The 260828-nt window shown below is 44.1% G+C and overlaps 6 protein-coding genes across 9 annotated transcripts; 2 read left to right on the top strand and 4 right to left on the bottom strand.

Annotated features, from left to right (window-relative positions):
* Positions 1-37369: 37369 nt before the first annotated feature.
* Positions 37370-52724, bottom strand: Ada3 (transcriptional adaptor 3). The gene is made up of 5 exons (XM_037431903.2): positions 52077-52724; positions 47613-47762; positions 44850-45031; positions 40722-41001; positions 37370-38287 (listed from the first exon to the last, which is right to left on the bottom strand). The coding sequence occupies exons 1-5, from the start codon at positions 52413-52415 to the stop codon at positions 38000-38002; spliced, it is 1239 nt and encodes a 412-aa protein (XP_037287800.1). The 5' UTR covers positions 52416-52724; the 3' UTR covers positions 37370-37999.
* A 5600-nt stretch (positions 52725-58324) lies between these two features.
* Positions 58325-95356, bottom strand: Sara (Smad anchor for receptor activation). The gene is made up of 15 exons (XM_075875573.1): positions 95053-95356; positions 94830-94921; positions 88321-90314; positions 80932-81031; positions 76284-76447; positions 74858-75038; positions 73684-73740; positions 72779-72847; positions 70972-71279; positions 67315-67441; positions 65556-65638; positions 63336-63569; positions 61774-62036; positions 60359-60505; positions 58325-58774 (listed from the first exon to the last, which is right to left on the bottom strand). The coding sequence occupies exons 2-15, from the start codon at positions 94885-94887 to the stop codon at positions 58507-58509; spliced, it is 4053 nt and encodes a 1350-aa protein (XP_075731688.1). The 5' UTR covers positions 94888-94921; positions 95053-95356; the 3' UTR covers positions 58325-58506.
* A 405-nt stretch (positions 95357-95761) lies between these two features.
* LOC119180988 (putative phosphatidate phosphatase) lies at positions 95762-131199 on the top strand. Of its 4 annotated transcripts, XM_037432143.2 has the most exons (7): positions 95762-95955; positions 100297-100448; positions 100938-101039; positions 112687-112959; positions 113985-114167; positions 128127-128184; positions 130683-131199. In XM_037432143.2, the coding sequence occupies exons 1-7, from the start codon at positions 95895-95897 to the stop codon at positions 130742-130744; spliced, it is 891 nt and encodes a 296-aa protein (XP_037288040.2). In that variant the 5' UTR covers positions 95762-95894; the 3' UTR covers positions 130745-131199. The 4 variants fall into 4 exon arrangements, with proteins under 4 accessions (XP_037288040.2, XP_075731690.1, XP_075731691.1 ...); XM_075875575.1 differs by lacking the exon at positions 130683-131199 and having other exon boundaries at positions 128127-128415; XM_075875576.1 differs by lacking the exons at positions 128127-128184; positions 130683-131199 and adding an exon at positions 117945-118353.
* Positions 131200-137773: 6574 nt separating this feature from the next.
* Rich (Guanine nucleotide exchange factor subunit Rich) lies at positions 137774-184608 on the bottom strand. Its single transcript, XM_075875574.1, has 26 exons — positions 184257-184608; positions 182510-182617; positions 180452-180531; positions 179394-179501; positions 177801-177946; positions 176986-177119; positions 175336-175427; positions 173054-173306; positions 171543-171662; positions 171241-171375; positions 170239-170277; positions 168435-168545; positions 167648-167737; positions 166696-166849; positions 165501-165766; positions 158764-158850; positions 157803-157905; positions 156541-156635; positions 155789-155835; positions 154859-154983; positions 149093-149283; positions 147201-147373; positions 143913-144059; positions 142920-143271; positions 138499-138617; positions 137774-138182 (listed from the first exon to the last, which is right to left on the bottom strand). The coding sequence occupies exons 1-26, from the start codon at positions 184395-184397 to the stop codon at positions 138020-138022; spliced, it is 3579 nt and encodes a 1192-aa protein (XP_075731689.1). The 5' UTR covers positions 184398-184608; the 3' UTR covers positions 137774-138019.
* A 547-nt stretch (positions 184609-185155) lies between these two features.
* On the top strand, positions 185156-186232 carry EMC6 (ER membrane protein complex subunit 6). Its single transcript, XM_037432144.2, has one exon. It carries the CDS (start codon positions 185368-185370, stop codon positions 185719-185721), a length of 354 nt encoding a protein of 117 aa, XP_037288041.1. The 5' UTR covers positions 185156-185367; the 3' UTR covers positions 185722-186232.
* A 659-nt stretch (positions 186233-186891) lies between these two features.
* On the bottom strand, positions 186892-194026 carry mago (mago, exon junction complex subunit). The gene is made up of 4 exons (XM_037432119.2): positions 193849-194026; positions 192965-193023; positions 191954-192064; positions 186892-187115 (listed from the first exon to the last, which is right to left on the bottom strand). Exons 1-4 carry the CDS (start codon positions 193937-193939, stop codon positions 186933-186935), a joined length of 444 nt encoding a protein of 147 aa, XP_037288016.1. The 5' UTR covers positions 193940-194026; the 3' UTR covers positions 186892-186932.
* Positions 194027-260828: the final 66802 nt, after the last annotated feature.

The following is a 260828-nucleotide window of genomic DNA, read 5'->3' as shown; positions in this document are numbered from 1 at the left end:
TTTAAGCATGTACAATATACATTCCTAATGTATACAACATACATGATGTACATGTATACATGCTTCATCGTGCAGCTCTCTTTACCCATAAGCATCGCTAGATTACTTTCAATGGCACTGAAATTCATATCGGGTAATCATGTAACCTAACTACGCCACACAATCTGCTTTCTTGGTTCCATTTTTCCGGCTTCCGATTTCGCCGACCCTATAGCGACTCATTAATCTTCGCTGCCTCTGTGATTCAGTGACACGCCACATTCATCTGTGTGAAGAAAAAGAGGGAGGAGCAGTGGGCAAGAACAAGGGTACACGTGACTTGAGCCAGCTTTTCTGGAGTCGCTTTACTTTACGTACTAGGGCTTCAAACCACGCGCTATGTTGAGGCGCAGCAGCATAATTTTTGCCTCTTCTTCCTCTGTACAGAATCAGACGTACGATGCATGCATGCATTCATAGATCAGCAGTGTATGGGCGTCGAACGGGGCAAGGAAAACAAATACGCAAAGTATCAGAGGCGGGCCGGGCTCCTCTTCAAAGCCTTATCTCCATCGTTTTGCTATAACAGCCCGGATGTGTGCTTCTAACATAGAGGGCGTTGTTGATATAGCTGCAGCAGAAGAATCGCGCTCATTTTGTTGGCAAGTTCAGTTGTTGCCGTTGCCGTCCCCCACATGGGGAGGCCGGAGGCCATGGCAGTTAGTAAATTAAAGCTGCCGGGAAGACACTGTGAGATGCTCCTGTTTGTGGGGTAAAGCCAACGCTCTGCTCTTTGTGATCCCAAAGAGGCATTGTATGTACCGAAAGAAAGAAGATGAGGAGGCGTTTGGGGTTCTCTCGAGTTCTGTCTAATTGTAAGTGCAATCTGCGATTTGAGAGTTGGGATGGCGGATGAGCGTCTGTGAAAAGATAGAACAGAAGAAACACTTCTCTCGTTCACATACAAACCTTCCTCTGCTCCAAGCGCGCCAATGCGTTTCTACGAAGCGCCAGGAAGGACGTTTAGGGCAATCTTCCTCCTTTCGCCTCTCCCCCCAACCCCTTCTTTCACTCGGCCGCACTTTGCCGAGGGCAAATCCACGATTGAGCGTCGATGAACAGCTCTATACCGACGCGGAGAGAGGTTGCAGCTCTTTGGAAAAGCAAAGCGAGAATCGGTTGTAACACCACCGCCACCCACAGCAGCAGCAACAAGCAGCAACAACAGTAAACAGAGCCGCAAACGAGGTTGTTCCCTCGCATCCCTCGGAAGCGCGGCGTATCATTTGCGCCAACATCGAACGAACGCAGCAGCCCCGTGCCGGCCTTTTTGGTGCTTGCGTGGCTTTGGCGCCGTAATTAGCGCGTGCAAACCCGCCGATTATCGCGAGCCGTTAGTAACGGACTATACTGCGTGTATTTACGACGAGCAGCGTAGGCAGGGTGGTTCCCTTGTTGGTCGCGTAGCGTGCTTTGTTGACTTGGCTGCTGCTGTTTGCTGCTGATGTTGTCGATGGTGTTCTTTGCGCTGGAGCTTACAGTAGACTCGTGGCCTAAAGTGACTGTCGCGTATACTCCCGTTTTTTGCGCTTCTCCGAAAGACAGAATGCGTTGGCGTGAATATTAACGTGTAAAGAGCGTAATATCCTATAGACGCGTTTGAAGGCTCACTTACACGGGACCGCTCGAAGAAGGAGGAAAAGAATGTGGAAAAGAACATGAAGACGCGCAAGGGAAGTCATCCATGAACCTTGGAAGACTTTCTTGCTGAAATTTCAAGTAAAAATTTATTATTTTATGTAACGACGTGGTCTTCATTTTCTCTACTCAAAGCACACATCCACAAAGCAACTGCGCCACTTTCTCGTGTGCTTTTTTTTTTTACCTTTGTTTGTCTGTCAGCACTACGAAACTAATTCTTCCCCCCCCCCTGAAGTGCATTTGCTACTTTTTTTATTCTTATGAATGTGAACCGGAAAAGCGAGGTAGCGTAGCAATATATTTTGCCCACACAGGCAATATGCGTATGTTGGGGAATAGTACACCGGAACAGTACCTCATTAATAGTGCGGATGTTGCTGGCGAAGAAATTGCAGTGACATCTAGTATTGAAACAGAAATAAGATTCCAAATAAAGTTCGTTGACTGATTGACCGACCGACCGACCGACCGCGACCGACCCCGACTGACCGACCGACTGACCGACCGACTGACTGACCATGAGCAGAAATTAAACGGACGGCCGCAGAATAAGAACTAACAACCGCAAGCGTCAGTCTGCGTCCGTACTGTCAATAGAGGTTTTGAGCAAGCTACGGAAACACGTTACGGAAATACGACACAGTTCCTTTTCGTATGCGCTTACAATGGTCGCGCATGCACACTCGTCAGCCGGTTTCGTGTTGCCGCCTTTCCCTTACATGTTTCCGTAGCTTGCTAAAAAACTCTAACGATACCCCATGCATTTTTATTTGACCAACTGTAACCGCTAACGCAAATTACCTGAGCGCATGTACTATACAACATGATGATATGGAAGTCAGTACAGGCGAAGCGCCAATGTCCCCTGTACGGAGCGTCTGCTTTACCTAGTAGTCGGTCCAAACTTCAACGTACAAAGTGGTCCACTGTTAGCGGGAACGTCGGAGCGCATGGCGGCCACTCGGCGCCATCCTCGGCCAGCGGTTGCAACGAGCTTCGCGCAGGCGTAGTGAGTACCTCGCACTGCGTTCTTTCGTCACGTAAACAGACGCACATCCCTATGTCTCAGCGTTGGGCCCTGCTTTTTTTTTTTCTAAAGCTCTGGAATAAAGTAAAGGACAAGTTGGGAGCTCAGCCATGCAAGCGTTCGGCGTTCGCTACACTAGGAAAGAGGATAGGGATAAAAAGAACTTGTGCATCTTTGCAAGCACACCTGAGTTGTATAAGATGTAGAAGAGAAAAAGAAAGAAGGAAAGAAGGAAGGAAATAAAGCAGGAAGGAAGGAAGAAAGGAAGAAAGAAAAGAAAGAAAGATAGAAAGAAAGAAAGGAAGGAAGGAAGGAAGAAAGAAAGAAAGAAAGGAAGGAAGGAAGGAAGGAAGGAAGGAAGGAAGGAAGGAAGGAAGGAAGGAAGGAAAGAAGGAAGGAAGGAAGGAAGGAAGGAAGGAAGGAAGGAAGGGAGGGAGGAAGGAAGGAAGGGAGGAAGGAAGGAAGGGAGGAAGGAAGGAAGGAAGGAAGGAAGGAAGGAAGGAAGGAAGGAAGGAAGGAAGGAAGGAAGGAAGAAAAGAAAGAAAGAAAGAAAGAAAGAAAGGAAGGAAGGAAGGAAGGAAGGAAGGAAGGAAGGAAGGAAGGAAGGAAGGAAGGAAGGAAGGAAGGAAGGAAGGAAGGAAGGAAGGAAGGAAGGAAGGAAGGAAGGAAGGAAGGAAGGAAATGACAATGTATACGTGCAAATATGCCATCGGTCATTGAGTTCAGCCACCTTTAAACATTCGTTATAGCAGGATTATCTTGTACATCTGAAGGCATCAGACCACTGTTCAAGAATCTTTGTCTACGAAAACGGCCTTCAATTTATATCATGTTCGCACCGGACTACCATCGCTAATAGTTCGGTGCAATGGCAATGGCACAGTCCCCGATAGAACTGTCTTTTGAACTGTCGACAGTGGTTTGTGTGAACACGGCATCGATGCGTAGCAGCGTAGCACTGCTATCACACTTTGACATCCGTAAACTTAGGGCCGGAAACAACTAACGGTAAGACCTTGTGAGTTAAGACGTGTTCTTCTTTCTTACAGGTTGCGCACAAGAAAAGTTTAGCCTAAAATCAACTATGTATATGCAGACCTTTTGGATTCCCACGTAACTGATTCACCAAATTACAGATATAGGCACTTACTATATTTCATCGATATTGTATGTGTATTTGCGACAGTTCGTCACCAGACACACAGGTAAATGCGCAAGTAAGTATATGCGACATAAACTTGCGCTTCTGGCCGCAGTTCAGTAGCGTTGTACGTCGCAGTTGAAACGTGTTCGCATTTTCAAATTGTATCAATAAACAAAGATTATCTCCCGCGGATGCTACTGAGCACATACGACGCCATCTTCAGGAAAGCGCCTTCGACTGTTCTTTTGTCAAGTCTCAACGCAGTGGCGGGAAGATTTGCATAATCGAGCCGACAACCGTTATTCGTTCTGCCAAATGTACGACAAATTAACGAGAGCTATCATGCCCTGTTTCATTGATTGATGAGATATGTATACTGCGATATCGCACAATTTCACTGACGCTATATCCATATCGATTTTAACGTGCCATCTGTCCATGCTCTTTCCACTGTATATCCGCTTATTCTTCCGTCAAGCAGTAGTATACATAGCTCTGGACCTCCATATATCAAATTTCAACATAGCCAAATTCTCGAAACAACAAATAAGCTATTTCATTTTTTACAACTTCATGCCCATAGAACGTCACGCATTTGAGGCTTAGCACAACGAAGTGTGTTATCCTTCAGTTCATAACAAATTTTCAGTGCTGCTCCAGAGAAATATTGAGAAGATAGATTGAAAGTAACGCTGCATCCATGTTACCGATTGAGTTACAATCGGTTTTTACGAATTCTTATTCATTATTAGCACAGTGCATCAGGTATGGATATCCTTCGGTTTCACAAGCGACGTTCGGCCACTGTGCAGTTTTTTTCGCCCAGTGCAGCACAAGCCGAGGTGATCTGACCTCACGTTAAAAAAAAGTATATTTTTTAGGGGTGAAGCTCCTTAAGGGATGGGCTGTGCGTCCCCTGTAAGTAGCCACCTCTCGTTTAGTTCTTTCACTGTTCACTAGATGGCGGTACTTGTAGCTGATGATGAAAAGATGCAAGATGTTATAAACTAGACGGAGGTACTTGTAGTTCAAAATGAAAGATGCGAGATGTTATAAAATAGGAATTATGTCACATATGGCGCGCGTCATTGGTGGAAGGCAATCGTTCGATTTAGTGCGGCGACGTACGCTAGGAGGAGCGTTGCAATAAAATCGAGTGGGCAAAATGTACGGAGGATTCATGTTTTACTAGGGTTACCTCTGGAGCTTCACCCACTCATAATCATTCACTTCGTGGATATGGCGGCACTTTTTTTTTGTCTGCGTTATCGAAGTTGGCTTTACTTTTTTGTTTTTGTTTCAAGGATATCGGTGAAGCGATATCGCGATACGTCGATCGACACCGAGGCTCCCTAGATATCGAATCTCCCCACTACGGGTGTACCGCCTCCCGTGCATGTTCCCAAGCGTCAACTTCGGTGTCTTTTACACTCTTCGATATAGCACGCTGATTTCGCAGGCTCAAGCTCCCCGAACCCCGCGTCACCCGTCGAACACGAGGCGAGCTATAATAGGCCACGTGTATCGTGACCAGGGTACGCGGCTGCTGCTTCGAAACGAAATAGATGGATGTGGCTATACACGCATATAGATGTATAGACACGCAAGTATGCGCGAGCGTTGAGGCGATCGCCCTCTTATCTCGGCACGGGGTCCAGCCACGCCCACACGGGACCTGGTCATTTCTCATTTGCTGGCGCGCGAGTCATCTGCATAAAAGGCAAATCCGAGATTACGTGTATGCGCGTGGCAACCTGAATTGATGCGCGGACAAAAAAAAAAGCCCTGAAAAACTGAAAGAGAAACATGAGGCAGAAACCAGGTATGGCAAGAAAGAGAAAAGTGCCGGGTTCTTTTGTACGAGGCAGTTCTCGCACAAATGCGCACCGATGTGCGCATATGCAGGCATGGCAGTGTGCGGTCGCGCAACGGGAAGATACGATGCAAAGAATCGGAGAAGATTTTTTTATTATTTTTTTTTTTTGCTCAACTCGGTGGTCTTCACTCTCGTAACACGACCGGTGAGTGTTTTGCCGACGACGCTCGCGAGGACGATTGTGAAGCGACGGCGCGGAGAACGGGGGCAGCGTAGGCGTTTCCCGCGCGGGGTTGGCTTTTGTGTGCGCACCGGACACGCCCACATTGTGCGTTATACTCTGTGTGGTAGTGTGTCTGTGCCCCCCCCCCCTACCCACACACATCAAGGCAGCCAGATGAAAAAATCGATGCCCGGTACGACATCACCGGGCAAGAGGATCCCGTCGATGAGTACGCGCGTTCACGTGTGTGCCAAAGCGCGAAAGGAAAAAAAAAGACAGTCATTTCGTCTACGCATTTGCGACGATGCTTGAATTCTAACCAGTTGATTCTATGTGCAACAAATCCGAGACAGCGGAAGTGCAGTCGTGGACAAGTGAAACGCGAATACGTTACACAGTAAAATAGGCTTAGCGAACGGCATGTACCTGAAAGAACTATTTCGGATTGACAATTACAACGCTGTCGCGGATCATTTAGGGCTCAAATTAAATGTGCTATCCGAAATAACGTTGACACTGCGTGCACTGGCTGGAAACAGTGAAGTACGAAGAACGCGTTTTATTTAGTCATATAACATGCTCGCACTTCAATCGCTCATGATTGTACGTTGGCGCCCCTTCGAAGCGAAACCAAATTAGCGACGCTATGCGCCTCAAATCAGTACAGAACGAGTTGCTTCGGGGAATGTCAGCGAAGAGACAGAAAGAAACGGAGAGACAAGCAGGGACAGAAAGAACGCCAAAAGCAAGCGTTCTTTCTGACTATTTTTGTTCCTTCTCGGTTGTAATTTCGTGCCACGTCTTTCAAGTTACTTGATTTTCAAAGTAAGTTACACAAAGAAAGATGGCGGTTGGCTAAAAAAATTAGGAGGAAGCGCTATGCGCAATGAAAAGTAAAAGGTGTTTCAACTCCACAAACGTGCCCCTCTGCATGTTTTGGGAGACCTCCTCTGTGGTGTCGTCTCTCATTCCCGGACGTAAAACATCAGATGTCATTATTATCTGATTCTTTATGCGTTATGTGCGGTCAATGGTTACTTGCTGCAGCAACTATATAGACTGTCCGACTTTCTTAGCTGGCTGTATTTTTAATATTGGTCTGTCGTTCCAACTGTATATGTGCTTGCTTGCTGCGGCAACTTCGGCTTTCTCAAAAACTGTCCCTCTTCATCCTTACCCCGAGCAAACCTGTTGGCCTGCGCGTCACGTGTCCTGGAGTCAAATGCATTAACACGCCACCGGACACCGGCTTCGTGAGATAGTAATATCTCTGGTTTTGCGTTCCAAAAGCACGATATGGTGCTCAGTCTATGAGAGACGCCGTATAATGCAGGGCTCCGGAAATGTAGACCATTTGGGATTCTTTTAGCGTGCACTGAAATCGCGCAGGACACGGGCCTCTACCGTTTCGCATCGGTTGAAACGCGACCATCGCGGCCGGCATCGAACCCGTGACCTTCGGGTTAGCAGCCGAGCACCGTATTCACCTTATTCAATTTTTCAAGTATGAACCAACTAGTCTGCAAAAAAGTATTGCTTCACCGTATTCACCTTTTCATAAACACCTCCCTGGGTGCCGCAATAGCCCTCCTTTGGCTGTGCGAATTGGCGCGTCCCCTCGAAAATGCACTGACAACGCTGCGCCCTTAGCCTTTGTACTCCCGCGCACAGCCCATCATGGCGGTGTTTTTTTCCTTCCTGTGAAAAGGTCTATAGCCACTGCATGCTCCACCGAGACGGGCACCGGCTTCGTGCGTGTTACAGTGCCTTGCAAAATATGGCACGTCAAGTTAAACGTTATAGGAATCGAGGTAACTCGTTTATTTGTTTGCTTGCTTGTTTGTTCGCGGTATAATACATTCTAAGACTATGACGGTGACTGCGCCATGAAAGGACACGTGAACGGGCGTATACTCCGACCGGCGCAGCACCCTTCTAAAACGGCTTAAACGGTTTTTTTTTTTTTTTTTTTTTTTTGCCATTGCGTGTTTTGTTACCGGATCGCACAAAATCTGCAGAAGCACCACATTTCATTCGCAAGTCGCATTCTTCTTAGCTTCGGTATCTTTTCGCTGCGTACATGCAGTATAGTCATAGCGGAATAACATCCCCTTTCCCCTCCCCCCCCCCCCTCATCCCGACTTACATATGCATACGTCAAGGCACCCGTAAAGCGTCAAAGAAAATCAGGGACGAAAAAGAGGTACACTGGACTGGTGCACCAGATCTGCGCAACTTCTGTACCCATTAGAAAAACCAGTGGCATTCCGACGGTAGTTCGTGCATTGAAAACAGATGCTCTAATATCTCGGCTGCAACTGAGGCTTTGCGCAATGGTATCCAAGGCGAAGAAACTGATACGCAAGAAGCCAATCAATGAGCTAGCACTGAGAGGGAAAGTAAAGGAATTCAGAGTCTCGCTTCAGAACAGGTACTCGGCTCTTAGTGAGGAAACCAACCTTAGCGTAGATACAATGAATAATAATCTGACGAGTATCATTACGGAGTGTGCAGTTGAAGTTGGAGCCAGGGTAGTTAGACAGGACACTGGCAAGCATTCCCAGGAAACGAAGAATCTCATTAAGAAGCGTCAAATCATGAAAGTCTGAAGTACAAGAGACAAAATAGAACTGGCAGAGCTTTCAAAGTTGATTAATAGGCGTAAGGTATGCGATGTAAGAAGGTATAACATGGAGAGAATTGAACACGCTCTGAAAAACGGAGGAAGCGTCAAAGCAGTGAGGAGGAAACTTGGGATAGGCAAAAATCGGATGTATGCACTAAGAGACAAAGAAGGCAAAATAACTACCAATATGGATAGGATAGTTAAAATAGCGGAGGAGTTTTACAGAGATCTGTACAGTAGCCGGGACAACCACGACTTTAATACTATAAGAACTAGCAGTAACCCAGATGACACCCCACCAGTAATGATAGAAGAAGTCAGAAAACCCTTGGACAGCATACAAAGAGGCAAAGCTGCTGGCGCGGATCAGGTAACATCAGATCTGCTAAAAGATGGAGGACAGATTGTGTTAGAAAAACTAGCCACCCTGTTTACGAGATGTCTCCTGATGGGAAGAGTACCAGAGTCTTGGAAGAACGCTAACATCATCTTAATACATAAGAAAGGAGATGACAAGGACTTGAAGAACTACAGGCCGATCAGCTTGCTCTCCGTAGTATACAAGCTATTTACAAAGGTAATTGCTAACAGAGTAAAGAAAACAATAGAATTCAATCAACCAAAGGAACAAGCAGGATTTCAAACAGGCTACTCAACAATCGACCACATTCATACTATCAATCAGGTTATAGAGAAATGCTCAGAATTTAACCAACCACTATACATAGCCTTCATATATTACGAGAAGGCGTTTGATTCAGTAGAAATATCAGCCGTCATGCATACACTGCGGAATGAGGGCGTCGATGAAGTATATATAAACATCCTGGAAGAAATCTACAGGGGATGAGCTGCTACCATAGTGCTTCATAAAGAAAGCAACAAAATACCAATCAAGAAGGGTGTAAGGCAGGAGGACACAATCTCCCCAACGCTGTTTACTGCGTTCTTACAGGAGGTTTTCAGAAGCCTAGAACAGTTAGGGATAAGAGTTAATGGAGAGTACCTTAGTAACCTGCGCTTCGCCGATGACATTGCATTGCTGAGTAACTCAGGGGACGAATTGCAACTCATGATTACGGAGTTAGACAAGGAGAACAGAAAGGTGGGTCTTAAAATTAATCTGCAGAAAACGAAAGTAATGTAGGACAATCTCGGAAGAGAGCAGAACTTCGAGATAGGTAATAGTGCACTTCAAGTTGTAAAAGTTTATGTCTACTTAGGGCATGTAATAACCACGGAGCCGAAACACGAGATTGAAGTAACTATAAGAATAAGAATGGGGTGGAGCACATTTTGCAAGCGCTCTCAAATTATGACAGGTAGATTGCCACTATTCCTCAAGAGGAAGGCATACAACAGCTGTATCTTGTCGATACTTAGCTACGGAGCAGAAACCTGGAATATTACAAAGAGGGTTCAGCTTAAATTGAGGACGACGCAGCGACCAATGGAAAGAAAAGTGGTATATGTAACCTTAAGAGACAAGAAGAGAGCAGAGTGGATTAGGGAACAAACAAGGGGGAAGGATATCATAGTTAAAATCAAGAAGAAAAAATGGACATGGGCCGGGCATGTAACGCGTAGACAGAATAACCGCTGGTCATTAAGGGTGACTAACTGGATTCCCAGAGAAGGCAAGCGAGTTAGGGGGAGACAGAAGGTTAGGTGGGCAGATGAGATTAAGAAGTTTTCGGGTATAAATTGGCAGCAGCAAGCACAGGACCGGGTTAACTGGCGGAACATGGGAGAGGCCTTTGTCCTGCAGTGGACGTAGTCAGGCTGATGATGATGATGATCCAAGGCTACGTCCGTAGGCGAAGAGAGGGGGGGGGTACTGGCAAAGGCTTAAAGCATCTTGGGGAGTGGAGAGAGTTATTACCCTCAACGCCCCCCGGCCCCCCTTGTTCCTCCACTTGATGGCGCCGTTGTCACCGCCTACTCGTACCATTTAACACCTTCCAGAAGTATTTCATTTATTTATCATTTAAGCACAAGACTCCAACGACCTTCTCGCCCTGATGTCAAAGCCGCTTTTTATCCAATGGCATTGGCCACGTAATTATTAGGAGCCATTACAAATCATACACTGGTCTGAAATGCATCTTCAGAAAAAGGCGAACATCTTCCTGAAAGACTTTTTAGTGGAGACCGGGCTGGATAAGCGCTTGTGATTTACAGCTAGGAGTTCACATATATGAAATGATACGTTAGTGCATATATTGCGAGTAGAAATAGAAAGGTGTGCGTATGAACATTTTATGACAGTGTAAACTGCTGCAAGCAAACTGTATATTACACTTGTTATTTCAACTGGCTTCAGTGTGCTATTATGTTTTTATTTTGCTGATTATTTATTTTGGGTAACATTCAGTATTATTCTTTTTTTTATTTTTCGCTGCGAAACTTATCGATGTGGAGTAGTCGAGGCAATATTGACCTCAACCTCTCAACAGCAACACAGTTACAACAGAACAAAACATACGCGGTAGATCACTGCTTTTTTTGTATAGCACATGCATGTTGTGATATCTTTCTAGTAAACTTAAATCATGATTTGAAATATATATATATATATATATATATATATATATATATATATATATATATATATATATATATATATATATATATATATATATATATATATATATATATATATATATATATAGCTTTAGGAGCCATAACCATGATATAAGGCCCACCGTATAGTGGGACGCTCTGGCAATTTGAGCATTGGTGTTTAGCGCACGCACGTATCCACGGGCCTCTGTCGTTGCTCCTTCATGTACGTCGAGGGCCGGGATCAACCCCGCAACCTTCGGGACATCAGCTGACCGCCATTTTCCTCAATGGTTGACTTGAGGTAAGATAATAAAACAAACGGAACGCTGTTTCATCATTCTAAGTTGAACGCCCCGCCACGGTATTCTAGTGGCTAAGGTACTCGGCTGCTGACGCGTAGGACGCAGGATCAAATTCCGGCTGTGGCGGCTGCATTTCCGATAAAGGCAGAAATGTTGTAGGCCCGTGTACTGAGATTTGCGTGCGTGCACGTTAAAGAACTTCAGGTGGTCGAAATTTCCGGAGCCCTCCACTACGGCGTCTCTCATAATCATATGGTTGTTTCGGGACGTTAAACCCCACAAATCAATCAAATCAATCATTCTAAGTTGAACTGCGCGAAAAACGTAAACCAAGGAAGAAACGAACAACACAACTATAGGCGCGTTTTAACGACTGAAAATTTATTGAGGAAAAAAAGCGCATAATATAAAAAGCAATAAGACAACGTGCGCGAGATTAATCACCAAAAAAGACGTACGTGTGCGCATCAAGATACCCAATCTCTGCTTTTTGCAGCGATGAAGAGGGCTTGCCAGCACAACTGTCTCCGACTTTGAAGATAAAATAAGCTTGCACAATGCCACGCGTATAATATAGTACGTTCCTTAATTGTGCCGTGCCAGAACTCTCGCTTCTCAGAAAACCAGGCTGCACTTACAATCATGGTAGTGCAATGGCAGGTTTGTTGAAGGCTGTCCTTTCATTGATAGACTGTGGTCATTCAATTTTTCATTAATACAGTGACTGGTCTGACTGATATATATGTTTACGTAGGAGACAGAAACAGAGTATGCACGTTAAAAAACTCCAGGTGGTCGAAATTTCCGAAGTCCTCCACTACGGCGTCTCTCATAATCATATGGTGGTATTGGGACGTTAAACTCCACATATCAACCAATCAAGGAACAGAGTATACTCCCTTGCCGCATATTGCAATGAATTCGAGAAAAACGGCGGCAAGAGCTACAGCAATCACATCACTGCAAATATGAATATATGTAGCTTCATTATTCGCTAACGCGTTCGTCACATAATTGCAAGTCGTGTCGCTAATTGGGTTGCGATTCAAGAGCGCAAGGTATGCGTGAAAGGGCGACCGCACGTAAGCGGTCTGGACCGCTTCAGCTCGCTTCTAAAAACAGTCCATGCCCGACAGCCATCCGTCGACTTTGTTTGTGCACACCTTTTCTGCGATTTATTTCCACCACAATGCACCGCGCGCATATAGAGAAACATACTTACTTATGCCACTCGCAGATCTCACCGATAAGACGGCGACGAACCATATCGTGACGTGTAATGGCGGACCAGATTTGGCTGCAACAACGCATGCGCGAATAGTGCAGCATCGCCGTGAGTGTAACGCGTGGGCGGTGGGCCTCCATTTTGTTTTTATTGTCTGCTGCTCGTCATGCTGCACATTTTGCAGACGGTAGCGCTTCGGCGCCATTTGGGCGCACGTTAAAGAACCCCAGGTGGTCGAAATTTCCGGAGCCCTCCACTACGGCGTCTCTCATGAGCGTGGTTTTGGGACGTTAAACTCCACATATCAATCAATCAGCTCTTCGGCGCCATCGAATGGCTGGCCGCGATGTTCAGGTGCTGTGCGTACGATAGTGTTAGTATACGTGTACTGTACGAGTCGCGTTTCAACTTTTGTTTTTGTGTGTGTGCCTGGACTTGTGGAACTACGTAGGAACCCCGTCGCCTGAAATTCAGACCACTGCGAGCTTCATCTTCAAACTGGTGAGCCCCCCCCCCCCCATCTAACAGGCCGGCGAGGGTTGGGGGCGTGTTCTCAACCGAAGTTGAAGCAAGGTTGCGTGTTATAACTCGACTGAGCGCGTTTCTTGAACAATGCCGCCACTTCGGGTCTATCTGCTCGTGACACAGACGCGCGTACAGTGGTCAGGCTTAGCTTGACTTACAGTATAGGCAGGTAGGTCTATAGCTTAGGGCTTTGTCCAGGAGAAGAGGCCGCGACTTTGAATGTCCGTAGAGCTCCCGCTGGCCGCATTTCGTGCCTGCCTTTTCTAGTGCGTAATGCGATTTTTGTGGACCACGATACGGTGCGCGCCCCTGAGGTTTTGCCTCGCGTCGGCTTGTTCCAACGGTTCAAGAAACTGCCAACGACTGAACTTCCAAGTCTGCAGAACGCGTCGCGTCGGGTTGCCTGTAACGAGCGGAGTGTAGGGGGGTTAGAGCTTGTACTACTCGTTCCAGGATATTTTTCCGTTCCCGTGTTCCGTTTGTCATGTTAACGCTAGTCGTCTTTTTTTTTTTCTTAGCTTCTACTTCGCTGCTGGACCAGAGAGTTCACGTGGACCGGTCAGCTGTGGCATCGCGCTCGAGCGTTACTCGTGCGACTGCGTTTATAATTTGACAGGCGATTTAATCGTCTACAAGTTTTTTGCTTTCGTTCCATGCAGGAGAGCTGCCGTACGTACCGACACGCCCCGCACTTCGCCGGCGTATCTTCCGCGCTACGCTATCACCGACCGAGTCTTTATGGCGGACGTGGATCCGAGTTAGCACGACTCTTGCTTTTCCATGAGTAGAACAATACCACATACATTAAATGCGAAGGGCCGCCTTGCCTCTTTGAGCTTTTTCTATCTCTTTCCTTTCGATTGTTCTCCCTTTCTCCACCCCAAGAGTAGGGTAGCCAACCGAGCCAAGCTTGGTTAACCTCCCTGCCTTTCCTCTCTATTTATCTCTCTATTTATTTTATGTTCATCGCAAACATCGTTTTCTTACGGGTTAATACGGGTTTGTCGAAAAGTGCGGTACTCAAAGGGTGACGCCGTTGTATACTGACTTGGTGTTTTACTCTTTGCATTGATGAGCCAACATTAGGGCTCTGCAATTATCGTTGCCGTGGCCATGTTTGGAGCGGGTATTTCGTTGCAAATTGTGTGTGGCGCACGTGGTGTCTCTGACTTCTCCAATAAATTAGTTGATAGTCAGCGCTGTGTCCTGTATGTTTTTTGTCCCGTCCCCATCGTCTGCGCCATTTCGCCGCGAAGCGTGGTAGTTATACTATGGTATATACTAGGGACTATAGTTATACTCGTCGATAAATTTTCTTGGCAACTAAGGGACGGGGGCGGAGCTTCTACACACGTAGTACTACGCGAAGTAGTCCGCGCACGCCTCGTAACGCTGTGGAAAGTGACGGGGGCACACCATCCATCAGCGTTTCACGACTCGGGCGCCGCTTAGCGTATGAGGCATACAGTCCCAATCTTTTTGAGTGAACACAGGAGCGCGTGGGTTTCGGTACTACTAGCGCCGTTAGACGACACGTCGCAGTATGTTCTCGCGTGTACGAGGAGGGTAGCTACACTCGCGGGCATCGTCACAACAGCGCTCGTGTGCCGTAACTTTCTTTAGCAATGAAGAGAAAGCTACGAAGTCAAAATAGGCGTGTGCCACCAGTGTAGAATATAGTATCTTCTATCTGTTTTCTACAGCCACGAATGCGCCCGTGTTTTCCGCGTGAAAATAACATCATTCTCTACTGCATGTTGTTTATAAAGAGACGCTGCATGCACCGAGGAGATATTCATATCTGTTGTTGCTTTACGAAGAGTCGCTTCGCGTTTTTGCGCGTCTGAAAACATCGCACGTTTTACGAGCACCTCAGTCAAAATGGCGTTCTCGTTTTTAAGTAAGCGCGCGTCGCCCTCCAGCTATTCCAACGAAGTTGTATCATTAATATGAAATACAGTTACTCAATGTTGCACTAGCATTTAGTCATGTCCCTCTTTGAAAAACAAAGCACTGCTGCCATTGTGGAAGGTAGTGACAAGTACTGCACTGGCACAAAGTTACGATGCGCTCGAAGATTCTGCTACATCTTCGCGAACCTTCAGTTTTTCAGTAGTCGCCGCGTAAACAGGGCATCGCACCATACCTGATTTCAGGTAGCACTGCTGAATTTTCACAAATACTCGAGCTTGCCAGAAGAGCCCAGTGATCCAGCGATTCTCAATGTGCTCGTTCATAACTTTTACGTTGTGCACCGGCACCTGGTCATGCTGGAACACAATATGTGGGTCGGAGAAAGCGCCCATGTGACAGATCAATGATCCAAATCACGCCAGAAAAACATAGCATATTCTCAAGTTTATTCATGAATAGGGTGGAACGTAATTTGAAGTTGTACAATGTTGCCACTTTCAGGCACACGGCTTCCCTACTGTCATGCGCGTGCAGCAGACGACATGCTCGTCTGCTGCGCGATACTGGTGCCAGCTGCGCCCTGTCCCAAATAGCTCTACGTAAAAAAAAATACAGAAGATACCCTTACATTTCACGCTGAAAACACAGGCGGTATTCTGGAACTACATTAACCGGTGGCAGGGTGCACGCGATTTGTCTCTGTAGCCTTCACTTGAATGCCAAGTTGTCACCGAGTACATTAGGAATTTGTTATATTACGAATTTGTAGTAGGAATTTGTATTAGTTTTGGAATGGAAGTTCTATCGGGAGCAGTGCAAGTGGAAACATGCTGTTATCAAACCGGATCGATGCATGCAGATTAATGGAAGCCACTGTTGGAAACATACTAGAAAGGGTGCTGCGGTGCCGCTAAATGACAGCACGCCCGCCCCTCTGTTGCTGAGAAAGGAGAAAAACTGAACTGATTACATATTGCCGCCAACTCTCAAGTATAAGGCAGTTATGCCAAGTGAAACATGTGTGCCGTTATATTGTTCTGTGCAAAGTGCCACTCTTCCATTCGCTTGTGCGTCTGTGTGTGTATCCAACGAAAAATTGGGATGCGGCGAAATCGATTTTAAGAGCTGCAGTTTGCAGCTCATGAGTGCTGCAGTAGGATGACGCAATATCAAGCTATCGTCACATTTCACGCATTGTATAGATGGACGTGTGGTGGGAGCGATAATTCTTAGAAAACCATAGTCCTTTCTACTTGTATTTTGTTTTTGACAGTGATATCCGAGTATGGCAATGGCTATTCGCCACATGCTCGTGTGTTCCCTAGTAGTGCTGCAATGTGAGCATTCAGTACTACAAATTGACTTCTATGCCATTACAGCTTCTCGATTTACGACGCTACCTGCTACAGTCTTCGTTTGTACAAGGAGAGCAGACGTCGGCCCACCCGCATAGGAATTCCCTGCTGAAACTGAAAGGTCTCTATGGCTGACATCTTCTCAACACTGCTTCGTGTGAGTATCGCATACTTAGAACAATGTGGGGAATGACAATGAGAATATCATTTAATTGACAGAGTGTATATTTGGCAAGTGGTACCCAGCTTAACATGATTTGTGGGGCGAATTGAGAACGACAAAAGAGAAGACAGAAGAAAATGCCAGTATTCTAGCCAGTATTCTTTCTCCCTCCTCAGTTTGAACCACCAACATTTCATTGAAGAGGCCACGACACCGAATGTTCGATCATATTCTGTGCTATGTAGGTCAATACTTGTACGTTCACAAATTGTCGAAATCGGTGCATTTGGTCGAGCACTCACTTGATCAACAAGTGCACTGAGAGTGAGACAACACTGATGCGCTCGTGAGCTGTGACCTTACAAGCTGCTCGCTTTGCGAGCTTCTGCATTCTGGCCAATTCCGGTAGGCTGTTTTGTTGAATGTGCAGCAGCGCATCCTATCGAAAAATTTTAGCTTTATTCAGCTTGGCAATTAACCTAATGAATTCTCAGCTGCTGAAATTTTGCTAGAAAATTACTTTGCTTCGAGCAGCACATGTCGTCACACCCAATATGGCCGAATGGTGTTTGTTGGTAGTCTTAGAGGTTTATAGCTAGCGACTTTAGTGTTCATCTTGTACCAAACCATCCTTCTTACAATGCAATTTTCATATACATGCAGGCACAATAGACCCTCTGCTTCTATCTTTTGTCGAGTTGCTGAAAACCTCGAGTTTCGGTTATTGTTACATAGCCCCTCTCAGACAATCGGGAACAGGTTTCAAAGCATCGTACAATTTCGGACTTTGTCACATACGGCTGTTCTAAGCACGTGGGCTTTTTATGACGGTTGCACCCAGTGGCTTGGAAGCTGCGGCATTTGACTGGGAACCAGTGCAGACACCTGTGGTTGTGAACTTACGTGCACATTGGAAACTCGATGTCAAACATGCATGTAATCTGGCCGTGGTTTTGGAAAAGACTATCTCAAATTTTCATTTCAGCTTGTTAACGATGACACGTGTCGATGCAGCTTCGCACAGAAAACCTGGACTATAGACAGCAAAGCGGGGAACATCGCAGAGGCGCACCACCAGCGATTCGGCAAAGACCACTGAATCGTCCATCGTTGCTGGGAGCTTCGTTGGCCGCACCAACATGGCAGGTAAACACACGATGGGCTGTCGAGGCGGGAGTATGTTCAGAATATAATGCCACCGTCATAGTTTCGATCCTAGCAGTGCTAAACATTCAAGTATGCAAGGTAACTTTATAATGGAGCACTTACATAAAGTGTGTACCTCTCTTTTGATGTAGGTATCTTATGACGCACTTATGACGGCTGGAAACCTCATTTCCGCGACGTTTATTTACTTAGACGCTCATTTATAGAGCCCAGTCATAGTCTCGATTTCGAGGAGCACCCAGCAAGACAGGAGCAGTTGTGGAGGCAAAATAAATGAAGCTTAATTGCCACGTGGCCACGCGAAGTGGTGACGTATTCATCACGCGCGCAAAAGCGGGCAGGGGCAAGCACGAGGCGTGTGGCAGCAACTGCAGCCAACACAAACTAATAACGCCAGTCGGTTTACAATGCCACTGCATTGATGTAGGCGTCACGTGGCATAACTATACGATTGATATTATGTGTGTTCGCAGCTTTACTTGTCCTTGATATTTCGTAGATGTTCTGTATGTCTTCACATACAACTGCCGCTCCTTATCTCACCTTCGTAATTTCGTGTCGGTGCTCATTTAATGTGTTGCAGAGTGTCTATAGCCTCCCCTTGCTCAAGGAGCTTTCATTTATGCCTTGGCTACTTTTGTACGAATTGCACCAACACATTATTGTATTTTAAGATGCATTGGTATAAAATGTTTATAAAAACTTGAATTTTACATGATTTCGTGCCAAGTTTTTGGAGACCAAACGTAACGGGAGATGAGTCGAAAAACACAAGTGTATTCCAACATTACATTTTTCGTTTCTATTCACATTAACAAGTTTAGTTAATTTACTTTTATGACGAAACAATACATTTGTAAATAAACTCGAAGAACGTTCAAGTCCCTTTCAAAGAGCACAAGGTGGCTACTAAAACGAAAAACTAGTTGTCTAGATTCCCCTGGAAATCGTCACCAATTGGCGGCTCGCCATTGCATTTCGCATCAGTCCACTGAAGCCACATGCTCATAATAACCATATGATTGCCAAGATCTTATGTTGGAAGAAATTATCCTAAAAACGTATCTCTTCCGCATAGATGTTTTTTTCACTTACACCTTTGAAATTAGCTTTTCTCAAGATTCATTTTTGGGCAACTTTTTGCGTTTGGACCTCATGTTTTAAATACTTATGATCGTTCAACCGGGATGAAATTCTTCTCACATATTCCTTAATGTGTTGAGCCTACAAGTACATTATTTGAAATTTGATATTCATGTATAATTATGAACCGAAGTTAGGCAATTAGTATAGGCTGACAATTCTAAAAATTTTCTCATCACAATTTTTCTTGTAAACTAATATCGCAAACTCACTTTCTTGATAGTTATTTGCATTCTACAGTTATTGTGGAGCAAAATGAGCCATCAATGGCTCATAATCATGAGCCACTGATGGCTCATATGATGGATAGTTCATAAATATATGAGCCCATGGCCCATAAAAGGAAGAAAACACAGTGGAAAGTGGCCTTTCGGACTTCTCGTCGTCAGCTTCCAGGCTTCTCTTGATTGTATGATGGCTGATGCACTCCTTATTTAAACCCGGCAATCTCCCTGTGCATCAATTAGGTTTAATTATCTGTTAATTATGGTTATTAGATCTTCATCAGCTCTTGAAGTTGTTAAACGCGGTTCCTGGTGCATCTGAAAAGTCGGTGAGCATTCCCCGCATCGTTCTCCAAACAGCTTCACACGTTCACATGCAAGTTTGGACTTGTCAAGCTAAGAGCCCTGTTACCATAGAATTCATCCTTTCATTTGAAGTTTCTTTACGCTGGGAATGTGCTAGCGAGTTCGGTACATTGAGGTGATCAAGAGTGCCATAACGCCGCGGCTTGCAGCTTTTTAGAGTTAGTGAATACGCTATACCAAAGTGGACATGTCCTCTAGCAGGACATATTAAGAATAACTCCCCGGCAGACCAACATATGCTTACGGGACAAAAACTCCCCTTCGAAGCCGCTTTCCTGCTATTAAAGGGTTTTGTGCAGGTCTCAAAAGGTTCCAAAGGCTGACATGCTACTCTCTCTGGGCTGAGTAGGCATCTGGCTTTGTCGTATAGTGCTCCCCATAAACGTGTTGCTATGTGACCTTACCAAATGAATCTAATAGTGAATTAAGGAGAAAAAGCATAAGAGGAGTCATATATTCTCAATTGTAGCCTATAATATCAAATGAAAGGAGTCAGTGGACGAAAAAGCAGTCTTTTCAACGGCGAGATCTGAACCATGCAACCTTCAATTTACGCCTCTGGTGCTTTTCCTTCTACACTGTGTGCATGGGCACATCCCTCCACACTGTTTAATGTATCTTTACATGTGTCCCTAGTAGTGTTCGCCTGCACCATAAGTATACGAAAGGTGGCGAGTGTGCAACTTTTCAACAGAGGGTGTAACGTGACTTTGCACAAGACTGCTGCTATAAACAGGATGCGGTTTAACTAAGGTATGAAGTCTGTCTACCTCGGCGGAACAGAGATTAGGGTGCTCGGATGCTGAACCTAAGGTCGTGGGTTACATACCGGCCGTGCCAGTCGCATTTCGATGGATGCGAAATCGCAGAGGCCCGTGTACTGTGCGGTGTCATTACACGTCAAAGAACACCATATGATCTAAATTTCCGGAGCCATTCAGTACACTGTCTCTCATAAACAGTCATGTTGGGACTTAAATCCCCAGATATGAAGGTGTGAACTCGGCCAGGCGAGGCTCTTGCTATGAACAAAAGTTTAAAAGTTTTTCAGAGGCTCATCTTTTTGTTAAGTACTACCAAATAAATCAATTAACCAAAGAAAATCACAGGGGACCGTCTTTAGCTGTAGTGCAGTGATTATGATGTAAATTATAGTGAATGACTGATTCACCTACCTCGGTGCCTTTGAGTATTGCGTAGAATGTTCTACCAGTTGTCTAATAAAAAAAGTGCCGTTCTATCGTGAGTTCCAAGGCCAAGCCATAATTCGGCATTCTCGATTATTGTGCCCCACCTTGAACTTGCAATACTGTGCGTTCCCTGTGTATATGAAAGTCTTAATCATGAAATCTTGTTCTTACAGCTTTTCGACCTTTGACCCTATTCAGTGGATGCTACGTCCAAACCCATATTGCCTGCCACGACTGGTCTGTGCCTCTTGGATGCACACGGCAATCCTCGAGATACCCCTGTCCTGTGGCCATGGTGTCTCTGTGTCCACAAGGATTGGCCTCCTGGTTGCTGCCTCTTGCTTGACAAACCTGCATTGCCTTCAACATCCCGCCTGTGCATCTTGGATGGGCTAGGCAATCTTCCAGTTACCCCGGTCAAGCAGCCATGAGGTCTCTTCCTCCAGGAAAATTCACCTTCTCGTTCCTGCCTCTAAGCTTGCCAAACATGCATTCAGTTTCAGTTTATTTATTTTTACTTTCGTGAAAAACAAACATGCTTACATAAACATATTGCCTTCCACATCGGGCCTGTGCCTCTTGAACAGCAAAGGTTACAGTGTCCAGCAGCCATGGCGTCTCTTCGCCCACAAGGGTGTGCCTCCTGGTTCCAGCATCTAGCTTGCCTTATGAAGAATGCATCGTATAAGAAAGCCCATTGCTGTAGCCTGCCCTTCCGTCTTCACTCCGTGCCAGGACTCTCTTCGGCGTTGCTGCTCATCATCACTCCGCTGCAACCACAAGTGGAAAAGTGGGTGACAAAGTACATCTTTTGTTGTCGCCATGAGACAAGCCAGTGATCTCTGGATCCCCCTGAGCTACCAACTCCTCTTTAAACGCTGTTCAAAGTGGCCTAGACCTGGCTTTAAGAGGCGGTTCAACAGTCCCAAGGTTTACACATTCTATTACACATCAGCATGGTTTCCTGTTCAGTTGCCTTGCCATACACTGAATCTAGTGTTTTTTAGTGATTATGCCAAATATATTTGACGCGTATGATAGACTTTATGGCTCAACCGTTAAATTTGATAATGTTTCACAACCACGCTCATATTTCACCATATACATGACTGCACTGCAATTGATAGACCCATACGTGCATGTTTTAAGCCATGATAGAGGAATCCCTTCACATTGTGCAAGGCAGTGGCGTATCAATTATCTGTTGCATTAAAATGCACGAAAAGCGGGGCAACCTTTTCGACCTTCTGTGTGTGCACGTGTAATTGGCTAGTCTTGGGCAGCACTTTAGTTTCAACCATACACGGCTCAACTCGGTGCGCTTTTGGTTCACTCTTGATATTCATGTGCGGACCCTCCCTGCCTGTTCTTAGTACAATGAGGTATTTCAGCTGGAGCATCGCCAATCTTTAAGGGGCAAGCTGTCAACTCATCGCTTCTTTTAAATCAGTTTGCTTCGGGCCCCCGCCGCGGTGGTCTAGTGGCTAAAGTACTCGGCTGCTGACCCGCAGGTCGCGGGTTCAAATCCCGGCTGCGGCTGCTGCATTTCCGATGGAGGCGGAAACGTTGTAGGCCCGTGTGCTCATATTTGGGTGCACGTTAAAGAACCCCAGGTGGTCGAAATTTCCGGAGCCCTCCACTACGGCGTCTCTCATAATCATATGGTGGTTTTGGGACGTTAAACCCCACATATCAATCAATCAATCAATCAATTAATTAATCAATTAATCAATCAGTTTGCTTCGGAAGTCCTGGTTGAAGGGCATCCGGAACATTGGTATATGGTCCAGTGCTAACATTTAGTCAGCTCGTTATGGTCCACAACTTCATCCAAGCACCCATTGCCTCTTTCCCTCGTGTTTCTGCTGGTATGCGCTTTCCAGCTCTTCAGTTAACAGTGAATGTTTTGGTCTTGCGCCAAAAAGCACAGTGCAGCTAGAGGGGACAGGGGGCGACCATAATCATCGAAATGACTTGGTCTGCTTGAAGTCTGTTTCACAAACTTGTTTGACTTGCAGAGCTCAGTTTTATTTAGTCTGTGCTATATTCCTTTGTGGTTTTTTATAGAAAATATATACAGAGGCCGGAGATTATATGGACAATGTGGCAGCAAGGCAGGCTTCTTGCTCTTTGAGTGAAGACTTTTTGAGTTTTAAAGCTATAAAATGGGGATAGATTGCACATCGGCGAATGGCACTTGCCTGTCCAGGTAACTCAAGTGCAGCTGCCAGTCACCTTGGTGACTAGTGCAATAGTCCTGCTTGTGCACTCGTCAATGTTCTCCAATAGGTGAGGTCACCGGCCATTCGTCTGTCCCTCAGCCTTGAAGGCATACACGTTGGTGCCGACTTTTACGTATCTACCCTTGAAGGAAACTGAAGGGATTTTAGAAATCAATCAAACTTCGTGTTTAGTAACGACAGGCATTATTGTTCAATATGTCATAATTGTTTTCGCGGTTGTAGCCGCAGAAGCTTTAGAACAGGCGAAATAAAAGCTTTTCTTGTTCAGCCTCCGCGAGCGTGCTGAAAGTGCGGGCGTGGAAACATACGTCATCTTCGTTTCCTCTGGCCCGGAGCAAGTGTTCTTTCTTATCTTCAACCATGGCCTCCGTGACTAACCCATGACGTGCCGTTGCCCGAACTAATCGAAGAGGCCACACTTCAGCAGTGCTGCTGCTGCAGATGACGCGGCATACCAAAAACGACGTCGCCGTGTTCGCTTGGCATCTCAAGGAGCCCTGTGGCCACAGCCACCATTTTTTCACCAAAAAGTGCAATTAGCGTTCGTTTTTTGAGAACTCTCACATCGCTTTTCTAGTTCAGCAGGGAGAAGTGTCTTTACATGCTCCTAAGTCATTTTTTTTTTTTTTTTAGAAAAGTGCTCCAGCTTCCCTTTGAGGAGGAAACGCTGCTGTCTTCTAAAGTTGTATCATTCAGTCTAGTAGCGTGCGGAGATTATTTGAAGCCATTAATAGTTGGATATTGTTAAATTAAAGTGTTTAGAAGTGTGGGTTGCGTTAAATTTCATTTTATTTTCTGCTCTGCACATGTGCTCATCTTCATTATCCTTTTTTTGTATTTTTCCTGATTTACTAAGTACTTTTAGGCTACTCTCCTTGTGTTTCTTTCTCTCTCTCTTCTATTGGCTAAGACATTGTCACTGCATGGTATGTTCGATTGAAATTATGCATCAGTATGCAAATATTTTGTCCATGTTAATCCATAGCACCAACATGTGTCCTCTTAGCCCAGTGAAGTGTGAATTCCCATGTAGCTACCATATGTGTCCAGACTACACTTGGAGCTTCCTAAACAGCAATTTTTCAAGTTTCTGCCGTGGTGATGGTTTGTGTCGTTTGTGTTCTATAAATTGGGGTTGCCGAGATTCGCTCAAATAAAATGGTCATTGTTATTATTATTAATAAGTGCTCTTTGGCGTTCAACTGGTAGAGCACTTCTCTGAATTATCGGACTCGCCATAAGGTAGCAAACAGTGTGGCCTTTTATAAATGACGTTAATAGAATAGTTTGTTAGACATTGGAACGATACTTGCTAAGACTCAACGATACATAAACAAAATTGAAATGCAAACTAAACTTCAGAAAATGGAGGCTATAAGATATCAATATTAAACACCAGACGTTGCTAGGGTCATTTAGACAAGCAGGCTAGTCGTCATGGCGAGATACCCACAGCCTAAGCGCAACGTATCGCTTGTCCTATCCAGCCCCCTTATGTAGAAGTGTCAATTTCTCGGCCTATTGCTTCAAGTTCTAACTGTAAAATGTCAGACACTGATATTCAGTTGGCAAGTCCATAACTAAAGTTGCAGATGCGATCTCACTACTTTGAATATACATCTCTGCTGCGTCACAGTAGGCGTTGCATGATTCTGTCTGGTGTGCCACAATGCTCACTTGCAAAGCGTTGAAAGAGCATCTGCCTTTTGTGACAGGACGCACCTGAATGTTTACTCATGTGGGCCATGATTGATGCCGTACGGCTCTTTCATACCTGCTCGGATCATTCCCAAACGGAGCAGCTTTAGTTCGAGACTAAAGTGAATGAAGGTTATTATGAAAAAAAATGAATAAAGTTCATTGAGGTAAGCTGGTGGTGTAGAATACTGACAAGCTAATGAGGTGCTGGAAGTAATGTTTCCTGGCCTTGTACGTCCCAGAATCCCTCAAGAGTGTCCCAGAATCACTGTCCCAGACAGGTGCGTAGCCAGGGGGTGGCACACTGGGCACGTGCTCCCCCCCCCCCGAAATTTTTTTCGCCATGGCATAGAGGGCAAGAAGCCTTTTTAAAGGATTGCCCCTCCCGAAATTAGGGTGGTGCCCCTCCCCCCACGAGAAAAATTTCTGGCTACGAGCCTGGTCCTAGAATCGCTCAAATACATTGGAGTGTCCACGGGGAAGCTTTTACAAAGGTGAGTTTGGCCGCCCATAGATATACTGGCCGTTACCAATCAAGGGTGACATCAGCAAATTAGCACTTGCCCACTTATCCCAGCTTGCCTGCTTGGCACTCTCTCTCGTCTCTCTCCCCCCCCCCCCCCTACATAGAAAGGTAAATTTTCAAAGCTGTGCATAAATTAAGACTACGTGACCCTCTGAAGGAGCACTAGGGTGGGTGTTCTCATACAAAAATTCTTGTGCAACCACTGTATATTCCCAAGTACATACGTACCTCTCTACATATAGGCATTTATACCGTTATACCTCCATGTACTACCAGCGTCCAATGAAAGCCGAACACCGGCAAGCCTTCGCGACAGTTTAGTGCACGCCGTCCAGTTATCACCGTTGATAGGCGCGCGCATACTGTTCGGCAGCTCTGCGCGTATATGCGTGCTTGTCCGCGGTGATAGCTGCACTTCACGCACTGCCCCACCACTAAGGCTTGCCGCTGTTCGCGTTCCATTTGACGCTGATAGTATCTTGCATATTCATTGCATAAAAGTGCTGTACAACCGTTTGGAACCAGCACAACTTGAAAGGCGTTTTAGAAGGGATACATATAAAAGTCAGTATACCTGGACTGTTTTTTTTTTCACTTTGAGCAATAAAACGAGCCATTTAGTTGACTGGGAGCCAAAAGAAGCCTGCATATACCTGGCATTGGACGTAGTAGCCCTAAATATATGATCTTAAAATGGCGCCAGTTTCTCACTCACGGATGGTACAGTAAGCAGACAAAGTATACCTCGGCAAAGTTAATGTTGGCGATAATGAGCCCAGTTACTTTAATAATCAAACAACCCTCTATGTGCCCTATTTCATGGTGTTTCTGGCAGGACCAGTCCAAATTAGTGCGTGATCGAAACCACGAACAGCCAGCTTCCGAGCTGAAAATTCACCCAAAGGATTGGCTTCACCGCAACTCACATTGAAAACAAGTCGAAAAATAGAGCTCAATAACACTTGTTGTTGGGCTAGTTCGTTATTCATCATATTGTAAAAATTTAGCGCAACCTTAACTATCGCAAATACTCACACGAACACCAACACATCCACCCGAGTAACGTGTCGTGTGTGGAGAACCTTTTAATAAACCAACCTCTATGGGTCCCGTTTCGTGGCATTTCCTGCAAATTGAGTCCACCAAAGTGCGTGATCGTTGCCATAAACACGACCTACTGTACTCCTGACCTGTCAAGATGGCGGTGCTCTTATGGGAGCAAGTGTCCGCTTTCGTTTCACCTTTCGCCGTTGGTGGCGCTATGTAAGACCGCCAAACTGGATGAATGGACTAATGTATACACCGGCTGTGCCCTTTAGATCAGGTGGCGGCTCACGCTACCTAGCCATATAGTGAAGTACTGTCACTATGCTACCCATATTGTTTCCCAAAATTAACTAGAGGGCACTCTGGAGCTGCGATCATTCAGCGACCATAGGAATGATGGGTAGTGCACACATTTGCCTAGTCTTCGTGCTTGCGGGCGGCGAATCACACTTGCGGCTTCGTTTATTACTGTGTTTCAGTTTGTTTTGAAAAAAAAAAGGAACGAACCCTTTTGAACTTAATGACTTGATTCGAAATGGTGAGCCTAAAAAAATAAGGATGTGAAGCGCAAACGGTGAACATCTGCTAATTTATGTTTTCGTGAAAAAACAGATCCAAGCCACACGAACACACACGGAGCTAGAAGCAGGCCAGAAGTACGAAAAATAACAATTGTGTTACTACCCATCATTCCCATGCTCGCTGAAGCGCCGTGTGTTGCAGCTCCCATACACACTAGTGCCAGAGTTCCCTTTAGTGCATATTAAGAAACTGTATGATGCTACCTATGACCCTTGGTGGCTATAGGTGGCGCCACCAATGGTCAGCGGTTGAACGACGGTGGGGACACTCGCTTTCATCGGAACTCCGCCATTTGGCCGGGTCAGCAGTAAATAGGTCGTTCTTATAGCCACAATCACGTGCTTTGCTGGACTAACTTTGTCAGAAACACCACGAAATAAGGCACATAGAGGTTTGTTTGTTTAAAGGTACTACGCTCGTTGTCTTATAGATTAGCTATTCTGAGACTGTTGAGAAATTCCTTGTGTCCTTCCTGTGTCAAGTGTGTGTCCACGAATGACCCAACCGACGCCGCTTGGAGGTCGCTAAGGCAGGGGTATATAAAGCCTTTCACATCTTTTGTCCTGTGACGCTCAGTCTAACGCAGGACCTCGAAGTGAAATGGGGCAAAAGGTATATACTTGCGATCCACTATATATAGCCCCCATCGAGCAACCTCCAAGTGGTGCCGGTTTGAAGCAATTTCACAGCAAGTTACGCAATTAATATACAACATATATCTTAATCGGCTAGCCGCGATTAATCTGCGCGATTATCAGCACAGTACCTTTAATCATACAAGCCTGTACGTGGCCCTGATTTTCTTGAAGTTTTCTGTATAAAATTCCGCAGAGCAGACGTTGAAGCGGGAAATTTAAACTGCACGGCACAATCTTGTTCATTTTTCATCCATGGGTGTCAAAAATGGGGAAATAAATTTTCCAACGGTCTGTATTGAGGGGAAGCCAACCACTTCGAGGGTGTTGCATTAAAGATGTGGTGGCGCGAAGTTTGAAGGTACCTTATGTTTGTCCTATATATATATATATATATATATATATATATATATATATATATATATATATATATATATATATATATATATATATATTTTACAAAGTCCGCAATGGACGTGAAAAACAAATCGGAATTGTTGGTGCTCTTATCAGCTTGATCAGCCCAAACCTTTGTCTTAGTGCACACCATGCGCTGATGGAGTTAACTGGATACTTTGTTCGTATTCCTGGTGCGATACATATCGGATAAGTGTGAGGTCATTTTAAATTTCGCGCCACCACACCCATAAAGCATCACACCGCAAGTGGTTGGCGTTTCCTCATTACAGAGCGTGGGAAAAATTTTTCTCCCATTTCTGACACATTTGGAACGAAAAATAAAGAAGATAGCATAGCGCAGTTTGAAAACAGTGAAAAAGTTGTAATAGCTATCAGCTATATATACCCCTGCCTAAGCGACCTCCAAGCGGCGTTGGTTGGGTAATTCGCTGGCACACAGTTTACACAAGAACAACGCAAGGTATACTTTAACGGCCTCAGCGTAGCTAATCTATACGACGACGAGCGTAGTATCTTTTACGAAACAAACCTCAATGTGCCCCGTTTCGTGGAGTTTTCTGCAAAGTGAGTCCACCAAAGTGCATGATCGTTGCCATAAACCCGACCTACTGTACTCCTGACCTGCCCAGATGGCAGGGCTCCTATGAAAGCGAGTGTCGCTTTCGTTTCACCGCTCGCCGATGGTGGCGCTAGGTACGGCCGCCAACGTGGATGTGTGGACCAATGGATGTACCGGCTGTGCCCTTTAGATCGGGCGACGGCTCGCGCCACCTAGCCCTAAACTCAAGTACTGTCACTATGCTACCTATGAACATTGGTGCCTATCAGTCGCGGCACCAACGGTCAGCGATTGAACGAAGGTGGGGACACTCGCTTTTATCGGAACCCCGCCATTTGGCCAGGTCAGCAGTAAAGTATGACGTTCTTATGGTAAAGATCACACGCTTTGTTCGACTCACTTTGCCAGAAGCTCCACGAAACGGGGCACATAGAGGTTTGTTTGTTTAAAGGTACTACGCTCGTTGTCATATAGATTAGCTATGTTCAGACTGTTGAGAAATGCCTTGTGTCGTTCCTGTGGAAAGTGTGTGTCCACGAATGACCCAACCGACGCCGCTTCGAGGTCACTAAGGCAGGGGTATATATAGCCGATAGAGAGTATAAAATTTTACTCTTTTGTCCTGTGATGCTTAGCCGAATGCAGTTTGGCCACTTTTTGAGCTCGAATTGAAAAGTGGTAAAAGGTATATACCGTCTATTGATTATATATCGCCCCCATAAAGCGACCTCCAAGTATTGCCGGTTTGAAGCCATTGTACAGAGCTTCCGCAAATGATATACAACGTATATCTTAGTTGGCTAGCCGCGTATAAGTTGCGCGATTATCAGCTCAGTACTTTTAATCACACAAGCCTCTACATGCCCCTGATTTTCTTCAAGTTCTTTTTGTGAAAATTGCCGCAGAGCGAACATTGCAGCGGGAAATTTAAACTGCACGACGCTATCTTTTTCATTTTTCGTCCAAAGGTGTCAAAAATGGGCAAAAAATTTTTTCCCACGGTCTGTATTGAGGGGAAGCCAACTACTTGCAGTGTGTTGCATTATGGGTGTGGTGGCGCGAAATTTAAACATACCTTACACTCATCCGGTAAACATCCCACCAAGTCCGAAATGGACGAGAGAAACAAGATGGAAATGTTGATACTCTTATCAGCCCGATAAGCCCAATCCTTTGTCTTAGTGCACACCATGCGCTGATGGAGTTAACTGCATACTTTGTTCGTATGCTTGGTGCAATACATATCGGGTAAGTGTAAGGTCATTTTAAATTTCGCGCCACTGCACGCATAAAGCATTACACCGCAAGTGGTTGGCTTCTCCTCATCACAGACTGCGGGAAAAAATTTTTGCCTCTTTCTGACACTTTTGGGACGAAAAATGGAGAAGATAGCGTAGTGCAGTTTGAATTTCCCGCTTCCATGTCCACTCGGCCAAGAAATACACAGAAATGTTCATCAAAGTTGCTTTGTAGAAGTTGGTTTAATTAAAGGTGCTGTGCTCATAATCGTGTGGATTAACTGCAGCTGGGCCATTAACATACTACTTGTATATTCTTTGCGTGAGCCAGCTGTACATTGGCTTCAAACCCGCACCCCTCGGAGGTCGCTTTATGAGGGCTATATATATAGCCTATCACAAGTACATACCTTTTAACACTTTTCACTTCAAGCTCAAAAAGTGGCAAAACCACGTTAGGCTTAGCGTCAGAGGACAAAACAGTGAAGAAGTTATGCTTGTTATTTGCTATATATACCGCTGCTTAGGCGACCTCTTAGCGGCGTTGGTTGGGTCATTCGCTGACTCACAGTTTACACAAGAACGACGCAAGGTATACTTCAACGGCCTCAGCGCAGCTAACCTATACAATAACGAGCGTAGTACCTTTTAACAAAAATACCTCTATGTGCCCCGTTTCGTGGCGTTTCCTGCAAAGTTAGTCCACCAAAAAGCGTGATCGCTGCCATAAACACGACCTACTGTACTCCTGACCTGTCCAGATGGCGTGGCTCCTATATGAACGAGTGTCCGCTTTCGTTTCACCGCTCGCCGATGGTGGCGCTAGGTAGGGCCGCCAACGTGGATGGGTGGACCAACGGATGTATCGGTTGTGCCCTTTAGATCGGGCGGCGGCTCACGCCACCTAGCCCTAAACTCAAGTACCGTCATTATGCTACCTATGAACATTTGTGCCTATCAGTGGCGGCTCCAACGGTCAGCGATTGAACGAAGGTGGGGACACTCGCTTTTATCGGAACCCAGCCATTTGGCCAGGTCAGCAGTAAAGTATGTTGATCTTATGGCAACGATCACACGCTTTGGTGAACTCACTTTGCCAGAAATTCCACGAAACGGGGCACATATAGGTTGTTTGTTTGAAGGTACTACGCTCGTTGTCGTATAGATTAGCTATGATGAGATGTTGAGAAAAAACTTGCGTCGTTCCTGTGGAAAGTGTGTGTCCAGGATAGACCCAACCAACGCCGCTTTCAGGTCGTTTAGGCAGGGGTATATAAAACCGATAAAGAGTATAACCCTTTTACTCTTTTGTCCTGTGACCCTAAGCCTAACGCAGATTTGCCATTTTTTGAGCTTGCATTGAAAAGTGGTAAAAGGTAGATACCCTCGATTGCCCATATATAGCCCCCATAAGGCGACCTCCAACTAGTGACGGTTTGAAGCCATTGTACAGCACGCTTACGCAAATAATATACAACGTATATCCTTATTGGCTAGCCGTGATTAATCTGCGCGATTATCAGCTCAGTACCTTTAATCAGATAAGCTCGTACATGCCCCTCATTTTCTTGAAGTTTTCTGTGTAAATTTCCGCCGAGCGAACATTGCAGAGGGAAATTTAAACTGCACGACGCTCTCTTGTTCATTTTTCGTCCGAAGGTGTCAAAACTGGGCAAAAAAAATTTTCCCACGGTCTGTTGAGAGGGGAAGCCAACTACTTGCAGGGTTTTTCATTATGGGTGTGGTGGCGCGAAATTTAAACATACCTTACGCTTATCTGGTAAACATCCCACCAAGTCCGAAATGGACGTGAGAAACAATTTGGAAATGTTGATGCTCTTATCAGCCCAATAAGCCCAATTCTTTGTCTTAGTGCATACCATGCGCTGATGGAGTTAACTGCATACTTTGTTGGTATTTTTGGTGCGATACATATCGGATAAGGGTAAGGTCATTTTAAATTTCGCGCCATCGAACCCATGAAGCATTACACCGCAAGTGGTTGGCTTCTCCTCATTACAGACTGTGGGAAAATTTTTTTGCCCATTTCTGGCACCTTTGGGACGAAAAATGAAGAAGATAGCGTAGTGCAGTTTGAATTTCCCGCTTCATATCCACTTGGCCAAGAATTACACAGAAATGTTCGTCAAAGTAAGAGCCTTGTAGAAGTTGGTTTAATTAAAAGTGCTGTGCTCATAATCACGTGGATTAATTTCGGCAGGGTCATTAACATACGCCTTGTATATTCTTTGCGTAAGCTTGCTGTGCATTCGCTTCAAACCTGCAGTCCTCGGAGGTCACTTTATAAGGGCTATATATAGCCTATCGCAAATGTATACATTTTAACACTTTCACTTCAAGCTCAAAAATTGGCAAAACCACGTTAGGCTTAGCGTCAGAGGACAAAAGGGCTTTCTTGTACAGCAATGGGATTTCCTGTGCAATGCACTCCCCAGAAGGCAAGCTAGGGCGAGAAACCAGGAGGCGAACCCCTGCGGACGAAGAGATGCCACGGCCGTAAGCCACGGATATCTGGACGACTTCCTAGCCCCTTCAAGAGGAACAGGCGAGACGTGGAAGGCAATGCCTGTTTGGCAAGCAAGACGCACGAACGAGGAGGCGAATCCTCGTGGGCGCAGAGACACCATGGCCACAAGACAGGGGTATCTCGCAGATTGCTTTGTGCGTCCAAGAGGCACAGACCGGTCGTGGCAGGCAGTATGGGTTTGGACACAGCATCCACTGGATGAGTTCAAAGGTCGGAAAGCTGTAAGAACACGAAGACTTCACAATTTGTTTCAGATACACAGGCTACGCACAGCGATGATATGGTTCACGGTGGTACAAAATATTTGGAGAAAGAGAGAGAAGTAAACGTTTATTTTGAAACAGTGCCCCGAGCAATACCCGGTGTCACCCTGAGGTGGGAGGGCTTCTTAGTCCAGGAACCCTCTGGCTTCTCTACCCTCTTGGCCCTGGCGACGAGTTGTTGTTGGTCTTCCAGGTCCTCGAGGGCGAGCTTCGCCTCCCACGTTTCGCTTAAGTCTTCGTTCGTCCGCCCTGCTTCGTTATCAGTCGCGTGTTGTTGCAGATCACGTCTGGCAATACACTGGCATGCAAGAAGCAAGTGCGCCAGGGTGTCCGGTACGTTGCAAAGCGCGCACATAGAGCTATATCTCGTTGGGTAGAGACGGTGCATTAGGGCCCCATGTGTGTATGTGCTGCTTTGCAGGCTGGAGCAACGAGTATACCCTCCACCACGCCCAAAACTGACAAAATATTTGAAAATCCCAAACTATTGCTTAACCGATATGGAATCACATTTTATTGTCCATTCCTATAGGAATGGACAATAGAATGCGATTCCACTTATTCTCCAACTGGTAGAGCATTCAATATAATACTCAAAGGCTTTGGATTTAATTGTAGCATAAAGAGCCTCATTTTTCACTCACTTTTAAGTTGCATCATAATTACTACACTACAGTGAAAGACTACTGTGCTCCCTATGCTTTCCTTCAGCTGACTGATTTATTTGGTAGTGCCTAAAAAAGAGATGAGCCTATGGCATTTTTCCTTTTGTTCATAGCGAGGGCATCACCTGGCAGAGTTCATACCTTAGGCTAGCATATGGGAGTTTATTTCTTGTTCAGCAGCAGCCTTGAGCAAAGGTCATGTGCCAACCTCTAGTGAAAAGTTTCACACTCGCCATCTTCACTACTAACAGAGCTGGCCAACACTCCTAGATAATAAAGATTCAAAGATTGGAAAATTTCGAAAAAGTTTTTCACCTTTCTTGGAAATGCTCGCTGTCAGCAGATAATTATTGCATATTATTTGAGTGGTATGTTGAATTCAGTTTAGGCAAAAAAGCTTAGATTTTTTGAATGCCCAATAATCAGATTAGACTAATTGAAAATATTCGCTGCAAAATCCTGTAATTTATTATAACACTTCCACTTGCCTCAAGTTTAGTCTCCAGAACCTTGGCACTAAATTGCGGAAATTTGAAGCCTTTATAGACAGTCTAGACTAGCGCATTTCACGAAGGTTTAAGGTAATGGTGCACATAAGTGACCAGAGCATAAGCTGCTCAAGCAAGGGAAGACTATAAGCACCAAATGACTGATTAATGGAGCACTGACAAGAAATTTCAGTCAATGTAGTGAGAGAGATCGATTTATGCGAAGACATACACTTCTATGAAATAGTAAGGGCAAATATAGCCTAGAACATATTTAAAACCAATTTTAAAATGCATGCCGTGCAACCTCTGTGTTGTGTGGGACTCCGCATTTCGCTCCATCAGCGCGATGGAAATGTAAACAGACCTATGTCAAGAGTTTGTGTTGGCTGGTTGCTGGTGCGCACCTTGTGCTACCAGCAATTTCTTTCCCCATGCCCATGGCTTTGCGTGTGCAGGCCTTGCTTGTCCTCATGCAAGCTCTCGAGCGCACGGCGCATATGTCACAATCTTGCATGGTCGTGCGGGCCAGCTGCGTTTGCCACCGGAACTACTCCTACCCAGATCCGCGTTTTTTTTTTTTTGAAATTGAACATACGACAGGGCTATGTAACAGCATATTTAAATAGAAAACCGTTGCACGCTCACACACACAAGGTTTCCCGTTGTGTTGAGTGGGTCATAAGCTACCCATGGAATAATGTGCTGCAACGCCGACAAAGCTGTTTTTTTTTCAATGAGCGTACGAAGTTGTATTTTATTCATTGATGCGATTCCCCGGCTGTAACGCCTTTGGGCACTGTGGGGTATCTGATGAATAAAGAATAAAAAGATACCATTGCAACAAAATTGAATACAGTTTGGATGGAAAACATGAAATTTTTGTGTCGTGCTCCTTCAATTTACTGTGCAAACTTAAAAGTCTGGCAGTACTAGAAATATATTGTGAGTGGTAATATACCGTGAACATTCTCCGACCTGGAGAGCTCATCTTCGGTCACCTGCCAAGTTGGTGCCGCTGACAAAGCTCGCATCAATCGTCGGTCCTTTCTGAACCGCTGGCGGTGCACCTTTGCAAGGTCCCCCCGTTTTTCAGTCAATGGTCCCTGTGTCCTTTGGGAAACTGCATTGACATGTCTCGTAGCAGACAAGTAGAGATTAAAATTTACGATTCTATTTTATAAAACTACGACACAATCACATGCATATTGGACATGAAGTTCCTATTGTGCACCTAACTTTACAACCACGGATGTGCCTGCATTTTGCTCCCAGCTAAATGCAGCCACTGTGGCCTCGGTCCTAAATATGATGGGCGCAATCCTGTAGCCGCCAAGCCACTGGGCGGAAGTGTCACAAAAAAGCCCACATGTCAGCACAGCCGTATGTGAAACAAGTCCAAAATTGTTTGAAGGTGTAAAACCTGTTCCCCATGGGGAGGGGAGTGATTCTTAAATGAGAGAAAAGATAAAAGTGATCCCCGTAACTGTCTGCATCAGAGTGCGACACCTCGACAGTGGCTCACGAGGAAGGGGGATAAGGAGGGATTAAAAGGGATAGGAATATAAATGAGAACACCCACGTACAAAAGTAAAGATAAGATAGAGAAATATGGGGATACGGTCGAAGGAGTCAGACGATGGGGTACCACTCAGCGATAACTTCACGGCGTCAGGGGGCGAGCCGGTGGCCAGAGCTGCGCTGTCGTCGGAGATCGCGGGGGCACAACCGTTCGGCACGGAATCAAGCGAGCGAGTCCTATGTCGCTATCATTATACAGTTCATGGTTTTCAGAAGTACAGAGCCAATTGTTGGGCCTGCACATATATGAAAATTCGATTGTAAATGGATGTAAATTGGGAGCCTTGAAGTAGCCGACTACAAACCTCTCCTCTAAAATTGCCAGTCTACCAGCAACCACTATTTTGCGGGGCGGGTGCGACGTCACGTACTGCACAGAGCAAAGTAGTCTTCTAGAAAAGTTTCAGCAGCTGAGAATCGTTAAGTTTCAACGCCAAGCTGAGAAAAGCTGAAATCCCTCGATAGCATGCGCAGCTTGCTACGCAACAAAACTATTCTCCGAAATCGAACGGAATGCAAGCTCTCAAAGTGAGCAGTTCATGTCACAGCTCACAAGTGCATCAGTGTTGCCAGATTCAATGCAGTTGCTTATAAAACAATTCAGTTTTCAAGTAGGTGTCCACATTCACCAGCTTGCGTGTGAACCTTAGTTACCTTAGTGATCGTGCCATTTACGTGACAAGCGACGGAGGCACCGATAGATATAATGTCAAGGAAATTACAGACAAGTAGCAGCGTCATGCTAGCATCACAACGCGCTACGCTTACCTGCTGAAGTGCTGGGAAAGCTCCAGGTAAGTGGCATCTGGGCAGTGCAACAGCCCATGATACCTGCTCATACATACCTGATCTTTCTTCTACAAGTACTGTTAACAAAAACTGTGATTTGTGTGGCTGGCCACTTTCCCCAAAATCATTGCCAAACGATCATTTATAACTGATATATTTACATAGAAGGAACTATAACGCATATACCTTTGTCTGATCAATCCTCGCACCTGCTGCAAGTGCCACTCTGCGCGGGACGTATTGATTGATGGGATATCACATGAGGACGTTCCAATCCGTGTGTGTGGCTTGCTAGATTAATTACAATTACCGTATGCCCTTTTCAGTGCGTCTACCAGTGCATCACATCAACTATTTCGTGGACCAGCAGCTGAGCCCATTACAGCTGCAAACAAAAAGCGAGTCACTGTACTAGGTCGACCACGTTCAAATATACAACACAAATGAACAGCATCAAAACCAAATCCTTTTCGCCACTGTTTTTCTGCAAACAGCTGGAATAAGCTGTCCTGCCCAGTGTGAAAGAGTCCTAAATTCTTATGTCTACAGCACAACAAAACCCCATGTCATACTCGCCGAACATTATAGCTCTAACACAATACAAAAGATCTCCACGAAAGTGCTTGCTACACATGCGGTATTGAATGGTGGGTTGCTTCCCCGTTGCCAGCTTTTTCGATCACACATCATGCTGATTTTTGGTTATGAAGTATGCCAGGAAACTCGCACCAGGCTTGGTCAAAGACGTTCAGCACTGCAGCACAGACCCATAAATCATAGTGAAGGAAAAAGCAATCTTCAACCTCGGGGATGAGATCCGGTTCCTGTGGAGGCCCTCCAGGGAGTGTGAAAAGTCCTGTTGACACACGTAACACTGAGTGGAAAATCACGACCACACAAACGAAAAAACAACAACACATAGACAGGACAGGTGCTCGTTTGCAACTGTTTATTTTTTGATAAAACAGGCTAATATAAACCCACTTCTCGTCAATGCACACTTAACGTACTCAAACTGTTGTTTACCTAATCACGCTATAGGACAGATTCATTCTAGATACCATGCTTTAGACTCGTACAGGATGTGTGAAGTTTCGCTAGCACAATTGATACCCCGTTTCTTTATGTAAAAGGCTTCCAAACGAGTCGGAAGCACGGTATCCGGAATGCGTGTGTCCTATAGCGTGATTAGGTAAACGGCAGCTCGTGTACGTTGCGCATGCGTCGAGGAGAACCTGTTTCCTCAATGAATAAACAGCTGCAAGTGAGTGCCCGTCCTGTTTACGCGTTTTCTTCTCTTGTGTGGTCGTGATTTTGGTGCGAAAGTGGCAATTGAATTTAAGCGTTCTATAATGCTACATGGCACAAACTTTTTGAGACCAAATGAGAGTATAGAGTACAAACTAGAAAGAATGACAAATTCAAGTCTGTGTATGGTGATGCTGCCTTTTATGTTTTCCAATAATAACACTGATGAGAAAAAGCTTCACTTGTATCTACCAAGTGCCAATGATCTTTCACATGCAAACAAATTTGTGCGTTTCACAATAGTGTGATGGAATTGAACAGAAAATAAAATGATGACTATGTCTATTCCATGCAAATAAGCTTTCCCACACACTCACACACAGGCACATGAAAACGAGGCATAAAATTGCCTAGTAGCAACTCAAAAGTTACAGAATGTCATGTTTTGATGCCAGCGCCATATTTTGCAGATACACTTGTTCACTGCCTTTCATTCTTGCTGCAGCACAATGTACCACTGGCCATGTGTCTTGAATTGTGACAGTGGGTGAAGCTTGAGGACTTGTCTCCGGTGCACAAGTGGGGGAAACTATCTTTCAATTTGAGATAGCACTCACACCACTCTCTGGTAAAACTTTCAATCTTTCATAGATGCTTTGCTCAACGAAGACATGGCGTCCTCCACTCTTGTACCTTCTTATAACCTCAAGTCTACGAGGCCAATGAAAGATTCTAGGGAGCTAATGAACAGAGGTTGTTCAAATTGCAAGAAACATAGATCGATAATCCGCTGGTACTTCTTTTGGACAGGAGGTTATCGCTGCAAAGATGATGACCGCTGCTTGAGGAGGGCTTGTCGATCGCGCAGCGCCTTTGCAGCCAGGTCACGGTCCTTTTTGGACGGTGTCTTTTTGCGTTGTCGCGCCTGAGCAATCCGTCGCCAGGCTTCGAGAAGCTCGTGATCGGCCACCCGTAAGCGACGGTTCAGTTCCTGCTGGGCGAGGCTCTCACGCGCTCGTCTCAGAAGCGCATTGAGCTGAGCTCCATTTCGGTTGCTGATGCTCCGGAGCTCTGCTTGGCATCTCCGTAGCTCAGCCAAGACCTAAGGTGACGGAAGGCGGTTCCATGCAGAATTAGTGTGAATCACAGATTGCTTTAATGCAACAAGCAAACAAATACACAAAGAGAAAAATAAGCGATAAGGCATAAGTTCAAGGAAAAAGGAAGTTTGAAGAGATGCAAAATCCTTCAACGACGGGTGTCGCTGGATCCAACGTTTTGTCAAGGCAGCAACTAGAAAAAAACTGACTACTTATCAAAACATCGGCACCAGCAACACCCCTTCGCCAGATACTCATCTTAGATTGAGCTATAGTTGTTCACTACAATGTCACAATAGCTTCTGGCTTTTACACAATATTATTGGAAGTCACAAGAAAAAAAGGCAATTTGCTACAAGATCAGTGCTTTCATTTTACCATAGTGGCCAGAAAAACCTGTCAGGACGCTTCTGCATTAAAATAGAAAAATCTGTATTCTGACCCGCATCACTTTCCATCTACCAAGAGAAAGTAACATTGCCAATGCATGCACTGAGCCTTCATTCCCAGGTGAATTCAACAAACTAAGACATGCTCTACTGGCTGAACAGTGCACTTTCTGGGAACTGTCATGTTCAGCATCTGCCTCACTTCCTGGCCGTCATCATATTGGCATTGACAGCAGTAGCTGAATTATTATTTAACAGATAACAACATAGATTGCTGGATGTACAGGATGCACATGCTCTTCCTTAGGCGTGAGCACACTGACTTCTGTCACTAGAAGAAAAGTTAGCACTAAATCTCAGCGATACAGTTACATCCATCTTCCTGAAGGGACAACTGTGCGGAACATGAATTGGCATAACATTAAAGGAAAGACTGTCTACTGTATTGTCTAAAACACATCCTGTTTTTCTCGTTAAGCATTTATTTATATTCCTTATTACCCACAAAATTACTTTTGGCACCTTTCGCGACAAAAAAAAAATTGAGATGCACTTGTTGGCGATCATGTGATGTTTTGCTGGTGTATGCTGTTGTTTCTTTATAAGTGTTGAGTGAAACACACTTTTTATTATAATATTTTCCAACTTAATGCATGGTGATAAGCATTTGTTTATACAGAGCAGAACAGTGGCACCACCTTTGCATCATGTACAATGATCCCATGCTTATGAGCAGCAGCTCGGGGTTTTTAGCTGAGGGTTTAGCAGCACCTGCAACTAGAAGTATAAACAGCAGGTTGTGGTCTCTGCGATTAGCTCTGGCAATGAACTGCAAAAGCTACACTTAAACCTCATTATGTAACAAAATTGCATCGTACACGAAATTAAGTTTTTTATATCCAAAATTCGTTATAAAGGTTTATTTTTAACACAACATTGATTGCAAGACCATTTTTCATTCACTTCTTCATAGCTGATATTTAATTATATCCGGCTTCATTATATCGACATTTGAGTGAATATACATGGGTAAAGCTCACACCACAGCCAGATGTCATGCACAGAAAAGTGCACTGATCACAACCTTTTTTCTCATCCCTTTTTTTTTGCGAAGTGGTTGAAATTAACAATTTTTTTGAAGGTTCGTGCAAGTGTTGTATACTGCCTTCTCGTCCTTGCGTCACTTTGCGCTAAATATTGCCTAATGACAGAACAAATCTTGCAGTGCAATCTAGCTTGCATGCTTGGATAAGCAAGTTTCACGGCATAAGGCAGGGGAGAGAAAAGTGTGCATTTGTAGTTTACGCCACAGAGCCTGCACGAGGAGTGAGAATTAGGAAAACAGGAGCCACAAACACTCGAGCCATGGCATGCTCTGAACTTCTGATATTCAAGTTATGCGTGGAGGCCATCAGGCCAAAATCAAAACAATCAATTCAACATAACACCGGTATGAACGCAACTGACAGTGATCAATGCTCCAAGGTGGGGCATGTCACAGCACATTTGTAGACAGGGAAGAGTGGGACACACAGGTGAGGAGGAAAAAGGGAATTAGCAGGACAGGAGGAAAACGTGCGCCCTGCTTCCCCTGCGGCGACGCATGATGCCATGGCCGTCAGCACCTGGCTCTGAGCGTGCTGGTATGAGGCCACGCGCACTCACAGTTTTCAAAAAGTTCAATAAACTGTTGAAAAAATACACAAAATAGCCTGCTCGTAGGAACAGCCAAGTTTTCAAATAAGTACTTTGGTGATTTCGTAGATTTTCTTTTTCTAATGCTGTTGAGTTTGCTTTGGTCCTGCAAGATGAACGTTAGTGCCGTGACGTGACGGTAAATTTGGAACACATGATTTTCGAAGGAGGCGAGAATGCTGTAGGCCCGTGTGCTCAGATTTGGGTGCACGTTAAAGAACCCCATCGAAATTCCCGGAGCCCTCCACTACAGTGTCTCTCAATATCATATGCTGTTTTTGGGATGTTAAATCCCACATATCAATCAATCAAATTTGGAGACCATGCAAATCAGGTCGTATGTGAAACCAACCTGATCATCCGGGTTGTCGGTCTCCGTGAGAAGGCCGTGCTCGCGAAGCTCTCGGCGCACGCGTCGCTCCAGCTGCTGAGCAAGGCCAGGGCTCGGACCTAGTGGGGGGCCCAGCTGATTGTCCTCCAGAGGAGGACACAAGAGGTTCTCTTCCAGCAGACAAGAGACGAGCCTCTGTGTCAGGCTTCCAAGGGGCTCCCCGGCGCCTCCTCCCTTGCTGTTGTTGGCCCCAGATGACGCATTGTCGCAGTTGAGGCTGCCCCTCGTCTGCTGCGGGGACCTGAGTTGGGCATCCAAAAAAGAACAGACGCGAAACTTCAACCGCCTTCGCCGATCTTGTCACGTGATGATAACGAAGAAAGCAGGATGCAGTCATTAGAGATGAGAAGCGTTTTTGGGTGTACTGCTGTACAATAAGCACAGATGTCAGTCATCGACTGACCTGCTCATCTGTGAAATGCGGCAGCTTTTATATACGCCTTAACGTACATTCCAGCGTTATTCCTGGTGCCCCCGTTAGCTGTCAAATAAATACGGTTCCTAGTGTACTGTGCGTAACTATAACAAAACAGCAAAAGAAATTGGGAAATCTCCAAACAATGTAGCACAGTCTATAATGATTAGTGGTAACAGGATTCAGTGGGTGAAGCCTGATTAGACATTCATTGGCAGATTCGGAGCAATTCTAATAGGACGTTTTCTGCTACATGCGGAGCAAGCCTGTTTTATAGGCAAAGTGAAGCAGCTCCGTCTTCGTTCCAGTGGCAAATCTGGAGCAGCTCCGCCACTAGATCTGCTCCACAAAGCAACATTTGCTACTAAAAAAAAACACGACATATTCAACCAGAAGTCGCAAGCGCCTGAAATGGTGCCAGCTATGGGCATGCCAACAAAGGCCAGTCGCATCAGTTGCGGCTTGCGTCGGAGCTCGCGTTTTGCTAGCATAGCGTCGCTGTGATTAGCTGGCCCGCTCATGCAAGAAGAAAGACGCGTGCATCGGTTCCATTTTGACCCTGAAATTTGCTCCAGAGGGCCCGTGCACGTTCCATAAGTAGATTCCCTTTTGTTCCAGCGCAGAGTTCGTCGGCCACTTCGAATACACCAATGGATAACACAATATAATAAAAGAAATATGTGCGTGTGGCAATATTTATAACCTGGTAGGGATGGTGACTGGTAAGAACAAACCTTTCTATGTACTGGGCTAACTTGTGCCCAGAAAGCTAGGTAACCCAAAGCCCAAGCCTTGTACACTGTAAACGGATAGACGTGATCACAGTCATCGGCGATTTGTAATCTGATCATCTACAGGAGCGTTGTCTTTTATACATGAATGATAAAAAAATCCAGGATTTTCACAACTGTTCCCGCTGGCTCGAGAATGAACTTGGCTGCTCGTGTCATGTGCACAATCATATTCAAGTACACTCAAACCTTATTATAACAAAGTCAGATCTGCCACAAAAATACTTCAATATATTGAAAAATTTGTTATGAGTGTATGTTCTTAACACTGTATCTGCTACAAAGCTATTCTTCACTTCGATATAACTGATAATTCGTTATATCCAGGTTCGTTATATCGAGGTTTCAGTGAAGTCTAAAATGTTCAAGATTTCTCACAAATGCGCTGTGGCCTGTATCGAGCAGGGGTAAAAACTTTCGTGGATGAGACACAAAAAATAAACAAGTATTCGTGGCAATATAAATACTATTGTCTCAGCACGATGCAAGCAGTGTCAATTCCTGATGTTGTCCGAGTATAATTTTGCTGTGAAAGACATGCGACGACCAAATCAGAACTGCGATTACTTGGTCAATAACGCTCGTGTATTTTAGGCAGAAGCACCTTCGCTTTCAATATGCAATGTCCCTTCGGTCGCTTAATGTAAACTTCTTAAATTTTACTTCCATGTGCTAGCTCCACAACCTCCAGAGAGCTGCAGCTGAATCTCAATGAAACAAAAATCACTTAAAGACGCCATACAGCATTTTTTCGGCAGTGCATGAAAATGTAGCTGATCGATAGTCGAGGCTCTGGAGAACACACGAGCCAAACGTATTAACACATCACGTGGCCCGGAGTTAAAATTGATTCTCAAAGTCGACTGGAAATTGCCTCCTCTCCTATCTACAAATGATGCAGTATACCACACTGACTGCACTATTTATGCAAATTTACAGCCATTGGGTGATGTGAGAATCGTGATTTGCATAGTGACTAAGGTCACTGTGAGATGTCGGCACGTGCCCGCATGCAGGCAGTCACATTAAATGTCAGCTACGTAGTCAAAGAAAAAAAGAAGGAAAGAAAAAAAGCTGGTCATGACACGCATAGGCGCAAGTTCTTTACTCATGCCGTCCCTTCCCGATTAACTTATGGTGCGCTCGTTGGGACAAGAGAACAGAAATCAATTACAACATACGACAAATCTCTGTAACTCCGCTTGTACTTGACGGATTCTAAAAACCTTTGTGGCATTCTATTTGTGAGGCAGTGAATTCCACGAAACCATTTGATGGTTATTGAAGAAGTCTTGCAGGGCCCTTCTAAACAGAATAAATGGTTCAATATTTAGCTGCTTTATGCCAATACATCTCGGTGAACAAAACTTAAGTTTACAGCCTGTAAGTTTCTAGTCTTTGGCCATGCTGCCCATAACAATAATGCCTCTTTAAAATGGTGGCAAAGAGCAAGACGAAGTGTTTGTTAGACGGAAGGTGTGTTATAAATGTAACCTTTTATTACGCGAGCTGGAGGCCAGGGAGATGTGAAACTGAAGCCACAGTAATAGATGGAAGCAAATTCGTTGGCTATTTATAGGCAATGCACAATCAGGTACAATCGGCAGTGATGGCACTCACTGAGAAAGTACACCAACAATTAGTATGGCACACAATCTTATTAAACAAAAATTTGTCACTGGACAACTTGTGACAACAGCCCCGAAACTTAGGACAGATGTACGTGCATCTCAATTATTCACTCGTTCAATCTGAAAGTGCCTATTAGCAGCTCCAGACCTTGCCAAAAGTGAACTTTTATTGCACAAAGAGCGAAAAAAGCTTTTAACTCTGTAATAAGAACTTTACAACAGCATTTAGATAGTGAAAAGCAGGGCCCGGGCATAACAAGCAAGAAAAAAAAAGAAATCATATAAAGCTGTTTATACGTTCTAATCCGACAAATACCGTATTTACTCGCATAATCGGCGCACTCGCATAACAGGCGCACCCCTAGTTTGGTCGCGGAAAATTAGATTTTTTTTAATTCCGCGCATAATAGGCGCACCCCGAACTTGGCAGTGATCAGAAACGATTCTACCCCCCAGCGGTAAAGTTGGAACACGGTCCCCGTACCCTGAAGAAAAAAAGAAGGCAAATCAACGAGCAAATAAAAAAAAATTCGAAGTGCAAAGACCTAACCAACGTGTTTGTCGAAATAAAACTTGAAAAAAAAAAAAAAGCGTCCATGAGCGAAAAAAAAAAAAAAAAACGGCTGTTCCATCAATTACTAATACCTCTCAAATCGCCGCGCTTTTTGGAGGTCACGTGTACAACGCCGGAGGCTCGATCGCCATCACCACTATCAGAGAAAAAGAAAGAAACGCCATTTTGCAAGCGGTGTGCGTATGTTGTGGTCGTGTATTGAACTTTGGTTCCACCATGGGGAAGTACGCGAGCTACACGGCTGGGTTTAAACTGAAGGCAGTGCAGTACGAGCTGGAGCAGCTACGACTATTGTGTAAATAAATTTTACGTGTGTGTGTGCAGTTGATGGCTCTTGCTTGTTCAATAAAAGGTACGTAGGTATATTTGTTTTATGCTGAATTAATTGGTAAACGATAAAGTCGCCTTTTACTTGACAAGTGTGCAGATTTAAAGCGCGAGAACCGAGTTGAAAAAATTTTCACAAATTTTACCCCGCATAATTGGCGCACCCCTAACTTCGAGCCGGATTTTCTGAAAAAAAAAAGTGCGCCTATTATGCGAGTAAATACGGTATATGTTTGTAACATATTTGGCCTGTGGTGAGATTGTTTTCCTGTGAGATAAAAGATTATAACAAGGCTTAGTTGCTAGTTCTCGCAACAGTGCAGGGGTTTAGAAATAAGGCTGAAAGAGCACCTTGCTCCCTGGGCTCCACCACCAGCAGCTCGAGCTCCCTGGGTTTGCTCCTCCTGAAGGTCCTCTTGTGCCCAACGCTGGGCGTAGTGGCGGCCTAGAGGCGGCACCCGCTGGTACTCCGAGGCCTCTTCCTCACGGGCACGCATCAGCTCTTCCAGGGCACGCACATCGTCGGCCGTAACCTGTCGAGTGGCCAGACATCAGAGAAAACCCCACGACAGTGGAACCCACATTGCACAAGCTAACTGGCTTTCCGTACCAAACGGTCCAAAACAGAATATGGGCAAGGGTCGACACACAGGCCTGCAGTAGAATCAGAAGTCGGACTAGTGGGAACACCAAAAAACTTACTGCTTGGCGAAAAGATGATGACACGGAAACAGGAAGCATGAGAGGGTATGTATTCTTTTGTTATTCTGTCTTCGCCTTTTCACACTATGTTAAACATGTTATAGGCATGCAAAGTGTCCTGCATTAAAGGTAGGCTTGCGCAAATATTCAAATGCTTCAATTGTTTGAATAAATATCAGAGTATTTGAATTTAGATTATTGAATATTTAAAAGTATTCAATATGAACAAGTAAATGTACTATTCGCGTCAAGTGAAACCTTCATGATGGTATAGTAGGCGCCGTCCACTTATCACCATGAACAGGCACGCATATATGCGCAAGGCTGCCATACAGAATGTGCGCACCTGTCGATGGTGATAACTGGACATTACGATGCACAATATACCACCGTGAAGCCTTGCGGTTTTTAGGGTTTTATTTGATGAGCATAACGCATTACTCCGCGTGTAATCTTCGTAAAGGTGGTTTCTTTGCAGTGAATTGATGCTAAGCCCTGAAAACACCTATTCAAATACATATAACTTTTTGTGAAGGTGGTTTCACTGCGGTGAAGGTGTGCTCAGCTGCAAAAACAACTATCATTTGGAAATCTGCACTGCCGCAAAGCCCCATTTAATGAACATGTCACCCTCGCATTGATTGATCATGTTTTTTAGACTAAACAGCTTATTATACCAGCTTGTATGCCCTCAGAATAGTAAATATTAAAATAACATATTTTACAGGTTATCACTTGCATTCTACCAAAAGTCAAATCCTGTTACTATTCAAAGTTGTTTCCATTTCCTTTGAACCAAAAGAAAATGGCATTTGCACAGGCCTTGTCTCAATATTAAAAAAAAAAAAGAGGTATTGTGCAGCTTAGTTAGGTCATAACAAATATACCTATTCTTTGTAATATCAGTTATATATACTATTTGAATTCGATTTTAAATTATTTGACCAAAGTCACTATTCTCTTCAAACCTGAAATTCTCTATTCACGCAGGCCTAATAGAATGTGTTGAGACACCAAATTATGAGGCGATAAAAAGCCTGCTGTAGGTTTCCTCCATATGCAAAGGCACTCTGCATGAAGTGTTTCACACAGAAAATCTTTAAAGTATATTTTAAATCGCTGCCAAAGTGTGCCTAAATGCTCCTCACAATCGACTCGCATCGCTAGTGTGACGGACACTACATCACTGAGTAGTTGTAAATTTTCAGTAATGGTGTAAATTCAGATATGCCGCCTTTCTAAACGCCTTTTTTTAATGACACTCACAAGTTGAAAACAACGCCACATGCCTATAATGAAGAGGTTGTACAAGGCTTCACAGGATGCCAGTGCCACCATCTAGTAAACCAGTTTTCTGCAAACACCTCTCTGCATATGCTGTGCTATATTACAGTTGAATTCTTTATCATAGAATTTCAGCGAGCGTCAAAAGCATCTAGATGGCTGCTTGGACTCGTGTGAGAGAGAATATGAAGCAGGGCTGTGAGCATCGCAGCTTTGTGGGACCACGTTGTAACACTTTCCATGGTCAGACACAACTTGAGAAGTCCGAAAGGGCCTTGCCCAGTGAGCTAAAGTGGGTTGCCAGACCCACAACCAGTAGTACTTTGTGCTTGCAGCGATGGCTGCAGCCATTTTATATTCACGTCTACTCACTCACCCTAATAGCATACTCCCCTCAGCCAGGTCTCCAGCTAAGCGAAGCACCAGTCATCTCATGCATTCACCTCTGAGCACTTGGTAAATACACACTGGTACAACCTTCACTATACTAGGCGACAAATTTTCTCGAAAGCACTGTGGAAGCTACAGAATCAAAGCGCATTCCTGCTACTGCGCCAAAAAATAGTACTTAAGTTTACTTTCTTTTCTCGTTTGCCTTGCTGAAATGCATGTTGCGATATTTATTACGAGACTCAAACAGTTGTGGGAAGCCGTAGCTAAAATACAGTCATTGTCCACTTTGAAAGAATGCCGTCCTTTTCATTTCTTAAACAGCACCGCCTTTTCAGCACGCTTGCTTTTCAAAGTGAACATGACGTCCATAATGTAGTGAGCCAGTGTGCAGCTGCAAATGCACTGTTTAGTTAAGTAAAAAAGATATCCTCATAATATGACATTAAAATGTATACTGAACAATCCAAACACTTTCCCCATTGACATTTTTTGCGTATAAAAATTTTCTAAATGCATAAATGATGCAAGCGAGCAAAAACAAAATCATCCACAAGCTGCCAAACGACTTGCAGAGTAACCCGAGTGTTAGCCTTCACTCCAATGTCAAAATAAGTTGCCTCTGAGTATAGTGAAGTGCAACTCTGCTGTCAACCTGTCAACTGTATACGAGAGCACTAAATGTCCCAAAAAACTGTCTCCTATGATAATAAACACGCAATACAAAAACAAGCTTACATGGCCACAGTAAGGTTCCAGCGAAGCCCAAAAACGGTTCGGTGCATCATTACGAGCAACTGAGGGTCCTTCTTCAGTGGTGACACCCGTGGCCAACGTGGATGAGCTCGACGCCACTTGCTTGCGTGGTGGTCGTCCACCAGTGAAAACCTGTAGCATGATAGAAAATGCAGTCAACATTTGCAGCAGCAGTCACGTACAGCATCAATGAAAAAAGACTGGCACAAATGACCGGTTACCAGTGCAGCAGGGTTATGAAACACAGTGCTGATTTTTTCCAGAGAGCGCGCCGATATCGAGAGTGTGAAGCACATTTCATTTTCTAGTTCAGGGATGGCCAGTGGAGAGCACTCTAACAAGCAGCTTTCAGATAGGCCAACTGGAAGATGGCAGGGGGCAAAATTATTAACGGGTCCACCTAGCTGTCCACTTCAGCTAAGCACTTGAAAAAGGGGCGAGTCATAAAGTCGTAGGCACTCTTGACCACATTGATTCATCGCACCCGCCAGCACATTCCCAGAGTAAACAGAAAGAAAGCAGATGAAATGTAGAGTAACAGGACATTTAAAGAAACTTTACAAGCCTGCACTCTCGCATGAACGTATTCAGATGCTTCAAAACAATGCGTGCAAAAGCAGATCTCTGGGTGCAGCATTCATTGCCGTGAAATGCATGCCGTCTTTCCCATTTGTGTCGAGAGTTGTGAAAGCTTCGTAGCGTCAAAATTAGGAAGCGTGGAAACTTGGGCAAGTTGGTAGGACATAACTGAATGTAGAAACAGCGCAACCTAGAAGTAGTTACTTTGTAACTTTGGAAGCGCTCTATCTGTCCTTGTTTTTTCGCTTCCATAGTTATGAAGTAACTACTTCTAGGTTGCACTGTTCCTACATTCAGTCAAAATTACGTTGCAAAAGAAATTGTAGGAACAGGGGGCGCACCGTTCGCCGAGCTCCAGCCAATCAGCGAAGGCCAAGGTGGACCGAGGTGAATTGAGAATCGCGCCCCTGCTTTTGACGTGCCCGCCAGCCATCACTGCTTTGGAAAATGAAATGTGCATGGCAATCTCACTATAGGCATGCTTGTGAACACTGCCGTGTGTAGCAATTTTGTGGCTTGAACCATAGTTCGCTTGTGCTAATCTTTTTCCATTGATACTGTACATCAAGTTCCAACATGTTAGCTGCATTCAATATTTATCTAAAAATGAAGCACAAAATTAGCTCAAGCAATCCAGAAAAATCTAATTAGAATAAATTCAGGAGAAAATGAATGCCAATTTGCACAATTTTTGTTTTTGCTACTGCTCAGGTGAAGACAAATCCTGTAGTTGAACCATTTGCCTTGGCTACATTCCTAGTTTAACAATTTTTTAATGTTTATTGCAATGAAGCAGTGGTTATGGCACTCAGCTGCTGACTTAGAGGTTATGGGCTCAGGGCTGCGGCGGTCGCAATTTGGTGAAGGTGAAATGCTAAGATCCTATATACCACGTGATTCAAGTGCATGACAATATACATCATCAAATGGTCCCCATTCCGATGTCCTCCACTACGGCGTCTCTCATAATCGTATAGCACATTTTTCACTTGCTGTTATGTAGTGCAAGATTAATCTGCAGCAGTCAAGCCGTCATGTGGTAATAATAACAAGCAGAAAAAAAACCCAATGCACCAGAAAACGCTCACATAAACGAATACTCTTAAATAATCAGATTGTTTAGCATATTGACATCTGTTTTCATTTCTCCATCATGATGGCCGGACATTTGTCCAGGATACTGGTTGCATGAAGGTGCATCTTGACTGCATTCGCAGGCATCATCTACAGGTTCATTCAATTCACTTGCACAATTCTCAACTTGTGCATGATGGTTGGTGCAGAAGTTCAGAAATTTCGCAGCACTGGTCCAGTGGTACAGGTACAAAGCACTAAAAATGAAAGGTGAAGTGTGAACAAGGTGCAGGTCTTGCCCACTTAGTGCGCTTCATCCGCTTAAAGCTCCCGAGGCCACGAATTGCATGTACGATCGATTGCCAACACATACACACACCTTTAATCGCAAAGACACAGCCAATGCAGGTAAGCAAACTTCATCGGCACCTATGCCCATGTGCTGTGCTGCTTCTTCAAACCCGCACCCTGACAAGAAGCTGAAGAAGTCACAAGAAAATTGCAAACCAGCTGCCACTGGAAGGTTACATCAAGCTCCTTCTGCTAGAGCAGTGTAGTTCAGCGGTTGTGGACAGTTCACCACTGAAACTAATGGCAGTGTGCAGCTTGTACACAGTATCAGGTGGTGCCTGTAGAGCTCAGGCATTGCGCAGCTCGAGTTCAGCAGAGCAGGCCATATGCTTTGTACCCTTAACATGCTTTGGCCCTGCCACAAAAATACCGAATTTCTCACCTTCCAGACAGTGCCTATGTTCATGTGCTGCATCACAGCTGCACTGCTGTCATCACAGCGGTGTGCGCAGAGAAATTGGGAATTATCTCTGCTCGTTTCTTGTATATTTTGGAACAAGCTACAAGGTTCAGAGCAGGGGATTATCCAGCATTCTGGTTTTTAAACATGTGCTACAAATTGAAGAGTGCAGAGGTGGCCGTATAAAAGATTGTGCCAGGAAGCACCATTGCTACACTGCTCAAAACAAATGCAAGGGTGCAAATGATTTGAACAGATTTAATAGGTATAGATGTCTTTCGGAAATAATTTAGCGAGATGTTGAGCCACTCCTAGACTGGTGTAAGAGTATTTGCGATGGCTACAGTAAGATTGCACATGACACGACCGACCATCAGGGTAACCAAATGACACTGCAAAGCAACCGACATCAATGTTTCATCATTAGTTCATGCATTACGTTCGAAATTAAGGCTAATGTGAGAATCAAAACTAAAGCTATCATTTGAGGCTTCAGGTTTACAGGCACTTGAGATAAAAATCTTGTGAAAAAGACTGGGATTCCCTATATTTATCACGCATTTTTGTACACAAGATGCAAGCCCCGAAGTGGCCACAATAAAAAATATAGATTGTTCTTGTGAAGGTCTTGGTGTACTTCTAAATTCTGAGCTTAATGTAGCTTCACTACTGTGGAATCTGAGGAAGTGAGCAGCACGGGAAACCGCGCGATTCTCTTGGCACTTGCGATCGTGCACTTGTTGGTAGCGATCGTGCACTTGCCGAAGCAATGGCGTCCTTCCTTGCACAGTGCTGTTACCAGCCGCACATTCCAGAAGCATTTCTTGCAATTTTAGGTAAGCTACTGTGATTAATTTATAGGGGCGGAACCCCTCATAGAGTGGCTTGTGCATTCCATTGTCATAGTATGTAGCCTGTGGCACGTACCCGCATACCAGTGGCACATATTCGCCCTCGGGCACATATCCGCATGTTACCAAAAACATAGCACGGCATCGTTATCATGCTCTCGGTGTTAAAGCGCTGGCAGCAGAAATGTGTAACATACTCTTGTTTAGTCCTTGAATTGTCTGCTCAATGGCGATACTTGTATACGATGAATATATGATAAAAAGAAGCGAGATGGCAGTACTTGGAGTGTTTACTAGATGGACGGAGGGACGGCCAGATAGACACACGGACGGACGCACTAACAGACTCATGAACGGGCATATGTACGGATGGACGGGCGTGCACGTACGGACGGACGCTTCGCCCCATTCATCATCATTCATTCCGTGGATATGCTGCAAATTTTTTGTTATATCTTTATTTTATATATTTCTAGGTGTTAATTTATTTGACACTCGTTTTGAGCCTTGTTTTAGGCCAGTGATGTTCTGGGCAGGGAATTTTCAACCAAAATTTTGGATGAAGGAGAAAAGGGGAATCTGCGACATGGCAGGGAATTTTAAAAAATGATTAAATTCACCCATGAGGACCAATTTATTGCGTTCAGTGTGCGCCTTCAGGTTCTGCAATCGGTTTTGACACATGCAGCATGCAAGCTCTTGAGATATGTAATATTTATGTTAAGCATATAGTTCACTGCTGGTGTGGACTGGAAGCCCACTTTTGGCGATGTAATTACAGCACACGAGTTAAGAAAATCACGCTTTTGTTGTGCAGGAGCACAGGCGCTAATAGTCGCAAACACACATGTCCCATACATGCATTGACGTGCGTGTGTGTGAAGGGGCGCGCATGCATGTTACAACTAATGTGCAGGGAAATATGCTGAAAATTCTGTCAGCGTTTGCAGAGTAAAATGCCGATAATAGCGAATTTTCATGTCTTGAAATGAAATTCTTCGGCATAGTACGGTTAGGCATGTACTGACAACCGAGTCACCACGCGACATGACACGGTGGACGACACGCCGGACTACAATGCTACGCACTTCAAAACGCACCATACTCAAAGCGCGCATTTGGAAACGCCGTCAGAGAGCTTGCCGGAACTGAGCCGTTCCTATATTTCCATGAAAAGTGAACAATGCTTACTTTTCCACCATCCCTGAATTTTTTTGAAGGCTTGCCATCCGGTGAAACGCGGCTACGTTTGCCTGGCGCCGAAGGTGTGCCGCTGCCACCAACGGGAATCTTTTTCTCCTGCCACGACAGCAACAGCTGAGTCTCGTGCGCCAAGCGCCTTCGTCTCTCGCACACCGACACCAGTAGCGTCTCGAGCTCCAGCTGCAGCGGCTCCAAGTCCTCGAGAGAGACCGTAGCGTCGCCCTGCGCGATCGTCGTGTAGCGCGGGCATTCCTGCACGTGATCCACAGGACTCACGTCCGGAAACTGCAACGGACACTCCTCAGAACCTTTGCCTTTGCCCTTCATGAGCGCACTTCACACCCTCACGGTACTGTCACAGTGGCTTTCAGGATAGAACGCGGAAGCAGCAAAGCTCGTTTCACGGCGTCCCCTCCACACACCACGTTTGAAGGAAAAAAAAAAAAAAAAAACCGCTGCGACACCGCATTCACTTGGCTTGCGGGCACCCCTCCAAGTCGAGCGCTTTGCAGACGGTAGCGAGGTTCGCGCAAGTTAGCGGCACAGAACCTCCCGACGATAAGAGTTACGGCGAAGTAGCGTCATGTCTCACCCGTCAACCGTATAATATAAAACGCATCACACGCTGATCAGCTCAAGAACGACTAACGGCTGCCATTTTGACAAACAAATGGAGGTACTGTCTGCTCAAGTAAACGTTTCTTGAAGTAAAAATGTAGGCAGCGCCCTCTGTGACAATCAGCACAACAATGCCTTTTTTTTGTTGAGCCAGCACAATAACGTCACTGAGGCTAATAGAGTGAGCCAACACCTCCCAAGTTTTTAGCCGTGTGTTCCAGGAACAGACTGGTGGGGTAGGGGGACATCTTTAGCAGAAACTTGGCTTTTGAAGTAACGTAACAACGTCTGAAACATATTAGGTCTTTCAAATAGAAAGAGGCGACCGTTTACCATTTTTTTTTTTTTTTTCCTTGTTTCGTATCACGCCCCACTGCCCTTTTCGCGTTCTCGACGGGGCCACATTTCCTTCAGAACAAGTTGTCTTTCAAAACGAGCTTCCAACTAAAGCGAAGAAACTTTTAAAGTAGAGGCAGCAGATTCTTCGAATGATGATCTCAAGGGCTGTAGTCAGCTCCATAGGCACGAAAGAGTCAAGATTGCTCCTGGGATGCCTTTCTGAACTGCAGTGTACCAGTACTTTGTCTTAAGCACAGAGACTAGCTTATGTTTTCTAGGCACTATACCACAAAACAAAATGTTCTGCCAAGTACCACTGCAATATTCGAGGCAAGATGGAAAACAGGGGATCAACAAACGATAAGCACACATCATGCAAGAGAAGTGAAGATGCTTGTTTACTTGCAAAAGGATGCTTCTGCACACTTCGACAATGCCTTCAGCCTCACCTAATACAGAATGCACTAAAATACCCTTGCAGCAGTTAATAACGCACAGACCCATCACGATAAAATTATAAAGGAAGCCCACGACCTGCTAGAACAGACCTACCTTGCAAAGGTGGCACGTTATAAGAAAGTCCTTGTGCTATGTGTGTACGCATGCACAAGGTAGTTTTTTTTATTAAACTTACAAGCAGTGTGATTCAATTAAAAACCCCGTTTTTGACAGATAGCCATGCCAGTGGTCATCAATTTTTACCAATTCTTATAGCAACAAATTTCAAATTGAACAAACCTCTGCAAGCAAGGGTTACTGCAAAGTAAACTTCTCATTTTGCGTTCGTCACGCATGCATACTATAATCACGCTGGTACCAGAGCTGTCCCATGAACGCAACTGAATAGTGTGCCTTCAGCACACAATATGGGTTATGAGGTTCTCCTGCTTGCCAAGAGAAGTGCACAATTAGACGAGTCACTGTCATTCTATCATTCAATCACCTCTAAATACTTTGTCTTCTCACCACTTGACTCACCTAGAAAAATAAGAGTACGTATTAGAACCAGCTTTTGCGATCCTAGTCAGAAGCTAACAGCATCTATTTTTCTTTCCTTAGAGGCTTTCTTTTGGGGCTACAATAATGGGAATGTTTGCTCTGCTGTCTAGAAACTTCTCAGAGCCCAACTGCTCTGATAACTTGCTGCTTTTAATAATGAATTATTGATTCTTTTGTTATTATTGCTATCATGTATACCTTACCATATCAATAGCACTTATTCTGTATCAGTACAAAAACTTTCTCTTTACTACATGCATTTTGTGGCCCATCCCAAAGGGGGGGCATGGGCCACAGATGAAGCAAGTTTTCGATTAGTGGCCTTATCCGAGGACAATCATTCTTGAAGGTCTCGCTCTCAGTGCAAGCTAATTAAGGAAAGGGGGGCAAGTAGGCACTTAAACGAGTGAACATGCAAAAGTATGTAAGCATCATGCAAATCAGTCACTCATTAAACATATGAAATATGTCATGCAAAAAAGGGGCATAGGCATCTTTTTTTTGGGGGGGGGGGGGGGAAGGGTTCAATTATAGTTTACGTATATATTCATGTGCACGTTTGTATGCGTCCGTGTATATATAACAAAAATTGAAAAATTTCGAGGTGGTTTGAATCCCCGCCCTCTTGTGCGCACCTCTGATGGAAAGCCGTCACTGTTGTTGAAAGTGACTGGTTTCGAAACACAGCCCCAGGCAGACTGGCATGCTCGTTTGAGACGTCACATAGCCACATGTACACTCTCAATGACAAGTTCAAATTTTGAACAGCAAAAGTCCTGAACGTTCTGAATGGTTCACATTAAAATTTCCTTGCCTAGTTATTTCTCACTGCTTGAAAAATTGGGGCTTTGCATTGCAACCCTCCGTGCCCACCCTTGTGAAAAGCACAATTCCGTGCCCACTCTTGTGAACAGCAGCTTTGTTTTCATAGTGGTAGTGATAAGATAAAGTGATCTGGTTTAATGTGGAACTAGATACATGCAACACCCGATGTCAAGTGTGTAACAATTATGCTGCGAATGGTTTTCAAGGAAATGCATACTTTTTGCTACACATGTACTCCTGCATCAGTGAAAAATTTGTTGTACAATACACGTGTTACCAGATGCAGATTTTTAGAATGAAAAGTGAAGTAGGAGAATTGCAAGTTCAACTTACCCTAGGCATTTAAGAAAACAAAAATAATTTTTATCTAAAACATGAGAGATAATTTGTGTCCACTTATGTTCATGCAATCTTGAAACAGCAACTTCAAACGCACAAGATGTTCTGAGCGTGCTCCTTGAATGGGACCATGCAACAAGCGAACAATAGACACAATAACAGTAAAAGCAACTCATTTATTGGGGTTCTGAAACCACGTGACACCATATTGAATTGCACTGAATATATATCGCAGACGCACCTCACAAGAGAGGCAATCATGGCATAGCCATTAAAGTCCACGTTCATGCAAACTCGTGCAAGCAAAGCACCAGCAAATGTGACAGTCCACAGGCCAATGCTAAAGGCCCGTGCCTTTCAAAGGCGGCTGGTCAAACAGCAACACGCTGTCGCACGGACATTACTAATGACTTACTCTAAACGACACATCCTCAATGAGGCACCAACCATCTACACTCCTCTATGAAATAACCAAGGCACACAATTAAGAAGATAAAAATGGAGCCGACCATAACACTTATCAGCCGCCGATTCAAACAGAGGCACAGACAGCAATTTTTTAGGATCACCTAAAAGTTTATTAATAATCCTAGAACAGACACACAAATGCTTGGGCATACCACAACCTTTAACACTCTGTTGAGCATGCCTTCATATCTACATGCAGCTTAATAAGTAATTTTGGCTAGCCACTAATATTCTTCTTGTAGAAAGAGAAGACATACCATCACGAGAGAAATTATAAACAGTTAAGACACATGTACAATGTTACTCTTTCCATCAAAGCAACAACACACGCGAGCGATATTGCACACACCTCTCATACGCCGGCTTTGTTTTTCAAGTGCTGAAAACAGTTTATACATAAGCTCCAAGTAGAATAAGCGCAAACTGGCGGGGTTCCGTTTAAACTTCGCATAAAAGTCATCATTAAATTACACAGCATGCAACTGACATAGATACTACAGACAAGCAGCTCGTATTCATTCCCATGACAGTGACACGTGTCTAGAGTAAACTGAATTTGTACAGTAACCTTAACATTCAGGTTGTTCCAGTGGCTTCCCAGCAGTGATTCATGTGTGTGGAACAGCACACATGAATCAGACACACACACACCAGAAATCAGCTGAATAACGCAAAGGGCAACTCATTGCAACCATAGGCACCCGTGAACCACAGCTGTCTCTATGCCGTTGTTCACAAAGTTCGGCCTAAGTAAGTTCTGTGTTAGCGCGCTAGACACATTATCAACCGAAGGTTAAAGGCAATGCACTCCTAGTAATATTGGTCATTTACTTTACGTGCCAGGACCCATACAAACGTGAAATGACGCCGGCATCGAGGCCACAGATGTAAAGAGTTACTTGTTGTAAAAGAGCTTTTGCAATTGTAAAAGCAGAGAGAAAATCAAGCAGCTGCTTCCAACGAGCAAATGCACCACCTTGATGCCGATCACAAAGACTGGCAAGTTCGATCTTCCTCGTTACCTTTTCAGCAGTAGTACCTTGACATGTCGAGTACAAACCACAACGCTGTATGGTACATCAAGCAAATGTCAGGTTCTGTACAGTGTGAACCGGTTATAATGCAAGTCGCCAGAATTGTGAAACTGCACTGTAGCAAAAGCACGCATGCACAATACCTGTACAAATACAAAATACATCAGTCCAAGCGACCAGGATAACCATGGTGTCATAATGTCTAAACGAGATGTTTATCTATCCCTTGCACTATGCGCCACAGCAACTCTGGCTGCCTAATGTGCCTAAAAGGTCTTTCAGCAACTATCACTGATTCTCTGCCATCATTTGGCAGCACTGAATGGTGCATGCTTTTAGCTTTATGGGAGAAAAAATAGTATAAAAATGCTCCCTCAGTCCTTCTTGCAGGCAGTTACGATACAATCAAGCGGAACTGCACTAAGAAAATTGCTACATGCTCAAAACCAAAAGCAAACCAAAATTATGGCCGACTCTGTGCAGAAAGAAATGAAGATCTTTTTAAAAACAACCACTCAAGCGAGCAAGGTGAAATCGACGTGGAGACAATGACACGACTGTCACTAATATTCTACCAGGCCAGCTTTCGTGCCGTACAATCTAGTCTACCACAAATCACTGAGCAATGACAGCCTGGAAAGCTTTTGTAAGGGCACATCACTTCATACCATAGTCAACATGTTCAAAGACTGCAAATAGATGCACAGCACCTAATTTTTGTGGCAGTTGCTACTTGTAAACAAAGTATGTGATGAAGCAACTTGACACACAGCACGTCAGACACCGATCCCTCCTTTCTGTTACAATTATTACACCTGAAGCCGTTACCGAAGCGAACAGTACAGCCTAAAGCTGCATGCATTAGAATCAATATCGGCAACACCAACACCTTAAAAATGTGCCAAGCTTTAAGAGAGTACAACTGGTAAACTCAGCAGACAATCGCATAAACAAGTAGTTAGTACCACGCAGCAAAAGGCATAACAGACTGCTTGATACTGAGCGATCTATTACAGCACATGCTCATGGTTGTTGAAGTGTAGCAAGAGTGAGTGTAGTGGTCATGGTCCAGTTAACTGATGGAGGCATAAGCCTCCAAGACAAACAGCGTCTGTCTGTGCTTATCTCGCAGTGGAGAACATAAGAAGCTCGTGTCACTGCGTCTGGGCCAGGAAAGCTGAGTCGACAGAGCCCCGTCATGTGCCACAAGAGAGTTGAAGAGTTAACGAAGAGGACTACAATGCTGATTTGGCAGCAGTGGATCCTCCCTCTCTCTTTGTTTCCAAAAGCTTTGTAGCAAGCAACGCTCAGGATAAAATCAGAATACCACACACTCTGCAAAAGAAGAAAGTGGCACAGACGACAAGCTCTCCAAGCTTCGCAACAGTTCATAGGAACGACCAGGCTTCTGAAAAGTGGCATGCAAAACTTTTCCCGCAATAGTGGGCTATGGAAAAGTGTCGCAAACGTAGCTGTTTCGATTCCACTCGAGGATCAGATGCAAAGTCGTTTCGCAGCACTTCTCAGAAAGCTTCTCACTGCACGGCTGACTTCACGAAATTCCAGAGGCTCGACGAAAGCGAAACCGAATGCAGGTGACGAACTGGAAGCCACACATGCTCGACACCGTGGGTCATTGTCGAAACCAGCACAGCATAAACTACCTGCATAGTCAGTATGTTCCGTAACGGTCTTGATGCAGTTCCCTACGGACGGGCTCGCTGATGGAGTTAGAGAAACGTAGGTTTGCGCATATTCCTCATATGGTTGAGTCCTTGCCAGCATTTCGAGTCTCTTCACTGGTAGATGACATGGAAAAGCATCTCGAGGTGCATGGGCTCCTGTGGGCCAGTAAGCAAGGGCACCAAAGCGCAGTCCAACGGCTCCTGGCAAACAACCGGTAGTGGCTGATTCTGTGCACCGGCTTCGTAGCCGACTTGATCGGGACCCAGCTGCGCGCGAAGGCCAAGCGGAGACAGGGGTTGCAGCAGGGTCAGGTGCGGCAGCAGCGCCTCGCAGAAGGCTCGAGCCAGATTTTCGGCAGCGCGCTGGGGGTCCTCACATCTGGAATGTGAAGTGAGAAAGATTGTTGGGGAGGGGGCAAGGAATCGCTATTACACACAAACCTCGATATAACGATCCCAGATGTAACAAACTATTGGTTAAGAATATACTTTTATAATAAATTTTTGGATATAACGAATGCATTCTCGTGTAAAATGCAACATTGTTATGATGAGGTATGAGTGTTTTTGGCAAAAACCTAAGAGCAAGATAAATAGGCACTGCTTATAGACAAAAAATTGGCCCATATCTGCATGTATCACTGCAAATGTCGTTGAAAGACGATAGTCTTGTGTGTGGAGAGAGTGAACAAAACATTTATTTGATGTTCTGCGCGAGAAAATCAGTGAATTGTATTCTGGAAGCACTGCGTTAGAGAGTCTCGATCCGCGCAGCGAAGGCGAACAAGCGCATCGAGGCACGTTAAGCACGAGCGCTATCTGGCAGTTATCACCGAAAAAGAAAGAAGGCGTGCGCGCCCACGGAGAAAGATGTGTGCCTATCTCGGAGGCGATAAGGTGTAGAACGCAAAGCCACGGGCAGGTGCCACCACCGTGTCGTCTTAGCAAAGTGTTGGAAACACTTGCCTTTCTGTGCATCACATTGCACTGTCAACGCGACGTGATAAACGCTACGGTCCTTAGAATTACTTATGTGTGCCTTCTCTAGCACAAAGACACACATACAAAATATCGACGTGTTGTTATGGTGCCTCAGATATGCGCAATTATTGCTTTTTAATTGACAATTGTACAAGTATGAACACTGTAACTTGAGCAATATTGGTGGGCGCTGTGGATGGGGGTGACCGTTTGGGGTATCGTTATGGTGGACAAACAGACAAACGTACAGACCAAAATTTTGGTGTCGAAAGTCCCCAAGAAAGACTATCGTCTTTAAACAACCTTAGGCGACAGTGACAAGCAGCCAGTTCATGACTACTTCTTTCTGTGACACTTCAAGTGCTTGTCGGGGCTTTCGTGTACCAAAACCGCAATATGGTTTTGAGACATGCTGCAAAGGAGGGCTTGAACTCGCCATGCCAAGCCCCTGGCTCTCAATCAACACGTAATTCATTCTCATGGGTAAAGAATCGTGTGACATAATGTGAAGTTATCAGGTGGCTCTGAAACTTCTGAGGTTTTGTAGCCACCTGCTTCATCTTTTTGCATGACCGGTGTTCTTGAGAAAGGTGCTCTCAGTATTGCAATAGGTAACTTGCTAAAATAAAAGTGAAATCATCCTTCTGTTTAGTAATGCCTGAAGTAAGATAAGGGCTATAAATCAGATGAATGGAAGGTAATACTTTATTTCAGAAAGCAACTGCGGATGATTCCGTGTTACATGGCCATCAACCCAAGGTTGGCGGCGACCTGTGTGGCCCGCTCCACGACCCTTAACTGGACGACTGGGTCTGAGCTGGTCAACACGGCCTCCCAGTGCTCAAGAGAGGGATCATGCATAATATCCACCGGCGGCGGCACTATGCTACATTCCCAAAGTATGTGATCATATATATCAGAGATCTTTGGGAAAAACTAATGTCCCGTGGCAGATGTGAAATAGGCTGGTACTGCTGCTTACCCGCCCCACGTTGGTCCGCTGTCGCAGGAAAGGAGAAAGAACTCCGTCCACCGAAGACACAGGCCCCGAGCGCAGAAGTCGGAGAAACCACGCAGGCGCACACCAGTAACCCCCTCCAGGCTGCGACCATCTATAGGGCTTCGTACCCTGCAACAGAGAATCAGTAAAAATGAATTAAGAAGCAAATCTGCTCTATCACTGTCATTTCAAACATGGCTGCATTTGTACAGTTTAACCTAACTACAACAGAATCCCAATGCATGAAGCAAACGTGAAAAAATTTATATTATTGCCGTGAGCACCGAGTGACACCCTTGTTTCCATTCCAGGCACTTCTGTATATTCCTAATATACGGAGTACCACTCTCTTTTTTAAGATATAAATGTTTTTTGCCCTTACACCTCGATATGGGTATGTCATTCTCGATTTTTACTGCATTCGGATGGTAGGTTTATTTTTTGCATTTTTTTGAAAACACGTCAATGAGGTTCTACTTTGATTGTCTTATTATTGTAAAAACAGTGACTAATGCAAAAAAAAAAATAAGGGGACATTTGACGGAGCAACGACCCTCGGCACAAGCTTACTGAAAAAAAAAAAATTTAACATATATACACAAACATAGCTCCTTGCCTGGGCCATTCAAAGCCAATACACTCAAAGTACTCGGCATAACTAGGCACTGTCATTGGAGCAGACATACGGATGGCAAAACTAAAATGTAACCAGGATAACAGGCACGAATCTGCAGATACTCATCCACTATCTTAACAAGACGACTTCTTTGTCCCTGAACGCCGATGGATTGCTGGTTAACACGCTGTGATCTTTCCTTATTTGTTAAAAAAAATGTCTCCGTGATCTCTCTCAACAACCTACCAAGGCACCCGAAGAGTATGCCTGCTTAATCTAAAAGCAGCAAACTAACAATCGAGATGATGCACAGACAAATGCAAACGTGCAAAGCCTTCCAAATTCAGTACAACCCCTTTGAAACATGCACAGAGCACCAGTCCTTTTCCTTAACATGAAGCATTTCTTATAAGCAGGGTACTATGTTCTCATTATCTGATCAATCCTTATTTCAGGGCAAGCACACTGGTGTCTCTAATACAGTGTCTTTTATAAAGGGGTTTGACTGTAATCCTGGTATTTCTAAGTCTCTTCGTCCACATTAGTCACTATGTTAGCCACAATAAATTTATACCAACTCAGCCAGTATTCCATCCAACATTATTATTTTATGCGGAGATTAAACTTGAAAATTTTAAGAGATTTGAACTCTCACAAACTTCCACTACTCTCCCACACTGCCAACCAACAGGAAGTGCTGCACTTAAATCACGGTAAGCCAAGTGGCAAAAGTAGACAAATCTACAACTGTCCACAAATCCACGAAGCCAGCATCACGAACCCGGTATTCTTCGGCTGGTCGTCCTCCGTCCAGATGACAGCGATGTGGCCAGCGTCTTCGCCAGGCGACGCAGGAACTGCCGGAACGTGCCAGTCACGCATGGCGCGCAGTGCCGTCCGCAGGCTTCCCATGCTGGCTGGCGAAAGCTGGACCAGCACGCCGTCTTCCACGACGCTGTGCTTGGCTTCCCCCGGACCCTTGAGGGCCCCGCTGAACACCACGAACGACGCCCCCGTGCATTCCACGGAGCTGCCAGGACGTGCCTGGCCAACAAAAGGACAGGCTCAACGAACAGACAACTTGCTCTCATTTAAACAGCGGAGGTAATTGAAGCTCAGAGAAAACTACCTTGGCCGTGAATGATAATTATCATCAATATAAATGCAATAACCACACCGGCACGCACTTTCTTCATCTTGTTATACCGGCTTATATGCTCTAAGTGTAGCAAACTTTAGAAAGTACATGTCACTACTAGCACTGTAGTGAATGTCATATCATGCTACTATTCAAAGTTGCTTCCACTGTCCTTTGAAACAAAAAGTATCACAAATTACATGCTTTGTTTCAGTTTTAAAGAATACACCAGTTCTAGTTAGCTCGGCAATGACTGATATGCCCATTTTTTTTTTTACTATATGTGATATATACTATTCGAACTTGATTCAAAATTATTATACCAAATTCCTATTCGCTTCGAATTCACTTAAAACCTAACTTTACTATTCACACATGCCTAGTTTAAACACAACTATAGAATAAGAGCTCCATATATATCATATCGGCATCCAGATTACAGTCACTCCGGAGATCAGTATAGATATGTTTCTGGAAACCCGACATCGGATACCATTCCGAAATGACCCACTCTCATCGGTGTTCAACGACAGCATAGTGTTAGCTAAAATTAAGGCAGACATCATCGTGGGCAAGTGGAATGCCGTGCAAACAAAAATATGCAACTTTCTGTTTCAGCGCTTAAGTGTTTACAAATACGGTAGCGCCGATTACATTTAATTTTATTCTGCTTTTTTCAAAATGATGACAGCTCTTTTTAGATAAAGCACCTAAATGATGGATTTGCTGAATTGCAGTGAGGATCTTGTACTCCTGCCGTGAACCTCTCCATTAGTGAAACATACCTATTAAGAAGAAGAAAGTTTTTGCTTGCACTCGTTTTTCCGGACTGCCGGATTTTCTGGACATTTTTGCGGTCCCTCGGGGGTACAGGAAATCGGACTAGGGGAAAGGTGCTCCTTGCATCGCACCTCTTCCCTGCGCCACTATAACGCATTCCCACTAGAGGGCAATGATCGTAAACTTAGAGTTTATGACACGGTCATTTGGGTTTTATCAAGAGAATAGTGAGCGATTTCAGCTGACTGAAAATTAAATTCAAGTTCTAGGCTGTATGCTATGCTATAATGTTAGGCTCACTTGTTCTCAAGAGTTCTGATTACTGAACGGCACCGTTTTTTGACCGTGCTAAAACATTATTGCAGGGCCCTTAAGCAGCGAGGCGAACAGTGCGACAGGGAGCCGAGCTTTTCCAGGCAGCTTACCTGGATTGCCTGAGAGTGGTAAGTGCCCCCTTCGGGTGCCTGTACACAGACGAGGTGGGCATCTGCCTTGGGGCTCATGTTTGCCGCCAGGGCAAGCACGTGCTCGTTGCCGTCCAAGACGCGCACCAGGGCATCGTATCGGTTTCGTGGAACCCGCACCATTGTCTGCCGCCCCTCCAGGTGCACCAGAAGCCCCGACAGGTTGGCCAGCTGGTACTGGAAGTTGCGGAAATCCTAGCAGGGTGCGAGAGAAGGACGACGGAAGGCAAAGGGAGCGCACTGAAGGCTTGAAACTTGAAAAAGTGTTCACTGTGTGGATATTTCGTGCTATACATAACTGCACATACCGCTATGTACGACTTTGCAAAGTTTTAACTTCATAGCTGCAATGAAAAGCAAACTTGATGATAAATCAAGTTAAAACTGCAAAGAAAAAAGAAAACCTAGCGCAGTCCAGTGCTTGTCCATTCTGCTTCTACTTATGTTCGGTTCTCCACATAGATTTAGCTCAGTTTATCCTCACGATTGCTTCTCAATACATTGCGAAAGTTCGTGCTTGTCCTGCCTTGCCAGTGCTTGTCCTGTCCACTTCTCATACTTATGCCTTGGCAGTTTCACCTACTTATGCCGGGCAGTTTTAGCTCACTTTAAGTGTCCTACCAACTAGCCTCCAATGCACTTTATTTGATGATGATAAGAAAAAAATGTCTGCATTGCCTTTGGGGCTCCTGTTTTTAAAAAAAAGCTGTTCACGATTACCAACTATTTGGCAGCTCCGAGAGATTGTGTTCTGATCGGCCAAGCTATATAAGCGTGATTTGCGCCGTAGTTGAATAAGTGACAAAAGCTGAAGGAAGCCATCTGGCATTTGTAACAGCAGTCAAAGAACACAAGGTGAAGCACTGCCGTCCTCATTTACTATCGTAACTCACCAGTCACATGACGTGAGAAACTGCAAACACTTCGACGGCTTTCCTCAGAAAGTAGTGAAGCACAGAAAGCAGGAATGTAGGCAGAATTATTATTTTTTTTTTTTTGGGGGGGGGAGGGCATTTTTTTGATTTCGGGAAGGAGGATGGGCACTACCTTGAAATGGTCATTTTTCACTCTGTATGCCACTGTGAAAACAATTTCAGGGGGAGAGGGGGGGGGGGGGGGGGGGCACGGGCTTAGTGGGCCAATGCCTGGCTACGCCACTGACAGAAAGTGAAAAACAAGCTGTTGCACAATAACCTAATCAGCAGTCCACTAGGTGCAAAAGCACTGACAAGAGAAGGAACGTTTACAGTTTGCATCAAATGTCACTGGGCTGCAGGAAAAAAAAAAAAACGATGGTAATAAGGGCTAAGGAATCCAGTGGCTTAAGAACGCAGCTTGGTATAAAGAGCTGCCAATTCCACCATAATAGTACACGCAAGCATTAATGTTATGCAGGATTACCGTGTACGGTCAGAAATTACCGAAAAATTCTTGTTTTCCTCTGATCACATAAAATTTTGGCGCTCACTGAACTACACGTGACAAAACACACACCTTGTCAAGAGTGCGATAAATCAAGGCTATGCAGTGCCTTTGGCAATGTCGAACATAAAATGTATAGTTAGGAAATACATAATGGCGGCATGCCCTATTGTTGCATCGGCAAAACCAAGATCTATAAGTCAAGCGTAGCAAAAGCGAAAATTGGGCTAATTGTTTTGGTTTGACATTAAAAAGTGCAAAAGACGAAAGACACAGAAGATGTGATTGTGTTTGCACTGTTTCAAAATTATTGAAATGTCACTAGTTTGACACATGCTATCACACTACAGATTGATAAAGATTATGTTTAGTTTTGCACTAATTTATTTATTCCATACACTCAAACCTCATTGTAACAAAGTCACATTTTACAGGAATATAAGTTTGTTATATTCAAAAATTTGTTATGAAGGTATATTTCTAACACTATGTCTGTTGCAAGACTATTCTCGATTTACTTCGTTATAACTGATATTTTGTTATATTTGCATTCATTATATCGTTATTTGAGTGTATTAAACAGGGAGGTAATGCAATAAAACTTGCTGTTAAAACGAATCCAGATACTTGAACTGCTGAGCAAAATTTGTGCACGACTAAGCCAGTGGTGTAGAAGAAAAGAAACACTTTAGAAAAAAAGAAACTCTTATGCGAGTTTTCAATAGCTACCAAAACTGCAAGCAGGTGAGCCTCACTCACCAGAAGGACTGTCATAATGGTGTGCCCGATTTCAGAATATACAGAGCGACGTCCACGAACGCTGACCATTGGGTATGGGTACGCTGCATGAGAACAATGAAACAGTGAATAATACCTTTGTCACACTGCACCTGCAATATCATTTCTTGTGGATGACACTAGGCGTTAATGTCATCTTTTTTGCTTCTACACGGGCACAGCGAATGACATTCCCACCTAAAGACATTAACCCATCAAATGTGTTCACTGAACTCATAGAACAAGATCGACATCTTAAAGCAAGTGTAAATCATGTTCAGATTGTTGTTAGCTCGTCGGTAAGTTTTTAACGTGCAAAACGATAGTGGAAGCCATTTGTGTTGCTATATTTTTTTCCCAGACTCTGACTTGACACATAGCGCCTCCTGTCAGCCGTGTTTACACATGCTCGCTCTTGTTCTCGTGCAGTGTCGCAGCGTTAGACTGGCCAGTACAGAATACCACGTGCATGTCCGACACCAGTTTAGGGAAAGCGTTTTCAAACCAATTTTCCTTTCTTGGGAAGCACAACAGTTCTCTGTCATTCGCTGATGAAGTCAAAGCCAAACAGCAATTTTTTTTTTTTGCTCGAAATGAACACAGACAAAAAGCACACAGGGCATAGATATTGAACCTAAAATCTAACTCCTTTTAAGGAAGAATTAAACTTGACTGATTCAATACAAATTAGATACTTGATTATTTGCTATTATTTACTATTAATTACTGAATGATGCAGAAAAACAAATTGCCACATTTTCTTATTAGGATGTAATATCCAGTTTCTTGAAATTGTGTTGTGTGAATTTGACACATTTTTGCACAGCCAATCGTAATTTAGACCTGAAGAGGAAAACACCAGTGCCACATGGGCCAAAGAAATGACATTCGGCATTTAAAGCACTAAGTTCCTGAATGTCATTTTTTTTTCAGCAGAGCTGCAATTTGTTTAATTACAACAGTGCTTGACCAGATGACGTCGATAACAGTTACTTTTGAAGTTCACAATTATAAACTAATAATAGAATATAAACAGCATTTTAGAACAACTCTAATTTGCGTTCACAGACAGTGAAATGTAGAACTAATAATACTATGCTGCCATTAGTTAAGTTTGCTCTCATGTTTAGAATGTTCCAATTGATCACAGTAACATTGGTCACAAGAAGTGGAATCCGAAGCCCAAAATCTCCCATGGAACCTGTCACATCAAAGCTGTTGCGATTCTGAAGTGAATTTCGCTATAGTGAAACTGGGAAATCGCATCAGTGGCAATCCAACAGACGAAAACGGTGACTTTTTGTCCACTTCCAATTCATTTCTATTGGCATCAATATGCTAGTTAATTAGCAGACTATAGCTAAAGACAACAATTAGCATCTTCTGTGCTATCCCTAGCCTGTTTGTTCAATTCTCTTCATTGAAAGGAGAAACACATACACACACAAAAAAAGACAAGCTGGTTGCCACAAAGCAATAAAGATAAGTGGACTCTCAGTAAACAAAAATCTGTTAAACGGTACTGCTACATAAATGAAACTGCCTCTGATAAAACTTGTTTCATACTTGAATGCTACAACTAAGCTCGTCTCTCTACAAACAGAACTCCTGTTGAATGAAACAGATTTTCCCGGTCCCTTAAGGTTCCATAAAATGAGAGTCTGCTGTATACAAGTTCTGTAAATTTGTACGCACATAAACGAATCGAAAGCAAACCATTAGCTTTTGCAGGGGCACTCACCTTCAAATTCGGCTCCGAGCCTCAGCAGAAGCCGAAGCGGCAGTAGTCGTGCCCAGGGCAGTTCCATCCGCTGGAGCAGGACGGCGCACAGCCACGGAGGTCGGGGAAGGACAAGTCCGTCCAAGCACTGAACAAATGAGAAAGAGAAAAGTAAGAAAAAAATAGATGCATTGATCATCTCTTCGCTGTGGATATTGATTAGCTCACCAGTTCCACCCAGCATGTTGCTAGACACAATCTCCACAGTGTTAGGTTCTGCACTCGAGGTCATCAGTCATTTCACAAAAGTAAGGGCTGCCATCCTCCATGTAGCAAAAAAACAAAAATGCCCTAATTCAATTTAGGCTAGTTGTGTGTCTGATCCAAGAACTTTCAAATGAAGGAGTATGCATATATTCGAATAGTGTTTGCCATTCATTTCACACTGGAATTTTCCCTATATTCGAACTTCCCGAAGACAAATACAGTCTATGTCCGATAAAAAACGACCCCTTCAAACTTTCAGCATGCTTCTTCTCATTACTCTTGCAATGTGGCAAAACTGCCTTCCAGGGTCATTTACAGTCCGACTTCCTAAAGACAGATTTAATGTTTCATTAAAAGTGGCCCCTTCAAATTATTGATGCTTCATCTAGTCACACACACACGTATTTCGGCAAAGCTCCCTTTCAGGCTCCACTACGGTCGCAAATATATTGATTAAAAAAATGCTGGTTCATACACAGAGATGTGAAAGAGGTGGGGGCTCAATTAATGCTATTTTGGATCTGATATTTGGGCAGGAAGTCCAAAAAATCGGACGCCAAAAATTTTTAGCCTCCAAAACTTAAGATGTTCTTGTATATTGACGTGTATGAGGCAGATTCGGAACTCCTGACTCTGAGGGAGCACACCCTTGTTCACCCCACCTGCTGGGCTTCCACAGAAGTTGAAAGAAGAGGAGAGCCTGAGGAAATAGCATCCTTGCCTTTGACGTGTGAAATCTTGCCTCATTTCGCATTGGCTCATTCCTGATAAGACAACTATGAAACACTATCCTACCATCAAACTAGCAAAAAAAAAAACACTTTCATGTTGCTATCTCATAAAAATATGCTTAGGAATTCTCTCCAACTGCTTTTCTGCCATTGTACATCAAAGTATTCTAAAGATATTCTAGAAATATCTGAGAAATATTAAAAAATAATTCAATTGATTTGCACTCACACTTGAATATTCGAAATCACTTTACACACCAGAATTATGCTATTCACACAGCTCTAGTCAAAAGTGCTGTCAAACACTGCCCGAATACCTGGGGCGCTGACATGCATTCAGAAACTGTGCTGCTTCAGCCTACCCTTCAATGCTACTGACCACAAGTACGTCCCAGCTATCAGTTTTTCCTTCGTTATGTTTGTCACACTATTTAAAAATTTCCAGAACCTTGAATAACTTCACCTGTAAATTGTGTCTGCAGTAGACTGCCATAACTCAATAACTAGATTGAGCCAAATCAATGTGAAATAGCTTGCACCTTTTTCTGCAGGCGGACGCAGAGTTCGTCAAGTGGTTGTTCCCCCCTTTAAACCAGTCCTGCCTCCTATTTTTTGTGTGAAGGGGACAATGTGACGAAGGAAAGGCGACAGAGGAACCCACCGAAAATTCTAGGCAGTTCCACCGTGTAAAAACCATCGGACAGTCAAGTTGTCGCCCTTTTTGTCAGACATTACACTTTGCTCTTAGATTTTGGCAAAGCTTTCACTTAGGACTTAGTTGTTTCCTTTTTGTTCAGGTTAAGCCATCTGGATCCTATGCACCAAATGTGCCAATTCATGGCTGCCCTGGAACATTATGATAGCATTCCAATGTGACCGTGGCCTATTTCCCCACTTTGCCAAAACGTGTATAGTATAATCTCAATTATCCGAATTCGAAGGGAGCACGCAAAATATTCGTATCATGTTGAATTCGTATAAAACCAAAAACAAGTTAAAGCTAATCATGAAGATGAACAAGAACTTTATGGGGGTCAACTACTTTTTGTTGAAAAGAAGTCCACGATGTTCTTTTGAACTTTCCTGCTTTCATCACCTCTCAATAAAGTGCCGCGGTTTCCTCGCTCATGCTGCTGGCACTAAGGCGCATTCACACTTGGCACCAAAGGGACGGAAAGCAGCAAAACGTATTGGAAGTTCACTCGCTTTGTCACTTAAGGGGGAACACGGGTCTTAGAAGGCCAAAAATCGCAAAAAATCGACTTTTTGAAGCTGACATTTTCGAAATCGGCGCCTATTTTTGCATTTATCCGAGAAGTTTCTAGCTTCTCGGGTCATTATTTCTGGTGCAAAATCAATTTATAACATCCCTGTGAGACGAATGTGAGCGCAAATTGATGCTAAAATCGCGCTTTTTCTGCGCCAAACTGTTGCCATTACACATGAGCTATCGTGTTCATCTACGTCTCGTTTGGAAGGGTCGTTCTTCATCTTCAATTTCCCGCCACCGCTCGCTCACCTTGCTCATTGATTTTTTAGCAAAAACGCGTCATCGAGAAGCACTAGCGCGCGATTCAATTGGCTGCTTGGGGCACGTGACCAAATTTAGGCATCCGATTGGCCAAAGGGCGCTTTCGGCGTCTGCTTCACCATCGTGACGCGCACGGACATGTGCCATTTTGTCATGGTGCTACTGACTGCTTGATGATTGATTGATATGTGGGGTTTAACATCCCAAAACCAACATATGATTATGAGAGATGCCATAGTGGAGGGTTCCGGAAATTTTGACCACCTGGGGTTCTTTAACGTGCACCCAAATCTGAGCACACGGGCCTACAACATTTCCGCCTCCATCGGAAATGCAACCGCCGCAGCCGGGATTCGAACCCACGACCTGCGGGTTAGCAGCCGAGTACCTTAGCCACTTAGACCACCGCGGCGGGGCTACTGACTGCTTGCTGCAGTAAAGAAGTTCCGTGCTACAGTAATTTGTGAAGCGGGTGTGGCGGTCGTTCGTTCGCTGTGAACTTCGAAAAGATCCCCGCTATGGCTCAGGACAACGAGGATAACGAACTCGACGCGGTCAAAGGCGGTCGCCGAGTCACCGGTGTAGGCCTAACTCACGTACGAGCCCGTTGGTTGCCGACAACGTTACTGAGAACGGCTGTGTTTTGCAGCCTCATCAGTTAGAGGACGGAAAGTATAAAAAGCAGAAGTGAAGCTACCAGAGATATCAATCTTTGTAGTAACGGAACGGAAGAGCAGTCTTATCGCTAAACCCGCCGATGTTGTGGTTCCCCCCGCCTGACGAAAGGATCTTGAACTGCGCGACGGGTCGTCAGAGTGGAGTACGCCGCGCGTCGACCAACAACAGAAAGTCAATCCGTTCGCAGTGAACTTGCTCGCGGCCCTCGCAATGGAGGCTACTGGCAACAGGTAGACTGCTTTTAACGACGTGTTCGCAATGTTGTCGCGATTTCCGCTCGAAAATGCGACAGTCGTACGTGAAAAGGAAACTAACACCTCGGCACTCGTGTAGCCTCGAAATTGATGAGCGAGAGAGCAACTTTGGTTCGCGACACTTACGGGTAACTTATGTAGATAAACCTCGTTGCTAGCGTAAAAAAAGGCTACATCACCCAGAATAACTAGACAGCATCGACAATTGTGCACGCACCTGTCCCATGTGGGGCAGCAGGAGGAATCCACCATGGTCACTGCTGCCGAGCACTCCTTCGGGAAAGGGCAGGCACTGGAACGCCCCCACGGTCGGCAGCGTTGTCACTCCGGGGGGCACCACTCCCACCGGCCGGTGGCCGCCCGTGGCGCCGATGCCTTGAAGGGTTGCAAAGAGCCGCAGGGCGTCCCGAGGGAGCTGCGATTCCCCCGGATTTCGCTCCAGCAGGAACACCACCTCGTCCAGGCCCAGGGCGCACAGGCCGCGGCTGCTGAAGTTCCAGCACTGCCGCTTCCTGCCACACTCCACTGGACATGAAAAGAAATGGGAAGTTGAGAAACGATGAAGCGAAAAGCGCCGCCGACAGAGCTGCGTGCCTCAGTGAGCCGTCATGCCTACTGCAGAGCAAGCTGCGACTCATTTTCGAGATGTTTGCACTGTGCCGCCGCCATCGTCATTGCTGTCACATGGTTCGCAAGAGCACTGGGGCTAGTGGAGAATGGCGACGCTGACGATGATGCTAAGGGATCATGATGATACCTATGCTATTGCTTCCAAATGCATGCGCTCAGGTGCTGACAGGTTTGCTGTACGAGTTGTCATCGCGTGGACCATGCTAGGATGTTTTTTTTTTATTTAGCTAATAAGCCTTGAATTTATTTTTTCAAGCTCTTGTGTGCCTGCTAAAACAGATCTCACTATTACCACAAGGTATCACTATTGCTTTATAACCTTGAGACCTCCTTCTGCACATTTTCCTGTGCATCGCTAATAATTTATTGGCTGACCCATGACACTTGAACTGTAACACCACCTAAACTACTGGCTCAATGAGATGGAGGTCATAAGCACATCTGTGCACTGCAGCATCACAATGATGCATGGTCATCATGATGAGCAATGAATCGCAAGCACCGAGGCAACAAGCTCCATGTTGTTGCTACTGCAAAATATGTCGAACTTAAAAAAATTTCCATGCAAAAATTTTTGAGAATGACACTTGTAAAGTAAAGTGTTTTCATAATGAAAGCTTTTTATCTTAACAAGCAAGGACTCGACTTTTGTCAGCCATATTGATTGCACAGTATTGAGGTGTTACGAAAATTTTGCCCATCGTTACACAAAAATTACATGACACTAATGCCATTCACTTCAACTTTCTTACAGAAAAAAAGGTGAAAGCGCAAGCTTAGAAGGTTGGCAATCTGCTGTCTTATCTTTTACAATACACACCATACCTTACCCACCTGGAGGTCCAAATTTATCGGTGGTGTTGTAGTTGTGCACGAGTCTTCGACAAACATGTTCCAAATTTTGCAAACACTGCCACAATAGCAAAGTTACATGCAGGTGATGATATAAATAAGGCCCTCGCTCGTTTTGCTCTTTCTTTCACCGCATTCCGTTGGGCGGCTTGTCTCTCCTTCTATCCGAGTGGTTGTTGCCATGCGAAGAAGAGTGGTGAGCAAGCATACGTGCTCACCACTCTTCAGCAGACAGACAAGTTCTTCTTATGAATGACGTGTCAAGGCGTGAATGGTGACATCACATCCAAACCTGGGGATACCGAAAGGCTCTGAAGAGTACAAGGGACTGTTACCACTTGCCATACATCCATGGCTTGTAGCACTTCTGCGTTTTGCGCTGTTGATCATGGCGGCATTCTGAACTCAACGTGCACGTTCACTTGAAATGCTAGCAGAATTATCGTAAGTGGTTTAGTTAAGAAGTGCTGCTTTGCGGGCAGGATACAGTAAGCAATGTACAGCAGCATACTGTCAGCACCAACGGTACGAATGCTGCCTACCTGTGACAATCTTGACCAGCACGTGCAAGTTCCTGGTAAGTGCAAATGCCACAGGCTCCACATTGGGATCTAAAAAAAAATCAAAGAGAATGACCGCACGCCATTTCATTTCAAGCACTATGTAACAGAGATTCAGTCAATGGGCTTATCAGGCCCATTGCATCGGCAAGATGCGTATGCAAGTGCAAAAGCTTAACCAGCCCACTTATAAAGCACAAATTCTATCACAGGCTAGATTTCTTGAATGATTATTTTCCACAATTAAAGTATTACGAACTAATTATAATAAAAAAATAGATACTACCCTTGCAACAGTTCACCCGCCCAGTACACAACCATTCATTCTACTATGGCAAATTTAATGAGCCTCAATCATTTTGAAACTTAATACTGGGCTGAAAATGCAGATTATTTAGCTTGCTCCTTGCAACGAAGACTTTTTCAAGCACACAAGTGAATAAAGTGAAGGCATCTTAAAGCCTATTTTATAAAAGCTCATCAACTGGCATTTCATAAGGCAAGAATAGGTGGTTCAACTATACATTGCAACACACTCGTTTCGATGCGTTTCACTGTCAATGAGTAGCCGATGCAAACCTGAGACTGATATTATTAATAAAACTTCTTTTTATCATGATCAGTGCTCCAAGCAATGCCCTGCCCACTTCACCACCAGGAGTGCACTGGCATGAATGCTAGTTGGTAAGCGAATATTAAAATTAAGTGAAAAGAATGTTGCGTTATAAAGCTCAAAGCCTATAAAAGAATGAGCAATGTACTCATCACAGCATTTCAGAAGTTTACGTGCCATATTACTGCACAATATGCTCGTACAGGGCAATCAAGAATTATCGCTTCCTATGTGAAAAACACAGCACATATGGCAAATGTTTGTTCCGGCTTACCTTGGAGTACAATCATTAGGTCATTCTCGTTCTCAAGCTTCAGATCTCGCTGTGACACTGCAAATCGACAATACTTTATTACTGCTAAGCTTCAAAAATCGTCTGCAAATAAGAAGATTAAGATTATCATCAGGCTTAACACTTCTTTACTGCTACGTGTAGATGCAGCATTACAGTGCAGAACCAGAAGATAATAAGGTTATTAGATTTCCTGCGTGACTGCAGAAAACAGCAGTGTTGATAGTGCAAGATGTTTATGGTGTGGTTACCGGGTTCTCCAGTACATCTTAAGATAATTATCAAAGCACAAATAACATGGCAAGAAGTGAATGCAAAGCAATGCAGACAAACACAAGGCTTCCAACAACACCTAACTTGTCCACGCGCACGTGCGTGATGACACTGAAAAAGTCGCATATACGAAGAAGAAAAAGAAAGGAAAAAAAAGTGCTCAATGTCACGAGGCACGTGATAAATTTTCCTTGTACATGCCATCCCTCCCTGCTTCGCTTCCAGTGCTTTTGTCAAGACTAGAGGAGAGAATGCGATTGCATTGTATGATAAATCTTTGCAACTCCGCTCGCACTGGACAGATTGCTAAAATTTTTGCGGCGTTAAATTCGTGAGGCAATAAGCTCATTTCGTGACTCGATTCCATGGTTCCTTGAAAAAATGTTTCAGGGCCCCTTTAAAGTTACAAGAAATGGTCTTTCATTGTCAGAGTGACGCCAAATACTGAACTTTCAAGGATATAACTTGCCTCTGCATATAGCCCTCCCCCCTAACTACATCTACATAAAAAAATGCATACAGCCTCTAGCACATAACCCGCTCGCTCACTTTTTAAGCACATATTCTCATTTTTTGGTGTTGATTACATCCGTGAAAATGCCGCACATACATTGGATATTACAGCAATACATACTCGTGCACATCAAGACACATTACTAATGTTTCGGTGTACACTAGTGCACATGATACATGGTACATATTGCGGAGCATATATTACCAAGTCATGTGTAGTACTTTTTAGAATACGCAACAAGTTTTTTATTCCACAGCCCAATAAAAAAAAAAAACACTTTTTGTACATTCCACCCTTCGTCCCGAATGAAAGCAGGTGCAATCGGTGATCATCAGTTCTGTACCCCAGCTAAAAATGCACAGGCCTCACCGCTGAGTGCCACAGGCGGTAGGGAGCCCTCAATATCAGACAGCACCACTCGACGTTCTTGAAGCAGGCTTTCGGCGGGCCCATCCCGGCAGCCCAGCTCCCGAGGTGGGGCCGGCATCGCGGAGGGCATCACTTCGTCCGACAAGTCACCGCCGGGTCGTATTCCATCTGAGAACATCACCTGCAAACCGGGCATTAGTATGAAGTAGCACTTGTGAAAAGTTCAGAAAAATCAACATTGTGCAGAAATATGGAAAACTGTTAGACAAGCTAATGCTGCACATGGGGTGAAGGAATTTTGATGACATAACTCATGACATGACGTTGCTCAAATGTGCAATGACGTCAAATATGAAGTAACGGCACAAGCATTCGGGCTGTGCGAAAAAGGAAAAATAAAGGTGATGACAATAACAATTAGGTACCATCCAACACAAAGATACTTTCATTAAGTGTATCTGATAAGACCAGCCAAACTGAAACAAAAAAAAAATTCACCCGGCTTTTACTCCTCTTCTTCACTAGAGAAAACACCAAGAACGTCTTTCTCATATCTCGTCCTATGACACATTTCCTCGGAAATAGGAGTCGGCTACCCATTAGGATATGATGCCACGGGCCACTACATATGTCTTAAGTCAAATAACACGACCAGCGCCTAGCTAGGCAACCAGACAACAACTCGTGCGCAACTCTAAGTCTTAAGAAAAATTTGTTAACGGGCGGTGTGCTGGAGCCGGCATATCGACAGGTGAACTAGTCTTTTTCAAGCCTGCAACCAGAGATGACAAGCCCGCTTGTCAAACATTGGCAATAGCACACTACCCGTTTCTCTGGCTCCTACTTGGCTACTGTGTCATGACAGCAGCACCAACCGGGGTCGCCCACTGGCAGTAATACACGAAACACGTATAATTCTTATCACTAAGCTCACTAAGTTAAGTTCACTAAGCTTCGGCCTCTCAGCTTAGTGAACAAGGCTTGAGTGTGGAAGCCGAAACGTCTGTTATTATATTTTTTACACCTTCTTGGTCGGCATCCTGTATTCTTCTTTTTACAATGCCCTCACTTTCTGACCAGACAGGATTTCATTCACTTCTCGACTTCAATTTAAATTTTCTTGATATCTTGCGTATGCCATCGTGTGCTGTTCCTCCTGAAATGGGCTACCAGCACGATAATCATGGACATGCTCACTTTGTGAGCCCATGATTAATGTGTCAGTGCGCTGGTCACCTAAAAATAAATGCATAAAAAAATAAAAACTAGCATATTTCAAGCATCTAAGAACGAGAAGGTTGTACAGAAATGAACACACACGGGCTGGTTGACTCACTGCTATTCTGTGTCCCTTTGTCATGTCCTCCTCTTTGCACTCTCTTTTGCACAAAACATATCAGTGGGACACACGCTTCAGCTGACTGACCTGCTTGGGGGCCTCTCCATCTGGCCGCGGTCCCCGTCGTAGCACGGGAACAAGGACCGTGAGGGGTGGCGACTGCGCTGCTCCATGCAGTGGGGGTGGTCCCCGCGAACAGTAGGCCGCTGGATTGGCTGGGCTTGGACCACCAAGCCGCTCGACAGCAGCCACTGCGGGTGTCCACAAGCACGCATTGTTAATGTGGTCAAATACCAGTGCCTCACAGTTGCCATCTTTGAGACCAAATCTAAGATAAACGTAGGACTGCTAGAAGAGAATCATATTGTATCATGTATAGAATAGAGCCATGTTTCAAGTTGCTGTAAATTATTCCGATTCTGGCACTAAATGCATAAGTGGAGCATCAGAAATAAATGTAAATTTTTTTCATGCATGAGGGGGTGGCGACTGCGCTGCTCCATGCAGTGGGGGTGGTCCCCGCGAACAGTAGGCCGCTGGATTGGCTGGGCTTGGACCACCAAGCCGCTCGACAGCAGCCACTGCGGGTATCCACAAGCACGCATTGTTAATGTGGTCAAATACCAGTGCCTCACAGTTGCCATCTTTGAGACCAAATCTAAGATAAATGTAGGACTGCTAGAAGAGAATCATATTGTATCATGTATAGAATAGAGCCATGTTTCAAGTTGCTGTAAATTATTCCGATTCTGGCACTAAATGCATAAGTGGAGCATCAGAAATAAATGTAAATTTTTTTCATGCATGAGCACTCATGGGAAAGTAAATGATTGCTACACAGCTGGTATAGTCCAGCTCTAAGAGTGAAGTAGCCTGCTGAACTACATAAGCTCCCGTGCCATGCCCATTGCGATGAAGCACTGTTGCACCAATTAACTGCTTATCTTGGTGCATTTCAAGGTATTTGCAGACTGCAGCTAAAACCACTTAAATGATCCCAGATATAATAATCCATTGGCTCTAACGACCATATTTTACTACACCTGTTATTCTCCTACACTACCCATTAAAACTGTGCCCACATATAGTGAACATTTAAACATTTTTTAAAGCCTTCTATTTTTATAACGAACACATCTGACTTGGTCATGGTAAAATATGGTGCATACAAAGCAAGGAAAAAAAAAATTTAGAACAGGCTACTTAAAGCATGATAAAGGTGCACGCTCGAGCCTGCCCGCCGCAGTCTACTTGCGGCAAAGATATCGTAGACCGCAATGAGCCCCACACGCACATTTGGGACGCTGCAAGCGAGATCGCTGCATTTACAGGCATTTCTTAAGTGGCAGAATAGCAATGATGAAAGAAAGGGGAGAAGTGGGGGGGCCATTTTGTTGGAAGATCGCAGGCGGAAACATTGGCCGCCGCAATCAGCTGTGTGTGTGCTTTCGCAATATGTCGAAATTTCTCTGTGTGGGCTTTTACAAGGTGCCTTCAGAGCAACTGTCCACCGGCAGGTCTAGAAGTGCGGAAACAATGGTGAATATGGTGTAGCGATAAGGATGAAGTCAGCCGCACGCGAACCCTTCTTCCTTAACACCTTTGTGATGACCTCCCGTTATGCAAAACGGCTTTTCTGCCCTCTCGAAACACCACCCCTTCTGGGCCACCCAGTTGCCATTTAGAATCTCGCAAATGCTTTACAAGTGATTTCCCGATTTGAAGACGGGTAATCGAATGGAATCACACGTTATTCCTTATGCATTTAGTCAAACTTCAATATTGATCGCAAATGAGTCGTTAGTATGTTGAAAGTGATACTCTTCCGCTTCTGCATTGTGTATAGGCGGTACTTTTCCGATTTACTGTGCCCAGACGCACACATAAGTAGTAGATGGAGCTATATCACCACTACACGTCGTACTGTATTCTTTCAAAGTATGAAAACACTATGCAATAATAAAGGAAGGGTGTTTTAATTCTACTAAGTTGAAAACCGGAGAGGGGTGAAGCATGCAGTGCGCGCTAATGGCTTCCCACAGAAAAAAATTTTACTCTTTACAGCTATACTCGCCAGCGGTCTGCCAACGCACCATCACTGTGCAAATAAGTTTCAGGAAGTGGCATTTCAATAGATGGCTTTACTGTAAAGATGCATGTTTGTTCTCATTTTAGATAAGAAACTTGAGCGTTTCGGTAAATTTCGTCAAGCATTCTGACAACACCGCCAAGCCAAACAAAATGTTTTAGACAGTAATAATGAACCTCTAACTTATTATATGCATAGTATAGACCGGACTGCTTTACTCACCACTGGTCCACTAAAACACGACCACTTTGCAGATATTTTTCAAGGAGGACTGTTAAAAATCAATTGCTTTTTAGCAGAGATGCACATTTGCGTCTCTGGTCTGGGACAAGAAACTTGAGAGCCTTGGTAAATTTTGTTGGGGATTCTGATGCTGCTTCTACGCTAAAGAATGTTTTCAGCAGTAACAACAAACTTTTTAACTCATACAATATGCATAGTATAGACCGGATGCATAGTACAGAACAGTGATGAGCAGTGGGATTTGAACAATTTGTGGCTCACTCCTGTTTACAATGGACCGTGACGACATAACGACAGCAAGCCAAGACACTAAGGTTCTTTGGCCCTAAAATAAACGGGTGACAGCATAAAGATCAGCTGTCAGCTCTCATAGGGCAAACTTTTCTAGCGCTGTTCTTTGCATCTACGGCCGCCGCTGATAAACAAATCAATGCCCTCGAACGCAAGATGCCATAACTTCTAGATCGAAAACTATTCGTCACACAAAGACGACTAAGACGCTCAACTCGCCGACGCCACAATGTGCCGCAAAAGGTCTTTTGCATTTCAGTAATGGCAGAGACTGGTCGAGCACTGATAATGACTTCTGAGCAGTTGCGACATGCTGCCTTTGCGGAAAAGCATCAAAAATGAGCCAAGACGAGGTGGCGGCTGGCCGTGAATGTTCAGTTTTGACTAATTGCTGACAACCTTATCACAGCCATCTGAAGATATCTGTTCAACTGCGCTTGCGGCTTGAACCGCGTAGAGCGACGGCGGTACATGCAGGTCATGCTGCCGTCTGCAAGTTTTCTGCCGCCGCATCGTGAGAGGCATCTGAAGATATCTGTTCAACTGCGCTTGCGGCTTAAACCGCGTAGAGCGACGGCGGTACATGCAGGTCATGCTGCCGTCTGCAATTTTTCTGCCGCCGCATCGTGAGAGGCCGCTCGCTTGAGCGTTGCTTGCAAAGTTCCTGTTTTCATCGTGTTGAACGAACAGACAACTTGCCGCACCCGTGCACAATCAGGGGTGAAGCATGCACTAAGAATGTGCAAACGCAGGCATACATTAAACAATGAACGTCCTGGCATGTGACGGCAAGAACTGAGTGGGCAACGCACCGCATACAACTAGACAGGAATGGTGGGTTCCCCGTGGTGGCGCGGCACTTCAGTGAAACAGCGTCAGTTTATTGCAAAGGTGGTTTAATTCACTCGTGAGCACGCCGCGGGCATCGCTTAACACGTGAAAAGGCCTATCTTGTCACCGGACGGGTTGTGTGCAGTTATTAATAATTATGCGCTCAAAAAAAAATAGAGGTTTGGTTGCTAAGTGCACATTTTTAAGGGTGAGACTAAATAGAATGAACTACTGATATAACGACCACTTACAAGAGCACTTTCGCGTTTGTTATAAATGAGTTTGGCTGCATCATATTTACGAATACTAGACACAATTTTAAAAAATACCAATTCAGATTCGATTCGACTATTCGATTCAATATTTGAAACTGCCGAACATTTGAACACGTCTATTAAATATATCTGCCAGAAGTGCCTTAGAGGCCCATAGGAGTTGAAATTTAGACAGGAGTGTTGCCAGAAATTTCTTTCGGGTGAAGGGAGGTACATTTTCATGTTCCGCTGACAATGTCAATGTTCAAAGAGAGATTCACGTGGCAGGTTATACTGCAATAATGTGAGATGTGTAACGTGAAGTGGACATGCAAAACAACCACAATTCAGACTAATTGCAACACACAGTCAACAAGCAAAAACCTATTAATTATTAATAGCTTCCCATACTTTTCATTCCTGTTGTCTTCCATGTCGCATTGTTGCATGGAAGAAGCAGTCAAAGCTGGTAAAATTCGCTAATAGGCCCAAATACTTCAGGTGAGACACCCTAGCCACCGTTAAGTGGCAGTGACCCTCTAGTACCTAAATAATTTAGTGAAGAAGATACTAAGCATCATCTGAGTCACAAAGATATGTTCTGTTTCTCATTGTAAATCATTCCTCTGCTTTTGGCTTCCGAGAAGTAAGATAATCAACTCAATGCATAGATCTTGCGATTGGGTGTGCATTGCTTTTTTATTTTTCGCTAGCAAATACGGCAGGAATATTAAATTTGGTGGTGCGTTAGTTAAAATAGGACCAATGCTACAGAATGAAGCAGTGATGGTCAAGATATGTTTATTATAGCACAAAAATACATAATCTAAACAAAACAATACTTGAGATGAACATGAGCGGTTGAATAATGATTCTCACTGGAGCCAATGTTAAAACAAGTTCTCTTGTTGAAACATCTGCTTTAGTGGCACTCCTTGCTTGACAAGTCATCTCCTCCTCAAGTGCAGACCACGCTACCCCAACACGAAACTAAAACTGGAAGGCCAAAAGAATGAGACTTTCTTACCCCTCTGTAGAATGGTGAGGCAGGGAAGGCAAACACGGCCTTCCCGGTTCTCCAGGCAGGGAAGTGGTGCCTTCTGGTTGCAACACGAGGAACACAGCACCTGTACACAAAAACTTCGTTTAAAGACTATACCTGACATAGACGACCAGCCAAAATGAAGCTCCCATTGAGCCAAATTGTTAACAAGTCTTCAAGTTCTACAGTGGCAAAGCATCAGGACCCTTTTTTTTTTACTTTTATATTGTTTGGTTTGTAAAAGTTTACTGTTTGACAGACAACATGAGAAGTGTGAAGAACCAGTATGCAAAAGAACACTTGTGCTACATGACTACAAAATTAAAATGTGCTCCAAATAAGCAACCAGGAGACGTGTGGATCACATCATTTGAATGATCACCAACATCATTGGAATCATTAAAAAACAATAATAATAATAATAACACACCAGGCACAATAATATGTAACTCTATTTGTCTGAATTTATTGATTCCATATGTATGTTTTGCTTTAAAGGACATTCTAAATAACAAAGAGAGTGCTGCTTTGCGCCAGCCAAATTTCGAAAATGAAATAATGATAAACAAAGAATAAAACAGCTGTATTTTAACCCAAACCCAACCCCAGCATTACACATTCACATTGTCAAAGAACTAGACCTGAACCCTTTCCGATGCTCACATGAGTGCTTTTTTGTGAACACAAGCATATTTCCAACCTGCACTTGAATTCATATTGAAGCATTTGGACACAATGTTTATGTATTTAAGACAGTTCTTATGTACTTGCAATGCGTGGTTCCACATAGGCAATGCGCTGTTACACATGTTATACATGTTCACCAATTGTAGGTTTGTTTGTTGTGAGCTGTGCTGATCATGAGTTTGTAAGTACACCTGTATGTTGCTTGTCCCTTTTGGTTTCTATAAAAAGACCATTTTGTACATAACTGTTCCACAGTTCACAGCCCATCATCACACGTGAAGAACAGTCAGCCCTTTCACCAAAAAGCCGGGTACTAAATATACATGGACATTAGAAATTTTTGCCCTTGCCTGGCAGAGTGCGCTGCTTCTGCAGTAATTCCCAAGGCATAAAGTGAATGCTTAAAAAAAAAAAAAACATCAAGGGCACTTCTATACCACAGCTGCACCTAGAATCACTGTCATATTATCTGCAACACAGCTGGAAAAAAAACTTCTCTTGATTATTCTTTTTCTAACATTAAATGCAAAAAAAGGAAAAAAAAAACTTCTCTGTCTCCTTCGTTAGAAAAATAAAAGTTTTTTCCATAACATAGCAGTCACTCTTGTTTTGTTCCTATCCGAAACCTAGAGATCCTTTAAGCACAAACTGTGAATAGCCGCAGCGTTGGGAAAGATTGCTGAACCCAAAACTATTTTTTCAAGGTGCACTGGCCCTATCCCTATCAGTTCTGAAACAATGCCACATTCTTTGTAACCTGCATGAGTGTCGAAGTGACACAGCTGATAACATGTGCTCTCCAGGTTCTATACAAGTTGCCACATCAAGTCCCCCGAGGAATCAACCAAATGCCGCGCCAATCGGAACCATTAAAATTGACAGCCTCATCTCATCAAGACTTCACAACAGCAAACAATGACAAAGTTAAAGCCTAGTAAAGACAAACTGAGATAAGCATGTCATACCAGAATGAAGGAGACAGAATGAAGTAATTTAGTGAACCTCTTCACAGACTACACAGAGGAGACTAATAGAGCAGCTTCTAAAGTGAAGATTCTTAGACCCTGGCTATATTTGATGACAACACAGGGACAGACTGTGTGCGTGAAGCGTGCTCACAGCCTCCCACTTTTATTTTCCTATATTCTTACCCATAGGTAAGGTAGCAAACCAAACACTTGCCAGGTTAACCTCCAAAAAACAAAAACGTCTAAGTATTCACAGCGCATGAGCTCAAACATAATATAATACCATAACTTATTTTCAACTTTACTGAGATAACCACCAGCTTACTTGCACTGATTTCAATTAATGACCCCCGTACAGCTCCAAGTACAGGCAAATTATTGCAAGAACTGACAAATTATGAAAGGTACCTGATCTATTACGACTATCTAGTTTTCAGCAATGAGCACCGAAGCATGAGCTTAAGTGTCAGCTCCTTGCAGCTGTACAAACTGGAATCAGACCACTATATCTCAACCTCACAGTGGATGGAATGTGATAGCCAGGCTAGGCTGACTAATTGATTGATTGATTTGTGGGGTTTAACGTCCCAAAACCAATATATGATTATGAGAGATGCCGTAGTGGAGGGCTCTGAACATTTAGACCACCTCGGGTTCTTTAACGTGCACCCAAATCTGAGCACACGGGCCTACAACATTTCCGCCTCCATCGGAAATGCAGCCGCCACAGCCGGGATTCGATCCCGCAACCTGCGGGTCAGCAGCCAAGTACCTTAGCCACTAGACCACCGCGGAGGGGCTAGGCTGACAAAAGAAAAGTAGAAAAGTATATTTGAAATACATGTGTAGTTGATATGCACACAACTGGAAGCGCTTTGTGGCTTGCTGAAGCCCGAGATTCTAACACAAGTTGATGAAGCCCTGTGTGTATGTGATGAAATATAGATGCGTCCAGCACACACCGTGGTAGCTGAGCACATGAGGTGTCCAGCGCTGAGCTCGAGGACGTGGGTTCGACTCCTGGCCACGGTAACCCCCTTCCGATGGCGGTGAAACGTAAGAACATCAGCATACTTAGATTCAGGTATACCTTATGGGTACCTAGGAAGCCAAAATTTATTCAGAGCTTCCTCAGTATGAAGTTCCTTATGATAATACTAAGGTTTTCGGAAGTAAGACTCCAGAAATGTGCAAAGTGTCCTAGTATTGCTTTGGGACCCCATACTGATGACGTTACATTTGGCTATTCTAGGAAATAGGCCACTTTACTGTGACACAAAGTGGAGGACTGGCAGGCTGCCATGAGCGGGCATAAAGACAGTGCAGTAATGAACCGCGATTAATGAACCAGTACTGAACCAAGACAGCACATTGTTTTAAGAAAAAAAAGGCATATTTTTTGTTAAAGGAGTAATCCTCTTGATGGAACGTACTTTTTTTGCAGTCAGCACATTCAGAAGCTACTCATTTAACCTCACAGCTGTGCTGTGTGCAGAGTCAAAAACCAGCAGATGTGTGAATGTTACTTAGAAAGATAATAATTGTTACTGTTTAACATCCGAAAACTGGGACGTGATTACAAAGGACGCTGTAGAGGAGGGCTCCAGAAATTTCATCCACCTGGGGTTCTTTAGCAGGCACCTGAATCCAAGTGCATGGGCCTCAAGCAGCTTTGCCTCCATCAGCCGTCCCTTAAATCGATTACCCCGCCAGGATTCGATTCCCACGACCTTCAGGTCAGCAGCTGAGCAGCTTAACCACTAGTCAGTATAACCACTAGTGGTTGTTTAAATGGACATGCAAATAAACTGCTAGGATATGATGTTCAACAAGTGTTAACGAGTGCGGCTTTTTAGAGTGCACTATAAAAGCATGCATTCAGCGTGGCTAAGGCATGTGTTGCGTGGTGCACAAATGCGAAAGCAAGCGTGGAGGCTTAAAAGCAGAAGTGATGCCGTACGCAGACGTCAGTGACCAAACTCCTGGCCTTGAATTGCCTCGCGTATGACCTTGGCTTTGACTAGAAAAACAAATGGTTTAAACTTAAAAAAAAAACTACATGAAAAAAAAAGAAGCCAAATCCTTTGTCATCACTGTTGACAGAACAGAATGCACAGTGCTGTCAATTCAGTAGTCAGCTGATTCTTTTCACTGACAAGAGATACGCGTGCCCTAAGATAAGCAAAAGAAAGCAGCTGCATATCTCTTTGTGCTCCTGTTCAGCACACTGGCGTTCAACTCGGGTGAGGGCAGCAAGGCATGAGTTAGGGGTGTACACAGCCACTCGTTTTAGGGGAGGCAGTCACTTGAAGTAAAACTGGAGAGGGAGGAGGGGGCAGTCCTGACTCTTGTTTCAAGTAGTTGCTACTATCACATGAACCCTATCACAGCATAAATACTGTTAGTTCAGGCTCACAATGGTCCGAGTACCTCAGCCACTAGACCACCGCGGCGAGGCCACAATACGATTTTAACAGTAAGCCGAAAATTGCTGGGATTTTACATGCCAAAACTACAATATGATTTAACAGTGAGCCAAAACTAGCCGGAGCCGATACAAAGCATCCAGGGACCTCTCACACCTTGATTGAAGACTGTTAGCGGCTTCTAGATGGAGCTTTCATTTGAAAATAATTTATCTTCTAGTTTATACTTCATTTTCATTATATTCTCATATGATGGTTTTTAGATCCTTCATAATTCCCCTCTGTGTCTTTTTTTCTCTACAGTTTCATCCCTGAAATTGGAGTTCTTTAGTTTAACGTGAAATTAACACTCAAAACCCCCGTTTACTTCGCATTAAAGGCTTGTGGACCAAATGTGGAACAAGATTGTCCGTGACTGCTTTGAAACAACTTTTTCAAGCAGAATAAAAACATTATCCAAGGCAGCTGTCTACTGTTCTGCACTGAAACCTTGTAGACAAAAACATAACATAAAAATGTCCAGTTTTTAACATATTGTGACAACCGACTAAGATGTCAATAAAAGGAAAATATAATGTAGAAATTAATTTTCATTACATAAGTTCCTCCAGTAGTTCTGCATGGTATTTCATATTTACTAAGAACCAAAAACTGTGCATCCTAAAATATCTTTTTTTTTTGCATATTTTTTGCTGATGGAGCCCATGGATTGGTTATTGCCCTGCCAGTTGCCGTGTTCAGTCCCAGCAAATTTATTGTGCCTCCATCATCCACATCTACAGGTAATTGCAACATTAGCTCACGTAAACTGATAACAGCGGCTGCAGAATTCCTCAGTACGTATTTTGGCGGCTGTAACATGTTCCGAGATACAGAAAGCCATTACCCACCATGCAGAAATGTTTACACACGTGTAAACAACAAAAACAAGCACAACTCAGAACGCAAATGATGGATTAATATACCAAGCAGCAAAGCAAATATACAATCAAGATGAAGAGATAACCACTTTGCCGACCTCAAGCCACTTCCCATTCAACAGCATTTCACATTGTTTTTCTGTTCTGACTCATATTCTAGCAGTATTTTCCTAGCATAACACTAGACCTAACTGAGCGCACCTGAGATGACAGCACAATGAAAAGAAATGTCAAAGGAGAGCAAGGGAACAGGTTTACATGCATGAATGGAACAGGTTTCCATGCATGAATCATGCAACTGCAGTAGCGACATCATGCAGTTCTGTGTTGCCACCGGTTCTGTTCTGCACAAAATAGGCAGGTATCAGCCGTGCAAGCTGTGCTGTACTGCAAACAAATGAGAGCTTTTCAAACTCACACATTGAACAGCATAGATTAATAGACACTCAGGCCAAGCATTTTTACAGTTCATTCAGGTCAGGCCTCTGTTATTTATTTGGTGAGACCGTTATTCACGGAGGGATAACAGCCAAAGTAGAATCTATGCATTTGCATGATGTCCAAGGCAGTGCTGTTAAAGCTGAAAGTGTTTTGTGCTGCATGTCAGTCACTCGACTTGTGTTATTTATCAACTGCAAACAATACCTCAAGCATTTGAAAGTTCAAACATTGAGCTAAATAAAAGGTGACAAAAAGAAAGTTTTATTTCCATTTCAACATTCAAATATTTAAAGACCACACTAGTGTTTTTCCGAACAGCATTGCAACTTGATTTGCATTTGAGAACCACACTTTTCAGTTTTTCCATAATAGGATATTGGAACAGCTGTTAAATATGCGCCCTGCTTAAACACCTCTGTCATAAGCCGATTTCTGAAAGGTAACGGTCACTTTTTGGGAAGGAAGGAGGTGTTAAAAAAATATTGTTGTAAAATATCATAAGGAGTCTACATGCACTGCAGAACAAAGGTCTTTTCAAGTGAACTCGAATTACCCTTGTCTTGCGTTAGCTGACCCTATCTACGCCTGCCAATTTCTCAATCTCGTTCTTATGCGTAGCTTTTTGTCATCCTTCACAGGGCTTCCCTTACCTTTGTTACCATTTGACGACCTTGACAGATCAGTTATCTGATGGTCATGGCCCATCAGATAACTGATGGGCCATTTCTCACTGACATTTAACATAGCCTCAACTAGAATGTTAGCTTCTTCAGTTGCTTCTCTAATACACATTGCTTTCTTCCACTCTATTAGCATTACACATTAGCTATGCACCCCTGCCAGTGTTTTGCTTTAAATAGCCTTGCCAGTTTGGCAAAATGAGCTACGAAATGGCAACAAAAGTTGCAGATGTGTCTATTCCACATAATCTACTAACACTGACTACAGTCTATCATTTACAGACACCAAAGATTGAGTACCATGCACTTGACAAAAATTTGTCAAAAGGATTTCACTATACATGAATACAGAAAAATGTGAAATCTGACGTCAAGAGCATGTTCATGGTCGCACCCTACACTGCACGCAGGAAGCAGTGAATGTGGATGACCGAAAATGTTCAGAATGCTCTGTGTCAAGCAAACCAAGTTACAAAAAAAGCTGTCATGCTCATAGCTCACACAAAAGACAGCAAGCCCACTGTAATCTGCAATGTTTACTAATGTGCTAAACTAGCTGAATTAAGACTAGGTTAAGCACTAGACGTGTTCTTTCACATGAAGCAGGAAAATCTAAAAGAAACTCTCTTCAATATCTGAATTTATGACTAAAAAAAGTGTTACGCATAGAATGTGCAAGCAAAGGGCATGTAATTCGATATAACGTGAAATTTCACATTTTTGCACAAAAACGTGAAATGGTTGTGGAAAGTGTAACAGACCCAAACCTGTTAAGCATGAAGCTAGAGGAGAAGCATGTTTTTCCAACCAGTGCCAATAGTGCACCACTTATGGTCATAACCAAACATAGCATGTTCCCCACTGCAGTATCCGAGTGTGTGACATGCTATTTTAGATTTAGTTAAGTTTACGTAAAAGAATTGCAATAGTATTAAGGTAAGTGCCATCAAGTTGCTGTCAACTCCCAAGACACACATGAAAGCTGAATAGAGGTTTTTTAGGCTCAACCAAGAGTTTTTCTTATGGCCTGAATAATACCATCTTGTGCCATGCAGCTATGTTTTCTCTTGCCTTCTACTGGCAGTATGCACCACATTTACATCGCAAATAAACACAGCTTACAGCAAACAACTATGCTGGCAAACGTCACGGGGTAACATTTCTGCGGCCTCACTGCTCTTCATGGCTAACCAAGTAAGAGACAAATACAGAAAACTGGCAGTACACCCAGTTACACTGGAAAACGACGCACCTTTCCGCAGGCTCGGCAGTGGTGCCGGCGCTTGAGCACCGTGAAGCGCCCGAAGCACAGCATGCATGAGGGTGCCTCCTCATCGGGGATCCAGAAGGGCTTCACTTTGCCCAGCATTTGCTCCTCCTCGCTTAGCGGCGGCAGGAAGCTACGCTCGCCTTCGTCCCCTTCTTCTTCCTGCAGTAATCGGTCGAGCTCCTCATCGGTAACGTCGGGGGCAGTGTCGAACCCGACGACGGTGTCTTCGTCTAGGGAGCGGGCCTCCGTTATCACGGTCGCCTCGTCCCCAAAGGGATACGCGGGGGCGCCCTCTGGTTGTGAGGCGTCGTCGGGCACGTCCGTGGACGGGCCCGTCGAAGCAGACGACACCGGTGACGACGAGGCAGACGACGCTCTGATCGGAGACGCAGGCAATGCACCTGGAGGAGCAGATGACGACCGTGGCGGGGAGTAGGAAAGCATCCCGGGATCGGGTGTGCGCACCTTTGGTGGGGAAGCAGGTGGAGTTGCAGGCAATGCAGATGAAGTTTCGGATGGTGATGTTGACGATGTGTCGGCATCTTTAATAGAGTCTCGTGCTGGGGAAGGTTGCGTGCAAACTTGCGGCTCATGAGGGGCAAGAGCGTTGGCAGGGTCTGTAGATGGGACAAGCAACTCTGCATCGCAGCCAGGCACTTCATTTCCTCTTGAAGGTTGCAGGGAACTAGCATTATCAGTTTTGCGGTTCTCCTGCACACATAAATCACTACTGGGACATTCAGACACAACTGCATGAACTGCTTGATCCTGAGCTTCTGGAGCAGGTTCCTGTGAAGTGTGCTGTGCAGGACATGTGGTACTCTCAGCTGTTTCACGTTTGGTGGCAATATCTCCAGCTGCATCTAATAAAGATTTAGATCTTTCCATAGAAAGGGAAACTGCCTGTAAATATGGCAGCTTGCTAGATCCCAAGTCAGTGTTTTCTTTTCTGGAGCTACTAGAGACCTTGTCAGGGTCAACATCAGCAGGACAATGTTCACTGTCAAGCAAAGAAGAAGCATCATATTTTGTTTCATTGCTCTTTGTTGAGCCGTCATGTGGGAGCAGTTCCGTGCCATTCGCAGCAGGGGCCTTGGCATCGTCAGGAGACAAGCTAATAAGCTTCTGTAGTGGCTCAGTACTGGTGTCTGCCGCGGACTCTCTGATGGGGCTCGATGAAAGCAAATCAGGGTACTGAAAGCTATCTCGGGGAATCGAATTCTTCGGAAGCACTTCACTGAAAGCACCGTCATCAGATACCCTATTTGCAACTGCTTCAGATGCAGCGGGCAACGTTCTTGGATCCGCATGTAACTGTCTAGCTGCAGCGTTTGTTGCCGATTTCACTTCATTGCCACAACCACTCACTGGGCCATTGTACGGTACACCGTTATCACTGTTTCTACAACCATCAGCTGAGGAAACAACAAGTAGGCCAAGGGCACTTGAAACACTGTTGCTGCTAGGAGCCACTAAAGGTGGCAGCTCTGCAGCAGAGTAGACTGGTGCCTCAAATGAGTCTCCTACGCAGCCAGTCCGATCGGGAACGTCGACTTGAGCAGGAACAGACGCATTTTGACCACTGCTACGCGCACCTGAAGAGTCTGCGCGTTCTTCTAGATGACCGGCCGACACAGTCGAAGGGACGGACGGCGCAGCACTTGTAGGTACATGCACAGAAGTGTCTCTGACACCTTTCTCAGAATACGGTGATGCCGAGGACGCACTGAGTAAAGTCACTGGGCCGTCATCCCAAAAGGAAGCTTTGCCGTTAGTTGTGTCATTGCCGTTTGGCTTTTTGGAGTCTGTTATTCCTTGGGCATTGGCCGACGGTAGCACTGGCATAGGCATGCCACTGTGGTCCCCATTTTGATGCGGCACGTCTCCACGACACTTGGGTATCGCCTGGGCTGCTGCTGGTCTAGGCACTTCAAAAGCATGATGCTGCGTCTCTGGAAGCCTCTCCGACAACAAGCCTGAAGAATGAGACAACAGTGATTTATTATTCTCCACTGAGATTTCATGAAGTGATTGATGAAGCCGATAATTTCAACACCCTAACTATGGTAAAAATATTATACTCATTCAGAAGGTAGTAATGAACTGCTGTCTGTCTTAAAGGCATCACTTCTTTCATTGCGCCCATCTTTTTGTTAGCGGTCAAGCAATCAACATCAACTAATCCAGATTCAATTTCTTTTGAAACATATTTTGTCACTTATAAGCTAGGTTGGGCACAGAACTGCATAAATTTCCTGCTAAAATTGGAAGTACTTGCAACTTAGAAGGCTTGCAACATAGCAGTGGGCTGTGTATATGCTCCAGTAATTCTTCCACATGTATTCAAGTAGATGGTCTACACTGAAATTTATCCAGTCGACAGCTGTTCTCGTGACTATAAGATGACCGATGTAGTGTGTTAAGAGTGAATGGGGCTTCCTATGTTTGTTTTCTGGAAGCTGCTGTTGCCACATATTACAAAAATTGGGGGGCTCTTAAGCTTCACCTTTAAGAGTTGTACTTCAAAAAGCTAGTGTGTGAAATCTTTTCGAACTTGCTATGCACCCAGTATGTGGCCTTGAAGGGAAAGTCAAATAACAATTTACGTCAGAGTGAAAGCTCAATGTATGACAACATCTAAAATGACAATATTTTCAACAACAGTGCCCTACTTACCAAGAAATTAAGGTACATGCACAAGAACACAAGCACCGCAGTAGGACATTTTCGAAATGACCAGATAACATCAGATGGACCGCCTACAATTAATCACTAGCATTCGAGCTAACTGCACTAAATAAAGAACCTTCCATGCATCAAGAGACGCAATAAAATGCTACTTGTGTTTTTCTGTTTGATTCATGGAAAAAAAAAAACCACCAGACGTTACCATGGGGAATGGCGCGAGTGGTTCAAAAATCTAATTTTGCGTAGTTACACGGGACAGGTGATGCCATCTAGTGGAGCGCAGTTGAAACAAAAGCATCTGCAATCTCAAAGACGATGGCGGGAAATTGATCAATGGCTGTTCTTGCTGCTGTGGCTCCCGCTGCTTTCGGTCTGCTGCTACTAGCGCAACAAAAAGCCGGGCAACGTTGTGCATGGCAACAGTGACATGAGTCGGTCCGGTCAGTCCGTTTTTTGAGGCGGGTAATTTGAATTGCGCTAACCCGATTCTGAGCACTAAAACGCCATTTTATTTCAAAATAGGCCCTTTCCTGGCACAAAAGTAACACTACGGGGTTTCTGCAACGCCATTTCAACAATCAACTTAAACTTAATAGTTGACTTCAGTGTCCCTTTAAAGGTGTAGTAACGTGTGCGCCTTTTGTAGTGAGTGACTGGCTTTAAACTATGAAGTCGTTACAATAATCCCATGTTCTGATGCCCGATGGCAATTTACGCTTGTACCACGAATTAGTACGGCAATAATTCATGTTGTATTGCAAAGCATGTATACAGGATGCGCATGTTCGTAAAGCATGAAAGTTACTTTCACTACATTTCCAAGCAGAGGAAGTTATTTTGACTGTACTCACAAGCGGACGCATGGCTGTGTGGTAAAACACCCGCTTGCAATGCAAATGACCTGGGCTCGATCCCCACTCAGACCCAGAATTATTTTTAAAAATTTATTCACACTTTTTCTCCACTTTTCGGTCACACAAAGATGCTTGATTTTTCAATCACATAAAGATAATGATTTTTCACTCACAACCATCAATGCCAACACTGACGCCGGAATTTATGCGGAACGAGCTCTTTAACGATAATTGCAGTAAAACATCGTGCAGCTTTCTCATTTCACTGATGGGCCCGCACGAAAAAATGTAGGAGCTTCAGAACAGTTACTGGGGTAGTTGATGTTCTTCCATCTTGAACGAATAAACAGCGCGAAAGAAAACGCGAACAAGCAAAGGAATGACAGACAACAGTACAGAGTTGCAGATAAATTTAAAAAAAAAAGTGGAATCAGAATAATCAGCATCTGTAAAAGCATGAAAATAAAGTTTTCATAATTTTCCAGGTGCTATTGTGTTAAGTTTTGATAAGACCAAATCCTGTATCACCATAGAGGTCAGAACACACAAGAAATCACGAAGGCATTTTACATGTTCTTGGAAGGTCACATGTGCATAAGTCAGTTTTCATTATTACCAGAGGCAGGAGCAAAATACCTCAGGGATAGCTTGTGCTTTTGTTGTCTAATCAGCCACTAAGAGTTCTTTCACTACCTTTTGTCACCTTATGTATGCGTGATGGTTGTTTTGTTTTCATGTTTTTTCCAGATGCTACTCATTCTGCCTCGTCTCTAAATAAAATTTTAGTTGCTAGTCACTGTTGTCTGCCATTTATCTGCTCGTCCACATTTTCTTTTGCACTGTTTATTCATTGAAGATATGAGAGCTGCAGTTTATTAGCAATTCAGAACATAAAACAGCATCACAACAGTGCTCAAATAGACCCAGCATTAGAGGTTCCCAGAGAATATGGTTGCTGTAATCCAGAATAAATTTTACTTTACACCAGAATGTTATTGCCACAGCAATCCAAAGCTTATTCTTTGAAGTACACTGACTTGTGAAAAGTAAACTTAAGAGTTTATAAATATAAAAAGTTGGTTCCAATCAATTTTATAGAAATATAGAATTAGTGCAAATATAGCTTTGTCAAAAACTGTACACGAAGTTAAATAATTTTGCTATGCTAACCAATTGTTTCAGCATTACATTATAAAATCAACACCAGATGTTTATATTACTTGTAGCAATTGAAACACAGTTGAAAGCACATTGTGTTTTCAGTAACATTTAATTTTAGATCTGGCAAAGAAATGCTTCGCAAAGGAAGTTCCTAAGACTACAGAAAATGCCCAATGACATTAAACAGGCACCATCCAAATAACGTTCACAAGCTCTTAAACGTAGAAGAAAAAAAAATAATCATCACCTTATTGCTCTTCTCAAATGCCTTATTGCAAACGTGAATAAGAAGATAAAAACCCCAAACCTTCCATCAAGACTACACGAGGTGTTTACGATAGCGTCAGCCAAAGCTTTAAAAAAAGCTCAAGTTAAGATAGCAGCTGCTGTTGCTATTTGCATAAAACAAACTGTCACATCCAGTATCTTGTTTAGGTGGATATCTAGTTAATATTAAATAACCATCTCTGCAAGTGCAAAGGTCGCTTAGACAAGACTTCTCACCAAAATTTTGTAATGAGTCCTAAGAAAAGTATATCTAATTTAGAATTCTACAGACGGGCATTTTTCACATTCTACAGAAATCAAGCAACAGCGCCACTTGCATGCCATGATTGAAGTGCTCTCAAACATGCTGCGTATGATCAAAGACGATACATAGCAGAGTCAGTGCCCTGCTTTGTTTGTTTATGACTATCACGAACAACCTTGGAGGGGAGGAAGCACATCATAAACATAAATCATGCCGCAAACACTTGAGACATTTTCCTGCAACTACCTGCACAACATTTGCTGTCCTAGCTGGGAGCTGGAAAACCTTCGTTTTGAACTCGTGAGTGGCTGCTGTTAAGCTGCTGCCACACATACTCCTACGGCAAGTACAGTTCTTAATCTACCAGAATACTAACAAAAGTTACAGTACAAATGAGAAGGAGGTGAGTCTATAAAAGCTTTTTCTACAGGGCTGCTGCTAGCACTAGTAAATGACGTCTCTGAAAATGTTAAAACAGGATGCATGGACTAATCGTTTCTTGTAGCTCACTGAAGATTTCCCATGAAATGCTACAAGTCGTACAGAAACTAATGTGGGTTCGTGGCATTTATAACATATTTTAGAAAATTTACGTTAGAAGCATGAAACTTGTGAAATCGATGTGTGCCAATAAGATAGGCATACAGTATCAGGTCTAAGTGGCTACACAGTCCTGGCGCTCACTACGTCACAGTCAATGTTTTGTTATGGTGACAGCATGCACAGCATTTACAATGTCGAAATACCGGGCGCGTAGCGTAAAAGCAAAAAAAAAGGGGGCACGGGCCAGATGATGTTTATTGTCAAGGCAGAAGAAAAAAGTTAGCAGAAAAAGTCGTGTGTCAACCCAACACGTGACAAACACGCCAAAGGTCCCTGTCGCAAAACTTCGTGTAACTCCTTCACTTGTAATTTATTAATCTTTATGAATCACCTAGGCCGAGGCGTAGGATAGACAAGCATCCTTAAGCATTCAACCTTGGTCCAGTACTGGATGATAAGATTTAGAGCTCCGAGGTTTGTCAGGTGGCCCGACGCCAGTCGGAGACAGTTGGCGAGATAACGTCTGTTGGCCAAAGGATTAGAGGACGCGGTGATTTTACAGTGGCTTTCGATTTCGCAACATGCCGAACCAAAAACCTCTGGAACGTTCTTCGCAACGCCAAACAGAACCTTGCCCCAGCTTGAGCGCAAGTGACGCCTCTGCCCGCTATCAACAAACCCGTGAACGTCACGGCACGTCTCATAACGCCCACCTTCGCGTTGCTCGAGCTCGTCGAGCACTTTGTCTAGATCCACTGCAAACTTGTCCATCGCTGCCTGGCATCCATGCCACGCTTCCGGATCACTGCAAAAGAAATTAAATAAAGAAGTTGTATGGAGAGCGAACGGGAAACGAGCTCACAGTCTTGTAGAGGGAGGGAGAGAGAACGGGAAAAATAATGTATCGAGATGGAACTGCTTCGACGAGCAGCTTACCTCTACTGAAACCGGCGATTGTATCATAATTCAATCGGCGACGCACGTCGAATCACTCTGCGAGGCGGTGCACCGTGAAGCCTGCCCGCACGTCGACAAGGTGTACAGGCGGAATACCAACACGGCAACAGCGACGACGTAGTGAAAAGCACTACTTGCGGCGACACAACACACGTCTCCAACCAACGTTCGAGAGAGGTCCGTGGGCGAAGGAAAAACACCGAGAAGACGATTGCACAGAGCGTTTGGGGAACGCTCTAGGCGTCTGAGCCGGGACAGATCGAATATCGGCCGGTCGAGGCACAAATGGAAGAAATTTTCTATCGCGAACCGCGGCCGAGCACCTAACACAACAACACTGCACGCAAACTCCACCACAGCCAAGATACCACAAACCACAGGAGCCGAAAAATATGTCTGCTCAGTTGACTCAGTGTATCCACACGAACAGCAAGAAAAGAAATAGCGTTCATGCTATCCGCTGCAAACTACGTAACGCTGCCATCGCCAACGCAAAACTACATAAACGGCAGCATTGCTAGTGACATCACGTTGATGTTGTTGGCGATCTGCTGACTTTGCACTGATAGTATCTCGCGTTTCTGTCTAAAATTGTATTGCTGACTGACTATGTCTTTCGTGCACTATGGCGCATCGTCATATATAAGGTAAAAACGCAGCTGTAAAGGCCACAAGTGCTGCCATAGTTGGCGCGCTATGGATTGCAGTGTGGGACGGTGCAGCGTGAAAAGTACTGTCAATTGAGTGAAGTTGGAACACTGCCGTGTGCCTTCCGCAGGATTCAACGTGTTGTTGTTTTCGTCAATGCATTGAAGCCAGCCATGCCTCTTAGCAATAACCTTGTGTTCACCGTAGCAGTTCACTTCGTGTGCCTCTGTGCAGGTGAGTTGAAAAGTCCCGAAAGACACCACGCCTTGAGAGAAGTGATAACGGGATGTTTGTTCAGATCACGGATGTTTGATTCGAGACAAGTTTCCCGTACGCGATCGCAACTGCGTGCCATTCTGCGCGCGATCGCACGCTTGTCCCGGCTTTCAGTTCCGTTTTGGCAGTTATAATAAAGACTGGAAAAACTGGGGCATTACGTTGCGTGAGGCAATTTCAGCGTTGCATACGCGGTAGCGGTCTGATGGGAAAGAAAATTTCACGATTGTTTCGGTTTCGCATAGTTAAGCGGACGCGCTTGAACACCCGTCAAACCGCCACGAGGTGCGCCGCATTCGGGTGACCTCTTACGCTACCTTCCGTCTCGTGGAAAACGGTTCGATTCGTATATAATGCATCCTTTCAGGGACATCTGCTTTCGGGACACGCCTATGATTGTTAGAGTACTCCGCCGGTTCAACCGGGAACACTGTTGACAGAAGCAGATTCGAAGTGTCCGTTAAACGCTTGGCCTGTTAGAAAACATGTTATTCAAAAAATAACAAATAAATGCGGAAGGACGGGTACGGCGAGGCATGAAAAAGTCAACACTGCGCAGCAATCCGCTGGCGCTTTGTAGCTGCTTGGAAAAGAGGTCGATATTTCGGCACGTACTGGAATAAAGAAATTAACGTCGAGGCTAAACGCAACTTAACCTTTGAATGAAGCAAATCGCAAATTAGGAGTTAATTCTAATCACTGCTATGTGCTAATGGTCCCATGCGCGTACAATGAAAAAAAAAAAAGCCCTTTTAAAAGAAAAAAACTACAGAAATTAGACCGATGCATATCGTGGTTTTGTGTAACACTGTGTTTATAATTTTATTTTAAAAATGTAACTTTTTTCATCTTTATGTTATTCTGAATCTTTTGTGTGCACCATATGTAAGAGGCGCTGAGAGGGGTGTGGTATAACTGTATTTGAGATCAAAGAGGAAGTAGAAAAGAAAGCCTTTCTTAGCTACTTTTCTTGCGACAATGCTTAGTGTGGGGCAACACACTATCATAAACAAAGGTTTACCTTAGAAACCACGATCATACATCTTCACAGGTGGTTTTAATTACGGGTTTGTCGCAAGTAAATTATTTTGAAGCTTCTGTTAGAAACCTTCTAAAACTAAGCATGAATTTTAAAAAAGAAAGGAGAAAAACCCTGTTCATAAGGTAACTGATTCAAAATGTGAATGTAAGCTAATTATTTCGCTTTGTAAAGGTGCAAGAGCACAAAAACAAATGTTAAAATGTCAAGTGTAACAGATGTACTGATGTCAGTAGTTAGATGCATTGACTCTTAAGGTGACACAGACAGGGGTTGGTATATTTCTAGCAACTCTGAATTTTGTCTGTTATTTTCACACGCTCTGTAAAGAAACAGCTGCAGGCAGTCACTTTAGTGGGGTGCAGCTTTGTGCTAACAAGCAAACAAGATCCATTATGAAAAGCTATTGTGCATTTACTTGTCGGCCTCTGTTGAGTATGGCACTCCTGCAGTGACCAGCTGGAGGGCTTGCATTTTTTTGTGAGCTACTAATAGTCTCCTCAATAAAAGTGAAGAAAAAAAAATTAAAATCTCCATGCGAATTTAAAATGTCTTATATTACTGTTGGTGAGGAGAAAGGCAACACCCAGTCTAGTAGGACAGAGCGTTGTGCAGCGTGGTTTTAAGACGAGTGAGTCTTATCACAATCTTATCCAAGGAATCCAGGATGGGTTTTATCAGCCCCAAGTCAGTCACAGCATTCTAAGACAAACAAGGGTCAATCACTGAAAGATTAACATTCTCAACGAACTACACTGATTTCTCTAAGTGGTTAGCGTAGAATGTGTAAATCAAGATGTGGATAAGACACATGCACAAGTAATCATTCTTTTCTTGTCTAATGCATTCTTTCATCTCTATCTTCTTGCCCTAAACGATGCAAGAAGTATGTCGTTACAACAAGACTGAAAATCGACGCTTGCAAAGTTTAGAATAGCATAGAGCTGCGCTATGTGGTAGGTATTCATGTAAAAAAACAAAAAAACTGGGTAGTCAAACATGGACATAAGGTCGAAGTCAAGACAACAGAAATGGTGACTAACAACTGAAAGGTGCCTAAAGAGAGAGTAAGCACAAAAACTTATCTGCAAATGCCCAAGTGCACATAAGACGCTCTCTTTAATTTGTTAGCGTTTCTGTAGTCTTTGACTATGCTCTTGTGTCTGTTTGTATGCCCTGCCTTTTTACATGCTTGCATACATGCTCTCGAAGGTCACACATTGGGCTGACTCAGCACGAAAAATAGTGAAGCTTGCCATCTGTCCACATTGTAAGGCTTCCCCATAGTTTACTACCTTTCTCAGACTCTTTGTTTCATAAGCATTACGGAATGTGCTATTAGTCATGTTCCATGAATGCAAAGGCTACATGTTGTTACCTGCATGTGTACTGTTGCTCTCCCGAGCCAGAAATCTGCAAGGGCTGTACTGCTTTTTGATGATCCTTGCGTCAGCGTGAACAGCTCAAATAAGTGAAAGGAACCAACTCATTTTCCATAGTAGCTACATATCTAATTTGAGGATTTAGCCACATTCACAGAGTAATTCTACGATTGAGTCAAGCGGTTATTTAGTCTGATGGGGTAATGTTGAAACAGTTATAGAATAGACAGAGAGCTCTTTCGCATACTGAACAACAAAAAGAATGACAGCTTGTGTCAACCACCTAATTTTGTTATGGCCTTACACACCAACGCTCTGCATAAAAAAATATTTCTATCGCAGTATTCTGAAATCTACAGAAAGTGTCCAGCACAAATTGAATGTTATGCATTAGAATACAGTATAAAAATTTATAATGCATTTAAATTTCTAACATTACTTATTTACTGACAACTACTATTGTATTCGGCTGCTATTTGAAAAACTGTTATCCAGATTGCAACATATCACATGTTTACATATGTTTTTTCCTTCACTGATCACACTGCACGCAATGACGTTTCTGTTGCCAGTTTTATAATGCAGTATGCATAGTTGTGATTGTTTTTAAAGCGCTTACCTGCTAGCTGTCCAAACTAGACGAGCAATCGTATGAAGATCAACCATGGTTGCATGAAGGATGTTGCTGGGAGCTACACCGGTGCTCCTCTCCAGTTTCCCGGTAGCAGGCCGAGCTATTTTAATGCTGCATGTTGACATGAATACGTAGCTCATCTTCTTCTGTTTATTGTTTCTACTGGCTAACCATAGTTATGAAACACATTGAAAAACATGCCGACATGTGTAGAAACCTCCTCCAATTTTGTCTCCTATTCTACAGTGAAAGAGTGTTGTCCAACCAGCTTGTGTGTACGATGCAAGTACTGGTCACATAAAAAAAAAAAAATATGTGTGCACTAGTGATTACTCTGGTGTAAACAACCAACACACTTAAACGATACATCACCTTTTAATCGCTGATGCCTGTTCTCACTACTATATTAGTGATTTTCCATGGCTTCTTTTTATGGGTGCCAGCTTACTCAATAGTTTAGTGATTACTCTGGTGTAAACAGCCAACACACTTAAACGATAAATCACCTTTTAATCGCTGATGCCTGTGCTCACTACTATATTAGTGATTTTCCATGGCTTCTTTTTATGGGTGCCAGCTTACTCAATAGTTGTATTTGTGACTATTGCGGCTATTTGTGACTCACTTAAGGTATACAATGCAAAAGGCAATGACTGTGAAAAGCAAACACAAAGGACAAGCGCTGACTTTGAACTGAACTTTATTGACCTAAATGCGTCAGATAAGTATCTGTGGGAGCAGTTACAAAAAGGTACAGGAAAACATACACTAACACGAAAGCACCAAAACCAGTAATTAACAATCACAGTGGCCTGCTGCGTAAACTCCCACACTTCAAGAAACAGAGCCCCCTGTCAGAGAGCACATAATCAGAAAGGCCACTTGGATGGTGCAGGGAGGAGCAGATCCATGAGCAAACCGTCGGCTGTGCTATCCGGCAGAAGCTCTCTTTTCTGGAATGCAGAGGTGTGCACAGCATGTCACTTCAACTGTTAATGCTGTTTTAGCTGCTTTTATGTCGGTGTACATTATTCCTGTTTAATATCAATAAAAATCAGTTGGAAATTGGCACTTGTCTTGTTGGTTTGCTTTTCATAGCCGTGCCTTTCTTTTTGTGCTGTTTATTTTCAGTATCAATAACCAACTGGCCCAGTTAGTTACTGCAATGTGACTTACTGTGACTACTGTAGCTATTGCGTCGTTTTTCACCACCATTTCAATGTGACAATAATCATCCGTTTCAGTTGGCATACCCGTCCTCATCCTTTTCTTGGCTGGCAAGCCATTCAAGCGTGGATTTTTCTGCGATGATGAATCGTTGAGGTACCCGTACCGTGATTCCACGGTCACTTCTCCCATGCTCTATGCCTATGGCATTCTCATACCTATCACTGTGGTGAGTGCTCTGAATTCCTTGTTTGCTATGTAAAATATACAAATTTCCTTGGCTAGATTCGAACAGAAGAGACTTGGACGGGGAATTCTGGCGCATGTCATATCTTGCCATGCTCCAACAAGCCGTCTTCTGCTCCATTTATTTTGCAAACAGCAGAAATATTTTTATTAGAGATTTATTTTGACAGAATGGTGCATACACATCATTAGTTTCTACCATGTTGGGAAGGAATACTTGATGTGTGCCCCATTTTCTCATTAATTATAGCCCACAGACCAGGAATGGGTTCATTCGTATTAAGATGTGCAACTCTGCAAGCAATCTGGGAACTCGTTCAGGTGGGGGAGGAGCAGTGTTCAGACTGGGGTGTTATCCTTTCTATGATATTTTACATTGAGGTTGCAATTGTATGCATGTGTTGAAGAGCTTGTCAACTTTTCGCGCCATCTACATTATTGCTCGCATCCTCCTTTCTATGCCATTTCAAAGATGGTTGTGCTTGAGGGAACACGAGCCAGGATGCGTGTGCACGAGACAGTCATCACAAGCAAGAAGCTTCTGCTCCGCTGGCCAGTGCCCCCGGCATTGCAGGTATGAAGCAGTGTCTTCAAAGAATGAGAATGTCCAGAGAAATTTAGATGCAGCATTTAATTTATACTCTCATGAAATAGAGTGTTAATTGAAAGCACACTTCATTTTTTCTTTTTCGATGATAAATAAGCACATCATGGTTATAAATCGCAGTTTTATTTGTTCTTTGCACTTGGCTGCATTACTTCCTAGCCAAAAAGACCATGTTGAAGTCGGTCATTTCCTTACCAGGGGCTGGCTTGCCTCAAAACCAAGAACTGTAAACACCCTTCCAACCACCCTGCAGTCTGTTAGGTTCATTGTTGCTATGTTATCCTTTTGTTGAGCTTTGCAGTCGCTTGTTAATTGTATTGTTAGGCAGGCGTTGCCTCCCTACACAAGCACTGACGAAACTCTGATGCACTGGACAACTGCCGCACAAATACCAATTAAATAAGGTTGATAACTGGGTTAGTTGGTAATTGTTTATTTTACCGCAAAGTTAAGTAGCACAGTTTTTAACATGGACAACAAGGATAAGAAGGACACGACACTCGCTACACTCGCAAATAAATTTTTGAGAGAAGCTTCATATATATGCACCCACCTTTTTTTTTTTTTTTAAGTGTATGAGCCACACATGCTTTGCTTTATCGCTTGAGTTTGTGCATATTGTGCTTTGCAAGCAAAAACGCATGTATTGTTAAGCTCATCTCTATATTTGCTGTGATTATTTTATCGTTAAGTGCTCAAAAAGTTCATATTGGATAAGTTTTCAGTGCCAGTTTTTTTATTTTATTTATTTATTTACAAAATACTACAGACCCATGCAGGAGGGGCAGGGTACAACATAAATACATCTAGAAAGCACAAATGAATATCATAAACAAGTCAGGTAACGATAAAAAACAACCGTCTAAATAAAATATATTTAGGAAATAGTGAAGAAGTAATTCTGTATTGATTCAGTCGAGACCAGATGATCAATAGGTATTAGGTTCCATTCTTCTATGGTGCGGGGAAAAAAAGAATATTTAAAGAGTTTAGATCTGGCAACATAAGGGGAGAGTGTGAGGCGATGGGAATGACTGGTTTTCCTAGTCTCAGAAAGGGTTATGTAAGGACTGGGATCTATAAAAAATTTACGATTTAACAAAGAATGGAGGAACTTCAGTCGGGATATTTTGCGCCTCATTTGAAGTGTGTGAAAACCGTTAGAACGTATAAGATCCGTTACAGAATCCTCACGGCTGTATTTAGAAAAAATGAATCGCATGGCTTTTCTCTGTATTCTTTCAAGACAATTAATATTGGTTTTGGTGAAAGGATCCCAAATAATAGAGGAGTATTCTAACTTGGGTCTGATAAAAGTTGTATAGGCTAAAGTTTTCACGTCATGGGATGCATGTTTAAGCTTGTGTCGAAGTATACATAATTTTGTGAAAGCTGAAGAGGCGGTGTTAGAAATATGGGTGCTCCAGTTGAGGTTGTTAGTAATGGTAACTCCAAGATATTTGTACTCCTTAACTTCAATTAATGTGTCTTGGCCAATGGAGTATGAAAACATCAGGGGTACTGTTATTTTAGTTATACGCAGGAGCACAGACTTAGAAGAATTTAGCTTCATGCCCCATTTATTGCTCCACTTAAAAATACTGTTTAAGGCTGCACTAAGCAAGAATTGGTCTTCAACACTATTGATTTCGTTAAAAATAACGCAGTCGTCTGCGAAAAGACGAATATTTACTGGGGCTTGTATGACATCTGTTATGTCGTTGCAATAAATAAGGAATAATAGTGGGCCAAGTACACTTCCCTGAGGGACCCCTGAGGTTACCGAGAAAGAGTCAGATTGTTGTCCGTCAATGATAACACACTGTTTCCGATGCATTAAATAAGCAGATAACCATGATAGGACGAAGCCAGGAAAACCAAGGAACTGTAATTTGCAGATTAATTTGTCATGAGGGACTACATCAAAAGCCTTTTGAAAATGTAGAAAGATAACATTCATTTGTCCACCTCTGTCAAGAACAGAAGCGAAAGAATGTATGACCGTACTTAATTGAGTGATTGTCGAAAGACCCTTCCTAAAGCCATGTTCAAAAGGAGTTAGAATGTCATGCTCATTTAAGAAGTTGTTAATGTAATTCGAAACGATATGCTCAATCATTTTACATGAAGATGATAAAATAGAAATCGGACGGTAATTTAAGACTGAAGATGAATCGCCCTTTTTTAAAATTGGTACAATGCGTGCAATTTTCCAGTCGGGTGGAAGTATCACGAATTCTAGAGAGACCTGAAATATTGCAACGAGAAATTTGCTTAGTGGTTCAGCGTAACGCCAAAGGAAGGAGTTGGGAATGCCATCAGGACCGACGGAAGATTTCATCTTCAATCATAGAAGCATGTTAAGCACACCTTGTTGAGAAATATTGATATCTGAAAAGGAGGACCGTGAAGTTTGAAAAGAAGGGTGAGTAGGCGGGGAGAAGACACTGTGAAAGTGGGCATTTAAAAGGTTAGCAATGCTTTTGGGGTCAGTTATTGCAGTACCGTCGTGGGTAATGCTTGTTATCAATTTCTTTTGCTCCTTAATAAAGTTCCAAAACTTCTGTGGATCTTCCCTTGTAAAGTTAGGTAAAGTGTTGCTGAAATAAAACTTCTTTGTTTCTGTAATAGATTCCGACAGAGCTGTACGAACAGTGGATAAATTAACGGCAGCAGCTCCTTTTTTTTTGTAATCGTTTGGCTTTACGTTTTAACTGAATGATACGCCTGTTCATCCAAGGTGTGTGTTTAGTTGGTTTTACACGTTTGTTCGGTATGAACTGATCTATGCAGACTTGGTCCAAAGCTCAAGGACGTCACTTGTGCGAAATTTACAAAAACAAGATTCAAGATATTCTATTACACTGATATCGTCAGCCCGTGCAAAATCTTTCACAAACAAAGGTGCATGCGTGTCAGGTGTATGTTTAACATTCAACGAAAAGTATACAGACACAATATCATGGTCAGATAGGCCAGGCTCGACAGATACATGGTAATTAGAAAAAGAGTGATCAAGAAAGACGAGATCAAGGAGCGAGTCTGTCATTTCTCATCTGTGTCGCTGGGTGTCAGCATGGGTGCATATATATGAAGCTTTTTTCTTAAATAACTTCAGTTGCGAGTGTACAGAGTGTTGTGTCCTTCTTATTCCTCTTGTCCATGTTAAAAACTGCGCTACTTGGCCTTACAGTAAAATGACAAATCAAATAAACTTTTTTGCACTTGAAACTGAAAGTTGATAGACGAGTTATTGCATGAAGTTTATTAATGGTAATATCTGACTACTCAACAGATATCTCAACCCTGCATATCATGTATGTTACTGCGTCTAAAGTGTACAAAGTCGATATATTTTGCAGCTTATGTGTGATTGTTACAACTTTTGCAACAGTTCTACAATTCAATTGCATCCCTGAAACCTACATTGTACATTACTTTCTTCTGCTTTAGACATGTTCATTGATTATTCATTATATAGGAATTATACTGAAAATTCACTTAATGGAGTCCCTAGGCTATCAAATTACTTCCCACTTATTAAATGCCAAAGTTTAATAAAAAAAAGTTGTCTACTTCATTTAGATCGGTCAAAGCACTGTCACTCATGTAGCAGCGTATGACTCTCACACATTATACGAACATTACAATTCCATTTAATTGTAAATCGAAATTGCTACAATGCTTTATTGTGCATGACCAAAAGTGCTTAGGTTCAATTCTAGTTATCTTAGTTTGTTCGTATGTGTTGAGTGATTCACGGAGCAGTCTCTTTGCGCATGATGTTAAATGAACAGCACCAGCCACATAAAAGCTGTGTCTTGTTCTGCTGTTTCTAAATTTTTTTTGTATACACTTCAATGTTCTTCACAACAAATGCACACCAAAAAAATACTTCAATTTAAAATCATCGGCCATTTAACATTTATTTTCAAATGCTTAAGGCACGCCACACCGTCGTCTGTCAAGTACCGCAACATTTGTGCTTCAAAGAGTGCACCTGCGCAATAAAGATTGTCACGATAATTCCTGGAACAGTGTGTCAGCGCGGAGTCACAGCTCTCCAACATGTGTCACCATTTATATTGCATAATTCGAGGGTGCCATTAAGAGGTCAGAAAATGGGCGCTTCTGTCATGCACCTAAAGCAGTTCGCTGGGCTATAGAATACTGAACATTGATGCAGTGACGTCCAACCTAAAGTCTCTAGATTTTTCTTTAGGAAAAATCTAGGGGCTTTAGTTCGACCGAACACTGTAAGAACAATTCTACTTAAACTTCATTTAGGATTATCTTTAGTGCGCGTTAACGTTTCGCACGGATGGTGCAGTATATGACGCTCTAATTTCATAGACCTTTCTTTTCGTAGACATAGACTGCAGGTACTGGCAGATATGCAGTTGCGAGAAAACTAGGCAATCTTTCGCAGTGCGTCACTTCGCAGTTGAGAGATAGTCTTTATAACAATTAGACCAAAAGAGTAGCAATTGATTGTCCCAGGACAATTGGTTGGTGGTGAGAAGGCTGCAGCACATTTCTGATAACATAGTCCGGTGCAGCGCTTCACTATAGCTACGCCCACTGCTGCCTCACACATTGTACACGCCCGCTATAAAAGGGTCTTGGGAAACCCTTATCAGTAATCCTACATATCGCTGGCTTCCGTTCCTTCACTGATTTGTGCTTCACAATTATATTTAATAATTGCGAGTAGCTGTCATCAATTGTAGTCGAACCTCCACTTCGATAGAAAAAAAAGAGCCTTGACCCATACTTGATCTTGATAGAGATTGAGATCACAGTTTGCCCATGGGTGTCAGGTGTTCTAGTTGATACTTATCACTCTGTCAATTATAGGCAATTATGAACAGAAGATATGCTGATATCGTGGATGGGCATATGTGCGGTATATAGAACGCATAGTGAGACAGGAAATCATTTCGCTCGTCCGTCCCGAAACGCCATCAACCTACTGACCGAATTTCTACGAAAAAAAAAAAGCATTGATTGATATGTGGTGTTTAATGTCTCGAAACCACCGTATGATTATGCGAGACGCTGTAGCTGAGGGCTCCGGAAATTTCGACCACCTGGGGTTTTTTAATGTGCACCCAAATGAGAGCACACGGGCCTACAGCATTTTTCCCTCCATCGAAAATGCAGCCGGGATTCAATCCCTCGACCTTCGGTGACGTCAGCAGCCTTAGCCACTAGACAACCACGGCGGGGCAAAAAAAAAAAAAGCAGGTGTGACGCATGTGCTCAAGGAACGTCAAGATACGTTGTCGAAATGAAGATAGAGCGTGGTTACGTAAAGCTGCGCGCCCTCTCTCTTCAAAGGGAGAAGGCGGGGCGCCGCGTCAAAAAAACCGCGCGCTGAACCGCTGCAACGACTATGCGAGGTGGTGGTGGTTAGAATGAAGAGGAAAAAGGCACCTAATTTCTGTCTGCCTTCAGGCGACACGGCGCAGTGCCTTATAGGGATTGGGGGAAGGAGGGATAAAAAGAATAGAAGGAAAATAGACGAAGAAGTAGACAGGCAAGCGACGGAAAAAGAAGGAGATATGAAAGTGGGGATCCGGTCGAAGCAGTCCAAGGGCGGGGCGCCACATTGCGAGAGCTGCACGGCGTCGGGAGACCGCGGAGGGCGAACCAGTCGGCGGGAGCTACGGTGGCGTCGGAGATCGCGAGGGCACAACCGTCCAGCTTGAAATCCTGCGAGCGAATCTCTGGAGAGGGAGGACGCGTAGCCACGCGCCTTCTCTCTCCACACGCCCTCTCTCTTCTCGTCAAAAAAAAAAAAAAAAAAAAGCCACGCGCTGAAACGGGTAGGTGTGGTCCAAGGAGGATTAAAGAAAAATTGCTGGAGTGGAAGCTCCTTGCGATGGCTTGCCAGCAGAAGTGAAGCCACCTATTGCCACTGCCAAGATGGCGGAAACATGCTCTTTTCTGATAGTGCCCGCTTAAAGATCAAGTGGCTTTGATACGTTATGTAAATGCTACGTTAGTTCTATATTAAAGGATAGTTGTTCCCGACGAAATAACACACAGAAACAAGTATGGATGGCTGAATCTTCAAAGAACTTCGCCTCCAATTAGAGGCTCACTACGGAAAACTAGTAACTTTAAGACGCACTTGGAGCACTATGTGGCCCGAAAAAGTTCCCACATTAAGCTCGTTGGGCGTGCGGGGAAAACGCTTCGTTTTTTGATCGCTGAATGGCGATACTTTATCATGCCCCTAGTAAGATGGCCGCCATCTTGCCAGAGGAACGGCTTCACTTCTGCGCAATCATTTCCACTCCAGCAAATTTTTAAAATCCTCCTTGGTGTGGTCAGACCTGTACATTTAATTTTCGAAACGGCGATAAAGCACGAAGCCATGGGCTTGATTGTCGCATTTTCGAATGGAGCCAAGTGCATACTGCGCTTGTGTTCTAGGATCTATGAGCGCGCCAAGGAAGCGCACGTGGTCAACATAAATTCGCAGTCATGTCGTCGTCCCCCTCATCACCTTCCCGTTACGGCGTGCTTCCCAGTCATATCGAGCTTTTCGGCCCCACAGAACCCTCCAAATAGATTTTTCACGAGTGCATGCAACGTAATAATGCCATTCTTGATGTCGGAGCATTCCTGTTGCGTGGCAATGCGCTGTCTTTTCGTTTGGCCGCCTGCAGCCGTTTCTGCAGTTCGGAAATGACAAACGAACTCGCCAAAACTGCAACATTAGTCGCCCTGCAGCGCTTGACTTATCTCTGCATTGCGCACACTGGCTGTAATGCCGTCGTCCTATCGGTATACTCGCTCTGACGCGAGTTTGCCAACACCGCAACTCCGTCCCGCATTGTCGCTTTGACAAGCTGCAACCGCCTGATCCGATTACTGGGTGCGCACACTGGCTGTAATGCCGTCGTCCTATCGGTATACTCGCTCTGACGCGAGTTTGCCATCACCGGAACTCCGTCCCGCATTGTCGCTTTGACAAGCTGCAAACGCCTGATCCGATTACTGGATGTATCTTTCGCAGTGTTTCGAAAGGGGTTCGAGGGAAAAAAAAAAAGAAAAATGTGGTATACCATACGCAATGAGGAAGCAATGTTGTTTCAGCTTCACGTGAAAACCGGGGAGGGGTGTGTATAGAATGCAGTATGCGCCGTTGTTTCCCTAAAAAAAAAAAAAAAATCTTTACTGCTTCGCTCGCCACCGGTCCACTAACACACCACGACTTTGTAGATATGCTTCAATAGGTGGCGTTTGAAATAGATGTCTTTACCGCAGATATGCACGTTTGTGTCTCTGGTTTTAGACAAGAAACTTGAGTGCATTGGTTAACTTCGTCGGTGATTCTCACGTATATGACGGGACGTCACAACGACATGGCACGCCGACAAGCCGAGGCACTAAGGTGCTTCGTCCCTAAAACGTCAAAGGAGTGGGGTGTGGTTGCCCAAGCTCCGATTACGATATATACGCTATATGCGACGCTGATTGGGATTTACACCGCAGGCGCGCGGCGTTAAAGCAAGAAACGTGCGAGCTAGATGTATGACACTTAATTACGTATGACAAAGGAAACACGTCAAAGGGTGCAATTATTTATCTTCCTGCCACCTCTGTTTTCCTTTTTTCTTTTATCACAGCAAGCGTTTGGGAACGTGTGAGCGAGAAAAATGGCGACGCAACTTTTTTTTTTTCTCGCTATGTAAACCCTATCAGTTATTTCATACCTGCCAAGTCTCGCGGATTGTCCGGGAGACTCCCGGATTTCGACCGTTTTCTTCCGTTTGTATACGGTTGTCGTGAAAATCTCCCGGAAATTAAAAGTTCCGTGCGTGTCTGCTGGCCGCATTGACAAAAGTGCGGGTCACAATACACTCCACGGGCTTTTTGCGAACCCTTCGCTTTTTTATTATAAACGAATTTTATAGGACGCGCTCGTCAAAACGTACAGTATAGAATCTCAGTGAATGCGAAACCGCGACAGATACGAATTCGTTAAGTTCCCGAGCCAAATTCGACTGTGTCCATTTGGGACAATACTGGAATGTTCCGAGCAATTTTACTAATCGCGGCGGACGATATGAACTTTAGTACCGACACCGTCGAACGAAGGCAGAGAGCAGCTTGCTCAAAACTTAGGAAGTGTGCGAGCGCACGCAAGGTCTTCTGTATACAGTGCGTTCGCGTGTGGCGACGACGTTACTGACAGAACACGGAAAGTGTATACGCGCGTCCAACGCTAGACCAGTGAGAGCAACGCCGCTTTCCCCAAATTTCGTGGACGAAAACTGCGGCAGATGCGATCGTAGATAAAGCATAAATCGCGACGTAGTTTTAAAGGCACCCGCGCAGCCAGCGCACGCGGATTGAAAACGGAACATAAGCGCGGTTGAGGCGACGCGATAGCGATCTACGAGCTCCGAGGGGGCGCGGCCAGCGCACGCAGCGGTAGATTAAAGGCAGTAAAGACGTGAAAGAAAAAAAAAAAGGCTCGAAGCGTTTTGGCGTTTCATGTCCGATGAATCTAGTAGCGAGCAAAAACATTGACGCACTCTTTCGCGGCAGTCAACTGCGCCCTCCCTTCCGTTCACGCGTGTCCCGGGAAGACATACGCGAGTTCCTTTGAGGGAAAGAGATTTTGCCGGTTGTTTTGATGACCCGAAATTTCGGGAGTATTTGCGCTCGCCCCCTCAGAGACTCTCGCCTTAGCGGGAAAACCCCACCTTCCTGTGTTCGGCCACTCCAAGCCATTACAAAACCAACGCCCATGTTCGCGCTTACGATCGGGGACCTCCCCCCCCCCCCCCCCTCTTGCTTTCCGCAATCGATGGTTTTTCGTGTTTTTTTTTTTGTGCCCGAAATCTCCCGTATTCAGAATCCTTGAGCTTGGCAGGTATGTTCATTTTGTTCAGCGCACTGTTGGTAACTTATTGTAAAAAGTATGAGCAGCAAAAAAAAAAAGTAGAAGCGGACAGGACTGACGTTTAACTTGCAATGTAAATGTATTAACAGGCAGCGACGGAAAAGAATTGAATGACAGGCCGCGAACGCTCAACTTACAGCAGTCGAGTAAGTTGAGCCCAGCTGTCACTTCATTTCCGTTCCCGCCACTTTTTTTTATTTTTTTTTGTAATCCATGTTGCTGCTAACCCTTCTGGTAACTGCGCAACAATCACTGTAATCACCCGTCGTTGAAGCGAAACAGCGCAGTTTTGTGGAACGAAAACAGAGATAACAGCGCAGAGATCCCCGAAACGGTCGGCAGAATGGTGACGAGAGCGAATGCACTGCACGTCACAGCTTGCACGAAAAAGGAGCTCTAGAGAAAAAAAGCTTTAACGGCTTGCCACGTTGTTCCCGCATTTGTTTGTTCCGGTGACCCGCGCGGTCGCAGCTGCGGCAATCGTGTCTCGACTGCCGCGAAGCACACGAAAAGGCCACCACATTCCCATCCGTCAGCGTGACGGCATCAGTCGCTGACGCACGCACGTCCACCACGTGTGGCTGCGGCCGAAAAGAAGCGCAGTTCAGGCGTTCAGTAGGCAGGCGAGTCAGCGACGTATTTGAATAGCAACTGAGAGACCAGTCTAGGGTCGGCGCTTTGAAGGGGGGTGGTACGGGATAAAGTATTGAGGAATTTTTAGTATGGGAAGGCTGCCCCCTCCCCTTAAAATGTTTCCCACCGGCCCCCCTTACGCTCCCCCCCCCATGGACTAACTTACTTGCGGTGGGTGCCCCCCCCCCCCCCCCAGTGTACAGTGTACTGTACCCAGTGAAAAAATCTTAGTGCCACCCCTGCACGAGTTAAATGTGAAACGAATTCCTTTCCTTTTATCCTGAAGCATCATTATTAATTCAATTATTAAAACGAAAGCCGACGCTAACAACAAATGTGTAAAAGAAAGAGAGAGAGAGACTGCAAGGATCGAAATGCCACAATTTTCGCAGTTTGTGACGTTCTGAATTAAAGGTTAGTTAAAGGTTGATTCGCACAGCTTAGCGCATTTGTATAAAAACACGCTTTCTTGATGAATGAAGTCAAGCACCTTTTTTTTTCTTTATCAACACAGCTAATCGCTATAAAATGCTTTGAAAGCTAATAGCCTGTAGAGAGGCAATGAGTCATTTTCAAAACAGAAGCGAAGGTTCAGTAAGTTGGGAAAGTGCAAATAACCTATTACGTTATTTTAATGCAATAAGGAAAAAGAAAAAGACTTCACTTTAAATTACCGATGTCAAACTGAATGTTAGCAAAAATTTCAAAGAGTGCATATGACAGTTGATTAATAGGAATAATGTCGAAATGCTGAAGTGTTATAATCATACGAAATATGCTGATGTAATTTGCTCCCATGATGTCTTCGTCATCACTATCTATCGACATGTTACGTCGAGTTAGACTACACTGGTGTTCCAACTCAACTACCTAAATGCTGCTGTGGAGAGTGACTACGACAAATATGATATTTAACTTCGCTAACACCGACTGTACCACAGGTTTGCTTTGTGAAACGCACTACTCTTCGAGGTAGTAAAAACTTGCTGACATACATTGTCACATGTGCATACATACAACACAATTTTATGACATTTCCCCATGCAAGTTTTACTTTTAACGGCAGTTTTCACCAATACAGAATACAGTACCAAAATTTTCAGACTATTCACTACACGACTTAATGACAATTATGTCCATATTCATTGTAGTCATGAAGCTTTGTAGACATGAAAAATGAATTCGTTGAAGGGAAACGTAAACTGAACACATTACTCGTTATAGAAAATACCAGGCGATGGTATTGTCTGGTTATACGCAGCAGTAACAGTGCTAGCAGTGAGATATTGAATGTTTATCGAGTAACACAACAAATGATTTTGTACTGTGTGAACATGTTCTTTGTCGAAACAATATTAAACAAGCACGTTGCAGATCTATCTTGAAATGTTTGCATTGCACCTGTTTGTGTTCTCTTCTGTGTCCCTGTGTGCCTGTGCAAACATTTCAAGATGTATGTGTTCCAACTAGCCCGAATTGCAGTTTTACTTCACGTTACAGATTGTGTTCCTGCCAATGCGGTGTGCCAGCAGATGAACAGAATGTGGTTGGTTATGTCTTGTGTGTTTAAACTATATGCCGTAAAGTGGTACCGCCAAGCTCATGCTTATGCCTTCAGCAACCCAGCACTCCTTGAACTTGTTTTGCATGCACATGCAAATTGAGGATGGCGCAGCGAGCCGTGGGAAAGAAAATGATAGGTGCGACCCTATGGGACAAGACGACAGTGGAATCTGTCAGGGAACGAATAGGTGCTAGGGGCATCGTAGTCGATCTCGAGAGGAAGTAATAGGCATGGGCAGGGCATGCAGCACAAAGGCAAAATAACTGCTAATCATTAGGAGAAACAGACTGGATTACAAGAGTAGGCAAGCGCGCAAGGGGGAGGCTGGCAGTTAAATTACTATATAAGGGGCCTGTGAGATTAAAGAAGTTTTCAGGGATAACATCGCCTTGGCAAGCACAGGACCAGGTTGAAAATGCCCTTGCAATACAGCGAGCATAGTTAGGTCGACGATGATGACATTGTTGATGATGATGATACCCTACTTTTCGCAGGTCCTCTACGTGATGATTTGCGTGTTCCTGATGGGGGCAGCGACGAGCCAGCTCATAACCGACATTGCCAAGTACACCATTGGGCGCCTGCGGCCGCACTTCTTTGACTTGTGCCAGCCTCTTAACCTGAAGGTTCTGTGTTCGAAACCATACACCTACGTGGAAAACTTTACCTGCGGTGGCAATGCAACCGAACACCAGCTGAAGGAGCTACGGCTCTCGTTCATGTCGGGGCACTCGTCTTTCTCCGCCTACACCATGCTCTATGCAGTGGTGAGTGTTTGACAACATTTGGGATAGGTGCCGCTTGGGTGCCAAGATTTAGGGGTTGTGTGGTGTTTGTGAGATAGTGCTGTGCTTGCCAATTATTCGCAATACACTCATACCTCATTAAAACAAAGTTGCATCTTACATGAAAATAAGTTTTATATATATATATACGGAAATTTGTTATAGAGGTATATTCCTAACACTATATCTATTACAGGACTATTCCTTATTAACTATGTTATAACTAATATTTGTTATGTCTGGGTTCGTTATATTGAAGTTTGAGCGTTCCAACATTTTTGATTGATTGATATGTGGGGTTTAACGTCCCAAAACCACCCTATGATTATAAGAGACGCCGTAGTGGAGGGCTCCGGAAATTTCGACCTCCTGGGGTTCTTTAACGTGCACACAAGTATGACTACACGGGCCTACAACATTTCCGCCTCCATCGGAAATGCAGCCGTCGCAGCCGGGATTTGATCCCGCGACCTGCGGGTCAGCAGCCGAGTACCTTAGCCACCAGACCACCGCGGCGGGGCTCCAACATTTTTTTTTTTTTAAGGCGAAAGGCTCAGTTGCCTCATTAAATGCACCGATTGGCCATCAGCGCCAGTGGTCTCAACACTGATGATGCAAGAAATCATCATCACGTGATGACGGCATCACAGATTGCTAAAATATGTGACGTCATCATGACCTCACTATAGTGTCGTCGCATGTCATTGTCAATTGGTCAGAGGTGGGCCAATCACAGAGGCAGTACAATGCCAGGTTAGGTGTAGAAAGCTTTCAGAGGTCAATACACTCCAACCTACTTATAAAAAAAGTTGCATCTTTCACTAAGTTTATTATATCCAAAAATTCATTATTAAGATTTATTCCTAGCACTGTATCTATTGCAAGCCTATTTTTATTTACTTCGTTGTAACTGGTATTTTGTTATGTCCGGGTTCATTACATCCGGTTTGGGTGTACTATGTTTTTACGGAAAACTGACGCTGCCTCATTTCCATCTTGTTTCTCAGCTGTACATCCACGCACGACTGCCGTGGCGCAATTCCCTGGCCGTGGCAGCTCGCACGGTTGTTCAGGTGGCGCTGCTGTCACTGGCCTGGTACACGGCGCTCTCTCGCATCTCCGACTACAAGCATCACTGGAGTGATGTGCTCGCTGGCACCGCCCAAGGCTACCTAGTTGCCATCATCGTGGTGAGTCTTGCGTCTCTCTCACCTCTTGTCTATAATGGTGTGAAGCGGGGCTGTTTGCAGGAATAAGCATGCAGAGGGAATGGACCCCGATGCATGCCGCGACCCCTTGTTGGCTTTACTACCTTTAAGCATGCAACGATAAACTGCCCAAGAGGCCCAGTTGTTCTGGTTGGTAGGTGTTACAGTACTACCTAGGAATAAAACAAACGGTAAAGAACCCCGTGATTTTATGAGAATTGTGGCACGTGGATGAAGGTGTGTGCATGAACAGGAATGGTCGCCGTAGAAAACGCATTGACAAGGCCTCTCGCCCTTGTCAAAGAATTAGATCTAGAGGCATTGCCTCTTCGACCGTTTTTCATTATTTAAAGTCTCCACTTTCCTCGGAACTGATTCGTCGTATCAAAGCACATATAGTATGTGCGAATAAATGGCAACCAACATTACAAATAATGTTTGCCTCTTATTAAGTGTAGTTTAACAGCATATTTTATGAGTGCTGCTCTGTACTTCCTCAGTGTTGTTGGTTGCTTCCTGCTCTTGCAAGTAAGATTGTTTGTGTCGTGTAATGTGGTTTCACTGAAGGTCAGTGGTTTTATTCCTGATTGTGATTGTTTATGTCTGTACAAGTGAAAACCACATGTTCCTGAACCTGACAAAAAAGTGGGTGCGTACAACAATGTAGCAAGCACTAACATGCACAAAGCATTGCATAGTATATTTATCTGATTTCCCAACTTTACTGCGCATGACTGCCATTTAGGTGCAGTGTACATGTCGTGGCCGATGAAGTTTGTTTGGGTGTGCATGCCTTTTCTGCATGTTGCAGGCAGTGGTCATCTAACGAAGGTTCCTGGAAGTGCTATACATGCTCGAATCAAAGTGATAAGCCAGTTCATCTCTGCTAAAATGGATACTTGGGCGAGCTGGTTCGTAATTAGGAAAGATTAAACAGCGCAAAAAAAAAAAAAAATAGAACACAGAGAAAGATGCAGAGATGAATCACTGTATCTGTGTGTTGTCTTTCTTCTTGCTGTTTAATCTTTACCATTTATCTTATTGAAAATGACACAGTTTCAGTACTAGACAATGCACTTGGCAGCAATACTACTGCACCGCATTGGGTGTAAAAGCATACTGCACAGACATAAAAAAAAAATTGAAAAATTTCAAGATTTAAACTGGTACCAGCAAGGGCATAATACTTTCTCACTTTCTAATATATATGGCCAGAAATGAACAAATGAAATTAGAAACAGTGGTACTTTAAAATTATTCTGCAAGTGTGTCAAGAATAATTGAACACGGAACTCCTACAGGTCTGACAAATGCTTAACAAGCTCGGCAAGTTTTGCCCGACTGTCATGGTGGCCAGCAGAAAGTGGCCATGTGTACTTAAGCAATTTAGCAAATCGCACTAATTCAGAGGCACTGGTAACAATGCATGTACAGCTACTTGGCTAATTGACAAAACTTCACATACACAAATGCACTGAGAAATGCACACCAAGATGTCATTCGTGACTGGCCTCACTTAGACATGTGTGACAAGTTGCTGTGGCGGGATCCTCCAAATAACGTTGCAAAAGCATCTTTTGTTAATAGCCTCTTAAAGTTTTTTTTTGTTGTTGTTGATAGCCTCTCTGAAGTAAATACGTGGACCATCTGCTTGTCTGGGAAGCTTCTGTATGGTTAGGGAGAATCGAGTGCTGTGCTAGCACATTTGGTGCTTGAAAGGCATTTTTCGGTTTGCTGGCAATAAGTGCTGTTTTCCTTCTTTGTATTGTGTATTCTAGGGCTTTTCTTTTTTTGTCACTTCGTAGGTTAATAAAATTAATCATTACATTCTATCATCATTTGGGAAGAAGCGAAATCACTTTTGTGAATGTGGCACGACTTGGCAACGGTTGCATTGAAGCATGGCCAACAGTGTTCCTGGTACCATACCAGGAACTTTTCCAGCTACTCACTCGCAGTTTAAGAATATTGGCTTGGCTTAGATTTCATTGTTGTAGCTTTTTGTATACATAAAAAAATTACTTTTGTTGACAATATAGAATAAGAAAAAAAAAAACTGACGACGACGGCAGCTGACGCAGCCCATTTCACACACACATGCAGTGGGCGATGTTCTTTGGCTCCCCGCGACACCTCCATATCAAGTGGGCACCGGATATGGGGCCTTTGTCTCTGTCCCAGAAAAAGGACGACTACGGCGCAATCTGAGTTCAATGCTTTATCACTAGATATTAAATGTGCAATGCTGTGATTTGCCAGATAGTATGTATGCCTGTAAAAAGGTAATATTGATTACATGGGATAATTGCTCTAAAGGGACCCTCAAAAGAAATATGCTAGGATAAATCAGTAAATTACGCCTCTGTGATATAAGAAGAAACGTAATCTACTCTACATGAGAAGGCATCACTAAGTAAAATAAACAAGGCAGCAAAAAACAAAAACATACGAATGCGTGCCAACTTGACTTCATTCAATATTAAAACACCATCTTGCCAGGCATTCACAGATTTTAAGGGGCCCTGCAACACTTTTCCATGTAATCATCAAATAACTTCATTAAAAGAGCTTATTGCCTCATAAATAATTTGCTGCAAATTTTTTTAAAAGTATGAAAACTACAAATGGAGTTACACGGATTTTTTGCACGTTTCAAGCACTTTGTCTCACCTTTCATTCATACTAGCGAGCATGCTTAAAGCTACGCAGGAAGCAGGATGACAAGAAGGCAACTCTTGTCACTTCTTTGTCACCTCTCACACTTCCTTCTTCTTTTTATCGTTTTTTTTGTTCGAACCCATAGTTTATTTTCTGTGTGACTGTGCATGTGTGCACAGGCACGTGGTGGCATTTTGGTGCAGCTGCAGGAACTATGCAGCTCATCGTTCTCAAACCAGCCAATGGCTGTGCACTTGGGGTTCATGGCGTGGTCATTTGGGTTGATGGCATTCATTTGCCGAAAGAAAGGAGAAAAACTTCTGGCTGACTTTAAGAATCATAAATTCCAGGCCGCATGCTGCGATGCGACGTTTGACCAGTGTGTTTTCAGGAGCCATATCAGCATTCTCTGACCACTGAAAAAGTTTTGCGGGCCCCTTTGACAGCACCTGCATTGGTTCTGCTTTTTTAATTGGCAAGAATTGACCAAGTTATACTTGAAAGCTGCCAAAAAGAGTGAAACAAGAGAATTCGCTAACCTTCACTACGACGCTAACAACAGACCAAATACAAGTAAATTGCTTGAAGTCCTATACTCCAAGCTTTATGAGAACTAACAGAGAGTGATGCCAAGGAAAGTATAGGGGATCTTACTAGTAGTAATTGTAATGTAAATGTGAAGAAAGAAAAGTGGATGAAAACATAACTCACCGCTGGCAGGGACCGAACCTGCAGCCTTCGCTACCAACTGCACTACCAACTGAGCTACGCACTACCAACTGAGCTAAATGCACTACCAACTGAGCTACGGCGGCGGTCATCCCTCCGTCCCCTAACGTCACGCTGGCACAAAAGGCACGAAGCTTAGACATAAAAAGTTTCAAGTTCAGCGCACTGAACTTGTTGCGAAATCGATTAATGTTATTTTGCACAAATACTGTAAAGTTCAAAACTGATTTATCATTTCTCTTGGGTGTCCCTTCAGATTATTCATTACGTAACGTATATTTTTGTCAATCTGTTTCTCTGCAGACAGATTCAGGTGGCATGCAATAGCGTGCTATCGCTCAGGCTCCCAAACATTTGCTTTTCTCGGAACAGGTCTTTTGCTGTCTACCACCCGCATGCAGACAAAGGGCTCCTCTCAATGGACAGTTTCAGCTGCCTGGCTCTAATGTCACAAGACATGAGCTGGCGTATATTATTAAAGGAGTTAAGCATGTTTGATGTTGTTAGGCTTGTTCTAGACAAATAAAGTATTAGTTTAACAGCGAATAATTTATCGAGCACTCCTTTAAATGTTGCTGCGCATCTTATTTGGTCAACAAAATATATTTGTTAGGCTAATTGGTGATGTGTATTTTCCTTCTTAATGCAAATTTTCCTTCTACTACTTTGGCATCCATTCATTGAAGTTATTCCATGCTTAGTTGACATTAAAGGGCCAGTAAACAGGCTCTGACCTTTTTTTACACCCCCATACAAGCTCGCCAATTCATAGATTAGACCGCAGCGATCACGTTTTCTGAATATTACAGCGTGGCACCCTGCGCAGAGCCTCTACTTCGAAAAACGATTCCCGCGCATCTTTCTTACGCCTAACCACCCCCTTTGCATGCGCAGTGACGTCAACTCGGCGATTGGCGACGTGACGTAGCACACAGCTCGCTGATTTCTCTAAATCAGTTGTTGCATGCACGTGTACACTCCTCGCTCAACTACAGCGCCTGTGCGCACATATGAACATACTTTTGCCCTTGACATGAGCAACACAGGTAAAAAGCGTTGCTCAGTCGTCGGCTGCAAATCGAGGGACTGGGGCACCGGGAGCCTCAGTCGCTCCACTGGGGCACCGGGTGCTGCAAATCGAGGCACCGGGTGCCTCAGGATGGGGCCCTGCGTGCTGCATGACTGAAGCGAATCAGCCATCCAGCGACGTACGTCATGGACATGATCATTTGTGGTCTCGACACTTCGCACCTGACGCTTACATGGTTGACTCGCGGCTGGTGCCGCAAACGGTAAACAAAGAACCATGCTTCGCAGCAAGCGGAAGTGCGTTACGACTGATCGAGTTCGTCGATGACGTCAATCGCTGACGTGGTGTCACATTGCCGAAGTGTGCGGAGTCACAACGATGGGCTGCACCTTCCCCTTCATGGAAGGGAGAAGGGGGTGAGGCCGCGCAAAAATTTGAAACCAGCTTAGACCGATGTTCTAAACCTCGTAACTTCCTTAAACAGCCCGCATTCGCGAAATTCTTGCGGCAGCATGTTCGCAAAGAAAACTGCACATATACTCTTTTTGAAAATTTTTGGACCTCAGGACTGTTTACTCGCCCTTTAAAATATGCTTAGCTATTTGCAAAAGCACGCAAAAGAAAATATGATACAAAATAGCAGAAAAAATACAAATCTTGCATGAGCACACTCTTATTTTGTTTTTATTTGCTTTGTCTTTGCATTGTAATGGTTTCTAACGTGGCCCTTCTCACTTGCCCCATCACTGATACTCACAATGCCAGAAGCTGCTGATTGCGAGTTATTTTTTGGCAGTACTATACCTCACGTTCAAGTGAAATATCCCCAACTCTCAGAACCCCACTGATTTTGGGATTAGTAACAGGCAAATGTAATCATGCAGCATATTTACAGTTGCATAGGAGCTGTTTGCACTCAAAAATGATGATGATGTAAAACTAGGAGAGTCTCAGTTTAAGTGCAAATATTTAAATCTTATTTAAATGCTAATGCACACAGCAGCTCTAGTAATTACATTTGTTTACATTGTATTGAAACCGGAATACGCCAGTTTCTGCGGTGCAGCCCTTCTTGTTGGGAACAGCTACGTAACTAGGCTTAGAAGTCAGCTGCGAAAACCTTATACACTAAAAGATGAAATCAATCATCACACGATGAGCACAGCATCACAACATGTCATTCTTTGTAGCATTGTCTGTGGTTCTGTCACCATGTTCTGCAGTAGCATTTTGCTATAATGTCCATGCTGAGCACTAACGAAATAAGCATCACAAACAGGCTCATTAGAACAAAAGGGCAGGGCTTTTTTTTTATAATGGGATGCTGAGAACAGGACAAGCGGACGAAGTAGGAGCAAAGAAGAATTCCTTTACATAGATGAAATGAATATAGATGGGGGTTCCTTTACATAGATGAAATGAATATAGATGGGCGTAATGTTGTTAAGCACTGTTGTACAGTCGGACAAAATTTAGCTATTATGCGCAGTGGTCACTTTTTTGTCCGTGCCATCTTATGAAACTAAGTTACAAAAAATGATTTCGTGGACATGTGCTTTATGGGTATACACTTGTCTGTAATTAAAGTGAAACTTAATTGAGTCGTATGGCAAAGATATGCAGAAAAAGCTGCCACTCATGCACGATAGCTAAAGATTTGGCCGACTGTACATGGCTTACCATAATGCATTATTAGAGTATATATTGCACCCATACTTTTTATTCGTTAAAAAGAAATTGTTTGTTGGACTTGCCGCACGAAAACAAAGGCCCGATGGCACCATAACGAAAGAAGGGAACTTCAAGGGCTGGTTTTTCTTTGTTGGACGCAACCTTCATGAAAACCAACAGTCAGTGCAGCCAACAAAAGGACGACCGACACCTTAGAAAACAATGCTGTACCATATGCATAGACTTCATCTCATGTATGTTTGCCAACAAGATTTTGAGCATACCTTGCATCTGGGTATTCTCTAACGACCCATCCATCACAGCACTGAGATTTTTAGGTAGCGTGTTGCCTTGATCATGAACCGGTTACCAATACTACGTTATCGGCACAATGTTTTTTTTTACCATGAAACAGCACTATTGTCTTATCAGCTATGAGCTTTCATCGAATGGTTTTGTCACACCATATTGGTGTGGTCTACATATGTTGGACTCAGTAGAAACGATATCTTTTATCTGGTGGACAAGCAATGGAAAGAGGTTAATGTTGACTGCATGGCTTACACGAGGCAAAGGTGTCCACTAATCAGAAGTAAAATGGTAAAAAGTTGGCCTATGCTCTGAATCTTAGCATACCGCAAGTTTGTAAACATTGGCCAGTAGGAGTCATGTTAATGCCCACTGTCTGGATTTTTTTATATTTAAACTGTAGCTACAATGAAGAAACTGATTTCGTGTGAAGTTTAGTAGGTAAGGTTGTTCAATAATTGTAAAGAATCTCGCAGAAGCATGTTCTTCCATTCAAGCATTCATTAACAGTGGATTTCGCTGTTAGTGGCTAGTTTTAACATCCCTTTGTTTAAACAGCTTTGAGCTGTCATGTTGATATGCAGACTCGTTTTCACATTTTTAATGTACACCAATTCTTTCGTTTTGAAGGCTATTTTGTGCATTTCACTCTGCTGTTATCAATGAAATTGGCCAGCACTGGTCACATTAAAAATACAAAGAAGTGTGTTTTTTTTTTTTCCGGCACCAACTGACACATTTGTTTTTGTAACTTGCGCGTGCTACCATTTTCTGTGTATTATTCCCATATTTGAAGTAAGAGTTGTGGTGATGATTGCCTTGTAGTCCCTAAATAAGTGCTCATTTTTATATATCTATTCATGTTTGCAAAATATGGAAATATTCATATACACAAGCTGCAATGTCTCAATACCTTAATTTAATAATCAGAGTGAGTTTGCTTGAAGCTATCAGAGAAAAAGGTAGTTAAGAACAGAAATATCTCAAGCGAGATTATATAGTTCTTTTATTAATACTCCCTCTGAATGCTTTGCCCGATTTTAAGCCAATATGGCTTTCTTTATTTTGCTTTGCATTTGCAACCTTTTGAATTTATGACACATTATTTTCGTTACTTGTATTATACTATAGTAGTCGAATGACATCCTTGCTAGGCTTTACTGTTTTATCTGTAGAAAGAGAAGCTCTAATTTGCACATTGCACTAGGTGCCACGAAGATGCACTTTCACACTTTTCTCGCTTTCAATCCAAATGAGCTTTCAGCTAAGAATGTCGCAATCAAATGTACAACGGTTTCTTTCACCTTCAAATGGCTGATGCTATGTAGCTGCACTGTAGTCATTTACTTTGTTGTATTTATGTACAGACAAGAAAAAAGAAACACTGGAAATAAATGAATGCTCGCATTACAAAAAGTTGTCTCATCTGACTTTGTTGCCCACCAACATCTGCTGTGGATGTCACCTCATTTTCACATATACTACAACCTTCCAAAAAGAATGCCTAATGCATGATTTAATTGGATGTACTAAATGAAGTACAATGACTTTCGGGGCTTTAATGCCAAAACCACAATATTACAGTGAGGCGTGCTGTAGTGGGGGGAATTCTAGATTAACTTTGGCCACCTAGGTTTCCTTAACACGCACCTAAATCTTGGCACACGGCTGTTATTAGCACAGAAATGCAGCCACGATAGCCAAGAACTGAACCCATGCCTTAAAGCTCAGCAGCGCAACACATCACTTTCTTAGCTACCACGACTGGTTACTACCTGAAGTATTAGGTTGATGTTATGCTGGTAGGTTACACGTCTAACATACCACGCAGCATCACCATGAACACAAGCTTGGCCAGTCAGTTATATCGTGCGGTAAAAAACTGGCAGTGACACCGCCCAAAAGTCCCTGTCGCAGCTTTTTATGCCTTGTGAATCTCAATACCTCATGTTGGCCAATAGTACCTAAATGTTTATCGATATAAATGGACAAGACTGCAGCCAAGAAAAGTAACCAAACATGGAAGCTAGGAATATTTGAGAGCCTTTTTGAGTGCTAGAACAGCTGTTGCAATTAAAAAAAAACCTAGCAAAATCTATCATGTTGATACTGCTAGTGCCACACAAGGTAGAAAAAAAAACATTTGTTAGGGGTATTTCTTTTTTTAGTGCTAATTAGCAATGGCCTTCTGCCAAGAAATGACTGGTTATGTTTTAAATGGATGCCATACCATTCCAAACACCCTTTATCATTAGCCTGTTCAGGCCTACAAGAGGATGTGGGCTTCTCTCGACAATGTCCCATGAACGTAACCCCACTGAGCATCAACAGACAGAAGTGACCTAATGTCACACCGTCAAAACAAAAAACAACACAACAGTGAAGGCTTCCTTCATTCCATCTGCTTTTCAAAAAATGCTTACCAAACAATATTTTAATAAGGAATGAGAGAACATCATGACATGCACCTAGCCACCCAATTTATAGTGTGAATATTTAACATAACACAAAAAAGGATGATAATGAAAGTCTTATCTAGTTTGCACTAGCCTAGTTCAAGACTTCACTGCACTCCTAACCAAAACAGGAGGATACCCCAGCCTTGCCTACATTATCTTCAGTGAACCCCTTGACCCTAAAGACAAGTACCTTGACGGCCGCCAAAGACTGCTTTCCTGCAGCTAATAAGATAGTGAGATCTGTGTGACAGCGATAGGAAACACTTGAGTACACACTCTAGAAAGGCCTGCCCCAATCTTCTCACACATCTACTGAAGAGGTGCAGGGTCACACGATCCACAATGAAAACAACAGTAGTGTCAGCACCGCCACTGCTGGAGCTCGCGTGTCTTAGTCAGTGACAAGAGTTTCTGTGGGGTGAGGCACACAGTTATGTATAATGAACTTGATTGTAATGAAGTAAATAAAGAAATTGTCTTACTGCTATTACAGTGCAAGATATTGAATTATCAGATGTAACGAAGTGAAACTATCTTTATAACAGGTGAGGTTTCCTTTCTTTGAGGTTTGGCTGCATCTCTCACAATGCCAGAGAAGTATCGCTGTTTGCCAAGGCCAAGGGCATGCTTGAAACAGGTGCTCCAGAAGAGTTCACTTATTGCTTATAAGTATGCATACTGCAAAATCCAAGCAAGCGCCCCTTACTTGAGCAAGCACCCTCCTCCATTTTTCGGGATAATTGTGAATTTCGGATAATCTGTGAATGCTCCCCTCTTCCTTTCTTGCCACTTTCACAGCTTCATTCATTGTTTTTATTCACCCGACGAGGACAAATAATAATAGTGAATGCATGCATATTCAATAGAGCATTTAATCGGAAGCACGGGTGTGCATCTTCTATTTTTAGGCGACACTTTCTCCGCTGTAATGAATTTTCATCTGCAACTGCGCTAGGGGCCCCTTCAATTATCGTTGCATCTTTCTTTGTCATAGGAGAAGCACTTACTCAAAATTTTACAGTATATCAGAAAACGAGGAAACCCCTGTCGTCACCTTTGCACTGGGTCACTTTGCACTATATCTTGCACAACACTTATCGCTCCACTTTCTCAGCAACCTGCTACTGGCTCATTTGTAACTCCAGTATGGCCGTGGGGGTAACAGCAGTGGTAAACATTCTCCACGCAGACAGTGTAATACAACTACTAACATGATCTGGTATCCCACAAGTGGTTCATCTGCAGTAGGATTTACCTAATGACCAGCTGAATTTCCTTACAGTAACATGACTCGACTAACATTCTCTACTAACTGCTACTCGTCTCATGTACTGATGTCAAAAGGAAAGTGCTGCCACACCAAGCACGTGGGAATGTCAACTGCCTGCACTTGGCACATCCACTACAAATTCTCTTGCGGGTTCATCACCAAGCACAGATTGAACACATTTGGCCACCTGCAATTTTATTCCTTCTCGAAGTCAAAATCTGACAATATTCCTCAACCTTACTGCATGCCATGCTATTATTATGGCCTAATGTTTATTTAATGAATTACTATGTAATTTTATTCAACTTATTCAACAGTCTTTTATTTACACTATTTAATATGTCTTATTTTCATGCCAAGCCATTATCCTGGCTTCTTTAAAATATTTATTTTTAAATGTTTGGATCTCTTACAAAAAAGAAAAATTCAGTCGTTACTCATTCATAATCTTTTATTTATTGCAAAAAGGAAGCTTAACAACCCTGTACATGAAAATTAAATGTACCATCAGTAAACAGAGCTTCTTCGGAGCTATTTCTACATAAAACGTGCGCATAAGCAGAGCCTCTGCATAGCGTGGAAAGGGTCAAGATTGCTGTGTAAGCACTAAAATTGCGAACGCAGCACTAATGCTAAGAGAGAGTGAGCAAGAGAGAGAGATAGAGAAATGCTACTTGGTAATATCAACTGAGCAATGGAAATTATGGCCAGAAAGTCTATAAACTTCTTGATTACCTTTTCAATTGCAAAATTCTTGATTTGTATTTAGACAAGAAAATTGAAAACTGTCACATTCCTAAGGCACGTTTGTTTTGTTTAAATTTTTCAAAGGCTTGCATTTCAAAACCTACGTCACTCAATAAAACTAACTTATCAGGCAGGAATGTTGGTGCAAGTACAAATGCTTTGGTACAAACGCTTTTAGTAAAATCAGCTCTTCTATTCACAAGAGATAAAGGACTCCATGCAGGTGGTGATTCAGACTCCGTTTGTCATTCATGGTCATCTGGAACGTAGACACACTATTGCATATGTCTACTCTCCATTGTTAGCCCCCTTGTCTATATGCTGTTCTAGACAATGGGCTTTACCTTGCTTTCATAAGGCACACAATGCATCACTCAATGCATCACACATGGGGTTTGCATAGAATTGGCCCATTTTACATAAAACAGGTGGTAGCTGAACAGAATAGTGGTGCCATATTGCCGCACAAGCACGTTTACACTAATGTGAGCGGCACATCACGAGCAACGTGCGTGGCAATACGTGCACTAACCCTGCATGTCTACGCTCAAGAGTAAGCGACATTATCTAGCGGTTAGCTTCGAGCTCGGCCTTGAAACAATGACGCATAGCTTTAATTGTGTTAGTATTAGGGATGGAAGAATAGTAATTCTTTAGGCCAAGTAGAATGAAACACTGGATACCCTGCGAATAACAAACAGCCGACTCACTTTCACGATTAAAGGGGTACTAAATAGAAACCGACAAGTCCGATAAATTACACTGTAAAAACTCTACTGCCATTATTTTCAGCAACATAGGTTCATTAATAGATGACAAAATCAGTGTCAAAAGTTTATCTTCTAAATTTCCCACTGAAATGTCGGATGGGAATGTCACGGATTTCAGTGTTTTTTTTTCCGTGTTTTCGTGACATTGACTCGATGAAATTTCTATAAGCTTCATAAGCTAAGACAATGTACTTCGCTTTTATTGACTGGGAACTGCCTAGGAACTTCCTAGGCCCTAGCAGGTGCCATGGAAATCAAAGCAGTCGCAGGTACTGGTGCGTAAGTGGCTTTGCCACCCGTATATGCAACACGTATATATACAACCCCTTTGTATATGCCACACATAAAAGGGAATACTGGAAAATACCAACAGTGCAAACAACACATGGAAAACAAACACTAGGAAATAACTTACCAAGATTATTAAACAGATTAATTTGCGAAGGGCTATAATTTGAGAGCATGTCTTTTAAAGCTATGCGCAGTTATTTTGAACTCAAGACAGATGTCCTTGAAAAACATTCTTCTGATTCCTCTCACTTCTAAATCTTGCACACGTGCATGTTTTTTTTCTTTCTTTTTTTCTTTGGTGTTCTACAATAACCAAGGCTACGTGTGAGCAATGTTATTATATTGCATTTTTTTATTTTTCTTCTTTGCCTTTAAAGGATTGCAACTTTGTAGAATTATAGATTATTGCACTTTTTATATATGTCTTGTGTTAGATATTCCTGAATTATGTTGGTATATTGTTAATGCATCACTGCTGTTAAGCACCAGTGAGGGGGCCAGCGGCATCGTCAAGCTGTCTGAACGACAGCTTTTCTCGCCCGCCCCTTCGTATCAATCAATGTATTGATGCGAAAATAAAAGTCATTGTCAATTGCTTTTTGTGTATTTTCTTCCTTTCCAAGCACTATCTCACAGAAAATCTGATGTGTCATAAAAGTGCAATTTGCTAATACAACTTTCTCTTCATTAGCCCTTAAGTATGAACAAAAATCAATAGCAAGGTTTTATTGTTATGTTCTATGTTTTAAGGTTTTATGTATATGATAAGCAAAAATGGAATGTCATGAACAAACAGGCAGTTTCTTTGTATGCACAGGGGTCTGAGGGATTTGGCCTGCTGTTATTACACGAGTTCTCATGCCTTATGCTGACAGTATGCCCTAGGACGTGAAATTTAACTTGCTTTGCTCCAGCTTTGCACATTATTGAGATCAGCTGTCGGCTTGAAATATTTGAAACCTAGTCATTCTCAGTCATGGCAACTCTGAGTCTAAGATTGAATCTATTACGGCTCTGCCAAAGTCATTATTCGTAGTTAGTGAATCAGAGTTGCCAGGCACATCTGTACACTTCTTTAATGTGTTCTATGCACTACAGAGCAATATATAGCAACACCTGACGGCCTAATTAACAGTTAGTAGTGGTCTAGGTTTCACCTAGATATGTGTGCCTACAAAACAGTTGCACTTTCTGGCACACTTCTAACAAACGATAATGATTAGTATTTTGGTCAACGTTTTCTCGCTGATACACAACACAGGCTGTAAGCGTGTTATACAGTTAAACCCCTCTATAAGAGGCATGCTCCGAGCAGCGATCTTGTCTTTTCTATGAGACGTCTCTTATAAGCAGGCAACCTTGTATGCATTTTCCTATCCCCTGTATTTTACTGTCGGCTTACTGGTGTCTCTTATACCCATTTGTCTCTTATATCAGTGTCTCTTATAAAGAGCTTCGACTGTAGCATATTCAAAGGGCGAGCAGAGGGCGACGCTGTTTATTTAATAAAAAGGAAACTCTAGCAAGTCGGACAACAATTCTTGTGTGTGACCAGATTATGTCCCAAAGAGCACAACTGTTTATGACATGATGTTGGGCCAGTCGTGCACTGTATTGAGGACACATATATCCAGCCAAAAATGGACAAACACAGGAAACAGGAAAGCTTTCCAGTCTTCTTCACCATTCCCTGTACTCGTTTGTTTTTGTCTGGATGGATATATTCTCACAGTGCAGCTGTTCTGGAAAAATACGTGTGGACGGTTTTTCCTTTCGCCTATTCTTACCCAGTGGTTTGCGTCTAGTTTCCTTGTTACATATGTTTCACTTGCATGCTTTTGCAGCTTAAGAAGAAATATTAAGGACAGCTTGCATTCTTAATACTTCTTCAGTATGAACCAACTAGCCCAGCAACACGTTCTAGTTTCTCTTGTTTAACAGCCATGCGAAACGCTGCTTGCAACTATGCTTCACATCTGACTAACCTCTTTCTGTACTTGCATGCAGGCCTGGGGCATCGCACCACTGTTCAACAGCAAGTACATGGTCAAGCCGACTGAGGGAGGTACAGAGACGCCTATCAGACCAACTTACCAAATGGATCGACCCCCAAACTCAAAAAGCAGGTTTCACGATGTCGGTGTGCCCTAAGCGGCATTCGCTGGTTAACTGCCAGCCCTAAAATGGCTCGTGACTCATCACAACGCGGCTGCCCATTGCCACGAAAATTGGCAAACTGGCCCATCCAATTCATGTTTGTAAAAAGGGCAGCAGCAGAGCAGATGGGATGGTACAGCAGTGCTATGTTGGTTGCCGCGTTAAGAGCTTTTGTTTGGTAGGACCGATGCCTGTGACAGCAAAGCCCAAGCGGACAGTGTGCATGCACACTGTTTTGCTTTCACCACTACTGTTATCGAGATTCAGTTCTGGCAGTATGGCAGAGGCACTGTAGGACTTAGATTGCTTAGCCATGACTGTTATCGAGATTAAGTCCTGGCAGTATGGCAGAGGCACTGTAGGACTTGAATTGCTTAGCCATGACTCTTATCGAGATTAAGTCCTGGCAGTATGGCAGAGGCACTGTAGGGCTTAGATTACACAGCCAACAGCTCAATGTTGCTCGGTGCTTACACCACCAACAGCACAGCTCAAAAAGCAATGTCAGGCTGCAAAAATTGGTAAATGTGGGATGCTATATTTCCTGCATTTGGCTTTATCTAAACAGCTGTCAAAGCTTTATATTCCTAAACATTTGTTGAATGTTCCCTAGTAAATAACTCGAAAAAAGTGGCAATTGTACGCCGGCCATACAAACACTGCTTATCACTCTGAAAGCTTTACTACTAGGGTTCCAGTAGGCAACTTGGATGTCTTTGGTAGGTTGTTTGCTGTACCACGTACACTACCAAGATTGACGGATAGTGCTTGAACAGTTTTCTCATCATTTTATTTTCCACTCTATCCTAAATCTCTGGCACGTACGTTAATGCGTTACACAGTACTTTCACTTGGCTGGAGGTTTTCGCAACTTATATGCTGCCTTATTTATAGTGAAAAAAGGGTTAGACAAGGCCAGTAACATTGAAAAACATTCTTTAACGAGAAATTAGGAAAGACTACATGTGCTCAGTCATTCCACAACCCTTGTAGTGCTGTGAACAGACTGGGATATCACGCATACAGTGGTTAATGTCCCAGTGGAGCTTTATTTACCAACACTCGTGATGAAAGAGCCCCTGCAATGATGCACATGGATACTAATACTGGGTATCATCACTATTACTTAAGCTTTATCTAGTTGGGTGCTGGTTTTATGTGCTACATGTTCTTTAATTTTGGTTACGACTTACAGCTGTGGTATATAGTGTGCTAAAACCTCGCTACCTCTCTCGTGGTATTATCGGCTGTGGTGGTTGTCTTTCTGCACAATGCTAGATGTCTTAGCTGACTTTGCTAATAGTATTACTAGTAGTGATAACTGTTAAACAGTGACCAAGCTAGCTAAGCAAGTATGTACAATGAACTATAACACTCTTGAGCACAAGTTGTTGGGTTAGTTCAACATACTAAGCAAAGCCGGATGTGGCAACACCTTGTATCGCTTTGTATGTATCACTCAGCTTTCCTGTGCCACTTAGTACTTAGCACAACATACCATCTTTAATAGACGAAGTTGAGATTATTGAAGGCACTATAATTATGGCTGTTGTTCTGTCTATTTGCACATCTTGTGTGATGGTTTACATGGCAACACTCGTTTATGGCTCAAGGCTACGTTTCTTAACTATTTAGCTAAGTGTTAGTTAGAATGTGCAGCGCTTTAAAACAGGGTTGCTTGAAGCTGCCGTACCACCTCTTTCGCGCAACAATCATACAGCCACAAAGATGTGTACATTTCATACTTGTAGGACGCACATGCCATGACAATTACTAGTCAAAATTTGGAATTACGAATGTACGTGCCTTCATCAGAGCCTAACCACTGGCTCAATGATTATCGCTTTGTGATAGCTGCAGTCAATTTGTGCAATCATACTACTCTGCACATAGGGACATTTGCCAATCAAGAGATTGCTTTGCATATTGTTCATGACCATATATTTTTTTGTTGGGTTATCGATCAGCTGTTGCTACTCACTGCATATTATTACTTTCGTGGTCTGAATTAATTGTTGCTTGCTCTCCGCATGTACTCTCTAACTGCATTGAAGTTAGTGTGTAAATTGACTTCTACCGTTGATTTCCTGATTACAAGCACCTTAAGCTGAAATTTGACCATTGGCACAGATTGTTTTAACCAGCTGGTACTTTTTCACGTAGGGCTCATTTTTTTCCCCTTCTACAGTTGATTATACTTTGCATCACGGAAAAATACATAATCTGCTTTTTGTGGTCTTTTGAGTGCAATGCAAACAGTGGATAAGAAATAAGTACTCGTCATTCGCAACGATAGTTGCCAGTTTGTTCTCAATGCAGACGCACAAACCACGCCTCACCCTGTGAACCACATGAAATTAAAGGGCCAAGGAAAAAAAAAGTTGCCAACTCCGTATTTCTCTACAGGAACCACTTCCCCCGAAGAAGAGCTTTTGCGTGAAACGCCCAGTCGTGTGGCATCAGCGTAGTGGAAGAGTGCGACTGTCTCACCATTCCCTCATTGTGGGACCCTGATATTCACCATCACTCATCATCCTCACCACTTTTTTGGACACTGTTGTACGCTGGCTTGATTTGTTTGCTGAATGCTTTTGTACTTCCTTGCTGCTGCTTTTGCATGCCTTACACTGCATGAAACATGCAAAAAGTGCGGTGACTGTTTCGTGCAACGTTATTTTCATTCTTCGGCACAGTCATCTGCATAGACCAGCCACCAGGTGCACCGATAGACGTCAAACTAAGGTCAACATTCATTGCCACACAGTGACTCAGGGTCCTCATTCAAGGCCTTAATAAGCCTCTCAAATGTGTCACATATCTTAACTAGAATACAGTAGACTAAGCAAAGGGAAATCTCTTAAATAGAAATGCTGCTCAAATGCGACAACTTCCTCTAATATGATTGGTGTCAGGCTAGTACTCTGCACACTTCTTCATTGATCCGTAAACGGAGCTCCTGTTAAACAGAACATATTTTCGTGGTCCCATTTAATGTTCCATTAAATGGTTCCATTTAATGAAAATCTGCTGTAATATAGTGACTGTTGGGGGGGGGGATGAACTCTCAAAACCACGACATGATTGTGAGAGAAGGTGACAAAAATTTCGACCACCTGGTGTTCTTTGGCATGCACCTAAATGCATAGGTCAGCAAAAGAAAATAGAACTCACTCAGACGCACTTAAGAAATGCATCTTCTTCTTTGGACTCACTTGAACTCACCAAATTCCCAAGCCGAGCCACATTCACGGACGTTTTTTTTCAACTGGACCCACTCGGACTCGCCAAAATCTTGGCTCTCTCAGATTCGGACTCACGGCTCGATCCGAGCCTGAGAGAGTCCAAGTGAGTCAACTCATGAGTGAGTCCGTTGACCTGTGCCTAAGTCTAAGCACAAGAGTGATCAAGATTCCGCCTCCATTGAAACGTGGCCACTGTGGCCGGGATTCAGTCCCGAGACCTTAGGTTCAGTCACCTTAACCAGACCATGGCAGGTTTTTTTGGGAACAAGTTACACAGTGTGTGCAGACAGCCTTGACAAACATGTTTCATGACCACGATCGAGCAATGCAGCTTGGTCAAACCGCAAATGTACTTGTTTTAAATACGTCTTCTTGTCCGAGATTATTGGATCCTTTTTCCACATGTGAAGCTCACAGGGTCAAGTACACAATGCCGCCGAGGTAAAAGTCGTTGGCCTATTTGTGAATCCGGGATGTCAGCACTGACGTCTGCCACACGCCTTTGCCCCACACTCGCACGTACAGTCTTCATCATATTGCTCGGCAGTTCTGTGCAACCACATCATTTCACACTGCGTAAGCACGTTCAACGAAGCTTATGCAGTGTGGGTACAGTGGGCAGCCAAAAAGAACAGGGTTTTCGTTGCTGTAAATCATTGGAGCCTTTGAATCAGTGTGACTGACAATTAATAATATATCTGGTGTCTAATGCCCCAAAACCACAATGTGATTACGAAGCACGCAATAGCGTAGGGCTTCAGAAATTTTCGACTGGGGTTCCTGAACGTAGCTTTGACATGATCCCAACAGAAGTGCGTAGTCAAAGGCATGAACATCTTCGGGGATGGTAGCGAAAACGAGGAAAAAAAAAAAAGCTTGCATTTAAGCTCTATACAGTTTAGGGCCGTCTTATTGTCGAAACACTATACTGGCCTTTGTGCAGTCAGTGACCAGTTTACGCCTGATACTGCCAAGTAATCCCAAACTCAAACATCCAAAGCATGGCTGTGTTACCACGAAATGGCCTTCATATCCGACTGCTATCACTGTCATATTTGCACGCTTATTTTTCTTTACAACTTTCTATAATCAGTTATCAGCTCCACCTCCTTTAGCATGTTGTAATTATTTGCTACATGTCTTGCCATGAAAGTTCCCAGTGCTTTTTCACACATGGCCATAAAGCATCCTATGTCTGAGCACAGTCTACGAGTTAGTACATCATCATACCAGCCATAACAGATTCGGGGCTGTATTAAGTAATATTTTCTTTTTCATTTCCCATTTTCATTGGCTGATATGGCTCTAAGATTTTACGGCTGTGTGTAACAGCTGCTTATAGTGACCATGTGTATGGTTTGTGATGACGAATACTGAAGTCAGGCTTCGGTGTGATCCGGTTTTGTTCATCGTTCTTAGGCCATCGTGAAGCGGGAATCACATGTCGGACTACCTAAATGCAGGCCTCTAATGTGATTCATTTTTGTTGCATCCTATTCAACTATCATAAATCAGAATCATGTAGTTCGCTGGTTCGATCTCGAGGATAGTGTGATCGGATGCAGCCAGGCGAGCTGCACCTTGGGGTGACTGCACCACACTTAGCTAGCAAAATGCAATGTTATGTAGCTTTAAGAAATTATCTTTTTACACAAATGAAAAAGAGACTTTTGGTGCTACACGGTGCAAACCTTGTGTTCAACTAGTAAGTGCCCTACGTCCCATGAAGGCCTTGTTGATGTCATGTTGTTCTGACCGATTTGTAGCGTCTTGTATGTTGACGTTTTACAGTGTGTGAAAGAAAGCCTTGAAGAAATTAGTAGTCTACTATGGGTTACTTTTGATCACCTGGTAATGGCCATCGAACTCTAATTGATCTGTAGTTTTGTACATCCTGTCCAACTTGTTCGTGATTATTTTCAGAGAAGTTTGTTTTGTTTGGCCTGGTGAGTGCCGAGTGCTGAAAGACTTTGGGTAGTTGAAGTGTATACGGAACCAACTAATAAAGTGCTAATAATCCAGGATAAACAGGTGATTTTGGGTTCAGTGTACATGAGACACTGTTTGTATTTTATTGTAAAATTTTGTATGATCAGTGAAAAAGTTCTGGCTTTAACCTAAAGTAATTTTTACTTTGTAGCTGCTTTCTCTCTCTCTCTCTCTCTCTCTCTCTCTCTCTCTCTCTCTCTCTATATATATATATATATATATATATATATATATATATATATATATATATATATATATATATATATTATAGTTTTGTTTTTGGACCCCCCAAATTTAGGCCGGAATGTGCAAACATTTGCTCAGAAACAAAAAAAAAACAACTTTATGACCATGAAATTTAGCACACTAATTCCACGTAGTAGTATTAACCTGTAGCTATAAGAACAGTCTCTTACTCAAATCTTTTTTTTTTTTTCCAGTGATTTTAACAGTTCGTCAAAACGTTAAGGTGAGGCTATATTTTGAAAATATTTATGCGTGATCGAGCAAATTTCAGCGCAATCGGTTGGATAGTCTTCTAGAAAAGGTATATAAAGTTTTTCGAATTCTCTGAAAACTGATTGAAAAAGATGCGCTTTTATGTGGAAAAATGCGCGCGGAAAGTGCTCAACACATAAACCACTGACTACACTACAAAAGAATCTCGGGTGGAAAAAAACTGAAATAAAAGCCGATGGAAGTGATAGAAAAAAAATTTAACAGAGCTAGCCATATTTATTATAAAAAATACATAAATGCAGAAACTACAACAGGAAACGAGGCATTTGTCGAGAGGCATGGTTTCCGGCATCATTTTCAAATGGCTCCGAGCAGTCTTATGGTTTCGCCAATGCACGTTTTTGCTCCAAAGAGTGTTTATCATTTTTTTAGTAAAGAAATAAAAAGATGTTTTTGGTCCACCTTCGCTATCATACCCACATCATTTTTTTGTACAAGACCACTACACTGCATGTGCAGCTACCACTTTTTTTCCCCCGCTAGCTGCACACTGCAGTGGGAAATGTTCTTTCGTGTTCATTGTGAATTCATAAATTTTCACGTATATGTTTCCACACACACAAAAAAAAGAAAGAAAAAAAAAAGATTGAGACATCGGTGCCAACCACAATGCACCAAGCATTGGCTTTTAGAATTGCGATGAAGCAAGGCCATGTCATTTTATGTACACTCTAGACATTTCTATAAATGATTTTCATTTTTTTTAGTACGTGCTTTCTCAATGTAGTGCCTTCAAGACCGATTTGACACTTATCGCTACCTCAGCATTTATTGTTGCAACTAGGCAACCAACTGCTACAGATTTCCAGAAAGCACACTTTACGATTCCATGTACTTTAGCTAGCACTGAAGCATTTTTTTTTTTTGCTTGTTGACGGTATAAATGAAAAGAAATTAATACTACCATTTTAGCTTCAGTGTAACTACATGCATGGGATTGTTAGCAACTACGTGCAATGCGAGTGATTTTAGAATGTTAGCTTGATGCCACATTACCCTATATTAACTTGGAACTAGATCTATTTCTTGCCTGCAACCTTACTTGTGCTTTGCTAGTGCCTTGTCTGCATAATGGCGAGTTGGTTGTTAACACAGGTACGATTCCAAGACTGGGACAAAGTAATCTCTCGCAGCAACATGGCAGTTGATTAAGCATAGTAATAATGAGATCGCGACCACTGGTTATGTGCTTCTCGGCGCAGCTGACTTTGTGCTAACCAGCAGATGCTTGTAAATAAACTTCAAACCATTTCTATTTCTTAGCATTTCTTGTATAATGCATTTTAAACAAAAAGTGTTACGCTGCAGCGTAACCTATGAGTACTTTATCTGCAGCCACCTACCTGCTCACACAGGGTGTCCCTTCATAAGTACAGATTCATAAATAGAAGGAAAATCAATTGTTCATTCCGTATACTCTGTTGGTGTGAACGTGCTTGTTTTGTTAAGTGTGTGCCAAAAACGTGCCTTGAATAAATGAAAAAAATCATGTGAAAAAAAAAACTGCACTGCTGGCTTTGCTTGCAATGTTGCGATGCTTGTATCTCAGAGCTTGCAAATAAAACACTGCCTTTTTCTTTGCTAAAAGTGTACGTTCAGTGCTTTTTTTTTTTCACAGAATGGTGCTGCTACAGTACTGTGTTTTGAATAAACAGATTTGAATAAACAGCATTCTTAAAGAAAAAACCTTTTTTTGTGTGTGTGCAAAACTTTTCAAAAAAGATTGAGATAAGACAGAAGCATTTTGCACACACACAAAAAAAGTTTTCTTTTTATAATGCAATACCAACCAACCCATGCTCCTACACTGTTGCACTAAACAGCAATGGGCCTTTTCCTAGTCCAAACAGCACCCCAAGTGGAGATTGCCGATATCAAAATTGGTGGACCTTGGACTATGAAATTGTTTGCCCCATGCCTGTAGGCAATCTCGGAGGCCTGCGTTCGCGCCTCTCTTTGGGGGCAAACATTTGCATGTTTGCGGCACCATGCGTCACTTGGTTTCCACGTGTTGTCACATTTCGGCCACCAAAAATCGTGGCACCTGCTTCCTCGAGGCCGGCTGGCATGCGCGAACTACCTGCCCGGAAAACGCCCAATCTGGTGGTTTGACAGTTTGGACACTTTTGTTCTATGAAGGTACAGTGCCCATCAAGTGATGATTAGGTACATTCTACCCTCTTCATTCGAATGCCGGCACGCAGGTGTTCGTAGAGAGGTAATCTTGAACGAAATATTCTCAGCTCTTTCCTTTTGTGGAAAGGGGCTTGCATCACGATTACTTACTATGTGTGAGTAATTACACAGGTCTAATTCCCAAATGTGCAAATTACTACTGGGCAATGAGTAATTGCCTATAACTTATTACGCACAATTACACACGACATCGTAAGACTTCTACACTTCTGTGGTTCCAGTGTCCGAGTACACGATAGGTTAAAAAATTGCACAATGATTCACACTTGGACAAAGTACTAGAAAACAAATTTGTTTATGTATACTGTACATGAGTTCGAAACATTCACCACACCTATACGCTACAAGTTACCCACAATGTCAGGACTTGTTCATTTTTCTTCTTTGCACACATTTCCCTTGTTTACACGACTCTCGAGTTAGATGGATTTTCATGGTTGCTTACGAAATGGAAGGTACGGTAGTATGTAGTTTCTCGAGGCCAGGCATCCCAGTACGGCACGTCGAATGAGCAGCCTCAGGGTCACACACAGTCGCTTTCATAAAAAAGGGCCAAACGACACAGTTAAAAAAAAAAAAAAAAAAAAAAAAAAACGCCGGCTTCGTCGCAGTTTACTTGATGTCTCGAAAGGAATGTAAACTAAGGCAGATAAAGCAATCAGCAAATACTGAAATCAGTTCACCTGGCTAGTTTGGGCTTCTGTCTTCGGGAGGACGGTCACAGAGCTGGAGGTAACGTGCAGTTCGTTGCACAACAAGGAGGAGATTTTGAAATACGAGCCCACTGGTGGTGCCTCGTAGGATATTTTTTTCACAACCGTACGATACTCTGTGGTCCGAGCGAGACTTGGCTGGACAATGCTGCACTGCAGTTTTGTTGCGTACGATGAGGTGGAACCAATAACAGAGCCCACAAGACAGTGGCAGCTCATATGATCCGGGCCAGCCTATGCTGCTGAGAAAATCTATAACGAGTGAGAAGACCATGCGCCCGACTCGTCGAAAGCAGGTTGTCTACCAAGTTGGTCGACAGCAAAAGAAAATAAGCCCGCGATTAACATTTCCCAGGGATATGTTTGCAAGTTTTTCATGCCCACGCAGCAGTACCTGGTTTCACCACAGTGTGCGAGACATGGGCTCTGATGGATGACGACATGACTGAAATTCGGCTACTCTGCATAAAGGCGTCTCGTGAAATGCGAGGTGTGGCTAGAAAAACAAGTCTCACGCATTGCACCTTCTCAGCATGCCTAAACGATGATGTAGTGCTTGTTTTGTACCAGTTACTTGGCTAACCATAGAGCCGTGCCAATCCACAAGTGCCTTCTCTCTCTCTCTTTTTTTTCTCTGCATGTCTGCAGGCAAGGCTACGTACTGCAATGGTTATACAGTCAAAACCTTTTATAAGAGGCATGCTCTGGGCAGCAATTCTTGTCTTTTATTAGGTGTCTCTTATAAGCAGGGGACCTGGTATGCATTTTCCTATCATTCTGTATTTTACTGTAGGAAAACTGGTGCCTCTTATACCCATTTGTCTCTTATATCAGTGCCTCTTATAAAGAGGTTCAACTGTACTACCAGTCTCTTAATGGAAGGCTCAAGCCTGCCTAGTCAGATTCTGCCAGCCTCCACACCCGACTAAAGTTATCCGACACCTTCATGCGCTAGCTGCGGAAGAGTACGTAGTCGCAAGCCGCCTGCCCGGTACCCAAATCGAAGCATGGCCATCTCCAACTGGCATGAGCAGCACCTTTGGTTTGTCTTGGCACTGTACCTACATGGCTTTTGTCAGGGACGCTACGACACACGGCACCCTTCTTCTGGTCCTTCGGTAACGACGGTGGTGGCAGCGGTCATTCGGCGGGCCTCCATGGGGCTGCTGCGTTGAACCACACCGTTGGAGGAAGGTGTGTCCGACCCACGTCCTTGAACTTGCCGCAGCAGTCCCACATAACCCGGACTGCAATGAGGACAACAGAGAAGCCAAGGTGAAAAGAGCTTTGCAATATGAAAACAAATGTACGGATACAAGTAATGCGTAGTAAAGAAGTTACATGAGACCATTACGTGGTAATGCACGTAAACCAGAAGGATCTAATGCACTTGACAGGGCTGGACGCTGCTATTTTGGACAGACAACTCAAGCCACACTTTTCGCCCAGGAGCTTTTAATACTTGGGCCTCAGTAGTTGACGAGCAATGTTCATATTTTGTATAGATGAGCTTAAAAAGTGAGCATGTGGTGGGAAAAAATGGCCAGAACCATCACTGCATACCATTCGGCCAACGCCCACTGCATCAGCTTGTCCAGTGCCTCCGGGGTAGCCACCAGCGGTGCGACCAAGGTGTCGCCGAGCATCAGAGCCAGGGGCAGAGCCCAGTCGCAGCATCGAGCCTGCACAATGATCGCAACAAGTTCGCGAAAATGAACGCTAACCAGGTTGGGAGCAACAAAACAGCACTGCAAAATGTACTCTGCTCTAGCACTTACAACTAACATTCATGGCGTTAAATGCAGATGGAATTAAAAAAATAACCTGGCATAACTGTCAGCACAAAGCAAGAATTCTCATTTTGTACGGTAAGTCAGCATCACTCTCAATACAGCTCCTTGCACTAGTGAGACTTTCTTGTACACGAAGAGCTTCACAATTTGAAACTTCACAGCTATACAAAGAATACATGCACAAGCTTGAAAGGCCCATTAATTTTGTTTGATGCACGAGTACTGCAGCAGCAGCAACAAGAGCTGCTAAAACTTGTGTGATGTTTAAATCTGTGGTGAACTGTGAAGTGTTGTGCAGAAGTAAAAAAAAAATTTTTTTATAGTTTCAAAAATTTGCTAGAAGTAAGCTTTTTAGGTGGAAGCTAAAAAAAAAAAGGAAGTGATCTAGAATGGTTTCTTCACAATGCACTCTCCACTTTTCAGCTTTGATACTACAGTCATTTACGCATATAATGAACCCACAAAGTTGGGCTAGTTGGTGGACATTTATCGTAGAATAATTAACAATGCAACGAGTTAGATGTGGACACAAAAATCAGTGCTGTGTCCTTTTCTTCTTTCTGTCTGCATCTAACTCATTGCCCTGTCAATTGTTCTACAATGAACTCAAGCATAACAAGCATTGAAGAGTTGTAAATCCCCTAGAAAATGTTTTCCATAACAAACAATGCTGCAAGCCGTGCCTTCCGGTTCGTTTCCTTATGTGTTTAGTTTGTAGCATCTGGCCACACCGGGCTGTCTTATTGATGTTCAAAGTGAAGTGTGAGCTTTTCTCTTTCTCTCTTGTATACAGCACAGGTTATCTGATCTGATAGGGACAGAGTTTCGACCAGTCATCACGGCATAAAGTTATGTCTACCTGGAGGCTGCCGTCACGAGGCGACTGTTTTGTCCATCCAGCATTTTCCCAAGGGCAAGCATAGATGTAAAAACGACTGCAGATAAGTATGCACGACCTTCGTTCTCCATCGATGCTTGCCTGTGCACACATACCACTTGGTTGGCTGTTGCTTAACCGTTTGCATTTTACCTTGAGTCGTCTGCGGAGCACAAACTCGCTCCCATAAAGTTCACTAAACGAACCCGATATAGTTTTTTGGACTACGTGACAATACCGTATTTACTCGAATGTAACGCGACCAAGATTGTAACGCAAGGGGTGACTTTTCAGTGCCAAAAAAAAAAAAACACGAATGTAACGCAAGTAAAGCGGGGGAAAAAAGTACCTTTATTTGCTGCACATGGTAGTGGCAAAGACATCCCAGTTTCTAAATATAAAGTGAGTTTTGTTCATTCGTCGCTTTCATCGCCAGTGGTCAAGCCCTCTTTGCCACCTTCTTCCTCCCAGATGAGGTCATCCTCCGTGCCATCCATATAGTTAGATATACAGCACTTTTTAAACGTGCGAACTATCATGTCGTGCGGCAGCCCGCACCAAGTGGCGGACACCCACTCGGCAATCTTCGCGGCGCTGGGTCGCTTTATCCTACCCGTAGGTGTCAAAGCCCGATCTTCTCGCATCCATTCTCCGTACAGCTGCCGCATTCTATCCTTAAATGGTTTGTTCAGGCAGACGTCTAATGGCTGCAGCACGGACGTCATACCTCCGGGAATAACAGCGAGCTGCGTCTGAGTTTCCCGCATCAGCTTCTTCAATTCGGGCGTCAGATGACCGTGAAATGAGTCGAGAACTAGGATGGAAGCGGGGTGGAGGAGCGCACCTGGCCGTAGGCACCACACAGTCTTGACCCAGTCAAGCATACGCGGAGTGTTCATCCAACCTTTTTCTTGGCAGCGAACAATCACATCCCTGGGGAACAGCTCCTTCGGGATGGTTTTGCGCCGGAAAATGATGTATGGCGGCAACTTGCGCCCATCCGCCAAGCAGGCTAGCATCACGGTTAGCCGCGTCTTCTCGTTGCCTGTTGTTCTTATGCGAACTTGGGGGGCACCTGTTTCGCTGACAGTCCTTGACATAGGCATGTCCAAGAAAACGGGAGTCTGGTCCGCGTAGCCAATGTGCCCCAACGGCATTTGCGACGAGCGGCGCAGGTCGAGCACATAGCGCTGAAACTACACTAGCTTCGCTTCGCAATCTGCTGGTAGCTTCTGCCTTATCGACGTTGTTCGCCGGAGGGAAAATCCATTTCTTTGCATGAACTTTTGTGCCCATCCACGTGAAGCCTTAAAGTTCTCCCGCGGGATCCCCATCTCTCGAGCTACGTCTCGGGCTTTCCACTGAATCAGCTCAACGTTGACCCCCAATCCCCAATAGGCGATTTCGCTGCTCAATAACGAACTCCGCCACTTTTTTTTTTTTTTTCGAGTTCTGTGTGACGGCCACAACGAGGTCCACGGAAGCCTTTTTGGCCGGGCTCACTCTTGAAAAGCGCTTCATGCTGGAGCCTCCACCCAGGGATAGTAGATTCCGCCACATCTAGCCGTTGAGCCGCGGATGAGTTCCCGATTTCCTCAGCCATCAGTATTGCACTTCTCTTAAAGCGGGCATCGTACTGAACTCGTCGCGCTGCCATTTGCTCGAGCCGAAGTCGCGGAAGCACAAAGGAAATAAACCGCCCGCAAAACACGTCGCGAACAACAGGATTGGATTGGATTCGATGTTGCCAGCATGCATATGTTGCCAGCACAAGGTTGAAAGATCGCTAGGTTTGTCGTAGCCATTTTAAGAAACCAGTGGGGCGGCACCGCCAAGGCACGATTTGAGGTGCTTCGATTATAACGCGGACCCCCAAATCACTTCAGAGAGATTTTGAAAAAAAACTTGCGTTACATTCGAGTAAAAACGGTATTACATACTCAAACCTCGACATAACAAACCCGAATATAACGAATTATTGGGTATAACAAAGAGAGTGAAAAATGACTGTCATTAGAGCAGTGCTACAAGTATATGTTTATAACAATTTTTCAGATATAACGAAGTACTTTCATGGCAGGTGTGACTGTGTTATAATGAGGTTTGAGCATACATGTAATTACTAGTATACATATCTTTTTTTATAATCTCTTTTAGCTTCAATATATCTCAGTTCAACTGTACTAAAAAAGGCAAAATTGAAATAAACTGATTGTTAAACCATAAGTCAAATTAATTTCTGCAGTTCTATGAGCCAAAACCGCATTATGATTGTGAGACACTCCGTAGTGGGGGATTCCAGATTAATTTCGACCAACTAGGATTCTTGAACATGATCAACATGAATAAAAAAAAACAAAAGCACTTCCCCAATCTGCAATGCAATACGAAAAAATTCAGGAGTCCCCCTCTCCCCAAAAGATCAGGAGCTTTTCCCTGATCTGCAATACAATACGATAAAAAAAATCCGGAGCTCTTCCCACACCAAGGAAGAGCTCCTGAATTTTTTATTGTATTACAGATCAGGGAGGTCCCATACCAGATAAAGCTTCTGTGTTTTTTATTGTATTGTATTACAGATCAGGGAAGAGCTCCCGTCCCCTCTTCCCCGAGAGGGGCAAGTGAAGCTTGGCGAAAACATGCCTGACCTACTGCTTTTGCTTGTCTCTTTCACTCTTCAAGATAAGCGTTCTTTCACTCCGGACGCAAGCGTTCAGTTTTATTACCGATAACAACTGTTTTCGAATCGCTGTTTTTGGGCTGAAATGGCATCGCTTTTTTTATGTTCTTTCCAGGATTAGTGAGCCTCCAGAATAAAAAGACCATCACAAGAATATGGAAAGATCGATTAGAACTAAAGTTTCTGGAAGTTGGAAATTTTTCTTAATTTGTGCTATTACTGATACCGCAGACCTTCTTTACACATTGTCCAGCAGATGGCTTGTAGTTCACCAACATGAAATGTGTCAATGAAGTGCCCACTGCGGGTAAACTGTTTCCTAATAGTTTTTTGCATCGTCGGTAAAACGCATTGGTATGCTTTAGTTCAGTTCACAATGGCCAAGCATGGGTGTGTGGCCTAGTGGTCAAGGCATCCATACTGCTCCCCCTTGGACTGAGGGGTCCCTAGTTCAAACCTCCAGCCTCATAAAGAACATTTGCTAAGTTTTAATCAATATTTCTTTGGTGCATGTCAGCTGTCGATGGGGAAGGTTTTTGAGAGGGTGCCACATGTTTTTTTTTTGCCATTGTGGTGAGTACCACCAGCTTAATGAGCAGGTCATACAAGCTGAGCTAAAAAAACTTCTGCTCACCTGTCCCAGTATGTGAAGCAGGTACCTGGCCTGGGCCTCCACTTGTGGCGAGCCTCGAGGCTCGGCAACGCTGGCCGCGTGCAGTCCTGCCTCGTCTTCCTCGAGCCACCAGCTTTCCTCCGAGGTGCTCTCCGAGTCGGCCGGCGAGCCACGCGTCACCACAGCGCCTTCCATACCTCCGTTGCGAAGTGGTTGACCTCCAATGGAGGCGGGATGCGTGGCTTCCTCGTCTCCCGCACCACCAACTTGGCTGGTCCCCGGTGTGATGGGACTGGCCGGCATTGGCCACTCGAAATCTGTGTGCACCGCTTTGAGTGCCGTGACGAAGTCTTCGACCTTGGCCGCCCGCAGCCTGGAAATGACGTAACGCAATTGCGTACGTGTGGCTAGTGCTATTGCCTAGATACTGCAGCACTTACGCTCCAACTTCCCCCAATTACCAGAGTCACTAGAACAGGCAGCATGAAGGGTGTGGGCTCTAATGTCTCTAATAGCAAAGACATAAACACATAACAGAGCAACCACACAAAATACCACTTATTGCACCTGCTATACAGTGAGCCACATAGAAGAATTACACATGGTATGTAGCATGTCACTGAAACATGTTGAGGAATTTAGGAAGTCTGACTCTCCATGACAAACTATAGAGCAACCGATCCTGCCCAAAACTGACACCTACTTTTTCCTACGAGCAATGAACAGGGTGCACTCGAGGAAATGGGACAGCAACTATGGGAAAGTCCCATGAAGCTTCCTGACGAGTGCACACAGTCAGCTGTGCACGATGTTTACCCCAAGCCAAAAGCGCGAAATGTGTTTCTCTAGAGCCCGAGTAATCGTGCCATTAGGTGGCACCAGAACAACAACAACAACAACTGTTAATGTATAGAAGTTACAGTAATTCCTTTTCCCTGCGTTCGCTAACGAGCATTGCAGTGCCACAATCCTACTGGGGCATCTGAGAGGCCGCACACTGCAGTGCGAGCTCACCGTTCTTTTTCAAGGAAGTTCTGGAGAGGGAAGTCGAGGTGTGCCGCAAACGAGCCAAGCTTGCGCAACTGTCCCGCTCCCAGCAGCTTGCGGGCATGCCGTGTCAGAATGACTTCCATAAACACCTGGTTCACCGTGTCTTCATCCCTGAAAGAGACACAAAATTTCACAAAGCTCTTGCGCACATGGCCTCAATGACTGTTATGCTCAATGATTAATTTCAAGATCAAGTACACAGTTCTGAAGTACATGACGTCTAGTTAGCTCGTATTAATGATATTGTCTAATTGTGCTAGCGGGTGAAATAACAACAGACCAGGTACATTTTTTGTGTTTTGCCTGATGAACTGCCGTCCTGCACAAGCTACTCTATCAGAGTAGCAGGTAGGTTGCAGATGGAGGGATAACACACAAGTGACACAACACTGTATTATGCATTATGCTGCATACATGCATACGTACACACACGAATTTAAAGAGGCGATGCTTTTTTCCCTAGAAAAAAAAATCCTGGCCAAGTCCCTGGTGGATGATCTGCAGGGAAGCATCAGTGAAATTAAGTGTTGAGATGTTCAGGAAAGAGTTAGCTGCAGACTCTTAGTGTGCTGAGCACATTGGAAAGCAGCTGTGCTAAAAGTAGTCAGAAAATACAGCACACATCGAGTAATATGCTACACCAGGGAATGCACGAATTTTCTAATGATTCTGGCATTTAGAACCAATGTTTCTACAAGGCTTGTCAAGGCTACTGTGGTTTTTTTTCACTGTTTTTTACTTACTGCAATCTCAACCCCTATGGCAATGTCTTAACTGGGATGGATACCACATATTTAGCCCTTTCATTGTTAATCTATAGTTGACTAGGGCTACAACACATGCCGATATCGAGTATACTCGTTTTGCCTTTCGAGATCACTTCCTGCCACTTGCAAGACCGCTCATGTAAAGAAAAAAAAACGCACATGTTTCTTGCCTTTCCATAACATACCAATAAATATAACATGCAGGGAAATATTGGATAACAGAAGAAGCGCACACTCGCACATAAGCGTCAGTTAAAGTTGCTTGGCCAGCGTCTCAGCAGCACAGCCAAGCTGAGTCAGTGTGCCTATGCGTGCGCCAACAAGAGAAATTTAGGAGCACTTGCCTAATTTGGACTCCGAATAAAATGGATAGTTAGTGTCTCAGTGACTCACAACTAATCGGTAAGTATTGATTAGAAGTTAATTATTTTTTGTTCATTAAATCCACTGCTTGGAGTGAGTACTAGTACTTATATATTGATGAGATGGTCCCCAATAATGTTGACATGCCTGTTAACGGTGTACTATTGCATCGCTAACAGAAAATTTTCGTACAACAAGCAGGTGACAGAACCTGTCATGGAATGACCAGCAGCAGCCAAAAACCCAGCAGTGAAAGGGTTAATGTCAATTACACATCTTCAATAAACTTAGTTGTAAATCTGCGCTCGTCCATCCCAGTACAGGAAAACCTCGTTAATTTGAACTCGGTTATTTCCAAATCCCGCTTAAATCAAAGCATTTCTGCGGTCCCGTATTTTCCAATGCCTAAGTTTCAGTGGATAATTTGAAGCGGCGGCCGGCACCAGTCCAGTTAATTCGAAAATTCTGGGTGCCATGTGCCAGTTGCAGATCCCGATTTCGCCACGAATCCGCGGAAACGACGGCTAATAATTGCCACAAGGCAATTCAAGGTATCGATACTAATGAGTGGCAGCTGAAGCACCCCAGTCTTGTTAATTCTAGCACAAAAAAAAAGAAAAAAAAAAACGGTCTCGTGGTCCACTAGAACGTGCGCCTGCGGAAAATGAGCCGTGCTTCACTGCAACACAGCGGTGACACGCGGGCAGCATGTTTCTCGCAACGTCAGCGGGTCATGGTTTAGCCATTCTTTCTGGGATTGTAAAGAAATTAATAAAGAACAGTTTAGCGGAAGTCGAGATGTATGCGAACCTCCGATTGCCGGTTGCTCCAGCTATTTGCGTCTTTGCACTGCTGGCGGAGTTCTTGCTGGCAACACCTACTTCGAAAACTAAGTTTGAAAGCTTCAAAGATTATTTCTTTCGGCCAAAACACATCGTGAGCTTCGTCATGCTGGCCATCATTAAATTCATAATTATAATAGAAAGAATGTGCAAATGGTCGCATCATGACGTGCTGATGCAGCGAGAAGCAGGCGACATGCTGCCCGCGTGTCACTACTGTGTTGCAGTGAAGCAACACAGTAGGCGCACATTTCCTGCAGGCGCACAATTCAGCCAATCACGACCGCGTTTTTTTTGTGTTTTTTTTTCGGTGGAAGCAGCGAGGCCCACTGTTCCTTCATATTCGCGGCAAAATAAAGACCAGGTACTGCTGGAAAACATAACCTTTGGAGCCGCAAGCTAGTCGGCACAGCAAACGACGAACACCGATTACTTTGAATAGTTGCAAGTTCTTTGCCTCCCACTTATTCTATGTTCCGTTATTTCGAAAACTTCTTTAATTCGAAGCTTTCTTGTGGCCCCAGTGACTTCGAATTAACGAGGTTTTACTGTACTTCCTTTATGTCCTGTTTCACTAAGTAGTTCAATTGATGATGCTTCCCTCAGCAGTGTTCTTGCGTACATATTCATCACTCTCCCTGCCCTTAATAATAGAGGAGGGTTAATGTGTTTTACCATCTGCACAAGCAATTTCAAGGAAAAAGTGAACAAATAAACAAACAGACGGCGATTTTATAGCAACGCTATCATAAGTGCTGTGATGCTTTAATTGATCGATATGTGGGGTTTAACGTCCCAAAAAAGTGCTGTGATGCTAATAAAGTATTCTGAACAACGACTTCCATGATGTCTAAATAGTAGGTAATTAATGTACAAGATTAAAAGGCATCTAGACCTCTGCCGAAATAGAGAGGCTGATGCAAATATTGCATGACGTAAAAACTGTCACAAACATAACTGTCTCGTGATTATATGTATTGAGGTAATAAACGGAATGTGACACAGAACAGAGAAAAACAAATTTAAAGAAAAGCATTCATGCAACCCCAATAAAAGAAAGCACAAGTTACTCCAACTACTCATCAAATGACACGCAATGAATCTCCTAAAGCATTTCCGATTCATTACCTGCACTACTGTCAGTCGAGACAAAGCAAGTCAGTGCTGGCAAGCTCATATCGCTGTCGTTAAAACATGTAGGTATTGAATCGAAGTACTTGGTGGTCAGAGTAACGAGTATATTCTTAAATTTGTAACATGTTCTGCTAATGCCGACTCACGTTGAAGGACCAGTTGAGGTTCGCGGAGGTGAACAGTCTGCTTCGGGGTTGATGGCACGCAAGAAGCGCACCAAGTCGCGTGCCAGGACCCAATGGGCACCATCGAGAGCTGCTCCCAACAGCAGGGTCGCATGCTGACGGCTGACAAGAGGCACTTCCAAGTTCTGCAGAACCTGCACCGCATCGAGGAGTGCCTGTGTTTTTTTTTTTTTCATATATAAAAGTTCTTTCAAACTTGCCGAGCAAGTTCTCATTTCACCTTCTGACATGCGCACATTTGTGTGAGCGATTTGATTTTACCAGTTGTGACCAGTGATGGCAAAGAAAAAGGGATAAACAATGTGCATATTTGAATGCTTTGAATATTTGAAGGAATAGTAGAATATTCGAATTCGCTTCGGTTCGAATTTAAATTATTGAAAATTTCAAGGAACGAATAAATGCATATTAATCCAAATGTATCGTCTGTAAAGGTGGTTTCACTGAGGTGTAGGGGTGCTAAGCCGTGAAAGTACCTATCCAAAATAAATCCGCTTTGCCGCGAAGCCCCCCTTCAAATTTAAAGAGGCCCTGCAGCACTTTTTGAGCATTGTAAGAAAACGCTGCCGATCGGTAGTCGAGGCTACCAAGGACACCCAAGCCAAACATTATAGTGCAGCACGCGGCGTGCGATTCACAACAAATTCTCAAAGTCAGCTGAATATTGCTCTCCTCTCTCGGCAAATGACTCCTCAAGTTCAGAAAGCACGCGTGACGTATTTTGTCTCCTCGTGTTATCCCTCCTGGCTTAGCTTCCAGTCACTTTCATTGGGACGAGAAGAGAGAATTCACTTGCAGCATGCGTCAAATATTTGCAGCTCCGCACGTACTGAAAGAATTCTAAAAATTTGGGGGGCAGTGAATTCATGAGACAATAAGCTTCTTTAGTGAATCCATTCCATGGCCCCTTGAAAAAGTGTCGCACGGCCGCTTTAAGTAGAAATATTACCCTCAAATCAATTCATCCTATTAAGATTAAAAGCTTGTTATAAAGGCTTATATGCTCCAAGTATAATAAACTTAAAAATGTTACATATTATAAGGGTCATGACTCACACCCTGCCAAAAGTCAAATCCTGCTACTACTCCAAAGTTGTTTTGACTTCTTTTGAATGGAAAAAAAGGCATTTGCATAGAGGCCCTATTTCAATTTTTTAAAAATATTGTGCAGGTTAGTTGGGTCATGAAAAATATGCCTATATTTCTTCATATATCATATGTACTATTAGTCAAAATTATTCGACCAAAATCACTATTCGTTTCGAATTCGCTTCCAGCTTAAAATTCACTATTCGCACAAGCTTAGACAATGAGCTTTCAGTGACTCACACCTTTCTGTTCGAAATTTTCAGTCACTCAATATACAGTATACTACGTAGTGTTGAACATAACCACATTTCCAGAAGGACTACTGCCAGAGGACTAGACGAATTTATTTAGTTCACGACCACCACATGACAAACTGCACAATGATTACATATTACCCAGTAATTATTGTAGCTGCCAAGAATAGTTATCTACAAAAAAAAAGAGCAGTTCCTCACACAAAGATTTTCCAAACCCTCGAACTGCTATGCTACATCACATGCAAGTACATGCAAAAGCTTTGAACCACATAGCTGATAATAACCAGATAACTCAAGCCTCGTTATAACTAAGTTGCATCTTGCATAAAAATAAGTTCATCATATTAAAAAATTCGTTATAAAGGTATATTCTTAACACTATGTCTATTGCAAGCCTATTCTTCATTTACTTCAATATAAGCGATATTTTGTTATACCCAGGTTCGTTATACCGAGGTTCAAGTGTACAATAAAACCAGAACCCGAAGTATGTGGTTTAAGCCATACAAGCAAATAGGAAGCGGCCGTGTCCAACTGTCCTTGCAGAAGGCACTCCTGGAAGAGGTCCTTGGGGTTCCCCACGGACGCAAACAGATGAGGCCACAGTGCCAGCTCAGTTTTGCGGGCACACTGCACCACCGTCTGGAGGAACACCGGGAACTCACGGATGAAGTCAATCACTCGTGGAAGCAGTGCATCTGCGTACACGCGAAGAAACACGAGTTCCGTTCAACTGTGAGCTCTTGAGGACAGTTAAAAGGCACATTTTTTTTTTTTTTGCACACAATGAACAGATTAGACTAATAGATATTTGCTTAATTCAGGCATTTTATAAAATTTTATTTCTCAAATTTATTTATATACATATTTTTTGCAGCCTTGCAACATCTGAAAAAGTGATATTTTTTGATATTTTTTTGGCAGCGGTGACAGCGGCGGAGCAGCAGACGTAATTCTTGAATGTTGCACATTACAGGCGTCAATTCGACCGTGCTGACAGCGATATTCGACGGACACGTGGGACTGCGCCGCAAGACAGCGCAAGTGTACAAAAGAGGACGGCAGCGCACAGGCTTCGTTCATCGGGTCCTGACTGCGCAGGCTGAACGACAGAGCACGTGACCACCGCCCGGCTATAAAACTACCGCTGTTGCACGGACGCATCATTTGGCAGCGGTGACAGCGGCGGAGCAGCAGGCGTAATTCTTGAATGTTGCACATTACAGGCGTCAATGCAACCGTGCTGACAGCGATATTCGACGGACACGTGGGACTGCGCCGCAAGACAGCGCAAGTGTACAAAAGAGGACGGCAGCGCACAGGCTTCGTTCATCGGGTCCTGACTGCGCAGGCTAAACGACAGAGCACGTGACCACCCCCCGGCTATAAAACTAGCGCTGTTGCACGGACGCATCATTTGGCAGCGGTGACAGCGGTGGAGCAGCAGGCGTAATTCTTGAATAATGCACATTACAGGTTAGCAAAATTTTCAAATATTTCTAAAAGTCTATTAAGACATTATCGCTGTCACCGCTGCCACAAAGAGTGACACTTTCTGTTCGTTGTTGTGACCATTATAAATGACAAAGGATGTTTCAAAACAGGTTGAACAGTTCAAAGATGAACTCCGGAATGAATTTAAGAACTTGAAAGAATCTCTCGAAAGAAGCATGCGTGCAGAAGAGAGAAAACTCCGGACTGAGATCGACGACATGAGGCGCAGCATGGATTTCATTAGTAAAAATCTTGATGATGCTAACTTGCGGCTTGATGCTACTTTGACGGAGAACAGCTCTCTTAAAAAAGAAAATGAAGCGCTCCAGCATAAAGTTCGCTCATTAGAGAGGGAAGTGATGGAATGTCAAACCAGTCTTGTCAAAACTGAGCAGTACTCGCGCAACAAAAACCTTGAGATCAATGGTGTTACGGAAACACCGAATGAGTGTTTGGGAGATGTTCTTGCTCAAATTGGAACAGCCATCAGTGAACCTATCTGCGCGAACGATATAGACGTAATTCACATAGTGGCAACGAAAGACAAGACAAAGAAGAACATTATTGTTCAGTTCGTGAAGCGCGAAAAGAGAGACAAGGTTCTAGAGAAGGCTAAGAAAACAAAACTTACGAGCGGAAGCCTGGGTCTATCGCTGGAAGCTTCTAGAAATGAGGCAAATCATCCTATCTTTGTAAATGAACACATCTGTCAGTATCTAAAGAGACTACTTGGTATGGCAATAGCGCGCAAGCGCGAACATGGCTGGAAGTTTGTCTGGATAAAAAACGGTGCCATTTTTGCCCGTCGCGATGAGACTTCATCCATCGTGGCAATAAAACGCGAGAGCGATTTGAACAAGATTACCGCCAGAGGATAAGGATGCGCGCTCCCTGCGCGAACACTTTGATTGTCCAGATTGTAGAAACATGGATGCTAACTTCGTGCTACCTGAGGACATGCGTGGTATCATATCTGACAACCCAGAGAAGCTTTTCAAGGTTTTCCATCTAAATGTTAGATCCATGCAATGTAAATTTGATGAAATCCACGCCCTTTTAGAATCCTGCAATATTAGTTTCAATGCACTTATGTTCACTGAGACTTGGTACAATGAAAATTCGGATCACTTTGTTTTACCGTCTTACGATCATTTCTTTCTAAACAGAAAAAATTGTAGGGGTGGTGGAGTTTCTATTCAGGTTGCTATACCAGGTTTTGAAATTCTACCAGAGTTTAGCACTGTTACTTGTGATATCGAAGCCATTTGTATTAAGAAAAATAGCAATGTGTTCGCTGTTCTGTACAGACCACCAAGTGGCAACATCTCGGCGTTCTTGAAGTTTCTCGATTCTTTGCTTTCATGTGCCAGTGAAAACAGATGGTTACTAACAATAGGCGGTGATGTGAACATTGACATTGCAAAAAGCTTGAGTGCAGCGAATGATTTTTTGCTTGTATTAAAAAGCAACGGTTTTCAAAATCTTATATCAACACCTACACGCGTTACTCTTTCATCAGCATCTGTGCTAGATTTGTTCATTACTAACCGAAACACTGATGGCATTCTCTCTGGCGTTATCAACAGTGATGTCAGTGATCACCTACCTACATTTTGCATGCTTAACCGTAACAGTTCATTGCAACAAAGGGATTGGCCTCAGCTCGTGTACAGGGATATATCGTCTCAAGCGCTAGAGGTGTTTCGGGATAAGATTTCTAAAACAGATTGGAGGGAGGTATTTCTTCTTAAAGACAGTAATAAGTGTTACAAATTATTTATAAAAATTTTCAAAAAACATTATTTAGAGTCATTCCCATCACGGACATACCGTAAACAAAAAAGGGTGCGCAAACTGTGTATCACACATGAATACATCAAGCTTATTGACCATAAGAATAAGCTTTTTGCCAACTTTCTTAAGTCTCGTAAAACGGAAGAATTAAAAGAGTTTAAGAAATTTTGAAATAAGTTGAATAAAGACATAAAAAAAAAACGAATATTATAAGCGTGTATTTGACAACGATTGCTTGCGTAGTGGTAACAAAGTGTGGAAAAAAATAAACGAGGTACTAAACCAGAATACCAAGGATTGTACGATCGACAACCTCGTCATAAATGACAAAACTATTGGCGGGACCGAACTTGCCAACCTTTTCAACAATTTCTTTGTTGAAATTGGAAGTAGCACCTACTGTCACGAAGCTGCTAATCGTATCCCGAGACTATCCCACACAATGTACTTGCAGCCAACATCTGTCCCTGAAGTGACAATGCTGTATCAGAAGCTTAGGAACAGTCGTAGCCGCGATGTGGATGATTTAGAAATAAAACCAATCAAGTACGTTATAGACTTAATTGCACCAGTGCTTACACACATATATAACGTCGCTATCTCTACTGGGCTTTTTCCAGACAGCATGCAGGTGGCTAGAGTTTCAGTGATTTACAAGAATGGAGACAAAAATAGCTTAAGCAACTATCGTCCTGTGTCAATATTGCCCATCTTTTCAAAGGGACTTGAGAAAGTAATAAATTGTCGTATTGAGAAATTTATTACAAAATACAACCTATTAACAGATCACCAATTTGGCTTCAGAAAGGGACGTTGCACTGAGACAGCACTTCTTGTTCAAAAAGAGAAAATATTACACAACTTTGAAAATAAGGTCATGACACTGGGTATATTTCTAGATTTTAGTAAAGCTTTCGATCGGGTAAACCACTCAATTTTATTTGAAAAGTTCGAACATTATGGGTTACGTGGGACAGTGTTACAACTTTTTAAATCTTATTTGAAAACGTGCTACCAATATGTTGAACTAAATAAATGTAAATCACACCTTAGGCCTATTGAATATGGGGTTCCTCAGGGTAGCATACTAGGACCGATTCTCTTCCTTTTCTATATTAATGATATTGTAAGAATCTATGAGGATTGTAAATACATTATATATGCCGACGATTGCTCGGTACTTCTTGAGGGAAGAGACTTGGAGACCATAACACGAAAGGGTGATACATTCTGTCATAACTTACAGATCTGGTGCAAGTTCAATAGGCTTACTTTAAACGAATCAAAAACTAAATGTGTGTTGTTCCGTGCCCCGGGCATTTTAAGAAGCATCAACGATTATATAACTCTCGGGCCATTTAAAATCAATATCGAGAAACATATTAAGATTCTTGGTGTAATTTTTTCAGAAAATATGTCCTGGAATGAACATGTGAGAACCTTATTGCCGAAATTAAGCAGAGCAGCCGGTGTATTAAGCCGAAACCGTCACACTTTTCCTGTTAGCATTAAAAGAATGTTATATTTCGCGCTCTTCAACTCTCACTTATATTATTGCACGCTAATATGGGGAAACACTACATTATCAAACTTACAGCAAATATTCTTGGTCCAGAAAAAAGCACTTTGTTCAATAGAAAACGTCTCGTTTCTAGAACACACAGAACCTTTATTCCACAAACATAAAATTATGAAGATTAACAACATATACAAGCATAAACTACTGAGAACATACAAAAATGCCACATTAGAAAGAACACAGCTATTCGAAGAAATTGCAAATCTTCGAGCAAATACAATTTCCTATCCTTTCAGGTATCACCCACCATACCACGTTCCTTCCTCGCGTACCCATTATAGGAAAGAAAAACTTGATTATGTACTCGCAACCACACTAAATGAACTAGAACAAAGAAATGTTGACATTCCTAATTTTACTAACAAAGCCTTACTAGATCTGTTTATGTAAATATATTAGAACTACTCATGTTTGTATATTTACAGTAGCTGGTTTTACTAAAGTGATTGTAACTTAAAACATACATTGATGTTTTTTTTTTCATTAGAACAGCGTAGTCTACATAACTACTTTTGGTAATCGCATTGTATATACTGTGGCTATATAGACTTGTTAGGTGTTTTGCCCTGTCACTACTGCTGTACGGGTGATCAGAGCTTAGTCAAGCTGCGCAAGCGCAGCTTTTTTCTCTGGTCCCATATTTTCGCAGTCACAATGTGCTGTATTGTCTGAAGCGAAAATAAAATTTGATTTGATTGATTGATTGATTGATATTTGAAGGGGGTTGGCTCTATGCACTGCTCATGCAGAAGCCTATCTCCAGTTCCACCCGCATAGAGTCATACATAATACGTGTCAATGTCTCCTTCCCATAGCGCGAGTAATCACAGCTTACAATGGGTTAGGGTGAATATGGCAAAAGGCCAAGTCAACCAAAAACACTTTATTGCCAATCAAGTTGCCCTTATATGGCTTTTATCCTGTCATCTTTCCCCCTTATGTACAGTACTCACAAATAGAAACACAAACATTTAGAGCTACATAATGCACATACTTTCGTTTTCAGCGTCTGCAGTTTGTGTCATGTCAGCATAATTTTGACAGAACGCTTGCGTCGAAGTGAACATTACTTTTACCAGCCATATTTGCGGCGATGTGACGTGGTTATCACGAGCAATAGCCCACAGCAATTGTCAAATTGCGAAAAAAACTGACCTATCGTACTGGAAGGAAACATTGGGAAAAACGAGAAACCAGACACAGGAGGACACATACAGAGCTCTCTGCACATGTCATTTTCTGTCTGGTTCTCCATTTCTCCTGCTTTTTCCTTCCAATATGTCATACCAACACGCCCAAGCAACCACTTAAACTGATGTCTCACTTTAATTTGCGAGTACTGTGCAGCTCTGTACTTATGCCGCGAAATAGATTTGATTCAGATCAATTGAACTCAATGCACTCACCTGGAATGGGCTCTGATGACATGGCCTCTTCTTCAAGCACCTCATGCAGCAGCAACTCCAACGAGTGGTGGAAGTACGGCAGTTCAGCGCAGCTGCGCGCTATCTCCCACGCGTGGTAGCCCAGGCTGCAATAAGGAAGCACAGGGCTCGCAATGTCGTCACTCTTCTCAAGAGGTTCCTCTCCAGGCGTGGGCACAGGCAACAATCAAGTACAGCACATGGATCACTCGGTGGCAACCGTGCGTGCACTGAACAAAATGCTCGTGTTTTGCAAAAAAGAAAAATTAAGATTTCAAATAAGAAGTTTTTTGTTTCTATAGAGTTGAACATTGAGCGAATGTGGAAGTTGCTCACACAAATGCCTTACACAACGCACACTGCTGGAAACATCACTGCCGTTAGCGCGCAACTTCGGCTCTTCATCCGATGCAATGCGTGCAATGGCGCAACCAAAAAGCACCATGAAACAAAACATAAAATAAGAAAAAGAGAGGGAACTTGCCGTCAGAAATTATCCCAGTACCATGAACAAGCGTAACGCTAGTTTTGCAATAAAGAGCTTTCTGTTATGTTTCGAATAAAATACAAGGTACTATATAGTACTACAAACCTTATATGCACTACAATGCCTGGAATGTGTCGAAACAGTGTGGATGCAAAGTATGTAAAGACACACGTGGTTTACGAGAAAAGCGGCAACAGTGGGGAAATAAAATGCACATCTTCACTTTTCAAATTAAAAAAATGATTTCATCACAAGCTGTTACTTTCATAAAGTTGGTAGCTAAGAATGTTGCAAGAGACACCAATAATGCTATGTAGCACTTTCGTTCTCTGCTGCTACTTCAAGGCTAGCTTTTGTTAACTTCCACATCGAACACTGATCACTATGCTACCTGCCAAAACCTAGGAATGAAAGTGTGCACTCACTTGCGGCATAGCAGCTGGCGAAGAATTAGATGCAAGTAGACTTGACTCTGAAAGACAATTGCAGCAATGACTTTTCAATACAGTGCGATTCGGCAACAAATCCCAGCATGGGTGGAATGGCTGCCAATCAAGAAAGCTACAAATGCGCAATAGCTAAATGTACATAGTACGAAAATGGATGTTTATTCACTTGCTAAAAATTAAACTCAGGAAATAATAGTGTAGACCACAAATGAACTTTGCTTAAATTAACTTCGCCAAACATACCTTAACATTGCCAAGAAAATTGGCACGCACAAACACACTAAAACTCCATCAACTCAAAACTGTCAAAAAAATTTTAAAAAAAGGTGTCAGGCAAAAAATTGCAACACGAAGTGGAACACTTCTTCTGATGGAACGCAAAAGGTCAGATGACACCTTTGGCTGAATGTAAGTCTGTCAAGGCCATTTCAAGCTGCAGCAATAGAAGACTGCACACATTGCATCCAGCATAAAATTAAGATTTCTCACCCGAAAATACCAACGTTACTTGTCAATCGATACCTATTACTACAAGCTTTATGAAAGCTTCCAAGCCGTGGCACAAATGCCCACAATGTGAACTTAGGATAGTTGAAAAGACTTCGCTTTGTGCAGTGAAAAAAAAAAAAAAACGAAGGAAAGCGACAGGGTTGCTGATTTTCGTTACAGTCAATCAGCAAGCCTAACTTTCAGTGATAGATTAGGAAATCGTGGACTGCTGAACTTACTGACTTGGAGACAACACAAAGAGGAAAAGGTTCACTGCCACAGAGTGCTGTGTCGCTTTCTGCACCGAGGACCACAGCTTCTTCAAAAAGCACAGCTGAAACAGAGGAAGACAGTTACACTCTGAAGCCTGATATAAGCCTGTCTTCATTTACACTCAACCCTCGATATAACGAACACAAATATAACAAATTAATGGTACTAACGAAATACACAAAGAATAGTCTTGCCCTAAATACAGTGTTACCAATACCATTATAAAAAAGTTTGGGATATAATGAAGGTAATTTTGTGTCAAATGTGACTTTGTTATTAGTGAGGTAATAGTGTATTCACTTATACACTCAAATCTCATTATAACAACATTGTATTTTACACAAAAATAAGTTCGTCATATCCGAAAAATTCAATATGAAAGTTTGTTTACTCTTAACACTGCATCTGTTGCAAGACTATTTTTCATTTACTTGGTTATAACTGATAATTTGTTACATTCATGTTCGTTATATCTTTTAACTATTGAGGCATTGCAGAGGGGAGTATGTTACAGCTTCTGTTCGGGGGCTCCTATCTAACTAATTGAGAATGAAGACACTGCTTTCCGTGGCAACTACATACTTCTGCACTAATTCAGAAGGTGCTCGTAACATTTAAAAGCAGGTTATAATCTATTTATCACAATATAAGCCGCCTTTCATTTAGTAGGCCGACTTATACGAGCACTTTAAAAATTTCACAGATTCACGAGCTACACATTTAGGACATCTAAAATGGGCACTTAAGTCAATTTTTTTTGCCCCTGTTTATAAGTACACAACTAATTTGTAAGTGGGACTTTATCAATTCTTTTCAAGCACGTTAACGATTTCGTGTCAGCTGTGAACTTGTCCACTAAACTTTTCCTCCGTTAGGTGCTCAGACAGACTTAAAGATTACACAACTGCAAAATCTACCTTTGCTGTAGTTCTGAATTCATTATGAAAGGTTCCCATCACAGCACATGAAATGATAGTTCAGTGTTCAGTTTTCAGGAATTACCACCACGCACACACTAGCAACAGTTTTTAATAGAAATTATCATTCGTGAACAGAAATAAACAAATAAGAAATCCCAAAAAAACACTCATAGTGTTTGTGCAACAGTTAAACGGGACAACTCTGATTCAGCTCTTTGAATGGTTTCGTTTCTGAAAGTAGCCATACAGTGAGGAGGTCCCCTGCCGCTAAATCTAAATTGAGCACAATGGCTGCATAGCCCGCTCACCGAGGGGGTAGATATGGACAGCAATTGGCAGCATGATACGCTTTGCCATGAAGGCATGCTTGGCACCGGCAGTGTCGCCCGGCAGGAACAGTGGCAGCCACACCTGCATAGCCAGAGGGAAAGAGACGTAAGCCTGGTTTGAGTACCTACTTTATCAGGACCGTACAATGTTGCATAGCACCGTATCAACACAGCAAATATGATACGACCACAAGCCCAATAGGAGAGCTCACCTTCGTGGAAGATGAAGGAAAAAACCAACAAGTAGCATATGTCGAAAACGTTACGTGGAATGCAATGCAGCAAAACATACAAGTTTATGGGATGCTGGAGACTGAAGTGGTGACAAACCATCAAACAAGGATTGTCAATGGAGCCAATGTTTGAAAGACGGTTGTGTTCATCACAACAGCAGGCGCTTTGATTAGAAGTATTCATCATGCTCACTCTTACTGAACTTATAAACTGAAAGAGGAGAGGAGCAAGTATGCGAGCAAAGAAACAATGGGAGAGGGGACAGAAGGTGCAAAGGGGAAGCAACAAAAGTAAGATTCGATGTAGTGTATTACAGTGGGAATCCAGAGAAAACAGTCCTGTTTTGTTCGTTCAAGAAGTTGTACAAACAACAAACTGGCAAGTATTTCCAGGAAAGCAGGCACTGCCAATTCGTGATGCCTGGTATTTTGAAAATGCAGGAACTATGCAAGAACTCATTTCAAACGTCTGTTTAAAAAAAAGAGTGCTCCAATAAATAATACCCCTTCAAAATGCAAACACCACGCTGGTTTGATGATGCCTTATCAATACACAGCTTTAGTACTGCTGCCACCGGCTAGAAACAGGGACAGTGCAAAAACGTTGATGGAATTAAAGGTCTGTTAAGCTTCGTATCAAGTAGAACAATCTATCGAAAGCTTGAATGTAGCGAACGCACTACTCTAAAGCACAACGCTGAACATACCTGCATACCATGGACACCGCACGCAATCCACAGCGCCTGAGTCAGGTGCGGCATTCGAGACTCGGGGCAGCTCTCGGCCACCCAGACCTAGAAAAATGGATTGTGGAAGGCATCAGCGCTGAAGGGTCTAATTTCGGATACTGCCGGAAAAATCAGGAGTGATGGGTATTCCCCGATCATATCATACCGATTTTGATTGCTAGTGCCAACAAGCACCCATATATTTTTATAGAGGAAAGAGGTACCCCAAAATGGTGCTTCGTGGTGTGAACACTCACATTGAGACCAGCGACCTTTCCTTTCAGCTCTCTCTTCTCTGTTCACCATGTTGTCAAAAATATAACCGTTAAAAATTAATCTAGAGCTGGCTGTAGAAAAGCTGGTAAACTATTCAGCATGCATTGAGACTTGGCAGTAATTTTCCATGGTATTGAGATCATGGCTCATCATTTAATGTTGAATATGAAGTAAAAGAAGAAAAAAAAAACAAGTCAGATCTCTTCAAAAAAATCCAGGACACCAAAACTTGATCTTAAAACCTGTGGGTTCTTGAAAGGAGGCACCACGCTCTTGGAACACACAAACACAGCATATGCAGTCCGACCAATCCAAACAGGACATTTATTTAACTATGTTTGCATCCCCGATATCACCAGCAGAATTAAACACATCGCTATTGTAGGCGACAACCTAAGAACAAATATTAGCTCCACCCATGAGGCTGCATTGCACGCCCCACCCCAGTGGTCTAGTGGATAAGGTATTCCGTTGCTGATCCGCAGGTCGCGGGATCGAATCCCGACTGTGGCAGCTTCATTTCCGATGGAGGCGGAAATAGTGTAGGCCTGTGTGCTCAGATTTGGGTGCACGTTAAAGAACACCAGGTGGTTGAAATTTCCGGTGCCCTCCACTAAGGCGTCTCTCATAATCATATGGTGGTTTTGGGACGTTAAACCCAACATATAAATCAAGGCCGCATTGCACTTATTTTCCATGCCTTCACGCTACAAAGGAAGTAGTTCCCGAGCAATGGCGATAATTTTCACGCATACAACCATATCATGCAAAACGTCATTGATATTGAAATAAACAAAACCAAAGCTCGATAAATTAACTTGTGAAGGCACGGAGTTCAGCGTCGGATTAGCAATATATCTTTTGTTTAAATCGCAACCCTCCCCCCTCTTGTGCTCATCTCGGATTCCACGATGAAGCAATGTATATCTCTCGAAGGCAACGTTTCTGTGCAGTACCTATGGAGGTACTAAAACAAACAATGCCACATTTAACATCACGTTTAAAACAAATGAAGCGTTCTTTTGTGGTTTCACAAAATGAGACAGGAACATTAATTAGATTTCATAAGGTAATTTACAATTTTTGGTTGTTTTACGAAGCTTTTGCTGCCAGGTTTCTTCGCTGTCTTTTGTAACTAGGCAACTTTGCATACCTGCCAACTTCGAGGATTCTTAATCCAGGAAATTTCCGCAATGAGAAGGTGGTGGGGGGGGGGTCGTGCTAAATTATTTGCCCTCTTTTTTTTTTCCCACCCAAAAACAAAACAAAACAGAAAACATCGCGAAAACAAGAGGGGGAGGGGGTCCGATCTCCGATCGCTAGTGCAAACATGGGCTTGGAGTGGCCGAACACACGAGGTTATAGTTTCCCACTAAAGTGAGAGCCTCAAAGGAGGAGCGCAAATGCTCCTGAAATTTTGCGTCATCAAAACAACCAGCAAAATCTATTTCCATCAAAACAACTCACGTATGTTTTCCTGGGACACACATGAATGGACGGGACGGCGCAGCTGGCTGCCGCAAAAGCAGGGGTCGAAGCTTTTGCTCTCTACTAGATTCTTTGTACAGGAGCGCCAAAACGCTTCTATCCTTTTTTACATCATTACTGCCTTTAATCTACCGCTGCATTACGGTAATTACTTGAATCTAACGTGCACCTTTTTTTCGGTTAAGCGAGTTCATAAATCGCATGCGCGTTAGAATCGAGTACGAAAAAAAAATGAATGCGGTCATTCTATTGCCATCAGCATTTCCAAAATGGCCGCCCCCTATGTGCGTCGGCATGGCTGTCGGCCATTTCTGTCTATGTGTTTCCCATGTGCGGCACTTCGTACAAGTGCTGAGGAGTTCGTCATCTTGTAGTGCATTAGCATCGACGGCATGGAAGGGCCGACTTCAAAAACTCGACGAGTGCACCACGATGCCGCTTTTAAAAGAAAAGTCATCGCGTGTGCAGAAATGGACGAAAATCAGGCCGCATCGTGGTAGTTCAGAGTTCCCAAAATGTGCTTGCGGGACTGGCGGAAACAAAAGCAGAATATTGTCGACAGCAAAGATTCACGCAGAGGCATCAGTGGACCACAGCAGGGTCGGTTTCAGCAAATTGAAGACCTGCTCGGCGAGTATATGATTGAGCAGTGAGCGGCACAGCGGCCAGTGACGACAGAACTGCTCCAAGTGCAGGCTATGCAGTTAGCCTTAGAAAAAGGGCTAATGTGGAGCCAGTTTAATGCGAGCAGGTGCTGGCTAACTAACTTTATGAAGAGGAAAGGCTTTTCCCTCCGAAGGCGAACGGGCATATGCGAAAAGTTTCCGGAGGAGTACGATGAAAAGCTTCACAGTTTTCAGAGGTTCGTCCTAAACTTGCGGCACATCAACGGCTACCTGCTTGGGCAAATCGGGAATGCTGATCAGACGCCTCTTTACATCGACATGCCTGGCACTACAACCGTCGAGAAGAAGGGGGTGAAGCAAGTTCGCGTGCTGACACCGGGCCACGGTAAAACTAGAGTGACGGCAATGCTCCGTTGCACGTCAGATAGGCACAAGCTTCTCCCGTACCTCATATTTAAATGGAAGACGCTCCCGAAAGGAGTCGTTTTCCCGAGCGGTGTGATCGTGCAGGCCAACGAGAAAAATGAGTGCGCATTGTAATCGATGCCTTACTTTTTTTTTTTGTCGTAGAAACCGGGTGCGCGTTACAATCGAAGGCGCGGTAGAATCGAGTAAATACGGTAGTTGCGTGCCCTTGGAGCTCATAGATTGCAATTGCGTCGCCGCGAATGCAGTTTTGTGTGCACTGCGGTTGGGGCAAACGGTAGTTCCGTTTTCAATCTGCGCGCCCTGGCTGTGCCCGTGCCTTCAAAACTAAGTTGTTTTGTGCTATCTATGATCGCATCTGCCACGGTTTTGTCCACAGAGTTTGCGGAAAGCAGCGTTGCTTGGACTGGTCGAGTGTTGGACACTCGCGCACTTTCAAAGTTCTGTCGGTAATGTAGTCGCCATACATAATCGTGTCAAGAGCGACCGCAGTTTTGTCCACAGCAGTTGTGTCAACGACAGCCACACACACTGTAGAAGACAGTGCGTATTTCCAAAGCTTCGAGCATATTGCTGTTGGCCTTCGTTTGTCGGTTTCGGTACTAAAGTTCATATCACTCGCCACGATTAGGAGAAGTGTTCGGAACATTTGAGTTCTCGCCCAATGGGCACAGTCCCGAATTCGTTTCTGCCATGGTTTCACATCATTGAGATTCTACTGTAAATTCAGAAGAACGCCTCTTAAATTAGTTTATAATAAAATGCGGTGGGTTCGCAAAAAGCCTGGAGTGGATTGCCCTGCATTTTTGGTAATGCCGCAAGATTGCGCACAGAAATTTCGAATTTCTGGAGATCTTCATGACAACCGTACAAACAGAAAAAACGGTAGAAATACAGGAGTCTCCCGATTAATCCGGGAGACTTGCTAGGTTTTACTACGTATGTCTCAAAACGAAGAATGCATAAGTGATCTTAGACGGACCTTGATTCTTGTGCTGCTGTAAATACCGAATGTGCATCTCACGTCGCCGTGCTTGTCATTGTGTTTAAGGTAAACGCTAATGTTTCAATCAACGTCTTGTTTCATCAAAATAAAAGCGCATGGCGCACATTATGTCTAACAGCGGGGGTCATTCCATACGTTGTCGTTAAGTTAATGCTAAGGTGGTGCACACGGCTAAAGTGGTGGTGACTAAAGACTATAGGTGAAATTTTTTCCCTTGCTTCGAGAACTTGCACTCCATGATGTTGCCATGACCCTGACAATCCTCAACTATTCAACTTTTTTCAAAGCGGGACCCAGTTTTGCTGGAACAGGGGCCGCTACCTTCCATGAATCTGTCTGTGCGAAGGTGTGTCTGTGCAGGCAAGAGGGTTTTCTCACTCCAGCGAATGTGAGGGATACCTGTTGCATGCCGGACTTTGCTTTCACAATAGAGTGCAATGCATCTTTCATGCTTTCTTTCACGGGTCTCTAAATTAATAATATAAACAAGCTCTCACAACGTAATGCTTGAATGCACTACAAGTAAAATGCAAGAAACAAAAACAACAACAAAAAAGAACACATTAGGCAAAAGTCAGACTTTGATAGGATATCATTAAGTATGACACAATGCCTAGAAAAACTAGATTTTTTTTTTGCTGAATAACAGTTTTAGAGGCGTCATTTCAGCAACGATCACGATCGATATAACTGATCGTGATTAATCATGATCGCTGCATAGAACACGTTCGATGCAGCAATATTACATAGCGCACATCATTTCATGGTTTAAAAAACCTTGCACGGTGTTTTTCATGCAAAAGGTTTGTGCATCGAGCGTGAGACCCGCACTTACGCAACGGGTACTTCAACTTGGCACATAATCCTGAGCCAGTGGAAGTTAAGGTGACGCAGCTGCGCCAATAAACACATGTCAAATCAATCACACACACACCGGATGACCACAATTCGCTTTGTACAATTGAACCCCCCACTACGACCACCACTTAAACGAAATTGCCGCTATAACGAAAAATCCACGATTCTCCGTCAGCAGTTCATAGGAGTCAATGCATAAATATTGTCACCACAACGAACACTTTTTCTTCTGCCGCCCCCTTCAACAAAATTTCGCGATGCAATTCCACGCTCAGATATTTATTGCTATACAGTAAACACAGTCTTTAACATTTTGATGCATTTTCAGAGCTTGAAAATACATCGATGATGTCTAAAACACACGTTGGCACCGCCAGAAACTGCTGCTGTTCAGCAAGCATGGGCGTCCCTATTGCTCGATAGCGATGTCAATGACAACGCCCTGCTTTTGCCACTGGCTTGCTTGTGAGCCACAGACGATTGGAAGCTGCAGCTCAGTCGCTCAGTTCATGGTTTTCTTTCAGGCAGCTGTGCAGAACGATGCCTTTTTTTATGCCAATGCATATCATTTCGTTCACCCTTGGCCATTGTGGTAACTAATCAGAGCAGCTGTTCGTTCCCATTATCAACAAAACCAGCTAAATACGAGTGGTGGATAAGAATGGCATAGAATGAGGCGAAAGTCACCATTCCACGATACCCTGCCTCCATCTCGGCGTATTCGAATACACTTTGACGGCGTACAGCTGCTGGTGTTAAGATGTTAATCCAGCCGTTTGGTTCGTTCACGAAAGCGGTTGTAGGCCTTGTTTCAAAGTAATTTTCACCATGGCCTCGCTATGCGTGGGTGAGAATTGCGTCGTGACGCTGCTGGAAAGAATAGGAAGCCGTGGACACTTTTTGAATTTTGAGAATAAACGCTCCTTTGTTTTGCTGTTTTGCTAGCTCAGATTAGCTATATTTTTTCAATTTCACTACAACGAAATTTTCGCTTCAACGAAAATTTCTCTGCGCTCCATCAGTTTCGTTGTAGTGGAGTTTGGCTGTAATACGTACACCACAGCATATTATCCCCACCTGGTTTGTTTACTTTCATACTGTGTCGCGCTAGCAGGTTCTGTTGGTTGTTTTTTTTTTTGCTAACCTCGTCCGCATTTACATTCCTCATACAGACGCATAACACAGCGCATATCGCAAAAGATCCCCAAAATTTCCACGTTGCGACACCCAAGTAGCACACTTACACACACACACATGTGGCAACGCTGATGCCATGGCTATTGTGAGTGGTAGACCACAGACGCGCACATTCCACAAAACACAGAAACGCACATTCAGACTTCACTTTCACCTTACTACACACAAATGATCACGATGACAACCGTCGAGAATAACTACCCTCAGGCACGGTTCACACCGCGCCACGGTGGTACACCATACCCTATGGCGATATGCTTGGTGCGTGGCTTAGTGCATCTGAGCGACACAGAGAATAGACTACTGTGTTGCTGCTTCCCGCTGCTGAAACAACAGAACACGATGAAGCTCTGCCGCTTTGGTGCACTTCAAACACTGCAAAATAAGAAACTTCAGTATCGAATGACAGCTGGCGAGGAGGATGCTGAGAGTGAGTGGATGAAATAAAAAAAACACCACAGAAAATCCGATGGATGCCTGCCGGTCTCAGTGCAGCGGCACATTAGTTCATTGTGAGTGTTGCGTCATAGTAAAGAGCGGCCGCAGTTGGACGAGCATAATTATACAAGTGGACAGCAGTGCACTTTACTTTTTCTTCTTAGCTAAAACATGCTAAAACATGCTAAAACAACCTTATACAATATTTCAATACACTCAATCAAATATAAGAAAAAACTCAAGGCAAGGCGAAAGCGGTGTCGCCGATGCTCGACTCACCACGAGGGGTTCACGGGAAACGGCCTCAGGTGCCGTCCCCATGAACCAGCCGTGGGAGACGACCATTGTGAAGTGCTTCAGGATGTAAAACATGATGGGAGATTTTTGACACTTTCACTCACCCTCTCAACGCAGAAGGCAAGCACGGTGGGGGCGCTCCATTGGCGCAGTAGAGGCGGTGGTGCCCCTCGGGGTGGGGCCAACGGGGGTGGCGCCGAGGCAGGGTCCTGCTGTAGTAGTACCAGCCGTCCGGCTACATTGAGCAGTACAGCTAGTTTGGAGGAGGGGCCTCCACGTGCCCCACCCAGCTGCACCAAGGTGGCCGACACCACACACAGTGGGTGCGGCACCAGGGCAGACAGGTCCAGTTCTTGCAGGCGTTCCAGGCCTGCACCGCGTGCACAAAATCAAAGAAGCAGAAGTAAAAGTGTGTGCTCAGATAATGAGGTAGGGGCAGATGGTGCAAGAGAAAAAGTATGGCCAAATTGGCAAAGGACATACCGTAGAGTTTCAGAATGACACTAGGTCGAGGTATTATTTAGTAATTATTTCATCACAAAAGAGGGTCGGAGAGCAAACAGGGACACAGCCGATGAGAACGAGACACTGCGTTTGCCTGCCCCCTCTCTCTCTCCAGCAGTAAACAACCCACTTACAGATATCGACTAAATGAACATTCCACCCTCACATTGATTAATTTTTTTGCAAGTTAAGCTCAATATACAGAAAAAAAAAAGAGATGCAGAAACAAGTAGGGAACACATACACAAGACGGGCAATAGACAGAGTTGATGTCTAGTGCATGTTCTATGTAAGTGGTCTTTACTTGCGTCTCCGCCAGGTTTTAGCACTAGGAATATGATTACAAATACCTCAAACCAACTAGCCCGCATCACCGCATTGATTGTTATACGGGCATAAGATGCTCTAAGTATAGTAAATTTTAAAATGTTACGTATTTTACTGGTTATCACTTGCATCTATAGGTTATCGCTTGCGTCCTACTGAAATTTAAGTATTGCCACTATTTAAGGTTGCTTCCCTTTGTTTCGAACCAAATAGAACGACATTCGCACATGCCTTGTTCAAGTTTCGAAAAATACTGTGCAGGTTAGTCAAGTCAAGAAAAATATTCTTATTTTTCTTCACAATATGTAAAACACACTATCTGAACTATTGGGCTCGAACCTATTCGACCAAATCACCATTTGCTTTCAATTCACCTCCAACCCAAAATTTTCTTTTTACATTTGCCTAGACTTCATGCATTCACTGCACAAAAGCACAAAAGCAGGCACATCTGTACAGTTTACTTACCACTGTGGCTGATACGGTGGAGTGCCAGGCGACTGTTGGAGGCGAACACGAGCAGCCGGTCTTCTGAGAGTGCGAGCTGCAGAACCTGGCCGTCGACACGCAGCACCCGCACAAAAATGTCGTCCAGCTTCGAGGAACGCGGGTACAGACGCACCTGCGTGCGTTAAAGGGTAGACACTCAATGCTGCTAATGAAAGTGGCAATAAAAGTGTGCTGTCAGCATAAGCACTGAATGCAGATGCAAGGGCACAGGCTAGAGCAAGCATAAGCACTCTGCAATGAACGCTGGCCACCAGGTCTATGAGAAGAGCAAAGGTTTGACTCCCTGTTATGAATCACAACTGCTGTCCACAGATAGCATGGACGTGACTGTACTATAGCTGCCAAGTCATCGCTGTAAAAATAAGCAATTTCACCAGCTGTTTTGTACGTTTGAGCTAAGAACCCATTTGGAAACAGCCATGTGGGCATGCTTTAGCTGTTTGACTGTGACTGAGCCTGATGGTAAACACAAAAAGAAACAGAAAGAGTGCGACAAAGCATAGGCATGTGGCTAGCACAATGCCGCTAGCCAGATGATAAATGTTACACTAGTCTACGTTTCTCAATAACCAGAAAGGCCAGTAAGCAGACATCTAAGGATACTGGAATTTACTAACTAATCACATAAGAATAACAGAAAACAAGAGAGGGAAACGACAGCTCTCCACCTATTTGAAAGGAAGAACGGATTCATGCTTTCATAAATTACTAATTACACAAACTAAGAGGGCATTAACAGGAAACTAGATTATCCAAATGTCATTTATTCTAAAATAGATTATCTAGATTGTCATCTGTCTTATGATAGTTCATGTACATCAACCCCAACTACACACACAAATTTAGTGGCCAACAGGTAATTTAGTAACCATTCAGTAATTGAGAAAAGCGCCATTGCAACAAAACATACCTCGTCAGAGCCATCGCGCAGGTTGATGCAGCCGAGCACGACAAGGGACTCCCACCAGAGGATGCCACCAGTAACCACAAAGTCTTGCTCCTAAATCAGACATCAAGAATAACACTGCACCTTAGACATACACCAAAGGCAATGATTCCCTCTAGTTGCTAGTTAAGCTCATAAACTCAAGGATTACCCTGCGCTAAAGAACAATTTATTTGAAAGAAAGATTGCCATCTAGGCATGTTTCCGTTTCCCTCAAATAAGATCGAGCACAGGCTATTTAGTCGCTCTTAATTTAACTCAATGGGGCGTAGACCCAGTAGCACATACTGTTGGCTATCGGTGAAAGTAACAATTTAAAACTATTGCTTAATGATGGTCCATCTTGTTGAGATGAGATTCAACATAAGTAACATAAAAAATGTTGCTCTGAAAGTTGCTGTGGAATGTCGCTTAATTGCATGTTTATGGTCTTCGATACAAACAACCGCTATACTAATGAAGGCATAGAGCCAAATTAAATAGTAACTAATTCTGTAGCTAACAAAGGGAACCGTTTACAAAAACTGCAAGAAAATATTACAGGTTTATGTGCTTCATTTGCAAGAGAAACTTCTTGCATGTACTACTACTACTTCACACAATGTTAAATTACAATGCGCAAGCTGTAGCTGAATCAATGATCCCAATAGTAAAGTGAAAAAAAAAAAAATTTTTTTAGTAACATTCAAGGTGAGAAAGAATGTCCCACGTATAAACACATAAAGGGCCCTCGTGCAAACAAACAGTTCACCTGTGTTTCGTTGCCAAAGAATTTCCACTTGTTGTGTGCTAACGAGCAGTGCGCAAAACCTCCCCGGCCGGCCACTGCGACGTGGTGGCAGCCAGCGTCTATTGCAGAGTACTGCACGATACACGGGAAAAAACAAAAGAGGTGAATTTCCTGAATATGCGGCAGAAGAATTTCAAACTCACAGCATTCCTTGCACCTCCTTGCGGTCAGCTTTATAGAGTCATTAAGGAGAGGCAAAATCGCAGTGCTGCTACTAATGACGCACAAGCAGAAAAGAATAATGGGGCGAAAGAACCACACAGGGTTGGTGCCAAAATTTTTTCAATGCGAAGGGGGGGGGGGGGGGGGGGGTTACATCCACGGCAAACGTATGTCCAGATGGGCACAAAGGCTTAGGATTTGTGCGTTACGTTTTGGCTATATCTGCTTTTGCGACGGAGGGGCTGGGGGCAAACAAAATGCAATAATTTTTAAGGGGGCGAGGGGGGCCTAGTACTTTTCACTCTTGCTGTACCAGAAACCACAGCACTCTGGTATAAAATCAAAAGCAATAAATTTTTTGCGCTTGATCATGAGCACAAGTGCTCAAATCTGCACCTTTATACTACGACACTTTTTCTTTCTTCGGGAATCATTGACCATGCAGTCATAAAATTAAAGAGTGAATTACTAGTTTCACCACACAGAGTGAGCGCACCAACTGTGAACAGCAGAAAGGTAACAGTAATATCGTGGTGTGTACATCTTGCTGACTGTAAAGTATATTTATTACAATGAACATACTTTTTATTATTTACATATAAGCTTCCTTCTCACTTTTTTTGTAGTTCACAAACACGTAACACATCTGTACTCATGCAAAGCATCGTTTTGTCAATTTGTGGTCCCTAAAAAAAGTCAGAACATTTCATTTATCAAAATTGGTCACTCTAAAAATTATAAACCTCCAGGAAAATGGTAAGATTGATCCATAGGGTCGCATGTGACAAAAAATTCGACCCTCAATAGATTAGCAAAAAGTTATTGAATCTTGTGATACCACAAAGAGCTGTCGCAGGAACTTAGTTTTTCACATGGCGTCTCTCTTTATACTTACTGAAATTCCGTAACAAGTCTGACGTTTTTAGCCTTTTAGAAGCGCAAGTCCAGCATATTATTACATTTAAAAAGCTCTTTAAGTCAAGAGATGAAAAATATCAAAGTACGGCCCAAGAAGTATTAACGAGAAATTAGGTACTACATACAGTGTTGCATGTGTTTACACTTCCAAAAATTCAGCAGCCCTGGCCTGAATAGAAACAAGCAAAGCCTTGCACATGCGTGCTTAACATACTACTTTTATTTTAGTTCCTTTTTTATTTCTATCACACAGTGCTGTGCTTACTCCGCACCAGGAATTGGAATTGCTTCCACGTGCTCAGCAAAGCAACACTTCAGTTGCTACAGGCAAGAATGCAGGTCAAGCGATTGATCCAAGCAACAATGAAAATTAGCAACGTGAAATGAAGAGTCATCTCGATAAAAGATCAGATTTCCGTATCAGGAAAGGCTGATCGCTGACCATCCCGCAATCGAGAGACCATCAATCATTGGTAAATGGCACACACGAATATGTATTTGACCTGTGTACTTCCGAGGGTCGCATTTATGTATGATTTGCGGTGCCAGGTTTTTCGCGTATGACATCGCCACCAAAACCGGAGTTAGAGCAAGTTCCACTTGAAAAAGAAAGCTAAGCAGTGTCTTATAAGCCAAGACCAGGTAACTATTTCTGGTCTACGACAAATAGCGGTTGCCAACTTACTCTAATCGGCCAGTTGGCTGCCAGGTACGTGTGTGGAACCTGCGAACAGAAAGGAAAAAAAAATGCATTGCAGTTAGTCGCTTTTGAAAGTGAACTTTTTGTTCACAGTAAGCATAACCTGAATGCTGAGCTGCAAGATTAATTGTCACTTGGGGTACGCAACATCACAATTGTTGAAAGCCTTAGCTAGTCTCTTGTGCCTCTAGATAACATGAGTCTGTTTCAACGTCTGTGAAGATGTTGGCACAGGTGTAGCATGAGCTAGTTTATTGGTGCTCTTGGTCCACGAAGAATACGGAGGCCGAAAGCATTAGATGTTCGGAGCAATTTGTCTACACCACAATGGCTTTGATGTTCCTCTTGCTCTCCACTAGACAAAACCTCATACAGTCGAACCCCTTTATAAGAGACACTGATATAAGAGACAAATGGGTATGAGAGACACCAGTGTGCTTACAGTAAAACACAAGAAATGCATACGAGGTACCCTGCTTATAAGAGACATCTCATATAAAAGACAAGAATTGCTGCCCAGAGCATGCCTCTTATATAGGGGTTTAAATGTACACTCAAACTTTGATATAACGAGTTTGGATATAACAAATTACTGGTTATAACGAAGTAAGTGACCAATGGCTTTGCTATAGTCACAGTGTTACAAATAATCGTTTATAACAAATTTTCAGATATAAGAGTATTTTCATGGCAGACATGAGTTTATTATAATGAGGTTTCTGAGTACAAAGGTGACACCTATAATTCAGAAATATTGTATACAGTACCTTGGCAAGAAGTTTGGCAGAAGCATAAAACAAAAGAGCTCTGGTAGCACACGGAGATTTAAATTTAGTGAAAGTGTGGACAAGAGGGCAAGTTCAAAGTGATCCATTCCGGAGCATTGCATGAATTGACACTCACACATAACGACAGCACATGTCCGATCTCTCTGTAGCCTTATCAAATTGTGTGCAATTATAGAATCATTCAAACTTAATGCCTCACCAGCTCCACAGTCCAGTGCTTGTTTCCTCGGCACCCGTCCTGAGGCCACGGAGTGTCTCGATCGGCCAAGTCGGACTCCGAACTGACCAACACCCGGTCGGAGCCTTGCAGCAAAACTTGCCGAGCACCACCACACTGCAGCAGGGCAGGGAAATTCAAGACTTTAAAAGTAGGACAACTGATGCAATGAAATCAATCACTCATGTGCCAAAATGCTGGTGAGCATGAAATGCCAAGGCTCTCATAACTCGAAGGCCGGGGCGAACCAAGATCGCCACAATAAACTTTGAATTTCCACTCACAGTTCCAGGGTTGACAGTAGAGGCACTCTTGACAAAGTTCATCAGCATGACATCACGCTGCTCAGGGTGGTCACTCGGGGAAGCCACCATCCACAGCTGGTATCCTTCGACGCCCCATTCCTGCAACAAGCATAGGGTGCAGCACAGGCCACAATGGGTCGTGATCCAAGCTCTGTTACAACTTGAAAAAAGACAACCTTCAGAACAAGAAATGTTTATACTCTGTTTCAATACTTTGGTTCAGCACTACCAAAGCTACGGGGTGTAAGAAAGCCACACGCTTACGCAGTGAAGCATAGTTCCAGATATAAGTGCCTTGAAAATGGTAGGCTTGTCTAAAACAGGTGTTTGTTGTGTGTTGCGCCACACTAATACACAATGTGTTTTCTTAATCGCATTTATTTGCTAAGCATTTAATTATTTGTGTCGGTTACCGACAGAAACAATGGTTACAAACCAACATGGCAGCCCTCATGCAAAAACGACCGCCCGCTTCGATTCGAACTTGCTCCTCCTGCTAAATGTCCACTGTGCTGACAGCAACAATAAATGGCAAAATTAGCCATCAATTTGTTTCATTTTACTCTGAGGATGAAGCATCTGGTATGTTTGGTCGTTATTAGCGAGATATGCTGCTTGCATAGCCGTATCTGATAAGCCTAACGCACCAAGGCCAGGGCTTTGGCTGTGTCACCAGACCAAGAACGCTGCACATCTCCAGATATCACACAAGCAACCTCACACAGCGTTCCGTGTGCGTCGGATGCTCCCTCGATGAAACAAAAAAAAGATAGAAGAGAAGCATTGCAGCGAGAGTTGGGAGAAAATGCTTCGACAGAGAAGCAGTCATGCCAGAGCCACGAACAGCGTCCTAGAGCCACAAAGTGAAATTATCCGCCGGCATGAGCGCCTACCGATCTTCAGTAGAGCCACAAATAATATTGTTAAGATGCCAAATTTCCCAAAGTTGAAGTGTAATGGCTTGTTTGACAGTTTTACTTATTTTTTAAAGTTAATAAAACACCCATGTTACATACAATGATCGTGCAAGGACAATTAGATAGGCGAGCAGACGCCATGAAGATGGTGAGCAGACGACACGGAGCAGATGAATACATGTGGAGGGGCTAATCGTCTTTTTTATTGGCTGGGGGCCCTGTAGCCTCCACAGTGCTGAAAGGAACTTCTGACACAGAGTATAGTAACATTCCGTGAGCTAGGGATAGCCTGCCCTATCTACCTATGCACATTTATTATGTCCGTTGTTGAGGCGTATAAAATATCTCAATAAACTATTTTTCTTGCCAGCTCTCTAGCTCTAACCAATCAACACATGCTGAAATAGACCTTCAGTTTGCAGACTCTTACACGAGACAACGCATGTAAAAAATTTTAATGCGAGACTTGCAGTACTCATATCTATTGCAGTTTAATAAACGCCGCAGAGTGTTTCCCTCTAATCACATAGCATGAACCAACTCCTTAGATCACGATAGTCAAGTGTGACTGACCAGAGCATGAATGCAGGCGGGTGGCCCACCGTCCCAGTTGAGAGAGCAGGCCAGGAGAGAGCCAAAGACACTCCACAGGGAGAAGCCACCCCGGGCCCAAGCCAAGACCAAGGCGCAGCCGTCTGGGGTCCATTGCAGCTGCGACACAGCACCGGCCCCAGACTCGGGGAAGTCCTTAGGAGACAAGCAAAGCTTGTGCGAGGCCACAAACTGGCCACTGGCTTCGTCGAGGTAAAAGACAGCACCTTGACCACTACAGAGAGACGCATGCGCATAATTTGTGAAAGAATTCTTAAGGTACAGTTCAGAAAGCCCAAATAAAATGTGTTGCTGAGCGAGTAGGTGCATGTCTAAAAATAAAAGTAGAGTGCAAATAAAGACGGGACACAGGAAACAAGTAGACAGGATAGAACGCTCACTACCAGCAGATTTATTTACGTAAAAATTGTGAAGAGAAATGTGAAACATGGGTCACAAATGCGGCTGCGCACATCCCAAAGCTGCTCATATCAAAAACTAGATCATATTGCGGCATAGAAATTGAAATTCGCGCTCCCGTAAACACGCTGACGTCTGGCTGACGCAATCATCACCCTTCAATTTTATATGAAACGCCTTTCACAGTTCATGTGCAACCGATTCCCTACTGCGTCCCAGCACCTTCAGTTTATCAAACAAAGGCACACAACCCCACACTGCACAGTGCGCAGAAAGATGGGAGCCTTCGAGAGTGTCAACTCATGCTCCCTGGCCCGCTGGTTTATACATCTGCCCCTTTTGCCGATGTTTGATTTGCCACAGCTCAATGGCAATTCATATACTATCCTCACCGCACAGTCCACGTAACATCTAGTGTGCTTGCTTCCACAGCTTGTCTTCTGTTTAACCTCACCGGGAATTCGTGCACACAGCTTGGACAGCTTGCATAGTGCTGAAAAGATGATTGGCACATTGTGCCTATACACAACTTTCTTGAGGTTATGCGCTACTTTGTGGATGTAGGGGACCACCTGAGGCCTTGTGTTGTTTGCGTGTGTGTGTCTTTCCTTCCCCGGCCCTGGCATTTTATTTTTTGGAGTAGCAACTCGACGGTAGCCACCAGAACAGCGTCAGAATACCCTGACGACTGCAACCGTTGCACTTGCTGAAAAAAAAACTGTCGGGAGCTGCATGAAAGCAAGACTTTTTGAGGGCGGATTCTAGGCAAATGGGAGGAATTGCACGCTTCACAATCTTTGAATGAGCCGAATCAAACGGCAGTAACGGTTTAGAGGAGCGCAGATTATAAGCCCAACATAAATGTGAGTGCGACAATGTTAGCTTCACATGTGAAAACTGTAACTGCCCTTCTGCCAGAGTCTAATGTGTGAACGACAACCCGTGTTCCAACAAATTAAAACTTCTAAGCTCTCATGCACATCGCCGCTAAAGGCACTAAAATCGTCGCGATTCACCCCAATACTCTCCTGCTTCCTAAGAATCACTAAAAAGTCATCAACATATCTACTCGCCGCAAGCGCCTTGTCACTATTAAAAGCACTCTTCAAACGTCTGTCCAAAGCCAATAAATAAATAAATTGGTAGTGAGCGTTGTATGCTGTCTACTTGCTTCCTGTGTCCCGTCTTTATTTGTGCTCTACTTTTATTTTTAGAAGGTCCAAGTTTAAAAAGTGGCCCAGACTAGACCACATTCACACAAGTGCACTGTAGCCATACTATAACAAAGTGGCACATGACACTAAAATGACTGCATAATATCCAAGAATTCATATTGGGCATACATTTGCAACATTGTATCTATGACAAGACTATTCTTCATTTATTTCGTTTTAACTTACCATTCGTTGTATCCATGTTCATTGTATTGAGGCTTGAGCATATATCTCAAGATAAAAACATTTATATGCACGAATGTGGCGTAATTGGCTATGGTTATGGAATGCTTAATTATTTCGTCTTTATTAAGCTTATTTATTAAATGAGGAAGGGTTGTCTTCGAGTGGTGTGACGCTGATGTGCGATCCAGTGCCTACTTATACGAGGTGGCCAGTGAAAGGTTATGCAGCTCGAGCATTCAGTTTTTACTAGCAGACGCTGCCTGCATCGGCCTTGCAAGGCGAGAGAGGGGGGAGGAAACAGTTGGCACGAGACGCAAGCATGCACCACGATACGAGAGGCACGAGCATGCACAGTGGGGGTGTGCACAACGCCGAGGCACAACGCGTGACATTGTGCAACTAAGAAATGCTCCGCATTTAAAAAAAAATTATCCAGAGACTCACTTGGCCAGTCCTATGGCAACTAGCCTGTAGCGGTGATTCACAGCTGTCACCGTGGCTTCAGTGACATCAGGTATCCAAACAGCATGCGCATCCTGTTGATGAATATGCAGTGGCCAGTGAGACAGGAATTGCTGAAAGTTTGGCACTTCCCAATCTTAGTGCACATAAATTTTCTATCTTAAGGAATATACTAGTGTAGAATTGTATTCCTGGACCTACATTACCTCAGCAACAAATAATATACTGCTGACTGCTCATTGACAACTTCTAAGAAATAAACAATGGCTGTACAATTTGATTACCCTTCAGAGGTAAATAAACAACAAGCATGAAACACATTGCAAAGTTAATCTTGGCTTTATATTATTAATTTATCATACAAGGGCCTTGGCAATTTAATTTCTTAGACTGTAGAAGCCAAGTTAGCCTTTATACACTTTAATTACACAGGATGTTCATTATTTAATACAGATTTTTAATAAAAATTCCATAACAGTGAGGCCCTTGACATTTTTGCACATAAATTTTGTGTCGAATCGGAATTAATTTTCTATAGTTAAAATTACACTGCTGTGACTAATTAACAAAATCCAATAATTAATGTTTGATTATTGGGTTGAGGGCAGGTATATACAGCACAAAGTTCAAGTACCTGCCAACTTATGGCCTACCAATTTTTGTCGAAATAAAAAGGAATAATAAAAAAAAGAACACCCTGTATAAATAATTCGATGGGCAGGTGTTTCAGGTTATATGCATGTTCACTTGGAAAGTGAAGCAGCTATTTTGTTTAGCTGCAAGTCTATTATGCTACATGAGTAATATGAAAGATCAAGTACCAATAAAACCCAGCTATGAACAAAATACTACAGAGTAGTTCACTAGTAGCAACAGCAATGCCGTGTGACATGATGCCACTAACCCTTTCAAAACTAACATACCAAGAATTAGTTGCTTTTGATGAAGATCAAACCCCCTGATGGAATACCGGTCAGCCCGTTTGAGGCACTTATTTATGTTCAGACAACCTGCATCATCATCATCATCATCATCATCATCATCACCATCATCATCATCAGCTGTTTCGTCAATCAAGCCGTTGCTGTGCTTGCTACGGCCAGACCATCCCTGTAAACTTCGAAATCTCATCTGCCTACCTAACTTTCTGCCTCCCCCTCACAGGCTCGCATTCTCTTGGATTTAGATTCCAGTCTGTTATTAATAACCAGTGACTATCTTGCCTTCATGATACAAGCTTTGCTCATGCCTCTTTCTTCTCGATTAGAACTAAGATGCCCTTATTTACACCTGTCTTTTCCCTGGCCAACTCTTCTCTCTCCTAGTCTCATAATGCTACAACGACGATTTTTCTTTCTATGGCTTGCTGCATCATACTCAATTAAAAACAACTCCTTTTCTTAAGCCTCCGGGCTGTTGCCGTGCTGGTAAGTATCAGCAAGATGCAGTTATATACCATTCTGTCAAGGGATAGTGGTAAAGTACCATTCATAATTTGAGAATGGCCACAAAATCTATGCGGCCCAGGTTTAGTCTCATTAAGAGCGAATTAAGGAGTTTAAACAGGCAACATATTACGAGTTTGTTTAAACGCATATGTTGGCGTGAATATCGTAGCATGCCAGCAGTCACCTTGGACTCAAACTCGGGACTGGAACTGAGGACGACAGCGGCACGGCCATTACGAAAAACGATGGCCAGTCCACCAAGCAGTGGCAGGTACTGCACGTCTCGCACTTCCAATGAGCCGCGGTGCGGGCTTGGTCCTGTATATTGAGTTGACGAAGGAACGAAGCAAAAAGCGAGGGGGTATTAACGTCTCATTTTTGTACTTTCTCTCATTCTTGACAGGCAAAGTTGCAGAAACTGTGCAAGCAACGTGAGACTAAATGTTTCCCTCGGGCCCATTTCACTGATTTCCCTCGGGCACATTTCACTGATGCTGTTCCCTTCAATCTGCTCCGTCTATGGGTAACTCAATTCCTGGAAGAAACCCTGTGCAGCTGTCGGATACGAGGTAGAATTTTAAGAGCAACATTATTTTGAAATTTAAATCCTCAGTAATCACTTCTTCCTTCACTCGGTTCCCAACAAAGCACTCGCACAAGTTCCTGCCTATTTCTTTTTGTAGCTGCTAATGTATGCGTATTCAACATCTAGGAGCACCATTGTGATGCAAGTTCTGTCATCAGTAATCACTTCATATTTCCCTTTTTTCCTAAGAAAGCATCACCACAAATTCTTACCTATTTTATCGTAAAGCTTCTAATAGATATGTGCTCCAAACATGCCTCCACAAGCCTTTGGCTAAGAGCAAAACAACTTCACCTAATTAGTCATGAACAACAAATATACATGAATGAATGAATCAATGAATGAATGAATCAATGAATCAGTTAAGCACTGGGAACACCGAATAACACAAGCTGCAAATGAAGAAGGCTCACTGGGTGCAGAGGGTGCTCCGCTATGGAATGGCACGTCACGGAGGTCGAGCGTCAGCTCCTGATGCAAGGCGGCATCCCAGCCAACGCGCAGCATCAGCCCACTGCCACAGCACAGCAAGAGCTCTTCGGCCCCAAAGTTGAGCACACTGGAGGGAAATAGTAAGAAGCCACACCACACTCATTGAAACCGTCTTTGTTGAAGCGTCCTTGTTGTTTTCCCATTTTTAGAAAAACGTGCTCAAGCCATAAGTGAGTGTAAAATAAAAGGTCTGCAATAGCACGAAAACCTAGTTTTGGCGTAAAGCACTGTGTACTTATACTTTTCGGACACTGTCCTCCAATGTCTGTTAAGCTTTTTTGAGGTTAAACCCCCTACTCAATGGTATCTGTAAAGAACCTTAAAATAAAGGAATCGATATTAGAACTAGATGGTTATAACTTGTTGCCGAACTACTTGGTACACGCCACACTGACTAGAAACGACGCATAGCAACTGAAAAAAAAAAATACAGAAAGATAGAAGGTCACTGTCTCACTCGAAACAGACACCAACACCCCACGTAACAAGTCTTCAGCCACAGATTTTCGCCTTGTTCTTTTCCTGTGAGGCTTTCCCAAGATGAACTAAATTTAACAAAACCAGCTCACTAGTTTATTCTCAATTTCATTTCAACGTATGTTGTTGTCTAACATTCCACCGACAGAAACAAACCGTGCTTTTACCTGCTGCACCGACTGCTGCAAGTTATATGTGGTGCTACACATTGATGTGAAAAAGAAGCTGCAAAATTTCTGAAACGACAAAAAAGTCCTAAAAAAAGTTATTTCTCCGAGGACAAAAGCCATTTCAGCATTTTAGTAATGCCAGGAGCAGGAAAAGCTTTTTATTACCCTCCTTACAATCATGTTCTAACATTCGAAGGTGCGAGTTGTGTGTCTTATATTCTTCAAACATATGCTTCACTTTGTTACCCACTTTTTTGCAATGATAATGAGACTGAATGCAGGCTGTCACTTGGAATGTTTCATAAATTACCAGCATTGTATGTTCTGTTACAGTAGCAGACTGCTGCAAGTCAATAAGTAGGCAGTGACCCTTACATGCAAAACATACACTTGGTAAAAAGAACACTGGTTATTTTTATGAGAGCTATCAGTGTGACATTATAACGAAATCAATAACTAAATGATAACTAAATCAATAACAATAATAATAATTACAACTAAGTCAATATTTCATGAAATCTTTACTGATAAGCACTGAGAGCATGTTTGTCCCTTTTTAATGCATGACACTATGTAGAAATAGAAAAGTTCCAGCTTGGTATATTTCAGGAAACTAACTAAACTCGAGATCTTGCTTCCAATAAAACAATAAAGTGCTTCTTTTTCAGTACAACAAACCTAACTACACTTTATTATTCTTGCAAAATGACTAAACATTATAACAGTTATGCATTGCTTGGTCCGAAAGCTTGATTGGTCACATGATATCAAAGTTTTTTCTTCCAACATCTTATCGGGGAACAAATAAAAATATTGTTCTTTTGAGTAGTGCATGTGCTACACACAGCAGCCAATTGCCAGACTTACCCGGCCACATCAGCCGACGTTGAAAGATGAGATGTGGGTATCAACTTAACGGGCAGCACGCGGTCTTTGACGAAGAGCTCTGCGCTCTCCCTCTTGAGGTTGGCTTGGCTGTAACACCAAGAACAGAACTCAAAGTCAGTAAAGTGCGTCCGTAAGGAGGCTACAAGACATGCCAGACCCGCTATCGCTGGAGGCACAATAAAATTTATCCCATCAGAAAAAAATATATACGACACAGCTTTATTTTTCGGGGTTGAAGACTCGGCTGGCAAAGTGAAGCATAAATGTTTTTCTGTTAAACAAGGAACAAAAAAAAAGAGAGAAGACTAAACAAATAGGCACATTGATATAGTGTTATCAGAAACACGTGATGTACATGTCTACAGCTCCATGATCTTTTAAGATCACTTACACGAACTACTGCGATGTACTCAGACAAGTTTATTTGGTTCAAGTGTTTAAACAAGACTTTAAAAGTTTTATATCCGTCAATCAACTTGTGCCATATGCTGACAACTTACAATACTAACAATATACGCTGTGCTGTCTTCTTACTCACGGTAATGTACAAAAAAGACAATAAATATTAAGTTTTCGTTCTGAATGCATAAGTTCCGAATTTTCATTGATTTTATGCATGCATGTTGTGCAGTCAAAGTTAAAGCTCAAAACAAATGGAATGACTGTGCAAACAAGACAACAGTCACGCAAAGAGCTGCACGCAAGGAGTCTTCAAAACTTGGGATTGTACGCGTCTCCTCTCGGATCCCGTTTTACGTTTTGAATGTCATTGTATGCCACACTTTTTTTTTAGAATTTTCTTGAGAAGGTTTAGTAGACTGCCATTGTTAACCATTACTGAACAACTTAACCTAATAGACCATTGTAGTCACGCAGGTGTTAGCGATGCTAAAAAATTCCACACCCCATTTACCTTCCAGTAAAAGTCAAACAACACTAAATTACTAGAGTAGTTTTTTTTTGTTTCTGCAACAGGAGGATCAACAGAACAAGCCCTTTATAAATGACATAACCTTGGTATTTGACCAAGAACTTACTTGCTGTCGATTTGTTCGAGTAGTGGTGGTTGAGATTCCTCAGTCACGACTTTGTACATGAGTATGTGTCCTTTGAACGTCTGTAAATAAACGGTGTTTATAAAAGTTTTTTCTGGCAGAATGAACTCGCACGCGCGATAAAGAAATAGACACGAGGAAGAGCAAAATATAAGAAAAATTGCTCCTCCAATATCCACAACTCAGCTCTGTATGCTGCCAACAAGTGACAAATATAACATTTGAGAAAGAATCGGCACTGCATGAATATTCTTTTAGAACACTATCTTCACTTATATTGGACAAAATGTTTAATTACCAGCAACCATAATTAAGAAAAAAAAAACTTCCACTTGCAAGCACACCTCAAAGACCGTTGCACCATTGACAAAAGTGCAGCTTCAAGAATTTCATGGATTTATTGGGGGGCTCCAGCAGTCCTTAAACAAAAAAGGCTGGCACAACTTCCACGTTAAGTATTTCTTCCTTTCTTTCAAGTATGATCAATTTTTTATAGATAAAAGATGACAGTGAAAAGTGATTGTGGCATGTTGCAATGCATGGGCACCATCTATTCCCCGTTTATTTTTTCAGTTTTCACCAATCGGTACCCAGCCATCAGCATAAAGCACCTGTTCAATTATTGTGGAACTTAGTTCACACAATTTAGCTCAGCTTGTAGCATTCTTGCTAAAAAAAAGTAAGGCCATTTGGTCATCAGAGTAATATTGTTGTAAAGAGAGAGATCAAATCGTGCTCTGGGGCAAAAAACTTCATATGAAAATAAATTGTTCAATAACTAATATAAAACTCAAATATACATCAACACTTCAGTTCCTGTATGGCAGCATTCATTTTTACGTTGGCAAGCATGAGTTATCTTTAATTAGCATGAAAGAATGTTTCCCTTTCTATTTAGATGAAAAAACAACTTGATCTCTCCAAGGCACTCTTACTCTGTGATTGATTACTTGAACATAAGGACATAAAAAAAAAGGGTACCTCACTGGCCTGTGACATCCCAAAGTGACTACCATCAGAACACCCAGCAATGATAAGCTGCTTAATAGGTGTCGTTTAAGGTGTGCCAGCTTCTATAAGCCCGAATGCACTCATAGAAGCTTGGGTACAAATTCTGTCTGCAGGCACAAAGCAATAGGCCACAACATCACGTTTACACTACGACAACACAGGCTCAAGAGGATCCTTTGATGGCAAAAAGCCGCACTGCTCTTGAATTGCGAACGAGAATGACTGCGTCAATTAGTAGTTAAAAAAGAGCAAAATGCATTGAGCCTTCAATGAGCATTAAATGAGTCTTCTTCAGCTTCATTATTCAGTGTACTGTCACAGTTCATAGCATGGCTAAAGGCCCTGCCATGTTCAACAAGTCCTTTGACGTGTAACTTTCCACAAGCCCAGTCAAAAGTATGATTTTTCTTTGCTCAAAAAGAACATAACCAAAACATTACACCACACATTTAGCCCAAGATTCATTTATAGCCTGAGAAGTGATTTTATTTATGCGAAAAACAACCTGAACGACTTCAACATAAATAGATGTTTAAATAAGATTTAATCAAGAATAATGAATGAAAAACACATAAATGAACACACTTTGGTGGTTCCGTTGCTAGAGAATGTAAGGTGCCTTGAAATGGTGGGTAAATTTGATGCGTGTAGTGCCAGTTGTTCACGGGTCACGTCTGCAAGGGGTACTTTAATAGTAATAATACCTGCTCTGGTTTTGTGGCCCAAAATCATAATATATTTATGAGAGACGCTGTGAAATTTTGCCATGTGGTGTTTGTTAAGGTGCACTTCAATCAAAGTACACAGACCTCTAACATTATGCCTCCAGTGAAATGCAGCCACTATAGCTGGGATTCGATCCCACGACCTTTGTTCATGAGTTGAGCACGATAACCCCAACCACTGTAATGGGCGAAAGGGTTCACTTAAAACCTTCGCTGCAGTGTTCCTCACATATTTACGAGCATGGCTTTGTGCTCATGAATTAAAATGCAAAGAGTGCGAAGTATGGCACCAAATTACACTCACAAGGACAGCCAGCATTGAGGAGTCTCGCTTCCAGACCAGCCGAGAGTTGCTGCCATGCTTGCTGAGTGACTCGCTCGTACGAACATGAGATGCAATTTGAACACAAAGCTGCAAAGAAAGGCGGACAGGATAATAGATGCTTGCATCGACACACACGCAGAAAGCTCGAAGGAACAGTTGGGACATCTGGCCCTTTGCAAGCCATCACATGCAGCGATAAAAATGGCAGCCGACCCAATAGACAAAGATTGTCCCTTATTCGTTTCGTTGGACACATTTATTTTACGACAATGTTTTTCGTCAGTGCCTGAAAGAAATGTTTCAACACTTTTTCGACCTTTCTTCGGTATCACATTGCAACACGAATGACGAGACAGTTGCACTGGAAATTATTTTGAAGCTATGTTTACTTAGAAGAATGAACTGTTGGGCGAGTTGTTTCTTCACAGTCCATTATTCTACCTTACATTGCATTATTTGTTAACATTTGTTATTCTGCACTGTTTTTGATTCTTTATATTTATTGCATAATCTGCAGCACTGACCAACTCGGCTCACTGACTGAGCAGGGACAGTCTTCTTTTTCAGCCACCCGGGCGCTAGTTCAACTGACAAGACAGATGCCTCGCACATGACATCAGACACACCGAGCCCCACTGCACTGGTGCTCCAACGTGAGGATCTCAAATGATGTCACTGTATCAGCAACCTGCTTCAATGTCATCAGAGACATGACAGGAAAGTTGCTAGCATGTGTGCGAGAACCTCAGAACCCCTTCAGCTGACCAATATAGATGCATCTTCCCGACATTGCTGGTCTTCCAACACGGCTGCAATGATCACTGTAGTGCAAGCCATCTATACAATATGAATTGCGCAGTGGGGCTCTCAAATGATGTCACTGGATCAGCAACCTGCTCCAATGTCATCAGAGACATGACAGGAAAGTTGCCAGCATGTGTGCGATAACTTCAGAACCCCTTCAGCTGACCAATATAGATGCCGCTTTCCGCCATTGCTGGTCTTCCAAGACGGCTGCAATGATCACTTTAGTGCAAGCCATCTATACAATATGCATATGTATCCTATTCCTTAAGAGAGAAAGCGAATATTAAGCTCATACAGATATTGATTGCCAGACATTACTAAGTCACTTAAAGACAGCTAGTACTGTCCTGAAGTGACAGAGTTGAGTGATTTTACACTTGTTTTCTTAGTACCTAAAGTGACAAGCTAAAAGTTGAAACACGGGTGTGCTCTTGCAAAGCGCAGATTTGTGCAACAGACAGGTTTTGTGGATGACCATCATTATTTACAAATGTATTAAGCAGTACGTAGTGCTTCGAGGAGGCACTGGTAGTGGCAGTCGAACATCTGTGCTCGAAACACACTAGGGGATAGGCATACATAATCCTTCATCGAAGGCCGAGAGCTTTGGAAAACGAAAGCTGTGCAAGAGATTTTTCTTGTTCAAGGTAATTGGAGTACCATGATGACTTTGCGCATAACATCAAACACGCATTAAAACTTTGCAACACTAACGGCATACTGTCATTGAATGCACAGAATACGACAGCCTTCTCACATGACATACAGCCGACTGACACGATGCATTCGAACGGGATATATTCAGTTCAACTGTGTCGTACAGTCGACACCGCGTCGTAAAACGCGCCAACTTCATAGAGACAACCACCAAACCTGCAACATTCAGATGAAGCACTGTCCGCTGCTCCTCTTTTCTCACCTTCTCGAGCCAAATGCCGATGCTGTTCTCGGTGAGAACGGCGAAAAGCGTCCTGTTGTAGTCCGACGCTATCCACGTCAACGTAGAGCTTGCCTCCCTGTCGATGTTGAGCACTTGCGGCCACCGTATGGGAAAATACATGACGGCGGCCGTCGTGGGTTACGACGTGTCTTTGACGGAAGAAACTAGCGGACTCGTCGTCCTGTCACCGAAACACACTCGGTGTTCGCGTCACGTCCCACAGACTGCCGTCCAGAGACGGCGATCCCTTCATGATACGCCGAGCGAAAACTTGAGGTCTGCAGGGGTCCCGTGCGAAAGCACCGGCTGGGTGAACACAAGTCGTGTCAAGAGGTCGGAACATCTTTCGCGCATCTTGTGCATCCTAAAGCCATCGTAGTAGGGCCCCAATTTCGCGAAGATGTCATCACATGAGAAGCAGCTGCAGAAAGTCAAACCGGAAGCTAATGTACACTGCACGACAAGCGATGATGCTGTCATCTTGCTTAAAACCCTAAAATCAATAAGAAATTATTATTTACGCAACTTCAATTACCTTTCAGTAAATACACTTATTTGTAAGCGCATCAAAAAAAACTTTACACTAACACTGACGTTATTGTCGCCATGCGTAAATCAAAAAAATTAAAACTTATTGAACATTACCTTTTAGTTTGCAATGTGCAAAAAAGGCGGAAATTTGACTACATGGCACCAAATACAATAATATTTTATATAAAAAAACAATGTTTTAGGTTGTTTAAAATAGGCATCTCAGAGGCAATATTTAATACCATGAACTTATGGAATGTACAAAGAAACTAGAGAAATGTTAAACCTCTTACTTCATGGCGTAAGAAGTTGTTGAGAAACTGTATATATACTACTTTCGTAATCACTTCCGGCCTACTACTATCGTTGCTCCGCGGCCGTCATTTCTGCTATTCACCCGGTAGTTTATTTCGATTACATTCGCCGGTTTTTTTCCTATCGAACCGTGCTGCTGGTAACTATTAGCGCTTGAGACGATTCGTCGAAGATCAAAAGCCCTTCCAGCAACTGTGTCGCGCGAGTTGGGGACCCGGAAAATCCCGGCGAGCCGCAGTGCAGGATGGCGGAATACCGAAGCAAGGCGCGCTCGAAGAAGGAAAAAACGGGCGAGACGATCGTGTACAGCGAGGCTGCCATGCGGCACAACGGAGCCGTGCTCGAGTACTGCCGGACGTCCCTCGCCGCGTTGTCCGGTTGCACTGCCGGAATCCTGGGTCTGACGGGCCTCTGGGGTTTCCTCTTCTACTTCGCCACCGCGCTGGCGCTGTGGCTCATGCTTGTGCTACGCACCATGAACACCTGGCACCGTTTCCTGCGTAGCCGTACTACCTTCCTCACGACGGGACTGTTCGGTGGCCTCTTCACCTACGTTCTCTTTTGGACCTTCTTCTACGGCATCGTTCACGTCTACTGAACTAGTCCGGGTGGCCTCTTCGGGAATGGGAAGCGTTGCCTATTACAAAACGTCGCGTAGATCTGCATCCGGCGTGATTGTTCGTTCGTATGCTTGGTGATACAGGCTGAACCTCCGGTTCACTACGAGACGCTGAGGGAAAGCATAATCTAAAAGATGTTGGCACGAGTTTGACCATATGTTGACCGCACGTCTACCAGTAGGCGGCCAACTACACTGTGTGGTCCCGTCTAAACGACCAATTGTTGATTTCGCGCGACCTGCAGTTTTTCCCCGAGGAGGACATTAAAAGATGGAGCGACGCCAACGTTCATTCGAAGCCTGATGTCAAAACAACGGCTATCATTTATCTTCGCAAAAGTCTGTTTATATTTGTTGCACCTTTATCGACGTGTTAGTGTTTGCAGTACCACGCGTGTGCGCTTTACAGACTCGTTTGTTCTTGGTGTTGCTTTGCTGGTGTTTGTTTATACAGGTCTGGTGGATTTCATTAAACATGTTTTGGCTTGTAGTGGTGGTCTTCTTCGCATTTATTTTGTGGCAGTGAATTGACGCACATGCCTTAGACACGAAGCGCATCTAATGCATGTAAGCAGATAACACTAATCGGATCACAATGCTTAGACCTTTCTCTTTTTATCCAACTAGCAACATGTTATGTTGCACGAAATATCTGAATAGTAGTCATAAAGCTACAGTCAGAAAAAAATGCACAATTTTTCCCCCGGGGATCTTGTAGATATAAAAAATCGAACGGACAGTAGGGCCTGGTGAAAACATACCGAGGATATCACTTGTTGTCTTTAACTGTAGTGTTATAGCTACATAAAGTGAAATAAAATTAAATCTAATCCTCTTTGTCAGTGGGTTCCACACACACAACCTTCAAATGAAGCATCCAGTGCTCTACTAACTGAGCCAAGACAGAAGGAACTTCGTTAGGTGTGTGTGTGTGTATTGCTAGGAGTGTCCGCTAGCTTGCTAGATAACTGCAATGTGCTGTGCTTTCCTTGCCCCTCAGAAGCATACCGCTTGTGACATCTCCAAGTGTCGTGTAATCAAGTTTTACACAAACGAGTGTCACACATGCTCTTTACATTTCATCAATGCACGATTGCATGACATTCAACTAGAATACAAGGAAAAAAAAAGTAACGGATAGGACAAAAGTGCCAGTTGGCAGAGTACGCATGCATTTATTGTCGACAGATCTAGATGGGCTTGATCTTGAAGTGCAGGCCGATGAGGGAGAAGACGAGGCATTTGAGGTCCTGCACCAGGTAGTAGAAGCAGCGCAGACCCTCGGGGTCCTTGCTCTGGTTGACGTCCACCAGCGAGCCGATCTTCGACGTCGTAAACGACACGTGCTCGTCGCCCATCACAATTTCGAGCTCCTGCAGAAACGAGAGTTTGCGGAAGGAATGCAGCTCGCATACACATCGGCCATGCACAACAGGCTGGCCATCGAGTGCCGTCAGTATGGATGCTCTTCCAAGACATTCCATTTTAAAATTGTATGCTCACACTGCACCCTGGTACGAACTAAGCAAAATGTGAGCTCCACCCACAATATCGCAGAACGCTTGCTCTTCACCTGTGAAATACAGTCGTGCTTGCTGGTTTCCACTAGAACCTCAAGTACTTTTCCGCAGCAACTGTAACTACCAATAAGAGTCAATGGTTCGTTACTACCTACACGTTTGGCCAAGCATCGATGTCAGAACCCCTTATGAAATTTGCCAAGATATTTCAAGTGTCAGCCCTGAGACCCACAACACCAACGTCTGTGGAGAGTCAATCATCTGAAACTCTTGAAAAGTGCTTGACATAACAAAGATCAGTAAACGCTATTGGATGGACAAATTCTGTGCGGGAGGGACAGCGACGACCGTGGTCTGAGCTAACATGGTTTCGTAGGTTGTAACGGACCATAGGCGTCATTAATTCAAGTTGAGTCAATTGGACTTTGTCCAAAGGTCACAGGCAGTGCTTGTCCAGTATGTAGGAGATAAAACCCAGGAATAGACAGCATGTATACACAAAGTTTGCCGTACCGAGCTGCTGGAATATCCCTTTGAAATGCTATGCAAGGGCATAGCACCACAGTATGCATATGTTGGAACACCCATTTACATTATGCCACTGCAAGTGCTCTTCTCACAGGTGCCCCACAATTAAATTTGTTATCGGAAATATTCATGATGACTTAATGGAACAGTCTTTGCATTGCAGATGTCATGATGCAGAGCAATTAACCTCAAGGGCAGTGCAAGACAGAGAGGTAAAACTAGCAAGGTGTGTGCCTCCAAATATGAACAGCTCGCACAGCGAGGATGTGCATTCCATACTAGCAGATTTTTCAGTTTATTATTTGTTCAAGATACATAGTTTCATTGTTCGTAGCATGACGACGACGGCCCCGAAGTCAAGCGACTGCAGTGGGACTAATATAAAAAGTACCCCTTTTAAGTTCGTGTTTTAATACATGCAATGAATGCTACTAACTGAGAGTACTTGCAATGAAGCAGAGTAATTGTGGCCATTCGATAACAGTAAGAGGACTGCCAAACTGCCATGCATTTGCACGAACGTGAATGCTTACTGGTCGGATAGAGAGGTTCCTCGGGTGGGTATAAATGATAACATAGATAAGTGACCTCTTACACCATAAATGAGGCCTCGGCAAAAGCAATAGGTAAATTTCTAATATTTGAATTTCAAGACAGAGTAGGAGGCATGCAAAGATTTCATACTAGCTTCAGAGACACATACCTAGTACTAGTTCAATTTGTTATACAATTATGCCGAAGTCTCCTCTCTGATATACTCAGGTTTGAATGTATTTTCATGGGTGAGGATGTCTGTTGCTTTGATTCTGAAATTGATCCCTGCCAGGAAATCCACCCTTTTTACTTTCTTGTGCTGCCTCTGCCGTATTGGTAGGGGAGGCAGAGCTCTGCACAATTATCCTGGACAACCAGGATCACCCGAACAAACCTTAAGTCATCGAGAGGCTTGTCGAGAACATACGAAAGCATTTCACACCTTTTTCACCAGGGAAAAGGGGCATGCGCCGCGGCATTGTGAGAACGAGAAACTCAAGCCCAGCTGGCCAGCATGTACACATCTGGTATTTACATCAGATGTAGTAATAATAGAGCCCCAAAAGCATTGTGCTCAGCACAACAGTGCTATACAAAACTGGATGCCTAAATGGCTAACCTCCCTGTCCTTCCTCTTTCAATCCTCCTCCTCCTCCTCCTGGATGCCTAAGGAACATGCATGTCATTTTACGGAAAGCACTGAACTTCAAATGCAAACCATTACTCCCCTCCCACCCCTTCTTATCAACAAAAACAGATTTGACAAATGGCAGCACTCTTTCACTGACCACCGACATTCCTGCACCAGCTCACCGTATTTTCATAGATTCTGACAGCACCAGCATGGGCCTAGCTGATCTTCTTGCTTTTTTGAGACATATTCATTTTACAGTAGCAAACGAATGAATTGAGCAAGCATCAAGAATGTTTTACTGAGACTAAGTGAGTAAAATATGAAAAGGTATCGGTAAGAGACAATACGTGATGCCTCCTTTTTCTTTCGAAGTAATCAACCTATCATCTAAAGCTAAAGAGAATGGAGCTTTAAAGGTCTGCCATGGTAATACAGTTGTTACTATGCTTAGCTCTTGACCTCACGATCACAAGCTGGATTCCAGCTGCAACAGTCGCATTTCTATAGTGGCGAAATGGTGGAGGCCTGGGCACTCATGACATCAGTGCACATAAAAGAACACCATGCAATGGTTTACACTTCTAGAGCCCTCAATTACGGCATTCAGAACAATCATGTCAAGATTTCAGCCCGTAAAACACCACATATTTAAATTGGGCTTCAAAGAACACTTCGTGATTTACCACTTCTCTTTATCATCCCTTTAACCCATTCGTCCCCGCTGATGCCTTCCTGATGTAGTGGGGAACAGGAAGATGACGGGTTCGTTGTGATTGTTGCTGTGCACAAGATCTGCCTGTGAGATTGGTGCTACCCTAACTGGCAATCGTTACTGTGTTCACAATAACTCGTCATACGGGAATGAGATATTGTACCATAAGAGCTCATGAATACTATGCCTTTCATCAACAAAAAGTGGTCCAGCATGGAACCCATGACTACTATACTCATAATAGTTATGTTTTTGACACTAGGTGGCTACACTTGTCCATGTTAGGCAATTCGTTTGTTCACTTTCATTGTATAGATGGTTTTGGTGTTTGTAAACAAACTGCCTCCCGTTGAACAGCCTACCCCGGTAGACTTCCGGTGCGGCACTTCCGGCAATGCTTTTTCAATGGTTCCGACGGTGTATTCGTGGTGTGTTTGAGTTTGCTGCTCTATTATTTCTGGCGCATTACTTAGGATGTGTTTGGAGCAATGTCTAGCGGCTACATGAAGGAGCTCGACGTAGCACACGGCAGGCACAGGCGCAGCCACTGCTGCAGGTAACACGGCTCGCGTGGCTGACGGGCGACCGCGCCCAAATATCCGTTGTGGCCTTCCGATGAGCGCGGCCCCATGCTCCGTTTTACTTCTGATAGTGGTCGCGCCTATGCAAACGGCAAATGCATAAAGTGCAGGACAAGTTTATCAGCGAACTTAACTGGGCCAGTTGGTTCTGCATGTCGACGATGTGGATGCACTTTGAAGACGCGGTCTGGGAATTGACAGCGCACACCTGTCTTCTCTCTGTCCACGTCTTTAAAGCGCACCCACACAGTCGATGTGCAGGAGAAAAGTGAAGTTGTTCAATTCAGCTTTTCGACTAGAACTGAAAACCTTCCTCCTGTTGAGCCCCGAACATATTTGTATTTTCATCTAAGCACACAACCTTAGGATAAAATGCTTATTTCTGCGCCTGCGTCACACCTGTAACTTTTTTAAGAGATCAGCGGCGATCGGAATCGCTCGTGATTTTAAGTGTTCGTGTGACTGAGAAATTATAAATATTACTGAAGTGATGACGTAAACTGCGGCTGCAGGATCATGCGAACTATTATGTTAAGCTATTCATGAGCTTTCAAGTTGAACCTACCTTAGCCGGCAGTTCATGTTCACACCCAAAAAATAAATTAGCTTAAATGTGGCATTGTTCATTAGTCATTTGCTCGCACAGATGAGAGCCCATTCCTCGATGTCGCTTAAAAAAATCAAATGCAAGGGCAATGAAACGTGGACAAAATGACGTACACTGTGCGGCGATTAATTTTCGGCACGGCTACTTTGTATGCCGTGTTGTTTTAAACAGTAGGCATCATTCATATAGCTCAAACTATAAAATAAACATCTTTGGAATAAGTTTTCAGTGTTAGCTTCCACGTTTTGCTACCCATTTACCGCATCGGTACGCTTATCTGCCATGGGTGGAAGACAACAGTGACTGATGTGTTCCCGGTAACGGGGCCTTCGACTAGTCCAACGTCTGAGTATCGCGTTTGTGCCACTATTCTGTGCTGAGCTTTAGATTGCCTTTGATCAAATTGGCAGAACAAACCTACAGACTCTTGGTGCAATCTTTGTAAAAAAAATTAGTGAGATGAACCCCTTAGAATTGATTGCATCTGGGCTTGACACAGCTGTGTTCGAGTCGCCAGGGCTTCATCCTCATAATTTTATCCGCAAAAAACCTCAAAACACAAGCAGCCCCGGCCAGCAACAAACGCTAAGACCACGGAAAAACAAGCTAAACCGGAAGTTTCCAGAGGTGGTTTCCTGGCGAATGCACAATGTTGCCAGAGACCGGCAGGCTCTGGCGAAACCGCCTATAGCTATGCAGTGAAGCCGCCTCAAAGCAATCTTTGTAAAAAAAAAAAAATTAGGAAAATGAACCCCTTAGAATTGACAGAATGGTACCATTTTATTTAAAAAAAAAACCCCTAGAAATTGAGCAAAAAAAATCCTTTTTTCACAGTAGCGAAACTGTTAAGTTGTAAAATGCCCCACAAAAAAAAAAAAGAGGAGGTGTGTCGGGGTAAGGGCACTGTATGTTAATATCTATGGCTATATTATTGCGCATATGGACAAAGCAAACAAAGACAGGTGCACGTATTGTTACATGCCACTTACGCTGCCTATTTTTTGCACTGCCCTCATTCAATTAGCATGGATTCGTAATAATCTATGGCTACAGACAAGCTAGCACAAACAAGCATTTTCAGAGGACACATCATACCTGTCGTCCAATACGGTCTGGGTGAGGCCAGAGCCCATCGTCTTCACGCATGATTTCCGAGTCGTCGATGATGCGCTTCAGCTCCTCCATGACGCACTTGTGCACATAGGCCTGCATTCAAAGTGTAACCATGGAAAACGATTGTCTCACTGGCTTAGGGTTAAAACCACTAACTCCAAATTCAGGCACCATAACCATAGTGCGATATTACAGTACTTTTATATTTAATATGTTACTGAGAAGCACTTTGGAACTTCTCTGTTCTTTCACCCATGGCAGACGTTGAAACAACTGAAGGGGTGAACACATAGCATCCATCACTATAAAGCTAAAAGACAATTTTGGAAAGTGTTCACTCGCATCACTAAATTTAACACGCTATTGACATTCAGACCTGGCAGTATTTTAATTAAACATGGTTCCTTAAGAGTATTGCGTTTAAATCCCCTAGTACCCCACATCTGAATGTAACACTTTTAACTAACATAACTTTCAATCCTGTGACAGCGTGACTAACACGATAAAAAGGCTGACCACAAAAATGATGAAACATAGTGACAGAACCTGTTCATATATGTGCTTTACCTTTTTTTGTTGTCTTTGTCGTGCTGTAACAAAACGAACCAGTGGCTACTAGCCCATATCAGTGTACTCTTACAGATAATTTGCGGTAACATAATCAAGTACTGCTTACAAACTGAACTATTGAAGCAGACGCACGGTACATTATGACCACATGATCAAAATAGGCTACAAGTTTTCAGGAAAGTACGTCGCTCCACAGCCCCCCCCCCCCCCCTCCCCCTTTACAACATGCTCATGCAAGCAATAGTACCACTGGTCATTTTCAACGCAACCCTGTGTCCTAGGCATTGGCAATGATTACGACAACAAGTTTGATTTTGTGCAGCCACTACGCTGTCACTTGCCCTGAAACGCAGAAAAAGGAAAAAAAATGTAGCGGGAATGAATGCATGCAGGAGTGCTAAAATAAAGACGAGTGAGACTTGCCTCTTTCCGGATCATGGTGTCGTTCTTGTAGTTCGAGTTGTTTGCGTACCGCAGTTTGCCTAGAATATGAACAAGTAATATGGTACAAAATGGGCAATACTAGATGGATGCAAACTATTGAAGCCAATTAAAATTTCAAGCATACATAATCACACGAGTTGAAACCCGACCAGACAGAAACGTGCTGTTTAAGCAGCGAGAATCGAGTGTGCTCGTGCAAACTGAAATTCTGTTTTCCAGCGGATGATTCCCAATTGAAACAACGTCTCTCAATTTAGATTGGTTGATTGATTGATATGTGGGGTTTAACGTCCCAAAACCACCATATATGATTATGAGAGACGCCGTCGTCTCTCAATATTGTCCTATGAGAAGTTTCAAACGGGTCACTGAAAAACATCAACAGAACTGGAACTGCGGTATTGTCAGTGCCAAAGAAACGATATGATTGTGGGGCACGCCGTGGAGGCGGATTTTCGTTTAATTCTGCACAGATGGAGTTCCTTAACAGGCACCGAAGTCGAAGTGGCCATGCTCATTTGCGTTCCACTCCCATGAAAGCGTCCGCCGGCGCTGGAAATCGACTTCGTAAGGCTCACAGAAGCATCGGACATAACACTACGATCGAATGCTCTGAAGGCACCATAGTAACGACGGAGTAGAGGTAGTTTCATCGTTGGTTTAGACGCAGCAGAACTTCTGTCCCAGTAAAATGAAGTGTGCGCGCATCCAAACAACCGCAAGGCAAGGTAATTAACAGTATATTGTAGGAAACGTCACACATAAATGCGGTCACTGCGCACATGGAAACCGACAAGCGATGCCTCCAATCCACGAGCACGACGCTTTCAAACAGCATCTCTGTACTAACGGGCAATACTAACCATCTGGCCGAAACTCGAACTCAAGAAACTCGTGGCCGAACTTGCCCTTGTGACCAACGTAATACCGTAGGTAAAAGTCCGTGGAAGTCATTTGAAGTTTTTGCAATCGCGACGCCGCACAAAGTGATCGCGAATTTGCTCCTATGAACGGAGTGCGTTCTAATGTGCGCCTAACAGCACGCGAAGTCACAGACAAAACTTTGGCTACAATCGACTAGAAACTTGTGATGTCTTTAGCGCCTAAAAACACGTTCTGCAAATTGCATAACCACAGAGAGCTTAACACGGCTAATAATTAAACAAGAACTTTGTTTTTTACCATATGTCACAAGAAAACATCGCATTATCATGACCCTATTTTTGTTCAAGCTTTTCATAACTAATTGTTTATTTACTTTTTTTGTTGATGACAAAAAAACACGACTTCTGAGATAAGTTTTATTCTAAATTCGTAATGCATTTTCGTCTTCACCCACACAATAAATAACATTAACAAGTGTGACATTGCGCCACAGCGTCTCATACAAATATTGTATAATACTGTTACGTAAAAATTGCTACGTAGCTATACTATATGCATTGCACGATTATATTTATAACACTCACGCCTAGACAGAAAGAAAACAGAACAACAACGCGTAATGTGCATTTTTGTACAATCGAACACACCTGATTAGATCTTGTCGCATAGCACGGAGGAAGGATAGCGTCTAATTTTGGTACCAGTAAAAACAGCACGTGGTGTGCCACTGTTATTCTATAATCGAACACACCTTAAAACAGCTTGCCACCTAGCGTCTAACTTTGATACCAGTAAAAACCTAGCATGGCCTCCGAGATAGTGAGCGCGCAAAAAGCATTGTTTTTTCTTCGGCCGTGTAGTAGTGTAATTGGTCTGCTTCGAATTTTAGTTTGGTAACGCTAGTGTGAAATGAATGAGATCTAAGAAACAATCATGCCAAACAAAGAAAAGGAGATGTTATATATGTAATTGTAATGTAAATTTGTGGAAAGAAAAGTGTACGAACAGATAACTTGCCGTGAGCAGGAACCGAACCTGCGACCTTCGAATAACACGTCCAGTCTCTACCAAATTAGCTAACCCGGCGGCTATCCTCCCCCATTCACTTTATTAATATTTATGTAAATTAAACGTGTGAGTGCCAGTGAGCGCCGCTTGTAGACATGACGGCGAGTGTGGCGCTGTGGAACACTTTTTCGGTCTGTTTTGGCGTCACGTACCACGTGATTTTATTACGAACTGGCAGCTGACTAAAAACGGGCCCTTGTGTATGCACTTCTTTCCTTCCTTCATTCATAGTGGATACTCAGGATCTCGTTTTGGCAGACTTGGTGCCTTCAGGTAGTATGTGAAGGATTATTGGTCAGCTCCAGCTCATAACACATGACACACAGCTTTATGAAGTCCTGCGGAACGCAACGGGGTCGCGCATCTGGCTCGTATCAAGTTTCAAGACATTTGGAGAATCCAATGTCACCAAAATGACAAATCCGCGCATATCCAAAAAGTGAATACAGATTATGGGGTGAGGCTGTTTGCGTCGCCTCAAGAATCATGGCTTTCTATTTTGTCCTGGTTAACAGCTTTTTGTTTGGTTCTTGTTAACCTTTAGTTCTGTCACGGTTTGAATGATAGGCGGCTAAATGTAGGGGTTTTAGGGGCGAAGCTCCTTAAGGCGTGGATCTGTCCATCCCTTGTACATATGTACAAGGGATGGACCGGGTACGTAGCCACCGGTGGCACATACCCGTTTTAGGGCGGGTATGTGCCACAAAGGAGGCGAGATGGGAGATGGTGGTACTTGGAGTGTTCATTAGATGAACGCACGGACGGACAGACAGACTAGCAGACAGACGGACGGATGGATAGACGCGCGGACGCACGAAAGGATGGACACCCGAACAGACAGACAGACAGACAGACAGACAGACAGACAGACAGACAGACAGACAGACAGACAGACAGACAGACAGATGGATGAACTCATGGACGGACGCATGGACAGACGGATGAATGAACGGAAGCAAGAACGAACGGACCGATAGAAGCACGGACGGGCTGATGGATGCTTCGCCCCACTCATCATCATTCACTCCGTGGATATGCTGTGATTTTAAGGTGGTGTAGCCTTTTATTGTGTCTGTTCTAATTATAACAGCCTTTTGATAACCTTCTTGTTGCTCAGAGATGTTTCGATTTGTTCCCATGCACCTGCGCTATATCGGTTGTAGACGACGGCGACACACGTTGGACTCTTAGATTTTTCACTTCCAGCTACCCGTGGGCACTGCCCGAGCCCCAAAGCGCGCTTGTTTTTCGCAAATTGTTCCGCCCCCCCCCCCCCTGCGGTGGACTTCCTGTTGGCAACGTGACGGTTCGGGCTAGTTGGTATGGCATGACGATTGTTATAGCGCAAGAACAGAACGACGACGAAGGTACAAGAGAATACGAGCGCTCGCCTTCTTTTTGTCCCTTTGTCGTCGTTCTGTTCTCGCGCTACAACAATCGTTGTTCCTGTTGGCGTTTGTTTTTCCTAAGGTCCCTAGGTGAAACTGGGGACCTTAGTTTTTTCCGGGTTGGGTGATTTTGCCGACTCGCTAGGAGCCCGATGATCGCCAGGCACTTCCAGGAGAATTTACAGACATTGTGCGGTCCCGAGGTGCTTCGCCTCTAAATACCCTTTGAAATCAGTGACCCCACGCTGGGAGATTTAGGCGCGATATTTAAAAAACGAAACTTCGAACTTTATTTTCTCCTCTATTGATAAACGTATTACCGCGAAGTTATCTCATGAGGGTTTTCAGAGTATATGTCATCGATCTAAACTGATTCATTCTTTGGATTTAGTGTCGCTTCTACAAATATGGCTCAGGTAAAGAAAGGAGATTGAAAAGATGAAAAATCTTTCAACTCGGTGCGTCGGTGTCTCTGTAGCCGACGTTTCAACAAGCGGCCTTGAATAAGACAAGACCGCTTGTCGACTCTACCGACACCCCTTGTTGAAGAAATAAACAATGTTGACGAGGCAGATGCAAGTTGTGCGTACGCTTTATAGAGTGTAAATCTGTACGCCATGCAGTATTATTTAAAAAATTCACAGCATATCCACGGAGTGAACTATGATGAGTTTGGCGAAGCGTCCGTCCGTTCGTGTCTGTCTGTGTCCGTGAATTATACGAAAACCACTAACGCCATCTATTGAGCAATTCGTAAACTAGAGTTGGCTACATACTCCTCCTCCTCCTCCTCCTCCTCCTCCTCCTCCTACTACTACTACTACTACTACTACTACTACTACTACTACTACTACTACTACTACTACTACTACTACTACTACTACTACTACACAGGATGGAAGGACCCGCACCTTAAGGAGCTTCACCCCGAAAATGAACTGCTGATGAAGTGAGCGCCCTTCCTATCATAGTACGTACCTTTGTGTTCTTGTGCGGTCGTGTTTTTGGTGCCAAGTTTACTATTGATAAGGTGGCTTCCATAGCTTGGCACGCAGCCAATTAGGTTATGTAATAAGCACACCATTTGATAAAATTGGAATTCAACCAATTCGTTCAATGAGAATACACCCGATCGGCCCAATTGGTTATACGCTACTGCACAATTTGACCCGATCGGCATACAACCAATTGGTCCAAATGGTTCGATGGTCTACTAATTCAAATGTGGAACCAATGGAAACCAAGTGGGAATTTTCCAATTGATTCCAACTGTTTTTTAATTGGGGATTACAAAAGTTACAGAATTCAACATGCAATCGCCTATAAGGCATTCGAAGGCAAAAGCTATGCCATGTGGCAATTTCATCGCCTCATAATCATCTTCGGAGCTTGAGAGGTCACGTGAGTAGCTGTGCACTTTCTTCTTCTTCTTCTTCTTCTTCTTCTTCTTCTTCTTCTTCTTCTTCTTCTTCTTCTTCTTCTTCTTCTTCTTCTTCTTCTTCTTCTTCTTCTTCTTCTTCTTCTTCTTTTCATCACGACTTCGTTGATATTCCGGATGATGACGACGATTATGATTAATTACAGCTCAACGCGCGGCACAGCTAGAAACGTTTTCTGAAAATGTGGGAGCCCCATTTTATGTATGTTTGTGCGTGTGTTTCTATGTTTGCGTGCGTGTGATTATATGTATATGAAAAAATGAATTTTTTTTTGGGGGGGGGGGGGGGGGGGGAGTGGTATGTTTCTTTTTCCACCTGGCTACGCCCATGTCTCAGCCCTTTGTAACAAGTAAAACAGGCAATTTTTGTACAGGTAAAGACGTAGAACTTGAGCAAGCGTATGGATGCAATGCAAATTTAACTCCTTGAAAAAATGACTCTTGAAAACACTTGATTCAATCGACTCGGTTGTTGAAGTGGTCGTCTGCAAAGCTTCAGAGGATATGAAAGTTGAAAGTTGAAAGTTGAAATTTATTTCACCACAACAATGCACCGTGATTTACACAAACAAGAAACAATTGTGGCATGGAAAGTAGGAAAAAAGCTGCGCTATAGCAGCTTGACTAGCCCCACCTCCCATTTGTACAAGGCAACAGAAACAATGGCACACCAAGCTCCATACGGTGCTCACGTATGATTGAAAGAAAAAAGAAAAGAAAATAACATTCTAGTGGTTGTTTATGAAGTACAGAATAGATGCACACTTGGGTGTTTACAAACAAACAATTTTCGGGAAAAAAGGCAACCAATATAAGACGTGACTTATATTGGTTGCCAACCAATAGAAGAACATGACTTGCCGAACGCGAGGTGTTCGTTGTGCTGCCAAAGGGTTGCTGTGGCGTAAACAAAGAAACAAACAAACAAAGAAACAAGCAAGCAATCAAGTAAGCAAACAAACAAACAAAGTATAAGGAACATCATGACAAGGCGGTTGTTATCACTAAACTCAGGAGGTCATGGGCGAAGAGCGAAGATATTCCTCATCGCGTTTTCAAGTTCTTCTCACTTCAAGGTCATTCAAAAACACTCGCGCTCAGACCATCACACCACGCGAGTGTTGTAAGGGTATCGCACCTAAAAAAACACGCGCTAACCTTCACGGTCTGGCTTCACGAAGAAGGACGCCAAGCAAGCCTTCCGTCTGCCGAGAACAGACGTGTCTACCTTTCTTACGTTATTGCTGCTGTTTGTTCTCGCGCGCTGTGTTTTCCCTCACTCGTCACCAATCAAGAACCAAGCGCGGACGTTCACAAGACACCGCTGGCGCAGAACATTTTCGAAACGACACTCCAGCGGCACTTTTGCAATGCTGGGCGAGGCCACAAACTGAACGGGCGAGTGATTTATTCGAGAAGGTTGAGTTACTTGATGTTCCGCTTCACAAATCTTTAGTTTGTTTTTCTGTCCATTATATTTATCCTATTTTTGTTTTGTTTTTTTGTTTTTTTTTCCTCTTTTGACCTTCCCCTGGTTAACGGCGCCACAGACAGAAAAGCCCTGGCAAGCGATCAAGTGCATCGCGTTTCAATGTTCCTGCGACGGCATCGGCCCAACTAACAGATTTCTACAGTTTCGTGCAACTGGTATACTATATGCATGTTCCATTGAGAAGATACCAGCTCTGACTTCGTGCGCGCGTTCGAAAATGTTCTACTGCTACAATGAGCCGCTCATTTCAATTCACTTCACATCTTAATTCTAAGTACGAAGCAATTCTTTGCGTACTGCAAGTAGTTTTGGTATCTATCTATCTATCTATCTATCTATCTATCTATCTATCTATCTATCTATCTATCTATCTATCTATCTATCTATCTATCTATCTATCTATCTATCTATCTATCTATCTATCTATCTATCTATCTATCTATCTATCTATCTATCTATCTATCTATCTATCTATCTATCTATCTATCTATCTATCTATCTATCTATCTATCTATCTATCTATCTATCTATCTATCTATCTCTCTGTCTGTCTGTCTGTCTGTCTATCTATCTATCTATCTATCTATCTATCTATCTATCTATCTATCTATCTATCTATCTATCTATCTATCTATCTATCTATCTATCTATCTATCTATCTATCTATCTATCTATCTATCTATCTATCTATCTATCCGCTTAAGTCTTTGTGCTCTCGTGATGACCGCCTTAACTTAGTGTGAACGAAAATTTGTATGAGATGGTAAGATGGGTTGACGAATATGACGCACTGGTCAACACATGAATAATGACGATTGTTATAGCGCGAGAACAGAACGACGACACAGAGACAAAAAGGACACGTCTCTGTGTCATCGTTCTGTTCTCGCGCTATAACTATCGTCATGCCATACCAACTAGGCCAAGCTGCCACGCATGAATAATGTCATAATCCCGTCGCCTACGCCATCAACACTTCGCTCCAAACAATGACACATACCCGCGGGCGGGTATGTGCCACTGTCCAGGCGACCTGCATCCATGATTGAATGCGTTGATGAAAGAACACTAAAGAGGAACATTGAATTTGTTCAGATTGACAAAGCACTCTGAGAATTATAATGCCGTACGTTTCACTGTCATAAGTTCATTATTGGCGAAGAAAATAAAGGTCGATGTATAGATGAACGGACGAAACAAATTTATTTATTTATTTATTTATTTATTTATTTATTTATTTATTTATTTATTTATTTATTTACATTTCACCTGCATCGCCGTAAGGCATTACGTAGGGGAGGTACACATAATAATTTGACTACGTAGTTCAATCGAAACAATAGATACGACAAATACAACAGCACCCAAGATATCTTAAGAGAAGGAAAAAAAAAAAACACTCGAATATTGGTGAGCGAAAACGACGTCGCAGTCATGCATTTGTAAACACGCACACGCTTCGAGACAACAAACCATTATTAGTTGCAGTGATATTGTAGGCATTGTTAGAAGGAAGAAAAAAAAAAGGGATTCATTATCAGTTTCAATGACGAGATCATCCGGTAGACGGTTCCATTCCTGTATTGTTTTTACGAAAAAAGAACTACCGAAAGAGTGGGTTTTGTAGCAGTATTCTAATATTTTTCGTGAATGGTCTTGACGATTAGAGACGTACGTTGGTGTGAACAGATAATCTAGAGGGTTAATAGCATTTCCATTATAATATATACAATGAATAAATTTAAGCCTCAGTTTCTGCCTCCTTGCCATAAGTGTCTCCCATTTCAACGCTCGTTTCATTTCTGTGATGCTTGAAAAGGAATTATAGTTGTTGCTAACAAATCTGGCTGCTTGGTTTTGAACTTTTTCCAGTGCGTCAATTAAGTATTGCTGATGGGGATCCCAGATTACGCAAGCATAATCTAGAATAGGTCTTACATACATGAGATAAAGGGTTTGTTTCACGGTCTGTGAAGGTTGCCTAAAATTTCTGCGTATGAAGTATAGCATCTGGCCTGCCTTGGCCACAGTTATGTCAATGTGTTTATTCCACTTGAAATTGTCGAAAAAATAGACGCTCAGATACTTATAATAGGATTGATTGCTAATTAATGAATTATCTATTTCGTATGTTGCGTCTAGTTTACTAAATCGGTTGGTGAATGATACACAGCGACATTTACGGACGTTTAGACTCATTTTTCATTTTTGGCACCACGTTGATATTCGGCACAGATCATGCTGCAAAATTTCAGCATCCTTGTGCGATTTAATCACTCTAAACACTACACAATCATCTGCGAATAACTTAATGGGAGAGGTAATACCATCAACTATGCTATTAATATAAATCAGGAAAAGCAAAGGTTTTAATACGCTCCCCTGTGGTACACCGGACGTAACGGTTACCGCAGATGATTTTGAGCCGCTAAGCACTACGTTCTGCTGTCGATCGTTTAGATAGTTCTTTACCCAATTGATAACTTTAAGGCTTATGTTTGCAGAGAGCATTGCAAATTCTAACAGATTGTGTGGGACGGTATCGAAGGCTTTCCGGAAGTCGAGGAACACTGCATCTACTTGAGCGCCACTGTCTATAGATTGTGCGAAGTGCTGAAATTCGTCTAGTTGAGTTACGCATGAGCGTCTATTTCTGAAACCATGCTGAGATGGAGTGAGGAAGTTGATTGACTCTAGGTATTTAACTGTTTCACTGTATATGATGTGCTCAAATAACTTACAGCAAATTGCTGTTAGCGAGATGGGCCTGTAATTTTCGACAAGCTTTTGATCACCTGATTTATGAACCGGGATAACGTTTGCAACTTTCCAGTCATGTGGGACAACTCCAGTATTTAGTGTAATTTCATATATAATTGATTAACTTGATTAATGTCCAATAGATCACGCTACTGTCCTAGCCGAAGCGGGCCGCTTCATTGTGGCCGGAACACTGAGCCTCTCAGCCGCTTCACGGGCCCATTGGACTGCCCGTAATTGCTCATCTATAGTGTAGGACAGCTGCGTCCCATCGTTCTTCAGTGTTTTCCTTGTGGCTGCGTAACGCGGAGCAACGCCAGAGCATACGAGCGTGATCTATGGTGTCGTGGTATTCATCACACATTGTAATGTTGTAGGAACAAAGAACTTCGGATAAATCCTGTGAGTTAACAACGGGTTCGGGTAGGTTCGTGTCTGTAGTAGCCTTAGTGTAATGACCTGAGCTATATTTAGTTTACTGTGTGGAGGGGGAAGACCTTGTGTCCTAGATAGATATGTTTCATTATCTCATTGTACGAGAGGAGGTGATCCTTGCAATCTGAAACCTCAGCATCTTCTTGCCTTGTGGCTGCATGGTTGACGATTCCTCGTGCAGCATTGTGGGCAGATTCGTTGAGGTTCGCGTGAGCACAGTTGATTTCTCCCGTGTAAGCAGGAAACCAAATAGTCGGGTGTGGCATGATTACTTTTCCCTTGAGCATTTTCCAGAGCCTGTCTAAGGATTACTCCTCTTGGCAAATGCTCGCGCGGCTGCCCTAGAATCGTTGTGGTTCCTCAAACTGTTTGTGTCTAAAAGTGTCAATGCAATGGTTACTTACTCGGCAACTTCCGATTCTGTGGCGTAGATGGAAGTTTCATTTTATTTTGAGCCTAAATTCTGTGCTCGTGACGTAGGAAATTTTGAAATGTATTTTCGTTTTTATCTCTTGAAGCTAAGCAAAACACAGCCTTCCAAATTTCTTACGTCACGGTGTTTGGTGTGGGAAACTCAAGGTGGCGTCCCCACCCGCGTTTTATTTGCGCGCGTTTCTTTTCGCGCGTGTCGGGGTAAGAGAGGTGCATAGAGTGTTATACAGTAATACCTAGAGAGGAATCTGGTGCTGCGATAGTGTACCCTCATGGGAATTATGGGAAGTACAGGCTTCGGATTGGATCGCGTTACCCAGCAAACTGTCTACGGATCTTTTTCTAGTTTCAGTTTCGCTCTTCGCGTACAGTGGGTACTGGGGTGGGTGAAAAGGACTGAAGCTACGCCTTTGTTGCTCAAAGAAGCTGAAAACTGCGAGGCCTCTCGATTTATTTCAACGCTGGAGCTATATAGGTTGTGTTTCACAGTTTAAGCGAAGCGTCGTCCACTCACCGGTGGATGCTTACAATGCTTACAATATGACGAATATGACGAATATGACGCGCTGGTGAAGGCATGAATAATGTCCCAATCCCGTCGCGTACGCCGTCAAACACGTCCCGACAGACAGTGGCACATAACCACGTGCGGTTATGTGCTGCTAATATGCGGGTATGTGACAATGTGACACAGGTGTCACTTAGTATCTGCCCAGGAACGACGGGAAGAAACATGGGTAATTTTAACGCGTGAGCGTTAAGCAGTACCCGACATCGGTAGCGTCGACCCAACGAAGGCATAGAATAAAGGTCAGTGTTAAGAAAAACATGACATATGCAGCGATGACCCCCCGACGAATGCAAATAATAAATTTCAGGGTCTCAGCAGAAATCGAACCCAAGCATTCTGCGTGGCAGTCAAGTATTCTATCACAGAGCTACGCCAGGTCTCGGGAACTACTGGTTGCACTGCTGCCTACCCAATTTTATAGACATTACATATGTACTCCTTTGATACGGCGGGCACGTCGGGTTAACCTCAATTGTGAATAGTTGCCACGCGCTGAAGTTGATTTATGTAGCAGTGTCCAAGGCCAGCATCTTCGCGAGCATCAGCGCTTCATATCAGCCTCTGGTGTTGCTAATGCGCATGTTTCAGTTGACGTCACTGTACAAGGGCAAACAACTGGTTATATAAACATCTGCAACCCTTTAACACAAGTTTGTGCGTGCAACATTTGTACACATATTTAGCGTCATTTCATGACGTGTCGCTCAATAAAAAATTGCAACATGGTCGCCTTTCCTCCGCATGCTTCGCATAACGTGCATTCCCAGGTACGGGGGATATGCCAAGTTTTTTATGAACAAAAAACTGATTGATTGATTGATTGATTGATTGATTGATTGATTGCTAAGTCTCGTGCACCCTGGCAGCTTGGCAGTGTCTCAATATGGACCACGGTATACCATTCTCACCTATCTCAGTTGTATACTGCAAGTAGGCGCCGAAAAGGAAAGAGACAATGAAAACCACGGCGCGATACGACCTATATCTTATTCTCGAAGGTGCAACACCGCGAAATAATGCGACGGCAAACACGTGAAAATCACGGTGAAACCCGCGCCAGCAGCGGAAAAAAAAAAACGAAGATATGCGCAAGCTTGCGCTACGTGGTGCGATCGTCAGGCGATCACGTGCGCTTGCCATATTGAAGTGCCGCTACTGTTCTCGGAAGCTCCTCTGATAGTGAAAGAGCGCGACCAAGTGACAGTTTTGCAATTCGCAGCCGCTATTGCTCGTTTGCTTGATCCTTGTGATATGACTCGTAGCCACTTCGGAGGATTGGCCATGAAACCGGCGGTTGACATAGGGATTAAGATTGTGGACCTGAGACAAAAAAAAAAACCAAAAGAACACAAGCTAATCGTTTGATTGAGGAATAAAGAAACTCCTTCTTTCAGATGTTTATTTCACGTACCAATATAATGATTGTAGAATAGCACAGTGATACGCAATCGAATAATCATAGAAAGGCTAAAGTGCAAAGTTTTGAATGAAAGTCCATTTGCACAGAATTATTTTTGCGTCACCAAGAGAGAGAGAGAGAATGGTAGAGAAGAAAAGGTAGGGAGGTCAACCAGTTCAAGATAACCGGTTTGCCACCCTACACGTAAGAAAGGAATGAAATTCACACACAGCTTAGCAGATGTTCCTGTTGCGGTGGTCCTGAGAAGAAGCCCGAGGGAAAGAATATTTTTCGAATTAAGTGTAATTTCTAAGTTTCTAAATAAAATTTCGAAATGTTTTTTTTTCGTTGGCTAATAAAACGACCGCCTCACGTGTCGGTATCCTACAAGGGAGCCCCATACGTGCATTATGGGATCGTTCTTAGAAAATCGCTCCGCCGCGGTGGTCCAGTGGCTAAGGTACTCGACTGCTGACCCGCAGGTCGCGGGTTCGAATCCCGGCTGCGGCGACTGCATTTCCGATGGAGGCGGAAATGTTGTAGGCCCGTGCGCTCAGATTTGGGTGCACGTTAAAAAACCCCAGGGTAGTCGAAATTTCCGACGCCCTCTACTACGGCGTCTCTCATAATCATATGGTGGCTTTGGGACGTTAAACCCCACATATCAATCAATCTCAGAAAATCAAAGTGGACGAATGAGCCAGTTGGTGACTACATGATTTAAGTGTACTACGCGGTAAAAAACACGGACGGGAGAAAGACGAGGACAAGGAGACATTTATGTAATATAAAAGTCAAATATTGTGTCTACTTTTTTATTTTATTCCTGTTATTGTATGATTTTAGACCTTGTTCACTTATGTTAGAACGATTTTGAGCAGTGCTACACGCACGTTTTAGGACTGTACTAAGCGCCTGATTGTGAGCGTGACTTCAACGCTGTGTGCTTCCTACTGCTCTCACTATGTTCTTGGCCGACCTATAACGCTCAATGCACTCGACTGTTGTGGCTTTGAAAAAAAAAAAAAAAAAAGATTGGAGTACACACGTTCGCCTTAAAGCATAGAACGCAATAGCGTAATTTTGGTCCCGCACGCACAGTATTCAGCCATGCCGAAATGAAATTTAAGGAACGCGAAATTTCCGAAGCCCTCCACTACGGCGTTTCTCATAACCAAATGGTGGTTTTGGGACGTTAAACCCCGCATATTGTCACGGCTAAAGGCCGGGCAAGAAGACAAAGGACGACGAAGTGATGAGCGTGGACAGCACCCACGATTCCTCTGAGAAAGAAGAAGTCGAAGTGGCTGCTCTTTTGTTCTGTTAATACAGACCTCGTTTTTCTGGTCGCACCGTCGTCCTGTGCTCTGTTATTTTCACCTAGCGACAATATCAATCAATCAAACTTAAGGAACGTCTGTGCGCGTGACATTGATCATTTCGAACTACTCCAAAATGTCTACCGGATGTATAGTACTGTGCACTACAGCATAGTTGTTAATTCCATTCGCTAATTAACCAAGTACCGAGTGTACCCATCTACGCGCATGTAAGGTGCCACGCGCATACGTGCAACGTTTTGTAATGGGTGGGCGGCTTTGAAACACCCGCTTAGTACGCACTTCGCATGTTTTGACGCGCCTGGTGTGATTCTCTAATTTTGCCACGCAAAATTGCATGCGTTAAAGAGGCTCCTTCCCACCACATATTATACATCACATTCTCATACCATTTGCCTCCTCCTCCTCTTTCTCCTCCTCATCTTCTTCTTCTTCATTATTATTATTATTATTATTATTATTATTATTATTATTATTATTATTATTATTATTATTATTATTATTATTATTATTATTATTATTATTACAAGGATGTTTTATGCAGTGGAGTGACTCCGTGGTAGAACGACCCCTTGCCAGGCAGGACGTCTGGTTTCGATTCTCAGCCAACTAAAAAGTTAATTAATTAATTTATATTGCGTATTTTCCCCAAGGACAACTCCGGTTCCAAGCCGATACTTCGTTTACAACCAACCACGCCACGTACGTTGCGACTTCAGCGAACCGAGCTCGCTATCGCGTTTAAGTTGAAAGCGTATCGGCGATGCCGGTCGACCGCGCGCCCCGAGAATAATGGCGAAAGACAGAAAGGCCATTGAAACATTTTGCGCAACGACAAACGCAGACACGAATGGCCCCTATAGAAAACGTAAAAAAATAGGCTTAAAAAGTACACGCCACTAAACTTCAAAACGTGTGCTGTCTTCAAAACAGCTCAAAGGCAAGGAAAGTTGGGCGCAGCAAACAAAACTAATAAACGAAACAAACAAAAATACAACAACAATCCAGAAGCGGCGAGCAGGGAACCACAGCGCAGGCAGCAGACACTGTTGTGTTGGCACGCCTTCGAAGCGCAGCTTGTATGCACAGCGGAAACTTACCTAACCCCCGTATTCACAAACGCTCCTCGACTCGACTTTCTTCCTTCACTTGACAGAGCTGAGCACTGCGCCACCACTCAGCTGAAAATGACGCTGCGCTACTCAGAAATCGCAGCAGATTGCCGCTGATATGCAGTGACTTGCCGTGCCTAGAGACGGCGCTCCAATCTGCTTTCTCGAGTGAAGGTGAAGCGTTGAGTGAAGGGACGTTCTAGAATACGGGGGTAAGAGTAAGAGCTGTCGAGAAAAGTGAGCGAGCAAATTGACTTTAGCACTCCCGGTAACGGCTAAGCCTGTACGCACTCCGCGCTAACGCCTCCCGAAATTCATCAGTACTTAGCGTTGCCGAGGAAGTCGTTCGTGATGCGAATTACTAATCCATCCCTAATCCATCAAACGTCTTGGACTATGTAACAAACTCTCTTATCGAGTGAATTCACCTGGCTACACTGTACACCCACCCCTTGTGTAATACCCCCTTGAGGGGTCTTTAAGCAAATAAAGTGGTGTGATGTGATGAAAAAGATCGAACATGGGCTCCAATGGCGACTAGATCGATTTGGGCCTAAGAATAAACAGAATGGCTGCTATTAGTTAATACGATTTATTTTCCAATAATATGTCGCACTGCTAACTGTACTCAAATAAATAAATAAATAAATAAATAAATACCATGTCCTTCATTGTTCCTCAATCGGGTAGAGCATCGGATTGGAAGGTGATAGGTTCGGTACCTGCGGGCGGCAACTTCTCTTTACGCGCACTTTAATTTCTTTTCATTTGTATCACAGTTACTGCAAAAAGACATCCCGAAAAATTTCCTTGGCTTAATTGCCTCTTATTTCTCATAAATGTTTCAATCAACGAAAAATAGCTATTAAATAACTTATTTATTCATTCATGTCAACCTCAATGTGGCATGTACGATCCATTTAATGCAATATGCATTGCAGAGTAAAAGTAGACTTATTTCCTAAACACACATGCTTTGCTGAGAAGACGTGTCTGCAGGGGAAATATAAGCCGTGGTACATTATGATACGAAGGCCCTGTGGCCTTTTAGGTGAGAAGCAACTTGCGGCGAAGCTTAATCCAGTCAGCGTAACATGTGTGAGGCCTCGTGTAAGAGGCTATGACCTCTCTTCACGCTCTCGGCAATCACGCAATGGCGTCGGGAAACGAGATTCTGCAGACACTTCACTCTATTACCTTAAAGACCCCTCAAGGGGGTGTTACATAAGGGGTGGGTTGTACAGAGATGTAACTAATGCCACAATTTATTAACGAGACAGGTACATAGATACACTGTGAACAAAATGTGATGGACAAATGATAGAAGCGATGTCGCGGGGAAGGCCATTCCATTCTGCAGCTGCGCAGCAGAACAAAGATGCAGAAAAGGCAGTGGTGCTAGAACAGGGTTGGGAGACTTGAAGTGGATGGCCCGTACGGGGAGATATGCGCGTGGCGGGAGCGATGTAAGGAGGTTGGTTGAAAGAACTGTGATAAGAGAGAAAGAAATAAAAGGAAGAGACAGGGAGGTTAACCTAGAACTGGTTTGCTACCCTGTACGGGGGTGGGGAAAAGGGTCGGGAAGAGGATAAATATAGAGAGATATAAGATAAATTAGAAAAAAAAATCACATGCGCACACATTCAGGGAGTTCTAATCACAGTCGTTTGGACAGGCCGGTTGAACGCAAGAAGCGCAGGAGCGCCTTCACAGCCTTCTTGTGCGACGTAAAGTCCTGTCGGTAGCGCAGGATTTTTTCTTCCGAAAGAGGCGGGTTGTCTAGTTCATCTAGTGCATTGCAGAGTGACTGTATCTGCGAGCAGTATTGTGGGCATTCACACAGAGTGTGCCAAGTTGTTTCGTCACTGCCACAATGGTCGCATGCAGCAGTGTCAGCCATTCCTATGCGGAACGCGTACGCATTGGTAAATGCGACGCCCAACCATAATCTGCACAGCATAGTATAGCGTCTGGTCGGCGTAATTCCAGAGGAATTCGAAGACTGAGAGTTGTGTCTAAGGTACATAACCGTGCATGGATGAAATGTGACTCGTTCCATTGTGACGTGGTGTGCTTGCGAGCAAGCATGCGGAGTTTTCATGCAGCGTCAGTTCTGGAAAGCGGAATTGATATTTGATCGCTTTCAGTATGGGCAGAACGGGCAGCTCGATCGGCCCGTTCATTGCCAATTATTCCACAATGACTTGGAAGCCATTGAAAGGCTATTTCATGTCCTTTCTCAATGAATTGGTGAGTCTTTTCTTCAATATCAAATACCAGCTGTTCGTACAGGCCGTGGCGTAAAGGTGATAGAAAGGATTGCAGCGCCGCCTTTGAGTCACTGAAAATTGTCCATTTTTGTTGCTGTTGATCGCTGATGAATTGCAATGCGGCACGAAGAGCTGTGAGCTCTGCTCCCGTTGATGTCGTAAGGTGGGAGGTCTTGAAGTTTCTTGTCATGTCTTTTATCGGTATAACAAATGATGCCGTTGAACTCTTCTGCAAAAACAGCCGTCGGTGTATACGTGTATAGAGCCGTGATACGTCTCGTATAACAAGAGCAGAGCAAGCTGCCTAAGAGCAGGTGACGACATAGCTGCTTTTTTCTGGATTCCGGGTATAGTTAGCCTGATGTTCGCCTGAGTCAGGCACCAGGGAGGAGTCGAAGGCCTGGCGGCTGGTGTGATGCATGTTGGCAAAGAATCGCGACATGTGGTGACCGTTTGGCAAAATTACGAACGTGGTTTGTCTGCTGGTAAAGAAGCTAGGTGGTAGTAGGGTGTCCGAGCAATATGCCTTATATGTGTCCTGAGTGCCTCAACGTCGATATGTGTCGTGGTGAGGTGGTCACCGGCGATAGCTATAGTAGCCATTGTCGACGCATTACGAGGCAAGCCAAGGCAAATCCGGAGTGCCTGGGACTGAACACTCTGTAGCGTTCGAAGGTTTGTTTTGCTTGCATTGGTCAATGCCGGTAAACTGTACCACAGGAAACCGAGAAAAAGTACCCTGTACAGCTGTAGCATTGCACTGGGAGACATTCCCCAAGTCTTCCCTGCAAAGAACTTCAGTATATTACAGATATCCATTAACCGTTTCTTCATGTACGGAATGTGATCGCTCCATGATAGATTCCTGTCAATTATGACGCCCGAAAACTTGTGTGATCGAGCGCATGGTACAGTTTGACCATTGATGCTTATAGTGTACTTATCCATAGGCTTTCGTGTAAAAGCTATAAGGGCGCATTTCTTGGAAGAAATTTCCAAGCCTCGATTTCGAAGGTAATGTAATGTTTCAGTGGCAGCTTTTTGAATTCTCCCTCGTAACTGCAGGCGTGTTACAGCTGATGCCCAAACGCAGATATCATCTGCGTACATTGATAGCCTGACTGTGCTTGGCAGACGCTCAGTGAGAGCAATTAACGTAAGATTGAACAGCACAGGGCTGAGTACGTCACCCTGGGGGACGCCACGGTGGCTGTAATGTGGAGAGGTTGGACCGTCTTCAGTGCTCACAAAGGATCGCAATGACAAATTACTACGTATCCAGCGATACATCCGACCACCTACTCCTATATCTTCGAGAGCAGTGAGAACAGCTTCATGCTTAACGTTGTCATACGCCCCTTTGACGTCTAGGAACAAAGATGCGCAGAGACGCTTACGACCTTTCTCGTGTTGGCCGTAAGTGACCAAGTCGACTACGTTGTCAATCGATGATCGACCACGCCGAAATCCTGCCATGGTATCTGGGCAGATGTTGTTACACTCCAAGTACCACTCCAGGCGTCCCAGGATCATCCTCTCCATAACTTTGCCTACACAACTGGCCAAAGCGATCGGGTGATGAGAGCTCCAACAGTGACTTGCCTGGTTTCAAAAGTGGAACTAGGCGACTTGTCTTCCAGCTTGTCGGGAGCGTTCCATCTTGCCAGGATTTGTTGTACAACTCCAGGAGGAGAATTCTCGTGCGTTTACCCCGATGACACAGGGCCCTATAAGAAACTCTGTGGGGCCTTGGTGCCGACATGCGTCCACACAAAGCTAGTGCTGCTCTGAGCTCAACGATGAAAAAAAGGCATATCTATGCGGGAATCCAGTGTTTGGGGACAGTTGGTCGAGGGCAATAGGCTACTGGGCACTGCGAGTGGCCCAGATACTCTGGCACAGAAGTCTTCTGCCACGTCAATGCCGCGTCTCTGTTCAGAAAGTGCGAGAGCCCTGAATGGTGACCACTGAGTGGGTTTTGTGCGGAGACCTAGTACCGTATTTCACATTGTGATAAAGGTTTTCGTGGGTCAAGCGACTCACAAAAAGCAGTCCAACGTAGTGACTCGAGTTTATTTATCCGGCGCTGAATCTTCTTTTGTATACGTCGAGCGATCCGTAAGTCTTCTATTGCCTCCGTGCGTCGGTATCTTCGTTCAGCACGTCGTCGGATTGCTCAAATTCGTTCTAGCTCGATGTCAAATTCCGTTACTTTGGGAGAGCACGTGAGGGTACACGTAGTGTCGTGTATTGTGCTTTTAACTATCTCCACTAATTCGAGGGGTGTGTTTGCTTCACATTGCTCTTCCATGCGAGACTGAAATTTCAACCAGTCCACTCTCTGAACACTATCGCGTATCTTAGCATGGGACAATCCTTCGATTTTGACGTAAGTGGCAATGTGGTCACTTCTATGCGTTTCCATGTCTGGAAACCACTCACCATGCCTGACGAGGCCTCGTGAGACAAAGGCCACGTCAACGCAGCTGCTATACCTTGAACCACGTAGGAACGTTGGACTGCCGTCATTTAGCAAGAAAAGCTGGTTGTCGGAGGCGAAGGACACCAACTCTCTCCCTTTAATTGTGATGAAGTTTGTGGTGAAGTGATAGTGTAGCGATTCTGCGTCGGGACGAAAGAGTGGACAGCCCAGATTCATTTTTAAGGGATGACACACTGATATCATACGAGTAGGAAGAATGAATGCAACGCGCAGCATGATTTTGCACTGCTTCGATGGTGTTTAATAAGTAAACTTGGTGAGGGCTCCGAATGGGTGATGCGTACTCATGTTTGTGCCGTATCAGAGATTGGTAAGCCAAAAGTCTTACGTGATAGGGTGAGTGACGCAGATGGCGTTTTAAAAACCTTAATGACCGGTTAGCCGATGAAATTATATTAGTAACATGCGTGCGCCAGGAAATATCAGGGGTTAGTGTTACGTTAAGGTATTTATAAGAGTCACTTGTTTTGACAGGTATGTTAGCGATTTCATAGGAAAATAGGAGTGGGTTCTTACGGCGGTGAAAGGAAACTAATTTACATTTTTTTAGGATTATGGGTCATTAGCCAGCGGTTACACCAGTTTAACACATTATTGAGGTCATTCTGTAGGACAATTTGGTCAGAAGTGTTATTAATTTTTCTGTATATAACACAGTCGTCAGCGAAGAAGCGAATGTTGCATGGTAAATTGTTGGGCACGTCGTTGATATATATTGGGAATAACAGCGGACCAAGGACAGACCCCTTCGGTACGCCGGACGTTAGAGGAAGCGAGTTAGACTGGACATTGAAGGGAAACAAATTGGGAGCGGTCAGTCAGAAATTGGACAATCCAGTTTAGAACGTCGGGTGGTAGATTAAGTTGAGAAAGCTTCATTAGTAGGCACTTGTGGGGTACTTTGTCAAACGCCTTGGTGAAGTAAAGAAAGATAGCATCTGTTTGTAGGTCAGTATCGAGGTTAGTATGCAGGTCATGAAGAAAAGGGCTAAATGGGTTTCGCATGAAAGGCCTTTTCGAAATCTATGTTGTGAGCGATTAAAAAATCGGTTGGAGTCAAAGAACTGCATGATTTGAGAGTATATGATATGTTCCGTGAGTTTGCACAGCACACTGGTTAGTGATATGGGGCGGTGATTTAGCGGACAGTCTCTGTTACCTGATTTGTGAACTGCAATGGCCTTCTCACGCTTCCAGTGGGAGCACGCGATGAACACACGTACTCGCACCTGGAGTGGCGATGAATCCGAGTGGCGTGATCCAACAAGAGCCTCGGGACGAGTAACAGCAGCAGAAACTACAGTGAATTCGTGGTGTGTTCCGCTTGCAAGGACGTGTCAACATTGGGCAAGGTGCCCGTAATGAAACCGACACGTGCGCTGCTTCGCATCCTACTAATGGTTCTCTTTAGTGGAAGATGGTGTAATTGTTTTGTTACTTTACTTTTTTTCTCCTGAGATCTGAGTTTTCAAATAAAGACGCCACGAAACCCTGGAACATACACTCTAAAAAATATCGAGAAAAAAGGGTGTCTTTTTGTCTCACAACAATAAACGTCATCAGGCTTGCGTGCGCTTCCTTTCTTGAAAATTCAGTGCTGGCCACTTTCCTATCGAGAATGCAATGTAACCCTGATGATGGGCATGTCGATCGTGACCGGAATGTACCAGGCGCGGGGCGATAGCGCAAGGATAGAACGCAATATAGATGACGATTATTGTTGTGGGACAAAAAGACACCCTTTTTACTCGCTCTTTTTTAGAGTGTATAGCCATGCAAAGCCTCACTGTAGAAAAGCCTCAGTTCGTTTGAACTGAAAAAAACTTTCAAGAGTTGAAGTGCAATTCGACCCATCATGCTCCTTTCGTGTTTTCATAAAAAAATGAAGTTTGCTGCCATCCGTAACTCTGATGTGAACGCGCGGCCAACTGGATCACGTCTGTCTTCACTCGCATTCGAGCGACGAGAGATGCCCGGACAACTGTTAGCACAGTGTTGACGCGGAAAGCCTTCTGCCGGTTTTCCTCTGCAGCTCGGCACTCTAAACTTGTGTAAAAACGTCTGTTGTTTTCTAAACGAAAGGTACGGTTCGCTGTATAGTCGAGCAGACCGTCCGCGACCAGAAGTTGCAGTACGCACGCACGCACGCACGCACGCACGCACGCACGCACGCACGCACGCACACACACACACACACACACACACACACACACACACACACACACACACACAAACACACACACACACACACACACACACAAACACACACACACACACACACACACACACACACACAACGAGTCCAGTGAACTTAGGCAGACAAGGCGCAGACAGCGCGGGGGGCCAGCTGGTGATCGAGACGGAGTTAGTTGGACGCGCAACTGGACGCGCAAATAAACAGAGCTGTCGAACCTATTATCCAACTTTTTGGCCGAGTGGTGTATGCACGGTCAAACAAACACAGATCTCGACGAAGCGCTCATGCATACGAAGCAAATGTCAACAGAGCCAAATGTATACTACTGGACGTGGCGTGATCAGCGGAGGCTCTCGAAAGCAGGTCAGCTTTTAAGAAGTCATCGTGAACTTGTTTACAGCGCAACACCAGAAACACAGAACGGGGAAGGAGCAAAAGAGAAAGAAAAGACGGCACTCCCCGCACAGGTGTCGTAGTCTTCTGTGCGGGGATGCCTGAATGGCCATGCTGAGCTTGCGCATTTGATCTAACCGATGAGTGTGGTGAGTAGTAGAAAGAGAGAGATATGAAATAAATTAAATGTAAAGATAGGTCAATTGGAAAATATCCGGTGTGCTATCCAGATCCCAGGTGATAGATAGATAGATAGATAGATAGATAGATAGATAGATAGATAGATAGATAGATAGATAGATAGATAGATAGATAGATAGATAGATAGATAGATAGATAGATAGATAGATAGATAGATAGCCGCAGCTGTTCATAGCCTCACAAGATCACACACTGTCATTCCATCTGGAATAGCACGTGCCGATCTTCAACAGTCTTAAAACTCGCGTGGTTAAAACGTCAGATCTGCATACCGACTTTGACTCTGTACGTTATACCGTATACTTACCGTTCGGTAAGCCTGCACTGCTGTAGAACACCGTAAGATTGCAGGTTACGCAAAACGCCATTTTCTCTTTTCTGCAACGGAAGATATGTGGCAATACAAACTCACTGTTTCTTTTTTTCTAACTGCAAGTAATTTACTAGCCAGTTTCACTGAAAGTTCCGTAGTAGTAAGAAAAGCTAAAGAATGGCGGCGTTGTCACATTCACAAGAACAATTTTTAAGCTAAAACGTTACATTTTAGCTTTACGCTTCCTGCTTACACATTACGTCGACACATCATTCGGCGTAACACTTGAGTACTTCTTCAAAGACTTGTAGCAACTTTCACTCCTGTCCGTACAGCAACGAAAAGTTAAACATCTCCCGTTTCGCATATACACCTCATCCGTCTTTTCTATACAGCGCCGGACCATGAAAAAGTGGTCTGCGTACACCTGTCCCATCACGGACTCGTTGTCTGTGCCTTACGAGTAATGGCTCCACATCAAGCCTGTAGTAAACACGTGAACGTGCAACACATATCGAAGTCGGTCGTCACCGAAACCAAGCGGTTGCGCAGTGCGTGCGTCTCTGGTTCCCGCAGTCCTACCGTCATTTTAATATTCCGAACGAGTGGTAGCATTATATGGCGTTACAGCACTCCTCTCTGAGGTGGCCAACTACGTGAAACAAAATACTACTACTACAACAACAAAAGACAAAAACAAAGCAAGCTAGAGCGGGGACTGGAGGATATTGGCGAACGCGATGGTTCTCTCCCCCTCTCCCACTGCTTTCCCTTTCCCTCCGAAAGCAAAGCGTGACAACTGTGTTGAAGCGAAAGGCGAAGATTGGAAATCGAAAACAATTTTGCAAGAAGAAGCAGAAGTGAAGGCCGGTGATTGGGGTGAGAGAAGCGCTGGAAGATGGAAGAGACAAGGCATCTCGCGCTCTGAGGGATGCGGTGGAAGAGACCGCGTCGGAAAGGATGCGGAGGCTGAGGAGGAACAAGCAGGCAGACGCGCTGTGTTACGACGCTCACGGGACGTATACAGAAACCACCACAGCGAGGATGGTTGAGGCCATCCACCCTCACCACGGCCTCGTCCACGGGGTTGGGTTCACCGGCATCGGGTGTGGAGGGGATAAAAGCGGAAAGGGGGACCGGTGCCAGCGAGTTTAAGGAAAACGCGGCAGGCGCCAACCGCAAGTGAGGCCCCGTAGACCGCATTCGGCAGACCGCTAGGCCAAGACCGAGTCATCGCCTCAGCTGGGCCCGAGCTTCGGACGCTGTGCGGAGCCTTCCGAACCACCGAAAACAGGTGGTGACCCTCAAACGATCCGACTTATAAGCGCTTGGTGAACCTGGGAGCGGAACGGCGACCAAAGGGTCATCTTCCACCGACAACTGACAACGGCGGCGGTTCTTCGCTTCGCAAACGGTAAGTTGTTGACAGAGCCCTTGTTTTGGAATTATTTGTTTTGCTTCGCTTCTTGAATGACCGTGTTCTCCGAGGAAGCATCCACCCACATTATGTAGCATACAATGATGGCCATAATGGCGACATCCTCTAATCACTGCTATAATATATAACCGTGCTGTTACAACCTAAAGACAAGGCCCGCCTCGGCGGAGTGACTGCCATTAATATGTGCGAGAGAATCGTGCTATAGGTGGTTTCAATTCCAATCGTAAGCATACTTTTTTGCTGCTAAACTAAAACACTACGCTAAATAGGATAGATAGATAGATAGATAATTAACTTTATTCGGGTCCGGAAGAATCTACACCCCGTTTTTATAGGAACTAAAAAAAATATTCGTCCCTACATGACATATTCCATTTGGCCCAGCAATTATGTCGAAATATTTGGTGTAATTGCGCGGGAAGGACAACATTTTGACCGATAACAAGTGGCATTAGCATGTTTGCCAGTCGCCGCGACAAGTCGCTTCCACCCGTCCTGATCGCGCTGGTGCACGTATATATATATATATATATATATATATATATATATATATATATATATATATATATATATATATATATATATATATATATATATATATATATATATATATATATATATATATATATATATATATATATGTATATATATATATATATATATATATATATATGTATGTATATATATATATATATATATATATATATATATATATATCCGCACCTTGTGTGATGTGACGCAATGCCTAAGGCCTTCACATTGTTCTAGAGGGTGTTGGCTTGGGACGCATCTTTCCGATCTCCCACAGTAAAGTAACAAGTACTTTAAGTCATTAAACACTATTTATTAACCCACAATTCTGTTTTTCTGGGGCAGCTGCGGTAATGTACGAAGCTTACACATTCATTCTCAGATTGTAACCGACTATATGTGAACTCTGTTTAATCTTGACTAGTACTTAAGTAACGGGTTACGTAGGTTGTTGCTGGCTATACTGCGAACTGACGTTTGCTATATTTGACTCATTGTTTGCTAGTGCTGGCCACAATTTCGCCTATTGTTGGCTTCCCTGTATTATTACCACGTGGTTATATGAGAGAACGTGTCTTCGTTCAATCTTATCAATCCACTGAAACGAGTCGCCTGCCGAATTTTAGTGATGTTTGATGAGACATCGCGATGTCGTGGATCCAGTCGCCTTTACAAAGCGTTGGTAGCAATGTTGATTGATATGTGGGGTTTAACGTCCCAAAACCACCATATGATTATGAGAGACGCCGTAGTGGAGGGCTCCGGAAATTTAGACCACCTGGGGTTCTTTAACGTGCACCCAAATCTGAGCACACGGGCCTACAACATTTCCGCCTCCATCGGAAATGCAGCCGCCGCAGCCGGGAATCGAACCCGCGACCTGCGGGTCAGCAGCCGAGTACCTTAGCCACTAGACCACCGCGGCGGGGCGTTGGTAGCAATGTTCGACATAGACGCTGGTGTCGGGCCAACACTGAGACCAAGCGTTGATTCCGGACAGCCTCCCAGAAGCTTTGGCGTGAACACAGGCACATCATCACAAGGTAAATGTGACAAAAAAATTTGTACTACGCATACGTTACCTTCAGAGCAAGAGCGTAGGAAGGAATTGTTTTTCCAGGGGGGGGGGGGGGGGCATGTTTTTGAAGCGGTCATTTTTCGCTCCGTATGTCATAGCGAAATAAAATTTCGACAGGGGACAAGGGGGCGCGGGCCCCATGTGCTACCCCCTGGCTACGCAACTTCTTTGGAGGTTAAGCGCGTTATATCAAATCTTCTAATGCACAAGTTGTAGAGCGACCTCCTACTCAATCAATCAATCAATCAATCAATAAAAAAATATAACATTTATTCATAATCAGATGTATATACATATAGGATACATACACATATGAAGGTACCCTAGCACTTATGCACGATGGTGTTCAATTACCTCGTGCAAATTTTCATGCAATTGCAATAACTAGGACACTCGTTGGCCCTATTTCTCAATGTTGACGAAAAAATACAAAAAAATAAAGCGCACCGATTGCGGAGGCAGTGTATAACAAAAGGTGTAAGCGAACAGTTATAACGCACTCATACGGGTGTCTGTACGGTATGGGTCTTCGCGAGAAGTTTAAAGGGAAACAACGTGGCGATTTAGATTTATACCTAACCGCGTCTCCTGAAGTGTTTATGTGTACACTCAAACCTCATTAAAACGCAGTTGCCTCTTACACGAAAATAATTCGTTATCTCTGAAAATTTGTAATAAAGTATATACCTAACGCTATGCATATTGCAAGTCTAATCTTCATTTACTTCGTTATAATCAAGGTTTCGTTATTATATCGAGGTTTGAGTAACATGAAGATAAAGAAACGTGGCATAGGCGGACTACGGGGGATAGGCTTTGTGCGGTGAGCCGATGTTAAAACGTGTTCGTTTGGTTCTCGTCCTCCTTTATTAATATTAGTTTTAGTGTTTCCAACGTTTCCAGTGACAGCGTTTTTTTTGTTTGTTTGTTTTTGTTTTGGCCTGTTATGAGCGGTATTGCCCCGGAAAACGCACCGCGAGTATAAGAGCATGACGCGGCAAGTATTACGTCAGGATGAAAAAAAATGCGCCCAAGCGCATTCATTGTGCATGCGGCTAATATTTTCCAAGTTACGGCAGTATGTGAAACAACATCGATCGAGCCAGCTATTCCTCTGCTGTTTCCGCGCAAGTGAAATGGAACTCAAAAGGCACCGACGCCGTCTGCTGTTTCAGTGGAAGAAAAAAAAGTATCGTTTGAAAGCGAAAAAAAAATATGAAGAATACTCTAGATTAAAGCATCGTTTGGTCGAATAAGCTGGGCTCAACGACGAAGCAATTTTTCCACACATATACTAAAAATAAAGGACCTCGTGATTCGAAACCGACATAGCCACACGTCGATAAGCGACAGCTGTGTCGGCTGCAAATCACGAGGCCTACAGATACTCAAAGGTCAACTCCCCCCCTTTTTTTTCTATTTTATTTTGCATGAAGTGCGATAGTGGACCCTTTGTTGTTATATAGTTGCGCGCGATTTATGCATTTACTCTTATCGAATCTACGCGACAATAAAGCAGCAATACGCGTCAGCGTAAAACACGTCCTTATCCTTATCTTCGGAGCACGCGCGTGCGCGCCTCTCGGGCCTAATCTGTACAACAGTGGCGACGACGAACGCTTCATTACTGCTTGCGGCAGCGGTGTCCACGGCCAGATAAGAAACGGGCAGCGAAGGTGTCCTCGCTTCACACACACCCCCATCGAGCTCACATCCTAAAACACCCTTCCGTCGCTCTCTTTCTCGAACCAGGTTTATAAACAATGAACTTATCTATCGTTCCACAGCTCTTCGCTCCTTACCTTATCGGGATTCCCATGTGGCAGCAGCGGAGCTACGGCGAAATCGTGGTCAGCGTTCCTCCCCGCACTTCTCTTTTGCGGGAGGAAAAGCCCGATCCTCTTCTCCATCGTAGATAACGCGCTTTAAGCGCCCCGATATGAACGACTTATCTCGCTGCATGCGAATAACCTGCGCGAAGAGCTCTTCTAGCGACGACGATAACCCCAGAAGTCGTGGCGCCTTGGCGGCGCCATTTGAAGACGCGCTGGCGCCAAACGCTTGGCGCCAGCGGCGCGCAAGATCTGCTGAAATGCATAGTGCGTCGACCCGTTCGGCCACGTATATACGAGTACGAGGCTTCGCGGAACAAGTGGCGACCACGCGATGCCTACGATTGGAGCCCTTTAAGTGGAAGGAAACATCGCGAACTCCGGGAGATCTGATAAGGAGATAAGAACATGCAAGGTCATCTCGATCTGCGGGGTTTAACGTCCCAAAACCACCATTTGATTATGAAAGACGCCATAGCGGAGGGCTCCGAAAATTTCGATCACCTGGGGTTCTTTAACGGCGCACCCAAATCTGAGCACACGGGCCTACGACATTTCCGCCTCCATCAGAAATGCAGAAATTCCGGAGCCCTCCACTACGGCGTCTCTCATAATCATATGGTGGTTTTGGGACGTTAAACCCCACAAATCAATCAAATCAAATCACTCCTCCCTCCTGCTATATGCTCAGCTATACTTTAGTCCAGGAGGCTCAAGTTCACATCGGCCAGCAGGCCGCAGTCACGAACCTTTAAGCACGAACTTTTTTTCACACAGTGAAGAAATATTGAAACGCGCGAGAGGAATAATGGGAGCAGGGCGCTGCGATTTGAACTAAATGTCAGCTAAATTCACGCTTGAAAGAAAGCATTTCCCATATCTACAACATAGGTCATTTTTAAAGGAGATTCTGCGTCAGAAATCGAGGTACAAATCGATAGCCCTATTGCTGTCCAGAATCGATGATCCTGAAATGCATAGTTGATGAGCACGATTGCGTTTCAAGGCATGACGACCATATGGTACGAATAATAGTTTACCACTATCCTTCAAGAGCAAAGTATATAACAGCTGCATCTCACTGGCACTTACGTACGGAGCAAAAGCCCGGAGGTTTAAAAAGAAGGTTGGTCTTAAACTGAGGACGACGCAGCGAGCGATGGAAAGGAAAATGATGGGTGTAACCCTAAGAGACAAGAAGGGAGCACAGTGTATCAGGGAGCAAATCGCGGTTAAGGATATTATAGTAGGGTTGACGGGCGGGCTAGTTGGTACAAATTCATAATGGAATAATTGGAAGCGCTTGTTTGTCTCTTCTTTAGTTGTCCCGTTGGTTTGCGCTTCCAATTATTCCATTAAGGATATCATAGTTGACGGGATTAAGGATATTATAGTTGAAATCAAGAAGAACAAATGGACATGGTAATTGTAGTGGTTAGGATAAAAAAAAAGGGCACCTAATTTCTGCAGCCCGGTAGGGAGCACGGCGCAGCACCTGATGTACATGGGCCGGGCACGTAGCGCGTAGGCAGAATATGAGAGAGCGAGGAGCCGCGTGAGGAAGCAAAGCGCTGACGGGCTGCAACGCTCACGTGTGGTCCGGCCTTTGATTTCCTCGTCAAACGCGAATAGCGACCGTCGGCGTCAACGCAAGAAAAAACGCCGTGATGCAATGGCGTCTCACCACTTGACGTCTTCGTTACGTCACAAGTCGCGAAAACGTCATCATTAAACCACTGTGACGCCACATAACGTGATGTTACATGACGGCGTCACCGCATGACATTGTCCATTTGTCGAAGGTGGTCCGATCTCGGAATCACTGCGATGCAAAATCGCGTGCGGTGCACAGAGCTCCCAATGCCTCTGTTATAGGAGGCAATGGAGAACCACGTTCGTTCTAGACAAGAGGGGGTGGGGGGGTCCGCGCAGTTTACTGAGATGATTATGAACAAGGACTTCGCCTTCGTGTCGTCTAAGGCACGGTTCTTCAAAGTGGGTTTCGCAGGCTCCACCTCGGGGTTCCGCGAGCCCTATAGAGTTTCCTAAAATGACCTAGAGGGGACTCTGGCGCTGTGATTATTCAGCAACTATGGGAATGATGAACAGTACACGTGTTTGCCTATATCCTTCGAGCTTGTCGGGCTCGAACAGCACTTGTGACTGCGTTTATTACTGCGTTTTGTTTTTGTTTTGAAGGAAAGAAGAAATCCTCTCGAACTTCGTGGCCCGATTTGAAAGGCTAAGCCTAAAAGGTTAAGGCAACGATGTGTAATTGCTGAACGTTTGCCGGGTTTTGTTTCGTGACATAACAGCTCCAAGCCACGCGAAGCGAATGGGAGCCGAAAAAAACGAAAATTAGACAAGTCCATACCCATCATTCCCATGCTTGCTGAAGAGCCGTACGTTGCAGTTCCCATAGACACTAGCGCCAGAGTTTCCTCTAGTGTGTTTATATGAAACCATATGCCGCAATCCATTGATAAATTTTACCTGGTTCAGCACCCGCCAAGATGCTTAAACTGCGAACCCAAGGTGCGGTCGATCTAAGGAACCTCTAGTACTCAGGCTTGAGTGTAAATAACTAGACCTTACTGCGTAACAGAGACGCGTCGATCCGCGTTGTAAATCCCGCCAGGAGCTTGTAGCAAGCCACAGTCCGTAAACGGGCCGCGCGATCAAGCTATTGCACCTGAATCTCAGAGGCCCTATATTACCCCCCAACGCACATTTCTTCAGTTTCAAAGTTAGGTGTCGAAGACAAGGAAGTGGAGAAATTGCTGCCATCCGTTTGGGACCCGATAGCAAGATTAGACATATAAATTGTAATAGCAACACATTCTTCAGTTTGCGAAGAGAAGGCAGGAGACGGAATTGCATCTTCAGTGTTGGATTGGTCTTTTTAAATTCGTTGACCCGATTTTACACCTATTTATCAAGCGGAATCACTTGCAATTCTCTTAGCATTACGAAAATTGCCTCAATCAATAACAGATGCTATTATTCTTTCAGACTAACCGTCTGTGTGTAGTTCATTAACTGCGCCTAATATGTCCAATGCTTTAAAAGTATTTTACGCATTTGCCCCAAGAAATTTACGACTCATTCACTTTGTGGTGGATACCAGGGCATAAAGGTTTGACCCTCAATAAATATGCAAATGCACTCGCAGTGGTCTCACATAATTATCCCATAATTTCTAAATTGCCCACGCTAGCATTTATCGCCGTGGCCCGCTTTGAAAAATTTGTCATATCAGATTATTTTGAAAAATCTCGCTTGGCAACATCTGATTTTTCTCATCTTAAGTACCCCTGGAAAAATCGACGGTGCTCCTCTAGAATCACGGAGATATCAATTACGAGACTACAATGCCGAGCCCCCCCCCCCCCCCCCTTCCCAGTGAATTTTTGTCTAAACAGGTCTGGTCTGGCACAGTCTCCTCTATGTCTCCACTACAACGAGAGTTAATCCTTTCATCATTTCCTCTTAACATGCAGGTTATATACAAATTAAAGGAAGAGACTGTTAGAAGAACCTCTTCGTAGGTTGGCTCTAAATGTATTCCTTCCGGTGGTTCTCTCCTTTGGAGCAACTGAAAAGGGATTTAGCCACAGGAACGTTTGCGAGGCCGTATGCGATTTTCTAAAGGCAACAAAACGAATAGAGTGTTAAGCTGCGACATAAACTAACTTTATTTCAAACCATATTATCTTGCTCGCTTTTTTAATACCTCTATTTATTTTATTTCTAATCTATCGTTTACCAATTGGTTTTTTTGTTTAAACATCCTTATCTAAATAACCCGGCTGACCAAACAATTCCATCTCACAAATGAAGCACCATCCGTTTCATGGCCTATACCCCGTGGTGGGTGGCGCCAGAACTCTGAGGAACAACCAACCAACCAACCAACCAACCAACCAACCAACCAACCAACCAACCAACCAACCAACCAACCAACCAACCAACCAACCAACCAACCAACCAACCAACCAACCAACCAACCAACCAACCAACCAACCAACCAACCAACCAACCAACCAACCAACCAACCAACCAACCAACCAACCAACCAACCAACCAACCAACCAACCCGATGGGGATTAGTAGGATTCCCTGGGACCAACATGCTTGAGAGACCGCCTGGCCTGGGGCAAATATTAAAAGACCACGTGAATTCAGTTTTTCCTTTTTCTTTCTTCTTTTAGGCTACAGACGAAAATAGCTATACCAAGCGAGATTAGCCATCGGATTAGCGATTGCGGCGTCCTTCGTGAGAATAAAAAAATAAAAATGGACGCCATCACGAGATCTGCAGGGACAGATAAAAGAAACACGCGCACGAGCAGCTGATTACTCTGTAGTGCAGATAGACACGCTGCTACACAGCGTGTTAGGTTGATAAAAGAAGAGGTGGGGGGTTGTACGCTGAGTGCGCCCTTGTTGTTGTTGCATTTGTCTGCGTATACTATACAAACATTACCTGGCACTGCTTGACATTGAACCTATTGTTGCACGACCGGTGGGAAACTGCGATTCGTTTCTTATCGCTACGCGCCTCTTTGGAAGCGCACGTGGGTCGAATCCACTCGAGGTTCGGTGTATATAGCACCGCGTTTATTAATCCACGGTGTCGTGCTTCGAAAGGTTCGCGGAAACTTATCTGTTGTTACCCCACCTGATTTCTCCGTTTTTTTCATTTACGGCTTTTTTTTTTTTTTGACGACTTACTTAGCTTGAGTGACAACATGGAGCTGCGACATTATTGGCATTAGCCTCCCTACGCTTTGCCAGAGGAGGAAAATATAACGAGTGACCCAACTTGCGGGCTTATCGGCCGAGCGGGGGACGGCTTTTGTTTAAAGGGAAGCTGAAGCACTTTTCTAAAAAAAAATGACTTGGGAGCGTGTAAGGACAGTTTGATCCTTGCCGAATTGAAAAAAAAAACGATGTGAGAGTTCTCAAAAGTGAACGCCGACAGCACTTTTTGGTGAAGAAACAGTGGCTGTGGCCGCCGGGCATCTTGTGACGCCCAGTGAACGCTGTGACGTCATTCTCGATCTGACGCGTTATCTGCAACAGCAGCACTGCTGAAGTGCTGCTGTTGCAGATAAGTTCTTCGATAAGTTTTGGCAACGGCACGTCATGGGTGGTTAGTCATGGAGGCCTTGGTTGAAGATGAAAAAGAACACTCGCTCCGGGCCAGAGGAAACGAAGATGACGTATGTTTCCACGCCCACACTTTCAGCGCGCTCGCGGGGGTGGAGCAAGACAAGCTTTCATTTCGCCCTTTCTAAAGCCCCTGCTCCTACAACCGCGAAAACAATTATGGAATCGTCTACGATAATGTCGGTCCTTCCTAAACGCGAACTTTGATTGAATTCTAAAATCCCTACAGCTTTCCTTTAAATACCTGGAACCATCCTACGGCCTCATATGGGCATGGGTACAGAAGACGTGGGGGAGGTGGTTGGGGATCCACATCATTCCTAGATCACGACATGATTATGATCACAATCCGACACTCTAGCAATTGAGCCGCCGTATACGCTCAATTACCTGCGCCGTAGCTCGGTTGGTAGACTGACCCGCAGGTCGCGCGATCAAATCCAAGCTGTGGCGGCTGCATTTTCGATGGATTGATTGATTTGATTGATATGTGGGGTATAACGTCTCAAAACCACCACATGATTATGAGAGATGCCGTAGTGGAGGGCTCCGGAAATTTCGACCACCTGGGGTTCTTCAACGCGCACCCAAAGCTGAGCACACGGGCCTACAACATTTCCGCCTCCATCGGAAATGCAGCCGCCGCAGCCGGGATTCGATCCCGCGACCTGCGGGTCAGCAGCCGGGTACCTTAGCCACTAGACCACCGCGGCGGTGCTGCATTTTCAATGGAGGCGAGAGTGCTGTAGGCCCGTGTGCTCAGATTTGGGCGCACGCTAAAGAACTTCAGGTGGTGGACATTTCCGGAGCCCTCCATTACGGCGTCTCTCATAATTATATGGTGGTTTCGGGGACGTTAAACTCCAGATATTGTTTAGCTCAGTTGGTAGAGCATCGGATGCATTGTTCGAAGGTCGCAGGTTAGGTCTCTGCCGGCGGCAAGCTATGTTTTCGTCTACTTTCCTTTCTTCCCATTTACATCTAAATTACCACAGCTAACATCCCCTGTATACGTTCCTTGGCTCTATTGTCGGTCGGTTCTCATTAATACTGAGTATGACAAAGAAAAGCGAGCCCTTAATGATTCTTCTTTCGTTCAGCACCGCAGCGGGCTGAACGAAACGTCCCAAAACCAGGATATAATTCCACGATACACATCCCAAAACGGCGACATGAGAGACGCCGTAGTGGAGGGCTTCGGAAATTTCGACCATCCGGTGTTCTTCGACGTACACTGAGATCGCACAGCACATATACACGGGCCTTTACCGTTTCGCCTACACCGAGGGATCGAACCCGCTACCTTCGGGCCAGCAGCCGAGCGCCCCGGCCACTGATCCACCGAGGTAGACACATAGCCGCTTAGGATGACGCTATGTGATGATGGGATGACACTATGTGGCATCATCCCATCATCACACAGTACCAATACTGGTATAGTGCTATAGGATGTGCACTTATGAAGGATGGGATGACGCCATGTTACGTCGTCCCATCCTTTATGAATGCCCATCATCACTCTATCAGTATTGCACAAAACTGCAAGTCACCGACTTGCTTTAAAATTGCCATGAACAGATCTTACTTGATTTCTGTTATTGACTGAATTCATCGGTAGGTCTATTCTGTTGGACGTGTCATTTTGGTTAAGTGCTGTACGAATAATTATTGCTTCAGTTTGTCACACTGTCAGTGTCACGTTGTTGTAGGAATTTTTTTTTGCTTATTACTGTATTAGCGTATGCTAATTAGTTATTTCTAAGCTATTGCGTGGCTATATATTTTTTTCGTTTACATGTAACAAATTTATGTTGTTATTCTCTTGCACACTTCATGTAAGGCCCTGTGTTTTGTGCTGTCTCACTGTTAGAGCACCGTAAGGGTGACAATGCCTTAGGCAGACGATGTTCTGCCATTAGCCTTGCCATCCAAGACTCACTTTGTGTCTGAAATAAACAAACAATTTAGTGGTCATAGTGGCATCACAAGACCGGGAGACCTTTGGCGTGGTGACGACCTCACGCGGTCAGGTTACCGCGTGATTATATTGTTACAGAAAATATTTTTGCATCACTCGTGTTAACGCCGACGTTCAATCTACACGTTCAATGGGGCGTCTAAAACTTCCGCCTTCAAAGCTTTGCGGTCGTTAAACCCTCCAGTTTATAGCCCCTATCCAACATAAATGTAGTACCAGCCTATCTTTCACTTTTTCCATGGTATAACACCGATAGAAGCGAAAACCCCAAAAAACCCATGCACGAGCAGCATGGTCATTGCACCCTCGTCATACATTATACTTTGCAACACTTCGGCAGGAGAGGTTGCGAAGGGCGGTGGACGGAGAATATAGTTCGATAAAACTTGCTGCTGGGAGAGTTGGTTCACTGCTTCGTAGGTAACTACATGGTTGTACAGACACTGACGATTGCAGATTTACAACCAACAGTAGGTTGTAAGTTTGTTTGATTGATTGATTGATTGATTGATTGATTGATTGATTTATTTATTGATTGATTGTGGGTTTAACGTCCCAAAACTACCACATTGTTATGAGAGGCGCCGCAGTGGAGGGCTCTGAACATTTCGATCACCCTGCAGGGGTTCTTTAACGTGCTCATAAATCTAGGCATACGGTCCTCAAGTATATTCGTCTTCATCGAAGATGCGGCCGCCACGACCGAGATTCCATCCCGCAACCTCCGGGCCAGCAGTCGAGTGCTTGGTTGCAAGTTTGTGCTCGTCCGTGTCTGTCGTGTCCCGGTGCTATAAGTGCGCAACCATAGTTACCTATATCGGGGAGCGAGACGAACTACGTGATGTGTCGCGCGTTCTCCACGCTGCTCCAGCGCACTGTCCATCACCGACCGCACAACAATGAGAGGAGAATAACAAACAAAACCGGGCAGGAAACAGAAGGCGGACGAAAACCAAAAAAAAAAGCCATCGGGTGGCATTTGGGACAAGCCTTTTAAAATAGCTCCCGTCTCATCAGTCGAGTGGCGACACTCGAGCGATAGCTGCACGTGGGTAACGTGCACGCTACCTTTTCTTTTTTTTTTTCGAGACGTCAACACAGGATGCGGAGCGAGTTCGCGCCGGAAGACGACACGACTGACCCTAATTCCTAATCGTCAGCCTGTTGCGGGGCTTCGGGGTGTACACGGTGCCGCCGGCAATATCTATATCTCTCCGGGTCGTCGTGACTGGCTGCGCGAGTCTGCGATAAAAGGAGACGCTCTGGGGAACTGCGCGAGCAAAGAAAAAACGGGAAACACCAAGACGTGCCCCTAAGAGGATGCCGACGCTATTTATAGAAACGTGGAAGACGAGATTTCGCTCTTATATCCCAAGAGAAGCAATACCGCTGACCCAGAAATACCAAGCTTACTTCTCCGTAGCACTTGTTGGGTGATAATAATGATCATAATGATTCCGATAGCATCACTGCCCCCCCCTCCCTGTTACATAAGGCGGGGGGGGCAAAGTCTGTCCCATGCATTGACTTATGAGGGAGGAGGGGGGGTCGCTGCGATGAACCTTCACCCATATACCCTCTTTTGAAGCGTCACTTTGCGCCCACCTATGATTGCGTAGCTATTCGTGAGAGCCTACAGAGTTCGGATGGACATACCACTGCAAGACAATTCAGCTTTCGCGAAACTGCCTCGGACAATCACAACGGTGTTCGAGAAAGAATGTTCTGTGTCTTTCACTTTTTTTTTTTTTGCTTGGTGCAACTTCTTGAGAAAGCAGTGAATGTAAAAAAAAATAGATGTACTTAAAAGAGAAGGTTGCAGCGATAGTCGCAAGACTCTATCTTAAGTGGCAGGACTGAAAAATGAGGTCAGCGGGCGTGACGTCACAACTGAAACCGCGCGCAACATTCTGTGCAGCATCTTGGGACACCGACTGTCGAGGTTGCAGTCTGTGTCGCTCGCTGTGATTGATCTCTGTTCCACTGCTGTTGTCAGCCTGCCACGCGAAGTGAGTTACTGACGTCATCAATCTGCGCCTTCGAGGACTCCGTGCCGTACGAGAGGTTTGTTCTTTTCGATACATTTGGTTGCACCCGTGCTTTATACGTGATACCTGGAGCTACGACTTCTCTGAAACAGAGATGAAGCTTTGTTCCTATAGTTGAACGGTGAAGAAGACACCCTTGGATATAACATGCGACGCACAATGTTCCTCATTTAATTGATATGTGGGGTTTAACGTCCCAAAACCACTATATGATTAACGTTCCTCATTCAAGGTAGAATGCTAGTTCACATAGATCATTAGGATGTCAAGTGCAGCTGAGATGTCGCAGTCACAAAATTTTAGTTTCAAGCAAAAGTCCAGACAGTGAACAAGGTCGGTGCGGGGGGTGCAGTTAGAACGAGGTATCGGCTAAAGTTTCTGTTTGAAAGCAGGCCTTCCCTGTATCTCATACCAGTGTCACGCGGACACTTTCAATCGCGATTATATAGGGCCGATTTGGGTCGGATTTTTTTTTATCACTATGAACGATCGGCGCCTCTGCTACACGGTTAAAACTAATCAGAGTTTGGCGGAGACGTCCGTCAAATCGTGGATTAGCTATAGGAGCCGGATCGTGATCCTCTTGTTCCCAGACGGGCTGGATAGCGATTACATGTGCAGCACGTGATCCGGACGAAGTCTAATCCTGATCGGCAATGATCGCTATCTAAATTGATCATGTGACGCCAGTATAACGTATGCGTAATTTCTGAACGTGGAGTCTGCAATGTATAGTTTTTAAGTCGCGGTTATTTATTTATTTATTTAACAATACTGCCAATAACATCCGAGATCATAGCAGCGAGGGCATATGAAAACCAATAGATAAAATCACAAAAAAGTCAGAATTGCAAAACAACACACAAAATTATACATTACCATTACCATACAATCAAACAATTTTTCTAACAACAAAATTATGGACGAGATTACCGCAAATAATGACTGCAAAAAGATAAAGCATACGCATTCGCAACACGAAGTATGATAAGGAAGTACACACCAGTATTGAACCCAATATTCAAACAATATTACGAACAATAAAAATATACAAAGAACATGTCACTTTAATTAATACGATCATAAAATAGAAAGCAAAAACTAACTCTGTATTAGTAACATGACGCTCTCATCACTTAGTGGACTTATTGCTGTAGAAATTTCGTTAGTGCTGTTTGCGAGGCATGACATTTGCTTTCAATCGCAGTAGTAAATAAGTTCATGGATGATTCGGTGGTTAGGGTAGGTTTCAGTGAGTTGATCATTAATGGCTCGATCACTTCACTAAAACCTACTTTAATCAATGACTCATCCATAAACTTGTCTACCCATGAAAAAAATTAATATGGCTGAGTATACAGTCAAGTGTGTGTAGGTCATGAATCCACTAATTGACAATGAAGAAAGAATATATGGAACGAGGGTGGCACTGTGCTGAACGGGCCGCGATAGTGAGGGGTCCGCAGGCTGCACATTTGAGACCCCTTACACTCATTTCTCAAAACGGAACAACGCCTGCTGAACGTACACGACGTTTTGGCATTGGTCAATGCGAGTCTTTTCTTTTCTTTTTTTTTGCTTCCCGCAGTTTTTAATTTCACCGAACATGCCTCAAGGGTACAGTTAAACGTGATCAATGCTTCGGAGTGCTTAAGCAGCAAATCGTGCCTAATAGAATGCGTATTGAATTTGTATAGTGGTCAGGATTCTAAGAGATTTACCGCATTGTTGCCGAGGCACTCGCCGTAGATGAAACGCGGATGATATTATAGCAGCACGATCTTTCTAGACTAGTTGGCGTACTCCGCTCACTGTGCCAAGAGTACTTCCGTACGGAGCTCGAATAAATGCAAAAAAAAAATCCCAAAAGCCAGGTCAGTTCATGATCCTAAAAGATTTACTCCGACTTGACTGAGCGTTTCTGTAATATTGTTATGCTTTTTGTTAAGTCGCAGTAAATCTTTTCTGATCATGAATTCACCTGGCTTTTGAAATATTTTTGCAGTGGTCAAGATGTCCGTGACGGTGGCGAGGTTCTTGTAGTAATCTGCAATATAACTCAATAAACTCGTGGGCTCCGGATGCATTCAGATCCGAGTGCCTATGCGTTACTTCTTATATTCAAACCAAACTTTCTCAAATCACAAGCATCATTGACACCTTTTTGCGGTTCCCGAAAGTCGTGGAATCAAATCCCGTCCATGCCGCCTGCATTTAGATGGAGACAGACTGTTTGAGCACCATGTAATAAGGTTTAAGAGCTCACTGGAGGATGCCGGGCGGTTACGATTTCCAGAGCCCTCCACTACGGCATACGACATAATCATAACGGGGTGTTAGTACGCAACATTATTCTATATGTATCTTACAATTATTAAGTAGGGATGTGTTATTAAGTATCTGTTTGTGCTCACTAAGAAACTCAAATGTATCTACTGGATCTCAAAGGACCTTTGTCTCTGGCTGCAAAGTCTGCACTTTTTCACCACGTTACTTGAATGAGCACGTTGAATGGGAGGGACTAACGGTTACATACACGAAAACAAAACGTATGAGATGACGCCATAAACAGTTTACGAAGCCCTTCTACGTAAAGCGATCTCTCGCACCTGATTTAACTTATTGAAAAAGAAGAAAAAAATGCGCTCAGTGTGTCAGTGAAGATTACTTCACTGCAAGTACGCTAACCCTGTAAGAAAGCTTATGAGCAGGGGTAAAAGCGTGGCCCCTACATCAGCCCTTTTTATGGGTCACGCAAGCTATTCTAAACGTGACAATAAAAACAGAGTGCTCAGTGAAGACTAAAAAAAGAAGACAATGTGCACAATGCCTTCCAGGAGACATACTAGTCGATTCAATAGACGTGTCCAAAATTCTCAAAAATCGGGGAAACGCGACATTTGTTTGGTGCCTTTGCAACCACTCCTTCTGTAGCCGCAGGCATCTTACAATGGCTAGACGTATCTTCTGGAACAATAGTTGAGAAAGTAAATTAATCATTTTTTTAATTATTGAATTTAGGAGGTTTTGTCAGAAGGGAGGATAGAAGACGTTCATGGCAGGAACGCGTCGCAGCTTCGAGATTTCACGAAATCGGCCTTTTGTATCAATTGCGAAATAACGAAAGTAACCGAGAAATTCAGCGGCGATACAGAAACTGAAGCATGAAAGAACGCAACTACCATACTCTTCTGAGACGTCCGAAACAAGTGAACGTCGTTATATCGACCATCAACCGATTCTGTGTAGGTTGCCAGCTGCACTTGAAATTATGGCACGCTTGGCACACATTCGTTAATGAACACGAGAAAACTACATCTCTACAATCATTATCTTGAACAGTGACGTCGTCCTGGTCGTCCTCTTCTTGCGCCCCATCGATTTATTGATTGATATGTGGGGTTTAACGTCCCAAAACCACCATATGATAATGAGACACGCCGTAGTGGAGAGCTCCGGAAATTTCGACCACCTGGGGTTCTTTAACGTGCACCCGAATCTGAGCACCCGAGCCTACAGCATTTCCCCCTCCATCGGAAATGCAGCCGCCGCAGCCGGGATTCGGCGCCGCGCTGGACTTTGTGACGTGGCGCCACGCCCGTGGCTACGCGAAGCTGCGCGCCGACTCTGGAGGTTTTTAGCAAGCTACGGTAACACGTTACGGAAATACGACACGGTTCCTTTCTGTATCAGCCGGTCTCGTGTTGCCGCCTTGCCGTAACGTTGTTATTGTAGCTTGCTATAAAAACCTCTTCCCTCTTAGAGACAGGGCGCGAAGCAGCGTCAAAATTTTACGCTCTGACGTGCTGCAACCCATGCGTGTGGTGAGGCCATTAGGAGCCGCGTTCTAAATTATTAGTCCTGCAAATATATATATATTACCTAACCTTCAGTTCATGCACTGTTCGTCTGAATACATTTCACGGCTCGAAAAAATGCACTGATTGCGGTCTATAGTTCCTGACTGGTCATAAAATATATTGCAAGAAATCTTGAAGCGTAATTGGCTTGCCTTTCTTTCTCTAAATGCACACATTTATTAGTGTTTCCTCTGTAGTACTATCACGCTTCCTTTTCTTTTAAAGCTACGGTAACATATTTTGCTGCTGAGATATTAATTCTCTCGAGTTTGTCGCAATCGGTACATGTGCAAAATCGGTCTCACGTAGCTCTTGTAAAGAGGATAGTAGGCGTGTCCATAGGAAAGAGATTAGCATAACGCCGTAAGAATACCAACACCATGCGTGCACTTGCTGTAATGGAATCAGAGTGACTGTTCAAAAGTCATGACCAGGATTATGATAATCTTTTTTTTTTATTTGTCAAACAAAAAGGGGACGGTACTAAAAGTCACACGAGCGGCTTGACAAGGGACCCGACTCCATGCTACGTGACATTAGAGTGAACATTCATAAAGAAATGACTGCATTAGAACACTTACAATACTATATAGTTGACCAAGGTCAACAATTATACAAGAGTTAACTAGAAGCAGAAGCTACACTTTAACTAATGAAAACAAAAGTTATTTCATTACACGCTTGACACACACACAAGATAGAATTTTCATAGATTAACTTATTAGTATAAACTGATTTGTTGTTAAACTCTTGCAAGTTACGCAGATCGAGAGCTTTAAAAAAGGCCCCGCCGTGGTAGTATAGTAGTTAAGGTATACTCGGCTGCTGACCAGCAGGTCGCAGGATCGAATTCCGGCTGCGGCGGCTGCATTTTCGATGGAGGCGAAAATGCTCAGGCCCGTGCGCTCAGATTTGGGTGCACGTTAAAGGAACCCCAGGTGGTCGAAACTTCCGGAGCCCTCCACTACGGCGTCTCTCATAATCATTTGGTAATTTTGGGACGTTATACCTCACACATGAATCGATCATCAGCTTTAAAAAAGACCCACAAATTAAGCCCCAATTGTGAGCGAGTTATCACTAACGAACGCAATATAAACACGTCCAATCCGGAGTTTTTTTTTTTTTTACATTGGCAAAAACGTGTACTATCGGCGCTCGCTTGGCCGTATCTCCGCGCAGATTCGTGCGATAGGTAAGAGAGCCACTCACCACTGTAATTGGCAGCCGCTCTTTCAAGAGCAACGCGGCGCCATGCAATACCACAGCCCCGTGAGCGAACAAACGAAGAGATTGCACATTTAATGCTATCTCAATCCTTAACAAACGAAGAGATTGCGTAGAAGGACATGTAATGCTATCTCAATCCTTATTCCATGCCCAATGCCGCAACAGAGCAATCAGTGATAGGTGCCGTCTCGCAATGTTAGGTTTAGAGTTCGCGCAGGGGCTGATAAAATGCTGGTAATTGTTGCGACTATAAGATTCGAGTGGCTTCATTTTCCAGCGGAGCCTTTTCAATTCAACAACTTCGCGTGACCACAGGATTAGAATTAGGATGTTGTAGGTAGCCGGCGGATCTATAGCCTTGCATAATTTGCAGGCAATCGGCCCACCCGGTTTCTTCTTTGCTAATTGTAATTATAGTGTCTTTTTTTAATCAAGTACGGGAGCCTCTGTGCCATTCCACATGAAGTATTGTGCCGGTATACGCATATCTCACTGCATCATATACCCCAATACAATACATAAAACCACAAAACTAGCCTGCACCTATAGCTTGTGCAACGCAATAATGCGGCCGGTGCACTTTTTCTCCACCATCTTTTAGGGAGCGAAGCACTTTACAGGTTCTGGGCTTGTCCGCCATCCGGTGATGACGATGACGCTGATGACGATGAATAATAAGCGCTTTCCAGACCGCACATTCTCACCGCCCATTTCACGGTCGAACCCCTAACGTGGGTTGCAGCAGTTTCCATACGGATCAATCAATCAATCAATCAATCAATCAATCAATCAATCAATCAATCAATCAATTTTTCTGCCATGGATGAAAACGGACATGAACGCGTTCGCGCCTGCAAAAGGCAACGCCGACGCCAGCGCATTAATGAGGTTGCGATGTACGAGCAAATTAGGCGTTTTTTCGAGGACGGAAGAGAAGGAAGAGAAACAGACAGGAACACAGAGAGGGCCTGTCAAATTAAGCTCACGCAACTTAGGCTTATGATAATTACGAACATAATATTCGTGTTAATTAATATCACACTCTAGTGTGTTAATATCAAGGTAACGATCCTAATTAGAAAACATTGATTGGTTTTCACGTGTCAAAACTACGTTACAAGCATGAGTACATGCCGTACGGAGTAGTCGAAAGAACAGACTGGTGAAGAGTTTGGTATCCCGTCAATTAGTCTGTCACTGTCTGTGTGCTTCTTCGCGCTAAGGTTTTTCTTTTTTTAATTTCCGCGCCGAGGGCTCTGGAAATTTCGACCATCTGGCGTTCTTTTACGTGCAATAGCCTCGCGAGATACGCGGGCCTCAATAGCGTTTTCCACTCCATCGAATTGCGACCATCGCGCCCGAAATCGAACCAGCATAATCTATGCCAAAAATGCCCTCTTGTTGCCATACTGGGTAGCAAGATATGGACGCGGTGTCCCCCCCCCCCCCCCTTCGTTGTATCATTTAGCTTGCCGCATATGCCACATGCTTTCAGTCGCGGTGTGAGATGAGCCTACTCCGTCAACAGGCGTGTGAATTCATCATAGTCTCCATCGTCATTATTTCTATAGCATTATTTCTCTATGTTGACAGAAGGGCCCAAAGCCTCTCCCAGCGATCTCTGAATTGCCGGACACATATCTTGTGCAAGCTTATTCAATTTTATCCCTGCCGAAATTCTTAATTCCATCGCTCCATCTCACTCACTGCCGTCCTCGACTTTTATTTTTCCCCTTCCCTTAGTTCCACTGAGTTGCTCTAACTGACGTTTAGGAGCTTAACCTAGCTTGATCATTTATACAGCGTTGCTTAAGCTCCGCACAGTATAAGAAGCTATCGGCATCGTTTTTCACCCAAGAGCTTGTACGTACCACTGCTACCGATATGTTCAGGTTGGCGATTTCATTACATCATCCTGTTCGGTTTATATAGTGCGAGGTAGTACAATGCTGTAGAAGTACTTCAGGTTTGAAGTGACTTTTGAGTTTTTTATATTAAAACGATGCACCTAATAAATGACCCCACATAGGCACACCGGCATGTAGCAACAATGTTGTGCTTATGTAGTACATATATGTACCTTTGTAATACCTGTGTAGACACGTTGTACCTACTACACTGCATTTAACACTTCGAGGGCCAAAACGGAATGTTAATTTCGCAATATTGCCCACGCCTATATTAATACTGCACAACAGCAATCGCCGCGTCACACCTCGCGATCGCGTTAAACTTTCCCGTTCTGCATCAACTGATCAGTAATTGCATACTCCTTATCCAAAGGTGAGGCTCCGTGTCACGCGGTTACGACGCAATATAGCGAACAGCGCGTGAGCCGTGCGATATGTCACAACACACTTGCGTGCAACAACCAAGCTACGTTGTAACCAAACATTCTTTCTCGCGTATAGAGAAAGCCACCGTTTGAGAGCTGCCGTCGTTGCAAAGCGATCCGTCGTCCCCACTGTTTAGCCCAAATAATTAGCAGACGATATTGACCCAAAGACAGCGACGAAACAAAAGTATCGGCGTTAGTTTGCAAACAAACGAAATCCATCCTACGGAGTCAAAAAATAATAGTAATAGGAAGCCGATACGCACGTTCCACCATTCGCGACCTCGAGGAACCGGCTTGAACCGGCCGGGAGCAGCTGGAAGGAAAGTGGTCATTGTTGTACCGTTACGCTGTATCTCGAATCCTGGTACTTCGGAGTAAAGATAAAAAAATCTCGATAGGCATTGCAAAAGTGTATAGGCTCGCAACCTTGCAGCCTTTTTTCATCACGTGCTTTGGTACTTGTCAGAATTGAAGGACAAGCGCGGTGGATGACTCGATCGTCCCGTGCGCGAGGGAGGTACCAAAGAGATGGGATGTACCAAGGCCCTTCGTTTTGCTTATCACTCTCTTCTTCCTCCACGCGCCCATAACAAGGACTATCCGCGCTGCTCTTCGAGTCGGGGAACGTAGGAGGCGTGTGTGCCTCATATTTACACTGCATTTTAAACTTGAGGGCTTTAAAGAGGGGAGGGGGGGGGGAGGGGTAGACTGCGAAAGCCTATGGCCATAAGTCAACATTGCATACGCGCATTTAACTGTACATAAATACCCCACAGGTTATATGTGAGAATATCTAGTAATGGGTAGGGGGTTGTTTTACAGAGCACGACCAAAGCAAAAGAAAAGGAAAGTAAAGAAATATCGTGCTTGTACATACGCAATAACGGTCGCGTAAAAAAAAAATGTTAAGCGTCAAATAAAGACAATACATAACGCAAACTGTAATACATAAGCATAAAATACGACTGATTAACTTGCGATTGATTGATTGATATGAGGGGTTTAACGTCCCAAAACCACCATATGATTATGACAGACGCCGTAGTGGAGGACTCCGGAAATTTAGACCACCTGGGGTTCTTTAACGTGCACCCAAATCTGAGCACACGGGCCTCATTCATTTCCGCCTCCTTCGGAAATGCAGCCGCCGCAGCCGGGATTCGAACCAGCGACCTGCGGGTCAGCAGCCGAGTACCTTAGCCACTAGACCACCGCGGCGGGGCAACTTGCGATTGAACGAAACCTGGAAATTGAACGTCACAAAAGCGTTATTCTTAATGGTTAAAAGAAACTTTGGGCGCAAAAAAAACAAGAGATTCAACAGAACAGGAGACTAGATGGAAGCTATCTAACTTCATTCGGGGTTTCGTCAACAAATATATTAAAAAAACACACATGCGCACACAGACAAACACATTGTCAAACACGTTTTCACATTCGCCCCACCGAGGTGGTCTAGTGGCTAAGCTACTCGGCTGCTAAGCCGCAGGTCGTGGGATCGAATCCCGGCTGCGGCGGCTGCATTTCCTGTAGGCCCGTGTGCTCAGATTTGGGCGCACTGTAAAAAATCCCAGGTGGTCGAAATTTCCGGAGCCCACCACTACGGCGTCTCTCATAATCGTATCGTGGTTTTGGGACTATAAACCCCACATATAAATCATTCACTTTTTTTACATTTCTTGATGCTTTATCTGTAGCCTTTCGCGACGCTGTGCAGCCACGTTCGTGCTCGTCCAGCACGAGCGTTTACAACGATGAAAGTCAAGCGCGAGGCGCACGAAGTCACACATATTTCTGACCGAACGTCTTGCATAACTTCCGCAGCATTGCACCTGATGAATGAAACGGAGTATATACGCGATAATTGGAACATAAAGTCAATCAAAGTTTAATCGAAGCAAATTAGAGTAGTAAGTTTTTACAAGTGAATCATGTGCAATAACAAAGAATTCAGTGTTGAAGTGAATAAACTAAAAATCAACACGGGATGCGACAGAGAGACAGGGTCTCTCCACCACCCCTGGCGCGGTTTAGGCCCACGCCTCAATCCGTTGGTTAAAAAAAAAGTTTGTTCACTCACTCACTCACCTTGGCTACCAAGTAACCGTTCGAATCGAGACGACTGAAAGATAAATATAGAAAGTAACTATGCAATCGACTGAAACCGCCAACGTAATTCAATGAGTGTGTTGTGAGAACATACAGTGTTGTGCCCGTGCTCTGTCAACAGGAAATGTGAATTTGCGCACTCAGGTGGCGACAGAAGCGGTGAGAAACACACCAGCGACATCTTGTTCAAAAAAAAAACGGCGCCAGGTTTTTTTTTTAATAGGAGATAGGGTAAAGACACATGGTAAATGAGTCCCGTCAGGAAGACAAAGGTGCGGGGAGGAGGAGGGATTTGTGTTTTGGTGCCTTCACTATGCTTTCGGGGAAGGGGGGCCAAAGGGGAAAGGCGAAAATAATGTTTTTGTGGAAGGGGGGGGGGGAGCACACGACGTGCCCTCCCACTGGTCTACTGCTTGTTTACAGGAGCATCAATGCAGGGAAGCTATTCCCATTGTGTCCACTTAGTGGGCATGTCCACTTCGGCCTCCACTGATCGGATGGAGCTCGGCAAGCAGCGCGCCTCCTCCCGTTTCCGGTCTTTCTTCCGCAACGTCATTTTCGACACCGCACAGCTTTCAGAACCCTCGACACAAATGAGAAAGGGGGAATGCGTTTCGCCGCGAGAAATGCTGGCCTCAGAAATCCGCTTCAGGACGCACATCTCGGACGCCGTGCATGAACTGTAAATCACGCTAGCCCTTGAATTAGGTTTAACGCAGCCGCCTGCTTCACGCACCTGAAAGGTCGGTACGCACTCTCTGCATCGTTCTTCAAGCATCCCAGCACGTTCATACTGAAGCACATACTTGATAAGTTTAATTCAGCCCTATTATCGTACGTTTCGTCCCCTTTCGTTCTCTTTACACTGATAATGTGCCACGAGTTCGGTGCGCCGACACGTCTACATAGTCAAGAGCAGCATGACGTCAAGCCCGCACCTTTTCTTTTTTTTTGTGCCTAACTAAGCGCTCTCCGCGGAATCGGACATTCGACTAAGTGGGCATAACGAGAATTGCGCTCCACCCCTCAAGTCTAGTATACTTGGGCGAACCAGCGTGAGTGAAAGTTGCCGGGAACGATCAGTCTTGATAGGACGGTGTTCCAAAGGTCTACACGAAGCCGCTTCGACGGAACGTTTCCAATCTCACGCACGAGATTCGCGCGATTCGCAAATCACGCCAGATTAGAAATGAAGACAGCGGCGTTTTCTGCAGCGTCAGTACGGGCCCACCGCCAGCCACATCTGAATAAATCGTACAATTTCAGCATTCACAAGAGATAAAGAGGTGCGCGTACTCAGTCCCTTTTCTTTAATGATAAAGCAACGCTAAGAGCGCGGAGCGAGTGACTGCCCGCTTCTGCGAAGCCAATCTTATCGCGACCCCGACGTACGATTGGTGAAGAGCAGGAGTAAGGATACGCGCCGCGGAAGATGATGGATTGCGCGTGCGAGAAGAATGAGAGCGAGTGTGTGCGGGCAAAACGCGTGATATCACTCACACACACACACACACACACACACACACACACACACACACACACACACACACACACACACACACACACACACACACACACACACACACACACACACACACACACGCACGCACGCACACACGCACACACGCACACACGCACACACGCACACACGCACACACACACACGCACACACACACACACTTTCTTTGACGTACGTTCGCACAACACCCACGATGAATTGAACGAATCACGTGGAAAACCTCCAGCACTTGTGACGCCACTGTGCGCGCACGCCACGAAGAAACTCGAGACTGCACAACGCAGGCCTCCGCAGACCAGCGACGGAAAGCGCGCGACAAGGCCTCCTCCGAGAATCGCGCGGCAGGAGCGGGTGGCTCAGACTGTACGAATATATGCCATCATGCACTGTCACGTATACACGGCGTGGTGCACAGTACTCGAGCGCCTTTCCAAGCTGCTCTCGCGTTTGTGGCTGGTGAGTAATTATAAACATGCGGGTTTTTTTACGTGCCAGAGAGAGAGAGAGAGAGAGATAAAGATGCAAGGAAAGGCAGGGAGGTTAATCAGACGCACATCCGGTTTGCTACCCTGCACTGGGGAAGGGATGAAGGGGAGAAAAGAGGTTGCAGAGAGATAAGGAGGTACACACAATCACGAGCACACTCGGGGGAGCACACACAGTCTACACGCGGTCGCTCAGGTCTGTTGACTTTAAGTAAAGTAGGAGTGCTTTAGTCGCTTTCTGCGCAACTGAGGCAGATGCCCAAGGTCCTAGAATCTTCTGCACACAAAATGGTCTGGAGTCAAGTTGATTCAAAACCATCCGGAGCTGGCATCGCTGTGTGTCGTAGCAAGCGCAGCTGCACAGGACGTGTTCAATGGTCTCTTCAGCTCCGCAGTAGTCGCATGTTGAGGTGTCTGCCATACCAATGGGAAAGGAGTACAAAACAACGATATGATTAAGAGGTGCACGTGGATAGTCGAGAGTTCTGGAAAATTCGAGCAGTGTGTTAACGTGCGCAGCGCAACAGCGTGCACGCAGTATACAGCACGACTCGCTTTCCCATTTCGTGAGTGATCAATGAGAGAATCAGTCAACAAACCAACCAACCAATCAATCAATCAAACAATCAATTGTGTGACACTGCGCTATCAATCTAACTTATTGATAGATGCACATTTGCATATGTGTCTATCGATCACAAAGATGCCCATGATAACTTCGTCTTGTAGGAAGTGGATCAATCAATCAATCAATCAATCAACCAATCAATTAATATTTGTTGTTTCTGATACTTACAATGCGATTTTCATATAGGCAGGGAGTCACTATACCTTTCAAGGGGTATTCGATAGAAAGTTATCAACAAGCGCCTACACTCTTGTTTAAAAGTCCGCTTCAAAATTTCCGAGAGCCTTGCCAACATTTTTCAATGCCAAGTTTGAGTTTTCTTTCTTTTAAGAAACATGGCGCTTTCGCCCCAACAATCCAGTGCCCACGTTGTGGTCAAATGAACTGCCTGCCAGTGGCGCCCCACCACCTGTTGGACTAGAGTGCATTACATTTTCCCACCCGACGCAAAGTGCCCAGTCACATTTTATCATTAAGAGACAGCCAATACTCAAACGTGTAATTGTTGAAACAATGCGGGACAATAATAATGGCCAGACTATACGCAAATGTACTGATCACTACCCAATTCAACCGATGATGCTAATGATGACGATAGTCACCAATCATCCCTGAGTCTGTCACAACGGACTGCATACTCATTGCTAGATGCAGCCTTCTTAGTAAGCGAAAAATGGCACAGCGAGACATCGAGAAATCAAGAGACCACGTTCTAGTCGAAAAGAGCGTTATCTCCCAGAAGCGCGCTTTGTTTTTATCTATAGCTTTACCTATTCATTCCAAGCTAGCTTTACGAAGCTGAAGGAACTTGAACAGCTTAACAAAGCTCGGTGACCTCCCGTACCAGGTGCCACAAGATAACCCAACCTTACATCATCTCATAAGCTCCACGTGCCTTGAGGTTACCTCGCATCACACTCGTATCTGCCTTATTGTTGAAGTTGGGAGCCCGACCCTTGTCGCAATCTTACTTAACCAGATAGCGATATCACATAGTACGATGTGTGCCGTGTACAGACGCCCCAAAGCCAAGGCATCAGCGGGATAGGCTTCATGTAAACACTTTGGCTCAGGCTGCGACCGGTAACAATTTCGCCTTACGGCCCGGGCGACTTGAAGGTGCATCGAATCACACCATAACTTCTCTCATAATCCTATGTGATGTGATGGAATGAGATACCATATTTTTAATAATTAATTGATTAATTAATTATGTTCCGATAGGTGGAGTACAGGACTAAAAGCTCGAGAGCTTGACGTGGTGCCGACCCCGTTACAAGTTGGCAAAACAGCTAGGAATGACAGACAATCATAAAGAATAAGACAGACATGCATAAAGAATACCATATAAAACTTACACGTATAACATTGCGTCAAGTAATCTAAAATTTATGAAACAAATGTAGTAAATGACTAACACAGTTTAAGTGCACTTAAACGTGGCGGCGCCGTCACTTGTGTTTTATATCCCGAAAGAGTACAACATGACTGTTGCGAAAAAGTGACGCTCATTGCGCAGGCACAGTTGTGGATAAATTCGTTGATTGCGTTCTCCTTAGCGCCAGAACAAGATCTTGAGCTGTATACGTAGCCAGCTGTCAATTACGCCATTGCTACGAAGTATTGTAAGCTAATTATTATGTCTACACATTACTTATTGCCAGTAGTACCGATAGCGGTTTAAAGAAAAAAGCTATTCTAACCGAGAAGTTGGGAGAAGATCGTACAATTAATGCAGGGTAAGCGGCTCGCAGACGGCATGTCGAACAAATTCGGCTGTTTTTGAAGACTGCGCATAACCGGGGCAGTAATATAATACTGTTCAAATACTCGAAATTATCGACAATGTAATGGCAATGTTACCAAGCATGAAAAGGGGTAAATCTTTAACTCCATTCAACAAAAGGGTAAAGAAGAAGGGCACGTCAACACAAGGAAGCCTATAACAGATATGCATGGGTTTGAGGACCTGAGGTAAGTCTTGAACAAGGTTGAAGCCCTGAAGAGTTAAACGTGGACATATAAATGGAGTGGCAAATAAAAAGCGGCCGAAATTCAAAGACTAGAGAAAAGTTTAAGAGCAAAAGACCGAAGACTGAAATCGCAAGACTGGAAAAAAACTTGAACTAACGACTAAAGTTAGGGGTGTTGCGCACATGTTTTCTTCCGGCCGGACAATTAATCTGTCTCAAGGAGCAGTTATAGAGCTTCACCATTAACCGATATTTCCCGATTTGCGCTTCTCGTAATCCTACATGTTAAACCCCACATATCAATCAATCAACATTCGGCGATTTCACACCCGATTTCACCAAAAAAACACGACAGCGCCCATCTCTTTCTTTATCACCCGACGACGGCGCATGCCTTTCGAGACGGCCTCTCGTTGTGTAATTTGTGTGTACACAACACACACATCACAATGTGAACTAGGGAAGTGACTTGACCTTGGCTAGAGCATCGAGGGCCACCCTTATCAAGTCGGAAGCTACCTGGCACGGGACCGCGATAACACCACGCTCGTCGCGCCCAACAGCAGCACGAGGCGTTTGGCCTCACCCACTGAAGCGATCACGCCACATTGCGTGGGGAAAGGGGGAGGGGGTAACGGTAAGCGTAGAATGTGTATGGCGAGATTGCAACGGCGAGTGCCCCAAACTCGCGACAGCGTGGCGAGTTTCCTTCTTTCCGTCGACTGTGACGTCTACAGTCGACGGAAAGAAGGAAGGGCAAAACAAACCGCGCGGTTGTCCTCTTTTGCATACCACGCACGCTTTCTCGTGGTTGTCCGCAGACAGACGGGGGCTCTCCATTGCTTCGTCACGGTCACACGCGTCTCCGCCGAAATGGCCCCGACAAGCAAAGATGGTGGTCAGCATGCAAATTATCTCAGGTCGCTCGTGGGGTATATGGCCCGTTGGGAAACGTGTACGGTGTTGAGTGAGAAGGGCAAAGATGCAGCAGCCCTTCCGGGAAGTGTTAGGCGCTACGTCGGGTGTTTTTGATGACGCGAGTTGGCCTAATCGTGAGCCGTATACACTTCAATTTATTCGCCCAAGACAAACATATTTGCTCGCAAGGCGAAGAGAATGACAGCATAGTCTTTCCAGGACTTTCGCCTTGCGAGATCAGAAGTGGAACCATTCGGGTCGCAATATTTGGTAGTGTTAGTTTTACAATTGTTGACATTTTGTTCCCACTTGATATCCACGACAACGAAGTTGTTGATTTGTGTGTGTGTGTGCGTGTGTGTGTGTGTGTGTGTGTGTGTGTGTGTGCGTGTGTGTGTGTGTGTGTGTGTGTGTGTGTGTGCGTGCGTGTGTGTGTGTGTGTGTGTGTGTGTGTGTGTGTGTGTGTGTGTGTGTGTGTGTGTGTGTGTGTGTGTGTGTGTGTTGTGTGTGTGTGAAAACGCGGCAACGAAATCCGGGTTCTATGAAGAAAAGCATACGCATTGCCGTCACAACAGCAAATAAGCGTAAAAAAATAATTCGCTCGTCGTAAATTACCACCTCCAAAGAAACCAGAGGCGGAACGATAGAAAAGGGGGGAGAGTTGACACCACCCTCCTCCCCGAGCTTGTGTCGGCCCCTCCACTCTCTCCATTCAGAGCCTGTGGCCCTCCTATTACCGACTAGGACAAAAGAGGGAGACCACCGTAAGCCCAAATTAACAGTATGCTGTGTTAAGATTGTAACTACAAAAAAGCAAGAGTCAAGACCCCTTCCTCTACTGTTTACTTCACGGCCACCTCTTCCCCACCCCTAAAATGAAGGTCTTTACCAGGTCCTGTAAGAAAACCTTCATTCGCTCTGGTAACCGCCATTGATGCGGTCGACTGTATCGCACCAGAATTCATGTCCGCTACCCATGCCCGTAGAACAATTTCATGCCAAGCTCCTGTGCATCTGATTAGTTTAGAGCTTTGAGAGTGTAGTCACACGACTGAAAAGTCGAGCAGCCAGCGACTGCATCAAGTGAAGGCACCAGCTGCCATCAGTGGCTTTGCATAGTGGTTGCGCGACTGGTGCTATATAGTCGCATATATGTGAACGGTTCACCGGATCAATAGGAACTTCGTTGTTCCTATAAATCTATTCCACGTTAGAAAACAGCGGCAGGCACCGTCGACACATGCTGAGGCGCTTGTAGCAACGCTGCCGCGTACAGGCTCCGCCCAACCCAAAGCTCGCCAGCGTCCTCTACAATCACGTGACAACTGGAAAACGCGGGAGGCTCCCCGACGTGCTTTGCTCGGAAGCAGCTTTAGAGAACCAGCTGAGTCAGTAGTCACGTGATCATAAGAGGAGGCGGCGAGCTTTGGGCTGGGCGGCGCCTGCCTGCCGTGACGTCGCTACAAGCGCCTCAGTGTGTCGACGGCGCCTACCGCTGTTTACAACATGGAATAGGTCTATATACACAACTAGGGAGAAACTTTGATGGTCTCTCTTCCGCGGCGGGCACCCGTCTCAAGTAATCGACATCTTTAATAACAATACCAGGGGTTTGTCGTCCCTGATCCACAATTTGATTATGAGAGACGCCGTGGTAGACGGCTGCGGAAATTCCTACCATCTAGTGTTTTCCAGCGTGCTCTGACATCACACACTACATGGGTCTCGGACATTTCGTCTCCTTTGAAATGCGACCGAGATAGATCGACACCGGCTGTGCACCGCCGCACGTGCCCGACTCCCGAGCCTACCGCATCCCTCTCAAAATTTCGTGAATGAGCCCGATCACGTAACAGTAGAGCATGCTCGTCGGAGACACGGAGTATTGCCTTGTCCTGAGCTCTTGACCGAGACGCCCACCAGATATATGGTGGCCGAGGCACGCGGTATCATCCCGAAGTTCACGACGCGATCATGGTTTCACGGTCACGGGACACTGTTGCGAAACGCTATGTCCAAGATGGCGTCTCCAACCGAGGTGCGCGTTCTTCCACTAATATATGGCTTCCTACAATATTTACTGGAGGGAATTGCGACGATGCGACCATTCAGTCAATCCAGTGACAACCAGCCACAGTGGAAATGATGGGTTAGTGCATAGATTTGCCCAATCTTCGCACTCGCGGTTTCGAACACGCTTTTCGTCTTGTTTCTTGTTGCAATTTGACTTTTGTTTCAGACAACAGAACGGCTCGTTTTGAATATATAGTGAGATTATTTGAATTGACAAGACTAAAAGGGTCCAGGTAGCGAATTGAGATTGCTGAAGTTCGTCTTGCGGCAAGGCGTCTGCACACCACAGGGTGCCGAAAGGCCGAAAGGCCTTGGCAAGTCCATGTACTACCCATAATTACCATTCTTGCTGCACTCCTTATAGACCCTGGCTTCAAGTTCCGCCTAGTGTATTATTATAAAATTCTGCGGTTCATATGTCCCTGACGCTCCATTGCGCATCCTTTCACATGCCACGTCATGGCTATTCTTATTTCAGTCACACTGTACTAAAACTGTATCGGATAACCACAGGTAGACGCAATTAACCGAGCGGTTCGAAAGAAGTACGGTGGATAACCGACAGCAGTAGAGGACACTTCGTGTTTCTATCGATACGCGAAAGCACCTGCACTGCGCGAGGACAGCTCTGATACAGAGAAGCGAAGGTGAAGAGGTTAGCGTGATGCAAGTTTGGCACGTACATGGACTACAATGCAAGCTATCCACAAGAGGAGGTGTGCCTAGCAGGGCGCGGTGTCGAAATACAGCGTCCACGCGCAATACAGACACAGAAACCCACCACCACTGGGCGACCGCAATCAGAGCAAACAAATGGTACGCGCAGTGCTTCCGTTTTCGAGTGGGAAAGCGCGGAGGAGATCGTGTTTTTTGGCAAACAAAAGCTTCGTGTTTTTTTTCCTTTTCATTTTATTTTTTCTGAGACCCCAAGTACAGCTAAGCACAGTTTGCCCGTTTCAGCTATCTCAGTGTCGAGTGCATGGGAAAACACAAAGAGAGTGCCTCGATCACGCAAACAGCATCCGCGTGCCTTTTCAACGGCATGCAACATTGGTGTCACATTGTCTAAGCAATCGACCAACATCAGCGTTCATAATGTGATAGCACTATTGGATATAGGAGCCGATAGATGCACATGCAAGCCTTGCAGGCACTTACTTGATGGTGCCATTAATGATAACTTTGCCGCATGGCAGGACGCGATCGTGGTGGCCGTGGCGGCGTATTTCACCGCGACTGCTGACAGGAGATTGCGGCGAAAGAAGAAGAAAAAGTCGTAACAAGAAATCAAGTGCACTGAGAAGTGGCGGTCAAGGGGCGCCATTGTGCTTGCGCCTCCTACGCGGGAGTCACTAGTCGTTTAAATGCCCAGTCCCGCTGGACGTCCACAAGTCTTTCCTATAATCGGAAGGAACGTACTTCGCACTATAGCGCTCACTGTTGTAAGCACTGACATCACGAGAAGGCGGCCCCTCCGTTCTGATCTCTAATCCTGTCGCTTCTTCTTCCCACTCCACGCAAAGACACTGAGCTGTGCTCTCCTATGACCTGCAAAAAAAAAAAAAAGTCACAACACCCAGGTTTGGTCGTCAAGAGCGGGGCTCCACAGAGCCTCATAGAGCTTCGACGAAAGGGTCCTGGTGGTAGTGTGTCAGTACTGTGCCGGAAATTCACACAGCATATAAGCGGAAGCGTAGCTGGGTGGCGTCGAGGCAAGCCCTTGACGTCCCCTCATGGTAAGCCTAGGCCCACCCACTTAAACCTGCTGGTTTCTTACAATAAAGTTTATTCCTCCTCCTCCTCCTCACAACATACCCACGGAGTGAATGATATGTGGGCGACTCTCCGGAGGTACATCGGTAAGCCGTCAATCCCACTCGCAGCCGTTCCAGAGTTTCGAAGAGCTTGTCTACTTCCGCGGACGAAAGCATGCACGAACGCGTGCAGTTTGCTCAGCTGGCGAATCGGGGCAAATAGTTGTACTTGCGGCGTTCTTGCCAGCATTTCACCGTGTTGAGCACGCCCCGCATGAAGGTCAGGCCTCGGTTGAGCACTTCGTCCATGAACTCGCGCCCGCCGCTCTCGAGTTCATTGGAGGTTGGAGCTGCGCAGCACGGCCATCCACCCCGCCGCAGCTTCATCTAAAGAGACTGCATTTTCTTCTGCTGGAATCGCACATTTCCAGAGAATGTGCCTAAGTGATGTGTGAGTCCAGCCGCACAATTTTCAGGAATCATTTGGATAGATATCTAGGTATATCCTAGTAAACGTTAGGGAAGGTCTGGGCTTCTAATTTGCTTTCAATATACCGCTTCGTATCTATCGAGTTTGGGGCTTAGCGCTGGATGAATACATCGAGATTTTTTTTCGTGACGTCACAGTATAGGGTCATTCTATCCATCTCCGTCCAGTCCTCCGCTGGATGTCCATCCCCTGAAAAGGACCTTTCTACGCCAGCGCCCAACGTGAGATGGACCTTCCCATTGAGATGGGGTACGGGGTTGGGGGGGAGGGGGAACATGTGATCCGGGAACCATATATGTCACTCTTCCGTCTCTTCGGAGGTTATATCGTTCGCGTTGGCATTGAGTATAGCCGCGGCCTCTGGTGAAATGCTGCCTTCTGCATAATTTCTGACCGCGGTCAGCGAATCACTTGGTATATATCGGCTACCGGGGCAAACGATGACTGGGACTATCGCCACTTCTTCTATTACCTCAGGCTTTCTGCCGCGTAAAATACATGAGCTGACCAGTTATTTGTCAGTATTGAGGACTGCCAGTGCGAAGGCCCATCGATCAACGTATTTTGCCGCATCTACGAACAGTGCTTCATTGTCCCTATCAAAGGCTTGTAGTAATTAAGAACCTGGCTCTACTCTCTATTCGACCTTGATTTAGTTCGGTGTGCATGTTCTGTATATTAGCAAAAGATTTTCTCTGACCGGGCTAGGGAGAGATTTCTTATCGCCCAGCTGCTTGTGATAAGCTATCCCGAGTTTGTCCAGGACGCTCCTGCCCGTTCGTGTCCTGGTTTCAGTTTCAGTTTCAGTTTATTATTCATTTCAAAAAAGTAGTACAGTAATATTAATATACAGACGAGGGTCCCAAAGGTTAGTCTCTCTATATTTACAAGATTGCAACCGCCAGGTACTCCCTGTCAGTCCCTACGTCGGAGACGCCCGCTACGCGCTAAGCGCGTCCTGCAGGACTGAAATAAAGTTTTTTCATTTCAGTCCATTCCATCTATTAGCTCTTCAAGCGTATATTGTGCGTGCCCAACTTTAGTAGAAGTAGCGTGCTTGTGCTGTCTGGAAAGTCCAGCGCCATCTTGTGCGTTCTCCTAATTAGAGTGTTCAGCTTAGTTTTTCAGGCAGTGTACCAATTGTGGTAGGCAGCCACGTATGCAATGTGACTGACCAATCACGAAGGAATGAATGAGTGCGATAACACTGGCCTCTGTCAAGCCCCGGTGTCTATTGGTGATTCTTCTGATCAGCCTTCACTGAGTTCTTGACCTTATTGTCTCCAAGTTCCTCATCGTTGCTCCGTTGGCACCATTCGATTCTATTAAAAATTTTAGAAACTTAATCTACTTGACCCTAAGAAAAAGAAGGAAGGAAAACATTAACAGAAAAGTGTTTGCGGTGCGTGCTTTTTCCGCAAGTCCCATCTAGCAGTGCTGGCTTCCCTCAGTAGAGGGCGCCACAAGCAGCTGCCACCCTGTCATACATAGCCTGTCATACATAGGATGTATGACAAGCTCAGGGGAATGCACATAGATGAAGGTGGCTCCAGAAGTCTGGGTAGTGATCACAAACGTATCAAGCTAAGTTTTGGAAGAGCAGTGAAAGTGGGAAGGAGACAAGATGAGCAACTACAGGAAAATTTTTATTCAGAAAGGCAGACTGAAATAGCCACTAAACAAATTGAGAAAGTAATCACTGAGGATAATAAAACAGTGGGGACATACACGAATCTAATTAGACTGTTTGAGCTAGAGCTTGCTAAGGCACGTGACAAGTCACCCCGAAAAAGAAGACACAAACCCAAATGTTGGTGGGATGAGGAAGTTAAGAGAGCCATAGCAAAACGTCAGGAAGCCTCTAGGGAACACAAACATGCTGAGCAGCGGGGTGAACCGACAGATGATGTTGAAAGAAAATGGGAAATCTTTCTAAGCTGTAGAAGGGATGCATCCCTTCTGATCAATGAAAAGATTAGAAGAAAGGGAGCTCAGTGGCTGGCAGAAGTACATAAAAAAGATAGAAAGGCAGCTGCGAAATTTTGATACCATCTAAACTACCTAAGAAATGAGACGAGCCTAGAGCAGAAGTTTATAACTACAGCTCAAGGTGCTAGGCTAGAAGGGGACGAAGCTACTGAATATATAAGAACAAGGGTGACAAAAAAATTTCAACACAAAAGTGCTTTATGCACCACAATAGACAAGGATTAATAAAGTGGCGCAATGGCTCCATTTTCCAACAAGAGTGGGAAAGGGCTGAGAAAAGGGTTCCTAGTAGTACATCAACAGGCCCAGATGGCATTCCAATTATGCTGATAAAGACATTAGGTCCGAAGTCTAAGCAGACTTTGAGAGAGGCAGTGAGCAAAATAATAATCGATGGAGAAGTTACCGATGGATGGAAACTTAGCAGGATGAGCATGATCTATAAAGGAAAGGGGGACAAAGCTGACATAAACAACTACCGTCCAATAACAGTGACATCAGTGGTCTACAGGCTGGCGATGCAGATTATAAAGGAAAGACTGCAGGCATGGATAGAGGATGAAGGGGTGCTGGGGGAACTGCAGAATGGGTTTCGTAAACACAGGAGGTTGGAAGACAATCTGTTCTGACTGACGCAGTGCATCAAATAGCAAGAAAGGAACACAGACCCCTGTGGCTAGCATTCTTGGATATCAAGGGAGCGTACGATAGCGTGGTTCAAGAGGAATTGTGGAGAATAATGGACACACTAGGCGTGGAAGATGTAGTCACTAACTTTTTAAAGGAGATCTATAAAAGTAACAAGGTAGTTATAAAGTGGGAAAAACAGGTATCCAAGCCTGCAAAGGTAAAACGGGGGCTTAGGCAGTGGTGTCCTCTGTCACCCTTATTATTCATGATGTGCCTACAAGGATTAGAGGCCAAATTAGAGGGAAGTGGACTGGGCTTCAACCTCTCTTTCGTCAATCAAGGAAAACTCATTGAACAGGCACTACCAGCATTGATATACGCAGATGACATAGTGCTAATGGCCGACAACAAGGAAGATTTGCAGAGATTGGTGGACATCTGCGGTAATGAGGGAGATATGTTAGATTTCAGATTCAGTAAGAAAAAATCAGCAGTCATGATTTTTAATGACAACGAAGGTAGTGAGCTTAGAATACAGAAGGTCACGCTAGAGATAACAGATAGATATAAATATCTGGGCGTATGGATAAACAATGGGGCCGAGTACCGAAGGGAACACGAAATATACGTGTCGACTAAAGGTAGCAGGAATGCAGCGGTAATAAAAAACAGGGCACTGTGGAATTACAATAGGTATGATGTTGTGAGAGGAATATGGAAAGGGGTCATGGTTTCTGGTCTGACGTTCGGCAATGCGGTCTTGTGCATGAGATAAGAAGTTCAAGTAAGATTAGAAATTAAGCAACGTGGAATAGGTAGGCTTGCCTTAGGAGCTCACGGGAATACACCAAATCGGGAGTACAAGGTGATATGGGATGGGCATCATTTGAGGGCAGGGAAGCTAGCAGCAAAATAAAATTTGAGAAGCGATTGAGAGAAATGGGGGAGGAGCGTTGGGCTAGGAAGGTATTCAGCTACTTGTACATGAAGAATGTCGATACAAAATGGCGGAAGCGAACCAGAAAATTGACTGGTAAATACTTGGAAAACAGCAGGGGGCCAAACCAAAAAGAATTATCCGTCAAGAAGAAGGTGAAGGAAGCTGAGACCGATATGTGGAGAATTGGCATGATTAAGAAGTCCGCACTAGAGATCTATTGAACTTTCAAGCAGGAAATTGCCAAGGAAAGGATCTATGATAATACTCGAGGTAGTTCTCTGCTGTTTGAGGCCAGGACGGGAGTATTGCGAACAAAGACATATCGGGCCAAGTACGAAGGTGTAGACACGGTATGCAGTGCGAGTGGAGAGGAAGAAGAAACTGCCGAACACTTGATAATGTTCTATGAAGGGCTTCACCCTGTAGTTCAGGTTGATGGCGCAGAGTTTTTCAAAGCACTGGGGTTTAGGGATAGTGAGGGCAAAATAGACTTTAAGCGGGTAGAATTAACTAGAAGGAGGTTATCTGATTGGTGAGTCAAGGCACGAGTGAAAATTGAACCCTCCGCTGCAAAGTACGAATTCTCAACCTCAGCATTTAAGAAAAAAAAAATAAATCTAGTTTTCGGTTCATTAAGTATTACGGCTTGGTGGCGCTAGCCACCACCCGATCTAAGGGTACAGTCATATCCATCCATCCAACCCTACGTGCCCTGTCGATCGAACTGCAAGGCTATTATTACGATGCGACGCTTGTACGAAAAGGCAAGTGTTTCTAACGCTTTGCTAAGACGACACGGTGGTTGCAGCTACCCGTCACCTCGCGTTCTACACCTTATCACATCCGAGACAGGCGCGCAGGGCGCGCGCGCTTCGTTTTCCAAGATAACTGCCAGATAGCACTCATGTCTCACGTGTGACGTGACTTGATGCGCTCGTTCGCCTCCGCTGCACGCTCGAGGCACTCTAACGCAGCGCCTCCAGAATACAGTTCACCGATTTTTTTTTTTGCGCAGAACATCAAATAAACATTTTGTTCACTCCCTCCAGACGCAATCGTCTTTCGACATTTGCAGTGTAACATGCAGATACGGGGCCAATTTTATATCTTCCAACCAGCAATAGCATACTTCCTTTGCCTAATCGTCGTCAACCCATCTTCGAGCTTAATTTCTCGTTATGACAACTATCGTTATCTTGAGCACGACAGGTCGGCAAGCTCACTAATAAGTCAATACACTCAGACTTACTCAGGCTCAGATCAAAGCGTGAGTTGAGTCTGAATGAGTCCAGGTGCAGTAACGTTTTGGTGAGATTGAGTACGAGTGAGCCCTGAGCGCAAATGTTTGTTTCACAAGCGAGTTAGAGTCAGCTCCACTTTTTTTCTGCCCACCTATGATCGTGGCACACGTTCGAACTCAGAAGCGTGGTTCTGGCGTTACGATGAGTTGGGGGTATACACATTGCGTGCCAGAAAGCACGGAGCGGGGAACAAGCGAAGCTGAGCGAATCAATGTAGAACAAGAACAATCAAAATCATGGCTTTCGCTAACAAATCGTCTTATACGAATGCCCTGTGACTCATTCGGGGCAATGTCAGGAAAGCAGCCCGCAGACCGTCGCATTTGTTCTTTTTTATCTAGGGTTTTACACCCCATAACCACGATATCGTTTCGAGAGACGCCGTAAGGGCTCCGTAAGTTTCGACCACCCGGGGTTCCTCAACGTGCACCTAAATCTAAGTACACGGACCTCAAACATTCTCTCCTCCATCAAAAATGCAGCCGCCGCAGCCATGGATTGGAACCCGCGACCCTCCGGTTTGACGGTCGAGCTCCGCGACCACTAGGCCGTCGTGGCGAAGCACTCGAATAGATCCTCGCGCCACTTGTGAAAACAGACGTTATGCGTTTCTTGTACTGCGCGAAGACGTGCGTGCAAGACGTGACAGACTCGTCACAAGTCGTTTCGCACGCGCCCCCGCCTTCTCTCGTCTCGGTCAACGTACTGTACAAGAAGACCGTGCAGCGATAAGGCCAGTTCTTTTTTTTTCTAAACTGTGCCGACTGATGAGTGGCGCCCCGCAGACCATAGAGACGGAGACCAGACAAGCACACCACGGTTCTAAAACAAGAACACCCCGAGCGAGGCGCTTAGAGCACAAAGCGAAACTTACCCGTCGAACGATCGCCTTCGAGAAAAAAAAAAGAAGGGAAACATATCGGAAAGGTGCAAAGAAGAGAGTTGGGGGGAACAAAAAGCACCAGTCATTGCGGAAACGACCTATAACGACGTGGAGGCGTTTTGGGTGAACTCCAAATTGGCGGGAACTCTTTACAGGCCGTCTATAAGACGTCGTTTCTCGGCTGAAACGAGCGCCATTATACTGTCTGGTGAGGAGTGCGTGCTATCCGGCCGTTTTAGTTTAGCCTTTGAAGCTCCTCGAGCGCGCAGCTGTATACGGCACTAAGGTAAAGTACCTCGAGTGATTTATTTTTCATTCGTTTTTTTTTCGAGGAAATTCAGCCTGAGCAAATAGTATATCGAAGTCAGTATAGATAGCACCTGCCGAGAAACGAGATCATTTAACGTTCGCTGTTATAGAGAGAGCGATTTGAAAGTGCTGGGAACCTCTAATGCATATCCCTAGGATGCTCGCAACATCCGTCAGCTGTCGTGGTGGCGCTGCGCTATAAATAAGCTCTTACACGAAGCTTCGATCCCTCTCACTGTAGCCACATTTTAGTTGTTACGAAATGCAAAGGCACCAGTATTCCCGAATCAAAACGCGAAAATTGAAGGCTGATCATGCACGTGACTTCGTTTCCAGCTTCTACAGCCGTAGTGTGGACATGAACAGACAGACAAACAACTTTATTGAGGTTCTGAGAGACTAGCCGGGAAGGACAAAAGATATATGTTTTTTTTTCTGGGGATGTCGGAGGTAAGGGGTGGGGAGAGGGTTCAGCAACGCTTTATGCGTGTTCGCGAGTGCATCTGCATGTATACGTTCACATATATACGTGTAAAAAATAAAAATTTTAATGGAGGGGTGGGGGGGTTATCTACTTCACCCTGGCTACGCCAATGGTTTTATAGTATACGTGCCATATCGGCGTAATTTTGGCTTGGAACCCTCGCATCAGAGACAGCATGCATTGACCTTAGTCACCAGAATCACAACGACATGACGCTCGACATCGCTAGTAGCAGTATGCATACTATAGAAAAAAACAAAAAAGTGTCACGTTTGAATGCGCGAGTACTGTATTTGACTTTACGATTGGCCATATTGGCTCCACGTGGTCGAAACCGATTCCGAGCTCTCCTTCACAGCACGCGCCTCATTATCGCATTACTGTTTTGGCAAGCAATACCCCAGATTTTTTCTTCACAACGGAGTTTGAGATTGTTACGTGTGGCGTAAGAAGAAACTATCTTCGTGCATCCGCACGTGTTATGTCATATTCGTCTTTTGCTTCACTACAAGACCACGCGCATCAAGTTTTCCTCTGCGGAATGTAATAGCCCTGATGGGCGAGACAACAATAGAGGAGGCGCTGGGCAGGAGAGCGAGCGAGATGGAGAGAGAAAGAAAGAAAGATATAAATTCAGAGAAATATAGAAACGAGAGAAATGGTAGTGGCAAAAAAAAATGGAGAGATAGCAGGAAAAAGATAGAAAGGCACATAAACAAAAAAAATGTATTCCTTTACACCAGCGTTCTTCGGTGGAGCTGTAGAAGCGGAGGTCAAACAAGCGAACTATTGGCCAGCAGAGGAGTTTAAACTGCGTGACGACAACGCGTAAGAACATAGAAACAGGCACGCGTGCGATGCGCTTCGTGTGTGAGCGAATGTTTACGTTATCACCCGATGGCTTCGCGCAGACTTGTCTGCTGAATCTACGAAACTAGCCTACCAACATACCATTCTGTGTTGTCCGTGGCATAGCGCTGAGGAGAGTGAGTATGATGCAAGAGAGTGAAGCACATTGCATATTCATATGTACTAAAGTATAGAAAGAGATTGGAATAGGAAGTGCAGGTAAGGGAAAGGGTGAGCAAGGGCACACATAGCACAGCTGAGGCAAGTGGAGAAGGAACACGAGCAGGAGGTGGGAGAAATGCAGACGGTCAACCATATATATGGGAGGTTATTTCAGTGCTGAAGTATGCGTGCCCATGTTCGCTTTGCATCAGTTTACATTTCATCGCTGGGGCTTTCTTTCAGCTGCGCTGTGCATTGGAACTTACGGACGTTACGACCGGTGAAGCCACGCATATATTGTGAAGTTACAAGTTATTCGATTTGAATAATTATCTGCTATAGCCTATGTTCCCGTCACAATTTGTTGCTGTCACATTCATTGCTTCGCCGTGGCAATGAAACTATGATTTTCTGTAACCTAAATACAATTCCTTTCAGATTTACGCAGCAACGCTAAGCTCGCTTGACAAAATTCGCTGCGGGGCTGGTTGGCGATACATTCTTACTTAATACAGCGACGATACGCTTGACGAGTACAAGACAGACAAGTACTTGACAGGTCGGGCGCTGACTCAGGCTATTTTTACTGAGATCACATACAAAATTGTTGGAGTGAGCATCCACCCTGTCATGTACTCGTCAAAAAGTACTCGTCAAATATATTAAGTAAGAAAGCTAAGCTCAGAAAGATAGATGGGACCACATCGACGCGATGCCATACATCAAGCCCTGTGAACAAAAGAAAAAAAAAAGATGCGAGAAAAGTAACAGATCAAGTCCGATAAAGGCGATTCTTCGCGCACCCGTTCTCCTTCAATGCAACGTGAAGCTACCAAGGCCACCCGATCTATCTACCCCAACGGCCACGCGATAAGGAGGTTATCGCAACTGGGGACTGCCCTTCTTTGCTCGGGTCTCGAGCGCGCATCATGCGAACAATGGGAGCTATAGCTGGTAAGTACGAGATTGTAATCGCTGACGAAGTTTAGTCTTTTCATATTATCGCTGTGTATTCTAACGCGGAGAAGGGAATAATAAGTCAATAATTTTCGGAATTTAACGAGGAAGAACCACAATATCACTACGAGACACCATATAGTGAAAGGTTCCGGAAATTTCGCCCAGTTGTTGTTTTCTAATGTATCCTAGACCTATCATCTAAGTACACAGGCCTGTAGCATTTTCGCCTTCATCGAAGTGCGACTGCCGCGGCAGGGCCCAAACATGGGACTTTCGGGTCTGCAGCCAAGCACCATAACCACTGGTCCACTGCACTAACATGGCGGTCCAACCCGTGTAACTTCCGACCTACCCAACTGTTGACTACGTTAACTCCTGCAGTTTCACGTATTCGTGAAAAAGAGAGAGAGAGAATTTATTACAATGCAGAGAGGTCGGCCTGAGCTAGTTCGCTATAGCCTGCTACGAGTCTACACAGGGGATAAAGTAAGGAGGAAGGAAAGAAGGATGAAGGATGATGATGAAGACAAGAAGATGTGATGCGTATGTACAGTAGCCACTTAGCATAGCACCCTATAGTCTAGTATCTAGTCCAGTGCTGTTGATAAAGTCTAAAACAGCCTTTGTAGCAGTTTTCGACACTGTTTGGTCGTTCATTGCTGACAACATGTGGCTTTCACTCAATGGCGTTCGTCCGATGCTTGCCAACGTTGAACCTACAGCGCAAGACGCGCGAAGGAGGGGGATACAAGAGCTAAAGCGTTGTGTCGTTCTCTTCTCCCTGTGTTGCGCTGTAAGTTAATTCACGATGAACGTCAACCAACTAGCCCAAATATATTAACTCGCGATTTAGCTTCAGTTGATGTTTTCCTTGCAGCAAACGCTAAGGACGTTCGCTTCTCTGTAAGTTTAGTTTCTCAAGAAGATACGAGCATAGACTTTCATCTTTCGGTTCCACCCCCCCCCCCCACCACCACCAACCTCCTTCCCCCAATCGGGGCAATCATGACACCCACGTTGGCAATCGTGCGGGGGCATTGGCCTTTCTATTTGACCCCATCCGGGGCCCTGAATAACAACAAAATAAATTAATTAGTTAATTAAATATTATTTATTTGAGTAATTAACGAGTTAACATTTGGCTACGTCCGCTGCTTCAAGACGTGTAGAAGCCCTATAAGACCTCTCCAAACGCTATCACCACACCTCCTAGAAGTAGACTGGTTGGCTACGGTCCAAGGCCGGCAGGCAGGAGGTAAAAGACTATATACCATTATCAGGCGCGCCGCATGCAACAAGCAGGTGCGACGTGTTCAAAGAAAAACACTCGCGACCGATGGCTCAATAAGAGCCATTCATGGAGCGCGGGCTCACCTGCGACGGAACGCGCTTCTGCGACGGCTGGCTTTCTCTGTAATAACCAAAATTCACAGGGTCCCTTGTGCATTTGCCTAAGACGACTCAAAGCCGAAAGCCTTCACCTTCTCTTTTTCTTCTCAGGCACCGTATTGATCCCGCTCCGCCACCCAGTGAAAGCTTTTTAGGGGCGAAGCTCCTAAAGCGGCACCCGTTCGTCCCTCGTAGTCGCAGTCGTAGTGTGTAACAAGTGTTACATGTCGACTTGTAAGGTGGTGCCGGTGGTAGATTTCTCCTGTGCTTTGTTGAACAATAAAAAGTTCGCGGCGTGCGCATTAACTAAAGCCGAATGCTCCTGTCTCTCATTCCCCATTAGCAGCCATTGGCATGTTACAGTAGGAAACGTTAGTAGAAGAAGAAGTGTTAAAAGCCGACTTCTACTGTCTCTCATTCCCAGTAGCAGCCATTGTTTACCTCCAAGGTAGTGCCTGGTGAGATTTCTCCTGTGCGTGAATAAACAATAAAACATTTTTGTTCAAAACGCCGTTGATTGATGAAATAAACCAACGAAAGACGCCAGATGTTTTCTAAAAGCAAAACGAAAAGACGCCAAATGTTTCTAAAGCAAAACAAAAAGAAGACGCCAGCTGCTTAACGAAAGACGTCAGGTGTTTTTTTATCGGGCGAATTAACGGAAGAAAATTTCACGGTATTACTTCCAGGAGCTTCGCCCAATCTCATCATCATTCACCTCGTGGATCTGCCGTCAATTTTCTTTTTGCTCCTAACCTCACATGCGCGTTGCAGCGCGTCTGTGCTCCGTATAGAGAGGCCGCGGCGCCGAGTCTACACGCCACGTGCTCACACGCTCAAACGCGTACGTGTGGTCAGACCTTAACGTGGTTTTCCACAGCCTCCAGGATCGGAGGCACTTCAAGCTTCCTGTACCCATAGAGTTTCCCAAAGCTAACTAGAGGGGACTATGTCACTGCGATCGTTCAGCGATAATGAGAATGGTGGGTAGTAGTACGCAAATTTGCCTATAGTATTCCTGCAGGCGGGCTTCAAACTTATTCGTGGCTTTGTTTACTGTTGTGTTTCAGTTTTGTTTTACACCTCATGCAATGTCCATCGGGACCCTTGGGGTACTAATAAACAAAACCATGCACAGGTGTTGTTTCGAATTAAAAAAAACGGATCGTTGCGAACTTCGTGACCTGACTTGATTTGGTGAGCCTAAAATGTTAAAATGGTGAAGTGCAACTGCTGAACATTTGTTGTTTTTCGTTTCGAGATAAAGCAGCTCCAAGCCACGCGAAGCCAACCTGAGCCGGAAGTACGGATATTAGACAAATTTGTGTACTACCCATCATTCCCATGCTCGCTGAAGCGCCGCGCGTACCAGCTTTGATAGACAGTAGCGCCAGAGTTCCCCCTAGCGTATTTATTGGAAACTATGTCTGTACCACGGTGTAAGAATAAGTTAGGTGATGACTCTGTGCCCGGCGCCGTGTCCAGATTGTGTTCGCCACCTGGGCTGCTTAGGTTTGATGTCACAGATGGCACTCTCAAAGGGTAGGTCAGGGCGCTCACTGTGGGAGCGACTCCGATCTGCGCGTATATAGATGGTTATCGCTGCGGAGCTTCCTCGCTTGTTTATTACGCTCGATGTACACATGTACATAGATGTCAATAAATTAATACACTGCGTCTCTGCTGTAACAAAATTGATTTTCTAATTTTATATTCAGTTTATTTGGTAACAGTTGATTTGATTGATATGTGAGGTTTAACGTCCCATAACCACCGCATTATGAGAGAGAGAGAGAGAAATAACATTTATTTATACATCCGGCGCGTAGGAAGTCCCCGGCCTCGCAGGGCACGAATGTTTCCACATCTTAAGATTACGACTATTAGAGTCCGATAATCTCAGAGCCTAGACCTCGAGGATGTTGTGCTTCGTATTACGAGAGGAGCCGTAGAGGTGGGTTCCGGAAATTTCGACCACCTGGGGTTCTTTAGCGCGCACTCGAAATATGAGCACACGGGCCTACATCATTTTCCCCTCCATCAAAAATGCAGCCGCCGCGGATTTGGTAACAGTGTTTTTGTGATATAAATGCTCCGACAACAGCAAACGTACTGCAGAAGAGCAGTTGCATTTCGACACGACATGACTAAAGAGCACGTTTCGTTCAAATTATGGTGCCGACGCACTGCCAGCGTCAGCATCTTTGACTCAATACCCCTCCCTCGAAGAAAAAAAACAGCGTTGTCCATGAGAGAAAAATCAGGAAGGCGATAGTCAGCGTGCGTGTGTTTG

Source organism: Rhipicephalus microplus, chromosome 10, assembly GCF_043290135.1.
Source record: "Rhipicephalus microplus isolate Deutch F79 chromosome 10, USDA_Rmic, whole genome shotgun sequence".
Taxonomy (NCBI): domain Eukaryota; kingdom Metazoa; phylum Arthropoda; class Arachnida; order Ixodida; family Ixodidae; genus Rhipicephalus; species Rhipicephalus microplus.
This window is presented reverse-complemented; position numbering and strand designations above follow the sequence as displayed.

What these genes read in the sequence shown, in the direction of transcription:
- Ada3 (XM_037431903.2), bottom strand. Translation starts at nt 52,415, where the DNA reads ATGAAGGGCAAAGGCAAAGGTTCTGAGGAGTGTCCGTTGCAGTTTCCG. An exon ending in TGGAACCTTACTGTGGCCAT is followed by an intron (nt 45,032 to 47,612) that starts GTAAGCTTGTTT and finishes GCCACTCGACAG; the next exon opens with GTTACGGCCGACGATGTGCG. An exon ending in GGTGGAGCCCAGGGAGCAAG is followed by an intron (nt 41,002 to 44,849) that starts GTGCTCTTTCAG and finishes TGCCCAACTCAG; the next exon opens with GTCCCCGCAGCAGACGAGGG.
- Sara (XM_075875573.1), bottom strand. Translation starts at nt 94,887, where the DNA reads ATGGACAAGTTTGCAGTGGATCTAGACAAAGTGCTCGACGAGCTCGAG. An exon ending in CCTCACCATTCTACAGAGGG is followed by an intron (nt 76,448 to 80,931) that starts GTAAGAAAGTCT and finishes GGACACCCGCAG; the next exon opens with TGGCTGCTGTCGAGCGGCTT. An exon ending in GCTGGTCAAGATTGTCACAG is followed by an intron (nt 71,280 to 72,778) that starts GTAGGCAGCATT and finishes TTTCATGTCCAG; the next exon opens with TGGAGTGTGGCAGGAAGCGG.
- LOC119180988 (XM_075875575.1), top strand. Translation starts at nt 95,895, where the DNA reads ATGCCTCTTAGCAATAACCTTGTGTTCACCGTAGCAGTTCACTTCGTG. An exon ending in CTTCGTGTGCCTCTGTGCAG is followed by an intron (nt 95,956 to 100,296) that starts GTGAGTTGAAAA and finishes CATCCGTTTCAG; the next exon opens with TTGGCATACCCGTCCTCATC. An exon ending in ACCTAGTTGCCATCATCGTG is followed by an intron (nt 114,168 to 128,126) that starts GTGAGTCTTGCG and finishes ACTTGCATGCAG; the next exon opens with GCCTGGGGCATCGCACCACT.
- Rich (XM_075875574.1), bottom strand. Translation starts at nt 184,397, where the DNA reads ATGTATTTTCCCATACGGTGGCCGCAAGTGCTCAACATCGACAGGGAG. An exon ending in CTACTGTCAACCCTGGAACT is followed by an intron (nt 171,376 to 171,542) that starts GTGAGTGGAAAT and finishes GCCCTGCTGCAG; the next exon opens with TGTGGTGGTGCTCGGCAAGT. An exon ending in TGCGCGATGGCTCTGACGAG is followed by an intron (nt 166,850 to 167,647) that starts GTATGTTTTGTT and finishes TAACGCACGCAG; the next exon opens with GTGCGTCTGTACCCGCGTTC.
- EMC6 (XM_037432144.2), top strand. Translation starts at nt 185,368, where the DNA reads ATGGCGGAATACCGAAGCAAGGCGCGCTCGAAGAAGGAAAAAACGGGC.
- mago (XM_037432119.2), bottom strand. Translation starts at nt 193,939, where the DNA reads ATGACTTCCACGGACTTTTACCTACGGTATTACGTTGGTCACAAGGGC. An exon ending in GTTCGAGTTTCGGCCAGATG is followed by an intron (nt 193,024 to 193,848) that starts GTTAGTATTGCC and finishes TTCATATTCTAG; the next exon opens with GCAAACTGCGGTACGCAAAC. An exon ending in ACACCATGATCCGGAAAGAG is followed by an intron (nt 192,065 to 192,964) that starts GCAAGTCTCACT and finishes CTTTGAATGCAG; the next exon opens with GCCTATGTGCACAAGTGCGT.